At 43.3% G+C, this 277,377-nt stretch overlaps 3 protein-coding genes across 3 annotated transcripts; all 3 read left to right on the forward strand.

Moving 5' to 3' along the window:
• The first annotated feature begins 114,267 nt into the window (after nucleotides 1-114,267).
• angpt1 (angiopoietin 1) lies at nucleotides 114,268-168,803 on the forward strand. Its single transcript, XM_079175590.1, has 9 exons — nucleotides 114,268-114,858; nucleotides 137,422-137,577; nucleotides 138,246-138,367; nucleotides 139,511-139,743; nucleotides 145,228-145,355; nucleotides 146,873-146,974; nucleotides 150,498-150,664; nucleotides 162,385-162,515; nucleotides 166,813-168,803. Exons 1-9 carry the CDS (start codon nucleotides 114,457-114,459, stop codon nucleotides 166,974-166,976), a joined length of 1,605 nt encoding a protein of 534 aa, XP_079031716.1. The 5' UTR covers nucleotides 114,268-114,456; the 3' UTR covers nucleotides 166,977-168,803.
• An 11,371-nt stretch (nucleotides 168,804-180,174) lies between these two features.
• Nucleotides 180,175-183,628, forward strand: abrab (actin binding Rho activating protein b). The gene is made up of 2 exons (XM_079176329.1): nucleotides 180,175-181,077; nucleotides 181,771-183,628. Exons 1-2 carry the CDS (start codon nucleotides 180,293-180,295, stop codon nucleotides 182,252-182,254), a joined length of 1,269 nt encoding a protein of 422 aa, XP_079032455.1. The 5' UTR covers nucleotides 180,175-180,292; the 3' UTR covers nucleotides 182,255-183,628.
• A 3,013-nt stretch (nucleotides 183,629-186,641) lies between these two features.
• Nucleotides 186,642-227,474, forward strand: samd12 (sterile alpha motif domain containing 12; the record flags this gene model as incomplete). The annotated part of the gene is made up of 5 exons (XM_079176233.1): nucleotides 186,642-186,739; nucleotides 205,359-205,567; nucleotides 214,556-214,685; nucleotides 225,175-225,315; nucleotides 227,191-227,474. The coding sequence occupies exons 1-5, from the start codon at nucleotides 186,727-186,729 to the stop codon at nucleotides 227,472-227,474; spliced, it is 777 nt and encodes a 258-aa protein (XP_079032359.1). The 5' UTR covers nucleotides 186,642-186,726.
• Between the last annotated feature and the right edge of the window lie 49,903 nt (nucleotides 227,475-277,377).

Consider the following 277,377-nt stretch of genomic DNA (forward strand, 5'->3'; position numbering starts at 1 on the left):
ATTTTAAATATGATCTTTAAAATGTAGCATTCTGGTGTACTCTGAGAAGAAAATTAAGTGATAAGACATTTACTTTAAGCAAAAAACTAATTTATTATTCAGTTATTAATCAGTATTTCAGCTCTGGTTGAACAGCTGGATAGTTTTTTTCAATCTATTATTATTATTAACCTTTTATGTAGACAAAATCCATTGAGAATGAGGTCTCATTTTCAAAAGTTTGTCATTTAAAAACAAAGATAGCAAGAGTAGCGAGAACCATCGCCTGTACAAATAAAGTGATTAGTTTTCATTGAACCCCGTTACTGTATTAACTTCCACTGTTACTGTAAAGCTGTTAGAATTGTGGCCTATCTTCTATTTGCAAATAATATGCATTCAATCCAGTTCAATTATTTAAATTAGAATGAAGAGTAAAGTAATAGCTGTGATCTATACACACCTCTGCATTAGCAACCTGCTGAAATGAAGATACAGGCACCTTAACCCTCTCTATCATTACTTCAGGGCCCTGTTGGGACCGGAAGTACCCTGGCTGTGGTCATCACAGTGAACAGTGTCTGGGAGTGTGATGAGAGGGCACGTGAGCCCTTGTTACTGTAGTTCATCTCCTTGGAGCAGAGGCAGCATTTAGCATACCCTGCCTTATCAATATTTCTAAAACACTGCGACAGCAGGAAGCTGTACTCACGTCTGTTTAGAGTAGACCTCCACCTTTATCCAGGCCCAGCTCCACCTTTATCCAGACCCAGCTCCTTCACATCTCAGCCCTGCATCAAGCTGCGCTACACAAACAGCGTCCTCTCCCTGAAGCTCTTTGACCTCATCATCTCATCAGTATCTGGGCCTCATCATCGTGGTCTTAAAAGTTATTGTCACCACGAAATCATCCTCATTCTACTTTGAGTTAAAAAAAAACAACCTGCCAGCAGATCCGCCGGTGTTCCGGTTTAACGTTAACGAGTGACCGCGTGAACTGAACCGGGCATGTTTCATCGCGTTACGTTTTTTTTCCTCCTAAATCGCGATAATGACGAATGTTAACAAAGTTCCGCATGCAGTGGACGTTATCCTTAACCGAGCAAGTCTGAACTGTAACGGAGGGAAAGACGGTGTAGACATCTTAACGCTGATTGGCCAAGACTCGACACATCAAAGATGTTTTATTGCGAAGATCACGTCATCACCTTTTTTCCTCGTCTCAATCCAATCTGAGAAACGCTGGCTGGCCAGATGACCCCCCCCCTAAAGAGAAAACATCTACGGATCACGTGGATGATATATTTTCATTCAAAACGGCTAATTTCGCTGAAAAGCAACAAGTTTGCAGGTATGCATTTGACTCGTGGGCCCGCGAAAAAGACCGCTGCTGTGTGGCCAAGTTATCTTGGCGTTGCTTCACTTTTCTAGCACGGTCGCTCTCTGATAGCTTGTTGAAGTATTAGCATGTTTTTTCTCGTAGTGTCTCTTTACATTATATCACTTAAACAAGGCAACAGTCTCATGACAAACTAGGCAGACACAGTTGTTTCGGTTTTCGGTGAAAAAATATGAAAGCGGCGGCCCTCGGTATCGACTTTCCTTATTTTACTTGCCGTAGCCATGACAGTTGAAGGGTCGGAGACAATTAAAATTTATCATTTAACGGAAAATAAATTACTTTAACGTAATCCAAAATACCCATATTCAAGAAAACAGAAGTTAACTACAAAATCACAGAATAAAAAGACAATAACCACTATTGTGGTTTCAGATTACAACCAACTGAATACCCTTCTGCTAACGTTACCTTGGACAAGCAGGACCGCTAGCTTGTCAGCTACGAACATCATGTAACTTAACCGATCATTTTAACAGACGTGATGTTATAAGGTCCCTTGTTTTTTGTTTTAACTTTTGTATCTGTGATATTCCAGTGAGTTGAAACCCAATAATGAAAATTAAAAGTGAATACTGCCTCTTCTCCAGCTGCCGCTTCACTCGCCGCCATGTTGATTAAAATAAAATCTTCATCGGCACGCAATGCATCTTGGGATATGGTGGGCCGCGACGGATCCATCAATTGTGTCTTCCGAATCTGGGAGCAGAAGGCTGCATTTGAAGGAGTCTTCATAATGGGACGGCCTCGTCGCAGCCGCTGTGACGTAACCGGTCTACAAATGCAGCCTCCGAAGGATGCAGCCGCAGGATTGGGACACAGCTAATGTGTGAAGTTTATGCTTTCGTTATAAACGTCACATTATATTATATATTCAGGGAAATCCGAATCAAACTAAAATTAATACATAAAAAATGTTTTTTCGGGCATCGACAATGTGATCTAATTGATATGTCAAGCCTGAAATGGGGTTTCCAGTAATAGGGGTTTTGCCGTACGTTCAACTGTGTGGTATGAATGACAGGGAGACGAGGCTTCTTGGCTACAGTTTTATCATTATTACTATATACTATATATATTCTCTCTCTCTCTCTCTCTCTCTCTCTCTCTCTCTCAATTTCGTTTCCAATACAGATTTGTTGTATTCAGTGGCGGGCTGTCAGGGCCTTCAAAGCCTTCTCTGCTGGCCTAAACAGAATCACAAAGTTATAGCAATTTTATAATTTAATATTTTTTCTTAAATACACTACATGTATTATAATTTATAAAAATATTTTTCCCATTATCTTATTTTCTCCTTGCACAGCTACTGTCTTCCTCAGTTGCTCTGCTTCCAGTGCAACTTGTTTTAAGTAGAGCTTTTATCCAATTCTTAGGTGCATAAAATAAGGGGTTTGAATGGTGATATTGTTATATGTTGTTCCTGGCTGGATTCTGGTGGAAACCATAGAGGGGTAGTAATCGATGAGCGCAATAACAGAGTGGGAAGGCACTAAAAATAGTTTGTAATATCACCTCAATTCCAGCTGCCACACAAGGGTCTTAACCAGCTCGGTGTGCTGTGATCTTATCTGTTATTGAATCTCTCCGTACATTACTAAAGACACCCCGACACTCACTGCACTGAGTGTCGGGGTGTCAGCCTCTGTGAGTCTCCTTTTTTCAGGTGCCATTTTTGAATGTGGTATCCAGTTCTTCTCTCTGCTTATTTTCCAAGTGGCACACAAACTTAACAACACCGTAGGTCTTCCCAAATGTTCTCCAACGGTACATAACCAGCACTCTTTGGCCTTGTTGAAAATGCCCTGTATCGAGGTCAGACCTTACTTGATTTCGACAGGAAGTTTCTCTTGGGAAAACATCAGAGAAATGGTTGGTTTACGTAACAAACATCTACAAAGGTAAGACCACTTGGGAAACACCTGTTCTCCAACAGCTCCACACAAAAGGACCAAATGATTGATCAATATCTTGTTTAGTGTCCCACCCTGGAGCCGGTAGGTGGGCACTCATGTACCTGTCAGCAGAACCATGGACCACACCGAAGTGAATGAGGGGACTTTCAGCACTAACAACACAATTACCTGCCACGCACGCACACACACACACACACACACACACACACACACACACACACACACACACACACACACACACACACACGTGTAGGTCTGTAAGACAAAGTGAAGACAGTCACGTTTTTACGGTAAATGGATGTCTGTGTGAAGAAACTAAATGTATTCATGAGATATATATATATATATATATAAAACAAGAAATCCCACTTCTCCATATATATGGAGAAGTGGGATTTCTTGTTTCAAGCGGCACTCTGAAAACAGCAGGCGTGACCATTTGTCATCTAAGCAGGGAAACAGTCTTTTGTGTGTCTTGCAGCAGGGTCTCCATGTCAAAGGCTCGATGTTGCAGTGAGATTGATGATTAGTGTAAGAGGGGAGGACAAAGAACCGCTCTTGTCCAAACAGAGGCCGTGGCTTTTCAGCTTCTCCGTGTCTCAATTCCTTCTCTCAAATTGATGTTTTATGTTTCCTCAAAGCATTACTTAAGGCGGATGCTGAATACACTTTAAAATAACGTGGTCTGGCTGTACCTCATCTAACTATAAAGCAAGGATTCTCTATCTGTGTGTATGTGGGTTTGTCCTCAGTTTTTGTAAAACTGCCAATATTCCAAATCTCCACAGTTAATTTCTCAGAGTTGAATCTATAGCACATGAAATAGCATAGTCAAATTTGCAGTTTTTGTGGGATACAGTACGCAAAGGTAGCCTGGTCAAATGCGTTCTGGCAATTCTTTCCAAATCGACATTCCTGGCATACTGTAGATGTTGCTATTCTTTGCTTACCGCATGCTACATGCTACATTTTGGTCTAATCAGTACGTACTGCTAGTATTGTTTGGGGTTACAAATACAGCTACAGAATATTAATTCTTTCATGCAATTTGATGTTTTGGATTTCTACAATGGCTGATGATAATTTCATCAGCTGTGGTGCACTCCCCATCACTCCCCAGTGTCAGAAGCTTACAACCCGGCCCTCTACAAATAGACACAACGCAAACGCAAACGCTGCTTTATTTGCGTATGTGAGAAATTCTCGTGCTGTTGTGTTGCAAAAGCCATTAAACGTTGAGATTCCCCCCCTGTTGTCACTGCCGTCATTGAATCTGAAATTAAGTAAACAAAATATACATATTTGTTCAGAGACCGAACCAAGCTGTGTATAAATGTATGTGTACAAACCATAGACTGTCTATGGCACAGCTACAACGTTAGCATAGGCTAGCACTCCTCGATCCGAAATCCACTCAGAAAACAAGCTATTTAAAAGTTGTGTGCTTGTCGTCTTGCGGACGGACCAGACAAAGCAGGAATGTAGTCTTTTTTTTACAAATCGGCATCATTGTGTAGTTACTTCGGCAAAATCAGTTTATTTAGGGTTGGTACCATGTTGATGTCATGAACCCAGACAAGACGGCTATCGTTGATGGCCTCTACATAGAAGTAAGCCCCCCCCGCTCCTCTCCAGGCATCTCGCATAGTAGAAGCGAAATTTAGTTTTGTGTTTTGTGTGAACGCAAAGCGATTTTATAATAGTTACGGCTCACCAACATAAGCACAGTGCTGGTTTGATGATGATATTGGATTTATAAGTAACGTGTGATGTGAAGTAATTGACTTAAATGTGCGAGAAGCATCAAGTCTCTGACGTCGGTTTGTAGCTTCGCGTCACCGGCTTCCATTGACAATGACTTGCAGCCTCTGGCTGTGTCGCTCATAGTGAGAACGCAGTGTCAAACTTTTCTGCTTTTAGAAACACTGCTTAAGCTCGTAAAGTTCGTAAATTGGATTTTCCGAGCGTCTCAAGACTTAAGATGCTTTGTGTAACAAGGCCCTATTCCAGGGATGATGAGGGAGGGAACATTGAAGCAAGGAGCTGAACCACACACACACACACACACACAGACCCCCCCCCCCCCCCCCCACACACACACACGGCTGTTTTCCTGTTTTGACTTATTGCTTTGCGATGCACTTTTCACCTTCAAAACATCATGAAAAATAAATACGTCCACCTCTCGCACCGAACTGAGACTACTGATAATCCAGAGCGCTGAAAATGGGCTCTGCACATTTATCTCCTCTTCCGAGTATATTGCACCTCCTTTTTTTTGTTGTTGCAACAATTACTTTGACGAGCGGCAGTAATTGTACGCAGTGACACGTTTCATAAAGAAGAGGAATGAGATTTGACTGTGCTCCTGGCTCCTCCATTGCTTGTTATTCAGATATGTTGGAGACTTCACACACTCTCTAATGGCTCTTTTCTGTGTTTTCAGGTACTGAGCGCTTTTCTATTTATGATAATGCATTTCTGAGCTCCCCCAGTTCTCTTATTACCAGAAGCTATTGGTAACGACTGACTGTAAATCACATTTGTAGTGTGGGAAAGATTATTCCTCAAATTCTGTGGAAATTTGAATATATTTTTCTTCAGACACTCTTCTACTGCTCTGCCTCCCTCCATTCCACCTCTCTCGTAATGGTAAAATCAAGGCAGAATAAGCAAGTCTAATACTCATCACATGAATCTATATTAGGACTGCAAATATTAAAAGAAAAGACCGGCGCTTTCGAGACCTCTCAGCCTTTTATTGGTAGTAGATTGCGTGGCATAGTTCAGAACATAAAAGACAAACCAATCCAGATGGGTCTCCGAGAAGTTAAACCACAGCATTAGAGTCGCATATTTCATTTTTTATCAACTCATAAGCCTCCATAGCTGGATAAGGAAAGTAATAATGTTGCATTATCTATGTCTGCCGGTATATATATAGAACACATCTCACAATAAATACAAAACGTTGACTGACTGGTTTACCATAATCCTTCCAACAGCAGACTGAGCTGTCGGGGAAAGGGGAGCTACGGGTGTGATATCACAGCGGTGTGAATAATAATTTAGTGATGGCACTACAGCTGTTTTCTCACCAGCAATGTTCACCCTACCATAGCCCAGCACCACCAGCAGACAGAAACAGTTAGCAACCAGCAGCAGACCGTATTAAATCACTTAGCAGCTTTAAAGCATATTTCCCTCAGGAGCTGGCGAAGGACAAATCGGAGCTAAAAGAAGCATGAATATTTGGCTTTAATTTGCCAGGTGGACACAAACATGACTCAGAATCAGGCCGCAACCTTCGGTTCCGAAAAATGAAGCCAATGCGGAAGTTCCTTAAACTTGCATTCTTTCTATTGGCCAGCAGGGGGCGACTCCTCTGGTTGCAAAAAGTCTTAATTGTATGGAAGTCTATGAGAAAATGACCCTCCTTCTCACTTGATTTACTACCTCAGTAAACATTGTAAACTTAATAAAGTAAATTTTTTTGGTCTCAATCGCTAGTTTAAAATCTTCTTCAATACAGCGCGATGTCAATTGTGTACAATATGGTCTCATTTAGAGTAGAATAGATGATAAAGCAGGGTATGCTTTAGAGAGGGGCTACCTTGAGATTGACAGGTTGCTACCAAAGCCATATAAAGCGGCTCTACCACAACGTCACTCCTCCGCAGTCCAAATATGGTCACATCTGTTCACCGTTTGCTAAAAAACAAGATGGCGATTGCCAAAAAAGGCTTCAAAACCGCAGTCCACAAACCATGTTGCGACAACTACGTCCACTTCTTGTGTACAGTCTATGCTCCAAATGAACTATAATGTGACTGGCTTGTTTCTGCTGCCCCCAGTGGCCAAAAATACCCAATATTGTTTCAGTTTTAAGTAAAAGGAATGTTTGTTTTTGTGTCACTATTTGCGTTGTTAGAATATCATGGTGCTGTAGTGCTGAGGTCACTTCAAGCAATGACTATTCTGAGCTCAACCTTTTCTGTTTATGTTCTCCAATGTCATGTTTGGGCCTGGTTACAGATTACAGTCGAGAGTTGCTGAAGTTGTTGTTTGGACCTTGACTCCACCCTGAACCGTAGCACCAAATCACCTCACCCCCCCATCTAACTATACCCTTCTTAGAGAAAATTGCATTTCTCGCAAAGGCACTTAGAAGAAAACCACTCCCTTGTAAAGTTCTAGTGGTTACATGCAACTGCTTATAAAAACAGACAGTGGCCTATTAGCACCAAATTAGGCTTTTACGCAGTGTTGTGAAATGGGGAGGCCGTACACCCTCTTTAGTTCTGGGACCGCAGGGTGACATTTAGAGGCAGGTAAGTGGTGGTCAAAGAGCACAGTGCTGTTTATACTTGAAATTAGTTTCTTTTTTTTTTGCCATCCCTCTTCACCTTCATCGCCATGGTTTTTGATTCATTGATATTCACCTCCTTCTACGGCCTTCCTTTTTGCTCTTGATGCCCACCCATGACTGATCCAACTTATACACAGAGAGGACAACCTTGTCTGTATAACATATTGTCAAACTGTGCCCGACAGGGCCTTCAAAAATAATGCGTTGATGTAAATCTCTGTCTGCGGGAAAAACTTTATCCTCTCCACTGAGAGTAAGCCTGTGGGGAGATCATGCGTTCGGCGCGTGTAAGTTAGCTTACAATTAGAGCTACAATTGACAGCTCGGCTCAAAACTCGCTTTTTTCACCATCGCCCCCAAAAGTCATTTCAACGGTCCCAAAGTCAGTGTAAACCGTCAAAAACTCTGAATGTTATGCTTTTACATTGTAATTGTCATCTATAGTGGTTGTTTGCACAAAACCGCATGATTCAAATGATGTATTCATTTGACTAAAATGTATTACAAGCTGCTTCGAGCTAGTGCTAAGAAGCTAAACGGGTCATGATTCTCTCTAATAACTATTTTATATTGCTGTTGAGTCTGATTAAGTTAGTTATTCCACGGCTTGTTTTAGACTTTCAGTTGTGAACTTTTTCACTCAGAGACTCATGTTGCATCCGAACTGACTGGCCGGTCATGTCCAATCAGCTGGAAACTGTCCGGATCTATATTTGATATTGATCATCCCACGCTGCAGAAATCCTAATCGCATACTGGTCCTAAAAGTCTAATCTACTTTGTCTGTGATACTTGTTAACCGAGGAAAAAAAAAACCTTCAAAGAGGTTCTTGTTTCAAGGACATTTTTCTTGATTATAGTTCAGTAATTTGACCTATGGTAACAAGAGATGGTGCAGGAGTTGATTTGGCACCAATACCTGTTGGTGCTGTGAGTGCAATCTCACACTTAATGTCCCAGAATTCTCAGGGCATTTTTAATCAACGAGATGAAATCACAAACACTAATGCTGCATTGCCGTATGAATGCCGCGTCATTTTCTGTGAAACCCCCTGTGTGTGTGAAGGCAACTCGAATCCCCTGCTAGGATGGTGGACTAAATATGTATAGACCTGTAATTACTTAATGTAGGCCTAAACACACTGAATGGCTATCGCTGAAAAAATTAATTGGGTTTGATTTCACGTACATTTTAAGGATTATAATTTCACTGGCTCATAAGAGAAAAGAGATGGGTGCTTTTGAGTTCATTTTTCTGTACTTTGATCTCTCAAACAAACACAACCTTCATCCTGTTTGCTTTCAAAGAGACCCCTGGTGTCAGAACATCAATGACGATGTACTTTAACCTCCACTGCGGTATTAATGCACAAACAATCCAGCAGAATCAACAAATGGGACGGCATTTGTATTAGTCTGTATAATTTGACCTCAGCTACTTTGTTAACTTCTTACCTGCTCTCTATTTTTCCATATCCAGGCTACTCTATGCATTTTAACCAGCTGTCTGAGGCTCGCTGCTGAGAGACGGGCCTCAGATGTATACGCATGCAGACGAGGAGCGCCGCTCTGTTGTTTTCTAGAGTGGGGACAACTGCCCAGGGAGCAGAAAAGGCGCCTTTGTTTCTCCTCTAGACAAGAGACGTGGGTGAGCCATCACTTGAAACACTCCTTGTCTGGACTGCGCACCCAACAGAACCCTAATAAAGCTCTCTGCGTTTTGTATTGCTTCCAATCAGCGTTCCACGAGGGTGTGCTTCAGACACACTCGTGCGGAGCAGAGGATGGAGGATGAGACGGCTTGCAATTTAAAAAGGGAGATTCTGCTCAAATTAATCCTCTTTCATCTGCGATTTTGCGTCAGCACTGAGATTACTTTGTCTTAGGGGAAGCGCCCGGAGCTATATGCATGCAGCACACCTCCTATGGTAAATGATATAGCTTACTGGAAGAGAAGTGGGCTTATGGTTTGTGGTAGAGGAGGCGTCACAGTGAAGGGGAGGTTGTACGTGATCTGTACTTTATGCTTTCCTCATAAAGTACAGCTGTGCTTTCACATCAGGTACTACAGGGAAGACTTGAAGTGTGTAATTGAGAATCGCTGGTATTCACGAGTACTATGTAAGGATGGGACACACATTAATCAGGTTAAACATGGAGTACACACACACACACAATGGTGTACAAGTACACACATAGATTTCTGTGGACTCTGAGCATTTCGTAATCACCGGTGTGTGACAGGCAGGACTAGGGCAGCAGATTTGAGTTATGTCACACAGAGACGCTATCCAATGAGGACGGCTGTGATTGCGCTTCGGATCAAATGGAAATGTGCAATACTAATGTAGTCTGGCATCAGCCTGATCAAATCGGTGTGCCTATTTTTGGGACTTTTCAGGCAACAACACAGGGTGTCCTTAAAAATTCCCCTTTCCGTCTTTGTCTACTGGCTTCAGCTGATCTTATCCGTCCCTACCGCTCGGTGTGTTTGTTGCATTAGAACTTGAGCAAAGTACCGCATTGTACTGTAAAACTCTCAAATACTGTAGGAGTTTATTAAGAGGAAGAACATCATACTTTAATGGCAGCGAGCTGACAATATCTGCTGACAGCAAATACATCATAATGCAGAGTATTTCTGTATGTATCACACCTCGTCTCTAAGGACTCTCTCAGTCATTTCAGGCAATGAGGCTAAATGTAACTTTAAGTGGAGGTAGATGAGGTAGGTTAAAGGCATAAGTAGGTGCACGAAGAAACAATAACTCCATCATACACATCCCAAAATAACTCTTGGAATGCACTAATCGTCTGAAATTGGTTTGAAAGTTCTCTCTCCTCGCTTAAACACCCCCCCCCCCCCCCCCCAAAAAAAAAAAAGAAAAACTAAATCAAGGCTGGATTACAAGGTCCTACGTCTCATTTCTGCCATAGCGGTTTCATCCAGTCGTGAATAACATCTTTCACACTACTTTAGAGTCCTGTTGGAGAACTTATTGTTATTGGCGGGGAAATTGTCATAGACCCTTATATGAACATCAACATAATGACTGAAGTGACATCTGTAGCAAGGGAAGTGCTAAATAAACAGTATATTACCTCATTATGTTTCATCACACTCCTCCTTACAGATGACAACCCTGTCTATTTGCAGCAGCAAATATGTTTTGAAGGAAACATTATGCTGCCTGGATTAAGGTTGTCTACTAAAATAATGAGGAAAATGTAGTTATTTAAAGGGGACAAGTCATGAAAAACTCACCTTTTCAGTGGAATATTCAGACAGACCGTATGAGTAAATAATACAAATAAATGATGTGGGTTTTTTTAACATTAAAGCATGCAAACATGTTCTAGTAGAAACCCTAAATACAAGTATGAACCTATTAATAAGCATGAAATGTTCCCTTTAATGTATCTGGCAAGCGGTAATAATGTTGAACAAATAAGTAAAATGTTCACTGGCAACTTGTTCTTTTTTTTTAGAAATATTTTCCGACAAAATATCTGTATTTCCTTGAAATGAAATTATAATAATTGTGAAAATGAATGGAGAGTCAGTTCCACAGCGATATCTGTCCGTTCATTTCCCCAGCGTTCGCCATCAAAAGCTACTGGTCATGCCAGACCAGCAAAACGTTTGAGTGCGTTAATAAGAGCAAGAGTGTGTTTTTATAGCTCATCAATTCAACTTTTCATTTGTATGAGAAAGATTGAGTCATTTCCTCTGTCAGAAGATACATAGTCACGCTTTAATGGCGCCGAACAAAACGGCAGCCTTGACTTGCTTCAGTCGAGAGCACAGCGGTTGTACGAGGCAGCTAGTATTAAATGATGAATCGGGGCTTTTGCTCAGAAGGACCATGTGCACTCAGATATTTTAACTGGATAAATACGGGTTAGATGTACTTTTTTTTTTTTTTTCCCGTCAGCAAACTGCCTGACCATTCCAGCATTTACCAGGAAAGTGGCTTCTCATCAGAAAAACATCTTGGTTTTTACTTACTGTGTCTCACGGGCCAAGCACATACATTCATTACACTAACATGTCTGCACGAGATAATTAAAAACCTCTAAAGTTAAAATGTTTACCGTAACCTTTAATAAGACTTAGCACACTGACTACTGTTGGCCCTTTACAATCAACCGTTTACTTCTGCCGCTTGCCGTAGAGAAATGACGAGTGCTGACGGCACCCGAACAAGTTTTTTGTAAAAGTTTGGGGAAGAGACGTGCTCATTCGGAAAAAAGATGGGATTTAAGTAGTTTCATAAAAGCAGCAGGAGCAAAGCATCACTGTTGCTACAGTGGCTTAAGGAGCAAACCGTGTATCTGTAATGTTAAATTCATTACAAAATAAAGTGGGGGGGAAAAAGGCGGCAAGAGCCAAGAATACATCGGATCCCGAGCTGTTGCCAAAAACAAGTGATGGGTGGACAGTCACAAAGTCGGTACCAACCAGTTCTAATTAAGATGGAACAAGACACTAAATGCAGGTTTAAAATGTCTTATGACTTCCATTTATACATCATCATAACATCGGGGAACTTTGGGAACATCCGACTGCTGACATTTCATTTAAATTCTTTTTTGCATGCCCGTGATCTGTTTTCTGTTCTATTCATAGTTTGGTACACGATGTCGCTGTTTTTAAAGTGAATTAACGCAGAGGCCGAAGCATCGCGAACATGACTGATTCGTTATTTATTAAAACAGCTAGTCGGGGGGCGCATCGAAGCAGTCAAGGGAACATGTAGTATTTCAGTCCTTACAAGACGACGGAGCGATGCACTCGGTGTCGCAGCCGATGCAGCACACACACACGCACACACACGCACACACACACACACACACACACACACACTCTCTGCAGATGAACAATAAAAACACTCTAGCAAAAATTCACTCGCACACAACCTCTCATAAACCCCCTTGCCCCGGCTCAATTCCACCCACCCACACGCACAGTAATGCGGCAGCAGGCGTGATTAGAGCAGGATGCATGTGGCTGAGCCCAGCTGCGGCGAGCCAGCCAGTGGATGTGGCATCATCGGCCTCTCGGCTCGCTAAATGAAAAACTAAATGAAAGGCTCTCAGATGGTGTGAGCGTTGCGTAAGCGAGGCGCCGAGCAAGGTCCCGGGATAAGCTGATTACGTGGCAGACTCATATTCATTCCCACAGAACCTTAAAGAGCCGAGCGGCGTGGCTTAGCGAGCCCCCCCGTTCCCCTCTGCTCTGGCACCCAATCTGCTCCTCTCTTTGTTCCACGTCTTACTCTATTTCTTCCTTTTTTTTCTTTTTTTTTTACCGTGAGTGTGTGTGGTCAGCGTGTGGCTGTGTGTGTGTGTGTGTGTGTGTGTGTGTGTGTGTGTGTGTGTGTGTGTGTGTGCTGCAAATGATCTTCTGTCACATGCTTCCCCAAGACCGCAGGAGTCAAAGGCTAAATCTGCTGTGGATAGCTGTGGCAACAAGGCTGGAAAACATGGGCCACTGCCGCAATACACACATGTGTGTTGTGCATATATGTTTCATGCACACACACACACACACACACACACAAACATGGGCACAATGCTTCACATGGCTGGGCTTGATGAAATGTACACACCAAGGTTTCGCAGCTGTGAAGGTGAAAGCGACATGACAGCTGGGGGTTGTTATCCAATCGTCAGCGTATATGTGTCCTGTGTGCCGCGCTCGTGGGTTAGCTCGACGGTAGCCGCGCCGTCATGGGGTCACGGTTGACATCGCCGGAGAAGAGGTGGCACTCTATGAAAGTGTCAGAGCTCAAGGCGACTCGGTAATAGTTGTTTTGTTTCTCCACGAGGAGAAGGGAGAAGGGGGCTGATGGGAGAGTGAGGCTGTGACTGGAAATGATCTTTAACAGGTGGTAGCACTTCGTCTGTCCTTTCCTCTCATTATGCGTGTGTGTGCGTGTGTGTGTGTGTGTGTGTGTGTGTGTGTGTGTGTGTGTGCGTGTGTGCGTGCGTGCGTAACACAGGGTCTGTTATTGCACAGCTAATCCTCCACTGAGGCCACTGCGTGTAAACGGAACAACTGTGCTCACTCACGGGACCGAGGAAACACCAGCGCTTCCTGGTTTACATTAAAATCAGAGCGGATGGTTCAGGAACAAAGCCTACGTTTTTTAACACAAGGGCTCAATTGTCTTCTTGAGCGGTTGGTCTCATTACATGGACCACCCGTGAAAATGTTCATACGTGCTCACATGTGAAGAGGAAAACGGAATATTCCTTTTTTTTTCATTCAAGCTGGTTGATAGTTAAAAGTACTCTCTCATTGTGCCATTAGGGCCTGTTCATTTCTCCCCATCCCCTCAGCAGCACTTCTTATCTGTAATAGAGAGGAGCAGCACTATTATCCCTGCAGTACAACACTCTAGATGGTTCTGCAATGCTCAACTTATTTCAAGCATTTCCTCCAGTTTGATAACTACGTCATGGTATGGTGAGCGGGATGCTTCCTGAGCAGCTGTCACCACACTGTATCCTGTAGCAGAGTGACTGAACAGAGAATATGAAGAAGTAAAAACAATAGACATAACACAATAACGATGAACGCAACTCACAAAACAAGTCATCTGCAATACTTCAGTATGCGTGCAAAAGTTGTTACAACATAATGAAATCTCCTGGCATTAGGGCATTGAGTGCTATTTGTTCTTAATATTAATTGTTCGTGGTATAGGCTGTGAATTGATTATTTCCCAGGGTATGACACACATAGTTAGCCTGTAATAATAATTAAAAAAGTAAGATATTGCAGGTGACAAGGGCCTAAAGAGATGGGGGTGCAACAATAAAACTTAGTGATTTCCCACAGGGTGCTCCCAAATGCCTGTGGATCCTTTACATATCTTTCTGTTTGCCTGAGGTGCGGAGGTGGTGGCGTTGACTCTCCGGTTCAGCAGGGCACGCTTTAGGGCCGGGCTACCTTGTGATTGACAGGTTGCTACTCGAGCATCGTCTGGTCGGGGAGTGGTCCGTGTTTTCTTCTTTTTCTTAGCTCCACCCCCTCATGGCACGCCTGGTTGCAAAAAACAAGATGGCGGCGGCCAAAAACGAAGATGATGCTGCCAGAGTGCCTAACTTGAGGCTTCAAAACCGCCGTCCGCAAACCAATGGGTGACATCACGGTGATTTTGTCCACTGCTAATACACAGTCTAGGTCTACAACGGACAGTTTGGATATTTCTTTCCTTCATACCTTTTCCAAATAAACCGGGGGGTAGGCGTACAATCTCATTGTTACCTATATGAATGATAGCAAACAGCAGGTTGTAAGAGACTGTAACATCCTTTTTTTTGTAGTGTAAAATTGAGTGGGAAGCCTGTCTGTGACTCATTTTCTGATTACGGTGCTGCTGAAATATTTTTCTTGTTCCTTTTTTCAATGTGCTTTCCCCACATACAACACTGTGTTGTGTGCTGTCTGTTACCTGCCAGCCAGCCAGCCTATTACCAGAGCAGTGTCGCAGTAACAGGCCTTTATCCCCACATACGGATCCACATTCCCACCAACCTCCTCTAGCCATTACCACGGTCCCGCTCTGTGCCATCTGTGTCCAACTGGACAAAATAAGTTACTTATTATAGGACGGGGGCTCAGCTGGCAGGTGGTTCTCAATGAGATTTGTCATATCTTCTGCCAAGCAGGTTGACAGAGGAAGTCAGAGGTTGAGGAAATAAAAGCGAATGGTGCTCAATCCTAAAGAGAAAGCTTCATTTCTATCCAACGATGATCTAATTGTGAACAGAAACCACACAGCGCTGCTGAATCTTTGTCACTCTGGTTGTGTGGTAATGCAATGCTTGGAAAGTCTGCTGACTTGTGGTGTGTTCATGTGCTGGTGAGATCACAGATATGATGACAGTTGTCGTTTTTCACAAGCTGATGTGAGAAAATCAAGCCGAGGAGACACAAAATACAGCTCTCAGTCTCAGTCAGTGCGTTACGTGTGGCACTACTGTTGACGATGTTTTTTATTTCTCGGATGGCAAAGGCATGACCTTACTCTGTCTCTGATTGGCTTACCGTGATATTCTTACCCTTACACTAAACAATCTCCTACACCGAACCAATCCAGCCAACGAAGCCAACAAGTACTTGCCAATCAGAGGCAGAGTAGGGCGGGTCATGACTTCGGCATCCTAGGAAAACATAAATTGGCCGACTATAGGTGTCAATCAGCTTCGCTTAGCAAGTCTGGAAGTTCAAAAATACAGCAAAACTCACTGAGTGACACACACCGTACACATGTTATTTGTTTAATCCGTAGACAATCAGAAATGTAAAGGAAATAAATATTGGTGCTTTTACAGAGATCGAGTGCTGTCTATGCTAAGTAGCTAACGCAGGCACGAGAGTGGTATCCGCTTTACCTTCAACTTATGTTATTTGGAATACAAAAAGAGTATTAATGAGAAGCTCAAGAGTTTTTAAATGGATTGACAACATTAACATTAATAAACTAGACAATTAAGGGATGAAAACCTCTTTATTCATGACTTACTGGCATTATAAACTTCAGAATGTATGGCTGTTAGCAAGAGAGAAGCCCAATAGTTGTATTTATATCATTTGACAATATTTATAATTACATTATTACCCTCATCCCATCCAGAAGTTTTTCATAACCTGGCAACCCAAAAGGTGTTCTTATTAATGGCTAATAATGGACATATAAAGCAGTAATTAATGATTTAATTAATGAATGACAAAGAAATTGTGAACCCTTTTTATAGAAGGATGACTTGTAAAAATATTTAGCTGTCTCAAAAATACAGATAAGACACATAAGCACCAGTAGTTCTTACTTTGTTCTCACTCTGTCAATTGAGTGACACTTCAATTGGCTTCCCAGACTGCGAGAGAGTGATGAGAGTAGTAGCAGTAGGAGGAGGAGGAGGAAGAGGAGGAGGAGGAGGAGGAGGAGGAGGAGGAAGAGGAGACGGAGGGCTGTCGGTTGGTAGCAGCTGCGGGTGAAGATGGAGAGATAGCGTTTCAGATTGTCAAATTCCTCCCCTATCCCCCGTTCTGTCCTCTGAAGCACATCTGCGTGGAGGCCGGCAAGCCGGGACCTCAACAATGGAGGACATTCAGCGGCTCGGATAAACTGTTATCCTGCTCCCCACCGTACCACCATCACCGCTCTTATCTCGACCCACTCCCCCCACCTCCTCCTCCTCCTCCTCCTCCTCCTGCCTTCATGCTCATACAGTACATCTACTCCTCCTGCTTCCTCTGTCCTCCACATCTCACCACCACCTCTGTATCTCCGCCGCTGTTCCCCCTCAACCCTTGATAAAGTACTGCCTGCTCTCCCCTTCACCACAGTCACCCCTGTTATCACCCCCGCTGTTAAACTGCAACACCAGGGCATTACCAGATGGGACATGCTGCAGCAGCACTTTCTCTTCCTTTTTGTGTGTGTGTAGTTGTCGATGTTTCTTCGTTTCTGGATATGGACTGTAACACTGCACTGTTCATTTGCTCCGTTCCGTCAGGGCGGTTGTTGCTTCATTACGGAGAATGCTGAATTACATGTGTCAGCGTCAAAACTGTAATAAACCGAATCCTCCCCATAATGAGCATATTAATCCCCCCCCCCCCACCCAGTCTCTCCTCTCCCTGTTTGCAGCAATAAACCTGTAGAAACTATCAGACCCCCCCCGCAACTTACTGGAGTTAGAATTTAATCATGGGATGTATCGTATGGATCACTGACTCCTTTGCAACATTTTCTTCCTGAGGTTTGACTTCTTTAACATTTCGATTAATGTAGCAGGGAAACGGACATAATCCCGCCGATAGGTCAACAGCCACTTAATCCTGAAGGGCGACTCAGCACTGTGGCTGCAGGTTGTGGAAGTTTACACACTGGAGAGGAAGCTTCAGCTGTATGGAGTCCAGAATGTGACACCAAAATAATCATGGACTTGTGCAGTCTGTCATTTTATTCAATTATTAAATTGATACTTGTATTACATACATGTCTATATGGACCTGTTATCACTTGACCGAAACTTCCTACTGACACACACTGATGAAGGCCACATGATGGAACAGAAAGCTCCAAGAGCAGCTCAAAAAGCAGTAATACGGTAAATTGATGAATTCAATTTGAATTTACACTCAAAAAAGAAATGGATGATAAAAAATATCAATCATCTTTTCCTATTAATTACTCAACTTTGTTTGTATTCTTTCAAAAATGAATGAATCAGATTTTAAAATGTAATCACACCGTTTTTTATTTAAATTTAAAAAAACTACAAATGTTAAAGTAGGAAAATGTATTGTGAGATGGAGATAGGCCAACCTATGTAAAAACAAATGTATACATTTGAAAGCTCATTTAAAATACATTTTGCAAATTCTATTTTAAAATGTATTTACTGATTAAGAATTAAATGAAAAAAAATAAATAATTACAAATCATTCAATTTATTTATTTTACTGCCAATTATCTTAAAGCATTACTGAACACAAGATGAAAACAAATAGTCATTGTTCAATTTCGGTTTTGACTTCATCTGTTACCAATTATTCATAATTAAACGCTAAAGAAAGATGGTGCGCTCCAGAGATGTGCAGCTAGCTGCCATGGTAGCGATGCCAGAAACATTGACATAGTATGGACAATAATAACTATAATTCCCTTGATATTGTACCAGAGAACAAGTAAACATAAAGTGAAGTGGGTGCAGTGAAGACATAATGTACATTATATTTTTTGATTTTGTTATATTTTTCCCATTCTTATCCTGCATCTCTTTGTGTGTATGTATACTGCATGGAGGTGGATGTACGAAAAACACTTTGTTTACCCTTATCACAAGGCACATCATTACCACGAGTATGTTATTTACAGCATCCTCATGTAAGAGTGCAGAGATACGAACATACAGTACAACAACAACGGAGCACATCATATTCTTTAGTACGCTCTGAGGTCTGTTTTTTGTGATAATGACGTTCAACAATGCGTCACCATACAAATGATGGAATCGGCAGCTTGTTAGTGCACAAAACAGGTTTTTTTTTCTACCCTCACAGAAGTATGAGGTATTTCATCACAACTGCCGACGACACAGTCGTTGTGCGCCGTAAATGGAGCGGCGTTTTGAAGCACGGAGAGAATTGGTGAAATGCAATAGCTCCATTAGGCCCGACCCGCTTACAGAGGCCGTGCCCTTGAGCACGGGGTCGGAGAATGATGTTCCCTATTAGGGCTGCTGTTGTCTCAGGGCCTAATATGCTGCTCCCATGACAACCTCAGATTTACCCAACAAGTTATAATCTGGCTAATGGCAAGATTCAAGAGTTTGTCACACACAACGAATGATGTTTGTTACGTGCACCAAAGCAACGGAGTTTGTTGGGAGCAAACTCACAAGCCAGTGCTATTAGATTAGCGCTGGCAGAAGGCCAAGAGGATAATGAGAAAACAGCGAATTAGCCACGTTATGACCCTCTGTAGCAAGACCGCTAAACAATCAAAGGATTTACAGTGCTGTTTAGGGTGAAGCATGTGATTCCAACAGTTTTGTTTTACAGATATGTTGAATGTTAATGTTCTATCTGCAGAAGAAATGCTATTCCATTGGGCCAGACGTACCCTCCACCCTCACACATTGTTTGCAGTGGCTTCGCTTGTTTTTTTGTCTCCGTGGTGTTTTGCAGATTTATCTTAAGCATTTTGTTTACGCTCGAGATGAAGAGAGGCTGTCTGAATCCTCTTCAAACCCTCCTGCCACAACAGATCGACAGTGACATTCCTCTCCCCAGATGTCAGCCGAAATATCACGGCGAATGATATGAAATATTCAAGAAAATCATCGATGAAAGGGCTATTCTGCTGCCAAATATAGTGCTTAACAATTTTAATGTCGCTAAAGGCTTCACACACTGCAGCTTTAATGGGGGAAAATGAACAAAAACAAAATAATAAGACAGAGTCTACAGCCATGCGAGCTGTTCTGTGTGAGGATGTACTTGATTAATGCTAACTTAGGCATGCTAACATTTAGATGTTTAGCAGATAGGCTGTAATGTTTACCATATTCATCACCTAAGCTTTGTTTATATTCAAGTATATGCAAAAAGTCAACAACTATTACCAGCAAAACACCATAAACCAACCTCCTCATTGCAGAGGAGGAATTCTAATTCTAATATCTTCTGTTATATTCATATAAATACGGTATTAAATGTACTTTAATGAAACAAAGGTTGAAAGGTTGAATATCCTGTGAACAATTTCATTTGGCAGGGAAGATAGTTGCTCAAATGTAGATTTTTTTTAAGACCTCCTGTTTCTAAAGCGTTAAAAAACTATTTGTGACACGTCTGTAAAGCTGAGCCTGGTTAAAGAAATTCAGAGGAGCATGACCGAGCACGAAAAAGCCGCAATGTCGTCACTTTCTGGCGCGCACACCTCAACAACTAGACTAACTTAATGAGAATCCGTTAGTGGTGCAACGGAGCATGAAACTCACGGTTCGGATCACGGATCAGATCAGCACAAAAGAAAAAAGGGAGAAAATATAACTTTTAGAGATCTCTGTATTTGTATTTTTATTGATTTAAACACATCTTGTCATTGGTAGTTCTAATGATGTAATATAAGCTGCTTAGAGCTCGTGTGAACGGGTCATAATTCATCTCTAATATCTATTTACGTTGTGAAAACGTCTCCTTTAAACAACTGGATTTGTTCAAGTTTCTCACCAACACTACATTTTACGAGACTACATTACAACGCATCATGATACGTTTTAACTTAGCTTCACCCAATACTCATTTTCACTGAGCAGAGCCTGAACCCGTCAAAATGTAACTGAGCGGAACCTTCGTTCATTAGCCGTTAGCGGTGCGGCCTTCGATACTAGCTCTCCTCCTGTCAATTTAAACACGGATTAGTTGTTTATAATGTAACATTGTTAGAGATCAGCGACTAGAAAAGCATGAATTCAGATGTCCGGATCACATATTTTACTGAATATCGGCGAATAACAATCGTCAGTAAAACTTTATTTCACACTGTGACGGTTAACGTTAAACTGTGTGATCAATCCGCGGTTCACGTGAGGGAGGGATTCGTATGGATCACGGATCCGTTACACCAATACAATCCATACAGTACTTGTCAAGACAATTTGGTCTTAGGCACAATTGTTAACCTTATGGTGGCTCTAGATTTAAAGTCAGGTGAGCACCAAAGACAGGGGGTGTAATCCTCTGGAGACCATGAATGTCTGCACAAAATTAAATGGTAATCCATCCAATAGTTGTTGAGATATTTCAGTTTAGTCCAAAGAGGGGGACTCACTGACAGACAGACTGATATGAATATATGAAAATATATATATATATATATATATATTAATTAATTAATTAATCTTAATCTGTCCCTCAGTCAGTCCCCCTCATAAATAAATACAAAAAATCCTCCACAGCTGGGGACGCTCAAAGCATATTTACCCTCAGCTAAATATTTACATATGAGCAGAACTCGTGGGAGATAATGCCGGCGTGTGATGAGCATGCAAAAAATGGTCTCTCATACGGAGTGCTTGTCAATGTGCGTTACACCTTCAAATCAAAGCTAGAGCCGTACGTCCGCGCCGTGTTAGAGCTGCTTCACCCTGGATATTCCTAACCGGGGCCGTCGTGTAACGACATCGCCTCTTCTACAAGGATAGATCTAACACTTCCACTCCTTCAGTCCTTTCATCCTCTCCTCTCCTCATCTGACTCTGATCTTCCTTAGCTTATCTTATTCAGGGAGGTCGCTGAGCGATGGGGCCCTTTCGTGGGAAGGACGGATCCGAAGATAAAAGGTGAGTTTAAAACGCCGGTGACTCAGCCGAGGCGTCGTCAGATAAATTGGGACGACACCTCTCGGGTCCCATCAGACGCTACCTGCTTCTTTTCGATGTATCCCCCCCCGGTTCAGATGAGTGAGCGACCACTGACGAAGGTGTGATGTTACTTTCCTCGCAATCCTCAGAATGATTCATGTAGTTCGACTCTGTCTTTCTCTCTCTCTCACTCACCGACATCCATCCCTCTCTCAATCTCCCTCCTTTAATCAGCTCTTGGTGTGCTTATTTAGAGTGAGTGATTGCCTGTAATGGGCTCTGGCATTGAGAGGCCAGAGCCCAGGCCCTCATTTAAAACCATAGATCTTGTCCCACCGCTATATCGCTTGCTCTCTAGGTGTGAGTGATGATCTCCATATGCCCGGGCTTACCCCTATTCTCACCAGTGAGGCTCTGCGTATTAGTCATGCCTGCATGCCATTATCACCATGTGTCAAGCGCACACCTGGTGTGTGTGTGTGTGAGAGAGAGAGTGTGCGTGAGAGAGAGTGTGCATGCCTGAATACAAGCAAACCTACATATGTGTGGTTGTGAGGGGTTAGAGTGTCCAATTTTTAATATATATATATATATATATATATATATATATATATATATATATATACAGGACTGTCTCAGAAAATTAGAATATTGTGATAATCCCCATACGTGTGATTTAGTTTACTGAACCAAGCTGAGTGTTTTTCAAGGCTCAGGAAACCCTTGCAGGTGTTTCGAGTTAATTAGACGATTCAAGTGATTAGTTGAATACCCTACTAGTATACTTTTTCATGATATTCTAATATTTAGAGATAGGATATTTGAGTTTTCTTAAGCTGTAAGCCATAATCAGCAATATTAAAAGAATAAAAGGCTTGCAATATTTCAGTTGATTTGTAATGAATCCAGAATGCATGACATTTTTGTTTTTTTAATTGCATTACACAAAATAAAGAACTTTATCACAATATTCTAATTTTCTGAGACAGTCCTGTATATATGTGTGTTGTGCTGCGCTAGCTCACTGCCTCACCTTCTTGGTCATGTTAGCTTTTTGCCACAGCTGCTCACTGGTTGTTTACGCGAACACTGTCTGCACCTCTCAACTCTCCTGGGCTGCACTTCCTGACACTCAACTCTTATCAGTCGTAATGCCACAGATACACATAGGTAGTGAGGAGTTAGAGGGAAAAAAACATGCACACAAAAAGCTGTTGAATATACCCACATAAACTCAGCTGCCAATTAGCCTTGGACGAATCCAAAGAGGGCTAACCGTGACTTTAGCCTTGCGCCGAGCGGCAATGTCCAGGTCTGTAAAGTGAAGCTAATGTGGAAGTGACTTAAACTTGCATTCTCTCTAATGGCCATCAGGGGGCGACTCCTCTGGTTGCAAAAATAAGTCTGATAGAATAGAAGTCTATGAGAAAATGACTCTACTCTCTTGATTTATTACCTCAGTAAACATTGTAAACATGAGTTTATGGTCTCAATCTCTAGTTTCAAGTCTTATTCAATACAGCATGTTGTTCATTCAGTACATGATGATCCATTTAGAGTAAAATAGACCATAAAGCAGGGTAGGGCGGGACTACCTTCTGATTGACAGGTCACTACCACGGCGTTGTCCGGTCTGCAAAGAGTCCCACCAACCAATATGTCCACTTCTTATAAACAGTCTATTCCTAGGGCTTGCTGGCACGGTTAGCCTCAAGATCACACTGCAAAAGAGTCTTAATACAACAGCCCTTAAGTTTTTGATTTCGAGAGGTAATGAATCAACTTTATGATCATTTTGGAGCCTGTAGTTTGTGGTGCTGTTGAAATGTATTGCGTTATAATGTGAGGAGGTTCTACTGTTTTGTCCACCACATTTATATCAATGAGAGTAAACTTAATGAGAGCGGTTGAATCAAAGTGCATTACTTTTAGCTAAGTGTACCTAATAAAATAGCAACTCCGTGGTCTTTTCGATAGAAGCGATACACATGACTTTGAATCCTTTAGAAGTGATGCTCCCCCCCCCCAAACGTGTCTTGTGAGCATCAAAGACGAGTCGCCTCTTCAAAGAGAATGGGCGTCATCTCGAATATACGTCAATAGAAACTACTAGAACCACTCCTGTGCTGCTGCAGTCTATCATCTATCTGTATCTGTTTGTCACGTATGACCTACGCTGTCAGCTGCTACATCGGTCAGAACCAAACGCAGCTCAGTTGTAGGTCCAAATGTATTTTATTAATTGGCTGCCATAGGCATGTCATTCAAACAGCTTCTTCCTCAATAAAACGCAGGACTCAATACAGACAGTTCTTAGCAGTACAAAAGCATCGTATGCACGTAAGATAAGTGTACATCAGTCCAAAGATGAATTACAGATTCTTTGCTCAGAAATGTATGACTTTATTATCTTGCAAATTTGAGTTTAAATATCAGAGAATTTCTTTTTCATGAATTTACTAATTGAATCTCTTTGCTCCACAATTATTATCTTTTTTACATGCAATGGTCCTAGTACACCAATATATTATATTTCAAGTATAGGCATACATTTCGCAATATACTGTAAGGACTTTTTATGTAATTATGTAATTGCTAACACGTTTTGACTTGTGTTCTGGAACACAGATTTGAATCGGTTGATGTTAAACTCTGAACAAAAAATAACATAATAATGCTGGTCAATATGTGACTTTTATTGTAGGGGAGAAAAACATATTATTCATTTACTTGCTTGAGGTTACAGCGCAGGCCACTGGCGGGGACTCAACAGTTTGCTCCATGATACTTCAGGGAAGTTCAGTCCTTCTATATCACAACAAAGCCCTGCCGCCTTTTGTATCACTCACATCAACCTTCCTCCTGCATCACGACTGCAGACTAAAGTGACTGAACGGCTGCAAACGTTTCACAGAGAAACTCTTGAGCTGAAAGAAGTGACTTTTTGACTTGCTCACTACCAGGCATTGTCAGGGAATTTCATCTAGAGCAGGAAGAGCGTTATCACTTTGTCCCATCTAAGTGTGTCTCACTGTCACGGGGCCACACTCTTTGTCGCTCTCCGAGAGCTTTATAGTCTGCCGCTTCAGACATCGCAGGCCTTTGACACCCACGGCTGTGGCTCTAATTTGTCAGACGCTCCCAACAAGTAGCGCCAGAGTGGCAGTCTCCACACCGACACATGAAAAACACAAACTTCTACTGAGGTGAACCAGACAGAGAGGGAGAGGTGAAGAGAGAGGAGCAGAGAGAGAGAGAGAGAGAGAGAGAGAGAGAGAGGGAGGGCTAAAAATGGGACACAAAGAGATGGAGATGAGGGTGAGGTTTTCAACAGGGAAAATAACAGAAGAGGAAAGCAATAGCGGTTTAAAAGCAGGAAGAGGATTGTAATAAATTATTCCCGCACTTGCCAATATTTCCCAAAGCGTCCAGACTCGTATTACCTTGGCTACTTTTTTCAATTTCTTTGTGGCAGCATTGCTTTACGTTAAATGCCCAGGCTCCTTTTCAGTGTGTGGACAGACCCGTGCCTGCTGCACATATAAACACATTGCGGGATACAAACTCATGTACACACACACACACACACACACACACACACACACACACACACACACACACACACACACACACAAAACTGAGATTAAAACCAGAGTTTGTGCTTGGTGGGAGGCCAACGAGTGGACGGTTATGGGATCAATCAGAGCGCACGAATGGAATCTATGGCTTATAAGCAGTCAAACACAAACGTACACACACACACACACATGCTCACTGATAGAAATGTGAAATTGAAGCCAGCACCACCACACCCCGAGAATGTGCAGCACTACACTCCGTGCCAGAGACCACATTTAATGAGACTGCAAGGGACCACTAGCAGCAAAAAGTATACCTAGAGACAGCACACGTGCACACACACACACACACACACACACACACTCACACAAAAACATTCATTAAGGGCACACATAATTCCCCCAATGGATAATTACTTGTGGCTGCATGCAAATCACTATAGAAACGTTTGTGCACAGAGGTACTGCAAAATATTCCGTAATATAGTTGGTACAGCAGGTGAGTACACAGTGTAAATACTATCATCCCACAGCTAAACCATCGAGATGAGAACGTGAAGCCGCACTTGCAAACACAACAGGAACGTGCTTCATATTAATCTAAAGGAAAATAGTAACGTACAGCGGTAATCACTTTATGCGCGAGGTAAATATGCCTTGAGACTCTGGTTCCACTTGCACGTCAGCTTGTTTATCTGTGTATATCTTCGTGGTATAATCCAGTAAATCATATGTGTGCGAGTGTAGTGTATACAGTAAGTCTGTGCATGTATTTGTACAGTATGAGAAAGTGGAGTTGTTGATGGAGCCGTAACCTTCATCTCTGGGCAATTTAAAAGGGTTTGTTCTCCCAAAAACTACTTGGAACTATTTTCGAGCGAAGAAGTAGTTCCTATAAAAATTAATGTGTTTTGAGGATCATCCAGAATACCATGGGTGCTGTTAAAGTGGAGTAACACCACATACTGCAATACTACATTGTGATTCTCAGAAGCGTTTGAGTCTGTCGTGAGTTCATAGTGAAAAAGGAACAAATAATGTGTACTTAAAACAGTGGAGGCGACGCTCACAGCTGATGAAAATGAGAACTAATTGGATGGCGATACGTTTCCAGGAAAGCCGCAGACAACAAACAAAATATAAACATAACGCTATTTGGAAAACACTTTGCTGTGTTCATTGGCAGCAGCCCTCCATTAAGTTTGATAAGTCAAGTGTTTTTATCATTTCCTGGTAGTATGAAACAGTTAAGTGCACTACTGTTGATTTATTTGATATTAACTACAAAAACAGTATAAGGATTATAGTACACACTGTATAGAGCTATTATGTAGTATGGAATTGTGACACAACTGTGTGGAAAGAGATGCTGCTGTTGACTGAAACAAAAATCCATTCAGCTTTATTTTGATGGGGTGTACTGCAGTGAGGAGTGGAGAGAAAGAGGCCTTCAGGATGGAAAGATGGCTGCAGTTGACCCTACGCTAAGTCCCGCCCCTCAAACGCAGACTGGCCAATTATCGTCCAGGCTGTTTTTGTAGAATTGTAGCTAGTCATGGTTAAAAGTCGTGTATTAGTGATACTAATAGATAGATGTTGGAGGGAGATTTACGTATCTAAAAACCTCTCTACGTAAACAGCGACGAGCTAACGTGAGCAGAGGACGTTAGCACATCATTATCTAGCGTTAGCCATTGAACGCTACGAACGCTAGCTACCGAAGGTTTACTAAATGTATCGTAACAGTGAATAAAGACCTGCCGGCTTGGCGAAGGGTCATGTGTTTATGGCTACCAAGCGAGGGGACGAGAAAGAGGAAGCTAACTGAGGAGAGAGGAAGGAGAAGATGAACAAGTCCAGTTTAGGCATTGCCTATCTCCTTCTACACAAAATAAAGTTTAGCATCACTGTTCCGGAGCAGTCCGACCCCAAAACTACTGTCACAGTACCAGTGTCATTAAGAGCACGTCTAAGCCCTTTTCTACCTCATTTCCGCCCTTCGCCATCCGTCTTGCTACTGTGCGTCTCGTCTTCGCCGTTACCTCGTAACTCACCTGACATTAATTCCTCCTCCCCCTCCCTTCCTCTCTGTCTTTATCTTTGAATTTTTAGATTCCAGCCCCCGAAGTCATCTCGGGGCTCGGGCACTCAGCCAGCACAGTGAGCAGTGTTTAAATCTGTCCCTTCTCTTCCTGAAGAAGCCGTCCTCTGGATCTGCCCTACAGGCAGATGGAGAGAATGAGAGAGAGAGAGAGAGACTGCAGAGAGGTTTGGGGGGGGGGGGGGTATGACAAATGGCAATGAGTCAGGAAATGGTTTCATATAGAGCCAGCATTATTCATAAAGTACTTAAATTGTTGGGATCTTGAATATTCTTATACCTGCAACTAACTCTGCAGCTCGGGAGCTTTTACAGAGTCGCTGACTGCATGGAGGAGAGGAAGCTTTAGAGATGCTCAGGAATAAACAAAGCACTACTGCAAGTACTGAATGCATTTTAGTGAGATCATTACAGATAAACTGCCACTTAGTTAAGGTATTTTTCTTTGCTTATATATACAGTATATACTTGTACATAGAGGCTAGGATTAAAGAATATAAAACCTCTTTTTTTCAATATGAATGCTCTGTGAAAGTGTCAGGGTTACAACCCAGATGGCCAAAAAGAATGGGCTAATAATGGAAGCGAGAGGTTGCAGGCAGCAGCCGCGGAAAAACCTGAACCGATCTATAAATTAGCTCGCAGGCCTCGTGGTCGGATAAGCCAGGGGGCTGACGGCACTGATTTGTGCCAGTATAAGTCTCAGGTCTCTGCCGGGTGTCCGTGTCGTTTCTTTGTTGTTGTTGTTGTTTTTTCTCACCACATCGCTCTCTCTTTGTCATACTGCCTCCCTTTTTCGTGTGTTTAACAGTGTAGATTTTGGGTCTCTCTGCTGCTACTGCGGTTCATAGATGGCTCCTGCTGATATTTATCATCCCGTGGTCTCTCTCTCTCTCTCTCCCTCCCTCTCTCTCCCCATTGCCTGCCGTGATGGATGGGTAGACCGCAGTAACCCTATCCCCGTCTCCTCCCTGCATACCTGAATAATAACATGTATACGGAGGAAATGTAGACCGGTCACTGAGGCTGTGACCCGGCTGTCTGCTCGGGGTCGCAACCTCTGTGTGACTTCAACTCAAGATCTAAACATAACTCGGAGTGGCGCCTTGTGGGGGGGGGGGAGAAGAGGTTGCTGGATTTGCCGTAGCACATCTTCAGACGGTGAAGGAGAGCAAGTCTGTCGTAGATGGTATTTTTAACCATAATGCCCCAAAATAACTTGCAAATCATTGCAACACGGAAGTCGTGCCTGACTACAAACGGCTGTTTTATGGCAACGTCCTGAAACTTTTATGAGGCGAAAAACACTGCTCTCTTTGAAGGCGATAGCCTTTAATAACACGCTGTATCATTTATTTTTCTCAGCACACACTGGAGGAATGATGTCATTGTGCGGCTGACTGATCCGTCGTCGTGTTAAATCACTGTGCTGCCTCATTTACCCTCAAACAACCCCGTCTTTAAAGACGGACTAATGACTCGCTAATGTCGGCTGCTTCTTTCCTGTGCTGGGACTAATGATGACCCGGGCTCCGGGTGTCTCCTTGGCTCCAGCCAGTGTGAACTCTGACCTTTTGTGACATCATGGTTGACTCTGTGTCGGCACCAGCTGCTGGTGTAAATATTTTTTACTAATCGCCCTGCAATGAGAGGCGTTTGGTTCTATTTGATCGTGAGAGAGAGAGAGAGAGCTATTCATTTAGATGGCGTCCGTCCTCGTGATGTATTATTCAGCCTCGTGACTGCCACTAACAGGCCGATTTTTAAGCCTGCGTGAAATTTATTCAAATGAGCTCAGTCCATCGAGCCAGCAGGGCTTCGGCAACAAAGTGGATCCAACCTCAGCTTTTGCTGGAACTGCAACACGGGGTCATTCAGCAAGACCAAGGCCAATCGAGTAAGTAACTTTACAGAGAGAAAAACAAGTACTTAGGAGAAACAACACCATTGGTAATTTGTTTTTATCGCACTGGTATTAGATTGGTACTCTGTATCATCCGATAAATAAGTCTGGTCGCTATCGGTAAGGAAAAAAATGGGATCGGAGCATTTCTTATTGTTCTTAATGTTTAAAGCGACCTGCTGGATGTTACGTTTTTCCTGACAAGCTCTTGCAGTCACCCAAATAATGACCGTCCTCCATCAGAAGCCATAATGCTGCTGAGCGGTGAGTGTGCGTACAGTGGATACAGTTTGAAGTGCGTTATGCAGTGAAAACGTCTGCTTGCTGTGACCGAAAATGACGCTACCAAAGTGGAGAGAGTGAACCACAACATAAAACTTTACTTAAAAGTTACATCTTTTGGGACCGTTATTTGGAAAGACACTACAACAAAATGGGTCATTTGTCATTGTCGTACGAGGACTTGCTGTAAATGCATATCAAACAGATGGGTTCAGGTCAAGGCCGTCTCAAAAGTAGAACAAAGTCCTTAAACTACAAGAAGACAACCGAAGGCCTTGTCCTTGTTTTCACCACACAACATTAACAATGTGCAGTTATCTACATTTTCCAATTCCAAGTCCACCGTAACCTGAAACCCCCCCCCCCCCCCCCCACACACACACACACAAAAAGAATCATCTCTTCCTAGAACCACACAGATCTGACTCCAACTCCCCTCACAGGATCTTTCCATCAACATTTTTTTACTGGAATACTCGTTGACGTAATTGTCCACAACTGTCAAATTCAATTGATTCAATTCACGAGGCCTTATTGGAGCACATAATAAAACCAGTGAAAACCATCCTCGTTACCAGCCTTTCCTCGACATCCGTTCTCTCTCGCTATTTAACAACCACGATGTGGTTGTTTTTTTTACGGTCATCCCTGCACTGTATTAGGCCTCTCATTGTTAAGAAGCCATGTGGCCTTGGGCTAGTGGGGATGCTGGGCTGCTTTTAAAGATGGATCTGGTGGACGTGTGCTGGTAATATAATCTTCTAACGCGAGTCTGTGAAAATGTCACCGTGGCCTGGAGCTGCACTGAGGTTTTTTTATTTATTTTCAGCCTCGCTTTGTACCCACAGGTAAGAAAATCACTTGGGAGTAATTTCAAACTATATTTTTAGGTGGGCACATTCATTTTAGCAGCTAAGGGCTGCAGTCATCGTGGTAAATCTAATACTCCTCATCAAAAAATAAGTAGAATGCGGTTCATCAAAGATGTTCATTCATATGTTTGTGCTCTGTTGAAACGTAATGGCTCCTCCCATGAGGCACATTCTCACAGTGTTACACAGCTATCCAGCAGAGGGGAAGCCAGGCTACATGCTACAGAGAATAACAGTACGAATAACTCTTAATCGATCTGTGCTTTTTTTCGCCCCTGATATCTTGTGCAGTGAAGCAAACGCTCAACCGACTTTAAAAATAACTACAAAGCACTCGCCCACCTTGTCCTCGCTGCAGCTTTCACCTTTCTTTGCAGGGTTTTGGGCACTTTTATGTCCACTGTCATCACTCACTTGTGTCAACTTATGACTCCGGGCAAACAAAAAATATCTTTTTCTTCTTTATTGCGTTTCAGCTCCATTATTGTATCACTTTGTCCCGTGGTGTCTATACTTTATACTTTACTGAGAGACATATTTCTACCATGAACGTGTGTTTTCATTGAAATCCAATAGACAATAGAGAGACCTGAATGTGAAACGGTACAGTCTGTACACTGGGGTCTCTGGGTAGAGCATGACAAAAAAAACAACGAGATGCAGCCGAGTGTGCAGTCAGTGCCGCACGCAATGTCAAATGATGGGACGTGCTGCTACTGTCCCATGAGACACTGGACAGTCAGCTCAGTACACAACAACAGGTTAGCTACATTTTAGGTGTGAGGTTGTGTGGGTTCAGGTGTGTGTGTGTGTGTGTGTGTGTGTGAGAGAAGCTAGCAGTAAAAAAGAAGGAAACATACAGCATCAATATTGTAAAGGCAGTGGGTGTTTTCTAAAAGGCTTTTGCTTTTCGCTTTTAAGACGTCACCTGCTGTAAAACTTCCACTATTTTCTGACATTTTATTGGCCAAGCGACGGAAAAATAATCATTAGTAATAGCTTTTTTGCTGGCATGTATGAAACTTTCGAGTAATTCAACAGTAAGTCAATGAGTATATTTAATTTATGCTGCATACATGGGGAAAAATGTATTACGACAGCTGCTTTATTGGTGACATCAAAACATGGTCATAACAGTTTTTACTTGAAAAGTAAGAAGGAAAAAAAAGAAGAGTCACCTGAGGGAATAACATTTTGGGAAATGTAATAATCTGCTTTCGTGTTCCGAGGTAGATGAGAAGTTCAATGCCAGTCGCATACAGCTCGCCTGTTTAACTGGGTAAAGATGTTACATCTGAACACAAAGAGAAGTGGAAAAACAACAAAGGTGCAGTGACTTCCTGCAGACTTGTTGTCACGGTGAGGGTGCCTGGGAACCAGCAATAAACACTTTGGCTTTCGATCGTCGTCGGATGACAATCTACAAACTGCGTGTTATTGCCTCAACTCTCAGCAGGAAAGCATATTTCCCAAAATGTCAATATTCCATTGCTCATCTTCCTTTAATACTGGATCAAGACGGGTATCTTTACAGTGCTAGTTTGTTTGCTTAACACCATCTTATGCTCCCTCTGAAAACAATCACATAGCTTAGCAGCTACCACAGGGATGTTTGTTAACCAGACAGAGTCGTGGGTGGCTATTCGCTGTTGTTTTTCGGGGGGCTGTCCAGATGTCAAAGCGAATCACTGAATCCTCTTTGATCTGGCTTCTCTGAAGCAGCCCACATGGCTCGACATTCACAGGGTCTATTTACCTCTCTTAAGTGAGGTGAAAAGTGTCCCTCCATTAATAACGGCGGATTGTTTTGTCTGTGAGCTGTCTGCTGTTGGCCTGCTGCTGGTTTTGCTGAAAAAAAACGGGAGAGGTGCATCCGCTGAGGACGGGGGCCGCGACGGGCCAGCGGCAGCGCATTTAGCGGCGCCGCTAATCTGAATATCAGGCGGGAAAAACATTCAGCCTGCATAAATTGAGGAGACGAAAGCTGCTTATGTTTTTGAACGAGACGGGGATTGAAATGGAAAAAAGGTGTGTTTGCGCGTCAGACACCCGTGAACATACGTGTGTGCGTACAGTAAGTGGTTGTTTGCATGTACAACGCGCTGCTGAGGAGACGGGAGATTTGCAGGATTGAATGTCACCAGTTGAACTTTGCAGTCTAATACGTCTTGGTGAGTGAGGTAAATCACATGGGACACACACACACACACTTTCCACAGCACCTGTCTGTCTCCGTGGTTCCACACATGATCATTGGTTTCTAATCTTTGACCTGTAATGCATGCTCTATAATCCCCTCTGAAGCAGCACCCCCCCCCCCATACCCATGACTCATCGACTTACTGCCTCACTCTACAAAGGCAGCTTTTCAATATCACATTTCTTCTTCTCTGTGTGTCGCAGTGGGAAGCTTTCAAGATTAACAAGCCTTATTTTGATTATAGCGTATTTATGTAAGTGCCGCACGGACAGAAAAGGAGATACCGGATTTATCCATTTCAACACGGAGGCCTTCCCGTTTAATCTGTGTGCGGCCGCCACACACCGCAGTGGGATGTGGGCTTATTGCAGCTGGGGGGGGGGGGGGGGCTTGCGGGTTCACCACGCGGAGAAGGTATTGTCCTCGAGTCGTGTTTTCATTACGGCGACACAAGGCGGTCTTCGGAGGGCAAGAGTCGAGTTTGAGTGTGGCGCTGCTGTCATTTGAGAAACTTCAAATTTTCAAACACAAAGTGTGAAGCGGGGCTTAAAATAACGAGCTTGTTTCATAACCACCAAGTCCAGCGTTCGCCCTCCCTTTTATAGCGTGTGTTTATTTTGGTCTCTAACTCCTGAGAACAATCTCTGGCTGTTTAGCTAAAGCACTATGTGTCACCAGCGAGTTGCTAACTGTGTCTGTCTGCTGTTCGATGCTGGCCGGTATCGTGCTGCAGGCCACGAGAGCAGTGAGAGTAAGCTTGTGCTGTCACACTACAATGGCCCTGAAAAGGAGGATGTCATTGACGGTCTCGCCTTCATAATAAAAAGCAGAGCTCCAGACACAAAATGTCTGCTTCCAGCACACAGTAAGGCGCAGGTGTGTGTGTCTGCATGTGTGTGCTTGAAACGGGGCTTTATTAGAGTCCCCTGGGTACCCATTGGTTTCCTTTGTCTGATCCCTCAGACCCCATGGGAGCTCAGAGGCTTTAGAATTAAACTTAACTCTGTTTCCGACACACACACACACACACACACACACACACACACACACACACACACACACACACACACACACACTTGTTGCTGTATGGATCTGCCCTACGCCGCCTCCTCCAATCGACACCACCAAAGAGGGATCCCAAGGGGCCCATGTCAGCCTCCCTATTCATTCACTCCATGTGTGACATCGATAAAATGACCTGCATTCGCTCAAACGTACCTGTCTGTCGCTTCCAATTTCCTGCCTGCTCACCGACACGACGCAGACGAGAGGGAGTACTGTATGAAGACCCGCTGTGCTCTGTGCCTCACAGAACACGGAGAGCGAAAGCGACCCATTCAAGATCGCACCAATGCGTTCAGAGTTAATTTGTTGACTTAATGAAGTTATTATTGGTTCCATGGATGGTAATTAAAGGACTGACCGCTTCTAGACGGTCAGTAGTACAAACACAATTGTATATTCTCAGCGAGAAAACAGCGTTCAGGCATCTGCGATAATATATAAATAGATCTGATTGGTATTTCATTAGCCAATAAAGAAAGTAGCCACCAGTTCATTTCCTCCGCTGCACCACTACACTGGCAGATCTTACTGGAATCCACATCGGAAGAAACATGCCCACTGTAGAGAGTGATGGGAATCTGCCTGTAGTGAAGCAGGCGAGCTCACAGACAGGGAGGGAGCCTCGATCAGTCAATGTAGACACGGTTCGTATCAAGGACAGCGGGATATTCGTGTGATTTAAGCAGCTTCACTGAATGCCACAAAAATAGACTTGAGGGTGAAATTAAAAAAACAGGGGGTCTCAGTGAGAGTAAAGACGGTTCTAAGGGTATATTAAGCCTGGATCCCTGACTGTGGTGATACATTTGTTAAAAGGGGAAAAGCATCTGTTCCGTGAGTGAAAAAACACTTTTATTTGGATTTAACCGTTAGGGTTCCCCCTCTTCATCCTCTAGCGATCACCGATATTTCAGGCAGGCGGATCGACTCCTTCATGCTCTTATGTGGAGGTCTTTTTCTCAGCCACCTCGAGCTTGGGGAAACAAAGAGTCTTGCTGGGTCTATTTTTTGGGGGCTGGAGTGTACTTTCAGTTTACTGGATAAAAGAATGAGAAAACAAAAGCAAAAAAAACCCCCATAAAAGCATGCGTATTTTTATGTACGCTGGCTTTGCAGCCGTCTCTTTAAACGTTAGGAGGTTAAAAAAAAGAGACTAGCATGAAGGTGAGTTGAGACGCTGGCGTCCGGCTTTTTCCACGCTGGGCTGACGGAGCGAGAATATTGGTTCTAGCAGCTTTTTTTTTTTTTTGCCTTCCGTTTGATCAGAAGCCACCGGTGAGAACAGATGGAAAGGGAGAGGAAATTGAGAGAGGGAAGGAGACGGATAGAGGGGAAAAAAGAACTGCAGTAATATTTTTGAGAGCTGCGGTGATCTAATACTTGCTGAAAAGGTGTAATAAGTCGGTAAAAATAGACTGCAATCTGTTGGGATTCGTGCAGGTGAGCAGCGAGAGGCTCAGCTGACGGGGCCGAGCTGGGTTTGGCAGTTGCACTTAAGACACACGGAGAGCTAAATAATAATGAAAAAGGTATTTTCTTTTCATTTATTTCTTTTAGGGCAAAATTCACAACAGGAATCCTATTATGTTATCAGTGTTGTACAACGTCCACGGCAGCAGTCCTGTGACAGGTGGGTAATCTCAGGAAAAGTGTTCTGACAGTCCGTCAAACGTCGGCTGGAGTCTCATCCCTTTCGGATTGCTTTGATTTTAATCTGTTATATGAAAGCCCCCCCCACCACCACCACAAATGTACGAGCACCCCGCATTCAACCACACACAATAAAACAACCTCATATCCCCACCGCAGCACGCTCGGCCTCTGTCTTCCTCCCCTCCTCCCACCGCATTGTATCGCCGTCCTCACCTGGAACGGCCACATCATGATCTGTTCTCAGTAATCACCTCGCCTCAGCTGCAGCAGACGCTGCTGCTGCTGGTCAGATGAATGATACAGAAGCAGTAACGAGAAAAACCCACAGTGGCTTCGTTATCTTGCTTTTTTTTCGTTCTATCTCTACTGCTTTCGGTTTAGGATTTTACTTCTTTGAGGGAAAATAGGCAAATGTATTCTTGGATTATTTGCAAAGTCACCAACAATGCTGCAGGACTGTAAAGCACGAAGTAGTGGTGCGCCAGTCTGAATGTTCCCCTGATGCAGATTCCAAAAACCCCAAACTCACCGCTCCGATACCGGTGCTCTCAGTGACGTCGGTTTTTATTTTCTGAGCCGTTGTCCTTAATCGACAAGCTTTGTTAAACATTGAATTAAAACCAAATGGTGCTTCAGTGTTTCAAAACGACTTAAATATTCTGTTTGCATCGTGAATTTTGGGGAATGCTAGCTGACGTTTTAGCAGTAAAGGCCCGCTACTCCCTTCACATTAAAAGGCCTTTATTGAAAATCATAATTTTCCCAAAAAAACAAGGTGACATCTTAAGGTTTTGTCCACCCAACAGTCCCAAACCCAAAGATTTTTTAATTGGATCTAGAATTGGATTATTTACACAATAATAATAATAACATGATATTAATATTTCATTACATTTCAAAAGATATGACGATGATGACACAGTAATGATTGAATCAATTATATTACATCTACAGCAGCACATAACCAAAGTGTGGAGCTATTCCATCTGAAACTTGAAATGTAGTCATTCTATTGTAGTATAATGTCAGATTAATTATGGTAATTAAGGTAAAACCATGTTTTTTTTTCATACGACATACACATGAAAGTTAATTGAAATCACTGTCTCATTTACAGCCTTTCAGTCAACGGACACATTTGATAATTAGTCATTCAGAGCAGATAGTGAATAAACAAAGAGGTAGTTCTTTTTATGTGTGTTCCCATAAGCCTCATTCTTTCTCTATCTTCTTCTTCTTCTTCTTCACACACACACACACACACACACACACACACAGCGCCCACTTTAAGCACGGTCTCTGTAAGGCCTTTAAATAGCTCTCTCTTTTTCACTGGTCCATCACTTAAGGACACAATGTGCACGAGGTCCAGTGAGCCCGCTGAATGACGGCGTATTTGCCAGCGCGTCTCCTTTCTCTGCCAGAGTTTGAAGTGGCTCTCCTCCTGGGCCGTGTTTGCGATCGTCACTGTTGTGGCCAAGGTAGATTAATCATTAATCAGCCCTCCCTCTGTCCTAGCACCATCTGTGTGGGCTCGTCCTCAGCCGAAAGGACCCCGACTATCCCCTCCCTTCTTCCCACTCTTTGTTGGGACTTATTTTTTTTGCTACAAACACTGTCTTACTTAATCCTCTTTTGGGTCGTGGACATTTTTTGATTTAAGGGCAGGAAATGTAATAAATCCATTCGCTTCTACACACGAGACAGGAGGCAAACCTGTTTTACTGTAATCTAGTGTGAAAACATTTCACATTTGCATAAGTGTTTACCTCAGAACGTGATTAATGAAAACTCTTAAACTGGGATTTACTGCTACAAAGTCTAATAATCCAATTATCCCGTCCAGCAATGCGTGCATATCTATATCTCTCTGGTAAGCCTCTATTTTAAAATCGTTCCCATGGTAAGTTGGTATAAATCACAATGAGCACACTGCAGTCCTTGACAGTGGTATTGTTGATTTTGTTTAGCTTACATCAAAAAGGTTATAGCACTTGTGCCACGAGGAAAGCTGGAGCCGCAGTCTAATCAGCGTTTAATTACAGCCGGTCATCAACTACAGTGTCGTTTTCTGGTTTTACTCATTAGCCATGTGGTGTTGGTGGAGTTGGCCCTCAGAGGCCTTGCAGATCAGGGTGTGCAGAGCGCTGCGGCCCCCACAGCTGCTTTCCCCATTCTCATTTCTCCAAGACTGTTGACTTCACTTCCTGCAGGCCTCTCCCCAGGACACTTTAGTCTGCTTTTTTCTCACTCCTCTGGTTTTCTATTCCTTCTCGTTCCTTTCCGGGTGTTTGTTTCTCTGTGTGTGTCTCTCTCCCCGTGTCTATTTTTCTGACTTTTACTCGCTGTTGTTTCTTTTTTTATCGCAGCTGACGCTGACCCAGCTGGACTTCCCGAATCTCTCCTGTCCGCCAGAACAAAATACTAATAAGTGTGTCGAAATGACAACTGAATGTGAAGTAGCATTTACAACCGAGCATGGAAAATTACTCTTTGGTTGAAAATATGAACTACATGTCCTTTTAAGCGCTTTATTTTCATCATGCCATCGCTGCCCAAATGTCCCCTTTCATTTGCTTCTATTTAAGTGGCTGCAAAAGTACAGTAGGAAGGTATTAAATATTAAACTTCTGACCTCACGGAAGTGCATGCACGTAGGCGTGTGTGGCCCCCTGCTTTAGCTATTTCAATGACTTAAAAGCGCGGTTCATCAGCAGGTCAACCTGGAAGAGACATGGTGATTTATGGTGTCTGCAGGATGGAGGAGGAGGAAGAAGGTGTGTGGGGGGGCATCTAACACCCCATGCAGAATGGGGTGTTTTGGCAGCCTGCATGTTTGGCGCCCCTGCCGTGACAAACTGTGTTGACGCCGTGGATAAAAAATAGGCCGAGGTGCTTTCATGAACACGGAACTGTGAAAAAACAACCAAACGAGGATTTTTACAGAGGCTGCATTTTTATTTATTTGACGCCGCCTCCACCTTTTTCTTCTCATCTATGACGACAAAGTGTAACAATAACTTCTTAACAAGTGTCCGTCACATGCACGGCCAATTTAAATCTTAATTGGATCCACAGGCCGTTGCACATACATTTACTTGCCTAAGACTGAGTCAGGTTCACTACCCCCCCCCCCCCCCCCCCCTACTGCGTTCCCATCCTACACTCATGCATTACTTTCCTTTCATCTCGGGACTCGCTTTAATCTCAATCACTCCTGATTTCCTCTCCATTTCCTCCTTTCTGTTCTCTGTGTCTGGCCCGCTCTTATGCTCATAAATCTGTCACGCCGAGGTCGATTAGTCTTGACGTTCGGTGCAGATATCGTAATATTTGTCTGTGAAGCGATACTGCCGCCCAGGCACTCCGTACTTTCACAGGCGAAGAGTTAGTTCGGGTGACATCTGCGATGTCAGAGAAGCTTCTGTAAAGAGGAGTCATTTGTGGGGAGACACGTGAAAAAATTTCATACTGCAGTTCTGTTTGGAAAAGACAGCCGGGTGTTGTAGCTTTTACATTGCTTGTCATCTAGTTAAAGTTTCTAGGCTACTGCAGTGCGGCAAAGATGGCGGCACACACAACACACCAGTTCGATGCATGCATGAAAGGGAATTATATGTCATGTTAATTAACCACAAACGTTAAACACCTGGAGCCGGTCGCACCGCAAGCATTTCTGTACGTTAATTGTGGAGCTGGAGCCAGTAGTCGCGTAGATTAGCGTAGCATAAAGACTTTAAACAAGGGTGAAGCTCTGTCCAAAGGTGGCGAACAAAATACGAGCGCCTCCAAAGCGCCACACAAACGACTTCCTGGGTCTAGTTGTTAGATGTATTTGTACCCAGTACCTGCCAGGTGAAACTGTTGCTGAGCTAACGGAACTGACAGACCAAACTTTTGTTAGCTTGCTAATTTATGACCCGTTAAGGAGTAAAAGAGGTCATGTGGTTGACGCACCTCACATGACACTTGATTAAATTCAGTTTGTAAAATATGTGAAGGGGACGATTTTAAACATGTCACAAAAATAGCACAACACACTTCACATCACAAGACATTTTACCTGATAGCTCTGGGTAACAATGAATCCCGCTGCATTTCTAGGCAAGACCCGCCCTGTGCAGCTGGTTGAGGCAGAGACAGTTGGTTAAGGTTAGGCATTGATCTTGAGTAGTCGGGGTCAGGATAGCCCATTGGTCGGGGCAAAGGACCTGAACAAACAGTGTTACGGCTACTTCGGCGAGCATGGACGCCTGGCCAATCTTGGCCCTTGAATTCTACGCAGGGCGGGTCTAAACGAGAAAAGCAGTGGGATTCATAATAACGTGATAACGGTTAGTGTGGCACACCCAAAAATGTGACCACATTGAGGTTAATGGATGATTTAATTTGTCAAGGTTTATTCTGAATGATTTAATAAATTATTTAATATGTAGAACATGGTTTGAGGGACTGAAGTAATTTACAGAGTGTAATCTGAACATATGGACCGTACAGAGGGACAGGAAAGAATTGCAGCGCCTGAGGAGGAACTATTGACACCGGAGCAGTTGCACGCAGGTTGCTCTAGGGTGTGACTCCCGCTCACTCCTCAGATCTGATCTGGAAGAACAACTGAATGGCTGGTGTCTTGGTGTTTGATAAACTTTATCTGTGTCCTACAGGTTAGTACTGGTGGAAACGGCCAATGTTCACTCTTGGGAAACTACTGTATGTGTACGCTAATTTTGTAAGGCTTTGTGTAGTTATTGTGAGCGGGAAAGTGTAAATATGTAGTTTAGAAATCCGCGACGGTTTCGCGCCACAAGTTTAGCATTAGCATTTAAGCTAGCTACCATGCCGCGCTAAACCGGGTTGTTGTTACCTGAGTGTTGTCTTGCAGGGATGTCTAACGTGATCTACAACCACACCGTAATTATTTGGGCTCTCACACTGCTGTTAGTTACACAAAGTGTTAAAATGTTTCAGTGCCCTGTGAATATGTATATTTTGGAGATCTTGTGAATGTAGGAAAACTGAATGTTGTGGATTGAGAGTTTTGTTTACTACACTGAAGATGAGTTTAAAGCAACTGTGTACAATGTGGGTACTGTTAGTTCAGAACAAGTGCCTTGAGTTCTAGGCCCGAGATAAAGACAGAATACACATTAGTTAAGGGCTAATGACAGTTATAGAGTTTAAAGTTGTACATGCTGCTGTTTAAATGTTCTTTGAAGTAAAGAAAGAGATCTGATCTGGAAGAACAACTGAACGGCTGGTGTCTTGGTGTTTGATAAACTTTATCTGTGTCCTACAGAATTTTCATTTTGTTGCTGTGGTCCCATTCCTGGGACCCGTAACATTAGCGCAATCTGAGAGGCTACCTCCCACTCAATCAAACTGCGTATACGACAGACTCAAAATTACTCCATGCATATAAATACGGATAATAACTTAAATATTTTAATTTACAAGGTCTTAAGATATTAAGATATTTCTTACATGTTAATGGTGCAACCCATTTTGGTAAATGGCTAATTTTAAGCTAGTTACTACGAACTTTACGCACAAAGTTATGGATTTATTACCCAATCCTAATGATGAAAATTACGACATGTTATCACCTTAACGTCACTAAAATGCTTTATTTGTTGTTATGCACAAATGTATTGCCATTTAATCTAAAAAACAAAAGAGAAAACACCATTGTTTTGGGAAATTTCCCCAGAGATGAGCACAGCTGCTCTGCAAAAATGAGTAAGCAGTTTTACCCGCTTTTGCATATTTTCCCAAACACAAATCCTGTTGACACACTTTTGGTCCAAATCATTTCCCTAAAAACACAATGAATAAAATCAAGAGTATATTCAGCGCATAAATATTTAGATTAATTTTGCTCTCCACTCGTGGTCCTGTTTACCCTGTATTTTTGTTTTCCTCTCTGGATGCGTCAGCTCAGTGCTTCTCCTATGGGCCCAGTGTTTGATGTGGAGTAAAAGGCTCCAGGAGTATATGAATGAATATTTTAAAAAGGGATTCAGCGAGGCGGCGAGGCACAAAATGGTTCCTCTGTCCCCTTCTACAAGCCAGTCAGTCATCCTGCCGCGAGCCCAACTCTGGTATCTCATAAAAGCAAAGCTGCATCACTCTGCTGGGAAGGGGAGCGGAGTACAGCAAGGTCCTGTGTGTGTGTGTGTGTATATATATATATATATATATATGTGTGTGTTCAAGAGAGAGAGGCTTGAGGTGGAGAGCTGACAGACAGGAGTGTGAGACAGAAAACAGAGGTTCAGGGTGTGGGAAAAAAGCATGGAGGAAAATGTGTGGGCAAGAGTTTCTAAAATGGGAACTTGTGCTGTATGAACCGCAGAGATGTTCCCATACCCTTTTTGTCCTTCCGATACCTGAACTACCAGACGTTACCGAGGACCAATACTTGTGTTTCCCCGTCTGCTCATAGATGACATGATGTCGGGTCAGTGCCGAGACTGCTGGAGATGTTGCTGTAAAGGAGCCTGATCTTGTAAGTCTCCTCAGCACTTGAAACTTGAACTACTTACCATTGTTTCAGTAATCCACCACAGAAAATAGGCCTTTGCTCTTTGGAGCGCCGGAGCCCCCAAGCTGTAAAACAGGCTATGTGTTTTCTTTGTAACTGTGATTGGTTGTGACGGGACTTTTTATGCCCCCACTTCTCAGCGGGGAAGTAAAGCCAAATCTCGAGAAAACACCAGGTTAAAAATATGATGCAAACTTTTCGCAATAGCAACAACGGTGCCAAGGGGTGCTCAGACTTTGAGCTGCAGTCTACGGGATTTCCCAACGCAGTCAATGTTTTCTGTACTCCCTGCTGCGTAAGCGCTTGTTAGCCAATCCTGTAAAAAAAAAACTGGCAGTCAGCGTGAGGCTGGTATCAGTGTTGGGTAAAAAAAAAAAACTACATCGACACGCAACGTGAACTCTGCTCGAGTCTCTGATTTTTGGCCGCAGTGCTGAAATTCCTCTTTGTCCGGTTCAAACCGGTCGTTCTCTGTCGGTATGGAGGAGGTGGAGAGTGAGGGAGGTCACGGTGGTGGGGTGCTGTAATGCTAGTTGCATCACTCTGTCTGTGTTTTCACCTCTTTTTCCCCATGTCCTGTACAGCTACAGTGATAACATCAGAGGAGTGGGATTTTCTGAGAGGGGACAATTGGTTTTAGAGCAGGTTTGAACTGCTATTATTTAAACTATTCAGATGCTGAAATCATGAAAGATTATTATGAAAAAACACTGCTTAACTTTGGACATAATGCCAACTTCAGCAAGCGGGATTTTAGCCTTGTTAGCGCCGATTGTTTTGACATTAAATGTATTTCTTTTTGTTTTGTTAGTGGAGATCAGCTGCCTTCCACTGCCGCCTCAGAGATTATCTTGGGGAAATCCCATCCCTCAGGTCATTGTGTGCTAAACGTCCTGAGATTGAGTTGAGACCAGGAAAGCTAACTATCTCTGAAAGCATCGCCTCAGACATCTCAGGAGAGGCCAGGGCCGCCAAGTGGGCAGGCGTGACCGACATACATAATACAGGGATGCTGTTTTGTCAGCCGGCTCCGTGTCGTGACTTGGGAGTGAGGTTATGTGTTATTATTTTTCCTCACAGAGACAAATACAGTATATGTGTTTCTTAACAAGGACCGTCTCACTCACTGATACTGACTCAAGTAGCTGGAGCGGGTATCGGTGACAGTGGGGCACATCTGGTACCGGCTACCGTATAGGTACGTGTAGGTCTGTGAAGACAATAAAGATGTCTATTCTACGCAAACACACCATTTCCCTTCGTCATGGACAGAGGTTGGCAGAAAGGAGCAAGTCGATTATTATTAGCTGGCTCTGAAGCAAACGTGTAATGACAAAAAATGCTGTGGGATAAAATATGTCGTACGAAATATCACCTGTGTTTGAATTGACTGAGCGTAAAACCTTTTATTGTTAATGTTTATTACAGTTGTATTCGGTGATACTCTCGATCGATTTTTACAGCTTCTAGAGGTACAAAAGGAAAAGGAGGGGTTTAAAATATCGAAGCATATGTAATTAAACACCAGAAGACTCGTATCTTTGCTCCGTCTGACATCAACAGGGTGGGTCATGACGTACCTCAGAATGAAAACCAGCAGCTCCACACATTTCTGACTTGACTGAATTCCTGCTGAAAAGGACTGCAAGAAAGTGGTCACATTCGTATTAAAATGTTAAATCATAGCTTTATCAACTGCTGCAGCAGGTCCAGAAGTGTCAGCCTGTCTATTCACTGGCGCTCCTTTATGAAATATGTATTTATCATTTACAGCGACGCACATTTTCTGTCCCAAGGAGCAATTTTAAATCTCTCTTGATTTAAGCAGAAAAGCCAATTTTTGAGAGCGTGAGATATGATCACTTCGGCAGCACATTTTCCCCCCGAGCACTTCCTCCTGGTATTGAGAGCGCTTGAGGTAGACGGTGTTTTTCCTCTTAGTCTTTCTAATAACGCCTCATAAAACCCTGCTGATTTCCCTTAAATGTTTGTTGATTAAGAAAACAGGAAGGCAGACATGCCTCGGTGCATTAGTTATCCGGCGAGCCAGGCTTTAAGGTACGCAACGCCCCGAGGCCACTCTCATTCCATACATACACAGCTCAGCACTGTAAACAAGCACTCACACACACACACGGAGCAATTAAGAATGTGCACAAACTATAGATGAATTCACGAGCTTGGAGTACTCCATGCCGAGTATTCCCAAACACACACACACACACACACACACACGCACAGAGGTGTGATACGCCAGGCGAGGCCGCGAAACGCTGCTATGTGAGAAAACAACTCGCAGAGCAAACAAGAGCCTCACAAGGAACCCGCTTGTTCCGAGGCCAGAACCCGGGGCAGCGCTCCTCGCATCTCTGTGAGACGAGAGGGAGGAGTGATCCGAAAGGAACCAGGCTTTGACGCGAATAGGACGCACGGAAAATAACATGTCGAGGGAGCAAGAGGGAAACATGAGAAGAGGAAAATGAAACGAGAGCACAGTGGCGTGGAGGTTTTTGGAGGAAAAGATGACGATGAGAGCCGAGCATCGAAACCGGGTTATGCTAGAATGAAGCCTTATGCCGCGTTCACACCAAACACAGCGCGAATTGCATGGCGTGAATGACGTAAATTTACTTCATTCGCGCCAAAATTGGCGTGACGCTGTGTCGCGATAGCCTATCAGCGTTGAGATGTTCCTCCTGACGTCCTGCCGTTGTTGAATCAGGAAAGAAATACTGTAGCCGTAGTTGGGCATCCAGAGCTCTGTGATACCTCGTATTGGTAGAGACCAGACCAAACTATGTGTATAAATGTGTGTATGGAAACCATATGGTACAAACAATGAAAAAGACGCTGCCGTATTTACGTCTATATAACGTTATGTTGAGTGTTGATGGAGCTGCTACAATGTTAGCATAGAATAGCACCGATCGATCCGAGCTCCATTGAGAAAACAAGTATTTTAAAAGTTATTTGCTTGTCGTCCTGTGGAGAGAACTAACAAGACATGAATTCAAACTTTTTACAAATCGGCATCATTACGTAGTTATTTCAGCATCCCTTTTAGTCAGTTTATTGCAGTTAAATAGCAACAAAATCTGTTTATTTGGGGTTCCTAGAGCTGTAGTAAACCAGCTGACGTGTGGCTTTCTAGACGCAGTGAATACAGTGAAAATTCACGCCGCGTTTGGTGTGAACTCACCTTTTATACGCTGCTTGTTTATTTCAATATCGTCTCCAGGGATCATCAGTTGTTTCAGGGGCTGACTTTTTGGCTGGAACTTGCAGCTTTCACTTAAGTATTTTAACATAACATGTATATAGCCATCAAGTGTGTATTTAAGAACTCTTTGACAGCGTAATGGTTTGTATGTGAGTCAGCTTGACACATTAAAAAGTCAGTCTGAGTTTTTTAGCCAACGTTAGCTTAAATAGCTAACCATCTACAGCGGATACAATCGGCCAGTGACGGGTGGCTAGACGGGAGAATCCGCTTTTGTCCGCTTCTGTTTGAAATCAAGCCGCCATTGGTTCAAAAATTAACAATCAGTCCGCCCCCCTAATGATTGAAGACTATGCCATGCAAGAACAGAAAGCTTTACAGGCGTAGCAACGCTAACTATAACCGTTTTCACAACTAAACTCAAGTGTCTGGAGAATCAGGTCAGGTCAGGTTTTACTTTCACAGCCTTACATTGTCCATGTCAGACGCATTCTCACAAACTGGAAATACTCAGTTTATTCCAGTTGAGGGTTGAGGCCCGGGTAGAGCGTGCAGGACGCAGGGCACGGCGCGGAGTCTCTTGCCATTCCTTTAAAATTTGTCTGACGATTTTACCGTGGAATGGAAACGCCATCGACGCGCCCACTTGTCGCTGTGAATTCTCCGGACAGTGACCGGCTCGGCTCACACATGGGCTCACTCAGACATTACGCAGACTTTGCACTAGGGAGCTGGCAGGGTAGAGTCCATTCAGTGTCCGGTCCGACTGATTTCGACAATCGCGTTGTCACCCTCGGCTCCTCTGGGTAACATCTAGACAAGTTCAGGGTTGCAGTGCATGTGCTGAAGAGAGGTTTAGTTTAGCGGACGCTCAATGGCTAAGAAACACAAAAAAAAACTGTAATGTAAACTCTCTGCTATAATTCTGGATAGTTTCCCGCTGAGTATTTAGCATGTGACATTTTTCTCTTTTTTTACTTTTAGAAGCGACTGTGAAAAAGCGCCCCAAACCTTTGCTATGCTTTCTGCAGAGACAACAATGAGCCACGAGTTCTGGAATCCAACATGTTTCTCCCCCCTCGCCCCTCTCTCTCTCTCTCTCGCTCTATAAACATTTCCATTTTCGCTCAAGCAGAAGCAGACCGTTTTGAGAAATGTGAGCTTGTTATGCTTTATGATTTGCAATCTGGTGCCTTACTGACACGTTGCCTCCTCTGCCACAGGAGAACTCCTGTGGATAACATACTTCAACAACGCACGCCGCCTCGCACCTTAAAGGCAAAAGGTCGGTCGAGGCCGTAGATGGATTTTTCAGGCCCGGCTTTCTTATTCTTTTCTTTTTTTAAATAGGGCTACTTTAGGACGTTTCCAGCTCAGCTCGCTCTGGATGACTGGTATTCCCCTCTATAGATGTGAATCTATAAAGGCCGGCTGCTGCCAAACGTTGTAATGACTGCTCCGGTGCCAGCGAAAACTTGAAACATGAACCGCATCTCAGACAAAGCCGATCTTTTGTCTTTTGCGGACAGAAAAATACCCACATGTTCAGTAATGACATTAATTCTCTACTCGCTTATGTTTGCGAGGGAGCCATTCTTATTTTTCCTGAAATTCTTGTTCGGTTTGCTGCTTAATTGCTTTTCCCCTTCTAAACTATGATGATTGTGTCGGACACTTTTTCCAGTCTGGAAACCTTTACTCTGATTGGATGTCGAGTTGCCCGAGTGCCCCGGTCTCCGCTCTGCTCTGTTGCCATATACATTTCGGGTTGCTGTGACGCCTGGCAACAGTTGTTTACGTAGGCTACGAGAGACCTGCCAGCTAGAGATCCTGGAGCTGTAATGAAACGCTATGCTCAATATTTCCCCTCAAAACCCAAATAAAACCGACGTCAATAGCGCTCTTTTTTTTTTTTTCAAACATCCAGAAATCTTTCCTTTAGCATTGCTGCGCATTGTAGATGTTTTATTGGCATGAAGAACTGGCCGGCACGTCGCTCACAGAGACGTGTTTGCGATGCTGTTGATGATGCACATTAAAGAGGCATTGTTCTCACATTTTCAAACGGCATCCAGTTGTCTGAGCTCCCAGAGTTCCCTATCTGTTCTGTCTCTCCCCTAAGCATCTGTTAAGCATCAGCGCAACACCACTTCAAACACTATAAACTGGAATGAATAAATAGTAATCAAAGTACAAAATAGTGTGGTGGGGGAAAATAGTTATTTGCCATCTTGACAGTGTTTGTAGAATGTAGGACTTTTTTCGCTGTTAAAAAAAACCCCCAAACTCATGAGGGAGTCATTTGTGTTGTTGTGAACAAATGTCGTATTTGGTGTGTATTATTAGTATGTGCGTGTATGAGTTTGTGTGACCAAAACCACTGAGGAATTGAATTGGAAAGAGTGTAGAGGCATTATTCATTTGATTTTTTCTACAGATGTATCAATGGTTACATATTGGGATTTATTTCATAACCATATATATTAAGAATAACTTCTGGGTCTACCATAATGTCTCCGTGCTCTGCTTTTGCTTATGTGTCACTTGATAATGTGATTTTCTTATTGCTCTGTATTTCTTCTTTTGGAAAACCATAATTGAGTTAACGTTAGCCGATAGCTTTGACTTCTTCTCCTGGTTTGGGGCCTTGAGGCCTGAGTGTGTATATACGTGTGTGTGCGTGTGCATTTCTACTTCTTACGGTTCGCACGTGTGGGATATCTACAGATCTGGGAGCCGGATCTGGACCTCCAGCTTCTGCAAGACACCCTGCTCTCATTGAGATCCAAAACGCGAGATTATCTCTGGCATTCCACATCTGGAAGTAGTTGAGCGCAGAGGAGCCGCTTCTTCTGAGAAATATACAAATATGTAGGACAAAGTGCACATGAATGGAGGGGGATGTGGCTCTTTATACTGTATGTCACTGAATCTAACTGTGTCCTGATGGGCTTTGAGCTTTTTGTTATACATGTGTATTGGATTTCTTGCTTTATCATTTTCGGAATTATCTTCAAACACAACACGGCATATTTGTTGTTACGTTGGCGTCTACTCTTATTACAGTTATACAAACGTCATATTACTTTAGAACTTTATCCTGCGACAGTTGAAGTAATAGTTTGAGGTTTGAGATACCGCTGTCATGCTGAAGCTAGGAAATGGTTAGCTTAGCATAAAGGCTGGAAACAGGGGGAAACAGCTAGCCTGGTTCTGTCCAAAGGTAACAAAATCCACCCATATTTTCGTTTGTTTAAGTCACGCAAATACAGGTGGAGTCTTGGTGGCAACCTCACAGTAACAAGAAAAAGATGCCGACATGAGTTATAAAACCGGGAAATGAGTCAATGAGTTCACTTTTGTCCCCCCCCTTTGGTTAGATGTCTGAAATAAGATCTGTAGTTCTCACAAACTTAATGTATTTCAACGTTTTGTTCTATGATATAAAATATGCCAGTAGACAACCCTCCAATGAATTTCGAAGTTTTTAAGTGTCTTAAAAAAGGCGGTTGCTAACAAGTGGCTAAAAGAGACAACCAAACGTCCTCCTTTACAGCCTTGTTGTATACTCTCAATCATGCCACCTACGTGTAGTTTGTTTATAGCCTAATGTTAGCTTAGCTTTTACTTCTGGCGATTGAACTTCAAACATAACAGTGGGGTTCATTTGTGAAAATGATGCTGAACAAAACATGTAAGTATCATAAACTATTTTTCTGTTTAGAGCAGACACGCTTTGTGTCGGCTATGGCAGTGAAAATGATCTTTTGATAGAATATTGACATTGTACCAGCAACAATACTCCAGTTGCAATGTCTATATATGTAGAAAACGACACAGACATGAAAAAAGAGAAAATATTCATTTTAAACTCAACATTGTTTCTGTATCAAAATAAAAGCATCTTTCTGGGGAAAAAACTTGTATTTCTTAAAGCAGGCATTTTATTCTGAAATATTTGCAGGGCAATGTTGTAGAAAATGCAGTGAATTAATGGATTACAGTATTTAAAGCTCTTCTTAACTCTTTTTTTTCTGTCTAAAATAAATATAAATGGCATTTATAATGAGATGAAACATTCTGACCATTATGAAAGGCAACCTTTATGTAGAAATAAGTGCTGGCGGCAGCAGCAGCACCAGTGTCCGTGTGGACACCACACGAGTGAGAGACGAAGCTGCTCACGGAGACAGTGCGGCCCAGGCTTCAAGCTCACCATCTCCTGAATGTAGTTTCGTATTTAGTAGACAGATGTCACAGTGGTATAAATCTCCTCATCCAACTCTCTACAAGAAAGCAAATAAGTGTGTTTCCCAAACTGTTCCTTTAACAGAGACATGCCATAGAATCACCTGATACTTTGACCTAGTTGACCCCATGCACTTGAGCTGAACCATCAGCTGTAGGGGCTCCTGCTGACCGAGCTAAAACAACACCACCTCCAGAGGTTCAAACAGGATCGTGACCTTTTGTGAGATTTCATAACATTTGAAAAAGAGTGGGGGTGTTTTTTCATGACTTATTCCTCCATTAATGAAATGACATACGTCATTAAGAAGAGCCCTGCTAAAACTCTATCCATTTTGTCACGTCACGTCCTGTTTTATGTAGGAATAATTGGTATAATTATCTATTATTTAACTTATTTAATTATTTAACTATGCTTGCTACGCCTTAGTAATCATTCACTCTGAGCTCACTTTGTCCTCGAGCAGTCCTCTGAGACAAAAGCTGTTTAAGCAATGCAAAGAAAACTGCTGTTTTCTTTTTTTTATAAAATAGTCAGTGTGAAGTCAAGCGAAGAGATAAAAAGTTCTGACAGCAACCTCTGTGGTTATTATACATAATGGATCAGCATATTTACAAATACGCACCTGCATGAATACACACACCCGCACTCACTCACACACACACACACACACACACACACACACACACACACACACGCAATCATGATGATAATATTCGAACATTTGCGGATTCATTAACACCCTCCCATACATGCCTACCGCTCTCTGCAGTGTGATGGTGTGTGGCTGAAAGCATTTTTGTTTTCATGTGAGATGATTCATGCGAGCGCACAGCATGGTAATCACCAGCTAGTTGCCGTGCATCAATCAATTAAGAGAATCTGTCAGAGTCCCATAATGGTTTTAATACGCTGCCTCTTTCCACTGGCTGGGTAATTGCCACGTATTTACTCAGTCATCTCGAGTATAGTTCTCTACCTGGATAAGCTGGTGCCTGAATATAAATACCTGGAAAGTTAGTTTCAGGTGGATTGTTTGAAAGGAAAGCACTTCTCTGGAGGAGCGCCTGCCACAGTGCATATAAAAGAATTAAATTAAAAAAAACACATGATAAAATAATGATTAGCATTACACCTGCAGCAGAAAGTGCTTTATATGTGGATGAGTAAATGTGCGTAATGGGGCAGTGATGGAGGAAGCTTTACTAAGTGGAAGTAAGTACCAAGCTGTAAAAGCATGTTAATATGACTTAAAGGTGCTATTGATAGCATTGATGACGTTCAGCCACTAGATGTTGCAGTCCCTCTTACCCCTTTTAATTGCACTCGCATCACAAACAAGTCGTTGCCGGTTCGTTTCACAATCTGCATATTTTGTGGTCAAGTGGGGCGAGAAGTTGACGGACTGAGGTCATTTTGCAACATGTAGCGATACGCTACATTAGCTAGAGATTTAGGTGACTTTGCGTCAGAGATGGGCAGTATTTCTATTACTTGTATTTGAAATACGTATTTCAATTACTTTTGAGTATTTTGTAATTTGTATTTGATTGGGCCGATTAAAAGTCGAACGTAATTTGTAACAAAATACTTCAGAGTGGAGTAATTTTGTATTTAAAATACTCAAAATACTTTCTCCACGAATCAAAAAACAGTTCACGAGTTCAGTCTTCAGATCTTCAAGTTCAACGGATTGTCTGCCGAGGTAAATATTTTATCTGAGTGTGACAGATGTCAACTAGCTTGATGTATAATTCATGTCTGGGTCTGGCTACATAGCCTATTGTATATACATGGTGATGGTTATAATATCAAGCTAGCCATCGATGCCAACATGCTAATGATGCTAGCATGCGGTCTAGGCTAGTGCATAGCCAGTGTTTAGCAAGTTAACTTATCAGTGGAGTAGCTAGCTATAGGAAGAGGGAGATTGGGAGCTTGTATCATATGTGATGAATATTTTCTTGTTGATACAAAGCCAAAGTTTATGGGCTGTTAAGTCCCATTAATAAAAATATATATATATACATAATCAAGTTGTTGTCTTTTAATAGCTTTGCTTAGTTACACTGACATTCTGTGACTGTTCTTCCTGTTTGTGGGGTTCACCAGAGCTTTGTGTACATTATATAAACCTGAATGCTCTGCTATACCAAATTGTGAGAAAACAGAAAATCCAGAAAAAAGTATTTCCTATATTTTAAATACAAAATACATGTATTTTGTTACATTTTCTGGCACCAGTATTTTGTATCTTGTATTTTGTTGTAATACATTTATTTGGGGGCATTTTGTATTTTGTATCAAAATACATTTTGATGTATTTTTGCCCATCTCTGCTTTGCGTCGGTTTCAATATTCATGCAACGTGATCCCAGGATGTGGCTAGCTAGGTGCAGGTAATACGCAGGAATACAGCGTATACTGACTTACTTTTTCTTTCTGCAGTATACAGACTTCTAAATCCCCAACTGATGCGCATCATATACATTGTTTGTGTGAGCTATTGCGTTAGGTTACTGGACACAAACCCTCGCTAATGCTAAAGTAGCTCCTCAGGGATTAAAGCTGCTATTTTTCTAACTTTGACAATCTAACTGGTGACAACACATTAGTTAAAATCGTAAATGGACTAGCGCCTTCTTGATTAATATAAAGTGTTGGTTTAATGTCTGTAATGCTTTATATTTTATAAGCTGTTCATATGCTTTGCATGTCACATATTAGTTTTGTAAAGTAACGAGTAACTACAGCTGATAAATGTCGTAGAGTAAGAAGTGGAATATTCCCTCTAAAATCTAGAAGAGTAGAAGTTCAAAGTAGCGTAAAAATGACCTCCAATCGTACATATGTGTAGAATAGTGTGTCCCTGAGAAAGACACTGAAACACATTAAATGCTCGTCCTTTTAAAGTAATTGTAGTTAAAAGCACCAAATGTGATTGCCATAAGCCATCACCTTATTCTACTTTTCATTACCTAGTCTTCATCTCAAAACACTTCCACGTACTTCAGTGGAACATTTCAAACACACCACAAACTAGTTCATTCTAATGAGCCAATAAATTGAATTTTAGTGGGCAAAAATCCTAAAGCCGAGCCTCATTTTTCCCTTCATCACGACCAACAGGATAGCATCTCGTGCTGGGGAGTCACAACGATCGCAATCTAATAAGATGAGGCTTTGTGTCGAGCAATATATTGACATGCAGTTGGGTTGTATTTGCCTTTCAAGTTAGACTATTGATGGCTTGAAAGTCACAACAGTCACAATCCAACTGTGCCAGTTGGAAGTAAGGTTTCCACTGCGGAGTAAAAAAAATAAAAAAGCAACAAGCGGGGCTGAACCTTTTTGTTCGCTTTCGTACCACCCTGCCTCTTCCTTCTGCTTCACTTTCATCATTCTTCTTTCAACTTGTCGTCGGCAGATAGGATTTGTCAGGGGGGAGCGACAATTAACAAACGTCGCCCCCCCCATCCTCTCGTTTCCGGTGAGCTCAGCCCCGGTCGGTGCCGCTGATTAATGCCGTCTGGCCTCGTTTGGTGCCGACCGTGGTGCCCCGCATTCAGGGCCCCTCAGTCTCTCGGCTAATTAAAGTCATTCTTCAGTAATATTCCTAAATCAACTGTTTCCTCTTGCCTATTTGAGACCTAATTGGAAGCATGTGCACTCAACCCAGAGGGCTCCTTTTAACCCCTGACACTTCAAGAATGTGTCTGTTGCGGTCATTGATTTTTACTTTACTTTGCTGTGTATTTTTTTGCAGCCAAAGAGAGCGTGTGACTGTGAAACCTTTGCTGTTTTTGTTTGTTTTGTGTTGTGTAGATGAGGTTGCACGTGTTTTTGGAAGCTTTTTTTTATCTTAGCGTTATCAGCATATCAATGTTTGCAACATATTTGCTCCACAGCCGACCCCATGCTTCATGCTTAGAGGGTTTGAGCTCGGGTCGTGTTGTGTCACCACAAAAAGCATCGGAATGAAAACAGGATTTACATGAATCTTTGACAAATAACATCGACCGAACAAATGCGTCTTGTCTGCAGAAAATGTACTGTTGAAATGCAGAGTGCCTTGTTTTTATTTCATTCTTTTTTGAATATTATTATTTATTTCACACCGATTTCATCATTGCGATGGCGTCTTGTGCAAATTATTTCTGATTTAACGCTCCTTGTCTACAACTTTGTCTTCTATATTACACACATTATTAAAACATCCCTGGAAGATTAAAGCATCCAAGGATGAAACCATTGTTTACTATAAATCTCTAATATGCGCTGTACACTGTGATTGTCATACCATGCTGTCAGACCACTGCGTTCAATGCAATTCGTGTTTTTCTTCAAATCATTTCATGTTTCTTGGCTCCATTGTTATTCAAATGTAATTCCCCATTAAATCAAAGTGTCTCCCGCCTGACTTCGCTGTGTGTAACATAGCAGGCTGCTGCCCTGAGCCCATTGCCAACTTCAGACACTACGCCCTTTGCTTTTACAATCCTGGAACCCGACAGTAAACAATGGCTTTGGTGCTTGGACTTGTTGCCTGTTTTTTATCATTATTGTCGCTTCATTTCGTTGGTTCTGCAGGTTGTTATGAGATTTAGTATCCGAGGCTGTTGGGTTTTCTCTCCACAAAACAAACAGGCGTAAAAACTCCATTTGGAATGCGAGATAATTTCAAAGACAAATCGTTGTGATATTTTTCCAGGGTGTTTATCAGTGGCTGTGACTCACTGAGGCGACCCTGGCTTCTCGTTTTCATGCTGGAAACAAAAAGAGGGATTGGAAACAATCAAGAGGGAGAGAGAGGCTGGGAGGGGGAGATTGATTTCTCAGCCACCATTTCTGAGCCATTAAGCTTTACCTATCCTCCTCGCGCCCGATCCGCCTCCCCTCACACACACCTGCTCCCACACGGGACATTAGTCGTGTTCAAAAGGCGAGATGAGACGCCTCTCGGCCTCCGTTGGTCCATGCATCCGTCTTGTGCCTGTAGTCGCTCTCTGTGAGCGGCGAGCTACTGTACCTGCAAATTACTGTTTACAGGCAGAGCGGGCATTGTTGTTCTTGCTCGCTGGTTGTGTCGTCACACTGTGGAGAGAAACACACTGCAAGGACAGGGAGGGAGAGGTTACCATGGTGAGTGCAAGCAAACGCTGCCTTCTGCCTTCTCGAGTAGTAACGTTCAACGAGCAGCGACTGAAGACGTTACACATAATCGTAACACTGCTACGATTATGTTACAACCTCGATGCCCTGGACTTTAGAGAGCACTGACACTGTTATAGAACACAAGTCCATATTCAAAACTAATACAAACAAATTCAACTTAATAGTAAATTAGAGAACCATGGGCCGCAGTTTGTAATGTTATTAAGTAGAGGTCTTCAGGGGTTCAAAATCTGGTGGACGTGGATGTAGTCATCGCAACGTCGTCACCCATTGGTTTGTGGACTGCCGCTTTGAAGCCTCGAGTTCAGCGATCTTGGATTGTTGCCGTCGCCATGTTTTTTTTGTAGCCAATGAACGTAAGTTACCATATTTGGAATGCGGAGGAGTGACGTAGAGACGCCATACGTCTCTGGTAGTGGTAGCAACCTGTCAATCACAGTAATCCGGCCCTAAAGCATACTCTGCTTTATGGTCTATTTTACTCTAAATTGACCATCATTTACTAACTGAACATCTTGCTGTATTGAAGAAGACTTGAAACTAGAGATTGAGACCATAAACTCATGTTTACAATGTTTACTGAGGTAATAAATCAAGTGAGAAGTTGAGTCATTTTCTCAAAGGGTTCCATGCAATCGAAATGTGAGAAAATATATTTAAAAGTTTATCTCAAGTTTTTTTGTGGGTTCAGCAGTCTGGATTAGTCACGAACTAAGTGAGTACAGTTCTTCAACTTTATGAAGCACCATGTGATCAGAGCGGACAGCGAGTCCTCTCCGATCCATTATATTGACACACCCAAGTAGACTCAATATTAGTTGAACTAGGCCAAACTCGGAAGGATAAGGAACCAAAATGATCTGTGAAGAGCTCTGTTGTCAATTAAATATCACATGAAGGGTCTCTCCATCACATGGATCTATTTGTGACCCCGTCCTCCGTCATGCTTAACGAGCTACTTCCATTTTTGCCACGTGTTGTCACGAGTTTTGAGACTCTTTCCCCCCTGACTCATTTACAACTGGTGTAACATCAATTAGCTTTGCCTTTTTACAATCCACTTTTTAAATTGGGACTCTGTTAAGACAAACAAATGCCACAATGTCGCACTATAAGGCCTTTCTGTCATTTTGAGTGGTTGACCCGGTGTGTTAGCCAATTGGCATCAAGCTGAGGTGAGAGAGAGAGAGAGAGAGAGAGAGAGAGAGAGAGAGGTGCTTGGCCACAGTGGCCTCTGCTGGGCGGTGAGGGTCGAGCATAAGGGGGCCCAGAGATCAGTGATTTAAGTGTGGAGGAACCTCGGCTGTGATATTTCTTCAAGAACTGGCTGACAATCGCAAATAGGCTTAATCCTGCCTCCGACTACAATGAATCACACTCAGCCAACTGTCATGGTGGACTATAATTGACGTGGAGTCAATTGGGAGGGGGGGGGGGGGGGCGCATCTGTCCTGCCTTTGCTCAGCTACTGTAGAATGATGACAGCAGTGTTTGCTTGTTTTTGTTTTGTATTGAAGTGGAATGCAGCGGTGTCTGCGAGATTAAAATCAGAAGCCAGTCGCGAACCGACCTCATCAAATTATACCTGAAAGCTATCTCTCTCTCTCTCTCTCTCTCTCTCTCTCTCTCGCTCTCTCTCGCTCTCTCTTTGTCTTATCGCGGAGAGCGATATCAAATTAATATCTGACATTAATTAGAATTTCTGAGATAACGAGCGCGCTGAGAGGTCTGAGGAACGAAAAGTACAAGAAAAGAAAAACAAACGGTGAGAGAGGACACACAAATATACCCAACATTTACAGATAAGAACTTTTACAGTTTGAAGGCAAACTTTATATGGAAACACTTGTGTGAGTAAACTGGTAACTGGTGTTTAAAAAACCAGCGCGCAGCATACAGTAAGTCATGTTTTCCTATAAACTGCTCTCGGGAGACCTCACCAAAGCTATTTTCGGTCTGTTTAAAAGTAGCCGAGCTCTGATATAAATCAAGTAATTGCTCACAGAGTCCCGCTGATGTAATTTCAGCCTTAAGCTCCGAGAGGCAGAGATCGGCCATTAAAGTGGAATAAAAAAACGATGCCGTTTCATTCATCTGCGTTGAGTGGCCCTAATGCCCCGTCTGAGTCGAGAGGCGCGTGGCGCTGTTTCATGTCTTAAAGACGTGCATTTTGCGCGGTAATTGAAAGGCTTTTATGTCACAAAGGTTTTGGGGTCCCAATAGCGCCGACGGATTAAAGCCCGACTCTGACGGAGCGACCGAAAGAGCGGGCATTTCACAGAGAACACATGAAAGCCTCTCGTGGATCTTTAAACGATAACTTTAATCGTAGAGCCACATTTTCCACAACAACCTACAGACAGGGGGGGGGGGGGGGGGTTTTGTGTTATCATTACAGTTTTGGCAGACTGTATTACTGTATTCATACACACAAAAATACTTGTGCAAGAGTGACGGCTAAATCATGATGCCAGCAGGAAACTGCTTTTGGTATCCTGGTACAGCTCAACATTAAACGGGATTAGAGGGGAAGCGTTTGCTCGGAGGACGACTAAATCTGGAAAGAAACGAGGAAAAAGAAACATTCATCATACTTTGAAATGTGCCGTGAAATATTGTGAAATATTCCGTTACCGCGAGACATCCTGATTGTTGTTCCTCCTGTCCCCGGTGGAATTTCTTCCTATCGAGTCATTTAAATGTATAAAAAAAAAGTATAAGCTTTGAATAAACGGGCGAAAGCAGGTTCCCACGAGACCGGAGAAAAGGCTTTTTGAGAGCAGCCAAGAAAAAGAACCACCATCACCCTCCACCGCTGCCATGTCATGACATCATCCTGCTTCCTCTCTACTGGTGTCCCTGTGGTCCGGGCATCCTAATTCCCTGGCTGATGCTCTCCAAAAAAGAAAAAAGGGCCGGGTGACTGAATCCAACACTGACAGACAAGAAAATAATAGCGCTGCACTTTAGCAACGTGAGTATTCTCCCTGACACAACCCGACATTACCAGCTCGGATTGCCCCCTGAATTAGATAGTTAGTTTGCTTTGGCCGCAGTCGCCGCTCCCACAAAAACCTGGACACTGTATAAACTCCAGAAACGTCTCTAATGACAGACACGTGGCACTGAAATGTGACCCCCCCCCCCCCCGAGCAATAATCACTGTCATTTAGGTCTACAGCAAATCAGTGCGGGCAATTCACACCAAAACCAGTGCGGACCGACACCAGCGCGAGGGAGCAGTTTGGTGAATAGATCCATGTAGGTACCAGAATTAAAACTGTTTCACAATAGCAATAACTCAGTAATACTTTTTTTAAGCTTATTTTCTGTGGCTGCTATAAGTAAAATAAAGAAGGTAATATGACCTTATTCATGTCAATAACCTATGACCTATAGGGCTACACGATTCAGGGTTATTGTGGCACCATAGGGAGAGTCCGTTGAGGCAGAGACCCAGTTTTAGTGCTGAGGACAGTACCTCAGTAACACTGTAAACAGTAGTGGATTCAGCCCACTCTCCATCACAGCTAGGAGCAACTCAGAGCACTTGTCACCGCTGTAATTAGCCATTAGCCATTATTTTCATCTCGGTTTGTGTTATATTCTGTAGTCGAATTCACGTCTATTGATTGAATACGTTTTCAATCCGTTGGGGAAGTGGAATAGTGTTCACACACAGAGCTGGGTGGTTAAGCTCACGGCTGATCTAGTAGCTTATCTACTGTGTTTCTGTAATTTTCTATAATAATCTTTCTCACGTGAATATGGGCCTGGCAGGTTTCCAATTCATTCATATCTCATTCATCTTAAAACATGATGATGGGTAAAACACTCTTTGAACTGGCCTCCACCTGTGGACTGATGTAACCTGTGGTTCGGGTTAAACTGTATCAAACTCTACCCAACTGTATCTGTCTTTTTAATATAAGGCTATAGAGAGGTGAAGTCCCGCCCCTATGTATGGTGTTCAACGGTGAGAGACAAACATTAGTAGCATTTAGTGTTTTGTCAAAACCGCTCAGGGAAGTGTATCTTGTCTCGCACGATGTACGTCACCAACATGGCCGTCACTTTGGCTTGCTAGCTAGCTCGGTAACTCAGCTATGTTCCATGCACGAATGTAACGTTATCTTATAATGTGATGAGCCACTAACAAAATTCAAATTTCTTGATGTGCAAAATTTACTTTTAAATTGATCAAACATCATATGTGTAAGTCATGGCACAATTGAAATGGGATGAAAACATTTTAGTTTTCACTCGCAGTCACTACCGTACATATTTCTTTCCAACATTAGGTCCCATGGTGGTCCACTGGAAGGGGCGGGACATCACGTCTCCATAGCCAACAGCATATTAGCGTAGCACAGAAATTTTTCTTGGCTGGAAGAAGTCACAGTCTGGCACATAATCATCTGTAACACCGCAACATTTCATTTTTACACTTCATTTTTACACAAAAAACGTGTTAATAACTGAGATAACTTTAGAGGTGCTAGTAAGAAGACTGTTACCCTCTGATAGAGTCAGAATAGCTGTCCCCCTTCGTTTTCAATCTTTTTCTAAGCTAACCAGTAGCTGTTGAACTGTTGCCCCATATTTACCGGTCAGATATGAGAGTGGTATCGATCTTCTTATCTAACTCTCAGCAGAAAAGCAAATATTTCCCAAAATGTCAAACTGGCACAAATAATTAACATTTATCAGTCATGGGATTGTAATACAAACCAAATACAAGCAGTTAGAATAAGTCGAAAAGAAAAAAAACAAATAACTTTTAACACTTCCTCATCAAAGATTTAATGATACATAAAATATAGTCCTAGCTTGTAAGAAAGTAAAAATAGCATCACAAAGAGCTGCTGTTACAAATCGCTGAGTGTGTTTTCTCACACACACTCATCCACTGCTCTTTCCGTCAGCGTCTCTGCTGTGGTCTGCTGGTGGTTTGGCACCAGGGCGGCGTCGAGGTTCTGAGGGGAGATCTGGGCCTTGTAAACACAGCCATTATTAATCTTAATAGGAGCGACGCAGGACGGCTCTGAAGGTGTCTCCGCCCCGGAGGCAGCAGACCTGCTGTAAATCTCAGGCACTCTGTCCTCCACTGCATCACTCTGTAAATCTGTCACTACCTACGTACATCTTAACCCCCCCCAGCCTCCCACAGTCGCTTCACTCTGCTGCCCGCTGTCTGTTCTGCATGGGGATTTTGTAGGCAGTGACAACAGATGTGTGGGCAATAATTAGAGCGAGGGAATATATCATTTCACAGATGAAGAGAGGGCCTTCCTCATGATGTGTGCTGTTCATGACAGATGGCAGTGCGTCGGTTGGTTTTATGGTTGCCCTCTGTGTGATTTAGTCATGCCGGGCAGATCGCACAAAATTACTGTTTGATTCTTTTTACCCAGGTCCTGGTTTCGTCCATGTCTCGTCATCGTTTGTTGCCAGCCTCGATCGTCAGTGTCAAGTGTTCTCAACTCAACGGGAGTTTATAACAATGTTTCAAGGTAAAACGCAGTTTAAAACAACACAGCGCATTCCGTAGTTTTCTGAACTACATACTTTCATAAGGGTGTTATTGTTTATTTGTTTTTTTAATGGCGACAAATTCCCCAAAAATTTGAAAAGACAGAAACAATATAGACAGAGTGCAACACGTCATAACGTAAAACCCACGCCCATCTGAGGGGAAAGAAATCGGCGCCACATGAAACCGAAGGCTGAAATGCTAACTAAATACCTGTAGCTAGCTAAAAACGACTTTAGCATGCCGAAAAGGATTACTTTAGCACCCTATGTCTAACAGGGGAGCAGTTGAGAGCTGAAAATGATGATGGACAAGTTAGCTGTTAGCGAGCTAACGTTATGTGTTGGCAAGCTGCAGTACGGTCGTTAGCTTTCAAACATAATAATACGGCATAGCTTTCTGATTTGTCCACATTCTTCTATAACACACCAACTATGTTATCAAACTGCTTTATCTTAACATACAGAAATATAGTTCCTAAAACCGAAATTTGGACAAAATTCTTGTTGCAGACGTACAATCAGTGTGGGCTGGACTTAATTGCGCTCTGTCTCCATGTGTGGTTCAGTCTTCCAATACTGATGATCATTTCCTGACCCTGTGGCCCTTAACCCATTAGTTCCCACTGAAGAAATTTGTTTTTTAAAGGCAAAGCAATTTCCTGAAACAGTTGGGCATTGGAGATTTTAGCAAACCTCACACTAAGAGTAGTAAGAGGACTATTTCCTGCTGTGGATGAATACACACAATAATGAGGTGATCTGGTAAGTATTTACCGTAGCAGGACTCAAAATAAACTAGTCCCTGCGTTCACTGTCACCCAGTACTATGTTGTGGCTCATTACATGTTTTTGATAACCATGGAGGCCTATGGTACAAAGGAATAAAATGTTTGGAAATGGCTTCACAGGGAGAATAGATGAGAAAAAAAGTCCTTAAAGTTAGTTACTGAAGAGTTGAACCAACAACTCTTACTAAAAGAACACATTAGAAAAGCTGTGGCATGGCAAAATTAGATAACATATTCTACTAAATTTACCTTTTTCTTTATACCCTCCTGAATGTAGTGGATCCATCACTTCTTCTCTGACACAATGACACTAAGAGACACGGGAGACATGTCTGCCACCTCTCTCTCCCTCTCTCTCTCTCTCTCTCCCTGCAACACCCACCTGCAGACACACCTCATTACCACCACACATCAGTCCTGCAAACACACTTTGATCCACGAACTTGTAAACCCAGACACACACAAGAACACGTGCACCCGTTGCACATCTCCATGCAAAAAAAGGAAATTTAAAAGTGTTACATTTCAGCATGGGCACAGTCCACTACTGATGAAACGCAAGCTCTCGACAGTATTAGCTTGATCCTACACACACATACACACAGTGCACGAGAATCTCAGATGGCCCGGCATCGATAGCCAACAGCAGAGCTCATTCTCCTTTCCTTGGGGAATTGGGATTGGGATGCCGATTAAGCCGTATAAGTTCCCTATTAAAGACAGACAGCACATTATCCACCAATTCTCTGGACGCCATGCCGGTAAATATAGATGTCTCTCTTACAACTCTGGACATGTTTAACTGCAGAGAGGCACCATGCAGTTGGTTTGTAGTCCTGGGCTGTAAAGCACCGTGCCAGGTTAGCTACATATTATGGTCCAATAATTAATATCAGATGAGACAGAGTGTCATTTTGAAATCTAATCAGGTCCACAAAGTATAGCTGCTTTAACAGCTGGTGCCGATCCAACTGTAACCCCCCCCCCCCCCCCCCCACCGTCAAGGACTGATACTATTATCTTGGCCTGGAACAATGGCTGGCTTTAGCAACGGCTGTGTGTGCTGTTTGAGACAGAGCGAGCAACCGGTGGACTGCTTACATTGCAAACAAAAGCCGGTTTGTCCGGGGATCAGTGAGAGGGGAAAGTTTATATTTTTACGCTAGTATCAATGGCTGAAGGACCTTAATATAAAACCCTAAGAGGAAAGGAAGCCACCCTTCAGCGTCTTCAGCGCCAGCTCCAGTTCACAGGGTCAAGGGCGATGGCAGGAGTAGTAACCTAACATGCATACCTTTGGGCATGGAAGGGAGCCAGAGGAAACATGGTGGGACCAGGGTGGAGATTTGAGGCCAGGGACCGACCGTCCTGTTGTGGGGAGCCCTCCCGCCCAGTTTAAGCATCTAATACAAAGTTTCTCATTCTGAAATGAGAAGCGCGACCTTGGTATGAATTTTTAATTTGCAGTAGATTCCTTCCTGCGCGTCTGCGGACAGCGCACAGCCCCGAGCCACAAGTCGACCTCCTCCACTTCATCCGCCTCCGTCGAGCCCAAAGCGGCCGACCGACTGCGCCAGAAGGCCCGAGGCTTTATTTAGGGATGGCCGTCGTGTCGGACTGTTTGGACGTGTAACCGTTGCTAGCGTTCAGCCCGTCGTAATAACAGAGCGGCAGCGACTTGTGGCGAAAGCCTCCCATCATTTTCTCATTCCTCGACCCGGCCAACGCCGGCCCACCAATCGACCCGCTCCCCTCCAACAGCTCCCCCGTCTGAAAAACAAAAACAACAGATGGGCTGTGCCAAGGAGACCGTGACTGCTCCCGGCCATTACCGCAGTCAGGAGCCGCAGGGTTGAGCTGCTTGGGTTGCAGATATGTAAAGTAACCTGGTGGCAAGGGGAGTCTGGGCTGCTCTCCCTTGCATGTCTTGTTCTTGCTGCTCTCAGCACCTCATAATGCTTTTATAATTACATACCAACCCAGCTGAATCCTGATTAGGTGATCCCACCATTTGTTCTTCTTCTGGAGAATCAGCTACTATAAACATGTACAGCAAACATCAGGTAGGCTCGTGGTGAAAGAAGTACTTAGATACTTTATTTAACCCCCTCACCCTTTTTATTTACATATTATATTACACTATTAATGCTTATGCATCAATTTGTAAGTAGCTTGTTACTGTTGTGGTTGGGGTGTAGTTTGTTTTAACTGCTATTAGGTAGTAGTCCAGTTGTTTATGGCCTGAGGGTGGGGCCCCCTCCAGAGTGAAGATAAATCTTAGGGGTCATCAGTTGATTAATTAAAAGGTCTGCTTTAGAGATTTGTATTCATTCTTTTCTTAATATCATCTTTTTCTTTTCGTTGAATATTAGAGCGATTTACCTCTTTGGGCCTCAACTGTCATTTAAATGAAGCAATTTGAGGTAGTTTAGTTCAGAGGGTAAACCTCAATCAAAAATGTGACAAGGGGCCCCGACTAAACATTTTTTTAGGGGGTCAAAAGAGATGGGGTTCAGGTTTCTGAAAACTAACCAGTAAAATCAGCAGTTCCTCTGAAATGTAGTGGAAGAGAAGTATAAAGTACCTGAAAGTTGTACTTAAGTGCAATACTTGACTGAAAGTCTGATCAGAGCACATTTATCAGGCGGAACAGGCAAGGCGTGTCTTTTAGTAGTTTGGAGTTGTTTTTAGGCAGCCACAGAGTTTGCACTGACGTTAGCTCAACACAAACCGTGACATGTAAGAGTACAGTTTTACATTACTGAAGACAACTTACTTGAAATCTCAAGTAGCGCACTAACTTGTCTGTTCAGATCATGGTAACGGTTGGTGAAGCCACTTCTCCAGCAAAAGTCCCCACGATGAGGAAAAAACTCAAAGGAGGTCAGGTGCTGTTGCCCCCTGAGTTGAAATGTTAAAAAGACGGTTCTCAGCGACGCAGAAGCAGCGTGCAAAACGCTTCACTTTTTATTTGAAACAATTCTAAAAAGACGCCCCAGGCTGCTGAAACATACTCTAGTTCTAACGCTCTCTAGTTCCTTGAAATTCAAATGTACCAGAAAACTGACAGAAGCGCTTAATCGCTGTGATTATAATACTTAAACATTTATGCTGGTGATAGATATTCATGATTATGTCATGGTGAAAACAATTAGCTCTTGGAAACACTCCTCCAGAACTGAGTCTGCTGTAGGTACTGTATATTACAGCTTCTTTTTTTGTTGCATCAAGCAACATCTGGACTCACGTTGTCTAGAATTGGTTTGTTGCTATGAGTTGGCGTGTGATTGTGGTTGTCATGATGTTGGGCGTCACGAGGACGGAGCACTTGTTCGGAGCCGGCTTCACGCACACGCCTCATTTTGTTCTCAGGCAAACATTCGCTCTGGCTGGAAGGTCGAGTGGGGACTCATCTGGGACAACAAATGGCATGAAATAACACAAACGGTAATGGCTCTGTTGGGGATGGTGCCATTTTCACTACATAGGAGGTCTGTCTATTTCATCTCTCCATAGTCGTTTTGTTTGGGGTAATAGCAAGACGCTCTTATCAGAAAGGGGTTTGTAGCAAATGGTGAGAGACTGGAGGGGAACATGAAACAAAGCCGAGTTCAAGACGTAGATTCAGCTGTTCAAACGCTCTCGTTGCCTTTCCACCACTGGGAGAAAATAACAGTCATTTTTTAGTCCTCCACCTGGAGAGACAGTGATAGTCACATTGAAAATACCAATTTAATCAAGAGGGAGAATAGGGCCTTGAATCTGCTTCGCTATTGTCATCAATCATATCCGGAGGTGTTTTCATCCCTCGTCTCCTCCATCTCATCCTCTCATTCAACATGTGAGGATTCAGGAAAATAAATCGTAGAAGAGATGTGAAGGAGAGACTTCTGCATGTCGCCCCCCCCCCCCCCCTCCGTGAGACCAAAGGTGTGGGAGGGCTCTTATGAATCAAACGTCTCTTCTGTTTCCATCCAGGAGACACAATGAGGGAACCGAGCCGCTCCTGGAACGCGCCGCCGAGCGGCAGAAAAGCTCGGCGGTGCCAAGTACGCGGCTCTAACTGCTACCAGATGTACAATTACAACCACTTACAAATGCCGAGGCCCTTTTTTCGCTGGGCAAAGAAAAAGAGAGGGGGATAAACTGCTTGGAAAATAATGAACATTCTGCAGAAATATTTATCTGTTTCAGCTTTAAGCTGTGTTTTTTTTTAACACTAGTATTTTACTGTTTCTAAGACGAGGATTGTGTGTTCTGAGCCACATAAACCACTACAGAAGTTAGTGTGTTTTATTAGCTAATTATAGCCCAAACACACACTGAGTAAGAGAGTGTGTATTGATTTTCATCCAGCTCGTTATTGAGGCCAATTGAATGAGCCAGATTCTTTCCTCTGCTCCAAAAGTAGGACCAAAAAACTAAATTCTAAATCAATTACCAACCTGCTTTATTAGTCTTATTTTTGAGGATTTAATGTTCATTGAAGTTGACTCATAGTTTCCCGAGCCGTGCCAGGTGGTATACAACCTCATCTATCTTGTCCAAACGGTTTTACCTGCCTTCATTGTAGAGAGTTCATGGGAAGTTTCTTTTTTTTTAGAAGGAGATGTGGGGAAGGAGATAGAGAGAATGAAAAGCATCTGTTTCACATGTTTGGGAAGTCCCCTATTCCTTCATATTCTCCATTTCTGGAATGTTTTCCATTAACCCCACGAGCCTCTGATCATTTAGAGATGGAATGTTGGAGGTGCTGGTATGTTGACAGTTAGCTAGACCCGCCCCCCCTTAGTTACTTTTGCTATGTCTGTCAAGCTTTCTTAAAACTCCCACAATTATTGGTAGTTTCGTGAAACAATGGGTTGTTAATGTCAGACAGAGTTAAAAGAATCTGGCAGATTTATCAGCTTTGGCTAGCTAGTTCATAGTGATCTGTTTGCGAACAAATTAGTTTAATGTTTAAATGAAGGATCTTGTTGAAGGGGTCTTAAATATGCACTTGATGGCTACGTGCATGAAAAGACTGAAGCTAAAGTTGCATGTGTGTGTGTTGGAATACAAACCAATGAATGCAGAGTTACTTTTGCAAATGTAGTAACCTTCTGTATACATATTGTTTTTTTGATGCGTTTTTCCATCAACAAATATACACTCGGCTATATTTTGAAATGTGCTAACTTTTGCATTACTATCAAGAAATGTATAGTTTGGTAAGCTGTTGTAATGTCCTCTGTTTTGAGGAGCCCTTGAACCTCTCTGGTCCTTGCCAGGTGTCAATTTGTTATTAGCCAATCAGAGAAGAGTATCATAGCCTACCGGCATCTTAGGACTAAAAAGAGGGGGAAACCGATTCAAGACAGTGCACTAGAGAAGATGGTGAAAGTGACACTAAGCATGGCAAATGCTGTACATTCTGATAATTAACTGTTCTTCATCGAAGCTAAGAGCCGGGAGATTTATATCAGTGTGTAACGTGTTAAAACGGGAGAGTAAGTCATGCTTTGGAGTTGTTTTTAGACCGTAGTTCTACCAAACTGGTGCCATAGCCACACCTGGACTGTTGCTAATTCGCTAATGCTAGTGCCCTTGCTAGCTGGGAGGAGAGAGACCGAGTGTGTGCGGGAAACCCCCATTTGCCACAGAGTTTGGACACCAAGAAATGTAACGTTTATGATATAAACATTTATAGTTTAAAAGATAAATGTTTGTTGTTTGTTGGTTGGATGCTGCCACACCTGCTTCTGCAGTAGAGGTGCTCAGGTCTGGCATATGCACGCCAGAGGAACCTGTGTTTTGCACACGGGCCGAGCCTCAGGACGGGTTTCTTTATGGACCAGTGAGTACAGACTTTATTTTCCTTGAGGATTTCAAATGAGGTGTGCCAACGTTGTGCTTCCAAAAACTGACAATAAAAGCCTTTTTGTTTAGTTTCTTTTGGCTCACCATGACATATTAGAGGTGTAAATCACCTCGTTTTGTTTGATAGTAATGTGAGTCATGTGGTAAAATAAGGGTTGTGAATGCATGGTAAGCTAGGGTGACCATATAATCTTAAACCCCCAAACTGTGTCCCTTAATGCGCTTATTCATGCACCACAGACGTGTTAATGTATTTTCCTCTTTGACTGTCTTAATGTGATTCATGTGATTTGTATTGGGTCAGGTTATAATGAGTGGGACAGAGTCATAGACTATATAGGAAGTGGATGCATTTACCGTAACGTCACCCATTGTTTTGTGCACTACGATTTTGTCGCCTCAAGTTTGGTATTTTGGCGGTCGCCATCTTGGATTTTGGTCGTTGCCATCTTTACTTTTGGACACTGAAGTGACACGAGAGGGTGAAGCTTTGTACAACTGAACGCTGAATGAGACATTTTTGAGTCGATTTAAACTGAAAACTCATAAAGCTCACACAGTCACAGATTGGATCAACAATCGGATCGGCACAAAAGAAAAAAGGAAGAAAATATGACTTTTAGAGATCCCTGATCCTTCAAACATCATTTCAACCAAAAAGTAATAAAGTCATTTATAGTGTTTTTTCATAAAGGCACACAATTCAACATCAGCAGGGGATGTACTTCCTGAGGCAGCTGAAGAAGTTCAACCTGCTAAAGACAATGATGGTGCACTTCTACACAGCCATCATTCAGTCCATCCTCTGCTCCTCCATCAGCGTCTGGTACGCTGCAGCCACTGCCAAGGACAAGGGCAGACTGCAGCGCATCATTCGCTCTGCCGAGAGGGTGATTGGCTGCAATCTGTCGTCCCTCCAAGACTTGTTCGCTTCAAGGACCCTGAAGCAGGCAAGAAAGATTGTAGCCGACCCCTCTCACCCTGGACACAAACTGTTGGAGCCCGTCCCCCATGGCAGGAAGCTGCAGTCCATCAGGACCAAGACCTCACGCCACATGAACAGTTTTTTCCCTTCTGCAGTTGGGTTCATAAACAAAGCCCGGGACCCCCACTGACTCTGTCATCCCCAGGACAATTTCCCACCGATACACTCCCCTGCACATCCCTTCATATTTAAATACACTCTACACTTTTACATTACACTTGTTTAAAGTACTGTTACCTGTTTGTCTGTGCAAAAATGTCATTGTATGATATTTTTTGCACCGTTTAACTGTTTAATGTCCACCACGTAAAATTCCTTGTATGTGTAACATACAGTGCAAAAATAAGCGGTTCTGATTCAAATGATTAGGAAATAAAAGATTGTATTTTCATTGATTAAAACAAATCTTGTCATCAATAGTTTTAATGTATCATAAGCTGCTTAGTTATAGTTTCCTCTCTAATATCTATTTATGTTTATTAATTTTGAAAGTCGTAGTCCACGCTGCATCATCCACTGAGTTTTCTACCTCTGGTAACAATTGCAAGTGGAGTCTGTGCAAACAAAGAACTCACACATAAATCATCTGAAGGGATTTATCTATTTGTAATAACAAATAATCTTTCACAGCACTCCATGCAGCGAGGATATAATGTAGTTTTCTGGAGGTGCTGTGGGGACTCTCGTCTTTATTCACCTTATTTGGCGCCCCAGCTGGAGCTTAGGAAATTGAGTTTAGCATGTCTGTATTTCTTACAGAATTTTCCAGCGTTTTGACTTGTTAAAAGTCTGTCTGCTTCTGCATAACAATACGCCGTCTGTAAAAAAAGATGGAAAATAATCGTTGCGCTGAGCTATCGCCGCTGTATTGCCACGATACATTTCCTAATGAAATGAATGCGCTGTCTGTTGGGCCACTGAGTACAGCGAGCAGCCCAGCTACACTAGGTAAGGCTATGCAAGCAAATAAAACGCTGACTCCGCAAGAGCGTGACTCACAGGTGTGCAACAGTGTACATAAGAGGTGGACAGCATGTTATTACAGGTGTGTAACCACATGTCGACGTGCCCTCCCTCCCCTCTGCTGACAGAGTTTTATATGATTCGGTCTCCTCTGACCCTGAAGGCACAGGGTGAGCACACTGCAACCAGTCACTGTAACCAAAGCACCGCTGAGTTAGACATTATGATTGAGCCTCAGTTTTGTGGCGAGGAATGCGATGACTGAAAGGGGCTCAGGGAGTTGGTGCGTGATCCCTAAATCACTACACTGAGGGCTGCGATAAATATGAGTGAAGGCTCAGTCACTTTACTCCCCCCCAGGGCAGGAAATAGACAAGTCTACCAGTTAAAACATTTTACAACTTTTTATTGGTCTTTTGTCTGAGAAGAAAAGAAAGAAAATGCAAATGCCTCCCAACTCTTTTGACTCTCACTGCTGATTTAGAGCAGTAGTTGAGGTCAGGGGTTCCAGTCATCAGATGGATCGTGGAGCCCGGCCAAGTGATTTTCTTCAGATTGCTGATCATGGGTGGAACGAGTACCAAATATATTGCCTCGAAAAAGAACAAGTGCTGTTATCTTGACTTTCTAGTTTACGTCAGCAGAATTATGTAGAAACCGACCTGCTGAAAAGGAGCTCTTTTAAAATGTCCTCAGTGTAAATTGTAATTACTTGCTCTTAAGATGAAGACAGACCATTATAGAGAGACCAGAGAGAGGACGTTGTTCATTGTAAGGAGGTTGCGCAAGTGTACTTTTCTGAAATATGTTGTATTGACATTTAATATACACCAGATGAGGGTGCTTTCACACATGACGAACTGATGTCTGTCAGCCGGGTGGTACGGTTTGTTTGAGCTGGTGTGAGAGCTGTCAATCAAACCCTGGTGTGGACCGAACAGCCGAACCCAGGCCGCATAAAAAAAGATGGTTCTAGTGCGTTTTTTTGTGGTGTGAAAGCAAACAAACCAACCACAGGATTATATGATATGTATGTATTTATGCAAATCAACGCGTATGCCCGTCAGCGTTGGCATTGTCTCTGATTATTAGGTCATAAACTGTTTTAAACTGCTGGGCTTGTAAGCTTTGTAGTTTTTCAGTCAATTAAGTCCGCGATTCCACAGTAATTAGCCCCGAGACATTATGCGGTCGATTTGCAGTCTAATAGTAATAAAGGGACACCAACGAACATAAATGCACGCATCAGATGCATTAAAGTGCTGCACAAACTTCGACCGATTACCCAAGATGTTAGTTCCCCACATGGGGTCCTCCTGATGATGCGGGACGTAAATCGCCAAAACTGTCAAATCAACGAGTTCAGTCTGCAGGACTTCATGTTTAGTCTCCTCGGTTCATTTGTAAAAAGTCAAATATACAGACATCTATCAAAATGCAATGTGTCACGTTTCCTTCCCTGCGCGCTCGCATTTTCTCGCTCGTCAACTTGACTTTTGAAACTTTGTGGAGGCTCGCACACTCACAAAAAATGGTCGCAGTCTGGAGTCCTGAACAGGGTTAACAAGAGGTCCTGAGTTCACCCGTCTCTGGGCAAATCTGATCCGCAAAGCCTTCTGTTGCTCTGACCAGACAGGTCTAACGGCCAAGTATGTGCCACAGAATAATCTGACTTGGAAAATGTGTGTTTCACGGTTCTTCAACTGGTCTCCGATCAACATAAAAGCAGGTCCGGAATCCTCTCGCTGTCTCGCCAAGGAGCCGTGATTCATTTAGATAGCTGGATGCTAAAGAGACAAAGTGTGACTGGGTCAAATTTGAAGGAGCAGTTAAGCTTGAATAATGTGGGGAAAATGAATGCCGTCACTATAAAGATATATCTTATCAGGCATGAAACCTTCCATCAACCCCTGCTATCAAGTAATAGCCTGTCTCGGTTTTTGCAGCTGGAAATGATGAATGATGACAAAAGAGCATTTGGGTTGTTTTATCTCAAACCGCATCACTAAATTTGACTGAAAATAACGCCGCCTTGTTTTGACTCAATGCCACATGTTTTGATGAAGGGACGTGTCGCTGTTTTAAAGACAGGAACCGGGGAAATCAAGTGTGTCAAAATTGTCATTTGTTTAGCATCTGGTAGGATAGGACATTTTTTATCATGACAAGCCGTTTCCTCGCTCAGTATTACAGCACATCCATTGCTGATGGAATATACAGCGTGTGAAATACTCCCACTGTGTTGTGTTACAGGAGTAGCAGAGCTGTGGGGGTATAATGACCACCTTCATCCACGTTTCATTCTCCTTTGAAATGAAGCTTATGTGATTTCTCTCTGCTCGGTAACTTTCCGGGAGCAATCAGATTTCTTTTTTTTATTGATTCTGTACCTCCCGTGACATGCTGGTGGTAATATGAATTTCAGGGAATCTATTGTGGTGAGAGATATGAGGCAGGAATAATCATGTGAGCCTCTCTCTCATTTGGAATTCATAGGAAACGTTAACTCACGTCGTCATCCCTCTCGGGATTTGTTGGCATGTCAACATATAAATATTGGATTCTTTGCTATTCTTACAATTTGCTGTGAGGTTAAATTATCATTCTCTTGGCAGATTGCCGAGGGACATTCAGTAATATTTAGTATGACTGGTGACCAGTGGTGGGATGTTACAATGTAAACTGTATCCAAGTATTGTACTTCAGTACAAATTTGAGGAACATGCACTCGACTCTTATATATATATACATATATATATACGCTTCTACTCCACTACAATTCACAGAAGATGTCACTTTTGGCTCTGGGTAATTGTGACAGACGTTGCTTTGCAAACCAAATTATTATTATTATTCTGTGAGTAATGATAATCTAATGATATAGAATGGTAAAACACTCAAAGGGGACATTTTTCTGCATAAACTAGTACTTTTATTCTTACCGTATGGTACTTTTACTTAACATTTTCAATGCAAGACTTTACACTGTGGTATTAGTACTTCTACTTAAAGCAGGGGTCCCCAAACTTTTTCCTGTGAGGGCCACATCACTGAACATATCGTTTGACCTAGGGCCGCACGATTATGGGGGGGGGGGGGGGGGGGTGCTACGTGCGTGCTACTCGCAGGTGAGCGACTGTTGCATCGTGCGCGCGGATCGGGGCGGAACACCGGCGTGCGCGATACAGAGAGCAGGGGAATTGAAAACGCGCGACCATGTAGTGACAGACATGACATGCCGGCGTGTAAATAAATTAAGCACAAGTACTCGTCCTTCAAGCTCCCGTCTCTCTGCTCTTCTACTTCTTCTACTCTTCTACTTCTACAGGGTGCGCGCATGACAGCTCTCATCTCGTTCGCCCCCTGGTGGTTGGCTGATTCAGGAAGCGTTTGATTTGATATGTAGCAGAGCACGTATTTTAAACGTCAATATCGCAGACGATCATGCTCATTTAATCGTGGCAGCCAAAATCGTGATCGCGATTAAAATTCGATTAATTATGCAGACTGAAAAAAAATCATAATGCGTCTCTGGTATTGTTCAGGGGGCCGGACCAAATGTGGAGGCGGGCCGCATCCGGCCCGCGGGCCGTAGTTTGGGGACCACTGACTTAAAGGATCTGCTGACTGTGCCTGTGTGACCAATAAACCATTTTGACATTCAAGACTCCATCTCAACTGACAAAATATGTTTAATGAAGATGAAACAGAAACATCTGTGTGCGTAGCATTATGAGTTCTGCACACAGTCTGTCTTCATCTGATTCATACGTAGAACGTTTCTTTCTGCCTTTGAGAGGAGAAGAGGAAGTGATGTTATTTCAAGCCCAGGTTTCTTCAAAAAATCCTGCGGTTTTGCAGCGTGCTCCGCAGTACGTCATGTCGACCTCTTTCCGCGTGTGTGGCTTCTCCTGTTAAGAATGAGCACATTCACACTACAGGTGCGCCGTGGAGAGAGTGTCAACTTAATCAGTTTACGAGAACATGTTTCACAGAACTGGAAAGGGGACAAAAAAACCCAGGGCTGGACTGGAAATACACAGCGTCACATTACCACCGTGAAAAATACCCCGAATGTCCCTAAATCATAGAATACTTGGCCTGGCCTGCTTTCTCTCTCAGCTGTGTAGACAGTAAGTGGGATGTTTTTTTTTTCTTTCCAGCCCCGGGGTTACCTTGGCAACCCAGAAGAAAGAAACTTACTCGAAAGGCTGTGCAAACTGAGGCGTAGGCCGAGTCGTGGCTTTTCAACGCCGCGGGGTCCATTCCCAGAAGCCACCGGTCAGTCGGCCACATGGCGGGAGAAATGGGCACCGGCCGGTACTTGTTTCCAGTAAGAGCTTTCAAACGGAGACCCGCTCGCGTCCTCAGACAGACTGTCGGTGGGTGCAGCCACAGGGGGAAAAAAAAGCTGGCTGTATACACCGTGACGAATCAAACGCCCCGCTGGCTCTCAGGTTCAGCAACTCCGATGTTGTTTGAATTTCACTGAAAGCCAAAGAGAATAACTGCAAACGGATCAAGATGGGATCAAGATGGCTAAGTGGAGAGCAGGGCCGTCCTTCAATCAGAGGGTCGGCGGTTCAATCTCCGGCTCTGCTAGTCGCATGCCGATGTGTCCTTGAGCAAGACACTTGACCCCAAAAATGTCTCCCGTAACTGTGCCTACGGTGTAGAAATGTGATAGAATCTGAATTTGTAAGTCGCTTTGAATAAAAGCGTCTGCTAAATGACTGTAATGTAAAGATGGCACCATCAGGCATAACTTTCCCATCAGAGGCAGCTTTTAAATACAGTTCCCATATTCTTATTCTTTTTTTTTTTAACATCACATGAAGACACCAAAACCAACACAATGTGTCAGTTCATCTCGGTGTTTTCCGACTTCTCGACCCTGTTTATGGCACTCAGCCCCAAGCCCATTCAAATTTACTAAAGACCTAAATTCTTAGAAACTAGTTGCAAATATGTCGTTGAATTGTGTTTAGCAAAAGTCAAGTTATTCCCTAAAACATCCTTAGGTTTTAGAAAATCTTACCAAAACAGAAGTACATTTATTGGGGACTATTTTCACATGAATGCACATTCGGTTTCTATGAAACTGAAGAATCACGTCATCCAGAGCTATTGTGGGGCTCACAGGATTTGAATAGTGTATCGGCTTGAATGTAAGACAGACCACCAATTTTCCAGCAGCTGTTTTTGGAAAAAAAATGTGAAGCAGCTGTTAGCATTTTTCAGACTGACTGTCATGATGAGGAGGTCAAACATTCAGTGACAGCGGTAACTCTGATCAACAGATGATTTTCTTTTTTGGAAAATAAAAGACCCGAGCTCAGGGATTTAATTCAAAATACACAACTTGCATTATTCCAAATTCTTCTCTATTAAACTGGACTTCTTAACACGTTTAAGACCAACTCTAACAGATATATTTAATATATCTGAACATATTTGAACCTGGTGCATATCCAGTGTTCCCCACAGGATTTAGTGAGACTATTGTGGGAGGACGTGGGACCTTCTCGGGTTTCTCCCCCAGAAGAAAATGTTGTACATTTTAAATTTAAATGCATCAATCTGGCGCTCTTTGTGGTTCAGTGCAACCATGGTGTCAAAGCAGGAAAAAGAATCCATCGTTTTGTCATGTTGTACGGTGTAACGCTTTTTCTAAACCACACAACATTTTCAACAGCGCTATCCGAGGAGGCCTTACCAGATCCCAACAATCATTTCCTGTGTTCATATTGTGAGTACATGCTGTGTAGTTTGAAAAGCTTTCTATTTCCAGCAGTATTTATGATTCAAAGACATATTTAGTGAAAATGGCAAGTGACAAAATGTTTTCAAGAATTTTCCACAGATTGAATGATAAAAGAAATTCAACCATACGGCCCCGATAGACTTGTCAAATGTTGTCGGACTGTATTGATCAAGTTCTTACAGTGAAACCAGTCATTCAGTGGGGGTGCTATGACGTAAGCAATATTAACTGGAACATGCAGCTAGCTGTCATGAGCACTCACAGTCATTTTAGGCCTGCCCAAAAGATTACTACACAATAAAGTACTCTTTAGTTTAGTCTTTTCACATGTTTTCAGCAATCATATGTATGTATTACATGTATAATGTGTTTAGAAACAACTCTCAAATTTTACTTTTAAAACTTTTACCTATTTATTATCTGATCAACTCGCTGTGTAATGGGAAGACAGATAGTTTAGATGCGTTTCTTTTTCGTTGGTATTCAGTACTTCTGAAATACACTCTTCAGAAGTCTTTTACCAAGTTTAGTTAACTATTGTAGTGAGCTCAATTCCTCAGCACAGAGAGGTGAAATGACACCATCATTTTTTTTCTGCTAATTTCTGCTAACAACAGTGAACCAAACGCAAAGTCAGCGGCCACTTGAATCACATCACTGAACATTAAAGACAGATTCATTTTTTGGGGTTCATTTTTGTACGGATAAAAGCTGATCAGTTGCTCAGCGTGAAATCTCCACCAGCTTTAATTAATAACTCCTGGATCCTCCTTTGTCCCAGAATTCGACTTTCCACCCTGATTGGCTACCTTCCTTTAGCGCTCCCTAACAACGCCTAGTCACCACGGCGGCGGCTGATGAGGAGCGTGTCGCACCTGTCGCACTCGTTAACGATAATTGCATCTCGTTCTCCGTTCTCTTTTAAATACGCCACTGAGGCTTTCTGTCCTCCATGATTCTAATTTCATTTCATCCCCCTCAGAGCTATTTAAAAAGACTTTTGAGACCGTCATTTCTTTCTGCGATGTCACTTCCCCCCCATCCCATCACGACCGCTGCTTTGCCACTCTCTTTCCACTATCCAAATGGGATGCCAGCCCTCATGCATTTTTAACAAGAGCAGAGGGATCTGCTTGTCAGAAGTCCTACTTCTGTGTGTGTGTGTGTGTGTGTGTGTGTGTGTGTGTGTGTGTGTGTGTGTGTGTGTGTGTGTGTGTGTGTGTGTGTGTGTATACTGCATTTTCGTGTGCATCAGTGCATGTGAGTGCTGCTCATACTTGTTTGTAAAGGCGAAAAGGGATGAAAAGGGCCAAAGAGCGAGATCGACTCAGGTGAATGGGCTATTTTTCGATTCACTCAAAGTTCTCTTTGAATGGTAATGTTATCTTGTGGCTCGCTGTTTGAGTGTGTGCTTGTGTAAATGTGGAATAGGCCACACATGACATTCACACCACATCTTTTTTGTCAGATCAACCTGGCCTCTCATCAGTGTCTTCACACAAAAAAGTATATACTTGTTTATTGGGTGTCCTTTTTTTTTTTAAGGTCATCTCGCCTTGTGTCATCCTCCCCTGTATTGTCATGCAGCAAAGTGCTGTATGCTGGTAAAGGAGAGAAGAGGATTGAGCCTTTTTAGTGAAGAAAACCCTTTCCCGACTTAAAACAGACCCGCAGATTTCCAGAAATAATCGATGTCTTTATTCTGCTTTTAGTGTCATCTTCACCCACAAAAGCTTGCGGGAGACGAGGTGTTTCTCAAGATTTCTACAGCTGAATGTGGGGAGTTTGAAGCTGACCTTGGAGCCTCCGGAAGCAGCAGACAAGTACCATTTGGTCAGGAGGGCTGCAGTTGCCATGGCAAAAAAAAAAAAACGTTTGGGCAGACTGTGGAGAAGAACTTTCGGTTGGCCTCGAGGAAGTTCTGGCAAACTGTTTGACGACTCAGAAAGGGAAAGCATGGCTTGGCTCGGGTTGGGTTCTGCAGGGGAGGAGAACTGCTGACCTAGACATGAGGATAGGGAGCGCTTTGAGGAGGCAGAGTTTAAAGACTCGGGGGAAGACCCATCCATACCGCTGGCAGAGGTTCCTGAGGTAGTCAAAAATCTCCTCAGCGGCAACCAGGGGTGGATGAGAGTCACTGTGATATTCTGAAGGCTCTTGACATTGTCCGGCTTTCTTGGCTGACACTCCTGTTCAGTGTTGATTGGAGATTGGGGACAGTGTGTTTGGATGTCTTTCTAACACCGCTCAGCCTCCCCGGTTTATTCTAAGGTGCTGGAAAGGAGGCTCTGACTGGTCGTATCCTCAGATCCAACATGCTGTAAAACCTCATTTGTTGAGGCTTTTATAGTTCACGAATGAACACATCTTGAGTGCTCGTTCAAATAAGTGAAATGTACTTAAAAATAAACTGAATGCTCAGTTTATAAATCTGGGCACATGTTTTGCGATCCATGCTGAATATTTCATCTCTGTTGTATGACCCCCTGCCCACAGATGCGACTCCCTGTGGGGGGGGGGGTGCTGTATAAAAACAGCTTGAGTAAACCTTGACCTGTGCATTTTAAATTGTGTTCTGTTATGAGCATGCAAATGAACAGTGTTTCAGTTAAACATCTACAAAGTATCTAATAGTGGAGGGTAAACTAAAGAAGAGTGAACTTTTTGCTGCTGTTGAAGCTGGTGGTCTAGTGGGTTCATTGGCGCACGTCCATCAGATCAAAGACATTTATCGTCGTGGAAAATTCATTAGGGTCGCAGAAAACAATCAGACTGTGTATCTGTAATTAACAGTACTCTCTGATTGCCTCCACACCATTAAATACCACACTAATATCTGGCCCTTGTAACCCCATTATGCACCGCTTAATTAAAAATGCAAATTAAGCTCCCTATAATTACACATTAACTGACATGGAACTGGACAAAGCATTGTGTGTGTGTGTGTGTGTGTGCACGCATGGTTATGCGCGTGGGTGTGCATGTGGGCTGTATTATGGGAAGGTGAGTAATCAAGTATTGGTTTGAGTGGTGAGTAGTGAGGTTTTATGAAAATCGAATTGCGGTGGACAATTAATGGAACTTTGTTGATGTCAGTCAAAGTTTAAAAGGAGAAATGAATCCTTCTGCTGAGTCTGTCAGTAGCTGGCGTTGACATATCAAGTGCCGACGATTCTGTGAGAGCGGTTCATCCACTGTAGTACGTCTCGGGGGAAATTGCCCTAAATTGATCTAATAAGTCAGTCAAAATGCCCTGAAGTGCACCCATCAGCAGAAAGATACATATTCAAGGTGGTTCTTACGATGCCATAATGCTCGTATGCTGATTGTTTTCTGAATATCTACGTTACTAGAAGCATCAGTGTTGGGCAGTAACCCATTACTGAGACTATATCTACAATGCAGCGTATTTTATAATGCTTGTTTTTGAATGAGGTGCTCGTCTACACTAGCATTGTTTTAGAAGCCCTCTGCCCACAGTGAAGCAACTAAACATAAAAACGACATCTAGCCCGCTTTTCAGTCAGCAAACAAGAAAACACTGAGCATCCCAACACAATCAGCCTGACTGATAAAATCTGTGATGTGCTATGTATTCGGCTATATTGACTTGACAGCAATTCCTTGTTAACCTAACCCAGGGGTCGGCAACCTTTACCATCCAAAGAGCCATTTTGCCTTATTTTTCACCAAATAAAATGTGTCTGGAGCCGCAGAAGCTATTTGATATTAAAGTTTATATAGTTTTGTATATAGTTATATTATATATACAAAAACTATAGTTTGTTGTATTTGTGAAATTATAGAACAAGAATAAAGACTATTCTTGACATTTTATTGCTACCTGTTTTGGATTTATCCATTGATAGTGTAGCCGAGGGTTAATGTTGCGCCAATACTTTATGATAATAATAAAATAATAAACACGGGCCTCGTAATCTGCGCCAAGACGGCAGCAACTTTATTCACTTCTCCCACACTTCACCAGAACCTCTTTTTCTCATTCCGTCTCACCCTCCACAATAAAAGCCCCAAACACATACACAGGAACATTGCTTCCTAGAGAGCTCTTAACGTGCTCAACATAATATCTTACAATAGTTTACCGAGGGCGGAGGTCTGCAAATCATCTATGATTAGCCATCTGCAGGGAAAGGAGCTTGACAGCAACGTAATAGGATGTGGCGCACATTTGAGTTGACAAACTATTAAAACATTTTTTATTTTTGGCGGCGTGTCCAGCGACGTTATCAGGGATGCGGCTCCGGAGCCGCGGGTTGCCGACCCCTGACCTAACCGATTAGTAGAAAGATGAAAGATTGTAGTTGGATGTAAAATGTCATATGACAAAATAGAAGTGAACTGGAGTTTCTATCTTGCAATCTCTCCACAACCTATATATATATATACATATGTATTATAATTCAAGAAGAAGTCAAGGATTTTGGATGCTTATCCAATGTAGTGAGAGATGTCATCGCTGCCAAATTGACCATCATTGATTACTTAATGTTTCTTTTAGGAAGCAAATGGTGAAAAGGAGCATTGTGAAAACCAGCGAGGGCACAAGTGAATACCTTCTTTTTTTTGTTGTTTTTGCTTCAAGATCACTAAAAACAAAGGAGGAAAGAATAGGAGGGAAGCGTTCCCTTTGCTCCATGGGTAGTCCTATATGTGCTGATCATTCGGCAGATCTCTCATTGTCAGAACTCGTCTCGGTTGGACGACCTCCAGCTCACACGGGCCCGTGGGCTGCAGCGCTCCGCTGTGTCTGCGTAGGCCCGGTTTCCTCTTTCTCATGGAAACAACGGGGCTCTAGTCTACCATGGGAATTTCCTCGGACTGCAAACATCTCCTATTTATTAACCTACGCTCGGAGCAAGATGGATTTTGTCTTCTGAGAAAATCAAACCCTTTTATAGGTATTCATGGCATTTCATTCTCTCTGCTGTGCCCGCTTAGCCTCTCCGTCTTGTTATTGTTCAGGAGGTTCTGCATCGCGCACAGTCTATTATCATTGCCGTCTTCTTTGTCATGTTATTACGGGGCTTCAGATCCACTCTGTCACTCTGTCAAATGTCTTTGCCTGATTTTTCTCTTTTCATTCCGCTGAGATCTAAAAAGCCAAGTGGGAGAAAATGTTCATCTTCAAATATTCATTTATTAAACCCAGATTTGTCTCTCAACTTTAAATGGAAATTATTCACAAATGTTGACACAAGAAAGGGGGTCCCGTCACCTCAGCATGCATCACACCGTGCCATAATGAAACCGAATCCTTTGATGTGCTGTGAAAGAGGCAAGAGACAAAAAAGACTCACTTTTAGGGACTGTAACAAACTCGCAAAATGTGACTCAACACTCTTCTGATGTGGAAAATAATTGACAATGTTGCGACAAAGAACAAAAAGCGGCAGATTTGCCCGAGGCACAGCTTTTAGGAATAGGGTTACATATTGAAAACAACTACCGCGTATCCCCCTGCTGATATCAACACGTGGGAGTGTTCTCAGTCTGTTGAACTGGTTTGAACTCGTGCACACTGAGTGGACTTTTAAACTACAACACACTGTGTCGCTATGACACTATAAGTTTTGAAACTACGAGTTTACAAAGTGCTTTGACAGACAAAGCAGCAAAAGCAAGGCAAGACAAACAACAACAGAAAGCTCAACAGTGAGGCGCAACACAGCACGACCACTAAGGTTAGAGTTAAACCCGGATAAAACAGTACAATATATGTAAAAATGTGCTTTAAGAAGTGATTTAATAAGAGATTTATGATTCTGCGAGCCTCATCTCCTCAGGCAGGCCGTTCCAAAGCCGAGGGGCTCTGATGGAAAAAGCACGTTCACCTTTAAGTTTTCAGCCTCGACTTTGGGACAGACAGAAGGGCCCCACCTGAGGATCTAAGGCTGCGAGCTGGCTCTTAAGGGGGGGTCAACATTTCCTCTATATATGTTGGGGCTGGACCCATACCTGCCTTTGAAAATGATCAGTAAAGTCTTCAAATCAATTCTAAAACGAACAGGGAGAGAAGCCAGGATTGGGGGTGAGAAGCCTCCTCCACATACTGTACAGAATTGTCTTTAAGGTAAATCAAGTGTGTTAAAACAGCCTCTGTGTATTCTGCTCGTCTCGGTATTCATCCGCAATGTTCAGTGTTTAACGGGAGTCGCTCTGTTGGGATGTAAATTAGCACCACCGGTTTTTTATTTTTTAAATGGAGGCTAAACTATTCCTTATTTACCTTGAGGTAACCCACCTTCTCTACCACCCACCAAACCTACCAACCAGACCACTTTGATCTCTGCCAGTCAACAACTCGGTACATCAGAAGTCCCGAGCCAGTGTCTGTCTGTCTGTCTGTCCTCTCTCATGTGGCCGTCTGCCCCTGGGCCCAGCCTGTCTTATTTGTGAAAACCCACTGGAAGCACAAGATGGAGCGAGGCACAAGAGGCGCTCAGTGCCGCCCGCCCCGAAAAGCCCGCGCTCGGCTCAGGCTTCCCATCAAAGCTGTGGGAGCGCCGCGCTCCGAGCTAAGTCAACTTGGCCTTGTCTGAGCTCAAATATTTGAGCAGCCCGGGTGCCACTGGCAGAGCATCACAGGATCCCACGTCCAAAACAAAAATCTGGGGGGTGGAGAAGTGGGTGTAGTGGGTGTCTGAATGTTGGGAATGTGCACAACGCATGTTTATGCACAAGTCTCTGCAGTCTCTCCCTCATCGCTGTTCCAAAGTTATCAGGCAGACCTGATTAAGTTTAAAGTCTCTGTATACTTAAACTTCTCTCTCTGCTGAAGTTATAGCATAGATTTGATTGACGGGTCAATGCGGATAATCTGTGAAAAACAGCTTTTTAAATTTGGAGTAGACCTAACTATAAAAAGAGCTAAAAACCCAGCTCTGTAGAGGAACAGCCGAGACAGCTAGAGCGAAAGGCTCAAGCTAGCAGGTGGTGATAGCCGCAGCTAGCCTGAGCTAAACTGTTAAACACAATGGATACATTTGCTTTTATCTTTTAACTTGTGAAAGTGGCACATCATTCGTACACCATGTGGAGAGACCAGGTTACAACTACTCCACACAAGTAAAGGAGGAAGTATCTTAAAACACTTATGCCGTAGAAACCAGCTAAACTCATTCAAAGCTAACTAACTTAGCGGAGTAGCAGTAACTGCCATCTCAGCTTTTGACTCAAAGGGGAACTCAAACAATTAGATGTCAACCTTTACATCACATGCTTCAATGTATTACATTTTACATTCATTCATTATATTGATTTCAATACAGATACTGACAGAACCTATTAGATACAACTACTGGAGCATTCCGTCATGGGTGGTGGTCCAATATGGACTCTTGAGGGCCCCTGTCTCCTGAAGGGTTGGTCACTCGGGTTAATCGCACCACATTCTAACACTCTCATATAGTTTAACATGTAGGATAAAAGTTGTTCAAATCAAAAGGGGTGAGGTCAGAAAAGGATTGATTATCATGAGTCATACGCGTGGCATCTGCATTTCTTTTATGTAGGTTCTACGGTAAAATAATCCGCCTACATGGCATTAATTCAAGGTATTACAACTGCTCTATAATGTCAGTGGTGATTAATGCTTCTGTAGTTTCCACTTTCTGCCTTTTATAGGGCAGCGTACTAGTTTGTATCATGTAGCAGAGAAACTGAAGCTACTCAAAATCTGTTATTGAAAGTTTAAGTAGACTACAGTTCTTCTCTCTGTCTATTTGTGTCTTGAAGACAAATAAAACACACATCTGTGTCAGTGGACCTTTCTCACTTTGACTGATTCTGTGCCTCCTGGTCGGGGGTGTATTCAGACTCTACAAATATAACTCTTCCTTTTATTTTCACAAGTTGTAGTTATTTAAGATGTTCAAACTTTCTGCCCTTCAGTTTGTGTAGTAGCTTGTCAGGCTCTGTTCTAACAAGCACCCTTTAATGATATTACTTCTTTCTTTTATCATATTGATTGTAGGCTGTGATTGTGACATGATGTTTACGATGCAAACAGCTGCTGTTGTCAAATCATATCACTAACACTCTCTTGCATTCACCACTAATATGCTGTATTTCATGTCGTTGCTCATTATTTGTAGATTACTTTTCATACAAACCATCGCAGTGCTTCACACAATAAAATATATAAATATATAACTCTCCTCCAAGCAGCACCACAGTCACCTATTGCCCACAAAACCAGCTTTTTTATATGCAGATGCGTTTTGCTGTGTGCAGCAGTGCATGGTTAAGGATAAATGTCATGTTTTATGTTAGTACTCTAACGCCATCTCGTGGTCAAGGGGTATAAAGGACAATATTACCTCTCACCGACAAACCTATGATGACACAAAACCCCCTCTGTCCCCACACGTACCTGTTTGTTCTCCACTCACGCAGTCTGGTTTGTGTCCAACAACCCACAGAGGGATATTTTGGGACCTTTCGGGACCTTAGCTCCCCTCTCATGGAAGGTTAGACAGGACACAGGCAGCCTAAACATCATCACCACCACAACCACCTCCTCCTCTGTGGTGCAGCCTCACATGACGACGAGACGTAAACAAACCAGAGACCAACCTCTCCCTCGGGGTGAAGGGAAAAGCAGTTTCCTTCAATTCTGCTGGGACACGAAGGGTAAATGGATACTCTGTTTGTGTGTGTGTGTGTGTGTGTGTGTGTGTGTGTGTGTGTGTGTGTGTGTGTGTGTGTGTGTGTGTGTGTGTGTGTGTGTGTGTGCGTGTGTGCGCGCCTAATCCTCAGTCTCCACCCTGACCTCAGGCCAGCACACTCTCTTAAGATGCACACAGACACTGGATTTATATAGTCTGTTAGTGTTGACCTTGGATTAACAGTTCAGTTCTGATCCGACAACAGGCCGGTTTTCTCAACATCTCAAAAGCTTATTTGTTGAAAGGTTCGATTTCAATAAGACTGAAATCGTCCATCAAATCGGTCAATAGACGGTAACTAATACTACTAATAGTGGTGTGTGTAAGACTTGGATTTACAGTGACGTTCTGGATTATTGTACAATATGTTTTTTAATTGTTTTGGCTCTCTACTCCATCACACTGGATTTCAAGTAAAACAAAGGCTCATTAAAGTTGCTGTAAACAATATTTTAACATACAAATATGGATCTAATGACTACTTGGGTGTTAAAGGGGTCGCTGGTAGTGATCATCACCGAGCTTTACAGTTCTCTCCTTCTTTACTGTGACTTTCAGCTTGTTGTTTTGTTTTTTTCGGCCCACAACGTAACTGTTTGTCTTCACTGCTAAAGCTCCTGTGGCCTTTACACCACGCGGAGGGGGGGGGGCGTGACAAATAAAGGACACGAGAGGCAAGTCTTTTAACTATAAATACCGGCAGCGATGCAAATGTTGCAATAGAAATGTTTGTACTCTTCATTTGCTTGTTTGTATATCATATTGTATTGTACTTTTGTCTTTAAAATAATGTATTTAACTTTTGCACTGCGTTTATTGTCACGCACCAATCACCAAGCCAAACTCCTTGTATGTGTAACATATTTGGCAATAAACCTGATTCTGATTCTGGAATATATTTCAGAGGACCAGCTACTGGAATCCTATTGACCAGCGTCTGGCAGCCTGTCTGAGGTCTCTTGTTTTGTAGCCTATAAGCTACTGTAAGCACTTTTATTGATTTTTCCTTCAAGAGAAAATGCTCTGAGTGAATTTGAGTTCCCTCTGGTAAACAGTTAAACTGTGTATTTGTCTGTTTTACTATGAAAGGTAAGAACGGTATTAGTGGATCTGGTACATTCTACTTTTATCAAGGTCGATAAAGTAATACAGTTTGCCTTCTTGGTTCGGACCAGTGAGCCTCCGTATTGTTCTACACAATAGTGCGTTTTGAATACGGGGGCGCAAAAGCTCCGAAAAATCGTCCGAGCTCCCAAAAAAATGTAATGTAAAGAGGCAAATGTTTTAACAAATTAAAAGCTGATGATGTGTCAGTGTTCAGTGTTTGCAGGGCCCCCAAGCTGCCACAAAAAAGCTATTAGAGGTTTGAGAGTAAAAGCCATTTTATTAAGTTGTTCACAATCTTATTGGGTGAACCACGTAGGACTTTAAGAACATTTTGCTTCCTGGGGCAGATGTGTAAATATGGTTCTAACTTCTACAGAGTTCTTCAGATGCACATGTAAACACCCTAAAATAAGAGCAGAGAGTTGGCACTTCAACCGCAAAGACATTCTTCCACTTCAAACCCTCATGTGCTGAAATAGAGCCAACACAAAGCGCCCGGATACTTGCAGGCTGCAAGTGTAAGTCGGGAGGATATCTGTGAAGCAACGGTGAATCCCTCCATAATGCGGCCGCTTCCTTCCATAAACAAAGGAGGTGAACTGTAGTTGGATATTTCCTCTATGATCACATACTGTACGTGCAAAAAAAAAGCAGTTCACATGCAGGTACGTTTCGAATACGACGTGAGGCTTGTGTCTATGCATGCTTCTGTGTACGAGGATAGAAAGGAAATAGAAGCGTAAATCCTGAAACAATGCAGCTGCAAACGGCCAAAACATAGAGACGGAAAAACTTTTTACTACATACACACACACACACACACACACACACACTTCCTATTAACACATGCACACACCTTTACAAAAAGTCAATGCTCCTACAGCAGCACATTTACAACACACACCGAGCAGAATCCCCCCCCCCCCCCCCGAGGCTGCTGAGTGACGAGCCCCCCCTCTAGACATCGTGTCTGGGACTTAGCTCCCTAAGCTGTGACACAGTTCACAGCTGTGTGTGTGTGTGTGTGTGTGTGTGTGTGTGTGTGTCCACTGATCATAAACCCACCTTCTCATCCCAAAACCACTCCACCGTCACACTGCCCTTCAAATTATTTTGTGATTTTGACAGATTTTCACTGAATTCAGCCAGATGAAAAATGTTTTATATTGTCTGTTTTGCTTACGTTGGTTCCACAAGATTCGTGGAGAGAGGTGGGGTGTGTTTGAATAAGAAAGCAGAGTAAGCTCAAGTGCGATGAAGTGACGAGCAGAGGACTGGGTCACAGTGATTGCAGCTTTGTTAGCTGTTACTCTTTTTCTGCCCAACAGGTGGCAGTCATGCTTCATATTTTTCTTGTGACTCTCAAAGAGACACTTGACCTACATTTACAGCCCTTTTGTCATGATGTGAACAGAAATGTTACAAATAAAAATCACATTTTCAACAGAGATTCTGTCATCTTAAAAAGTGTTATTGTGTAAAATGTTATTTTATCATAAGGGAAGCAGAGTGAGTAACCATGCACGACTATGTGGTTAAATGACAAAAACTATGACAAACCTTTACAAAACAAAAACGAACAGAACCAATGTTTTTCCTTCATGTCTAACTCAAAAGATGCTACTCCTGTACCTCTCATTATCTGAGTGAACAACAAGTGACTGTTGCAGTGACTGACGTCAAACGTTCCCGCGTGCCGGCACGTATCCCACTTGTAATCTTTTCTGCGGCTCAGAAATGCCAGTAAATCAGAGACTTGTCTCTGAATGTTGCATTTAAACGGACATTATTCCCAGTGCACCGATTTACAATTCCCTTCTATGATCTCTTTCCTTATGATAGATGTGGAATTCCCAAACAGAGGACAGAGAGAGCGAATGAGAGAGGGAAAAAAAAAAAAAAAAGATAAGGCGTGCAGACGGATGATTTATCGCCTTTGACTACTTTTACGGGCTCATGCGCTGGTGGGCCAGCTGCAGAACGACGGTGGTAACCCAAGTCCTGTAATAACTAAAAGAAATCAAACATTCCTGTGTAAGATCCCAGCTTTCCCTCTTGCTGACGTTCACCGAGACCCCTCCGAGGTTTTTTTCCCATGCTATCAGCGGCACTTTCTCTGTCTCTTTGTGTCCAAGATAAAGGCCCAATAAATACTTCCCAACCTCCTCTCTCTCTCTCTCATCCTAGTCCCAAACCCCGGGGGGGCTAGTGGCTATCAGAGAGCTTCGTGACCTGTTTGCCCTTGAGGATTTGTTGGACCATGGCTGGAATACACACGCTCCTTTGATCCCCGGTCAGAGAGCACTCAGACGTTGTTAACTCCAGATCACATTTGCATAATGCCTCCTTTAGTCATTTGTGGAACAGACAGACGCAGGGGGACAGGAGCGGCTCGCCTGCTCAGTCACAGCGTAAAAGACATTGCTGGTGTCATTTAGAATCACAGCTCGTGCTGTGTGTAATTACGTTTTTTTTTATGATTTTGATGCCTTTTGATGGGATGGAAATGAACCTCACAGCAAGGATGTGTGCAACTAAAGTACAGTTAACTTTAAACGAGCGGCTTAACATTTTGAGAAGTATTCTTATTTGTTGCAGAGAGTTAAATGAGAACATTGACCACCACTTTCATGTTTGTGCACAATTCAGCCGAAACCAGAAGTCATTTAGCCGAGCTTGGCATAAAGACTGGAAGCAGGGGGAAACGGTAAGCGTAAGCGCAATTCCCAAACGTCAAACTAGTCCTTTCAACCACATGGAAATCAAACGAACAGGTTAAGAGGGTTATCACCGGCAGAGCAAAGCTACGCCTCCGCCTCAGTTCAGGCCTGTGCTCTAGTATCTCTCGCGTAAACCATGGCTCGGACTTAAAGCGGCCTCTGTGTGCACATGCTATCGCTTCCTGAAAACCATCCCATCTAACACACGCACACAAACATGCAGAGCAGCCCCTCTGACCTCCCCTCTGTCGCGTGCCTGGCAACGGATGAATTGAAGGTCCCCGGACACCGCGGGCCTCAGTTACCTCTGACATGGACTCTGGTAGGCACCAGAAACACACACACACACACACACACACACACACACACACACACACACACAGCCATGGAGATAAAGTGGGATGGTTTGAGCCTGCAACCATCATCATCTGTGTTTCTCTGATTCTCTACTCGGTCATCTCTGGAGGGAGGGAACCGTGTTTCTGATCAGACTAAGGTCTATGGTCACACAACCTGGAGATCTGACTTATACCTAAGAATCTGTTTTTTAAAAGAGAGCAAAAAAAAAAATCTTCTTGTATATCTCTTAGCAACAAAATAACTAAGTGTCTTTCCCAAAATGTCAAACTATTCCTTTAAACAGCCAATGAAATGATGTCATGTTACTGTCAAGAACACATTTTTTAATCGGCTTCCATCAATAAAGGTTAAAGTCAGTTAAAAAATCTGCATTTTCAGGAGACTATCTTTACCTTAGAGAACTGTTTCTTCCATTTGTTTGTAATGGATTTATCAGCTATGTATATTTAATATGCACACTGGATCTCCAGAGTTGAAATACTCTCCAGAGTATTTTTGGATGCCGCGTTTTATAGCTGCTATGTTTCCATCTGTGATGACAGAAATGAAGTCGATGATTGAATGAGCTGGAAACTCCCAGTTTCACCTCTCTCTCTCTCTCTCTCTCTCTCTCTCGCTCTCTCTCTCGCTCTCTCTCTCTCTCAATTACACACACACAGTCACACAAACCAATATTTTAATGTTAATTCAACACACGCTCTTAAGTCAACAGTATGCCAGTGTTTCTGTAATTCACACCCATCACAGTTGATTTAACAGTAATAGTTTTTGACCTGCTGCCTGCGGCCCTCATCAGCTCCGCGAGTGGACAGACAACAGTTGAAATAGTTGTCGCTAAAAATCAACTCTTGCACAGAGGCTCTGAGACATACTGTACTTACGCTGCACATCGCAAATCATACATTAGCCGATTATGAGCTGTTGAAATTATTCTGTAGTATATTCCAGGACACTTGCACGAGACAGCAACTCGGCCCCGTTAAGTTATAAACCGGACCCGAGAAGCGGCCTTTATTAATATTGTCATATACACTCAGGTGCATACATGAAATCTGACCTCTGTCTCAAGCCTGGCGAGATGGATCTTTGTGTGATATGTGATCCCGCAATTCTCCAGTGATCTCTATAGAAGAACTATATGTCACCCTGTCAGTGCTTACCTTATCATTTTCTACAGGTGCTGCTATGCAGGCTAAATGGAGCTATTACAGTGTCAAGTGGTGGCACAGCTGCTGGAAAACTCTGCCTCAGCATTCCCGTCACAAATGTAGTGTATAAGGTCGTCAACCATTGTTTATTCAGAGAAAATTGACTGAGCATTAAATCCGGATATAGAACAACAATGAAAACGATCAAATGTAGAGATGTGAAATGAACAGTAAATGACAAAACCATGACTGAGAATTAACAGACATACACTACCAACATGTACCGGTCTTATTTCAATACCTCTTGTAGTTTGTTGCATTTATTTGGTGCAAAAAAAACAAATCCTGCACAGTGCACCCAGGCTAATTCTCACCTTCTTTGTGAGCTCTAGCACCTGTGTTTTAATTAGGCGTCATCATCATACTTGCTATTATATGGACTAATGTCCTAAATGAAAAGAACAAAAGGTATCTGGTGGTTATGACGCATACCATAGCAAATCTCAATCCTCCTGCTTCAATTGTGACCAGAGAATTCTGTTGTGTGTCCGAACACCCGTGATGGTCGCAGGTGAGAGTTTAAGCATGTTCGGAAAATAATTAAATGTTCCTTTACAGTGTTATTCTGTGCAAAAAAAACCCCCAACAAAATATGCATTCTGATTACACACATAAAAAAAAAACGTCTTTACGTCTTACGACTAATTTATCAATTATTCCAAAGATTAACTATAACAATTAATTTACATTTATCTTTAACTGGTGGCTACTCGCTGTCATGTATTCCACCAATTTGACAGTTAGTCTATTCAGTACTTTTCTTCTTCTTTCTTCTCTTTTAAATCCTGTTTTCATGTACTTATTGAATTTTACAATACCTGAACTACATGTGGAACATTCTCACCAAAGAGAAGGTGATGGGGACAAACACCAGGACTACGAAGCCGCTGACATGGTGCTGACATGCATATGACTGATATACTGATATCATCTTTTATTACATAACATGGGCCGAGGATCCCAGGGAACGTCCTCAGCCATCGCTAAGTGTACTTTTGTCTGAATCTGTATTATTAAAGGTTGGGCGGGTAGGTAACGTTTTTAGAAATACTTATTTGTTATATTTGTTGAAACTCTCTTTACACCCAGACAGCAATCAATAAATCAAATTCTTTAACGAAAAAAAAAGAAGAAAAATCTGCTATCTGTTGTATTTACAAAATATTCTCACCCACTCACGTTGTCATTGTGATGTTGCAGCCTTTACCTTATCAATCTACACTCTTCATAATGACCAAGCAAAAACAGGATTTTAGATTTTTTCCAATCATTTAAAAAGCTTTTATATCCCATTGACACTCAGCTCAGGGGCCTCTCATTTCTCTTGATCATCTTTGAGATGTTTCTAGACCTTGATTGGACTCCACCTGTGGAAACTTCAACTGATTGGACGTGATTTGGAAAAGCACGCACCTGTCTAGTCTAAAAGTCTCAGCCATGAGGTTTGAAGGAACTGCCGGCAGAGCTCAGAGACTTGGGGGGAGAAGGCTCTAGAGATCCTGTATGGCAGGGGTGGCCAACCCGCGGCTCCCGAGCCGCATGCGGCTCTTTGCCCGCTTTCATGCGGCTCTTACGTTCATATCGAAGTTTGTATTTGTGTTTTTTTAATGTGCGTGTTCGCTTCGCTTGAGTTAAATACGGTATTTCGTCAAAAGCGCATGTGCGGCCACAGATTACGTTCCTCGTCGACCCATTTAACGCCGAGACGGACTGTTTGAAAGCCCCGCTAGTCACAGATGAGGATGCGGCTGAGCTGGAGATGATCGATCTTTGTGAGGAGGACCAACTCAAACCTGCTTTAAGGGAAGGGACCATTGAGTTCTGGAAAAGTGTGCCAATGAAAAAATACCCCAATGTCAAACGGGCTGCGCTTAAGATACTGTCAATGTTTGGGTCAACATACGTCTGCGAGTCTGTGTTTTCTACCCTGAAACACGTGAAATCAAAGCATCGATCTGTTCTGACTGACACCCATGTGAAAGAATTGCTTCGAGTGGCAACAACGGAATACAAGCCAGATTTGAAGAGGATTGTTCAAGGCAAGGAATGCCAGAAGTCCCACTAAGTAACATGCATAGTAAAAGAAAAACACTATTGTAAATTATTATATTTTTGTTTGTGGACTTGGTTGAACTGAGAGTTTGTCTGTGTGAGACAGTGCACACAATGTTCATTGTTGAAAATGACTGGCCTGTAGTCTTAGGAGTCAATTTCTGTCATTATCATGTTGGTGTGTGACATTTACAATAAATCTGGCTGAGCAAAGGTATGTGTGTGTGTGAGGAAGGGATAGGGTGATGTTCATGATGTGGCTCTTTGCGGTAACACAGTAAAAAATGTGGCTCTTGGTCTTTGACTGGTTGGCCACCCCTGCTGTATGGAGATTGGAGAAACTTCCAGAAGTGCAACCATCCCTGCAACACTCCACCTATCCGGACCAGACAGAAGCCTCTCCTCAGCGAAAGACGCATGAAAGCACCTAACGGACTCTCAGGCCGTGAGAAACAAAGGTTCTCTTATCTGATGAAACCAAGATTTATGTGTTTGGCCTCAATTCTAAACGTCATGTCTGGAGGAAAGCAGGCACCGCTCATCAACTGAGCAATACCGTCCCATCCCGTGGAAACACTTGCGTCAATTCAGTTATTTCTTTTTAATACATTTGCAAAAACCCATTGTTGGGGTGTAGGTTGATGGAGAAAACAGAATTTAAACACTTTTAGCATAAGGCTGCAACGTCGCTGTGTAAAAAAGAGAAGGAGTCTGAATATTTTCTGAAGTAAGTTGAAAGATGTGAGTGATCTCATCGTGTGAAATCCCCAAATGGAACTAGTGGGGCTGCTGCGATTCGTCGGCGTAATCGATGATGTAGACGCAGAATGTGTCAACATCAATATTTTACATTGAGTCATGTTCTTTTTTTAATTCCTTTGTCCTTGGAGCTGCTATATACAGCCATTAAGCCAGAAAAGTGTTTGAGGGAAAATGTGCAAATTCAATGCTGCAGCGCACATTGATTCATTTATCATTACAATGTTGTCATTAGTGGCAGCCCTAGGAGCTATAGTTGAAATTAAAAATAATTGAATTTACCTGCACACTCTATTACAGTATCACTATGTGCTTAAGACTAGAAGGCAGGTTCAGCGGTACAGATACGGATACAATTGCTGTTACTTCAGCTTGGCTGCCAATGCTGAAAGCAAGGATTAGAGAGTTAAACCTCTTGATTTAAAACTGCATTTTGGAAAATGTAATTTCCAACGTTCTTCAGTGTGACTCACAATGACAATATTTTAAAAACAAGATGGCAGGATTTTAAAAGTGGCCTTCAAAGGCATGACAAATCGCCTGCAAGATCTAAGATAGCACACCATTCCCTCTTCCACCCCCCCTACCCTGCACGGGTCTGGAAGTCTTTTCTGTCCCGTTTTCAGATAAGGACATGAGCAGCACTTTTCGTGACGCTCTGCAGGTTTGCGAGCCGGTCACACAAAGAGCCCATTCAACCGCCAGGGCAGAAATATCCTCCCAACGCAGATGCCATCTCTCCAGCCACGTATGGGACACCCGAGAGAGACGTGGCAATAATAACGCTTCGGAAACTTTCTTGGCTGCAGCTCACAGCCAGACATAGGTCAGGTATGTGTGGTCAAGAGAAGAGGGAATTAAACACAACACCCACGAAATGAAATGAAGCAGCGCTCAGGACCAAAAAAACGCTAACTTGAGGTCAGATTTATTAAGGCCCACTCAAGGGAATGCATGTGTTTTTTTTTTTTTAGATTAATCACATTTACTCATGGTTACACGTGCAGACACACGCTCACCGTGTTGGCGGTGTCGAGAGACTGCTCTCCAATTGAAAATCTGAAGTTAAACCTCTTTGCATCGATCACGCTGACGCCGAACGAGCCAATTGGCTCGCGTTCGGCTTTTCCTGTCACATTAGAGATGTCCGGCGGACAGTTGCGTGCATCCCGATGCCAAATCAAATACATCATCGCATAGGTGGAGTGTGGCATGGCTCAGTGGGCTCACATCGAGGCGTGTGCAACAAATTGGCCGTAATACCGAGCAGCTGTAAAAGCGATTGTATAATTACAGATAAATTCAGACATCTCGGGATTCTGGATTTCCCAAAGCGACGCGCACACAGAAGGGTGGGCCGTTACCGCAGAGTGACTTCCCAGATAAATTAGGATAGATTGAAGTCTACTATTTGGGGAAATATAAAGGAAGCCTGTCCTAATGAAACATGATGGCTCATAGTGTGTTTTGTATCTACTTTATTTTTATAGTAACCGTTGAGAAATGAGCTCTTCGGTCCCACATGTGCAATTCGAGCTGCCGAGGATGTTGCGGAGGAGGTCTCAGTTTTACTACGAGGCATAAAACCGGGACTAACACAATATTTGAGAATCAATTAATCTGCGGTGCCGGGATCAGAGCGGTTAGGGGGTCCGGCATCCGGTTGTTCGCGACCTGTCGGAATGGGTTCCATGTGCTGTCGAGATGCTGCTGCACCGCACGGCTGTCAGTGGCTGGTAAAAATAGAGGGTGTAAGGGATTGAAGAGACAGTCACGCTGCTCTGTCCTGACACCTTTTCGCAGATACGAAACACATTTAATTGAGCGGTTCTTCCACACACTTGGCGGCGTGTGGGTATAATCTCCTATCACCTTAGTGACACCAGGCCTCGAGGGGGACCAAAACCTCTTCCACCTATTGCACGTATTGCACGAATGCATGCATGGACACACACACACACACACACACACACACACACACACACACACACACACACACACACACACAATCTTTCCTTACACACATTACACATTGTAAAAGTATAATGTGTAGTGTGAGGGATTGCAATTTTAAATTCTGTAACATTGTAGTGACTAATCCCAGTGAGTCTCCGTTATTTTGACAATTACGGGGTTATTGCTGCTTACTGCTGTCGGTATTTCAATAGATGGTGGACCAAAAGAGGAGAAATGTGACTCCCGGTAACTCCAAAGTTGTCTTCTTTTCATGTTGCGTCTTCTTGGTAAAGTACAACAACACGTAATGTAGCTAGTTATTTTTTCAAAGGGATGCAAGTACTTTTTTAACTGATGTGAGGTGTGATTGATTGCATTTGTCAAGTAACTAGACCGACACGGGAGGAAAGTAACTAACTATTGTGTTGAGAACAAATTTGACGTACTTGTACTTAATTCTATTAAAAATGTGTATATAGTGATATATGATAGTGATATGTGATATAGTTAAAAAAGAGATTTTACATTCAGAATCTCAAAATAAAAGAGTACATTTAGTAGCTAAAATTGGCAATTAACATTAAAATGCTGCTTGCATATTATTGCATCTTACTTCTTATACTGTCAGTATATTTTGTTGCTCATGCATCTGTTTAAATCATGCAAGAGTTTTACTTTTAGTTTAATCATTTCAAAGTAAGCGATCTGAACACTTGATACAGAGAACAAAAGCAACTCAAGGTGAACTGCCCCCTTATCAGAGACGTTTATTTTGCTTTTGAGATAAAGTTTGTTCCCTCTACAGTCACACGGTTTGCCCACAGTGCCGTTGAGGCTGCTCACTATCACCATAGCAGAGACCAAAACAGCTTGGCGGCAGTACCGGCGTTTGGATCACAGTTCTCGGTTTTGCAGGCAGAAGCTGGATTGCATCTGGCCGTTTGTCCAGCTCCAAGGTGCCAGCCAGAGAGGCTGTGGTGATCTTTCACAAGAGGGTGCTAGTCACCACGCGCCGCGTCAGTAAAACCCTGCTCCAAACTTTCAGAGAGCTTAGTGACTGCACACTCAAACAAAAGCATGACCATAGAAAGCAGCCGGAATTGTAGAATTCTGTGCTTTTTCTACAAAGTTCAGTTGCAACATCTGTGCACTTTATGTCATTAATCATTTTCTTGTACTATTTTCTGCTGTGAGGCAATCCATTGGGTGAGCGTTGTTCTCCATGTGAGTCAACATTAGCTTGCATTAGACTTTGCTTTTGACTGCAACCTTATCAGCTCAACATCTGCGTTGGCTTAATGCCAATTACTTCTGAATGATATGAGGACTTCTTTTGTTGTTTTACTGGATCGGTGGATTTGTCACATTTCCCTGTTTAAGACAATACTTTGGTCAAAATCTGTTATTGATATTCAGGCATTGCATAACATTCAGATGGGGGGGGGGGTCTTATTTGCATTTGGGCAATTATAAATAAACAGATGTTGCAAGCGTAACAAGGCTAGAGCATGAACATGTGCATGTTCTCTGTAGCTAACGGGACAATAAGTTAACAAACTAAATTGCAGATATTAAACTACATCGTGATTGCTGAGAAATAGCACGCAGTGAACACAGACTTCTGCCCAATGTCTGTGTTCTGCTCTTGTGTTGGTGATATTTATAGGTCTGTGACCCTTGGCTACCCTTTCTTACAGAATGGACGCTGGCTGCTTTTCCCAGCACCGTCCTCTCTGTGTGCTCTTTAACTGTATGCCCTTCACCTTTTCTCCCAACGGGTGTTAATGTTACGCTACTGGGACAAAGGTGAAGAACTGATAGAATGGAGCTGATCGATCAGGTTCCTCGATTTTGAGACAAATGTCACTTTGGCTTGACTTATGTTGGTCTTTTCATGTTCAGATTTTTCTTTTGGGTGTGCAAAGCCTACTGTAGATAATCAAGAGGTTAAGTCTGGTGTGAAAGTTTAAAACATAGCAGCTACACATTTACATGTGTTGCATTTTTGGAATCCAGTACAGGAGCTGTGTTGTAAGTCTTTGTCTTGTCTTTAGTCATCCAGTTCATACTGACAGTGTTGCAGGCTGAATTCATATTGGTGGTTGATCTGAATAAGGCAACACAAGTCATCCAACCGAACTTGGTGGATCAAGAATCGAATGATGCCCAGATTTGGTGAACTTTATTCAGTGTTACACACTTAATTGTTGACACCAGCGTACTAACATGCTCACAATTACAATGCTGACATGCTGACTTTTGTTTGTAAGCTTGTTAGCAAACTTACATTAGTGAATTATCACTAATCACAAAGAGACTGATGGGAATGTCGTTAGTTTTGCAGGTTTTTAGTCATAAACCAAAGGGTTGGACAAATATCTACTGTTGACCTGATGATGGCATTAGATAAAAGGTTACGGTATCAAATGATTCCAATTCATCCTGAGGGGAACATGCATGTACCAAAATCAATGGCAATTTATCCAAAAGTTGCTCCGACAATTCACTCAAAACCACAAATAGTAACCACGTGGTGGCGCTCAAGGAAAAGTCTAAGGATGACCAAAGACCATAGGGTCTATCCTCTTGGGACCATGAATGTTTTTCAAATCCATTTGATAATTGTTGTAATACCTCAGTAATGGCCAAATTGGTTGACCGATTGACCGACATTGCCATCCGTAGACCACTAGCAGCTTGCGTCAAGTGCACAAGGAGTATGGAGGGGAGAAACTGAATACAAACCAGGTTCGTTAGGAATTACTGAAGGTAATATAATGTGAAATACAGGTGCTTATTCTATCTGAATAGTGTTAACCCGTGGCTGCAGTCTCATGTCAATGGCTCCAACATGGGCTGGGCGAATTTAAACCAGATCAGCTTTATATATGACAGCGGTATTACAGGTATTACACTCATATTACCTCAACTACAATATTACATTCAATTGGAGGACGAAGAGGGAAACATTGTGTACTTCTCAAAGGTTTTCTTTGCATAGTATGTAATGGTGCCATGAACAGACAATTTTCCATTTCAGGAAAACCATTTCTAATGAGTAGCATGCTATAAAATCTGATCTATAATGACCAAAGCCACAAGAATATCACTGATTTATTTTCCCCCAAGAAATGACACCGAAAAGAAACGAGAAAGGATTTAGGTTGGACCCAAGTAGCAGTCACAGGGAAAGGTGAGCAGTTATTGTTGGTTATCGCTACAATTATAAAATATAACAACCTAGGAATACCGAGAAGTAGCACCACATTTGCACAAAAAAAGGTTTCCATGGCTTACACTGGAATTAGGGAATACAGATTCCAAGCGTGATCTAACAAAGCTTTACACAATATCCTTAGCTTTTCACCTCTTTCTGTGAAATGAATGTTTAGCCTTTAGTCCTTAAGTTGTTCTTGTGTAACTTGCACAATACTCACTGAAGCACGCCAATTTCCCACAAACTGACTTACATTTTTGACTGAAAAGCTGCATTTTGCGCTTGAGGTGCAAAAATTGAAAGACCTTGGATCTGTCAGGCTTTTGTTTTTTCTTTTTCTTTTCGCTAGTTAAGAGTCTTTGCTCTTTTTAAATCACATTGATGACCACATAATTCCTCAGAGGTCTGGAGCTCCATTGTTACTATATCATATTCTTTCCTAGGGGCTGGGTCAAATCCCACAAAGGTACACACTGACAAGACAATGAGTCATTCATTAAAGCCACTTTTTAACATTCTGTTGACAGCTTGCTCTGCAATGAAATTATTGTCATTTCATGCTGTAATACCCAGAAGAACACTATAATAGGGGAATCAAAAGCATATTTTGTATCAAAGGTAGAAAAGACAACTGACTTATGATCTTCGGAGATGTTCGTAGTGTGGTTTGGCCAAGGAGCTGGGTCATCACCCTCTCAGGTTGCGTCGAACTATAGACGTCACCAGTGACTTGGGGATTTACACCCATCCTGCTCTTCAGTTTGGACACCCGACAGAAGAAGGTGCTCAACAGAACTGACAAGTGGCATTGATAGGCCAACTCCGACTTTTTAATAAAACTTCGAAAGGTCATCCTTCTGGGCCAATCTCCATGCGTGGAGAGCTTTTCTGGCAAACAGAGCAAAGCATATGAAGGTGTTTAGTACAAAACGTTTCCCTCACCATGGCAGGGGAGGCAGTGGGGAGGAAGAAATAGAAAACAATGGACCAGCATGTCAAAAGTAACAGGGGGTAGATGTAGTGTTGAAAGGCTGGCGGGTGTCCAGTGTCCTGCGTGGCATTGTGGGATAGGCAAGCTACGGATGATGAAACTGGTCCCACACATTCGTTGTGAATTATGTGTTGTAGAGAGTCGGGGTGGATTCATATGTATTCTATGTTCTCAGATGGACCACAGGAATCGTGGAATCTGGCATCATTAAAAAGACTTATGACAAACGTTTTATGGCCAAATAACGTGATTCTTTCAAGAATGTTCCTCCGTTTCACAATATTTTATCAAACAGTTATGCCAACACAGTTTGTGACGGACTCACGAGTTCCTTTGTGATTGAAGTGTATGAAAAAGAACCATTACTGAAAATGAGTCGAGGACAAGACAAAAGGTTATCTAAGGCTTTGGTTTTTAAAAGGAACCATTCATAGCCATGAAGCATGCCAGCGCAGAGGAAACTGAACCAAACTTTTACATCAAATAAAACCTTGTGCTGCCAAAGTGATTGCAGCTTTAAAGGGGGTAAACACACAAGCACATTTCACTGTGCATTGAGCACGGTTACAAGAAGGATTTAAATTACGTCATTCACATTTGATTGGGCCGCTAAAGAGTGAGGGCACTTAAAGTGTTGCGCCTCCCTCCATGCCGTCAAGTAGCGGCATTTAATGGTTTAACTGCATTTCTCATTTTATACATTGTTATGTTAAAAGCATAATAGCTTTGACGTAGTTGACCTACTTTAGCCATGGCGCTGTAGCTTATCTTGCTACATCTCTCTGGAGGGTAAACGGGTGTCGAATCTGATTGGTCGAATCTTGCCTACGGTCGACTGATCGTCAAGGCATATCTTTTTTTTTGTTGCTCATTGATCTCCCTCTGTTTAAGCTTCATGTATCTTCAGAAAAATAGTAAAACCATTATTGGCCAATAATGCACAATGCTGTTTGGTATGTGTGTGTAGTTGCGGTGCTGTCCGTAGTACTGACACAGAGCAGACATGAACAGAGCGACGCGGTTTCTTATCCTGCTCGCTGCTCGTGGTTGTAAATAGACCTCTGCAGCAGTCCACAGACGACAGGGAAGCACAGAGACTGGTTGAAAATCGGCAAAGTTTCCCTTGAATGAATTAGACCTCAGCCACATTGTTTTGAAAATGAAAACGTCTTTGCCTTCTTATATCCAAACATTAATTTCCTGTCTCTCCAGCTTGTTCTGTTAGCTACTACGATCCGCAAATGGTGCAGTTTCACATGACCGGCGTGTCCAGCTAGTCTCATTTGATTGTATTATTCTTTTTGTGAACGCCCCTGAGTCCAGGATGAGTAATCAAAACATTTGAAACTGTAACGGAAGCTAAACTCGCTCTAATGTCTAATGTTTCACTGGGACTTCAAGAAAGCAAAGAGGGTTCAAAAAAGCTAGAGCGAGATGAATTAATTATCCGACTCTACGATCTGGGGGGCATTGTGGGGTCTAAACCAGGTTTTAAGGCAGAAAAGATTGGAGATGAGCAGCTTAGCACCTGTACACCTGATCTGTAATCAGAACACAACACAACTACCTCCAATTTGATGTATCAATGTAATTCAATTCAATACGCTTTATTGGCACGAATGTAACAAAACATTGCCAAAGCGTCAAATAATAAAAAAGTATTATTCAGTCAAGTCATTTATCCTCCCAAAACATGTTTTGTTAGTTGATTTATGCTCGATCAATACTGACTCCTGCCATAGAAGCAAAACTCTACATTATAAAAGAGACAACTCAGAAATTTGCTTCTGTTGCACCAGCTTTACGTCAGTCGTCTCTTTAAAGGGAACATAGCATGCTCATTTTCAGGTTTAGACCTGTATTTTTGGTTTCTACTATGTTTCCATGGTTTAGTAGATGCTTTGAAAACACTTCATTTTTCTCATACCGTCTGTCTGAATACACCTGTATTAACCCTCCGTCTGAAACGTTCTGTTTTAGCACCTGTCTTTTTAAGCTTCCTGTAGTACTGTATGTGCAAAAACTAGTATATTGAGCCCAATTGTCTTGTGATGGCAAAAAATAGCTAATGTTAAGCACCAAACAACAATGTAAAGGCACATAAAGTAGGACAAAACGTTACGATTAGGTGATTTACAATCTCAATTTGCAGCAAACACATAATAATAGTCTACACTAGCAAACAAATTAGTAGTAGCTCATTACAAAGTTATCTAACCCAATATATTGGGTTATATTGGGTTATATAATATATATAATATATAATAATATATTGGGTTATATAATATATTGCGCCTCATGATCCGTAGTTATCCCACCTTTTAAAAAGATGCGTCTTGCTACGGTGGACCTAACACCTGCTATGGTCTAGGTTTAAGATTCAATGTATGCCTACGTTGGAATTTTAGTTTGTGAAATGTAAAAATATTAGTTGCGACCAAACTCTGACCTAAGCTAGAAATGACATTCAAACTAGGCTACGTTTGAACCTCCTGCGACCCGCTGCTGAGCACTTTTCCCATCCACGCCCAGGACGCTTGGATGTGGTCAGTCAAAGCCCTTCAAATAAAACATCTTCAACACCACATTTTGACTGCTGCATATTAAATGTGCTGTGAGCTCAACCTTGATCTCTCCACAGAAACATGCTTTACATCAGTCTGTTGGCCTCCAACCATCAGCCATTGCTCAACAGAGTTCTGAAAATGTCCAAGATAAGAAGTGTTTGAGTTCAGAACTCTGACAATAAGATATCACCAACACTTTGTATCGCTAATTTATCACAGCAATGGAATTTCACGTTTATTTACACTTACATTATCTTTCTTCTGTGTTTGAAATGAAGATAACGATTTATCACAGTTATATTTACCGTTACGTTAAACACACCTTCCATGTGCATCCAACTGCTTTGTCTTGTTCGACCACTACCACTAAGAGCCTGCATGATGCTGTCGGATTCCACCGGAAACTGCGTAAACATGAACAGCATTAAGAGTAACGAAATAGAAATAGACGACATTCTCGCCGATGGTCTCGTTTACTTCTGTGGGTCATATAGAGGCATCAGTATTACACTGAGACATTTAAGTAATTAAACATTTAGTAGTTCTTAGTCTCCATCTCATCCATAACAATCATGGAACACTTGTTTTCCATCATCTCTTATTTCTTCAATTTGTACATTTTTCATATTGACACAGTATAAACAATTATTGTTATATAATGTATAAGTTATATAGCACCATTTAAAAACGAAGGTACAGAGTGCTTTACAATTACAAATAAATAATAAGAGTAGATCAAATAAAAATAAAAGAAATGCCATCAGTGCCGTAAAACAGAAGTGAGCTTTAAGAAGAGATTTCTCTGGGACATTGTATGGGAAGCTCTGTGCACCTCCATGCCCCAGTTCTGTCAACTGTTGGACCGCTAGGAGCAACAAACAACCGGAGAGATCGAGCAAGTTGGTCAAACCTCGATGTCACGGGGGGTCATGGACCATGTGGTGGTGCTTTTGCTCCCCCCATTTGCTAAATTAGTTTCCATTTATTTTCACTTGGCAATAGTGGCTTTAGAGCATGACAAGTTCATAGACACAAACCCAAACAAGCGCTGAGGACCCTGACTGGTGTGTCCTGGAGGGCCAGTCGTTGATTGTGTTTAGTGTTGGCCTGCTGACCCATCCAACAAAGTGACGTGATGTAAACCATTGGTGCACTTCTGGCTTTATTTGACGTGACAGACCTCCGGTAAACATATACACGGCATGGGCCACGTTCACACCACTTCTCCGCCTTCACTTCTCCGCCTTCTGCCTAATTTACCAAACGTGAAATTAGATAAGGTCAAGTTATCGCTCGTGTGCGGACAAAATTACTCCGATTTAAAGGAATCAATTCATCAATCGTGACAGTTTAATGAGACATTTGTTTCTGATCAGAGGCTGAGGAATTCACCTCCGAGAAGCAACTCAAGTGCTTCACCGCGTGAAGTGCGTATGGGTGGGTGGTTTATTGAGGGGGGGGGGGGGGGATGTGAAGATCTGGTTTGTAGCACAGTCAATGTTTCTGACAGATCACTGAAACATACCCGCCCAAATCACCAGGTGAATAACTGCCAGTTTGCGTGTAGACGTGTTGGACACGCTCTCCTGCTATTTGAGCCTTAATAGGCAGCTAATAGCCCCCGCTCTCTGTGAGGTGTTTAAGGTCCACGCTTCGCTCTGTCACTCACTCCCCTGACCTCATTGTGTTTTCTAACGGCCGAGGCAAGCGTCGCCAGACACTGACGCAATGACGCCTTCGCAGGCCGTTTCCATACTCAGAGAAACTGTAGAAAAAGCTCCTCTGCTTTCCCAAGGTGGAAATTCTCATTTGAACTATTTTTTTCTTCACTTGTCTTTATGATTTAAGTCTTTAAACGTCTCCGGTTATCAGAAGGGTCTTGAGGTGCTATCAACATCAGCGATAAGCGTTATTTGTTTATTCAAATCGCTGACACACAATCCCACGCACTCGCTAAATCCGAGAGGAGCGCTGCACAAGATCAACTGCGTGGCAAGAGACATAAGTGAATTGCTTTGGCTCGGCGACGTTTCACTTCATGAGTGCGCACGGGGATGCGGTCATATCTGCTGGGTGCTGTTTTGCATATGACTGCCATAAAAATACGATCTCACAGCTCAAAACATATCCTCTCAAGTGTTTATAAATCAAACTTTGGCACAGTAGCAGGTTTGGCACCAGTCGGGAGAATGTGTCTGCAGCGCTGTCGCAGATTTAATGTGTGGTCACCAGCTGACATTTGTGCAAAGAGAAGATAACCCGCCCTAAATGGTGAAAGCATGTAATATCCCTTTATCTTTTTAGTTCAATGTTTTGGTGTCGAATCTCAATCAAGAGCTACAAAACAATGTCCTTTTGGAGGCAGATCAGCTTGCGGTTGATCTGCCGGTGACGCATGTGCTCCTTTTTGACAACTGAAATTATGAAGTTGTGACAATTTTAATCCACTCTTCATGATGACAGTCCCAGGTTCAATTGAGATGTGCCAGAAGATGTGGATCGCTATGTTTTTTGTTTCCTTCGGTTTGGCCGGAGTGAACTTGTGTCATAGTCACAATACAGTCCGGAGACAAAAACAGGAGAAAAAGAAAAGAAATGCATTGATAAACCTTTGTGTCCCATCGAGGGGTCATCTCATGGAGGGGTCATCAATGTGGTGAAAACAAGAGCAAAACAACCCAATCCCTTCAAATTACTGCAGGAATGCACAAGTTGATGTGAAAATGAGGATAAGGTCAAAACCAGCAATTACTCTTCTGACAGAGAACCCAGTTTATTTTAGCTCCAGTCTCCTTTTGTCTGGTAACATTCATTCAATATGTGACCCAATAAAAAACAGAATCTTGAATTTCGCATATGAAAATACGGAAACATATATTTTATCCAAAAATATTTTTATATTGCATTGCATTCATCAAAGTTAGTGTAACCTAAGGTAAGTCATCGAGTCTGAGGTGATGACAGCACATTGTGCAGCCGTTCACCTGGCCTTAAAAAAACATATTTTAACAACTTTATTTCCCGTAATCCCGTAAGACACACGATGGTTGTAGATTTCCAAAATATGAAATGAAATGGTGAAATAATGGGGAAATTGTCAGAAATGTCACCTATATGTCATACATAGTATAATCAACGAAACCTCTTTATATTTGTTGGCAGCAAAATTGATTTGAAGGCAGAAACTTCAAACTACAACAACTTCGTATTGGATCAAGTCATTGATGAATTAACGAGATGATGGAGACTACTCTGGCAGTCCGACACCGAGTGGTATCACAATCTCCCTTCAAAGGAGCAAGCAGCTGATTTATGGCTGAGCTGCAGAGGATGAAAATATGAGTCACTTTGTCCTGTCGTCAGGTGATTCCGATACAGTAGAGGAGGCAAAATTGAAAACAGACCATTTTGCAGGTCTGGGCAAGAGAAAGAGAGAAGGTGGAGCAAAAAAAAAACATACATTCAAAGGGAATCTTTTTTTTTTGCAGACTAACAATTCTGCCCTTTGAAGAGCCAGCCACCTCTTTAAATGCTCACTAAATCCTACACACACAAACTTTACTTGCAGTTAAAAAAGCAAAAGAGAGGCTATTTGTTCGGCAGTTTTCAAAACTAATATTGCAAAGTGGTTTACTGTACATAAAACAGCATAAGTCTACCAGGTGTATATCACCTATATCTGGGCTCTCAGCCTTCAGTAACTTCTCATTGTTGATATCATTTTTAAGATCATCTTCCCAAATACATGAGAAAAGAAAACATAACATGATAAAAAATAAATAAATAAAATAAATATTCTGCTTACCCTCACCCATCACTGCCTGCCATTGTGAATCCATATTTAATGTTTTCAGGGTCATATTTCCTCACCAAAGTCTTTGGAGCTTTTACTGGCGCCGATATCCCTTTTAGTTTCATAAACCGACCCATTTTGTCAAGTTAGCTAGCGTGCTAATTCCACCATGCTTTTAATGCTACCCTGGTTATGGAAAATGAGCCCAAAAAGCGGCGGCACCGGGTCTAACTGTCCCTCCGCCTCACTCCCAGCCGCTCTGGAGAAGGACTACTTAGCCAGCCATCCACTTTACCGCCCCACTGACACGTGTTGTCACCATAAAAACCAACAACAATCGTCATTTTCTAATCCTGTTATATTTCTACGAGCACAACCCATCAGAGTATTGCTTGACCAAGAACAGATGAGGGGAGATGGTCAACAGATGCAGATGCTTCTGTTCGTGTCTGACAATGAAACAATGAAAAAGAGAGATTGGTCCCGTGGGGCTTGGTGGTCATGTGTAGGTGATTTATGTTTCTGTTTTTGTTAAAGCAAATATTTACGTCTTCAGCACATGAAACCAGACAACTGCCAACATTTTAGAGTTTATTCATGATTTATTTCCTCACAATAGGGAACATATTTGGTGTTTATTGCTGTGCCATGCATACTGGTTTATTAAATAATAACAAAAAAACAAGAAGCAAAATATACTTTTTGATGCTCTATGTGTATTACTTCTAATGATTACTTCATAAAACAGGAATAAAAAAATCTATAACAAGTGCTCTGTTGTATGAGCCGATGCTTGCACCTTTATAACTTATACTGTATGCTGGCCAACATACATTTCCCTTTCATGAACATTCTTTGAACAATTGATTGATGTCACACAGTTTAAAGGAACTTCAACCCTTTTTTTCTGGAATTTTATAAATCACATCAGTATTCTCCACTGAGCTTGCTGCAAGTAAGCTGCATTAAGTTTTTATCGCTTCATCACTCCCAGATAACACAGGTTCAAAGATGGATGTTGCGTCGAGAACAGCATCGTACCGATCCATCTTCCCCGGAGAGTCTTTATATTATTGCACTACCTGACACCGCAAAGACTTTGTGAACATTCTTTGGCCCTCGGCAAACTAACCCTCCGTCCATTAAAGGATTACCACCGTGACGGAATCGACAAAACCCTGCCCCGTCTGGTGTTGGCTGTGTCATACTTCATAAAACCCACAAACAGAGCTGTGAGTTGGTGTAGGTGGGGCGGACAGTGAAGCACAAAGACCCAGCCTTGTTCACTCTTATCTGATTCCCTACCCTCCATCCTTCATACAGTTAGAAGTCATCTGAGGGGAGTGGGCGCTAAGGTAAAGCAGGAAGTTTTACGCCGCGCCTTCCCTCATTCATCTCCGCTTGATAGACCGCCATGCATCATCCGAAAAAGAAAGGGAGAGGACAGCGAAACATGGGAGGCGTACGTGTGGAAATGTGTGCACGACATCCATATTCGGACAAGGGTGTACTTCCTATGTGCGTGCAACACAAGTATTTATTGCTCTCGCATGCATGATCTCACACAACACACACCTACACATTGACTCAATATGTGTTGTTGAATCCACAGGCAGGTCATGTCCAGAAAAATAACAGCACGCTGATGTCATGCTCCTTCCCCCGTGTCGGGAGGACCGGCTGGCCCCATTACCGTGGAAGAAAATACAACATGACAAATGGCAGCGAGCTGGCGTTGCATTAAGATGAAGAGAGCAAACAACGCTTGCCAGCAGGCGAAATTAGCAGAGTAAGTAAGAAGATATAGCTCCTCTGATGTGCGACGCTGGACAATGTAGCCCATCTGAGGCCAACAGAAAGCGCCTCCATCAGCGTCGTCGTGATCGATGTCAAACAGTGGTCCAAGTAGCCGGGCTAAATTGGTTATCGCGAATTAAAAGCCGCGTTTGCTACCCCGTGCCCTCGGCGGATCAGGTTCCATCGTTTGATGGCCGTTATGGAGCGCTGACGAACACCGAGGCAAGTCTAACTGTGTTGCTGTGACTGACAGAAAAGCATGTTTCTGTTTACGAACAACATATCTGATCATGTAACCCTACACGTAATGTAAAGGGATCATGGTGATATCAGCGGTCATCAGCTCGTGTCAGGTGTCAGCCTGCTGTTAAACTTCACTTTATCTGATCTGGATGAAGAATATACATAGAGAATACTAGCTAAAGGCTGAGGAATGTGACGGGGGCGAGGGTCCTGTAGTTACACACTGAAACTGGGAGCAGACCGTGGGATGATTATATCTCCCATTTTCTCATATGAGCTTCGCATTTCCTCGGTGGCGGTGCTCCGCGATCGGCTGGAAAGGCCTGGAGTGGAGGTGGCTCAAGGCTTCGGCCGTGAGCTTTCCAGCACCCGTTGCCTGGCTCTCTCAGGGCACACTGCTCCCAGCGCGACCGTCAACTCTGCGGGCTGTCCTCAGTGCGTCAGGGGTCGATGGCGATGTCAGCGACCCATCAGACCCGCCATGAAACGTACTGCTCCTCATATACCATGCTTTGTGGGTGTGATGTTTGTGCTGTGTTATCACCACTCGTATCTATACAATTGATGTGTTGAATTTAAATGTTCTCTCCTTTGCGGGTCCCAGGTCCAGCCACCGTAGTCGCTTTAAATCCAGAGAGGAAACACTGTAATATACAGTGCAATATAAACTGAACTTTATAGTGAAAGAGTTTTATTGGGCACGATTGAAGACTCTGTATTGCAGGAAACGGCACTTTCAGGTGTTAATTAAATGATAATTTTCCTGCCATACCTCCTCTTGCCTGTCATTAACCTTGCACAAAAAACTTTTAATTAAAACTGTAACGACGATAAAAGGAAAAACTTTGCACTTGACACCTCTATTGCAGAGATTCAGGGAAATGAGGACTCACGCAAGCTGGCAATTTCACCCAGATGTCTTTGCAGTTGGCCATAAATAACAATTATGGTTGCCAGAGTGTTTAGCTTTGGTTGGACTCGAAGAAAAGCGTTTGAAATAAGTCATGTAAAAATCATGTTTGTTTGGAAAGCTTGCCTCGATTTCTGTTGTTTTGGGCAAGTCTTTGTTTAGTCTCTGCAACAAAGGTGGCCAAGGCAAAGTTAGCATGAACCATAGAGCCACGATCGCCACAGAAATGTGTTTGTCATTACAGAAATCCACTGAAACAGTTTGCCTTTCTAATTTATGCCCCAATTATTGTCCAAAAAGAAAAGAGGTGCCTGGTTCTTATGCTTTATATTGTATTTAGATGGATATGGTTATAAGTTCGGCCAGTTGTGTCTCTTCTTGTCACTGTCTATTGGTATCGGTCTAAGATACTAATCAATAACACACTTCTGAAGCCTCATGTTCCATTATGCCTGTGTCCAAAACATTGTGTGTTTGTATGTCTGCAGACTGTATCTCATTTTAGTTTGTCTCAGTGTTTCTTTAATCTGCAGACCTGGATTGTCCAGTGTTTACAGAGCAGAGCGTTGCGTACCCAGAATAGCGTTGCAGATACCGCGATTGCTGCCAAACCCTCGTCTGACCTTTGCAACAACCGAGCATTGCAGCAGCAAAGGTCATATTTTGTTTGCGGGCTTGTTTTCACATGGGGTTTGCTTTTGATTGCGAACTGAAAGCAGGGTTCAACTGACTACATTGGGACAAATTTCGATCCCAGCGTTTTGCAGAAAATGATTCCACTGTACACAATATAGACAAAGTAGACTAAAGCGTGAGGGTGAGTTGTTGGAAAAGGGCACCTGAGATGGGACCGGTACCATGCAGCACATAATAATATACAGGACGTCTTAAGAGATATACACATCAACGAGAACTTTGAAATGAGTTTTGCTGTAGTGATAAATTGGAAAAGCAAAGAGGTAAAACAAACCGCAGAAGTTCTTGGAGGTCTCAAATTGAAAAATCACTCATCTATCTTTTCAAATAGTTTTTGCCCTTGTTTCTATTTTTTCTGTTTTGTCATTTATTTTGTTGTGCTACCATGGTGCCATACCCCTAACTGTGAGACCATCAGGAGATGCCTCCCTTTTTCCTAACTTCTCCTTCCCTTTCTATAAGATTTGACATCATACTGACAGACAGAAACCGCCACACTTTTCCGTTCACCTCGGCCTGACCTTCATGAGTGGAAGATGGGAGAATTGGAGGCGGGACAAGGATTGTGTATGGCTGCCCTGACAGGAGATAGAGGCCATGCCTGTGGTGAGCGCAGACTCTTAAAACCAGGGGGGATATAACGAAGAATGACAGCCACCTTGTGCTAATGGCTCCGTGGTGTCACTCTTCCAGTGGTCTCACCCCGATGACATCATGGCTCCAGGCGGGAACGTGTCACAATGGGTTGTTTAGGAAATCCATCAAATCATCTGCTGCTGCAGCAGAATTTAGTCCGGGCCACTATCGATGACAATGAAACATTCTTTAAAATTTCCAAACATGTTTCTATCTGCTTTGTCAGTAACTTCTTGACTTTTTAAAGTTCGGTCAAAGAGGTGCTTTGAGCTAAATGCTACCATCTGCATGCTAACATGCTCACAATGACAATGCTAACATGCGCTCACCATTTTAAGCATGTTAGCATGCTAATGCCACACAATTCGGTGGATGGAAATTACCCAGATGAAATTTCAAATGTCATTTGCATGATGCCAAAGTGTAAATACAAACAATAGCTGACCGTGACAAACTGTTTCTTTGGCAAATTACACACAAATGATTTCTCCGTAGTGCAGCCATGTTTTACCAAATAACTTTTGTGCAGAGGAGATAACGTTCAGAGATTGTTTATCGTAAGCAGCTACCTAATAACATGGCGACATGTTTTGAAATCAATTTAAACGCAGAGCAGGTTTTACGATAGCATAGTATGTATTTTCTGTTGTGTGAAGTCGAACAACTACAAGTGGCATTCCGTTGCACTTTTTCTAACAGGTCGGAAATTGTCAAGTTCCGAGTTGTCTTGAACACAGCATGACATTAGCTAACTTCCACATAACACAAAGTACAGCAGAAGCTGATAGGAATTAGTTTTGCAAATTTCCATAGAACAAAGTAGGAAAATGTAAATGTTGACCTGATAATGACCGATCCGACAGACCATTAACCGAATACTGCTATTTTAGTGAAATTTTCTTTTTCTTCTTCATTGGAAACAGTTCTGTGAGGAATTAAGAATTTCATTTCTAATCCCATTCTCCAAAGGGTGTGGCAAAGCAAAACGGTTCTTACTGGGCCTCTGTTCAACTGTATACTCAGCTGGATATCTGCTTTTCCTCTTCATCCTTTTAGGTTTGTCTCCACAGGGAAAACCGTTGGTGGTTGAGCCTCAGTATTATTTTCGAAAAGGATTTCTGTAAGCAGGCTTAAAAACGTGATCTTATTACTCTGAAGGCTTATTGCGAAGTTGTTGAAGTGGCTCCTGGGAGTAATCCACCAGTGTAACTCTTTTTTCACTACATACCCTTCGGCACATCCACTCAGACAGAACCCCGCACAAAGTCTAAATCCACTCGGAGCAAACAGAAATGTATAATTCCTCAACTCTCACCTTTGAAAAGTGAAGTCATCACTCAAGGCTATTGTTGTGAGATTAATGGTCCCCCCAGGGCCCCAGCAGACCGGACTGTGGATCTTTCAGAAGGTACTCAGAATATGACAAATCCGCTCTCAACTCAAAAACAGGAGAATAATACAAGATCGACCCGCATTTGCACTTGCAAAAAGTTCCCTTTGCTGGTGATTCAATGGCGTAGATGCTGGCACTGGTTCAGCATTACCATGACACTGTGTTTGAGTTTGTGTGTGTGTGTGTGTGTGTGTGCCTCCCTTTAATCACCTTCACCATGACAAACGTTGAAACCTTGGCAAATGAAAAGGTGCCATCAGTGTGTTGGCTCGGTTATGCAACCGCTTAATCAAATTCAAATTATCTGAGATAAAAGAAACGGGCAAACACTGAGAGTGCTGAAGCTATTCAAGCACGTCTGAATGAGTTGCTGAGGTTTGTCTCTCCCGTCAAACGGAGCGCTTTTTGTCTTCTGCATCCAGTGACAACTGCATTTGTAAATCTTTGTGGGTTTCTTTGTGTCCTGGCCAGGGATGGAAGATTAAAGAGCCACATTTATAAATGATACATTTCACAGTGAATAGAAAAAGTATATATATATATATATATATATCACACACCAAAACGTCAAATCCATATTTCTTCCTCATAAGACTTAACCTATTTTATATATATATATAACTATTTCATATTGTAACCCATCTCTTATATGTTGCCCCACATTACAGATGTCTGCCTCGCAAGCCTAGACTACTGGTAGGCACTCCAAGGTAAATCCATTCCCGCAACCTCCACGGCACGCAACTCAAGACAGGTGAGTGACAGAAGCTCAGTTCGTATAACTTAAGATTTTCAACAAAGAGGTGAAACTGAGCGGAGCTGACAGGGAGAGAAAACTGCTAAGCCGTAGAGTAGCTGTCATTAGGACGAACCCCGTTGGGCGTTTCTTTCCAATTAACGTTGATTAGCCTAAAGTTAGCATTCAGATTCTATTAATAATATGTATATTTATTTGTTTCTAATTTAATTTCAATGGTACATGTGAGTTGGTGAATATAAGTGAAACTAATTAGGGTCCTAAAGGAAAGGAATACGTTGATTTGAAAAAAAGGAAGTGTAACAGAGAATTCAAAACTAAACGGAGCACCTTTTATGAATATATTTGTTTCTCTTATTGTTCTAAGTCAGCAGTCGTGTGTGTTGTTGTTGAGCTGGAGGTCTTATTGCTCTTATTTGCGGTCTGCTATACCGCCGATCTCCTTACCTAGTGACCTATGTGGCCAGACCAGCCTGTAAGATATTTCGAAGAACCCCAGATACAGGATACTTTTAAATAATTGTACGAAAGAATTGCTGTATTATTAATGCGCTCACCCTGCCTATTGCATTTAGTTTTATAGAACTAGAACTAATAAAACTATCAAAAAGCTTTAGTCATTATATCAATATTAAACTTAAAGTTGGGTGAACAAAAATAGTTTTTTCCCCTCTCCCCGGTGGAAATGGCTTCCGGTAAGCGACCGCTACCACACCAGAAGCGACTGGAAAAAGATCTAAAAACTCCCACATCACGTATTCAAATTTAGATCACATGCGGAAGGCAGTGTCATTCAGATTGATATTGAGCTGTACAAAACGTCCTCCCAAACCTTTCACAAGTAAAACATAAGCCAGATTCCCATGAAGGCCAGCTGCCTCAAGGCCTCTCACAGCTGACATGACCTCCACTGTATTTGACTGGCACCAGCAAAATGATTACATAGCATTTTGCTACACTGGGTGTGCGTTGGATGTATGTATGGGACAGGAAGTACAGGACAGACAAGCCCGGGACCTCAAAGGGTCAGCAAATGATTGTACTCTTGTAGCTTTGAACACCGGGTTTGTTTTCTCAATAAGTTTACATTCCAGTTAGGAATCAGATGTGAGATTACACCACTCCATTACCGTATCATAAATATAAGCAGCTTGTGTTTCCAAACAATCTCGCTCGAGTTGGACAAGTCAATGCTGGCTGTGATGCAGCAAAATATGAGAATGTTGAGTTTGCTGTTGCAAAATGTTTTTTGTGCACAATTTATTATCAAATGCTAATCTTTCCATGCATATGCCCACGTAGAAGTGACCGATCGTTAAGAAGCGTCCCCCGTAGTTGCTAAACCTGTTGAGTTATCTGCGGTTAATTCACAGCACGTCGTTTACGATGAAAACTGCTGGTTCCTGTTTCCCACTTGAAATCACAAACTCACAAAAGTCACCGTTTGGATCCTATCACAGTTTTGAGTCACAAATCAGATCTGCGGAAAAACAAATAGGGAGCAAATCTAACTTTTAGACATGACACGATCGCTGTGTTTTTTTTTGCTGCTGTTACGAAAAAGGCGGGAATCCCTACATATTAAGCCACTACTTGAAACTTATGTCATTTTAAACTTCAGCACCTCATTTAAACCCGACAACTGACGATTACCGGCTGATATGAAAGTGTTTCAGTTTTAGCGTGCTAGCTAGCGTTAGCCACGTGAGTCAGTAGCAGTGGACTCATTAAATTAAAACAAGAATCTTGTAAAAAAAAAACGTCTTGAATCCCACTTGAAGGGTACATACAGTACATGCTGACTATTCAGGGGAGCAGATTTAGCAAAGTCAACCAATAATTTAAGTCAATTTATCGTTGACAGAAGACTAGACGTTACACCATTTCCTACATCTTTTGAGTAGCTCTTCATAAAAGTGATGTGTAGTTTTAATTTCACACGCAGAGGTGCAGATTATCTCCCACTTTGTTTCCCTTGGACAACGGCAACTGGCGCCCAGATTTTGGGACACCGTCAAAGTACGTCAACCGACGACAAGCGCTCCAAGAGATATTTGCACATGCTTTGTGTCTCGGGCCAGTCTGGGTTATTCCAGGGGTTTGTTATCTCGGGTCTCCTTCATGCGTTCGTTCACACCGCCCCTCAGCTCCCACACGGAGCGCCCGACTTTTTGTAGCCCCCTGCTATCACCGAATACACACAATCCATCAAACGTGCGCACACGCAGGACCATGCAGACTAAGTATAACATGTAAGCACGAGAAGGCACCCGGAGACGGTAAACACGTGTGCACAATGGCGCTCTGAGGAGTAGGAGGACACGCACACTCGAGCGCAATGCACCGTCACACAGATTTGGATGTTTTGGACTCGAGAGGAATGTTGAAGCCCGGCCAGATTTGAAGACAGCTGTGTCTCCCCGAATCAGAGATTTTAATGGACTGTCCATAACAAGGACTTGACCTTCGACCCAGAGCCTTTCAGCGCTGTGTTCCCTCACTCTGCTCCTTCTTCTGGCCTAATGATGAAGACGCATTCCTTCTTCGACTGCTCATTCTTGGATTTCACTTTTGTTTTCTTGAAAATATAACCGCAGAAGGGCCGGGTGGGAGAGCGGCGTACTGTAGCCGACATGAAATGAAGGAAGGTAGGGACAGCGTGTGTAATGGAGATATAGTGGGTGGATGACAGCCCGAGAGTAAATCAGAGCAGAGCTTTTTGCCGTCTTTGCAGAATCCCACATTCAAATTGGTTCTGCTCTTTAAATACTGAAGTTTTTAAGCCTCAGAAGGAGAAATGCATCAAGTGATGTCACTTGAGTCAGTGTTGGACGAGGCTGAAGACCACAGGTTTAAAATTGATCAAAAATAATCTGGGGATGTGAAGTTGGAAAGAAGGGAGTTTACCAGAGCTGTGTAAGCAGAGCTCCTCATCTCTGCTCGAGGCTACATTAGCCGCTACTAGCATTGCACGCTCAAATCTCGAGTTGCATTGAAAGAGAATTTATGAAATAAAAAGAAAATATCTCTATTAATTGGAATACCTTATTTTTTAAAACTGTCCATCCATGACTCCAACAATTTTATAGCAGTGCAATGCTAAATAGGTCGGGTACTCTTTTTAAGATTTCAGTTGTGGTTGATTTGGCGCCACCTGTGGTTGCTGATGGTAATGCTAAGAAGTCCCACAGTTGCCAATGACACGTTTAATCGACGAGCAACTTGTGTATTTTCTTAGTTTTATGGGCATTATGAAAATCTGCGGACTATTTAAAAATCAGTTTATATACTCACAATCACAAATGCGCCCAAATTGAATTCAGTATACGTACATGCATTCGCGTTTCCTGTGAATCAAATACCGCTCGAATACGGTGTCACTACGCCACTGACAATGCAAACCACTACAAAGAAAAGTATAAAGAATGCAAATACATTACATGGCTTTGACTAAAAGAAGATCTCACTTGCCATGATGATGGTTTTCTCTTGAACAAAAGAATATTGAGAAAACACCTAGAAACGTCCCTCCCTCGGGTGTACTTGTGATATAGCACCTGTCATTGTACAGTATAGAGGGGAGTGAAGTTGTATCTCAAGTTTTTTTGTGTCAACACACAGAAAAGACAGGTCATCCACATGAGCCAGCAGTCAGCAGCGCTTGTAAACCGATCCTCATAGTCTAAGCACATCCTCTGTGCTGGGGTCCCTTTTCTGCCAGGCTCACACACACACACACACACACACACACACTCGTTCGTGCACACACACTCGCATTCCTCTGCAGGCTCTGCGAGGGGCAGGCGCAGAGCGTGCTGAAAAGCTTGCAGCTTGTTCTTCAGAGTGAGCGTCTCTCTCTCTCTCTCTCACTCTCTCCCCAGTCGTTAAGTCAGAGAGCAGAGGAGGAAGGGAAGGCAGAGAGACCAGGGGAGGTCTGACGCCACCATCCCAGCTTGCACCTATTTCTGAATGCACAGATTGATAAATGCATGCACCCTGCGTCTGGCTTAGATTCACTGGAGGAGCGTAAGGATTTGCACCCAAGCTGTCACTCTGGAAGACATGTTGTACAACTTCTCCCACCAGGACACGAACTTGAAAGGAGCTTTGGAGACGCAGCATGCGTAAATGTCCAACGGTGAGAGAAGCCGTAGCTTTCAACGCTGGAGGTCCACTGTCAGGATGGATGACACAGGCTAACGATGCACCCCACCACTTTCTGATCCAGCTTTAAAAGGTACACATTTAGTCAAACGAAGAAGGACCGACTAAAGGCACGAGAACCCGATTCACCTGCGACTTTGACCCCCAGGCTCAAATGATGCTGTGGTACAACTTTGGCCGCCGCTTGTTCTCCCTGGCGGCACTTCTGGTGATTGTGAGCTGCGGAGGAGGGGAGCAGCGCAGAGGGACGGATAGCAGCAGCAGCAGCAGCACCAGCAGCACAGGTGGCAGCAGCAGCAGCAGCAGCAGCAGTTCTGGAGGAAGTAGTAACCGACGCTTTCACAAGATCCAGCATGGCCAGTGCACCTACACGTTCATCCTGCCGGAGGGCGAGGGAGCCAGAGGAGGCTCCTGCAGGGAGGCGAAAGCCGGCAGCCCGCAGCAGAGCGGCAACTCTCTCCAGAGAGACGCTCCGCCGCTCGAGCCCGAGTTCCCCAGCCAGAAGATCCAGCAGCTCGAGCACATTATGGAGAATTATACCCAGTGGCTACAGAAGGTAAGGAGTGAGGGATGGGGAGAGTGTTTCAATGCAGCGCCAAACAAAGTCGACCAACAGAGTGGTCCTTTTAAAAACTATAATAAAATCAACTGTTTGATATCACATCATGTTTTCTTAGTGACAGATCCAAATAGGAATGCAGTTACATTTCCCTGTGTTCTGAATCACATCTGCAACAGCCCTGCATGAGACCGGATCTGTCCCTTTTGAAGTGGTCACGCCGTAGTATATATTTGTTGAGATATTTGTGTTCCCGTGGGTGTGTGTGTGGTCTCCGCAGAGTGTGGCTTCACAAGATAACTTGTTTTTGGTCTCTGGACAAGGCTCTCAGACTAAATAACGGGGCTGTGTTTGAGGTTTTCTCGTAGTCGACATGTTGTTTTGTCAGAAGGAAGAAGTTGTATGTGCTTTGGCGGTTGAGATTTATTTATTTACTGTCCGACTGAGGCGGCGTGATGCTCTGCCTTCGATGTCATAATTGGATAAACTCAAAAATACATTGTGGTTAATTCGCAGAACGGTTGTATTTCTTTATTCCTGATTATTTGTCATAACAAAGCTTCTAACCAACAACAAGATGTGTCTAGAAGACAGATTTAGCAATGCAATTTAGATGAACCCTGCTACGCTGTTATGTAACTGTGTACATTATCTGAATCAAACTTTTTGTTCTGGATGTCTCACAGCTGTCTGATTTTTTTTTCTTTTTTAAGCCTCCACAGACATCTTGTACCGCTGCGTCTCTTCTCGTCTGTTGCTCCGTATCCGTCCAGAAAACACGTCTACGTTATTCTTCTATCGCTATTCTATTTTTTCTTTTCCTAAGTAAACTACCCTTTGAGTAAATTCCACAGATGTCCTTTTGAGTTGCGCAGAGCGTCGGCCGTAGAGCAGAGGTAGTTATATGTCAGTCACCCCCTGTTCTCCAGTGGGCTGTCTCTTTAATGGCAGGAAGTCAGAGAGAGTCCCCAGAGATGCTCAGAGGAAAAAGACAGAGAAAGAGAATGCTCCCTTTTATTTATTCAAGTCAAGGACATGTGAGTATAACTTGAAAATCCAGACTCCCGTATAAGAAAAAAAAAGTATCCTAACCGGTTTTATTTTTCTACAGAATATAGTCCTCTATTTTATTGAGCTGATGTGACATAACTCCTATTTAATGACTCTTGAACAACCGAATTACAGTGTATTTATAGATCCACTGAGGTGTTGGCTATGTTCAAATATGGCTCCACTGTAATGTTAATGAGCTGCGAATCATCGCGAGGCCATCGCTGATATGGCTTGGCAGGCACTCTGCTTTTCTAAGCTTTGAGACTTTGTGTCTCCAAAGAGAGCGAGACTATCTCGCTGAAATGAATACACGAATCAAATAAACAAACTTCGGCAGAACCGGCTCTTCAACTTCCCACAATGTTGTTTTCAAGCAAGATTAGCAGGTTCAATCTGATTAATTGCACGAAGCAAATGCATGCGCAGATAACACCCGATGGATTTGATGGACTGCAGTGGGACTGGGGAATGAACTTGAACTTCATCAATACCCCGAGTCTATTCATTAGCAATCGGCGTGTCCTCCCAAATGTTTCTTTCTCTCCTGTGCGCCTGCTTTTCATTTACTCTCGGTAAACTTTTCACTCCTCAGGTTGGAGGAAATAGTCATTCCTCATCAATTACCCAGGCGCTGGTCACAGCGTGTTACAGCGAGATGTTGATTGAGTTTGCAATTTAGGAGGTACAGTGTTGGAGAAATTCAGATTCCCTCACTAAACCACGGAGCAGGTAGAAATCCAAATGAAACATTGTATGAGAGGTAATTTGAGTTTACGTGGCAGAATCTGAAATATCAGCTTATAATAATATGTATAATATCAGTTTATCATTGGACTGTACAGAATACCACTGACTTTATCTCAGTTTAGTGGAGGAACTCACTGTATATGGTGTATGTCAAGGTTTAAAACATGGTGTTTGTGTGTGTATAAGCTGCAAAAATCTGCACTTTTTCTCTTTGGGGCTATTTTTTATAGATGAGTTTCAGCACCAGCTCACTATTTGAAGTCTGTAAACCTGTGTGTGTTTCCGCATGGCTCCCAAAAGCGATCAATGTGTCAAGAAAGGCCAGGGGTGAAATAACACCGGCTTTATCTTTGCTCAGTGGACCTCATCCGTCTGTGATAGTACAAGTGATACTATGAAAACAGAACGGCGGTGTTGGTAGACCGAAGGTTTGACTAATGAGACCTCTCGAGTAACTCCCTCCTCAGACGCGAAAAGGGCAGCATGTGAAAACGTCTGCCATCACCACCGACCATGCCTCTTTCCTTGACACTGTGGAGGCTTGCTGGACCGCAGACATTTGTCATTTCAAAAAGAAAATTTCATTTCTAAAAATCCAATATTGAGTACATTCAAAGATCACGTTCTATAGTAATAGTAAGCAGATTATATTTAGAAATATGAGATAAACAGAGTTAAATTAAACTTCACCGCTGGGTCTGAAACTAAGTCCACCCACTGCAAAACTTTGAAAAAATGCAAAAAAGTGGGCAAGGGACTGAAAGATAAAACCACGCCCATGCTACATTAGCTTGGAAACTAGCAATATAGCATGGGGCGCTACATTTGATGGATTTACTGTTTATCAGACCACAAATAAGACCATAATTACACACCCAGTCCGTCGTTTAGCAACTACTTTGGACCGTCATGGCTGTTAGCAACTTGAATTCAGCCAGCTCAAACCCTAGCGCCTCCGTCTCCTATTGGCAGGGAGCAGGGACTTAACGCTGCCGCTAGCCACCAGCCCTCTTGTAGCCAGAGTAACGTTAGCATGAAAACATGGTGGAATTAGCGAGCTAATGTTGGCTATCTATCTAGCCAGGCGCTAAATGACAAAAATGTTTCACATGCACACTCTTGTCACAGCGTAGGAAAGCACATGGCTATCTTCAGTCCACAGAAAGGAGAGAACAGGCTTGCGCTCTGCTGTAATGTTACACAGAGGCTACGGAAAAAAGTAAAGTAAATCGACAGTGTTGGGAGAGGCAAGAAGGTGGGTCTGAGTAGAGAGCGTTAAGTTCTTTAATTTCATTTTGTAGGTTAATCCCAAACGGTCGACTCTATCTCAGAATGGCTTTGCAGGATTAGGGCTGATTTAAAACAATACATGGCGTTTCGAGACATTTTGAACCGTGAAATGCGTATTTTTATTAACCCCAGCGTTGATGTGTTTCATCAAAGTACTGTTATGTCATTTAGTTTCTACCTTTAAAAAATATGTTTAAGCGTGCAAATACACTTCAAAATTCCCTGGATGCATGTTGTTTAAAAAATATTGGACACAAGTAACAAGTAAAAGATCAGCACAAAAAAAGAATTGCCGTAGACAGTTCAGAGGGGACACTTAAACACACAGTGGTAATTAAGCCTAATTGCTCTGCATGGGGGGGGGGGGGGGGGGGGGGGGGGGGGGGGGGGGGACATCAGGATGCAGTTAACATTTTTCATTGGACAGAAGATTAAGTGTCCTGGCCAGTCTATCTATCTATCTTAATCACGGCAGCGTTTTTATTTTTTTTACTGCTTGTCTAAGAGAAAGCTCGCCCTGATGTTCGCTCCAGCTCCTGATGAAAGAGACGGGCCGAGGAGATTCAGATAGCACTCCCGTGCCTGGGTGCTCAGTCCAGGGTGGGGGGTAGACAGGGAGAGTGATGCAGCAAACAGCTGCTGGGGAAGCATTTTAAGTCTGAGATCTTTCCTTCCTTCAACCCGAGGTAGAGTATATGGACCCTGATAACATTCCTGACCAGTCAAAGGTGACTTGTGTTTGTCCAAGAATTACTTCCGTGGCCTGCCTGCAAGGCGAGGAGGCTTTACTGTCAGTGAGGAGATGCAGCAGGAAACAAGCTACTGCCCACATGAAACAATACCAATTAACCTTTAGTTGTGTAGCATCTTTCTTGACAGAACATGGTGCTTTGCAAAATGAAGGCCTAAAATTACAGCAAAAAAGAAATCAATTAATACTGTGAAAATGTTTTTCTGTTTCAGACATAAGTTGTTGATCGTTGGAGAGATCAATAATAGAACGGTGGTCTTACATTTGTCCAACAAAGATGGCCTGACATAGAAATTCAGGATCAAAAGACAAAAACCCACAATGTGACGGCATTTTAAACCAACCAAGTCAAGTCAATTTTATTTATTTGCTTCAATATCGCAAATAAAGAATTAGCCTCAAGGGGCAAAAAAAAAAGGCATTTTTAGTTGACCTCTTTGTCTTGGCCGCAATTGACTCACAATCACTCCCCTCCTGTCTTTTTCATTGACCACGTAAAACATCCCAAAATAGACATTGTCTGTCTGTGACAGATTGCAACCCCGGCTCTATTAGACCCGTCTCCCACAGCAAAACAATCAATTAACTTATTATTTGTCACCAGTCTAAAGGCGCCTTCAGGCTGTTGGTTTTGAAATCTACGAGCCCTCATGGCGAAGGATTGCTCTCCTTTGGTCTTGTAGACTTTGGAACAACCTGTTGTTACAACAGTTGTAGCTCAAGAATCGATTGCAGAAGTCAACAAAGGGATTTGCTTTCCTGTTGAGAGTTGAATGAGAGACTGTGAGCTTAGCAGGAGCCACTACCTCCTGAAAGTTACTGATCCAGGTCTAACAAGAAGTCTGGCACATAACCCCAAGTAAAACCTTAAGTTGTCATTTTTACACTTTGGTTTTCGTACGGATTAAATACATGAGATATAAAGTTGCATCCTGCATTTAATTAAGAGCTTAAGAGGTGTCAAATGTGTTACCTTTGGAGCTAGTGGTTTCCCCTTCTCTCAGGTCTTTATGCTAAGCTAATTGTCTTCTGACTATACAGACGGGAGTGGTATAAATCTTCAATTCTCAACACTAGTACCAATTCCATACCTGATATTGATAGCTATTTAAATGCTATACTTCATACAAAACCCTTAAATATCACATTTTCTGAACATGTGCAACTACTGGAACTTTTCCCACAATAAGTCTGTGATGTGCTAAATTGTCTAAATTAAACCTGAGCACTTTTCGTCATGACCAAAAGAAGTAATGGGTTTTTAAACAAAGCTCTACCCACAGGTAGTAAGTGGACAGATTGGTCTAATACGTCATTCTTTTTATTGCCTGTTACAAGGCTGCTGAGCTTTTGTTGAGCTGAAGCACAATGGGGTTCAGTCTGGAAACGGAGAATGGATTGGTTATTTAAGGTAAAGAAAAGGTTGCATTGTTTAAGATGAAGCACACATCTCACAGCACATTTTGAGAATATCCTTTCTACTTCTCTAATACGTCATGGACGATGAACATTTTGGCCAAGATAGAAGTTTAGCAAGCCAAATTTGGTTTCTGCTGTTGGGAGTGAAAGTAATGGATCTTGTCGTGGAGGAAAGTGGTTGAGAGCAGTGTTTCAGGACGGCCTGTGCCAAACTAAGCTGTTGAACGAAGGGAGGGGGGAACTATCAACGGTGTCTCATCCCTGTGTAATTCCCATCATTCTGCCTCTCCATGAACATGACTGTGCTGCAATAACAGCGGTTTGAAAGGATATAGCGACATGTGGGCAGCAGCTTGTTTCCCTTCCATACTGAGAGTTCATACGAGAAAGGGTGAATATGTTTCTCTCCTTAGTGCTATCAGAGGGCCACACAGCATGCCTGGGGATCCAAAGAGAAAGCTATCTATTTTAGGGGTGACTGCCTCTATGAGTGTTTATTTTCACTGATAATGTGGGCCAAAACCAACAGTCGGACGATGCAGAAAGGCTAAGAAATGCTCGGAGGAATAAAAAGCTCTTCCTTCCTGACCCCGAAAACTTGTAAAAAGGAAACCATGGAAATTGCTGAAGGACATTACAATAACAGCTTCAAAAAAAAAAAGGTTGTCTCGGCCGTACCAGCGCTATGACTTAAAGCAAAAAGGAAACAGAGCTCTCTGCTTGGCATGTCATGGGAATAGGGAAAAACATTACGGCCATGCCACAGTATTTCTACATGGATGTGAAAATGGAACACAACATTGTTAATGGGCCTGATTTTCAGGAAAAGGGGGCAATTAGTAGTTTTGTCACGCTCAATATGGCAAGCCACTTTGTTTTCAGACCCCCTCTTTTTCCAGAAATCATATTTCAGTGCAGTCGGTGGCCCTAAACATGCTGAAAGTTTTGATATTGGGCAGGCAGGTTTTGTACACCTACGTCTCTTTAAAGCTCAATAAACGAAGACGTTTTTTTTCTCTGCGTCTTGAATCCGTCTAGTTTACCTTCTTGCTACTAGAACGCGAGCATTTGGTTCCCTTTCCATCACTCATCGGAGTGAATCACTCTCTGGTGGGCACTTTATAGGGGATTTATTTTGTTTTAATTATAAGGTTATACATTTGGCTAAATGTGCGCAGGATTTATGACATCCCTTCTGAAAACATTGTTGCTTGAAAGCTTGTAGCTTGGCACCCACCGATGCATCTGTGAAATAAATTGAGAGCTTCCACTGATGGTTTGTGTTTCCGTGTGCCCTCGAGTACATTCATTTTTCTTCATTTGGTTTCCGAAGGTTTTATGAATGCCAGTGCTCTGCAATGTGTCACTCAGGTATGGAAGTGATCTCTTTAACCTGCATTGATAGATTTTTTTAGTCTACTTGCTATACACCCAAAATTTACATATAAGCATTTCTTTTCCGTGGCTCGCTGTTGAATGTGAGTCCAATATTCACTCTCTTTTTAGCTCTGTTTTTGGTCTCCACCAACTCTAGAGGGAAATATCTGACCTTTATGCTGCTAAATGTTCCACTATGTTCAACAGCTAGTTGCTAATTTTGTCCGTCTATTGTCTGCTGCGATTTCCGATTTTTGCGGATTCCGATTTCCTTTCTTAACATTTGCAGTCTAGCTCCATGCTGTCAGCAGACAAGCCGGCCACTGTGGTTACTCTGAGCAGCTTGCATGGGAATTAATTATAATATAATACGGGTCTGATTAATTTAGTAGTTCCAAATGTTTTTAAGGTTGCTCCTCCACGACTTATTCTGGACTCGTAGTTGTGAACTTTATGTCTTCTTCACTCACTGACGCATGTTTTTTGTGTGTGGCTGTCTATCTGTGCTGCTTTGTGCAGACGTATAAGTTTCATGACGTCAAGCTTCATTGCTGATATTTAAAAAAATGGCACAAGCTGCCTGCTGGGATTTAAAAGACAGTGATGAGAGTAAACCAAAACATTTCCACAAGCTGAAAGACACTCAAATAGAGCTGAGAGGAACTGCAGAGTCACCTGATAATCATCTGTGGGTTCGTCATTACAAGCCATTGTTAATATAAAGACACTAATTACAGCAGATCTAATGTATTGTGAATGTGAGTGCTCTGCAGTGATATTGACTGTGGCATTAAAATATTTTCTTTTAAAATGAGTGGAACAAGAGCAAGAGCTTTATTCTAAGGAATGAGTATAAATAATATTATTCCGGGCAGGCGAGTGGAAGTCATTTGTACTGAGAGTGTAAGTTATGGTCAGAAGAGCAGCCAAGAGCACACAGTTCATGGCTGTATCTCTGCCACTGCTAAGGCTGAGTGATTGGGAGCCAAACATCAGATAGTAATAGGTTAGATGGAGCGAAACATTAGACATTATAGTCAATCTGAGCGCGCAGTATAACTCGCAAGTATTGTGGCGTTATCACGGCCTGCTGCTAATCACAACTGTGTTTGAACTTGTTTCAGTCCCAGAACCGGTTGTTATCGTCGTCGTATTTTTTGCTTCATAATGACTCTTGATAAACAGAGCAGATGATAGTATTACTCACCCGTATCTGCTGCTATTTATTTTCCTCCAGGCTTTAGGTTCAGTCACGTTGTGGCGCTGTAAATCAAGGTTTGGTGAAGGTCGAGGGAACTGACACGGCATGAAGAAACCAAACCGCGTTTGAGAATTTGAACCGCTCACGATAGACACCGCAGGATGTCCACACAGTGTGAATTTACAGTAACGTGTCAGTCGCGGTTTTGTTTGTTTTCCCCCTGTTTTACTTTCAGGAGAAGATAACAGAGAAAACATGCATGTCTCGAGTTGTCGGTTCTGGCAGGGAGCTGGAGAATAATCTGAATTCACTGCAAGTTGTAAATGCTCTCACTATGTGCCTCATTTTATGTCCATCAAATTTAGAAGTTTACTGCTAAGTTTCATCAACTCGTATCTCTATATGTAAAAGTCCTGTAAAGTCTGAAGTGGGGAGAAGAATTCCTGAAGCCTCCCCACATGCTGCCTCTGAGGCCGACTCTCCCCGCAGCGTCTCTCTCACTCGCCCCCGACAGATGTTGCTTTCTGAGTGGATGTCTTTGTCTGTCATCGTTGGGGAGCCTTCCAGAGGACAGAACCGGTCCACCTTTCTTCTTTTTTAAGGAGTTCAGCCCCCCGCGGAGTTGGTGTTGCTACGCTTTCAAACTGAAGGAAAACAAAAAGAAGCGTAATCGGATGCTTGAATCTGAAAAGTGAGGGCTGCAGAATCAATCTGAGTCGTTGGGAAAACTGATGACAGGAAGCAAGTAAAGGTGGAAAAAGAAAGAAAGTGAGAGAGACAGGGTGCAAGATACTGGTTGAGAAATAAACTGCTTCAGTCTCCCCACAATGGGGGCTAGATAGATGTTCAAATCACTAATGGTGGGCTTCTCTACTTTAGTTTTCTTCTTGTGGTGGTGGGATAGCAGCCACTTGTTCTTCAAGCCTCCGTGTCGCATTACCTCACTTATTTATTTAATCTCACTTGTGCTGTGGTGTGGGTGAGAGAGGAGAGTCGGTGGGTGAATACCGTGCGATGTATTAACTTGCAACGTGAGACCCACACATCATTACGGTAGACAGTCTGGAACCCGTCTCTGTGTTCTGTGGGAGGTTTGAACTATTCAGGGTGCTAGGTCTCGGTCTATCGGTCAAGTGTAAGCATTTTAAAGCTTTTGTAGTAAAGCTGCAAAAAAACGTTGGGATTTTCAACGGCAGCACGGAAGTAAATTAATTCTCGCAACGCGTGCTGAATTGAGCGACACGTCACCGCAACCCGTTTATAAACGGGGCTTTTATGAATGTTAATAGACTGGTTATAAAAAACGCAAGTCGACTCAAACTGGTTTGACTCAGTGCGGCCAAAAGCCAGAGTTGAAGGTGGCTCTAAGCTTGCAACCGTGAGCTGTCGAAAAAAAGCGGCTTTTTCAAAAGATTGACTCCACTTCTCCGGCTCTCTCTCCCTGAGGGGAGGAACGGGGCTCTTGGCACGACTGTTGAAATTGTTTACTAATTATCTAGCCTCTTTATTTTGTCTCTAAGTGCACCAGATTGATGCGTTTAACTTTAAAATGTAGCCTGAGGAAATTTAGGACGAATATTCCAAAGATTTTTCCTATATATATATATATATATATCACAGGAATTTCTTTTGCAATGTCAGTTTTTATTCCAATATCGTACACCCCTGAATTGTACATTAGCAGGAATGTAGCACAACATGAAAATGAAAGCATTGCTCTGTTTATTTTGTATGTCAAAGTGCAATGAAAGTCATTTGTCCCAAAAATCAAGGAGTTATTGTGATCGAAATTTTGGCTATGATCGTGCAGACCGAGCCAAAAGCGCCAATTGAAGTCGGTGTGTGTATGCAAAACACAGAGATCAAGGAAGAGGAGAGAAACTAGTGCGGCAGCAAAACGCAGTAAAGACTCTCACTCTGAGCCGAAACAAAACCAATCCATCTGAATTAGGTAAATAAAATATTTATATATTTTCTTTCTTCCAGCGGGGACGGGCATTGGCAGGGGAAACACTGATATAGAAGCTCATATACACCCATAAATCTGCATATATGTTCCGATAACACACTCCCGACCCTGCTTTCGGAACTGTGTTTGCCTCGTCCGGGACCCGAGCCAGGCTCCTCACATTCAGCACCAGGGCCAGACGTGACACAGTACAGTGTGTTATGTGTCCCCTCCACTGTTCAAAAATAACACCCTCGAAACACATTACAGAGCATGTCAAAAGTCCTCGTAAAATCTTTTTTTTCATCCTTCGTCCTCTCAGCTCGTTGCGCTTTTGGTTGATGGCCCAGTCTAGCTGATGGAAAACACCTGCTGCACCCCGTTTGTGTTGCATACTTTGATGAATATTTTCTTCCCTGATACCGATTTTAATGCCTAGAATAAGGGATTTAGCTTCTACCGGTAATGTATAAAATCAATATACCCCATTGAGTGGCAACTGATTGTGGTCACTCTTGAATAAGACAACATGAGGCTGTAACACATCACGTATTCTGAGCTGCATAAATTACCTTGAATATAAAAATAGTTTTGACTTCAGTTTCCTTGATTTATCTTCAGGTTTCTGTTTCACACTAACATTTTAAAGCAATACATGTCGATATGTGATACATGTTTTGGCATCCGTTGCCTCATTCATTGGCACACTTCACACTCTAAATGACAGGACCACTTAAACACGACTGGTGCCGATCAGCAGCTTGTTGACCTCAAACGGTGTCATGAAATGGGCCTTCAGCAGACGAGATGTAAGTATTCTTCCTGGCTCAAGTTTTAGCCTTGACTACCACGTTGCTGGATGGAAAACCACAGTAAAGTATCCCAACACTTATCGCTCCTCCAAAGTACCAAAGTGTATCACAGTAGCCCGCAGACCGGTCCTGAAATGTGCTGCCGTGCGTTGACCTCACAGGAAGTCGCTCATAAATCTGTCATTGATCGAACAGATGAATGTGCTTTTTTTTTGGGTCTGCGTTTACAACCGAAATACAAATGCTTACAAATGGCTCTTGATGTTTATTGAAATTGACTTGTTAGCAGTGGTTGTGCCGACGGAGAGGCTAAATCTCCAGAGGCCTGCGTGTTTGTGGACTTCTGCATGTCTGTGCAGACGAATGTGTGTCACTCTAAAAGTCCGTTTCTGCACACGTGTTCGTGCACGGCATCGTACTGATGGCCTGTAAAAGAATCAAATGAGATGTTACTTGCTCCGACTGAAAAGAGGCTGTAGCGTGCATCTGATGCGTCATGTCTAGAATAGCACATGTCAAACCAATGATACCCTTTCTGAACAATGTCGAAAACACACTTCCTGTCTTCAGTTACGTGTTTGTCCTCACTCAACAGTGAGTGTACCAACACATTTTCTGCTTGATTCATTTCCTTTATATGTAATAGTATACAGCTGAGGTCTTTGGGCTGTTAAGAAAGTTAAGTTTTCAAAGTTCACTCTTGATCGAGGAGAAAAAAGATCCATTAACCACCAGGTACTTTTAAAGGGCCAGCGTGTGTAGCATTTAGGGGGATCTGTTGGTATCGTTGTGTTTTTGTTACCTTCAAGCGAGCCATTCATATATACACAAGGAGCGTGTTCTCTTCACAGAGTCCGCCGTGTTGCGCCGCCGTGTTCCTACGGTAGCCCAGAATGGACAAACCAAACACTGGCTGTAGATAGGGGCCATTTAGCTTTTCACTAAACTTCGTGGCAGGCCACGTAGTTTTCTGCTTTAAAGCCAACATTTCTGAGAAGTTCAAAAATGACTTTGAAAAAAAATGGAAATCTAAACATCTACAATACCAACTGAGAAAACAGTATCTGCTGATGTAGAGCAGGCAATTCAATCAAGAGCTCAGCTAAAGTGCCCCTGAAGTGAGATTTAAGAGTTAAAGTAAGTACTTCATTCAATCACTATTTCCGCCATATTCTACCCCTTGAAGTACAAGAGGCTAACAGGACGAGATCAGATCTGTTTCGTTTGTGTTCAGTGAAGATATGCCTTGTTCCTAAAAATGGTTTATGCTTTTGGAGGTCTGTGGGAATTCCTGTGTGATGTGCGAGGATGTTTTGCTTTATTGTGTTGACATAACGATCCCAGCAGTTGGTTCTGATCATTTGAGCCATCCTCTTCTTTTTACACACTCATCTGGTGCACTTCAGCCTGTAAAAATACACAGAAACCTGGGCACAGGAAAGACCAGGGGTTATCCATCCAGTGCACCATGTGTCATCTATACTTCTCTAAACCCTCCTATTCTTCCCTACTGTGTTATTTCGCATCATTTAGTATGCTGTAAATCACCCAAAAATGGAAAGCCCGACAAATTGCACGTTTCCCATGCTTGTTCCAACTGATTTTAGATGCGTGACTCACAAATATATTCATCCCGCGGTTTTTCTAAGAAGAGCTGTATCGCAGCAGACTACAAAGACGTACTACGCACACGTTATCAGCGTTTTCATCCATCATCGGCTTTAAGGCCAGACAGCGGCAACTGTTTCTGATGTTGCGGCGGTTTGAAAAGTGTCTGTGAGCTGCGTTTTATCACTAACAGCAGCATCTGCTTTCCCCCTCTCCAACAGCCGCGGTGAACCACAGGTCAGACTGAAACAGCTCCATCTGGAGATGTTAGTCTGGCTACCGCACCTCGTCTTCCTGCTCATCTCTTTTTTTTTTTGTTTAGATTGAGTGTCGCTTCTGCATCACTTAGGGGAGGAATTTAGGCCTGCACGCACACACGCTCACACACTCCACACTACCTTAATGTACCGCCATCCATTCTTAAAAGTGAGTCATGTGTCCGCTGATGTGATGAATAGCCCGGCGTCTGTTTGTTAGCCACCAGCAAAAGCAACAGTGCGAGAGTGGAAAGTGACTCGGCGTGAGTAACATAATCTGGACCCGATGGCGATAGCGTCGATCCGTCTTTGGTGATAGAAGCAACGCAAAGCAGAGATTGTAAAAAAAGAAGGGGGGAGGGGGATAGATAATGCAGAGCGGCAGAAAGAGAAAGCGAGGGAAAACTGCACGGCTGCGGTTGGAGTTTCACTGTGGTGATTGTAACCCTGGACGGCTGCAGCAACGGTTTATAAACTCCGGAGTCCTCGCTTAATGGGATGTCGAGATGAAAGATAAACTCAAACGTGACATTTGAAAGAAACAACCCCCTGTCATTAAACGCCCATTCGTTTTGATTAGAAGAGACACCCAGCTTTGATAGATAGTGGTGCTGGCACACACAAACGCTGGAAGCAGGGTTTTTTGTTTTTTTCCTGAAATGTTGCCCGGCTCGGAGGTTTTAATACATAACAGTAATGTTTCTGTCATGGCTGAGCTTGAAACAAAACATGTCCTTTTGCATCTTCTTCTGCAGCTTCTTGGCAGAGGAATCCCCCCGCTGTGATGTTTAGAGGGTACTCTGGAATGCTATCTCAAGTATTTGGATGTAAACGCCTCCTCCGTGGGATGGCGGGTTTTTGTGGTATCCCTGTGTGCTTCAGCAAAAGGGGCAGACTGACATGGCCTATTGCATTAACTCCAAAATAAAAAAATCCATCGTAAGGGACATTCCTGCCCGGATGTGTCCCCGAGGACAAGTTCCCATGCAGGACAACCTGCGTCACGATTGTCTACAGACTGCCCCTCTGCTGGTACTTACTGGTTTCAGACCTAGATGAATGAGCAGGTCCCGGTTTGTTTGGTTGTTTGGGTTCCGTACACATTCCCATGCCTTGGGTGAGTGCAAGTACTTCCTCTCCCATACGGCCAGATACGCATAATTAATTGGATTAATTTTTGGGCCCACTTTGACATCAGAGAGCAGGATTGTGAAAATATACATTCATGCTTAAGTTGCACTTCACTGTATTTATTTCCGTCCAACGTGGAATGAAACCACAAGACATTGAGATGGTTTCGTCTGCTTGAGGTTTGAGTCAAACATGAAATATATCGTTTAGTACAGCGTTTGAAGGTCAAATGGGTCCTTAAGTACTTTTCTAGGGGAACTACTGCTCCGTCCAAGGGGGGGCTATAAACAATATTGTGCCAGCTGTACATCCAGTGGCTGCTACGCAATAATGTTGAAAGGATACAATATTTGATGTTAGTCATCTTACTGTTCAGACATTACTTTTGTTCTGGATTAGGCCTACTCTAAGAACAATGGTATCAGTACTACACTTAAAATACACTTCAACGTTTTTCCTTAACTGGAAAACCAGACCAACTTTCACTATTCTAATCCTGACATGCAAAATTGTTACAATTTCTCAATTCTAAGATGCGCCGCAATTGGGACGTGAACATTGATGCAGTGACACAGTGACACAGTTTGGTTTCATTTCAGTAAATTCTTTAAGTCTTTATTGTGTTTTGCTGTCATCTGCTGGACGGAGCTTTTTCGAAAGCTCTTTTTAAATAAAAAGGGAGTTCTCTTCCTTTTGTAATGACAAACTGATAATACTTAAAAGCTGAATTGATCAGATATCAGATCAAATTGATCCTGCTGACAGGTCCCAGTCTCACCTTTAGCTGCAGAGCTACATTGGCTGTATCAGTAAAATCGCTAAGAGGGTCTAAAAAGTTGCTGAATCTAGCGAGAAGAATTGAACGGTGGTTCCACAGACAGCTCCACCGGCTGCTCAGCTCTAGATTAATGTGAATAAAATATTAACGTGATGTACTTAACGTATAACTGAGGAACCCTGACAACTATTTATCGACCAGCCTTAGCTGTATGGTCAGCACTCGACTGCTATCTAGCTACAACATACAGGTAGCTGACGCCGGATGGTTTGACTGACTCATCACTCTTCTGGGCTTCGTGAGCAGCACAATCAAGTAATCCTCGCTAACTTTTTAAATATCAAAAGTGGCATTTCCCTCCGAAGAAAGAAAAATACATAATTTGGCTGAGTGCACTTGACACCAGCTCAAGTTGCACCATGTTTCATTTTGTAGTTTGTTTAACTCCCAAAATATGTATCTTGATACAGCTTATAAAGTCTAAAAAAACGGGAAGCCTGCTGACAGTGTTGACTCTGCTCTTGATTTAATTAGGTGCAAGGGTGTTGGAGGTTTTCTTTACAGGGGTTACTGTCGCAATGACTTTGGCATTAAAGCCTGTACTATATATTTTAATGTTTTCGTGCATGCTTTTTAAAAACCTTTTTTTTTTTTTTAACTACCATGCATTTCTCTACAGGGATTTAAAATAAACCTTCCACATACTTCCACGTCCGTGACTTGAGCTTTATGTGCTGCTACTGGAATCAGGTTAAAGCGTAGAGTTATCACTTTCTGGATCAACTCTGAAAATTCATTTCCGTAATGAATTTTGAATGTAAAAACAAGCAAGTGTCCACAGCACCGCACCAGTGTCAATAACAGAAAAGTAAAAACATTTCTGTTGGATGTGCTCACGCGAGCTCCAAAGTGATTAACAACTCAAGTTCAAGGCGAAACATGCTGTACGTCTCTTTTCTGATGCGAAGAGAAAGTCCATTCTTTCCAATACATAATGTCAAAACTTAATTTGTTTACCTCATTTGACTTTTGAGATGAATTGGCTTTCATCGTACATATTACAGACGTACAGAAGACTTTCTCTGAGTCGTCTCGCTCTGAGGCTTGTAGTTAATCACTGAAGGTATGTCTTATAGACACAACACTGTCAGAGTACTTGATTTAAAAAGTCCTCAAGCTAGAAGCCACATTCACATGGTCTGATTTCTGTTGGTGATCACACGTCTTCATTTAGGACAAAGCTTAGCGTAAAATACCAAATTTGTGTCTGAGGGGAAAAGTGGCAATAACATAAAAAGCTAACTGCCACATTCATGTTTTGAAATATGTCAATTATTTTTCCAAAGAAGACTAAAAACAGAAACGGAACATCACGTCTCTTTTCAGTTCTCAGGGCTTTTATATTTTGGGATGTGTGACCTCATCCCAATAAACATTGACATATCAAATTTGACTCAACTAGAGCCACATTTCTGCCAATGTGTGTTTCTAAATCATGATGTAGCACCACATTCTTCACATTTCACTCAGACTGTCTTGAAATCCAGCCTTGTTATTTCATAGTGGTTTTCTATTGTTCTAACTTAGTAAATTGGCCTCTTTCAAAGCTCATTAGTCATTTTAAAATTCAACACATCAAACTTTACCATCACATTTCCCACTCTGTTTTTACAGTTTGTGGTTCTGCACTGGATAATGATTAACAAGACCGTGCAGGTTGCACGTAGTTGACTAAATGAAAATGGAAAATCGATTAGGCCTAAAAGATTTGTCCTCCGGTGAGACGTTCTGATTTGTTTTTCCCACAGAAACAACCTTGACAGTTCTTGACAACTCAACTGTTGGCTAAATATTCTCATCATATTTCTTTCATTGTCTGCCCTGTTGACAAACCATTGTGACAGAAAACTTTTGAAATGGTCCGCCTCTGATCCTGCCAAACGATTTTTGGGCACCACCAAGTAAGCACAATGATTTACCCAGTAATTTATACAGAGAAACGGTTGGTTTGTTTTTCAGGTTGTGTACACAAGGCTCATTATGTCCTTGGAAATGCACAACCGAGAAAATGCAATTGACGTCAACACAACAGCGGGTTGACGGAAAGAAAAAAGGACAGAAAAGAAGAAAGAAAGATGTAAAAGGAGGGGAGAAAAGAGTCTTAGGAAGGCGGGGGGGGGGGGGTTGGCGGTAGCTGCGTTGTTTTTCAGATGGCAGTTGGTCTTTCTGGCCGAGTGGCGTCCAGATCAACAGTATTGGGACAGAGCAACAGAGATGAGGAAGGGGCTGGACCACCCACCTCACTGCAGACCCCCGTCTCTGATATTTGACCATTCGCTAAGCTACCCCTCACTGTTGCTACGGCTGCAGGCTTTCCAGTCTTGCACACCACATATGCTGTCTATAGTGATGAAGATGGCAGATTTACTCCTCAAAATGTGTTTTTAATTTTGAAACAATGGGACCTTGATTTCAGATAAAAGCCTAACAACCATTGATTCTGCCAAATGCAAATAAAACTGATGCTTTTATCAGCTGTATCTAACGAGGCAACAATTCAACTTTTTCAGTCCCGAAACCAATACCGTGGCTTCAGATATGGGCTGATAAAGACAACCAATCTGATACCAGTGTTTAGTTAAAAAGCTGAATGCCTCATTGCGTGAAAGTGCTCATTCTTTTATAAGACAACATTAGGCTTGACATATACATCGTTTTCCTCCAATTGTTAAACCAAATGAGACAAATAAATACGTAAATATGAATTTACTGTATTGTTAATGTGCACCAGCAACTTCTTAAAAACAAATCCTCAAATTTTGTTAGATTTTCTTTGGCAAGATGCTTCTCAACGTTGGTTTTGTTAGATTTTGCAGCAGTGCTGCTGTCACAAGTAGCCAAAGAGATTGAGACAGCTGATTTGTTTGTTGTATCTCCCTCAGCTATGAGGTCTACCATCGTGCTGCTGACACATGACGTAGTACGAGCGTGTGTAATCAGACGAAACATAGAACTGAATTGAATCGATTGTGATATCTGATCCAGCTATTTGAGTCGGTATTGTACCGATATCAGTATCGGATCAGTGCATTGCTAGCTGTGGCTACCTCGCTAATAAAGCTAAGCTAATGTTAGCGACATTTTAATGATTTCTGTTGAATCTTCTTAAAAGTAGAAAAATGCCTAAATATGTACTTGATAGCTACATACATGATGTTGTGCTAAAAGTGACCTTAACGTGTTGTCTGTGGTTGCAGGAGCATACATTTCCTCAAATCCAATAAAGAGTAGAGCTGCTAATCTTAGCGTAATAGACATATTATAACACAAATATTACACAAATATGTTGTAGTCGTGAATGGGTCTTTGTTTAACATAACCTGTAACCTCACAAACTAATCTTTAGTTAATGTTGTTTAGTTACGACGTACACATTGACCCTGAAAGCAATGCTTGATTGCTGGAGATGGTAAGCTAGTTAGCTTTATGCTATTATATTGAGGAATCCTCTTCTTAGCATATCAGGCCTGGAGTGCCTCGTAAAGATAGCTAAACTGTGATTGGAGAACTGCAATTTTGGGGGAGATGTTAAACGAAAGGTCAGTTGATCAAACCTCCCATTTCATAGTCAAGTATGAGCTGCAATTTTGTCCACTAAGGCATAAATCACATCTGTTTGTTTTGATATATTTTCATCTGTCTTCCTGCCACTCTCTCTATTTCTCTCTCAACATTCTATAAGAGGAAAATAAATGTGGCAGCAATTGAGTAAATGCCTGGATGTTGACCACCAGGGCGAAGGTGACAGAGGTCAACCGGGAGTTCATCCTGAGTTGTTACTCACCTGATCTTGACAGAGTTAGAGTCTTAAAACTTTGTCATGGTGGATTAAAAAAACAAACAGGCCCGTGACTGAGTAAGACAGCTTTCTGAACTGCACGCAGAGGTTGCCTGTATCTGTATTCTGGAGAGTGACAGGACAGAGAGTCAGGGTAACACCTCCTAAAGCCCCACCAGGGTGAATTATAGGCCCAGGTCTCAAAGAGGGGGTGTCAAATTCACCCTTCATTGTCAGTGGGCGATAAGATGGCGCGAGTCAATCCCCTGCCGTTCTGTCCAAGGTGGCTTGTTTTACCCTAGGAGGTGCTGATTTCGAGGGTGGGTGGCAGCGCGTGACGCCCCCCCAGCTCTAGTCCATTAAAGTGGTTTGAAATGGATTTAGGCCTGAGCGTAAAGGACGCATCCCAGAGCCCCAGTAACACCATCACGCCCCCTCCACCCCCACCCGACACTCCAGACAAGAGATAAGCAGAGATGTGACAGAGCTACAGCAGTAAGTGTTTTATACAGTCCAGACCCACAGTTGTCTGACTCTCACAGAGTCTCCACCGCTGCCGCTGCTGCTGTTTAGAAAGAGATCAAGACCCCATTTCAGAATGGCTAAATGGGAAATGTCAGAAAAGTGGTTAACATTTGCAGTAATCTGTTAAAAAGATAGCAGGGAGTATCATCTTGAGGAATAATCCTGTTCTTGGCTCTCAAGAGATGGCAATTTAGCAGCTGCACCGTGATGATGTGCAGAAGATGTCGTGGATGTCAGCTCTGTGCCTTTTTCTTCCCGTGAACACTTGTCCCTGCGTACGATGAACAGTCCCTTTGCTCCTAAAATCAAAGGCATCCTGCTGCAGGTACACGCTTTACGTTGTCCAGCTTGTCATTTATGTTGTAGACAGCCCAAAGCAGCTTGTTCAGTGATTAAAGGCCAGTTGTACCTCATAAACTGTCTAAACGGACCAGTCTGTACATGCAGTACGCTACATCGTGAGGGTGCAGTTAAGGTACTAATGGATCGCCGTGGTTGTGATGGCAGGCAGCGTCGTTGGTAATGTCACAGGCAGTTCACACGAAGCCAGCCTGTGCCAAACACACCACCTTTAAACCTTTATGCCTCCATGTTAAGTAGCACTCAGGGAAACATAAACGTGTGTTTATGCAACTCTCACTTAGCAAACAGTGATTTTGTGAAACCAGAGGCTAGATTTAGTAGTTTCTAAAAGCAGAGCCTGGTATTATTGCACCTTCTGGAATGTCCCCTATAAATCACACCCACACACAATAATAAAATATTTGATTCAAGTGGAGTTTCATTTAATTTGTCTTTCTTTCCAAAGTGGGAAATGTTCCCGCACAGAAGGGAATTGACAAAAGTTACAACTTTAAAAATTGCAAATTTCAAAAGGGAGGCTGTAACTTTTGAATGAAGAAATAACACATTCTTTCCTAAACAAATGAAAAGCTTAATTTGGAAGCAATAAAACAAAACATTCCTGTCTTTAGTACACTCTGGCTATAACCTTATTTGGTCTGGTATGACCCATCGGCTCATGGTGGCTAATCTTGGCAAACGTTAGGTAAATATTTCTGTTCAACCACCATCAATCAGTGAATTTACTGACTTCTCTCCACTGTTACGGTGCGTATTTAGGATTACACCAGAATGTTCACTTGTGGCCACAGTGGCTTCTTCATCATGCTTAGATGCTTACACCTGACTGTAAAGTTAAAGGTGACCCTTTTTTTTTTTTTTTTTTTTTAACCCTGAGTTGGTGGGCTCCACCTAGAGGCTTACCAAGCCATAAACATTTTAAGCCACGTTTTCTGCTCGGACACCTGTTTCTCGTCAACTTCTCATTCGTGAGAAAACTTTACGAGTATCAGACAAAATTCCCACTTGGTTTTGTTATTTCATTGACTTTTTGACTCTATCTCTTGATGAAAATGCACCATGAATTGAAATGAGCCTAAATTGGTTCCGGTTTCAGGTCAACTGTAAATGGTTTAATTACAATATATACTGGAAAAAAATATGTCATTGGCATAGTAACCTCATGTCTTCGTAGAAAATAAAGCACCACAACCTTTGCATTCTCATCCTTCACTCAAATGTATTTCAACATTTGTTACTTTTGGTAGTCAGTGACTGGAAAAGAACAGCATTTAACTGGAGCCGAGGTTAGAAACCATCGAAATAGCCCCACGCCCACAAAGACCCATTTTACGGCTTCCCGAGTGCTGATTTTACATGATTGGGCTTGTTTGCGTAATCTTGTTTCTCCTTGGTACTTTCCATTTATGACCCCCACCAGATCCAGCCATGAGTAAGCCACATTCCCTACAACACAGACCATGAGGTGATCCCTGGGCTTTAGTTTCTGTCCGCCGTTTGTCCCTTTGGTACCCTTTCTCTCAAGGTGACTTACACTGTGCAAAGACGATAGTCTCAGCAGATGAGTTAACTGCAGTGCAAAGCTGCTGCTGTAAGATGTATGAAGCAGGGAGGTTTATTAAACCGTGGCCTAAAAGGATGTAACAAACTACACATCCACAGAGTTCAGAGATTTTACACTTCTATATGGACGAAAGAACATTTCCAAAAACAGTCATATTATCTGGTTTATTATCAGGCAGAGTAGTCCATCATTACTTGAGCTTTGTGGATTCGAGGTCCCACTGTTTTCTTTCCAATTCCTCAGGCCAGACTATTGGAGGTTCTGTGGAAAGTGACACTTAGATCAGCCGTTTGTAGTTCGCAGTTAGGGGAAGCGGTGTTTATGTCTACATATCACTTTAGTATTGTTGCCAAGAGAGGACAATAACAGCATGGAAATGGCTACTTTTTCTGCTGGTGGATGTTTTACTAGAAACACAGGCCATATCCCCGGGCCTCAGGACTATCATAAGAGCATTGACGTGAACCTACAGAGATTCATTGAGACCTGTGCTGTCACCGCCTGCTTTTTGCGGAAGTGTCTTTTTATTCCCAACAAAGCATTTTCCTCGAGCAGTTAAACTTGGCCCACAGTTACAGTACAGGACGGGGACTGTTGCTAAGGACACCAACACATGCGATGTTGTGCTGTTTGACTCTGATTCGTCTTGGCTGATGCGTTCCTGAAACATGGCTGTTACACACCATCGATGAGCCAAAGAAAAACTGAAAATCTCCCCACTGGCCGATTATTGAATCACCTCAGACTGTCTTCAGGCATGTGGACACTTAAAATCCAATCAAGTCAGAGTTATTTATAAATTAATGTCAGTAACCATACTCATAAAAATCACTCAAATCACTCACAACTCAACCAGTTCCGCACAACGTGATTGGATGATACCTTTATTTGCGTTGCAAAAAACCTCAGAAAAATCAATCTTGTTACGCTGCTTTTTTTGCAGTGTAATATTTGCATTTTGTGTGAAAATATTAATGAATAAAACAGTCGACGTGTGAATTAATCGACCACACAAAAACGCCCCTAGGTGTGTAAAGGCCTTTGATTACCTGAATCTACTTGAGCCTCAGGAAAGGAAAGGAAAGGAAATCAACAATTCCCTGGGAGGAATATTATATAAATAATCCGAGCACAGTACACAGACGGTCAACATAGTTAATCCATGAAGAATCGTATCCAACACAAACCTCCATCTTTGTTTGGCCATTTGTTTGCGTTTGGAGATAAGGATAAAAGAGTTCTTTACAGACACGCTTCAGTTGATATCTGTTCATCTCTGCCTCTTCCATCCAAAGCTAACCACCTACATCTGGCTGTGCCCACATTGACTAAACCCATTCTTCACTTGAGAGCCAATCAAATTTGTGGATTTCTTCAGATGTAGGCAACATAAGAAACCCCTTTTCACCCAGTGTGCAACCACAAGATGTTTAAAAAATCTAGTCAAAGAATTTTGTATCTTGATTGAGGCACATTATAAGGCATCCTGAAAACGTGCTATTAGTGTGAATGTGTAAGAGAACAAGTGGGGACAAGAACAATGCCTCAAAAACATCAGTGTAGCCAGCTCATGTATTTCTTAAGAACTGCCTGATGTCAGTGAACCAGTGTAAACCACCTTTTTACCATTTTACTGCACTGTGATCACAAAATCAGTTCAGTCTAGTGCCTCATTAACAAACCAGTGGGACCAGTTATATCAGCTGTGCATCAGAGGCTAATGTGGCATCTGAGTTACAATGTCTCGACATTGATCTGAAGCTAAAATCGAGCCATTAAGGTTCCATGATTCAATTTCAATCAATGGGGCAAACCTACACGTATACTGTGTTCTGTTCTCTTCTGTGTGTCTCTGATCTCCAATGCAACCTTTTTTCTTTGTCTTTTTTTGGGTGCAGATTGAGAACTACATCAAAGAGAGCATGAAGACAGAGATGGCTCAGCTGCAGCAGACTGCCGTCCACAACCACACAGCAGCCATGTTGGAAATGGGCACCAACCTCCTTTCTCAGACGGCCGAACAGACGCGCAAGCTAACTAACGTCGAGACGCAGGTAACGCCTTCGAAAAAAAACACACACACACAATCGCGCGCTGATGCTCTCGAACGTGCAGATGTGTCCGATTCAACTCTCTCTTTACGTCTTTCCCATGCACACACACACACACACACACACACACACACACACACACATACCGAGAGGATCCATCTTAAGCACCATTAACTCAACTATTCCGTGTTCAACTGCCCCAAAAAGGTTACAGAGCAGTGGCCAAAGACAATACCGATGCTATATAAATGCCGACCCCTTCTTTGACTCGTTTGGCTCAGGTTCCGTTCAGTGTTTGTTTGGAGGAGTTTGAGGAGGAGGTGACGGAAAGTTTTAAAGTGAGTGGCGGATAATTTTAGCTGCAGCGCTAAAAAGATAACTGTTTGCAAAGTACAAAAAATAAAAAAGCTAATCATAGCAGAGATGAATATCTCATAAGTATTACCATGTGTTGGGTGAACACTTGACAAAATGAAAACAAAGTTGGTTTATATTTTATCTCCAGTGTCTAGAAAGCCTTAAAAACAGCCCTGCGTTTCATGGTTTCCCTTAAAGGTTTGTTGCACATGTGCGTGATATTAGCTAGTAATACTACAACTAATATAGAATATATAGAGGCATAGTATCATCTACTATATATATGTGTGTGTGTGTATTTCTTATCTTGGCAGGTTCTGAATCAGACATCCAGGCTTGAGATCCAGCTGCTGGAAAATTCTCTCTCCACTAACAAGTTGGAGAAAGAGTTAATGGTCCAGACCAATGAGATCAGCAAGCTGCATGACAAGAACAGGTAAACAGACAACACTTGGAGCCAACATAAACACACACACACACACACACACACACTGGACACAATCCAGACTGCAGCAGAGATAGATTGAAGGCAATAAAGATGATGTATCGACAGTCTGTACTGCTGTTATCTGCGGGATTGCGGGACCGAAATCAAAGGCTTGCTACCAGCTCTCATGTTCTGTCCATTTTCCAAAACAATATTCAGTTGTTTATACAACAGCATTATAGGAAACTAGGCTTTCCATGTTGGACCACTGTGCAGTTGTTGCAAAATCAGGATATTAAAATGTTTTGGTCTCCAAATCTTGTCCTTTTACAGTGATTGGGGCTGTGGGATTGTCTTAGATGATGTAGTGTTTAAAAGGGTTCGGTCCACGTCTCCCGTTGCAGTGTCCATAGAGACTCCATGCAATCACTTTGGAAAAAAGTGAACACCATTTGAAAGCGCAGTCTCCAGTGATTCTGACTTTTTTTTGATAGCTATTCTCGAGGCTTACATAGAATGATTTCTAAGGGCAATTCCCCTAAACCTCAGCAATTATGACATTATTCCATCTTGTACGTGTCGTCTGTACTTTTTCCTTTACCAAATATATAATAGAGGGAAACATGTGATCAGTTAATGAATTTTGATGTCAGCCTATATCATCTTTCAGACATCTTACAGCGGTAATTCACACGTACGGAAAGGGCTTACTTATTTACCTATGAGGCGTGTGTTTACATTGTGTGGGGAAACACATAGCAACCAAACCTACAGACATCCTTATTTGTAGTTTTGCACACTTCTTGTATTTGTAATCCCATATCGCTCTCTGGGAAATAACATACCAGTGTCCATGACAAAGTACAGCAGGAAGTAGAAATGTCAAAAGTAGAAGAATTTCACTAATTCAGCTTTATTCTGCTGACCCCTATTTATAATGCTGCTGCTGCTAAAAAAGGAAGAGATACACGTTACATAATCAGTAAGTCACTGGTATTATCATAATAAAAACTGCAAAACAATATTCAATCCATTTAAATCTGTAAAAACAAACCAGATTCCAGCGGATTTGGATGCCCTGAAGGACCTTAATAATTAGCAACTTTTCCGTCTTCTGTAAAAAACTCGTCTCCCTTTCGTCCTTTCCCTCAGCCTGCTGGAGCAGAAGATGTTAGAAATGGAAATGCGACACCGCGAGGAGCTGGAGGCGCTGAAGCAGGAGAAGGGGAGTCTCCACACCCTGGTGGGGAGGCAGAGCGGGGTTATCGGGGAGCTAGAGGCCCAGCTGAGCCGGGCCTCGGGGAACAGCACGGCCCTGCAGAGACAGCAGCAAGAGATGATGGACACCGTCCACAACCTGCTCAACCTCTGCTCCAAAGATGGAGGTAGGTGAACTGGAGTCAGAGTCTCAAAAGCTGAGATGTTTGGAGCTTTTACGGCAATTGTGAATATGCTCTTAAGGCACATCCTGGTACTTGTATGGTGCTGAGGATGGAGGACAAGAAAGTCACAAGCTATTAGAGGTGTAAGAAGATGTTTAACCAAATCAGGAAGCCTGATAACCAAGATAAGCCACTGAGAGTTGTTTGAGCCCTGCAGCTGACGGTGAAATACCAGGAATGGTTAAGTTGAGGAAGGTTTCGATTTCGGACGCAGCAATCTTTTTTTCCTGAGCCGATGTAGCTAACGAGTGAGCCGTCTCGTTTTTTTTTACTCATCTTTGTTGAGAGTTGCGCATGCGCAGCACAGATCGGGCAGGATATATAGATCAGGTAGCGAGCGACACGTGTTGTTGTTGTTCCTGCGCAGCGTAAATGAGCTGATGAATGATATAACATGATATCGGATCAATGCATTTCATTCTGTATCGAAGGCATTTCCAATACTGGTATCGGAACAACTCTAATGACATCACTTGGAACAAAGGATTTCATTGGCCAAACAAATATTTCCACAGGTGGAAATCAGTTGGGATCGAGGTCCGTCTTCTTTATTTTTTCCGCAGTGGTGTTTTTTTAATACAGTGTGCATTTTGCGGACAAAAATATGCACTTGGTGTGAAACGGATTCTAGTTTTGTTTCATTTTGAAACCCTGAAGCAAAATCAAGGACATCCACCGTGCACTGGCTTGGTTCAACCATTGAAGAAATCTGTGTTTCAGTGGAGGAGAGTGTTATTCAGTCATCTGTTTATTAGTTATAGAGTGATCCAAATTGTAGCGGTAGTTTACCCTTCATATTATATATTATAGAGCAAGGCATTACAATATATTATTAGTTCTGTGCTATAATAAAATAATATAGCTTCCTTACATGCATTTCTGGTAACGGCCACTAAGGGGTTCAGTGAGCCCCACTGAACCGATGCAAACTAGCGATGACCCTCACCTAGAATATGCCTAGCGACCCTTGCCAGACCACAATGTGCAAAGCTAAATTTGCTCCAGGCTACGAGGCAGCACTCGACTTGCTTTGCATTACTTACTTCCTCTGGTAAAATGTTAGAGCTACAACATCTTCGAGTTTACAATCCTCATGAAATTGTGATGACAACCAGTTCTATAAACCTCACCCCATACCGAGAGACACAGGGATGGCCTGGCTATTAAAGCCTGCATCATTGAGAGCAGCATGAAGAAAGAAACACGGTTCTTATTGTAACCCGGTGCGCTCCTGTTAAAGAGGTTTGGTGCCTCTCATAAACCAGCGTGGTGCTCTCTTTTTTCTTTTTTGTTGCAAATATCACTTTTCACGCTTAACTTGATAAAGTCTTTGCGCACACAGCTTCACGGAAACGTTAAGCATGAAGTAATAGGCTTATTTTATTCCTCAGAGTCTCTCGCTTCTGTTAAGAACCCAGGGATTTCCCTTTTGGCCCAACGTTTGACCCGACAGCAACGCAAACCCCTGCTGCTCGGTCAAACACGGTGAACTTATTTACCCCTTTCTCACCCATTTAAACACCGAACCCACTTGATCCTAACAGTGGCTTTAAATCCCATCAGTCACAGGAGATTTGACATGAATATCTGTGTCTGGGGGGGGGGGGGGGGGGGGGGGGGGTCGGATGCCATTTCCATTTGCGGATTTCCGGCCGAGACGCCTTCGAGACCCCACTGTGCTCCTTGAGCTTTCCCAACAGACAGGAAACGACAAGGATATGAAGGGATGTAGGAGTCACGAGTGGATAACCAGTGCATATGATAACACATGCTTCTTATTTATCACGCCGCTCCCTTTTGTAATTTTAATGTTCCATGCGTAAAATAGGTCACGGGTGGCCTCTGCTCGCTCTCCATCTGTTTAGTCTGGATTTGTGTATGTTGCATTTAATTACCAGAGGTCTTTTGAGACCACTTTTGCCTGACCGGTCGTTATGTATCCTCTCCATGTTCAAGTGTGTCCACATGCAACACTTCTGGCTCTCTTCTTTTTACTGGCTTTGTAATCTGCCAAGTTTGATTAAATTCTCTGAATTTTATGCTTTCTTAGCCTTTGTTTTGACACCGTTCCAGCCATTTCCAGTGTCAGCGGGGTCAGGAGGAGCGGGGGGGCACCACAGCCGGGTCCCGCTGTCCATGATTGGTGGCTGTCTTAATGAGAGGCGATAGAAATGGAACGTGGCCGCCGCCGCCGCTCTGTGGTTGGTCCTTTCCTCTTCCATGAGGGCTGAGGCGGGAGCGCCGGGGGGTCAGAGGTCTCCGCTTTCTTCACCCCAGCCTGAATAAGTCAAACTGTAATAGCTCCTGGGGGACGCCCCGTCCAAAGGAGGCGAAGGAGTAGGTAGACCTCACCGATCACGTGACGCATTGCCCCTTGTTTTTCCGACAAAACACAGAAGCAGCAAAGCTCTCTCTTCTTGTTTTTCCACGTTCAGGGGAGGGCTTTTGTTTGTTTGAGAACTGGATTAGTGTTTTTGTTTGAGGAAAGGGTTAGCACGTGATGCCACGGAGTGGCGTCTGCTTGCGTTAGTCACTGTTTTGAAAACTGAGCCCGAGCATTTCCTCTAAAGCATGGACTCAAATCATCTTTGACTTTGCTTTGGGGAAGATTACGCATACTTAGAAAATGGAGTTTTAACACTAAATCTCCATGAACTCTCTTTTTTTCCCCCCCCGGCTGTCCGTGTACGGCTTTTCCTAAAAATCAAGGCTTCCAGTGCAAACTGAGGCCCGGGCGGACGTGTTTGATGTGGCCAGATGTGACAGCGCAGCTCTTGTTTAGGTTGTAATCATTACCCAAACCTCATTAGGGTGCAATGAGCCGCGTACCGTTATTAACGGTAATCGACGTCAGCTTTGGAACACTCGTTCAAAAATTTCTGGCTGCTAAATATGATTTTGTTTTACAGTGTTCTATTATCCCACTTAATGATTGGCATTCATCATTTTTACAGCCGCTTACTCAGTAGGAGTCAAACAAAGTGGGATTATTTTAGGGCTCCGCTCAAAAATGCCTTAAAAAAAAGAATTAAAAAGAAAATATGTGGGTTGTAATGCCTCCACAAGACAGTACGGTAAACCGCTTCATTAGACGTGCCTTTACAAACCAGACCAAATTGTTTCACTGCTGCACATGCTTATTTTTATGCTTCAGCGACCAGCAGAATGAGTTGACACTTATTGTTGCAAAAGCCCTGTAAAGTGTGCAGTTATTGCGAGTCACCTCGGTGACCTTCCTAAAACCTTTATTTGCGCAGAGGGAGCGAGACTGTTTTATTATATGTTGTCGTTTGCACACGTCTGTTAAAGCCCTTAAATGGAGCAATGTGTTTTAGAGCCATGTAATAAGGCGGTAGATGGCAATGTCATCACAGTTGGTAAGATCATTGATTGCATTTACCTGGTATTTTAGGTCAAAATGAATCCATTGAGACTGTATGGCAGAGTGATAAAACATCAACAGGAGGTCTCTACTCACCGGTAAACTTACGAAGTGAACTTTGGAAGTTAGTAGGTATGTTATTTAGTTATAGGAAGTATGATTTCTATTATTAAACAGAACTTGACTCTCATGAATCTTACACATTACCCAGACGACCACAATCCTCTTCGCATGCTAAACAGGGACTACACATCATTGTTGACAAGTGTACTGTGGGAATGAACTGGGTGTTATTTCATAGCGCTTTGCATCCTTCACATATGAATACACCAGAGAAAATCCGTTGGATCTCGGAAATGGGATCACTTAAACTCTCAGCGGCATTTAGAGGCTGATTATAGTCACATGGGAGCAGTGATGTCTACGGCAGTCCATTTAGCTCCATTACTCGCTCTCTTCAGCGCGAGTGTTTGGGCTCATTTGGCAAGGGTACTGATTTATGCAAACACCCGAGCCCTGCCGGCCTTTTCACATGAACCCCCCTACTGCATACGAGTCCCCGCTGAACCACAAAATATTTTTCTGTAAATAAATATCGGGACATAAATAATATTTGCAGAGCTGGGCACCACGCTGTTTCGAGGGAGCCGCTCCGACACTCGAGCGTTGCGTCCCTCGGTGAACGGTCTTCTTCCACCGAGGGAGATCTCAGAGGCGATTGTGAAATGATTGTCCACACTGTTGCGGATCGAAGGCCAGAGAGCTCCCCTCTGTCAATGATCTCCCCCCCGGCCTCTAAAATGTGCCCCGCTGTCTGCCGGCTTGGGGTAAATTACCGCCTGACAGGGCCTCTCTTTGTTGTATTAGAGTCCGGGGCGTGAGGGCCCACTCTGTCAACCTGTCACAGCAGGAGATTCTTGTCGCCGACACTCAATACTTTGTCAAAATGCACCAAAATAAGCGCCCTGCTTCCACCGGGATGTTCCACGCTCAGGAAGGGGGGGGGGGTCAAAGCAGAGGCTGAGGCTCGCTGACACTTTTCCCTGACATCTTCTTTTCCCCAAGTCTTCCAACAATAAAAACAACGGTGTGAAAATGTAGATGACCGCTTCATATGGGAGGAGAAAGGGAGGAAGAAAGAGGAGCGAGAGATAGAGAGAAAAAAAAAAAGGAAAATCGGAAGGAATTTCCATCAATATAACAAGGGCTTGCAAGGTAAATACAAACCACTTGTTATAACAGGAACTTGAAATTTATAGCTTGTAGTATTTTGTCCTTAGCCCCTTGCTTGGTTTCAAAATAGTGCCGCCATAATTACCCACAGATGGAACTGGATGCAGCTGGTCCCGTCAAAAGACCGAGGCCTTTCTCTCGGAGCGGGGGGATCATCCAGTCGACGAACTGCTGCTTCTCTCTTGCTAATAACTTAGTCGCCCTCAGATTGTATCTGGCCGTTACAAGATACTCGCAGTGAGGCCTCGCCGAGCTTCTGCCTCAGACTCCTTTTATGTTTTCTCCTCTGAGATGTACGTATCTGAAATATGATAAATTGACCCGATGTTCGCAATTTGTGAGTTCATAAAACATTCTAGAACTATGATTCCCATGCTTGTCCGACACACAAGGGGTTGCATGAAGGGTAACGGCGGGGGTTTTTTGTACAATGCTATTGCTGTGTCTGTGTTTATTTGATCCCTTGATTTATCACAAAATGTTTTCACACCTGAGCCTTGGCATCCTGTCCGTCTAAAACTGCTCGTCTCGCGTTTCTGACAGACAGCTGGCACATGTGGCAACAAAATGTCTCATGTCAGAGTGGTATTGATCTTCTCACCTTACGCTCAGCAAGAAAGTCAATAAGCATTTTTCCCCAAAATGTCAAACTGTTCCTTTGAAGTAGCGGCCGCAGAGTCTCAGCAGCAAAGAGCGAGACACTCAAACTCAAAAGCAATACCCAGTTACTCAACAGACGCTAGTGCTTGATATTTATTTGTAGAACTTGAGCTAGCTTAACACTGTTTCCATTATTACTTTACTATACGCAGTTGTGCCTAATAGCACGAAGGTCGCGGACGAAGAGAAGAAGTTCCGCGACTGCGCCGACCTCTACCAGGCCGGCTTCCATAAGAGCGGAGTCTACACCATCCAGATCAACCCTCAGGAGACCAAAAAGGTGGGAAGCCATGATATCTCACCATAACTACACTGTAATGTGACAATATCTGCCTCTTCATCACTTCTAGGTCGCTCGTTCACAGTGGGTTTACAGGGAATCCTGAAAGCTGAAAATACACTTGGCAGCTTTGTGAGCGCAGGAGTTTATCTGAGGGGGGGGGGGAGGGTGAAACTGGACACTGAGCTGATCACGATGGTGACAATCGTGCAAGCGTGTGTGTGGACGTGTGTTCTCAACCTCTACACTGTGCTTACATAAGCTTGATTGATGGGAGTGATGATTTAATAAGGTAAGAGGTCGGCACAAGGTTTTTGTGTGTGTGTGGATTTCTGTCTCTCAAAGTCAAGATTGGTGCTGCTGGGCTACTCGCAGAAATTAGAAATCTACTCCTCTGCATGGGCTCGTGCAGAATGGGAGCGGGGATCGATATTCAGGGAAGAGCTGTATCGGCGATTGCCCACCTCAAGACCTCGTAAAAGAATTGTGATTCGACTTGAGTCTGCCATGTCAGAGTGGTCAAGAACCACTTGTAAAGAAATACAATGGGTATTGAGAGAGTTGCAGACTTCTCTGCAAAATCGACTGAAAAGCGTTTAATTCTGAACCAACTTTCATGCAATTTGGTTTGTTACAACCATGAGAAATTGAGCACGATACTATGCCGATACCTATGTGGCAACACACATCTGGCCTTGCGCCCGTTTGAAGCATCTAAGCTTCAAACCTCCGGGTGGAAATTCCCGCCCGCAGCTAACTGGCTAACTTTCACTATCCGAGTGGAAGCTAGTTAGTCGAGTCTTCACGCTAGACGTTCGTTCATGTTAATTCAACACCTGCCGAGTCATCGGCAGCTCCCACACTCCCAGCTGTGTGTTCGTCCCATATTTTATTTTTCCACGTCAGTACATAAGTAAGTTTGTGCATGAACACCATGAATGATGAGCTCGTCTTGGGGGAAACGGCTCTGTCAAGGGCACTTCCTTAATTATACCCAGGCCGCGTTCATGTGTGTTCAGCTGTGTGGGCTGGCTGAGGTGAGAGACCTTCTCCACTCCGCCCTGGGGTCTCCTCAAAACAAAGAGAGCGACGCTGCAGACAGAGCACCAGCCCTGCGTTATCAGCTTACACACAATCGGGTCCAAGGTTAAGGGCCACATTACACCAAGGACCTCCACTTTGATCCTGCAGAAACGAGGCCGCCTGATGAGGAGCATCTCCGGGGAGTCGCTATGGGATAAGGAGACGCTGATTAAGTTTGAGGAGGACCCAGATACGTCGCATTCCCAAAGATGATTCATCATGAAAGCTGGGAAAAAGGAGTGTCTGAAACCAAATGATTGTCCAAGTGACCCTTCATTGTTTGTTAATGCCGCTGAGTCACGTTGAATGTCGAATTCATCAGCGTGTTAGATAAATTTCACACAGAGACCTATGAGTGCTGTCATTGTTCCATTACCTTCATCCATGGGTTTTTCCCCGCCCCTCCTTTGCTTTCTCTCTTTTCAATTGTGTAGGTCTATTGCAACATGGAAACAGCCGGCGGTGGATGGACGCTCATCCAGCGCAGAGAGGACGGCACTGTGGACTTCCAGAGAACGTGGAAGGAGTACAAGATGGTGAGACGAGACAAAGCACACACACACACACTCGTCTGGCGTGCAGACACTCATCCATATCTATTCAAATCAAGATAACGGTGGTCCTTTTAAGCACGAGACAGTGAGTCAACACTGAAGATGATTCACAAAATGAAGATAAAACACTTACATGTCCGTTACAAAACTGTACGATGAGCAAAACATCCCGTTTAAAAAAATACACTACGGATTATGATAAATGGCGGACGCTTTTTTGGCCTCCATTGAACACGCTGAAAGCTAAGAGGCAGGATCCGCCAATCCAGATGTCATTCCTCCTCAGCAATAGCCCCCCCCCCCGTTGTACTAGCAATATTGTTTAGGGTGTCTGAGACTTTCTCCCGCTCCTTAGCCGAGGCTTCAGTGACCTGCTGTTATTCTTCCTCTTCTTCCAACAGGAAATTATTACCTAAATCTGCAAACAACACATTTGTTTAGTCTCCGTTGCGCTGTGCCAGGTGTGTCATCTGTTTGCCATCAGGGAGAAATCTATGCGTATTTGCGTTAAGGGTGTTAACATTTCAGAGCCGAAGCTGCGTTTTTTCGGCGGTGAATTGCATTTATTATTGCTGGCCGTCGCATTGCTTGTGTTTGCTGCGGAAGTCACCTGTGTATGCCTTCCACTAGCTGTGAGTTTATTGTCAAATGGACCGTGTTCACTCTGTCCCCTGTTGTCTGCTTTGTGTGTCCCGTTTAATTATTTCCCCCTGTCTCCTGCTGATGTACAAACCTCCAGTCAATGGGAAAGGATTTCTAAGTTTGTGGGACATTATAACCAGAGGAAATCCCAAGTTAGATTGAATAAAAGCGCTGAACACTTGTGAAAGGTTTGAATGGTGAAAAGAGAAACAATAAGACAAATACAAATAAAGAAAATAACTATATGTGAAGCCTAAAAAGAAAGAACCAACTAGACTCCCTCTCCCCTTCCAAACAAAGACGTATTGCATCTCGGCAGTCGGCAGTCAATGACGGCATAAAACAGTCAATAAAATAGTTTTTCCAGACCTCTTGTGAATCACCGCAACCATCAGAGGTCACACACACACACACACACGACTGACCGCATGATCTCCCCACAGGCCGGCGGAGGTAATGATTGAACAGGTGTCATGTAGAACAGGGTGTGCATTGGGCACACTCATGGACCCTTGACCGGCATTTACTGGTGGTCTCCTTGAAAACCCCCGGAGGTGATCGACGGTGCTTGATTGTGTGTTAGTCGTTTTCTCATTCTTCATCTCCAGAGAGGCTTGTGCTCACAGATTTTAATATTGAATGTCCTTTTGAGGATTTGTAAATCTTTCGGTAACCACTGACGTTCTTTGTGGGACCATGGAGAGACTTTTTGGCAACGGGGACGTAGTGCAGTGATGCGAGTGTTTACAATCACATTGCCAGGAGACCACACATCACAATGGGACCTCGCAAATTATATTCACAACTCACTCTTCCATCTTATCAGCATGTGAAAATGGTGCTTGTAGAGCGATGCTTTCCAGCCTCTACAAGCACCTCGGGGGGGTACTTGTGCAGTTTCCGGGGGGTAAGAGGGAAGCTCATGTAGTTAACTAGTCCATTTACAGTGAGCAGTGAGCTGACGGTCAGCCGGAGTCACTTGTAACACATTAACATCGCACGTTGCTGGCAAGTTGCTGGAAACTGAAGCAGGAATGGTTAACAGTCAGAACTTGACATTTGGTCCAACTACATTCGTGCAATGTAGTCCGTCTACAAAACAATCAATTGCAAGTGTAGGGATGACGATAGGACGTAGAAATGTCACGTATAGTGTTTTTTATAGCGCTTGCATAATTGCAATGTGAAACCAAAACTAACTGCATTAAATGAATACGCTAACAAAGATGTTGGTAGGGGAAGCATTCTACTTTCTGTTTGTATTCCGTGTAGTAATGACACATGATTCATGTTTGAGCCGGCTTTGTCAGGTTAAAAAAAAAAAGATAGTCAATCAGAGGACAAAGTCTTGTCCCAGATGTGTCAGGCCAACAGCCAATGGGTTCCAAGATTGCGAAAAAGGCCCAAAATGTACAAGCGGTTTATATAGTTAGCTTAAAGTATGAATAAACACTCGAAATAATATATATGTATCATCATATGTAATAAATAAACAGTTGAAATAGTAAGTTAAAAGTAATGGATTCTGCCACTCCTAAGTAGTATGAACGCAAACTTGACCAAAGCAACATAAACATTGACAGTTCAGATATATTGTATTGTTTTAAAGGACTGGACTCTCTCAGTAATTCATCTTTGCATGAACAGCAGTTGCTGACATTTACAGTGCTCAGTGTTTATAACTACTCTCCTCCCTGACAGAGTGCTTTTAGCAAGTGTAACCAAAATACAAACTAAGAGCTCAATCCAACAAGGTGATGAAGCATCTCCTCATCTCCTCTCAGCTGGGTGATTTTAATCAGGTTTGCGTGCGAGAGATCGCGAAGAACCGGAATCACATAAAGGAACAACCACGGAGCCCCACGGAGCTCCCAAACCTTTTATGGTTTATTCCGCACTCACAGCAGGTGAACATCTCATCAGGAGTGAGATCAATTCTAGAGAAAGCGTGGGGGGGGGGGGGGGGGGGGCAGTAATGGGCCCCAGTCACTTTCTCTTCCACCCACTCGGCAGGACATGCCTAAGGCTAGAGGAATGCCCCATATTTACTTTCCCTCCTTCCCATTCCCCATCACCACACACGCTCAGAACAAACACAGACTTCTCCCTGACTTTGCCCCCTCAGCCCCCCCCCCCCCCCCCCCCCCCCCCCGATCTTTAATGGAGGGGTTCAGACTGTCCTGTCAGAGCTGTAATGTCTTCCCGCTTCACCATATTCCCCTCTGCAATCCACTGCTCTTGCCGCTGTCAGAAGCACTTTGCCTGTGACCGGGAGCCGATCCGATCAAATGCAAACTTTTGCAGTTGTTTGAAGGAGCGTCACGTGCATGCAGTGTATATATTTTGGGAAAGAAGTCTTAAAGTAATAATGAGTTTAGCATGTGTGTGACTCGAGAGGAAGACAGGAATGGAAAAAAGGTGTGTGTCTACGTCAGCTGGTACCAATTTAGACGACTTTTATAGGTAGGTAAGTCTATCCACGTGGAGGACCAAGCCAAAGGCAAGCTTAAGAAACCTGCATAAAACACATTAATATACAATGTGAGTAATGTGTGCGGCTTATTCACTGAGATCTGGAGGAACGGAAAAGAATCCTGGGAAGCTATGAGTAAATGCAGCACAGAAACATTGTTGCTGGTGGATACATTATTTATTATCAGGAACAGTTTGTTCAAAGTATAAATCAATAAATAACTGTGAAAATTCCTTCCAATCCATTCCACAATCCTCTAGTGATGAGATGTTATCATTCTAAGGAAAGACTGATGGTAGCAGTGGATAATATCTAGTCCATGATTTACAAAAAGGGATTTTCCGCACTATTCGCGCACTGACTGTTGTGTTCCTCTTCCTGTCATTCCAGGGTTTCGGCAGCTTGCCTGCAGAGCACTGGTTGGGGAACGAGTACGTCTACCAGTTGACCAGCCAGAGGCAGTACGCCCTCCGTGTAGAACTGACCGACTGGGACGGACACCAGGCCTTCTCGCTATATGACCGCTTCCAGATCGGCGGTGAGAAACAAAACTACAGGTAAGACGGCTGATGTGAAGCTACTGGTCGACATAGACGGGGGTCATGCTTTGTGTTTCTTCAGGCCAAGGAACACACTCAGACAGCGAGACGCGTCCGTCCTCATTACAGCTTTTTTTACAGCGGCTGGTATATATCCTCTGGTTTGAACTTTTATCTGCATCGCATGTTAAAATGATACAGACTTCAGGCTGAACTTTGAATAAATGAATGAATCCTCAAATAACCTGTCGAAGGCAGTGTTGGTCGGTCGGCCGGTCTGTCCATCCCTTTGGTCCAGACTGAACTATCTCAACCGCTATTGGTTGAATTTGCCATGACATTTGGTACAAACATTTATGCCATGAATTATCATCACTTTTATCTAGCCTTCACCATTGGAAGGAGCAACGGAATTATATGAGGACACATTACATCGATGGAAGGACAAAATGTTCGAAAGTGTTAACATTATAAACATGGCTAGAGCAACTGTGAGCTCTCCAGACACTTCAATCAAGTCGGTCCGGTTTATGTAAGTCTGCGGCGAGGCTTTTCTCATCGCAAATTCCTTCCAAACCAAATCCATCGCTTGTCGTCGTCTCCTCGTTTTCCTTTGATTGACGCTTTGTCCTTGCGTGTTGCGGGGGCGAGGGTTTCTGTTTTCTTTTGTGGGGGTTAATGATAACAGGCCTCAAACTATGGCAGCTGCTTGGCCCTCTCAGATGTGGAAAACTACTGCAAATTCCACAGAGTTCCGAGCAATTGCTGGCTTCTCGGGAGAAGGTCTGACATCTCCAATTCTGCAGCTTTCACTGGATGGCTGGTTCCCTCTGATAAGAGGTCCCTTTAGTTGCGAAATGTCTTGCGTCCAGCTTTGAATGACGAAATGAGGAACGCGAATCTGTGGCTTGAAAGCCTTTACCTCAACCCTTCCATTCCTCGCACACAAGTGTTTCCCTCCGGTGGGTGGGGGGGTGGGGGGGGCCGCGTGAGGCTTGTTGCCATAATATTCAATTTTCTAAATTGTCATGCGATGACAGGGGTTTCACTTTACGAGGTTTCCGTCTTGAGGAGCTCGTACCTGGAGTGGTTCTCTCTGAGGACCGGAGAAATGGATTTCAATCAAGCAGAAGAGATCGAGTTGTTTTTTTGTTTTGTTTTGAATTTAACGCAGAGTTGAGGTTTTGTGTGACGACTGAGTGAATTCATCTCTTATTACGATACCTTTAGTCTCTACCTCTGGCTCTGGTTTGAATGCACAGGCGCTGACCTCAGGCTTGTGTACAAAGCCCACTGATCTGTAGAGTGCAGGCCCGAATCAAACCTCAATACGTACTGAACTGTGTCTTTCCTTGTGTGAATCCCTTTCATGCACACACACACATTTATATCTGCTTTCATATCGTCCTTTCTGGGGTTTTCTTACGCATATTTTTAGCATCCCACGCTTGACCTTATGTTCTTTTTAAATAAGGAAACCATAATTGTTTTTGTCCCGCTGCGGCAGGCAAAGGGCATCCCTGGCCATTGCAGCCTTGTATTTCATGCAGGCTCATGCTGTTTATGAGTCCAATCGACACACTGATCTCTAGAAATAGATTTGTTCTGGAAAAATAGTTGTGGTATGATAATCACCCACTGCTCCTCTGAAACACGGGCCAAAACAAACCAGATGGCGGGGCCCAAAACAAACCAACGCTGCCATGTTTTCTGCTTTGGCACCTACCTGCTTTTAAATGTGCTCCGAATTACATTTCGTGCTCTGAAACCTAAGCGATGGTTGTACGCGATATGCCTTTCAGTTGGTTTGGGATTATCTTCTGTCCTCCGTGGTGGTTTAATGGAATACAGTCTGCGTCAGTGCGAATCAGACAAACATTTGTAGAGAACATTTGGTGTCGTAAATCTGCCTCTTGCTCTCTGTCTCGCTGTCTCACACACACACACACACACACACACACACACACACACACACACACACACACACACAGGCTGAAAGAAGGAAAGCACATAAACAAGACAAACAGACCACTTGGAAACCAGGTATAATAACTGAATATTGAGAGTTGCCAGGAAAGGTTCGTCTAGCTGCCAGCTTCTTGGTTTCTTCTACTGTGAAACGGAAATGACTCAACCTTCAGAGAGGGTAGGAGGTGTGCAATTATTCCTTTGTGAAGTTTAAGGTCCTAATCCTTCAGAAATTAGGTAATTTTTTATGGAATAAATGTCATATTTATTACCAGAATGCTTTAAGTATGGACCTGCCATTCAATTGTATTCAGTCATCTAATTCTTGTTGGCTTAAGAAAACAGTTCATTAGTAATCAGATGATTGAAATAGCTTGAATCATATTTTTTAAATAAAGTGTCATTTCAGTACTTTGGTTCCATTTGGTTGATGTTTTCATTTGAGTTGTAATAATGGGAGCCCTTTGAGACTATTTTCTATGATATCTCAAAAATAGAGATAATTCAAATATGAACAGTTTCCCCCTAATTTTATGATATTGGGATCAATTATGAATTCTCTCAGTCAATACGATTATTTTCTGGCTGTGTTGAAGACCTTTTTGATGAAGGCAATCCTGCTTCAGCAAATCAAAACCGATAAGTTCAAGCTGTCCAACACTATTAACTTCAAGGGCTTAAAAAAGGGATACTTTGTGATTTCCAAAAAAGCTTTGTATTATCGCAGTGTGCGCAGATGAACGAGTTTGACTTGCCGCTGTGTTGCCAGCGCCTGGACGTCTCTGCTCATTTGCCAGAGGACTGAAGCCCAGACGGGGATCTCCGGGCGCTGCAGCACAGGGCAAAAAGAGGCAGATTGTGTGTACCTCTGTATTCCTGGATTTATCGTAAGTAATAATATTATCAAGTGTAGTTAAAAATGAGTCAGTTAGTCAATCAACAGAAAATAAATGTTAATATTTGCTGGTTCCTTAGTGTACCATGACAGTAAACTGAATATCTTTGGGTTTTGAAATGCTTGCCAGACGAAACAAGAAATTTGAGAATCTCAACTTGGGCTTTGTAAAATTTGATGGGCAGTTATTATATGGACCAAACAATTTTTGCTTTACTGTAAACTGAGCCTTTTAAACTTAACTTATTAACTTAACTTAACTATCTATCATGCATGCTCAACTCGCATTCATTTTGCGTAACTTCTCTTAGGAGTAGAGCATTAGCGCAGCAGCCGATCAAGAGGCATTCATCGATGCAACAGCAGCCAAATAAAAGAAGAAATCTACACCGGCAACATCTGCACAGTGTGAGCTGACATCAGTGATGTTGTTTTAAAATGCAACGAACAAATCTTGTGAACAACACTGAGGGATACATTTGGGTTGACCAGCGCTACAAAGTTCCCACTGAACCACAACCTCACAAGATTGTGAAATGAGCTCTTGAGTGTTTCTCTGCATTGTGACTGGGGTCACCATAATTGCAAAGGTTACTGTCTTTATAAACAACACATACAATCCCCGATCATCAAATCCAATTTGGTTGCTGCGATACAGCATGGGTTGCAGAAAAGAAAATAATAAAAACCAACTATAATTTGATGACCTACGCATATTTTTTTAACGATAGCCATCAGATCAACACATTCAGTTAATTACCCTCATTTATCAAAGTTTCTGTGCTGCACACATTGGCATTGTGCTGCACATCAGTGTGAACAGAAGAGGGGAAAGTAGAAGGCAACCTTTATGAAAGCAGAGAGTCAGAGGGGAATTATTGCACAGAATGAAGAAAATTGCACAAAACTAAATAATGTAACAAGAAAAGACTGATGAACAAACTGAAGTGAATGATACACAGCGTTGGCTCAGATAAACAGCTTCAAGATAAACAGTGATTACTGAGAATGGCCATGAAGTTAAAGATTTATAGGTGGAGTTGTTATTGTTTCTAAAATACAATGTTTTAACACAGGCTTTGTCGATAAATACAAAGGATTATGATGTCCCTGAGCTATGAAAGATCATCTGAGCTTTTCTTACACAATACTGTGGTGTATCATGTCATTATTTCCAGTCACACACTTTGAAGCAGTGTGTTAGAGTGAAGGCAGCGGGGCTTCTTGCAGCGTATTAAGAGAGTTGCAATCTCTCTGCAGCTTATTGAACAGAACGAGCAAGTAGAAAGAAGTGTCGTCTGCATAAAGATGTATTTCACAATGACAGCTTCAAAGATAATAATTGTTAGAAAGTCGAGAATAACCAGGATACTCAAAGTAAGTACATGTAAATGATCTGAACGTTGGCTAACCTCCTGTGGGTTACTGACTGTAACTGAACTAGAGGTCCACTTAATATCTATAGAGTAAATGTTAAATTATAGACTTCATCTTAGAGGAGAAGGGCCATCAAAGTGGCATTTAGTACAATTGTTCTTCTAGTTGATGCTCACAGTTGTTTCAAGAGTTTGCCCTGAAATAAAACGTTGGTGGTGTTGATGTATGGGGGTTATGAACTCCAAAGGTTTTTATGTCTCGTTGAAGAGAAAAAGAAAATGGAGAAAGACATTTCTGAAGAGTTTGAGTCCTCGTGCAAGATCGTTTAAAGGCAGATATCGTGCATAATACTAAATTAATCAAAAATGTTATAGTTAGGGGCATTAATCAGGATTCAGATACATCTATATTTTAAAGATCTGACTGAAATACATAAAATGTTTACATGTTGAAACCTTTTCGTGATGTGGACTCAAATCATATATTTCCCAACATGCAGCATTTTTGACGTTTCAAAAAAAATCCTTTGCTTTACTATTTATGCCCAAAGCCTGACCATGTCAATATTGTTTCTATGATTAAGAATTTAAAGTGAACTACTTCCCAGAGGGGGATGTGTGAGTATGTTTAATGCATCTTAAAGCGCTAATGCACGTAGCATGGTGAGATGTAGTGAAGTACCCCGGGGCACCAGAGCCATCATTTCCAATACATTCACAGCAGTTGAATATATGCGCAGACACAAGTTGAGGTTAACATAGAAACATGTTTCGTTTGTACCGTTAAAGGCCCCCCCGCTGTATGAAAAGTACTTATATGTTTATTTTTGAACGATCCATTACATCTTTATTCAATATCCTTCCCTGTTTGGACAGCCAAGTTCTTAAATCCAGTGATTTCTCCACACGATAACGGCCCAATTTGGAATCAGATCTCGTTCCGATGTTTTTTCATGTGAGGATTCAGTAAAGAAATTGGCAGATATTTGGGTTCCAATACATGGGGACCCTATTTTCCAAGACTCACACTGAGATTATCTGAGATATCTCAAGTTATGTCTTGAACACCGTCCCTGAAAGCTTCAAGTTCCACCGTTTCCAATTATACTGAGATGAAGCATCGAAAGCTGCAAGTTGCAACACTTGTGTAGGACAGGAAAAAAAAGGATCCGCAGAACAATGTGTTTGAAATCAAACAACTTGTTGTGCATTTAAAGTGTATCTTAAATCAGTTGTAATGTTGTTGTTTTAGTCGCGTTGATTATGCGTCTCTCTATCACCTTCTTGAATTCAACAAAAGAAAACCCGAGAAATGACTGATCACACCTAAAACAACCTCAACTCAAGGTTCCACCTACCACCTTTTCCAGAGCTTTCAACCACACCACATGGTCTTCATCTGCGGATGATGTAGTCCTGCGACAACGGTTGAGAGCTGTGGAAAAAGCGATGACGTGTGCCCCGAGTTCAAGTTGTTGAGCCAGATTTACAAGTCAAGACCGAATGCTTACCTGGACAAACGTTTCAATTCCAAGATTCCGTTTGTTGTCATTGTATAACACAGGATTACGCCATGAAATGCAGTTGGTGGTACTATTTTGTTACATAAGAAAAAACACTATAATATACGATGAAGGGTGGAGGATGAAGTAAGAAGCTTCTCTTGAGCCTGGTAGTCCGGCAGCTGATGCTTCTGTAACGCGTTCCAGACGGCAGCAGCGTGACGAGGCTGTGGCTGGGGTGGGTATCGTCTTTTAATATCCTCATCTTCTTACCAATATAACCAACGATGTTCAGGACGGTTTTAAATCACCCGCTGTAGAGCCCTCCTGTCCTGGGCCGGGCACATGCCGAGTTAGTAATATTCTTTTAATGAACACAAGACGTAAAGAAGACGACTGTGCTATTCACTGCATCCAGAAATTATTCATATACCTTGGCCAGTTCCTTAAATGCAGAAAACCCTGAAAAGGTATTGCACTGCAGCTAACGCACAGTAAATCATCCATAGGATACATCCTGTTCCATCATACAGTATGTGTTTTCAATGGAGCTATGTGTCACCCAGCGGTAAGAGAGAAGTCAAGCGGGTCCCAGCCAGTCAGACACCTCAGTAGCCTTGCAGTAGGAAGCGAACCGTCGGTCAGGGTGATTAACCTCTGCAACGGGCCAACCGGACTGCAGTTCAGGAGGCTAACGACTGCCAGGTGCGTATCAGCACGCGCTGGACCTTCAGCCGACTGGATTGTTGGCTTTGCCTCTGGACATGAAAGAAAGCAAAGCAGGCGAAGCTCGGCTGTGTCAGTCAAGGAGATGAAAATTGGCATATTTTTTAAAACCATTTTCATTTGAGTCTCGGGAAAGATTTAATGGACATTACAGTGATCACTCACATCATTTCTGTATTTTGTATTTCTGCCATTTATTATACCGAAGAATCGCTTGAGCTTTGTGCGCATACGTTCCGTTAGACACGTTGTTTTATGGCTTTTCCCCCCGTAACCTCTCCGGAGACGTTCTTCCATAAAGTCGCTGTATGACAGCAATATCCTCTGCTCAGAGTAACACAGTGTGTTGTGGAATGGGAAGTGTCAGATAAAAGCAAGACTGCGAACAAGCGACATGTCGGCCGATCTGAGGCCCCCGAGTCAATCCCGGCTCAAGCCCGCTCAGCTGTAATCCAACACGTCTTTCCTCTGTGAGGGACCACCTCCAAGGGGTCCTCCATCTAACGCTGCTCTGCTTTCAATTAAGTGCATTTCTACAAATATGAAGGCTGGTTTTTAACGGGGTTTTTTAAGGTGCTTTATAGGGAGATCGGCTCTGATTCACCTTCTGATCTGAGCCCGACGTGGGAACAATTATAAATACAGCTAATTGAAAGGTTTTTAACAAAAGATATGTGAAGCCTTTCTTTGCGCCTGTAAAAACAGTGCAAATGTTGTAATGATTTTGATAACAATGATGTGTTTAAGAAACAGTGCGATGGAATGTCGGTCCTTTACTTGGAAGCGCTCTCGCATAAACATATCAGAGTCCTTTGATTCTTCACTTGACCCTGCAACTCATTTTCTCACGTACACAGTTTGCAGCTGCAATAATACTCAAGATCGGGCTATTTAGTCATGCAAATAGTTCAAATGTATCTCTATTGAAGACATTTGCAGCCACCTGTTAAATAATTAGGCTGTGTGGGGTGACATTTGTAGTCCTAAAACATGTTTATATCTTTGGAAAAAGGTAGATGTTTCATGGCAGAGTATAGCTTGTTGTCCCGCCCCACTGTGCTTCGATTGGCTAGTACTGCAATAAGAAAGTAATTAGACGTTGGGCAAGTTCCTCAGGAAGTGTAATGAGTTACTTTTTACTTATTTACTCTTTACTTTGTATCAAAAGTAATACAATGGGTGCAGAAAATAACCTTTTTAATGTGGTTAAAGCAGGAAAGTCAGTAAATCAGTCTGCATTGATCTCTGAACGTGGTTGAGTCTATAAGTATCTGCTGTCTTCATATGTTTATACTGCACGGAAAGCTTCTCCTTCAGTCCATGAAGCCCCTGCAGCATCTGAAGGCAGCAGGACACACACGTGTTAAATAAATCCGCAGCCCCTGAGAAGTGCCGCACTCGAGTGCAGAGCCGTTACACAGTGGCCGTTCACTGTGTTTACCTTCATTAAATGTAAGCCTGGGGTCATTTTCAGACATCTACACACGTCAGACTGCTCGGATATAACTGGATATTCTGCTTTTATACAGATGGAGACCTCTAGTTACCAGGGTGCATCATCGACCTCTTTTCCATCTATGAGACCTGTGGTTTGACTGACTGGGACGGTATTTAATAGTCACCACACCTACTGTTATATTTACCTTCACATAGCCGTTTTGCACTTTGCCAAACTGCCATACATGAGCCAGAAATAGAAGGAGCCTTCCACCTTGCAATTGGCATATTGCATCTGAGGGTGCAATGCATGCTGAACCACATCACGGGCCACTGTCAAGCTTCTGCACACTGACACAAATGAATAAAGAATGGATTGCGGTCGCTGATGGCACCGTAAATTGTGCATCAATTGGAACCTCTATCTGCCCCATGGTATAATGCGCTAATGACATTACAGCGCAAACACACGCATAACGTTTGGCAATTTGGCCTTTTTTGCATCTGATTGCAGTTATGCATCCAAGAACACAATAAGCACAATGGCTGAGAAAAAGAACATTTTTAGAACACAGGGTACAAGTTTTTAGAAGAGTCAGTACCGTTGGTGTTTATAAGCACAGGAGCACCAAGACTCTTTTTGCTCGGCAGCGCAGTTAGAGGTGCATTTTACCGGAGAACGACACTGTTTCCCTCTTGTCTTATTTGTGCACGGTTAGCAGCCGCACAATCCTTTTGTGAGTTCGCCCTCTGCTCTGCATCACAAGATCCCACCAGGGGTAAATTGGACGTTTTTTTTGTTGTCATTTGGCTGAACTGATCTTAATGCTGACATGCACTGCTGCTAATTTAACTTTCTAAGTATTTCGAAAGGTCGCAAACAAGCCGACATCCCCCCCGGGGGATATTAGCATTATTAGATGGCGGGACACCAACCTCCCTCTCATTGAGTGAAACCAAATGATTCCCCTCACAGCTCAATGCTTTGCTTACCAATGAGCCTTGGCCAATCACATTACTAAGCTACTTAAACAGGAACATTCAGATTGGCATGCATTGCCCGTTAAGTTCCTGGTGTCCGGCCCTCCGATCCATTTCATGAACATGATTTACCACACGCCACATCTCCAAGTCTCTCAGTCTACTTCTCTCTCGTCCTTACAGACAGGCCTCGGGAATCTTCCTCGTCAGTTCATTACTTGGCCCATCTTTACATTACCCCACTTATCATGTGTGAGTGCATAATGGATCCTGACAGAAAACAACTGCAGATGTCGGTTGAGTTGGGGAGGGAAGGGGGGGGGTCGTCGGTCTGCGTAAATATGCAGCGCAGCCGGTAAACACAGCCGCAGACTATTTAAAGCAGCCCGTCAAAAGTGTCATGCTGGGAATCCCTCGCGATGATGTGCCCTGGCGATCTGTCAGCGCAGCAGAGATTGCAAGAGCTTTGGGAAAAAAAACGGAGAGCGAGTAGCGCAGCGGAGTCTGTTCTTCATCAGGGCGGTAGCAGACCCCATCCTTGACATTGCATGTTTTATTCCTCGGAATCAGGAATTAGCCTGATAGAAGTCATGCTTCCCATAAGTGAGGCGGTGTGCTGCGCTGCGAGTTTACTCTGAGCTGGAAAGCGTCGCCGGAGACATCTGTTTGCCGAGCAGAGGCCGGTTGATACCTCGGCACGTGATGTACCGTTCACACACACACACACACAGAGAGGAACCTGTGCATTTATACGCACCCCCATGTGCTTATTCTCACAGGCCCTTGTCCAAACTCGTCGTTTGGTGCCACTGATTAGACACATGACTCACCCTTGCATTGTAGGATTACACGCATCGGTTTACTGGCTTAGTGAATTCCCCACGGTGACCCGCAGTCACACTTTTTTACTCTGCTGTACAAATCAGCCATTTACACAGCTGTCCAAATACAGGAGTCTTTTCCCGCTAAATGACTTTCTTTCTTAGGGAGTCACCTTCTTTGAGGTATTCATGCTGTTTTCAGAGCTTCAAGCTTCGAGGTGCTCAACGTCGCCCTAAAAACATGAAATATATTTTGTAATTTGTTACTTTCTCGTCGGAAAAGAAATCCGAGCCGGACTACACGCCCGTGGTCCCCTGTTGTCGAGAGGTGAACTCAGGGAAATGCTTTCACTGACTAGTGAACCGAGCTTAATAATAGAGACCTCATCGGGTCGCGACGCTGCAGTCCCGTCCTCTTTGGATGTGCGAGCTCTTCTATCGGGAGAAAGTTGAAAGCGAGAGAGCGTGAGAGAAACAAAAGTACATCAGGAGAAAAGAAAAGAAAAAGACAAGCGTGGGATGCAGCAGGTTCTGGGGATGGTAGAGCCATTTCGAAGGGATGAAGGAACTGTCCGATCCGCAGCAGTTCCCGTTCACAGCGGGAGTGAGTTCACAGCGGGACACGCCCTGGAGAAATCTGCTCCCAAGCTGCCTATTCGTTTCCAATGTGTGTGCGAAGGAATTCACCTAAACAACCCCACAGACTCACAACTGTATTGTTCTTATCCTCAGATTTTAATACTAACTGTATGTCCTCTCCTACAGTTGGATGGATTATTGCCTGGTGATGCTCAACAGCTGTTTATCATAGCATCACTCCATTTATTCAGTGTGCATTAACAACAGCAGGGGCTTTTTCGGATAGAGGAAGAGGAACTGGGCAGCCTAAACTGAACAGACAAAAGCAATAGTGCCACTTACAGAAACTCAAACTTTAGTAACAAAAAGGTCAAGAAAGAGGAATTATTATTTTAGTTTTCTCGTCTCTTCTTCTTGTCGGTTTGCCAGAATGATGTACCGATGTACTTTGGTAACTAATAGAAAGGTACTCCTGAAGAAATGATGAGTGTGATGCACCAGCCTGTAGACACACCACTAGCATGCTGCTCAGCAGCCCTTATAAGGACTAACATAGTCTGCACAGCTCTACAGTTATTGCATGCCTCATCCTGTGACATTTTTTAACTACTTTATTTTGAAGTTTTAAGATATGTTATAATATTATACGTTATAATCGAATATAAATGGAATATAATATAAATAATGATAATATAAAAAATAATAAACTAATAATAAATAAACACATTATTACAAATATAGTATTTCCGATAGCCCTGACATGCTTTTTAAATACAAAATCCTTTAAATTGTACCTGGCGCGACATATGTGGACCGGCAGCAGGTATGTAGTGGTGTGTATCTTATGTGTGATAATGTATGAAAAGAAGAAAAAAGCCATCGCAACTGCTTACGTAAACACAAGAAGACAAGACAGAGAGAAATACTGCATACTTGGATACTAAAGACTTGAGAGTTTGTCCTACCTGCCCCGCTGTGGATGGATGATAGGTTAAACAGGTTGCTTATTGCTTTTTGACTGTGTGTAGCTGTTAAAGGTCAGTATTTGTGGTGTAAATTAACGTGCTGTGGACCCGCGGATGGAAATGTGATTCCCAGACATTCCTTACACGACACGGCTCTTTCCTCTCGCTGTCTCTCTCTCTCTCTCTCTCTCTCTCTCTCTCTCTCTCTCTCTCTTTCATTCTTTATTTTATCTTCTCTCCACCCTGTTAATGTTGTGCCAGGTGCTCTACACGTACTCAATCACAACAAAAAATAAATATCTCTCGGGAGACATTTCTTGCAGCATGTTATGTCTTCTTGCTGTCTTTATTGCTTACACTGCTCCCTCCACCGCACTCGTTTCTCTCTCTCCCCATTCCTCCGACCCTGATGTGTTTTCATGTCCTGACTCCCTCCTCTTCTTCCTCCTCCTCCTCCTCCTCCTCCTCCTCCTCCTCATGTCTTTCAGACTGTTCCTGAAAAGCCACAGTGGGACTGCAGGCCGACAGAGCAGTCTAGTAATCCACGGAGCAGACTTCAGCACCAAGGACATGGACAATGACAACTGCATGTGCAAGTGTGCCCTCATGCTCACTGGTGGTAAGTGCAGCCAAGTGGTGCTTTACAGAGGGGACAATCCTTCATTCATAGCAGAACAGGGGACCACCTGTATACTACAAGTGCCTCCCGGTGTGACTGCGGCAAGTACAGGAGATCAAAGTTGAAAGTTTTCTTTATTTTGCTGCTAACACAACGTTGACATATTATCACCTTATAAAGTCAGCGCCGGTGTTTTGCCTGTTTACATTACCAGCAGACACAGAGAAGCAGTTACATTCATTCTGGCCTATGTGTCTCTGCTGGCCACCTTTATGAAAGTAAGTCCAATATTCATTCTACTTTTAGCTCCGTTGTTGATCTCCACCTAGTCCTGAGGGAAATATCTGGCTCTTTAGCTGCTAAACGATCCACTATGTTCACTTTATCTTGCCAGCCTCAATCAGCAGACCGACGAAGTATTACAGGCTTTAAAAACCAAAACAATTAGCTAAAAGATGCTAAGAAAGTTCCATGGAACAGTGTCACAACAAACAGCAACATAAACATTAAATACAGTACCTACAGTCATCTGAGCCATGGATCCCAGTGCGCATCAGAAGAAGGGGCGGCCATCATTTCAAGGAACGCGGAGCGGGCGGGAGGCATACGCAATGAAACAGACATATGCTTATATTACTCTTGAGTAGTTACAGAACACTCCTATACCCAGGCCAGGCACCGGGTTGAAGTGACTGAGGGCCGTTAAAAATTGCGAGGGGTCAAGTCTTTTTCATAAATAAAAGACATAGATTTGACCACGCAGTAGCCTCAGAAAGGTTCAATAACAACAACAGCATAAGGCTCCTGTTTCAAAATCAAAGAATATTTCAATCAGAGCAATCAAATAAGAGCGTAGCACCGTTTTAATTTACGAAAGGTGGAACCGTTTGCCTTCCTTTTCAGCAGTGTCTTCTTCCTCTCAGGTCTCGGCAATAAACTCGGGGAGTACGATGTCATTATTACCAATATAAACGTTAGGTTAAACTACAAAAGCCCAAGATGTAATGAAGCGGTTATGATCATATAAGCATTTGTGTCTCCATGGCACCAGCGAGACAGTACAGAATTGCTTTTACAAGAAAATCAATGGCATGATGTAATCCTTCCAAAAAGCAATTTTCTCTGATTGGCATCATGACGAACCCCACAATGTTCATTGCCTGGTCATAAGTTCGGGTCGTTATGATCGCAACCTGCACTTGCGAGACGTGCAATGGGCCAACATGGCCACTTATACGTCTATCTGCTATTAGGGCTATATTCCGCATCCCCTCCCAGTTGCACCGTGGGTTGGAAACAGGCACATTATAAAAATCCCTGGGCGCAGCACCAAGTGTCAGTGAGATTTAACATGACTCCGCTTCTCCTGCTGTGTAAGTGGAGCCCGGTGACCCTCGCTGTCACCTCATGGCAGCTCTGCGGCTGTGGAATCGTGACCTGGTACTAATCAAGCATTTTTTTTTTTTAAGTGCAGATTTAAGATCAGCATTACCTCTTAGGTCATGGTGAATGCAGTGGGTTAAAGGGAACTGGCATCTGATCACCAATCAACACCCCTGCTCTGCTTGATTCATGGCCTGCCTATGGCCAGGCCACAGAGGAGAGGCTGGGTTGAGGCTGGTCCGTATATACAGTATATCATTTGATTTATTCCCTTGCGTTTATAAGAGCGGGGCTGACATCAAGTGATGTAAGTGTCTGGAATATGCAAGAGGAAAATACTTCTCTGCTACATTTATGAGGACGACTGCAGCATGCCGTGTTAAGAAGACGCAGGACGATATAGTGGGGGTACACATGCTGTAATGTATATATTTACACAACACCAGAACATGCAGTATGGAGAAAGTACTGACAGTAGGAGGTAAGGGGAGATCCCTCTATCACGAGAACAGACTGCACTAGACTTTTTTTTCTTTTCTTTTTTTCAAAAGAGGACATCTCCACTGTTTTTACAAGTCAGTAAAGATATCTGTCATGGAACCAGAGAGGATACTGGTCGTAAATCCCAAAAGATTGCTGCTGTGCACACTAAATGTTTATAGGCGTGTCGGCCGTTGTGTGGTCTGCACTTTATCAACGAGCGAGGGATGGCAAGCAGGAGACGTTCGCTGTTTTCTGCCGTTTAAGAGGAGAAAGAAACACTCCCTCAATAAAATAAAACAGCAGGTTGCACAACACGCTTTAGGATGATACCACCAAACCCCATCCCATCCTTGTATCAACTACAGGACATTACTGCTAGCTTCTCTACTGGCTATTTCAACTATGTTTTCATTCTATTCGTGGCTGGTGTCGTAAACTACGTAGTGTGAACCCCAGCCTCTTTTTCTGTGATTAATCGGCTCGCAGACGTTCAGTTTCCTTTTTAAAGCTGCTTTAATATTTTTTTGGCCACTTAAGGGCAGCGGAAACAAGCTGTAAACTCAACACATGTCAAAACGTATTGCTTATTTACACACTCAGCAGATAGCTGTCTAGTAAGTTTAAGTCCAATAATTACTCACCTTTTAGCTCTGTTTTGGTCTCCACCACCTCATGAGGGAAATATCTCCTCTTTAGCTGCTAAATGCTCCACTCTGTTTATAAGCTAGTCTTTAACTTTGTCTGTCTAATGTTTAGTGTTGGGCAGGAAGTGTTCAGAGGATTAGTATGCCTGTACAGCTGTGACAGGAGGCTTTTATTTTATTTTGGGGGGTTGAACCTGCATTCCCGTGAACGCTATAACTCAAATTTGGCACAAAAATCCACCGAGACTCAAGGATGAGCTGATTAGAATTCCGAGATCAACCTCACAAACACATTTTTGCCCATAACGCGAGAATTCATACGCTAATTTTGACAATTTCACACACACATGTCTAACAGGATAAAATGATGAAGTGGTGACATTTTGGACAGAAATGAATGTTGTGAAACTGCAACATGAGTGGTTGACGGAGGCATAAAAGCTGGAGGCTGTTATTGTAGTTTAGAGCCTACATGCTGTGCCTGCTGTGGCTGGAAGCTCAGGAAACCTGCCAGGCTTTAAAACCAAAACCATGAGCTAAAAGACTGAAATGTCCTGTGGAGCTGAGGGAAACTGAACAGTTTGGGGACAATTTCTCTGTGGATTCGTCACCACAAGCAACCACTTTAACATTACAAAAAAGAATTAAATCAATCATTCATTTATAAATATTAACTATAGCAGCTTTAACCTTGCACAACTTTGGTCCATCCGTTAAGATGGCAGGTGCAGTAGCTCCTCTGAAAGAGCTCCCCAGCTGGAGGACTATCCCCCAAAAAATCTTAAGAAATTATAGCAGAGCAAGTTCATATTCGGTTCCCACTGGCGCCGGCATCTACTGAAATTGTAAGCAGCTGTGGAAATGTAAGGAGGTGTCCACCGGTTTCCCTTTTATGTTGTGTACGTGCCTCATGATGAAGCAGCAATCAATGTGAAATTCATATCTTGCACGATCCACGCCAGCAACAAGGGCAGAACATTGCTCCTGATTACTGACAGCTCTCGTGAAATGTCACACTGCAGGCCGCAGCGGTATTCAGCTCTGACCGGAGAGACGAGAGGAGCTGCCATTTGTCCCTGCGTGACTGACACATGCCATGCCTCACATTATGTTCTATATCGGACTGTATCAGCGACGGCGTGTTGACTGGATGGATTACATGTTAAGTTCAGAAAATGAATAGATATATTTATATATTTATAGAAGTTACGTGGTAGATATTTATGACAGGTTGGTCCATGATATCTCCCTACTTCTGAGTCTTAACTGCTTCAGGGAGAAACAGTAAATATAAGTTTGGCGGTGCTAAACCATTCAGACCCTTCCAAACTCTGCGAATTCCGAAAGATACAGGAAGCCAATGTGTGTGTGTCAAATTATAAAATAACCGTCCTCTAAGTCCAAGCACGTGTACCCTTCCTCTGAGCACCGGACAAAATGTGTCACCTTGGGAGTAGAATAAAAGTTTCCCATGCCATTCACCTCTCTGGTGTCAAACTGGAGCTCGTGCACGTGCACCCTTTGCTTTAAATAGAAAGAGGTACCGAAAGTGTCCGGCAGCAGGTACCGGCATGCCATTGAACCCAATGACAGTAACACATTGAGCAGATAGCAGTGTAATGGCCCCGTGTGCGAGAGGCCATGGGAAGCTGTCAACCTTTACCAAGGACAAAAACGTCTGATAGAAGTGGCTTCATCAACGCCTTACTTAAAGCCTGGTTTCTTCTGCTAAAAGGCATCGACGCTTTGCAACTAATATTTTTTATATTCCCTTATTCTCTTCAAAGGTTGGTGGTTTGATGCCTGTGGCCCGTCCAACCTTAACGGCATGTACTTCACCCAAGGACAGCACATAGGGAAGTTGAACGGTATCAAGTGGCACTACTTCAAGGGCCCCAGCTACTCGCTACGAGCCACGGTCATGATGATCCGCCCGCTGGACTTCTCCTAGTCCTTTGAACTTTGAACTTCCCTATTTCATCCTCTCGTCTCATCTCATTTTCGCTGGCCCCCGGGAGTCATCCGATGAATCTGTTTTTTTATTCAACCTGCTTCCTCTCCAGAGCGACGGCTATTGCTGCGCTGCCTCGTAACCTCTCCCCCCTCGGCCACGAGGAGGAACGACGGAGCACGAGGTGATTCCCCTGAACTGTTTCTGTTCCCAGAAAGATTCACAAACTTGACGTTATTTAAGGACAAAAGCGTTCAGTGTGTGTTATCTCCACACTTGCAATGTGTGCACATTAAGAGCCCGCTATAACAGCTCGTGAAGATTCAAGCACGATGTCAAACCACAACTTTTCCATTATCCTGGGTGACCTGCGCTGTAATAATATAGAGGACTTGAACTCTTCTGAATGGAAAGCAGCTATGACAGAGCAGCACTGACTCTTCAACTGCAGGACAGAACGTATCTGGAACGCTATAAGGAGATGATGCTTTTCTATTAAAATGTTGCTGACAGAACGCAGCCTATAAATATTACCATTGTATTATATATTGTGGGGGTTTTTTTAGTATTATTTTTGCTATCCCAACTGTATACAATATCCAAAGTGAGATGAAATTGTCTTTTGTACTACAAGTGTAACACACGCACAGATTTAAGGCGACCTTAACATTCAAGTGATGAGCTGGTAATAGTTACGAGGGTCACTTGGAGTATTTGCTGCCTTGACAGTGTGATTATTATTAGAGTTCGACATGTGAGGTTTTTATTGGGTTAGATTCTGGACTGAGAAGCATTTGCATTTGTTGTTGGCTGAGAAACGACTCGTACCTGCCAAGGTTCAGCATGCGAGTGATCACCTTACCTCTGCTGAATATGAAAAAGAAGGACATTAATACTGATTCCTGTTATTAGTGATGTATAACAATTACAGCTGTGTGCACATGGGGGAAGAGAATGCACGAATGCATATACAAGTAATGTTTATTTTTTCAAATACACAGCGATAAACAGTGTATGATGATGTACCGCGTCATGATCCGTCCATATTTACAAAGATGTAAATGCTTATATTAAGCAGAATGAGGTCAGAGTTCATATTACTGAATCTTATTTCTAACTCTAAAGGGCATTATAAAAGCTCTTTAAGGGTAATTTCAGTATTTCTCAACCCTTTTTTCCATGTTTTTGTGACTAATAGGAACAACATTGTTTTGAAATTGGTCCAGTATTGAGGGAGAACGCTGCAGACAGCAGCCACTAAACGGGCTGCAATGTAATCGCTTGGGGCAACTCCTCACCGTCAATGCCCGTCCACTAGAAGCGCTTGTTTTTGCCACTGACAGGCTCAGATTGTTGTTGTAAGTGTCTGACAACATGATGGAAAGGACCCTACAGAGAAATAAACCCCTTTTTCTAAACCTTTCGCTTGATGCGGTCTGTCTTTTAGCTCGGAGAAGACTCGTTAAATCTTGTGTCACATCCACGTTGTTGATATTATCTTAAGAGTTTTAATGTCATGGTTGTTTATCTAACACTAAGCTACACTTTCTGTACTCCAACCAGGCCGCAACCTCCGGGTCTGAAAAGTGAAGCTGATGTGGAAGTGCCTTAAACTTGTATTCTCTCTAATGGCCTCCAGGGGGCGACTCCTCTGGTTGCAAAAACAAGTCAGATTGTATAGAAGTCTATGAGAAAATGACTCTACTTCTCTCTTGATTTATTACCTCAGCAAACATTATAAACATGAGTCAATGGTCTCAATCTCTAGTTTTAAGTCTTCTTCAATACACCATGATGTTCATTTAGTACATTATGGTCCATTTGGAGTAAAATAGACCATAAAGCAGGGTATGCTTTAGGGCGTGGCTACACAGTGATTGACAGGTTGCTACCACAGCGTTGTCCGTGTTTTCGTCTTACAACTTAAACCCTTTCAGAGTGTTTTCACTTCATGAAAGTTGATTGTAACATTTTTGGTCGCCTAGAAAAGTCTTATTCAGAGCTCGGTTGAACTCCACCCTCTCGTGTCACTTCTGGTTGCAAAAAAACGATATGGCGACGGCCAAAAACAAATATGGCGACGGCCAAAATGATAAACTCAAGGCTTCAAAACGACAAATCCACAAACCAATGGGTGACGTCATGATGACTACGTCCACTTTTTATATTCAGTCTAAGACTCAACACAACAACTCTAGCAACACCTGCAATCTTCTCTACAACTCGCGTGATTTTCCAGCCACAAGTCACAAAACCAATCGAACCGCATCAGGCGAAAGGTACCAACACAATCAGAGCCTGTCAGTGACAAAAACAAGCATGTTTATTGAACATTTAGTGGACATTTGGTGGATGTTTGGTGGACGGTAAGAAGTTGCCCCTGGCTATTACATTGCAGCCCGTTTCCAGGTTGAAAAGTACTGAACTTACCCTTTAAGACTGGTCATAACCTCTAACCTTAAGACAAAGAGAAGATCATTAAGACGAGTTGCAACATGTTTTTCACAGACATCAACATGACAGCCTAAGAACCCAGCCAGTTTCTGTTTCTCATCAATGTAGCTTTATGGGGAAAAAAGCAAAAGAAACTCCTGGAGTTGGATATGAAGCATGAAATTAATGATTCCACCAAGTGATCCGTGTGAACGCATATTTCATAACTTCCTTTGTAACAACAGAATCTACTGTGGGATATTAATAAATGTACATGTGGCGAGAAGATAAAGCATATCTGCAACTTATAAAACTACAATTGACATGTTTATTAACGTACTAAAAGTTTATGATTGAATGTGTGTGTGTGCGTAGAGCAGCTCTCCTGAGGAAAGCTATTCTTTCTTTGTTCTGTTTTTCCTCCAACAGAAGTACAATGGTGTTTTGAAGTTGAGCATAAAACATAGAAGTTAAGATAATAACCCTGGAGAAATGTGCCTTTGATAACTCTGCTTTTACCTCATTCCATTCCAGATTTTGCAGATTTATTTAAACATCTTTTTGTAACATGTGGTCAGTGTTGTGTTGCTAGATTAAATAAAAGAGGAAATGTTTTCATTCTGCGTTCAGGCTATACTTTGTGTGCCAAATTGATGTGATGATAGACATCAATTTGGTTCCAAAACATTGCCCTTCATTACGTCTTTCTTTAAGCAGACATGTTTAATGTAAAAAAAAGCTTCCTTTCATGATAATACCTCCAACATCAGGTTAAATCTTCTGATACAAATGCTACACTGTATGTCATGCAAAGCGAGCTTATCGCACAGAAAGACACAAGATAAATAACGCAGATACACAGACATGCTTTCTTTTCCGCCCAAACCAGATGGTTCAGACGTTAAACTCCCTCTCTGGCCAGGCAGCGGAGTGGCCTTTGTCTTGAGTGGTGACCCGCCCGCTTTGCTCGCTAGCGGCAATGACAGATTGCCGAAGTGTCAAACGATGCTGTCGGGACCCGTAGTGTCCTCATAGTTGACATTCCTGGGCCTAATCAGAGGTTAAACAAATTACTGCAGCCTGCAAAAGCACCGAGTGTCCTTCGGCGCCCGCACTGACCCGACACCCTCGCTGGAATGTGTTCTATACAGAGTCCGGAGCAGTGGGGTGTGAAGAGAGTCCGCACACGCTGGCAAACACCTATGTGGGTCCTAAGCTCTGTCCTTTGTTGGAGTGAGGACAGGAGGTACCGAGAACCACTTCTGAAACTGGTGGAAGTTTTGTCTCTGTGGACGTTCAGGTGTCAAAGCAAAGTGGTGTTTTGCTTGTCATCTCCACACACACACACACACACACGCACACACATCGCCAGCTCCTTACATCCACAGCCAGGCGGATCCACTGAAAGCGGATCCTTTCCTGTTAACCGAGGAAGAGCTGAGCGCTGGCGAGGCGATGGGACTCCCTGAGGGTCTGATCCGCATGCAGACGGACAGCGTTGGACCTCAACCAAATCAGATACGACAGAGCACAGTACCTGCAGTATGAACACTCGGGGGCCACTGAATCCCCTGAAGAGACCACCTGCTCACATGGAAATGAATAAAAACATTGAGGATACGTCGAGAAAGGAAGTGGAAGTAAAAATAGAGCAAATGTCTGTAGCCCTTCGCTTCATATCAGATTTAATCATAAAATGCCTTTAGAATGGGCTCCTTCTAGTATTATTAATCCAGTACAAATAGATTTACACCATCACAAACCCTTGTTATATTACAACTGAGATTGTTGGATTTAAGCAGAAAAACCCTTGTTGTAAGCAGAGTGCGCCACAAAATGATGAGAAAGACAGCTAATGATATAATCCTCTTTCATTGTGGAGCCGCGATGTATTATAAGGGATTCAAATAAATAAGTCAAATTAAAGTAATTTCGTTTTAAATCAAGTCAGATGTAAATAAGCAAGGTAATCAAATAGGGATTATTAACTGGTTCCCTTAAATCAAGCAATCTGATTGGTTCATAGCCAAGATATAATAACCGCATACCATGGCTATGACGGCTAATGCTGTGTTCATAATACGAGCAACAAAAAGCCAACAAAACGCCCAACTATTGTTGGCGAGTCGCTGCTGAAGTGTTGCCCTAGTGCTCGTTGAAGTCATATCGTTACATAGCAGCATAGACTGTATAGAAGAAGTGGACGTAGTCGTCACGACGTCACCCATTGGTTTCTGGACTGACGTTTTGAAGCCAATAGTTTGGTGTTTTGGATGTCGCCATCTTGGATAACAGCCGTCGCCAACCAGTGTATGGAAGTGACCATATTTGGACGCCGTATACTGCTCTGGTAGCGAACTGTCAATCTCAAGGTAGCCACGACCTTTAGCATACTCCCCTTTATGGTCTATTTGACTCTAAGTGGACCATAATTTACTTAATGAACATCATGCTGTTTTGAAGAAGACTTGAAACTAGCGATTGAGACCATAAACTCATGTTCACAATGTTTACTGAGGTAATACATCAAGTGAGAAGTTGAATCATTTTCTCATAGACTTCTATGCAAACAGACAGGAGTCGCCCCCTGATGGCCATTAGAAAAGAATGCAAGTTTAAGACACTTCCATATCGGCTTCGCTCTTCAGAACCAGAGGTTGTCGCCTAAATAGCACTGGGAACTGGAACTGGCTCCAAAAGCCAAGATGGCGATGGCCAAAATACCAAACTTGAGGCTTCTAAACCGCAGTCCACAAACCAATACAGTCTATGATCCAATGCCAAAGTAGCTCATTTAAACGGTGTGTTAACAAAGCTAGCAGTCAGGTTAATTATCTCTGAATAATTCAACAGAATAACTAGGTTTTCTTACCATTCAGCTAACGTGGTGTGAATCAGTGCTGCTTTTTTGAATTTAGTTTCCTTGGTATTGTGGTTCTTGTTTTTGGTATCTCATCTTTTTTTCCGATTTGCTGTCATTGAATTTGTTGTGTTTTTCTGACACTGTTACAGACTTTAAATGCCAACTTCTTCAAACTTTAGCTGTGAGTTGCACAGCCTTGTGAGGGAAGAAGAAAGCCCCACGTTTCGGCTCTCTGGTGACAGTGACGTCATGTTGCCTGTGTTTAAATTAACGCCTCTGGTCTTAAATGTTTTTCATGTTGCGGGGCCATCGGCAGCGCCAGCAACTAAAGAAATCATCGGCTCAGCCGCATAACTGGCACAGATATTGACCGCCGATAAAGCAAACATACTAAAAAACTAAAAGGGCACTTGAGAATGAACTTATAATTTCATCGGACGCCAGTCACCCTTGAGTCATTATATCGAAGTCGACATCAATGTGTGCAACTCCCTTTCACTGCAGCAGACTCTTTAATCGCAAACCAACTGTGTGGTCTCTGCACAACTATTAGGACTTGGCGTTGCTGTAAGTTACATACTGAAAGAATCATAGCTTTTCTTCATATGTGCTGAGCGATACATTATCCATGTCAAGTTAATGTATTTTATAGATTTCCAAATCTTCTGCAAGGAGTTATCTGGTGTCCGATTTCTCGAGACGAGCGAAGACCAACTTTCATCTGCAAGTTCCTTGAGTTTTATCCCAAGAATACTCTTACTTCAAAGTAAGAGATATTCTGCCCAACTGTGAGGAGAAAAGCCATGTTGGGTGGAACAATGCTGGTTTGAGTACAAACTCCTGCGGTTTAGCAAAATAAATAGAGTGGAATAAGAATGTAAACCTGAGTTGAGGTGAGGGACTAGAAAAACTCAAAAGGAGCTGGATGTGATTGATGGCCTGTGGGAGAGAGAATGACACTCGGTGTACACAGAGGGTGTGAAGCAGAGAGACAGGCTGCAGGTCCCGGCAGGAGCTATTCAAAGTGATAATAGCGTGAAGGCTTCTTAGCTGGATGAAAAGAGCTGAGAAGGGTCTTTCTCTTTCTGATGTTAGTAAAGGCCGAATCAGCTAATACGGACCCCAGAGAGACTATAAATCATCGTAAGACATCATGGGAAGATGAAGCTCAAGAGCATTTGCCTGTTTGTGTAATTCATAAATTAGCACAGTTTTAGTTTTTTTCTATTCCTGTGACATGTTGGAAAGTTCACAAAAAAAACAGACAAACATGGGAAACCAGTATGGACGTCAGAAAGCATGACAAGTTGGATGCAGAACCGGTGGAAGAACGAACGCGCAGCAGATCCTATTTTTGGGGGGGTTTGATTCCAGAGCTCGGTGTTGGTAACATTGTGAAGCTCCATGTAACGAGTGAGAAGTGTGTGGCCAATTATTGCTCCAGAGGCTGCTGCGGTCACAAGTAATGAAGTGCGATTGCTGACTGACGCCATGCGAGCCAAAAGCAACATGTTTTTATAAGATCTCTGGTAACGAGACCATGTGTCAAAGCAAATAGGCCAGATGTTTTGCGAACACGTTTAATATCTCTGAAATACAGTGGTGCAGCATGCGAATCACCGGGCTTTGGAAAGCGACCAAAGTTGTCCTCATTTTCCCACAACTCATGATCAATGATGCCAAAAAGTGCCATAATAAACGATAATTTGACCGTTTTGTGTCGCTGCGTTGTTGATTTTAGTCTGCCCGCTCTCATTTTAATTAATTTCTGGATGGATCCCACCTCTGTGTTTATGCATCTTTTCTCATGTGACCTCTTTGCAGCCAATCACGCTTGACGGAGGCTATGAAGTTGATGAATGCCGTCCTCTTTTCTGCCGCTCACCTCTCGTTTGAAGAGAGTTTGCATATTAGATATAGCTTTGCACCGTAAAGCCCAGTTATTTATCTAATTAGCTTAGCTTATGGCCCTAACTAGTTTTATGTGGAGTATGAACAGGCTCCCAGTACTGTCATTTAATTTTTGTAATAGTAGGCTATTACAAAAATTGTCAAACTGATGAACTTATGGACACATACCCCAGTTCAACACATCGCAGCTACGTCGTCTTGTTTAAAAGGCATTTAAAAAATGTACACATTTACTCCTTTTTGTTCTTGTGGTTGTGACTCTTGTATGAAAATGTAGTTCAAACTACGATAGTTTTAAGTCTCATGATAGTTTAACATTTCTCATCAGGCAAAGCTGCAATATTCACTGACCTTTCATTTCAGAAGTGGAAAACTGACTCAAATATTGTATTTTCAAGTAAAGTGTGCAAATGAATGTTTTCTTCACCATGAAACATTATGATTAGAATCTTATTTTTTACATTTTATTTTGTGACTTACCAGCCATACCATTATATGTTAGTTGAAAACAACATTTTAGTCATGTCCTCAGTTGTTACTCAGTCCTGTTGATCAACCCCCCCCCCCACACACACACACACACACACGCACACACACACACACACACACCCCTCTAATTGGGACATTCCACAAGTCACATGATCAACCGGAAGTAGCATCATTTGAGTCTTTTGAAGGCCATGGGGAAACCAAAAGTAAGTTGTCTCACTCTATTTTTTGTATTTTTGAACATATTGTAAGTATGACTGAGAACGTCAATCTCAAGGTACAAGACCTGTTACCTTAATTATTTCTAATATGTTGGTATGTTTCTTTTTTAAGGTAGTTTTGGTAAACCACGAGGAAGTGTTCTCATGATGTCAGCATTGTGGTCATGTGGCTACATTTGATGTGTTTGCTAATGCTATGCTAAATACTAAAAACATGAACCATCATCTATTTAGAAACCTTGTAAAAAATAAATCATATGGCCTGGGACTAACCAATACACATTTAAAATTTCATTAGCGACAGTGCTGAAAAATAGATAAAGATTTGAAGTTTAATTTTTGAAAAGTAATGCTTAACAGCTAAACAGCTCAACAGTCTACCGAATGGAAAATACCACTGATGATTAGCAAATATTAGCATGCTAACAGGCTAAACTAAAATGTTGAGCGTGGTAAACCTTTTACCTTCTCAACATTAGCATGTTAGCGTTGTCATCGTGAGGATGTTAGCATGCTGAAGTTAGCATTTAGCTCAAAGCACCACTGCGCCCATGCACAGCCCCACAGAGCCGCTCTTAATGCTATTTAAAGCCAGCTATGAGCGACACAGAACGACATCTTTAACAGAAAACATTGCCATTTAGAGCCTCTACATCTGTAAACACTTGCTTCTCCAAAGAGCTCCCGTTTTATCTTCTGTCCTACTCCCTCCTCGTCTGCCTCCGTCCTCTTCATCATGTAAAACATTGTCGTGAAGGCTGTCACATAAATCCCAACCAGCCTCTAATGACTTCGTCTGGCTCCAGCAGTGCTCTCCGTCATCCTGTCGGGGCCCTCTGCAGGGGGCCCCGACAGGATGACGAGGTTGACAAGGTTTTCCTCTCAGCTTCCTGGCCGTCCCTCGCTGACCCCTTGTATTGAGCTCGCTTTAATTTACTGTCCTTCCCATCTTTATTTGTCAGGGCCAAGTGGCACAGCCAAACAATAACATTCAGCCCCTTCGGAAGGAAGTATTAGTGGACTACGTAGTGGTTTACTTTTCCTGGGCCAGGACAGATTTGTGCGGCTGGCCTAGTTCGTTGAGGTCAGCGCTGTGGAAAGGCAAGATTCCCCGAGTTGGATCACAACTGTACTTATTTCAGATGATTTGTCAAGAGCCATGTGTTTGACCGTTAAAGATGTTATTGTTGATTAGCCCCGGAAATGAAGAGACATTAAATCCATCAAACCGCGCAGACGAGAAGGGGGAGAACATCCTCTGAATCCTGGTTGCAGCTGTTTCATTTACTGATGTTACAAATAAGCCGGGCTACCGCTGCAATCTAGATGATAGTTATGAATGTCTCGTACGTGCCGGGATGTTGATCCGATCGCTGCAACAACAGGATTCCAATTACGTGCGAGATCATCCCGAGTGCAACAAGAATCGGCATCGCACACAGGGGTCAGAGCCACGGCTTCAGAGACCCTCACAGATGCACATTCCTGCGCAATTAATGCGCAACAATAAGGAGGGCCAAATAAAACAACGTCAGGACAGAGCAGTGGAGGGTAAACAAAGCAGCAGCAGCAGCAGCAGAGCAGATGTCGATAAGCAGGAGACACAGGTGCATTCGCTCCAGAGTTGGGACGTCCTCTAAATTCGGTGGGGTCGACCACCCGGTCAGAGGAGACTTTAATTCAGGAAATGCACTGGCTATCCACCTGCAGCCTCGCCATGTCTTTTCAGAAGCTGAGACAGAATGACAACCACCTGAAGGCATTGTTCCACTGCTGTCATGACTAGAAATCAGCAGATGTTTAACAGCATTTGAATGGACATAATCATCCCTTTTAGCACCCATGGTTCCAGTGTTATTTGGTTATTTTTGTGTTTTCTCATTTTAGTCAGTGTATCACCTTTAGGTGAGTCAGCTTTTTGCTATTATGCTCTGAGCCTGAGGATCTGAGCGCTGCTGGGAATGTTAAAATCTTTAAACGTGATCTGAGAACCTACCTGTTCAGCCAGGCTTTTGACTTAATAGGGTTTCATTTTTTCACTCCTTTTATTGTTTTTATGCTGTAAAATTGTAGTTATTTTAAAAAGCAGTTATTTTATTGTATTTGCGCTGTTCTCAGCAGCACTTATTTTATCGTACAATTCAATTTTTCCGTATTTATTTTTGTAGTTTTATCTTGATTTTCATTTCATGCTGTTTTACTACTATTACTGTATTACGGCTTTAAAATCTATTTGTTATATTTTCATCAATTTCTATTGTCTCGCGTGCAATGGTCTCAAATTGCTGAATTTTCTTTTTCTTTTTTGTACTTTTTTCACGGTCCAAACGTCTTATTATCGGCTTTTTCTGTCATCTGTGAAGCACTTTGCACTGGACTAACCTGCATGAAAGGTTTTAAACAAATACATTTTGATTGATTGATTTTCACTCTAGTCCAATTTCAAAGGCAGCCAAATATATTGTCAGGGTGAGATATTGGGATAAAAGTACTTTCTTCAGTTTAATATGCTAAACTGTGGTGTACAGTGTTAATCACATGTGCTCTCATTCAATATACAGCCTAAGTGGTTGCTGATTCAGTAGAAAGGTGTACATGTTTATAATGAAGTTATTCAATAAAAACATTAAAACAGTGAGCTGAAGAGACCTCTTTGTGTCCTTTTGGAGAGTTACAGTGCTTCAACAATGAAATCATAGCAGCCTCTACTGGTAGACTGCCACCCTCACATCTATCACGTTTAAAGTCAATCTGACTTTTTGCCATTTCTGTCAGCTGTCACATTAATTGTGTGGGAGGAATGATACATGATTTCCTTTTGCCAAGAGATGGAACAGACTTTATGCCTCCACCGCCGTCAAAATTGTCCCAGATTCCCTGCAGATCTGCTGTCACATCAAAATACACACATGCAGCCTCGGAGGACATATCCTGCTATGCATAGAAATGGTAAATTTAGGGAAAGCTCCAGGTGGTGCTCCACAAAAGAAACAGGGTTTGAAGGCTGTCTTGGACGAGACAGATGGACTGTGTGTCCTCAATGTGACTATTATAATTATTATAGCACATCAGATAACACCATTTTTTGCAGGAGTGTCTAGTTTTTATTGTAACTAAAAATGACAAAAGGATGCTGATGGAATTGTGTGATGTTTAAGCTGCTGTATACTATACACACTATAATACAGTGTGTTTCTTATGTGAGGGTCCAAGGACAGAGGATGTTGTTCGCTGTACAGATTAAAAAGCCCTCTGAGGCCAATTTGTGATTTTTGATACCAGGCTATAGAAATAGAATTGAATTGGAAAAATAAAATGGAATAAAATACTTTGATCAGTTGCAGTTCCATCCAGATGTCATATTTTCATTCCAGACTTGAAACAGCAATGAGCCCGTTTGTCCTCGTGGAGGCGCACTAACCCTCCTCTCGGAGAAGAAACCATATATATCATCAGGCCGACTCGGTTTTGAAGAGGCATCCTGTGCTGATGCTCGGTGAGTCACTTCCACTCCGTGACAGACAGCCAACAGCTGCAACTTCGCGTCTGCGTACATGTGTGTGTGTGTGTGTGTGTGTGCCAAGTCCTATTTATGAATATCCCTACTCTGCAAACACACACAAAACTACATCAACAATAGTTCACATAAAACACAGCACTTACATCAGCACTAAACACTCCTCCATGGATCAGTTTAGCAAAGCATAAAGTCTTGATGTGGGTAATGTCAGGGTGCATGCTGCTCTCTGCGCTCTTAAGTGAGTGGGTGATATCACTGCCAGCTGCACGGCGAGATTAAAACCCCTTCATGCGTCAGCAGGAGGTCCTCGTCTCCCTCAGGTCTCATGTTCTTTCCTGGTCAGAAGCTCCTCGTTTTCTTTTCTCACCTCAGATAAAGTGTCTCCTCTGTTGACGTCTTGGCTGCATCTGATAGATTCTGATAGTGTTCATTAAACTCTTAATGGAGCATTTAAGGTTGTCTATTGGCAGAAATTGATTTTATTGATATGCCACCATAGTTCTCCCAAACACTTGCCACACCGGAGAAGTTTCAGTTGGTTGCAATCTGCAACCTCGCCGCTAGATGTCGCCACATTTTGAAGTGAAATGTGTGAGATTATTTCGGTATATACTTCAGTTAAGAATTCCAATATGGTCTTTCAATCGCTGAGGAAAGTTCAATCAATATTTGTGAACATGAGCTACTCTCAGTCAAAGCCAGACACCAGCGAAGTAAGTCTCAGACTTGCGATGTCATCAAGTCTGGAGCTGCTACATACACAATGAATGGGAGACTGATTTTGTTATTTAGGTGACAACAGGAAGGACCCGTGGTGGAACATAACTTCAAGTACATTTTACTCAAGTATTGCACTTCAGTACAAGCTATGAGGAACTTGTACTTTAATTGAGTATTCACTTGAGTATTTATATTTCAAGCCACTTTATACTTTTTCTTCATTATATTTATCTGACAGCCATATATGATGCATTGTTATAGATCAGAACTACCCAAAATGATGTAGAATAGTTCAAATAAAAATGCTAATCACACAAAAACGGATCTACGTCTGTACAACATCCATCTCGAGGTTGCAAACTAACATACGCCACCAAAGGCTTGTGGTCACACCAGATTAAGTAAAGGTGTAGCAGCAAAAACCCAGAACAACAATACATTGAGAAAGGGAGTTATTGCTTTTGAGTCCAGCTTTTCATTTGTGTGAGGAAGTTTGCATTATTTCATTTTTCAAGAGTTAGATCGTCCCACTTTAAGGCTGTCTTACCCAGTGGTGGGGGAGGCCAGACACTTTACTGGCCTCCCCCACCACTGGGTAAGACAGCCTTAAGCAAAGTATGTGGACACAAGATCAGTTCATTATCTCTCAGTGTACAGGGTCATCTACTTCTGTGGATGTGTTTTTATAATGTGCTGGAAAACAGTGGTTACATACTGTATATTTGCAGTTTGCTTGAAGAGCTTTGATATCTTGTGGAGCTAGAGAGTTCACAAGGTATTACTGTGACATATCAAGTGGTACGTCTTTAACGGTCTTTGCATTGGTGCACTTCATGATGAAGCTTAGCACCCCCGTGGTCTACCGCCTTGTTTACCTCTAGTTACGAGCTCCGCGCTCTGTGATGAAACATGAGTCCGTAGGGGTTACCGGTGTCAGGGAAAGACGATCAGGACAGTAGCCCTGGATGACCCGAATTCTTTCCACCGTCATGTTAGAGCTCTGCGCTTCCCATTTTAGTAGCTATAAGCGTGAGTGTGGGAAGCAGCAAAGGGAGAGCAACAACGATTTGAGAAGAGAGGAGATGGATATGTTCAGGCTAATCTGACAGCTGAAGATCGTTTAGCGGGTTTAAATGTGCCTGGATTGACATTCATAATTATGTCTGAAAACCAGTCCGGCCAAAGGAAACCATCCACTAACAAGAACATAAAGAAGCTCCGCACTATTAGCATGGTGTGCAGCCTGGCGGGCAGCTGGCAGCAGTGGGTGAAGGAGAACGAGCAGAAGCAGGCCAGTGAACCCAGCGGCTGGGCTCCATTTACGCTGGGAGGACCAGCAGAGGAACAGACAAATACATGGGTCCCAAAGAAGTCTCCTCTCGCTCAGATCCAGCCAACAGGAGCTTCTCAAAATCATGTAATCGGTTCTGGAGAGACTCGAACAACCGTAACGCCCCGCAAGGAGACCAAAGACGCACCCAAGACTGAGGAGGCCAAGACCTCAGCTGAGCCCTCGTCTCGCATTAAGGTGAAGGAAGTGGTGAAGACGGTGACCAGCGGGGTTCAGGAGAGAAGTGCTGGCATCGGGCTCCTAACCGAGATGATCAAGAAGGAGTCCCTGCCATCGGGTGAGGAGATCGACAGGCTCCTGCAGAAGAAATGCTCGCCTACGTGCCGTAGAAAATGCTCCAACATGGTATCGTCTCTGACCAAAAGCTGGAAGCAGGTAGAGAAGGAGCAGAAGCTTGGAAAGGAGGGAGGAGGGGCTGGAGAGGATCGCATCTGTGGTGGTGATGAAGACGGCAACGGACGTCCTGAGGCAAAGGGGGAGAGACTGGACGTAGAGGACACTCAAAAACATGCGACAAGCTCTTTGAAAGAAGTAGAGCAGAAAGACTCTGAAGGAGACTCTGAGTCAGCAGTGAGGATTAAAAGACCCCCAACGTGAGTACGATCAGTGAGCTTCAGTCTGTTTTTCCAGTAAAGAGAGGAAGTTCTTTTCGAACAGAATGGGTTTTAAAATGCTTTAAAGGTCAGATGAAACAGCACATATACATCTTGAATGTGATCTGCTACATTCGATATCCAGAGCACTAATACAGCAGCAAACAACAATGTGCTAAGTAAAGATATAGTGGAGTATTGTCTACCTGAGCAGAGAATGAAGTGTCTTTATATACAGAATATATATATACATATATATATATATATATGTATATATATATTTTTAAATATATATATTGTTTGTATATATTTATATATATGTATTTATTTATATATATATTTATATATGTATATGCGTAGCAGCCACCCTCCAGTTCTCCATCACTGTTACCACGCTGTTTGCACTGTTAGCACTGCTAAGTGCCGGCTCTGCCATCGGCATGTTTTTTGCGATGACTGAGACAACTTTTCATGTTGGCCTCCTCACAAACTCAATTTGTCTGCTTTGTTTTCCACCTCTCATGATCACCTAATTCAGAAACTTGTCAATTAGGTCTGCATTGACCCTTTCATGTGCAATGTGTAACACCTGGCCCCATGCTCCAAAGAAATAGGGAACAGTATTTCATACTACTGGGTGAAAGTAATTGAGTGTGTTAATTCATTTGTAATATAATCTGACTTCCCTCCCAGGTATAGAAAGGAAGCCGGGGATGCCAACAAGATCAACGCCCTCTCCAAGAAATACAGCCCTGTGGGAAACCTCAAGAGCCGCTGGCAGAGCTGGGCCTCAGAGCACACCGTTAACCAGAAACTGAACCCCTTCAGCGAATACTTCGACCTCGATTACTCCATGTCCCTCCGCCTCCAAAAGGGCGAGGAGGGCTACGGACGCCCCAAGGAGGGCACCAAAACCGCGGAGCGGGCCAAACGCGCCGAGCAACACATCCACCGCGAGATAGCCGACATGTGCTACGTGATCAGGATCATGGCCGATCCGGGGCAGGACGGAAGGACCCGCGTCACATTCGGACAGCTGTTCGACAGATATGTTCGGATCTCCGATAAGGTGGTGGGGATTCTGATGAGAGCCAGGAAACACGGGAAGGTGGCGTTTGAAGGGGAGATGCTGTGGCAAGGCCAGGATGACGGAGTGATCATCACTCTGCTGGTGTGACGCTAACACCCGGGGTCAAAGTTGTACTGGAAATCCTCTTACAGCTACCCGGGTCAATCTGACCTGGGTCTACTCAGTGGACACTTGCAGAACCATGTGAAAAGAATACGGAAAGTCCAAAGCTCGGCGGATGAGTCGGTGTGGATTATCCAAAAGAATATTTTGCGGCTTTTTTAGATATTTGAAGATTCATTCTTTCTGTTTTGTGGATTTGTGAGTCGCAGCCGTCGAGGACGTGTTTTGAGAAATCTTCAACTTTTGATGCTCTAGCGTTTGGCTGCTGAAGTTTCCATTCAGAGTTGATTCTCTTTTGCACTTTCTTTATGGCTTATGTAAATGAGAAACTTCCAGCCTATGTGTTAATGTACCAAATAACCAGCAGCGTAGTGCAGCACAGTAATTCACACACGGATTGGGTTTCATTGCCTGAATACCTGCAGCTCAGCAGTCATTATACTGCACCGGGCACAATGCTGAGGAACAGAGCAGACCACAGCACTTTTAAATCTTGTGGGCTTTTAGACAGAGCCTGTAATGATGCATGTAAAGGGTGGCCATGACTGTCTGGGGGAGAAAAGGAAAACTTTTCTTTTCCACATCCAGTTATTGAGTGTTAGTAGAATCTTTCATACAGAAAATAAATGATAACAGATATTTGTGTTTGACAAATAAGGCAAACCGAAGATGCTATTTGTTTCTTTAAACCATTTCAGCAGAAAGCATGACATATTGAGCCATGGTGTACATCTTAGGTATATGCTTGCACCCTCATTAAGAAGCAATAAAGCTCTCATCTTATACAGGAAACCGGGGAAATACCGGATATCAACAAGTCGCTATACGCAATGGCATCTCCTTACAATATGGTTGCGATGAATGCAAGCTCTCCTACAAAGTGTAGAGCTTTCAGATTTAACCTTTGCCTTCTATGTACATTCATTTTGACAACGATGTCCGGAAGTTCAGGAAGAGCCTGAGCAGCTCCAACAGCAGGTTTAACAATTTCTGTACTTTGTTATTTAAAAGTATGAAATAGCCGCTTCAAACAATTGCACACAATTTAGTGATGAAAAATGTTCTCCCTCCTCCGCGTACCTCTACATGTGCAGGCGTTTAAATGTCTTTCTCATGCTAGTGCCGACATTTTGTTTCAGGATAGGAGTATTCTTACGTCGATCATGATATTCTGATTTGACCTGAAAAGGACACGGTGATGTGATGAGTCTTGGACGCTGGATTATCAAGATTTGTTTTCACCTGTAACAGCGTACTGTACAGGTGACGGACCTAATAACATCCTGAAGACAGTTTATAGTCGTTAAATAGACTCCAACTACGGTCCATGGCTGTTTGTTTTCATCATGTACTACATGTATCAACAAAAAAACATTACAATTTGAATTTATTTGTTTATTTTCTGGTTAAGAATACATTTTCAATAAACAAATTAAACTTTTTTTATATGTATTTGTGGTTTCCACTAATCCCAAAGATACAGAACATCATTATAAAGCAAACAAAAGTGGTCGAACAGAGAAACTGTTATTTCCGTTGAAGGTGTATTGCGGTGTATATGCAGAGTCGATTAACTGTCCTCTTTCTCTTCACAGAATGCTTTATGTTGCCGTCTTTGCTCTTCATGCAGCCTCTGCTTTAGCCGACTGTAAGTGTCCAGACTGTATCTCTCATGAGCTGTGGACCTACAGACAGCAGTGAACAGGATTTGAAAGTAGTACAATTCTAGCGCACTTCATCTTATCCGGACTCAAATTGTCATTTCTGTCAGCGATTGGTCAGTCCGAGAAGTTAGTCTACAACTTTAAAGAGACGGTTAAATGAGAAGATTGATACCACTGTGTCCTGATTGGAGCCAGGAGATGATTAGCTTTGCTTAGCTTAGCATAAAGACTGGAGACAGGGAGAAAGAGCTAGCCTGGCAACAAGTTAAAGTTAATGTGGAGTTACATGCAGCTATTTCTACCCCTAAAGCACACGACTCCTCGTAAAATCTGAGCTCATAGTTTTTAGATTTCTGTTCGCGTACGAATTAAACAAACGAGAAAGAACATAGTGAGATTTAGAGGTGCGGATAGGTGGGATTATTTTTTTAAATCTTTGGACAGAGCCAGGCTAGCTGTTTCCCTCTTTCCAGTCATTATGATAAACTAAGCTATTTGTATTCCTTCTGGACTCCAATGTGGAGCTTTTCTTTTTGCGTTTTTGATACATATATATATGTTTTAGTTTGATATTAGGGATGACAGGAGGTCTCAGGGCTCACTGTCTGTAGACAAGAACACCTTTCCTCCATTGTGGTCCTCAACAAATACTACCTTTAACACAAATTGGTCAGTATAGTTAAACTTCTTTAACAATTGCCATTTATTCCCAAAAGTATAATATTCTCTTAATTTTTCACTTTGTCTCTATTTTTAGTCTGCTTGAACTCATGACTCATGATATTTCCCTCTTCAAAAAACCCATTACCACAAGAATGAAAATGAAGCACACACACACACGCACATACACACACACACACACTTACGGTACGTGATGGTTATCAAATAAAGACAGACAAACCGCTCAGACAAGCTGAGCAGACCTTAAAACAAAAGAACAAGAACATGCTGTGGGTTTGCATACCGACGGACACGCCTGTTCCGCACCACACAGAAGAAATATGTGCTGGAAACAACATTCAGACTTCCTCGTACTATGACCTACATTATCCGTTTATCGCTGCAGGGTATCAGTAATAGAAATGTCGCAATCAAAAACCATGACGCAGTTAGGTGAGGATGCTGTCTGTTTATCCGTCCGTGACTTCCTCTGGAGATATTCTACCCGTGTCTTACTCCTAGATGGTACACATGCTTCCTGCTTGTGCTCACTTTCAATGCAATGACCTCATGACCTGGGTACACTGGCTTTGTGTCAGCGACATCACACAGGCGGGTCACAATGATATCACACGTTAAAGAAGGTTTACAGACAAGGAAGAGAAGTTGCTTGTTCAATTGACACACAGAGGAGGTGAGTCATCTTGAAAGTGTGTAGTTCAATCGGCATACCAGAGAGGATTTACGGTCTTTAGTGGTGCTGCCAGTTTGAAGACTTGATAATTATGGTATGCCCATTCGGACACAGCCGTTGTAAAGCTACTTTCTGTTTATCGCTTGGAGAAAGTGCTTGATGACCATCACATCTGTGTCCATGCGCAAAAGTCAAATGAAAACTTTTCTAATTTCTCTTGATAGTTACCATGTGTGTATGTGTGTGTGCAGTTTTGTTGCAATTTATTAATTAAGCAATATAATAAATAATAGTGTCATTAGATGCTAGCATCATTGTACTAAATATAATAAGAAACAAAGATGCATCTGCCTTAATTTATCACCACGCCACTCCCGGCAGTAAGTGGACTGGTTATAGTGGGACAGGGAGAGACTAGAGCGAGTGGATTTCGCCTTGTGAGTCCGTGTGTGAGCCATCATGGCAAAATGTGGTCCTGGAGACACCTACTGTATAAGAAAGAACTTCCACAAAGGCAGTTTTCAGTAGTGCCAGGTGTTCATATTTCAGTGGACAGCTTTTAACACCACAAGCGTCACAACCATGCAATCATAAAACCTTAAAGGTCTGTAGGTTGAGATCTAAATGAAGGCAGAGTTGGGTGTCGTCCGTGTCAGGGTGCAGAGGGGAAAGTGGGGAAGCCCCCCACACTTTACATTTCCTCTGCTATCCAGGCTATTCAATTTATGTGGCTTAATATGTTGCACACACTGACTTTTTAGTTATTGTCAGTCATCTTTGTTTAATTGTCTTCTTCTTTTCTAAATAAGTCTCGTCAGGCTACACTGAGGAGGATGGTTGTATGATTGATAATCCGTTGCGTGCAGAGGCTGCAAAGTGACCTCTTTAGAAAAAGGACTATACTATTGGTTTGGACATTCAGGCTCCATGGTGTGATGTTTAGCACTGTATTTTACAGACTAAATGTCTTGTCTAAAAAGGTAACCAGTAGGGATCAGAAGTCACACTTTTAGTAAAACATTTGGTCAATGGGGAATGTTACTTTTACTTCAGTAAAGTATTCTTTTTGCCATCCCTGTGCGCTACTTATAGGAATATTTATGTGCTTGGTGAATTTCCATGAGCCTTGAGCGTGCTCGCACGTGCAAACACACACACACACACAAACACACACACACACAGAGGGAGAGGGAGAGTGAGGTGCCTTCAAACTGCCTTCTCTGCATATTCTGACGAAACTCTTTCCGCCCGTATCCCCAGAAAGCGCTGAGCCTACACTTCCCGGCATCCTTTGAGGCGCGGCAGCAGCTGTGCGCTCAGGCTCGCCCGCAGCCAAGTGACAACACGCCGAGCAAGGTGCGATGCGAGAGGCAGCGTTTGACTTTTACATTTTCGCCTGCTCCCCTCGCGAGTGATGCTCACATCTGAGGAGTAGCGCTATGGCCGTCGAAGGTAAGGCGCCGCGCCTCGCCTCGCGCGACGGCACTTCCGTTTCTGTGTTGTGTTTTGTTACAGATCCCAGACATTAGTTGGAGTTGCCGTGATGATAGCAGGTGTGTGCACGGCTTACAGCCCGAACGCAGTCGGGTTCACCTGTGACAACCTGTGATGTTGCAGCCTCTGCTCGCTCCGCATTACGTCCCGGTCATCTTCTACTGTTGTTGTTGTCACACTGCACTGTTGAAACGATGCACCGCTTGGTATTCACTGTGATGCACACGGTCACACAGGCTCGCATGCACTGGTTAACAGGTCTGCGACCGTGGAGCGTCCACTTCTCTTGCATAATCGTGTCCGGGCGCGCCGTGCACACCGTGCACACTCTCTCTCTCTGTCTGTGTTCTCCGGAGCCCCGCAGTGCCTCCGAAATTAACATCAGGGACTCTTTTTTTTTTAAATTTTCTTTCTGAGAATTTATCTTGTAGATGATATCCATATATCATTAACACCGGTCTCCGGTTGGGGCTGCTCATCTGGCAGCAGGTGGTGTGACATGTGGACCGGGGAAGTCACCCGCTTCTCCCCGTGATTGTCGGGAAAACGGTTAAGGCGGTGTATAGGTAGGAAGGCGGTGAGGCGCTCGCTCACGCACGGTACAGAGGTGCGAAAAGTGACCGGCAGTGACACGGGATGCTCGGCCAGTCCCCTCACCTTATCGGGGGCATCTTGTGGATCCAGAATCCAATGAGAGGTATGTTGGAGGTGGAGGAGGAAGATGATTGGTATGAGACTGTGGCACTCCTGCAGATCAAGTTATTCATCTGTTGATAAGACATTTCATACACGTTGTCCTGTTTGACCTGAACCCGTCTCTCCTGACTGCTAAACCCAGAATCCTGACATTGTCTCAGATTTTAGTGCAACCTTTGTTCCATGGGAAAGGGCCGAATCAGCAGATCAATATTTTTACCTGAGGACCACTTGAAAGCCTCTGAAGCTCCCACAGATAACTTTAACAACAACTTCTCTATTTGGGCCTTTTTTTTTTTTTAGGACATCAAGAGATGTCTTGTGTTGCTTATTCATGGTGCTGGCAGCTGACCTGCAGGTGTAAAAAGATATTGCCACCTGTGTCAAAGCTTGAAATGCATCTTTAATGACGTACAGTGCGAGCACAACAGCAGCAGCAGCAGCAGCATCTATAACACAGCCGTCCCTCTGTATGGTTTCATTCATGCATCTCTTGAGATTCGTATTTTACAGCCGAAAGAAAATGGGAAGGCGGCTGCTGCAGATGTACACTTTGTTCCCAGAGCCGAATGTTTGAGCCGTTATCCAGCTTCATCCCTTTTTTTTATATCAAGGCTAACACCGATCAATAAAAATGATCTCTTATATATAATAGTTAAGGATAGACTTTATCCTCTCCACACCCATAAATATGATTGGACTTTCATCATTTTCCCTTTTATTTATTTCACATACAGAATAATCTCCCAACTACTATTGTAAGATAGCTGATAGAGTGTAATGCAAAGATGCCATTTTAACTGGAGAACACGATTCTTGAAAGCTTTGTCTCTTTTGTCATCGCTGCGGGAAATGCAAACACAAAGCGTGCAATGCACGCTCTATACAATTTGTGACTTCAGCCGCTCAAGGAGCTATAGGACAACCCGGTGCACTCAGTCGTGATTCACTGACTTGTGTCATTGAGAGCGATGAGTTATGAGAGTCCGTGTCCCTGTCTCCCCCCCCGAAGCCGCTTCAGCTAATAACATCTGTCGGAATTAGGGAAGAAAAAAACCGGCACTTCTAAACCCTCAAGGTCCGGTTCAGACTTCTGCTAGAGCGGCCAGAACATCCTGTGCTGCTCTATGCTGTGGCTGAAATCCAATACTTTGAAATATTTCCTGCTTGAAAACAGTTCTGGTTGTGCTCACCGCCTCAGAGAGAAAAGTAGATAGGATTCATTGGCGGTACGTTTACTGAAGCACTGTGCCGAAATACAGTTTTCAGGTAATTGTACTTTATTTGAGTATTTCAATGTTATGCGACTTGTCTACCTCTACACCACACCCTTTTCAGGTTTAGATAAGATATCAGCATATAGAGTACACTGTCTTCACAAACCCGTGTCACGTTTCAGATGTCGGTGCTGTTAGCAGCTTCACCGAAGAAACGTTTCCTGTCCAAAGTCCTCAGAGGGTTTCATCAAGATAACTTGAGGGAACAGGTATTTTTTACTTTTGATACTTTAAAGCGGGAGCATTCCATTCCGTTAAAGCCCTGACCAAACGAGTTTGCACAATGCTGATTAAATCTACCCCCCCCGCCAGTAAAAGCTCTCTGTATTTCCCTGTTTATCGACGTTGTGATGTCTGTGGGAACTTCCACCAGAAGTGATGCGTTTTTACGCTTAGACTGTAAAGAAGTGGACGTAGTCACGGTGACCTCACCCATTGGTTTATGGGAAACCGTTTTGAAGTTTGTCTTTTAGCCTGTCGCCATGTTGTTTTTTTGGAACCAGAAATGACTATATTTAGACAAGAGGGTGGAGCTGGGGAAGAGCGAGGCCTGCTAAGTTCCCAGCTAACGCTAGCCCCCTCGGTTAGCTAGATGCGTCTGTAATTCACAATAACTGTGATTAATTGGGAGGCTTTTTTAGTTAGCGAAAAAACAGACTTAAAACAAAATGTACTTACTGGGGAAAAAAGAACAACCGACTCCTTAAATTGTCTTTTAGTGCAACTAAACGCTGTCGTAGTGACCTGTCAATCACAACGTAGCCACGCCCTAAAGCATACCCTGCTTTATGGTCTATTTGACTCTAAATAGGACGATAATGTACGAAATGAACATCATGCTGTATTGTAGAAAACGTGAAACTAGCAACTGAGACCATAAACTAATGTCTACAATGTTTACTGAGGTAGTCAATAAAGTGAGAAGTAGGTTCATTTTCTCATAGACTTCTATACAATCTGACTTCTTTTTACAACAAGAGGCTAACTGTCTGTTAGAAAGAATGCAAGTTTAAGGCGCATTCGCATTGAGTTCTCTTTTCAGACTCAGAGGTTCTTTCCCTCTGCAACATATTTGCAGGGGAATACTTAAAGATGGCGCTTCTGGGGTTGAAGGAGATGTGGCGAGCTCACCTGCAGGCGTATATACATCATAAGCACGCGTTGTCTGTTTATATAATTACCCTCACAGCCAGAGGCGGGAGACAAAAAGTCCTCGCTGCAGTTTAAGTACATAACGTTTTGTAGTTTTACTTAAGTAGAATTTTGAATGAAAGACTTGGGATGGAATATTTATACTTAGTTCTATTGCTACTCATACTAAAGGATCTGAATACTTCTGATTTCTTTGCCATCATCTCAACGTATGATTTCGATTTTGTTCTGAGACGGAGTATTTCAATCTTATCAGGTAAAATGACATTATTTTGTTGCAGCCTCTCAAATGTGAAAGTTTCCAATGCCATTTTTTTCAATTATAAATTGAATACCCCCGGGGTTCATACATTTTTTAAGGGAGGCAAAAAAAAGTAATTGCGTTTATACATTTCATAGATTGAATGATTTATGGATTGATCAAATAGATAAGTTGTAATTTAAAGTCACTGTTACATGCTGCTTTTTTTTAAAGATAGCATGTCAAGTATCATCCTATTATTGTTGTTGTTTCCCTTCCCTCCTAAGATGACACTTACAATTTGGTTTGCACACTGATCTCCATTTCTAAATTTGCCACAGTTAACTTAAAAGTCCTGTTTCTTTTTTTATTTTTTAAATGAATCTCTAATTAAAACCGGTCGTGTTTGTTTCTCTGCACTACAAGCAAAGCTCTCCCAGTGGATTCGTCAAAGCTGCCGGCAGCACCATGTCTTTTAATATATGATGTGACGTTTGAGAGAAATCACAACAACTCTGCAGTGTCACCGTTTCCTGTTCCAGTGCTCCACCAACCCCTCTAAGACAAGAGAATATAGGTCAAGTATTTAAGAATTTATAACACATGAGATGACAATAAGCTCTTTGAGAAACGAGCACTTTGGAGAGTGCCTGCCGCCATTTGAGCGTTCCTTTGGAGGGCACTTTCACTTAGCTGAAAAAAGCTAAGTGAAAAAATCCACAAATATCCACAAAGCTCCGTACTGACGATACTTTCCCGATAGCTGTTTTTAGTTGAAACTCTACAGCAATCCGTTTTTTGGTTCTTTGTGCACGCATCTTTTTTCTGCTTGTGTGAAAATGAATACCAAATTGCATATTCTTTTTGAAGTCGGAAATGAAATGCTTGAAGAAAGGGTTGTGCTGGCGTGTCAGAAAATGTGTGCCTCTCCCTGACACATTTCTCTCTGCCTGCAAGAGGTGTGACACAAGAGTCTTGGGAATTGTTGCATCATGTCGTACGGTAAATCTCTTTTCATTCGGATTACATCATCGGTAAGTGAAGGCGCGTGGCTTGGTCAAACCCCCCCCCTTACCCAGCAGTTGCACTACATACTTGACAAAGGCTCCTGGTGGCGGAGCTTTGTCCTCAGCACAGTTGGGAGACGTTTATAGTCTCAACTACTGTTGCGTCGTAACAGCTAATATCGATGACATAGTGTCTGATGCTATATTTAGCTCTACCAATATTGACTGAGGGCTGGTTTGTACTACAAAAGACCTGGCATGTCAAGTCAAAAGTGTTAATGGCTGTTCTGAACGGCCACCCTCGAAGGCGGAGAGAAAAGCCGGCCGCCATGGGACACATTGTCAGATAGCAGTCTCTCATGGGAGGAATCCTGTTGTACTCAGTTGAACACATGAAAAGTGACAGAAGCCGGTTTAGTTAAAAGGAAAAAAGAAAGCTGGAGATAGAAGTTCAAACCCCAGTTCTTTTCTTACTTCCACGCGGCGGGTTAATCCGGGCTTGAGTGTCAGATTGTCCGTTTCGGAAAGTTACACAAGTTGTCCATCTGTCACTAACCCACTGTTATCCGACGTCGGAAAAGTGTGGGAGAAGCTGTTTTGCAATCACACAAGCAGTTCAGATGGAGTATACTGTGAAGGAAAATCTGTTGCCAAGTGCGAGAGCTTGCAGAATACGATGCGACAACTTGCACAACAAAAATCTTCACAAATGTGTAGGTTGATGTTGAATGAATACAATGGCAGCTTCAAACTCTTAAACCAACATTTAACTCCTATTCACTTTTTTTTACTTGGGTCCACTTTTCAGCTCGACCACTGCAACCTCTCGAACTGCAACTTTACAGTAGTGCTCTATCGTAACACAAAGAGACAAATCTGCGCCCCTTGACTTCCGTCAGCGGCTGTAGCAACTCAAATTCTTACATCACCAATCCTTCTGTTGCTGCTGCTACAGCCGGTGACCTCGGTGCTACAGCCACTAACTCGAGGTCTGTCTCCGCTAGTTGCGCTAGCTAATTCTTGTCTCATTTGTGGTCTGTTAAACAATAAATTCATCAAATTCAATCCATATTGCTATTTTCCAAGCTATATTAGCTGACATATTTACCGTGAGAGCTGTTTCAATGGGAAGGGAGCAGTTAAGGCGTCGTCATATGGAAGTGGGCGTGGTTTCGGCTAAACGATAGATGCGGACAGCAGAGCAAAAGAGCGCTACACTTTTCGATTTCTCCACACACATGAGTTCAGATTTCTGTTCAAGCTCTCACATCAAGTCCACAAGCTTTCGAATTTTGCAACATATTTACCTTCACATCTGCTGGCATCGGAATCGTGTCAAAGAAGTACCGTCCTCATCATCCATTCCACCACGCCGGCATCGCCATCTGGCATTGCACTTGGCGGGACAATCATTTAAACACACATTGCAAGTACCTTGTAACACGAGAAGCGTAGCATAATGTTAATTCTACTGTTTACTTTGAGAATGTCTGGACAGAGGAGCAAATTACTGCTGCTGTGATGTTGAAACTTTCCAGAGTTGCCTCAAAGGAGAACAATTATGTTCATCGGCACCTGTAGCAACATACCCCATTTGTATAACACGGTGCTATTTGAGGAGGTCTGTTTTGGATTTATTGGACACTTGTCCGCGTGGAGACAAGTCGGGACAGAAGGGGAAAGAGACATGCGACAAAGGCCTCTGGTGGAATCAGACCAGCACTTTTTGTGGTTGTGCGGTGTGCGTCTTAACCACCCGTTCACCAGCATACGGTGTTATTTTCAGTCTGAATTCATCTCATATTAGACTGGATATGAAAGGCTACGTGTCTTTAGGGCCATAATGTAGAGCAGGGTTTCATATAAACACGTAGATACACGCGCATATAGAAAAGAGCCAAGAACTGGACCCCATGTCCAACCGCAGCAGCAGTCAGTGTTTACCCCTGTGGCAGAAGTTGTTCATTTCACTCGCCCTCTCTTGCCTCCCTGCGACAAGCCTCCTTGATACGTCCTGCCCTGCTCTGCATGCCTGTGCACCCATTCAGAAAACTCCAATCCGTCCCCGGGATCTGGCCCAGGAATAGAATTAGCAGAATAAACGTGTTTATTCGCGTCTGTGGAATAGGATTACATCTTAGTCAGGCTAATCAGGAGTTGCTGCGGCGAGGGGGGCATCTTTATGAACCTTACTCAGCAGGAACGGGATAAAGATGACAGAAGATGCAGCAAATGTCATCGGAGAGTGGTGTTGTGTAATCATCCCTCGGGTGGACCTACAGCCATCTTTGATGCACCGTACTAAAGTGCTGCCGCCTGGAATTTAGAATGAGAGCAAAGCAGAAAATAAAAATAAAGAATAAAATGAGAAGAGAGAAAAAAAAAGTAGTAGTGGGCACAGAGTTGTCCTGTAGCAATGTCAACATTCACATATTCGACTTTCATCAACAGACTTGCATCTCCTAACTTGTACCTGGAGAGAATCTGTCAATGTCAAGGGTTTACTCATTACAGTTCTGTCAGATCTGTCCCTGGCCTGAGCGCTGAAGGCTTTCCTCGATGGAAAAGATGTTTTCGCTCTTCTCCTGACTGGCTTCCGCAAGCGTTTGCTTGACAGATGATTCATCCAGTCGTCCATCCGTACAAGTATTTCTTTTTTTTTAAGTGCCTGACCTTTTCTAACCAGCTTCCAACGACGGCTTCTCAGATGAAACCATCTTGCGGGTCAGGTTGGGACAAAGCAAGACATTTGAAGACGGCACTCTGAGCTCTCGGAAATTAGAAACAGACCAAATGATGAGTTGCTTTAATCAAGAAGGTAATCGATAGATTAATCAATAGTGTGACATTTTGGGAACTGTGCTTATTAACTGTCTCTCTGAGAGTTTTATGGAGACGATACCACTACGAAGCTACAGCTAGCCATTTGCGCTTAGCACAAAGACTGGAAACAAGGAGATACAACTAGCGCCCCTTAAACATGTGATGTGTCAGTAAATGGATTTTGTTTCCTTCAGACAGAGCCAGGCTAGCTGTTTCCCAGTTTCTAGTCTTTATGCTAAGCTAAGCTAACTGGCCTTCTGGCTTCAGCTTCATATTTAGCGTACAGACATGAGAGTGGTATCAAACTTCTCACCTAACTCTCAGCAAGAAAGGGAATTAACTTATTTCACAAAATTCCTATTCCAAAACTATTCCTCATTCTTCAAAGGAGACCGATAACAGTGTCGATACTGTACCATAAACTACAGAAGGGGCCAGTCCAAGTAAGTTGGATGTCACTGACACTGAGCAGAATTACATTTTTAGGGTTCAAAAGAAAAGTTAGCTGACATAACCACAGCAAAACAGCTACAAGTGGAGAAGATTCATTCAATTTAAAAGCGGCGGTGTTCCAATTTGTAGTTATTTTCACATTCACATCACACCTGCGCCTCTCACTCACTGTGTTAGGGTGTCACCTGTAGCCTCGGGATGCTCTGTGCTACGGCTCAATCAACTTCAATCGTAAGCCATTTGCCATTTTTTTTGCACTTGGCACACACTGAGCCGGATTCACAGCGATCAAAGAGGGAAAAGGTGCAGATTTTCCACATTTAGATCTGAGGAATATGCAGATGAGCGAAGGCAATAAGGATGAGAGGAGTGTGGAGTTGTGTTGCCTTTGTTACAAGCAAAGGCTCTGCAGCGTCCGACCTCTGTTTAGGACCTTTTTTTTTTTACTAGCTGACAGCGTGTGGCACAAAACAGGACGGAACAAGATATGCCGTACACGGTATCTTTGTCGACTTTCATGACGAATGAGCATGAAGCAATTTAAACTCTGGGGGAAGAGACGTACGTTGCATAATTTCCCAGTTGTTTCATTGATCTTCGTTGTAAAGCGATTCCAAGCCTTTTGTGCAACGATGACCTCTGTTTTTTTTTTCCTGAAATGCCCTGCGACATTTGGCACCCCCGTTGTGTCGAGAAACTTGCCGGCGTGTCCCTGAAGACCACGAGGTTCTCTGGGCTCTGTTCCTGCTCACTGAAGTCCGAGGCAGTCTGTGTCCCCCCCGAGTGGGCACAGATGGGTGGGAGTCAATGTCAGGTGAAAATGGTTGTTGTGTAGCAGGGCTGCAAGAGTTGACGCCTTTTGACATCTTTAAAGGTGGGACACACAGACAACAGTAATGCTTTAAATACATGTTGGTTCTATGAGGAAAAAGTCGGCCACCACTGACAGCTGGATGGCAGTCTGGAAATACTTTAAAGTGCAGACCAAAAAACAATTATTTGTAATTGTTCCATTGCATGTGTTCGGAGGGGCGGGTGGCAGCAGAGCTAATTATTACAGCAGGACTAATTGAATCGGTACTTGAAGAAAAACAATGTGAAGGGCTACAATGAGCCCAGAGAAAATTAAATCTGCAGCAAACATTAGGGGGGAAAAAACTGTGATCGTATTCACAAATCAGTAAAGCAGTAAAAGTGTCTTCGCATCATTCATATATTGAGCGTATCGCCTGTGATATTGAGACACTGAGGAGTTAAATGCATGACTCGGCGGGCAAAAGTTACGGCATAAGCAGAGTTTACTGGGTTGATGGTTGAAACAAAAACAGGATGCAGCAGCAGACGGGCAGACGGAGAGAAAAAGGGCAAAAGACGGGCAAAAGGCAGACTTAACGATCAATATGGATGTGACAATGTACTATATTATTTTATACTTCTTACTATATTTAAAGACTTTATTGATGTTTGACAGGAAATGCATTTGCTAATAATCTGTATTTTACCTTATATTTTGCTTTATAGTGGCAGTGTTGAGCAGCTTATGCTTATGTTATATTTTATAAATTGCCAGTATTACTACTATAATACTAAAAAGCGTTTGGAAACATACTTTGGTCACCGTGACATTGTATCTTGTTTTATCCTCACACGACACACAAGAACATTTTTTTTTTTACTCGTGCCTTAATGCTGATACTGCAGTTATTTTTCTCCATGCGGCGCTGACATTGAGATACTCTGGTCTGATCACTGTAAAAAAAACAAGACAATGCATATGACATTGAAGTGTAGCTAATATAGAACATGAGTTGTGAAAATGAGTCTGCAGTTGTCGGTAATGCATGCACTGTCCCAGAGAAATAAACTCAACTTTCCAACGGTTCCCGGTCACCTAAAAGAGGAAGTTTGCGTCTCTGATCAAATATTTATAGATGCTACTCGACTCTAAATTAAGACAATCTATTTTGTGTCGCCTCTTCACCGTCTGCCTTTTGAAGCAGAGCACGTTAAAAGCCTTATGCCTGGGATGCATGCTTCACGGTGAGCGGCCGATTATATTTAGCTCACATGCGTTTGTGCAGCAAAGTGGGTCATTTCGCTCTGTTGTCGTCTCACTGACTCATTTTTCTCTGTCTTTCTCACAATATATCCCTCCCTACAACTTTCTTTTTTCTTTTTTATCCTCTCTCAATTCATCTACTTATTTTTTTTTTTAGTAATCCTCCCTCACTCTCTGCAGCTGAGAAATGTTCAAAGCCGAGCACATCTGCGCCTGTCCGACACAGAACCGACCAATCACAGCCGATCCAGCCCCGCGGGTCGGAGAGGGCAGTCTCTGAAGTTGCAGCACAGTTAACTTTTGATAGGATGTCAGGGTGAATTAAGAGCCCCCGCAGAGAGTCGAGCTGGCCGGATAACTTGTTACATGACTTCACTTTGATAGTTAGCCGTGCAGCCAGTCCTCTTTGTCTCAGCGGCAGACATATGAACAGATAAGATAACCTAATGAGCGTGTAAGGGAAAGAGTTGTAGTGAACGCGGGCGCTTGTATGGTTTATTGTGTTTTAAGCATCCATTAATTGTGCAGGTTTTCCTTGAATCTCTGCTCTCAGTCAGTTCAGACTATAGTGAGATTCTGGTGCAGGCTCTCGTATGCATTAACGAGTGCATTTAAGCCAGTGAGCTTAAAAGGACCTTGACAAGAATTCCTCCAGATGTCATGTGCTGTTAGTAATGGCTCATTACACGTGTATTACCAGGCTACGCTTATGCAACAGTGAGTTTAACGCTTGTTGCACAAACCTATAGGCTGTAAACCAAGATGAAGCTGACAGTTAAAGTCAAATCTGACATTTCTTTTTCTAAACACATTATACAAGTACAAAAAAAAGTTTGTGAAAAGACTGAACTATAGTGTACTGAATTGAGAGTTCGACCCTTTTTTTAAAAAATAATTATTTTGTAATCATTTTTAGCTACAGATTCTTTGGCCGTGCCTGAAATCATGGCTCGTTGACGCACTACCCTCAGTACAACCCTCTCTCTGAGGGCTGTACAAAAGCTAGAGCGCATAACATCAGTTCTGTGTCGCAATCTAATCAATTCTGTCCGATAACATTTAGAAAGTCTAGAAGAGCTGCGCCACTGAATTATTGTGTCCCTATTCCAGTTAGCGTAGGGCTAAACAGGAAGTTAGACCGGAGTTTCCGGTGTGCATGCCGTGCCCATTGAGCATGCACGTTAACGCTCTGCAAAAGAAGTGCAGTTAAATGTCCGACGTGGTACGTACTGCAACTGGACATATGTAATCAACCCTCACCCACGACTGGCCGTTGTTTTCCACCTAATTTAGCTGGGTGGTTAATAACACTTTTGTTTTTGTGATGTGACAAACTCGGAACAGATTTTTATCCTTGTTTTATGAGGACATTAAATAAAGACAGCGAAAATGAGCCTTAAGCCACAACAATTTCCATTTCACTGGGGGGCCGTTTAAACCTTGAGCCAACTAATGAAGCGTCCAACCAATTCATTCAAATCTCTGCTTTCAAAACCAGCGACATCAGAGTCGACCCACTGATTCACAGTGAATGATAGCCGAGATCACCATCGCCTCTTGAATAGGCCCGCAGTGCCGGCTCATGAATTTTAAAAAGCCATGAACGGCGGGTCTATTAATGACCCGTGGATCCGTCAGGGTAACGGATGCCCTACTTATTTCAGTGTTATAAGCAGAGACACCTAAAACCTTGCAAGGCTTAAAGTGGGATACCTTACATAATCATGCACTCTCGTTCCTCTGACAGCAGCGACACCCATTCTGTCTGACACTCTTTAGTAATCTGCAGATTGCTGCAACACGTTGTAGGGACACTGACACGGCATGGAAGCAGCTCAATTTTTACGCAGCCTTTCTCTCCGAGCGCAACATAACGTCAACTAGTTTAATTCTGCCTTTTTGTGTCTGCAGCTCCACTTCAACTCAAGGACAGCAGAGACTGTTGCTGCAGGTGCCGTTGAACAGCGCTAGTAACTCTTTATTGCTCCAATGGAGCTGCTCATTAGCTGATACAAGAAGGGTGTAAATGGCAGCTTCAGGTGTGATTAACGACAACTGCTTTCGTGCTGAAAAAGTCCCGCACCTGCACAGCAAATCAAGTAGCTCTAAGTGGCATTTGTGACACAAATATTTGATGATGGTGTTTAGGGCTTGGGATTTTGTATTTATTTTTTACTTGAGGAATGAATATAGCAACAGAAGACACATTTCCCAAATGTTGAATGTTTTCTAAACACAAGCAGACTTAATTAAACTTTGCTTATGAAAATTAGCAATATCATTTTTTAAATCAGGAATTTTCTCATAAAAAAATAAGTAAACAAGATTACAAATGGCAACTTCTGGCACACAGTTTTTTGATGCAAATGTCTTTTATGGTCTCCAAAGAGTGTGCTTTCTATGAGACTTAAACTAACAGTCTAGTCCGAATTACACTGCAATCGATACTTTTGAATTGATTTCTATTTTGTCTGCTTCAGTTTCTTAATGCACAAATTTACGACCAAATAAAAAAACTACATATTTGCTGTGGGGCTCTACAGAGAAGCAAATGTATCTTTTTTTGCATCGAGAGCTGCCACTTATATGCAGGAAAGCGAGGACTGAAATATTGTATCGTGAAGGTTTTTTCACTTTGACTCTCTACTGTGCGCACAAATCCTTCCTCCTCCAGTTTATCCCAAATTACTTTGTAGACATCACTATTTTTGTTGCCTTTTTATTTAGCATATTCTGTATGTTCCCCTCGGCCCAGATGTCACGCAGCCTTCTGCAGATGTCTTAGTCAGTCCTCTCCCACTCATGTTAACCTTTTCGTTCAATCCAATCTCAACAAATGCCGGCGCAGGCACCTTGTGTTTTGATCACTTCCTGCAATGAGGTCGGATTATGTTCTCACTGCATTCAAACTGCTCTCGGCTTTTCTTGGAAACGGAGACCTCCTTTCCCAGGCGGTCTCAGATCGGTTGCTTTGGTTCACACCGGAGCCCCAATGGACCGCACCAGAGTTTTGAATGAAACAGACTAAATGTTGACTTGTGAAAGCACCCTAAGACCCCAAAAGAGACTTTTAAGAACAAACAACAGCGAAGAGATCGATACACCTCCGTCTCCTGAATTTAATCTCCAAAAACTACAGCCCAAAGCGCCCTATGCTGCAGCTCTCTCTGTCTCTTTCCGCCCTTCAAAGATATTCTAATTAGTATTCTGGTAAGCGTGTAACTGTGTCTTCTGTCCCCCACTGATGGAGATACTCTGTGCAGGGTCCTCAGGGTAGACAGATGAGCAGACGCACTCTTCCTCGCACATTTAGTTCTAATTTTGGAGAGCGGGGGGGACGGACTCCGTTGACACCCCGAGTAGATCTGCTAGGTGTGCTCGCTTTCTCAGAGCAGGCTGGGTGAGAATCGGCAACGCCTGCAGTGTTAGGGTGGCAAGTTTTACAGCGCCTTTGCCTGTGTCTGTGCACGATGTACAAGTGCATGTAAATCAATGCGGATGCATGCGTGAGCTGATTGGAGCGAGATGACAGATGGAGAAAGCTGACTGGCTCTGTGAAAAATAAAAAAGTGCCAATCTACACATTCATTCCCCGAACCGTTTAGTTATTTTTAGTGTTGGGACTGATTTTCAGATTTAGCTCCAAGCCACTGTTGACATATAAAAAGAGAAGCAGCTGCGCGGGTGACTGAAATGTCATTTTGCGGAGATCCTGCCAGTTCTGGTGCCAGGGCCAGCTCTTCAAAATTCAAAACAAGTGTCAGCTGGAACAGCTTTGGTTATGGGAACTCGTGCGCCCACGTCCTTACATGCCCATTAGCGGATTGGGATTAGCTTCACCTTTCTGCTAAACGTCGCTGGAAGTGAGGCAAAAGAACAAAGGCGTCACGGCTGCTGCAGTGCAGACTTGGTACGATCTCCGCAGTCATCTGGCCCGGCTTACCCTGGCTGCTTCCCCCAGGCTTGGTTTCTGGGTCACAACGTGGCTTCTATTCGCAAACAATTCATTCTGCTCCACTTTGAGAGTCAGCCAGAGAGAAAGCGATAACTATGAGGCTGAGCGCCCACACAGAGCAAACTTCACTTTTGATTATGGACCCGCTAGTGGTTTCACTTTGAACCTGCTCGCGCTGTGAAACACGCGCTCAGGAGGTAGCGCAGGAAGAAATGCAGCACTTGGCTGCTCCCATTGCTCTGGGTTGAAAGATTTTCTCTCAGCTGGGTTTCTGCGATTTTATACTATAGACTCGTAGTGCTCATTTAATACAATATATGATTATTGAAAGCTCACAGCTCACATTTAAGTGACGGCGCAAACGTGAATGGTCCTAAAAAATTCTTAAATTCTCAATATAATCACATTAAACCAGTGATGACCTCATTGTTAACCTATGATATGTTAATATTGACCTTATGGTTAATCAATAATAAGGGTTTTGTTTGTTCTGTGGTCAGTAGTGAAACGCAACTAAATACATTTACTCTAGTACAACCGATGTCACATGAACCGAGACTTCAGAACCAAGTCGATGCTAAAAATTCTGAAAATGTGAAGGTACTTGATTTTCCACCACTCCGTTTTCACCATGTATCAGGGCTTCGGGACTTTAGGCTAATGCATGCCGTCATCCCAGGGACAATAGAAAATGTCCCCCAACAAAGCAACATTGGCCCATGTTTCCTTCACAATTTAAGCAAACTTTTGTACTGTCTCAAGAAAAGAAACACTAGTCGTTTTTAATGCGATTTAAAACGTGCATAAAAGTACGAGAGCTGGTAAGCGTTAGCATTTAGCAGCCGGTGTTCATCACAGTCCTGATTAGTTAAGTAATGAAGCTAACAGCTAACGTTAGCGGAAGTTGCATCGAGACACATTATGATGCGTTCAAGCTCTATTCAATAAACAAGAGTATTGGGGCTAAGGTCATTTATAATGTTGTTATATGTTCGAATGTAATCTTGTAAAGTTTCGTATTTGGCAAAAACTTGAGGCCCATCACTAGGGATTAATAATATATTTGCAAAAACCAGTATGCAAACGCTAATAAAGGAGTGTATGTTGAAGTACATGGGATTTATTGTTTTCTTTTTCATTGTATTAAATTGGTTCTCAAGAATTGTGGAATTTCACTCATATTTCTGATTTCCTGACATCCCTATCCAGTACTATTGAAGTATTTTGTATGTCCGAACAGGACTTTCCTAAAAAATAAAGAGCATTGCACATCTCAGCAAAGCTAAATAAAGGTAAAAAGAAAACAACACTTTTTACGCTCAGTATTCATTGGGTGGGAGCTGGCGCCGCACAGAAAGTCACTGTAACTCATCTGGTCCAGAACCCCAGCCTATAACATTACAAGATAAAAATGATGAAGCAGTATATCTTGACTACGTGGGGACACAATGTTCCCGTCTGCCGGTATTTCTCAAATACGACTGGTTGGTAATGGCTCCTTGTTCGCAAACCATGTCCAGTAATTAAGTGAGACAGAGAGTTATGTAAGATTAATCCAATTCTTTATTAATCTTCCTCTCTGTAATCTCAGGATGCATTTGGCTGTGCAGGGATGGCTCTATTCTCCAGCACCTCCATTCATTTCATCCTCTTGTTTCCTCCTGAATCTCATTGAGAGAAAAAAAAAAAAAAAGGAGGCAGACATCCTGCATCATCTGTCTCTCTTCCCTCGTGATGGTTGCTCGGGCGCATGTCAGGGAGGAGAGAGGGAAGAATGTAATGGTGCTATTTATAGCAACTGTTGCCGTTTAAAAAAAAAAATGCAACTGTCCTTCCTCCTTGTGTGTGCCTCCACTTTCCCTAACCCCATCATCATCTTGTCATCCATCCATCCAACTATTCTTGTAGTACGCCGGTGCCATTGTTTAGATGCCCTCGGGCAGAGGATGTATAATTAATTTCTCCTCCAGAGTTGTGGCACACCATTCATGAATGGAGTCAGGGCGAGGGGGAGAGGGGCAAGAGTGAGCTCCATAGAGATGAGGGAGGAATAAAGAGGCAGTGAGGGGGAGCAACGCTTCGTGCTGCGCATCTCAAGTCGGCTTTGTTTAAAACATGGCCCGCTCATGTATATTCGCTCTATGTTTAGCAACGGGGGCGTCTCAAGACCTCCGTTCCTTATCAGGGATCAGAACGGAGCAGGTTTGTGATATGACTTCAAATAGTGATCTGTGATCCACAATCAAACCTGTTGGTCACCGTTATTCTGCAAAATACTCTGGAAAACAAACCCTCGGGATGTGCTGTTTTCATCAATTCCGGATATCCTACATAAGTAAGAACATTTTGTACAGTGGTGGAAGTATTTGGATGTATGTAAAAGGTACCTAAGGTATTAAAGTAAAAGCACTCGTGCATGAAAACATTTTACAGTGGTGGGGGTGGAGCTAGTTTTACAGTAGTCACTTTATATACAGTTTAGGTAGGTTAGTCCTTTAGTCCATCGATTCCCAACCTAGGACTCGGGTCCCCTTCGATGGGTCATGAGGGGTTTCTTTAATTTTTGTTTTATTTGTGCATCTTTCTTTGGTGGGACACAATCCAACAGAGACCTGCGCGGGGTCCAGAGCTGAACGTGTAGACACATCCTGAGAGGACGGTGTGATTTGAGGTCCTGAGGGAGGACGTTTCTCTGGAAGTTTTGCTTTGGCCTGCGGCGCATTCCTTCACTGAATCATACTGAGTTCCTTCTTTTGTTTCCGAGGTGTGCATGTCCTCGGAGGAGGAGGGGACCACCTACGGTAGTTTACACCCTCCTGCTCCTGTTATATGCTAAGACAGCGCCGATGTTGTCGTCGTCGTCGTCATCTTGTTCCAATCCTTCTGAGCCGTGTCAGAGTTGTTGTAACTGCTCGGTGACAGTGGCCTGACAGAATCTGGCCTAATTGCGTGTTGTCCTGGGCCTCCTGGGCGTGCCAGCAAACAGATTGAAAGTATTGTTTTGGCCAATACATGACTGTCATCTTTATTTTTCATCCCAGCCGACACAAATGTGTCCATCGGGGACATCGAAACATTCATTTGTTGTAAGCATTTGTACAAGTCCCTGCCTCCAACTTCACTTTCCTGTTTCGTTACGGACCATTGATGTCTGTCAGCGTGTCTTGATCCGTGTATGCGATGGTGCCTTTCTTGCAGATCTTCCATTGTGTTTTCAAGTTTATTCTCGCTCTTTTGAGACCATTCACAATGTGCGCCCTTTGAAAAAACAACCTTTAATCCCCAGCAGCAGCAGCAGCAGCCTTCAGGTGTGATGAAAAGAGTCTTCGGCTCAGGTTCCACATAAAAAGATCCGTCCGTGTTTTTTTTTTGGAACAAGTGGGCGGATTGCGCGATGACAAACGACCTATTTCCGTGACACCTCACAACCCACTGCTCGCCGTCGCTTCTGAGCTCACATCAGTGGCTGATGAGACTGAAATAGTGCCAGAGTCTGACGCTTCACATGAAGAACCAAACTAAAAATAATCACCTCATGGAGGAAATGGCAAAGTAGTGCGATACGAGTTTATAAGAAGGAATTAAAGCCATCTGCTGACGTGACTATTGTCCTTCATCCTCCTGAAGGCTCCAGTCTATAGAATAGAGTCTCCACTCAAATACATTCACTGAACTACATTCAGTGGATTTCAGATCTCCATTTTCAAGTCGTCCGCCTGAGATACAAACTTCTCTCAATAAGACCCAGTTGTTGTTTTTGCAACAGCACTCTCTCTAAAAAGATGCTTCTTTCTGGCTGAAGATGAAACCTGTTGTGTTGCTCAGTCATCAGTTATGAGTTACGTTGGCTGCGAAAGCTCCGCCTTTTGTGATGGGAATGGTTGAATATTGCAAACTAGCAGAGAAAAGTGTATTTAATTTGTTTTTGTGAATTTGATAACTATGCCGTGTAATGTGTTCTGTGTTGACACCGAAAAGGGGACAAAATACACAAAGATGATAGTGTGCAAACTAAATTCTCTTGATTTTTGAGTGTGATGTTGGTGGACACTATTCTCTTTGCGATGCACAACAGAAATGGAGGAACTCTTCGCAACTCAACTCACCTCTGGTGAAATGAGGCTTTACGGTAGAGTCATAAAGCCAGCAGACCGACTCGGCAATGTCTGTTACACAGTAGTGTCTGTCTAAAGTTAGCTAGCGATAGCTAACATTAGCCACCAACAGCCACTGGTCAGACCAGACCAGGTCAGCAGCAAAACACCAGAGTGGGTTGGATTGAACGAGTGTTTTTATTGCTCATGAATTCAACTTTTCATTTCTAATAAGTAGAACGTTACGTAGTCTCGCTTCAAGATTCCAATATTTCAATTGGAAGTCTCACTTTAAATGAGTTGTGTCTTTATTTGTATTGCTGGTGTCCTCTGATGGTCAAATACATTGAGTTCTTGTAGACGTTAACTGTGGAACACACTGGTGTTATTGTTGTGTTGAGACTCAGCTCATCCACCACTATCTGCTGACATCTAGTGGACTTTTAGCAGCATAGCATTCAATGTGAGGACCTGGTGATGATTCCACATGCTCACAGATGTATCATATATATATATATATATATATATATATATATATATATATATAATATATATATATATATATATATATATATATATATATCTCATCAGTAGACCTCGCATAAACTTATAAATTCCCTTAATTAAGAAATCCTTTTAAAATGTATCTATTCAGCGCTTCATATTGCTACATTTTCACATTAAACTATATTTGAGTTTAGCAGTTTTAGTACAGTACTTCTAGATACAGAAAATGTAGTAAGTACTAATTCAGCATACTATCTGAAAGTATACTCTCTTCATTCTGAAATCATTTTTTTTTCCCTTCTTGCCCGCACAGCTGTTCACTGCAACCTGAGCCAGAATGGCATCGACCACCAGATGTGCCCGGAGGACATGACGTCACAGCTGGAGGAAGAGGAGGAGTCGGTGGACGCGGGGGCTGCGCTGCTGGACGACGACAGCCCGAGCTACCGGGACGTCAGCCCGCCCATGTACCAGCGCCGCCCGCCGCCACACCGCTCCGTCTCCGAGTCGGAGCTGTCGCGGGTAAGAGTCGGCCCTGAAAGGGTCGTACGCAGGAAAAGCCGTCGGTTCAATTTAGAGAGCTTCATGCCAGTGCAGTCCACGCTCATTACAAAGGATTTATCGTCTTTAGCGCTCTACTCTGAATACTTGTCAATAAAAATTTGTGAAAGTCGCCGTCTAAAGACATGATGTGTAAACAAGTTTTTATTATAGCATCTTTCAACCTATTCTGATTTCAGTGCTTGTTTATAGAAGTGTCCCTCTGCGGTAGTAGTTAGCAGTTACTTTTCCAATTAGATTATTAAAACAAAATATCATCAGTAAATACATTAGGATGTATTATTACAGTGTATAAAGTAGTTTACATCAGCGCCGACTTTACCAGCTGAAACATTAAAGTGATTTTTACACATTAATGCTTTATTCTGAGGCGGGTTGTTCTGCATTATAAGTACTGATACTTTTGATACTTGATGAATTCTACTCAAATTGTGAATGCAGGGCAAAAAACGTGTAAGTGTCACAAACGTTTGTTTGCCACAGAGTTTATTTTCGTTATTATTTCATTTGTTTTTTGTGGAGGAAACCGATGCGATGCTGACTTCCAGGGTTAGCCTACGAGCGTGTTAGCACGCCGACGTTAGCATTTAGTTCAGAACACCGTTGTGGTCAGATTTACAGTCAGAAAAACATCCCGCTTGCAACACATACGCAAGAAACAAGTCAACCACCATCTTAATAATAATGCCCTATGTTCCCCCACATCCACCTCTTCAGTAAAGACAAATAATTTAACAGGGAACGAGCGAGGCGAGCTGTTGGTTCAACTCTCCCGCTGTGTTTCTGATAAAAGATCAAAGGATCCGTCGTCAGCGATGCAGAATAAATTCCTGACTTCCTCTCCAGAAATAGACTGCGCGGTTGGGACAGTGGGAGGAGACGGAATTGATTGCTCCCAACACACACACACATACACAAAAACACTCTCTCTCTTACATCCTCTTTTCTCTGTGTGAAATCTGTGATAATCAGCTGTCAATCAAAGTGGAAGAACTTTGAGTCGGACGTAGTCCTGTGTGTAAACACCAGACAGACAGCCAGGCCTCGGTTCAATTAGTGCAAACAAACACGTACAGCACGCGCACACACACACACACACACACACACTTTGAGACGCTCTGTATTGTGCTGTAACTGTTAGTTCGTATGTGGCGATCCTGTGTCAGTATCTCTAACATACCATCTGCGCTTTGTGGTTTTTGCAGGTATCATCATGTCATTTTATATCGCAGCACCTCTCCGTTTACAGCTGAACTGCATTAGCTGAAATGAATTAACTGACTGCACGTTCAGTCTCAGTGTTGTGTCTCTGGATTGCACTTAATAAGAATGAGTTTCTTTTCTCTTTGGGGGGGAAGTTCAAAAGATCAAGTACAGAAAAGGCTGTAATTACATTGAGCGGCAATCTATTCTATCATGCAACACAGCCAAGGCACACATAGTATTTATTAATATGTTGATTAAGAGCTTGATGAGGAGGTTTGCAGTGTTGTCATTGACTTCACTGTTGGCAGTTAAAATCACAGTGAAAACAGCAGTTGGAGCATTTACAGCGTCAGTAATGTCATGTACATCCAAGTGAAATTAGATCTCTATGTGATATGAGAGTGTACACATGTAGTACAAATCACTTCTGAGAACGAACGAAATGATATTTTAAAATATTTCAAAAACGTACATGACGAAGAGATTCTGATCAAATGGACCATGTAACCTATTTTAATCACTCAAAAACATATATATACACAAAATACTTCAAGGTACTACAAGTACTACCACAATTCCACCTATTTCTCGCCAGGAGAAGGCGAGCAATGTTCACCGTTATCGATCCCAGCCACGATCTACGGCACTTTCACACACACACGTCATATCCAGGAGGACGAGGAGAACACACTGCATCGAACTATAGCTTCCAAATTATTCTACTTTAAACCGTTATAAAGTTACTGTTGATCTGCCACAGATATCAACTCAGCCCATCATCATAAACATTGAAACGCTCCGTACCTTTTAGATGTTTCCTGGATGAAAATCAGTTTTCGATTATTTTATTGGCTTAGAATTCTGTAAACAACTCAAAGAACTACACTGCCCAGACTCTTCCGTGTTCAATTCTGTGGGAATTGCGCAAATCGGCCGATCACAGGCTGTGTTAGGTTCAAATACATCACGTAAAACTGAAATTCTGACGAAAATGAGCCATATTTTACAAGTTTTTATATGGCCCAGGCTCTCAAAATGATGTCAAACTGCTGTATTAGATAGATTGAACACTATTAGTGCTAAAATAAGTGAAATAAATAGTTATATAGTATATAAAAGTACAATAAGACAGCGATATGTGCTCCTTCCAAAATCAAAAAAATCGCGGACCCGACTGTTGTCGGTGCTCAGGCCCTAAAAAAGGGAAATTCCTGTTTTGAATCAGGAATTAAAGATGTCTCAAGCAACATTTGTAATATATACGAGAGAACATCTTGCGATGAGATGTCACCAGCCACAAGGACAAATGGGGCCGGGGGCGTAAAGTAGGTGGGGCCAATGGCCCCTTACCCACTTCCTACTAATATCTCGATCTATAATCTCGCATATCCGTGAGTTCTGTCACTTTATTCTCAGAGAATAACTATAATTTTTTTTTTGCTCTGAATACTACAACCTTCCGCGGTTCCTTCAATATTTTCTCTAGTGGCCCTGATACCGTCGTATGACCCGGATGAAGGCCCGAACTTCTAGAAGTAGACGATGTAGACCCAGAGCGGCCTACATCGAATCGGGCACTGTCTGATCAAACAAACAAGTACTCCACACATTTGATGCCAGAGCTAAGACTAAAGAAGCATTAAGGTTTGACACCCCAAAAACACTTTTAATCAGCTTACTGGTGCAAAACATCTCATCAGGACTGTTGACTAAGAGAAGGTACTCTAATATCAGAATATATGCTGAGGATTGTTTTGTTATTGGAAAATCAAAGAAGCTCACTCTTCTGGTTTTCATGTAAGACGTACTGTAAGTACCCATGATACGTCAATTGGCTTTGAATGATCATGGCATAATGAATCTAGTCTGTGTATGTCATTTCAGTTCACACCAGCGGTGTTCATTTTCAAATATTGACTCAAAGCTGAATTCCCCCCCCCCCCCCGTCTGGACTTTTTAATGGAGCCGAGGTTCAGCCGTAGATTCAAACGCGAGGCATAAAAACAGCCATTTAGACTCCGAGGACGGCTGTAACATCCGTAGCAAGTCATCTCATCTCGGTCGTGATTGATATCAAGCACAAGGTGAATACATCTTGTTTGGTGTTAACCCTCCCTTGCGGGGCTTTATGGACCCTGCACGAATCCCAGGGTCGAGGGACAGGGAAGGGGTCCTGCCCACCTCCTTTAATGCACCATGTAGTAAAGTTGGCAGACAGTGGGCTTCTTCACGAGGGCTTATTCATTTATCCAGCACAGCGTGTTGTTCTCTGTCAGCCGTCCGCGGCTCTCTGGACACACACACACACACACACACACACACACACACACACACACACGTGTGGACGCATCTCATTTCCATCCTTCATTCCTGTATGTAACGGATTAATTAATACAGGGAATTTTCATCTCCTGCCAGCTCTGGCCGAGAGGAACGGAGCGAGGCAGGGAGAGAGGGAAGTGAGAGAGAGAGAGAGAGAGAGAGAAGGAGAGCGAGAGAGGGAAGTGAGAAAGAGAGAGAGAGATGCCAGAGCTGTTAATTAGCTGAGCAGTGGAGATGGGGGCCGACGACCCTGGGCTCCGTGTCTCAAACAGCCATTCACTCAGTCAACATGACACTAATGGCAGTGGCCCTCCTCCTCCTCCTCCCCCCTCTCTGTCCAGTCCCTCTCACAGAGCGGTTGCAGTGTCTAGTCGGAACACTAGAGGGCAGTATGTAACAGTGTTACAATAGTCAGGGGAAGGATCACAGTCGAATGCAGCCTTTTGCGGTTTCCCTGGTATTCTTAAAATAAATGGAGGGAATGTAAGCGGAGTCAGAATTTCTGTGCGATGGATTTACACACTGACAAGTCAGAGCAGAATGTATGAGTCAGACAGTGAAGCATGATTTTTTCAGCATAGCTAAGCTTCCATACATAACGGGATCCTGGTATTCAAAAGGATAATGAATGAGAAAACAGTAATGTAGAATATGTCTCCATAGAAGAAGTTATAATTATTGTAAATACTGTACCGGACTAAACACTAGTCCTCATCTGATAAGTACAATTTATTACATGTTCAGCAGTGTGTGTCAAGTTGTTCTAGTCATAAATCTGTAATAGACATCGTCTTTTGGTTAGGCGCCCAAGCAAATAATGAAAGTTTAGAGTGTAAAGCGGCTTGGACCATTATGATGGAAGTGTATCATAAGTTGTTGCAGCAATTTTGGGGTTGAAAATGTGGGGTTGTGATTTGGTATCGATAGCTTCAATAGCTTTTGAAATTTTGAGATTGCAAAGTTTCAGTTATTGTTTGTTGTATGGTTATACATATATTATTTTTTTTTATCTCAGCATCACTAGAAGAAATTCCTATTCCCCTTTATTTCCAAATTCTACTGTTTTGATGCATCTCTCACTAGTCTGGAAACCTTCTCCCCTCCCAGCTTGTATTAAACAGGCTTTAGAAAATTAGGATTTAGGAAATGATCTGTTCCCACTTTTAATGAAAATGTAGTTGAATTGTCCCCATTTCTCTCTTAAATGAAGACATCTTCAAGAAAAAGTCTGTAGAATGACTTATTTTTAACTTAGACACTCGTATATAGTGTATACCAATGTGTAGTTCACCAACTATTGCTTTATAACAGATGCATTACACCTCTATATGTAGAAACTGAGCCTGTCCTTGTGTCCTGATATACCACTCTGACGTCTCATGTGTTTCTGATTGGGACTGTTTTGAACGCAGCTGCGTTTCATCCCCAACAAACGACATCTCTGCTAATGGCAGCTGCAACGCGTCTCATAAACATCCGCAGCTCTTGTGCCGTCAAAGAGGAATTGATTGGTTTGTTTTTTTTGTTCGCCCTTGTTCAATAAATGAAACGCTGCCCTCTTCTATTGTCCGGGAAAATATCCAGGGTCGAGGTTCATTCGTGGGTATTTTCCGGGGAAGTAAACACAACCATGGAATATGTGTGACATTCTAAGGTCCTTTGTGGCCATTTTAATAAGAAATACAGTACAAGCGGCATCGACGAAACAACGTCATGTTGCTAATCGCGGCTGCAGTTAACACTTTTAATTGAGTGTGCAGCCGTTTGACCCTGCAATCAGCCCAGCAATCGTGGAGACCAAATGAAGGGAGGGGGGTTGTCGCCGCTCTCCTTCACAACACGGCCGTTGTTCCAACACAACTGCCAAACTCACTCCCAGTCACACAATGTTTGTTTTTTTGGTCGCTGGAGCGCTTTAAATTCCCAGCTCCGCTTTTGTATTCCCGCACCGCCTCCACAAAAAAAGGAGGGGGGGGGGCATGTGATTGCCTCTTGATTAATTTAGCCGAGTGCATCCATATTGGATCTTTTTAAATGCTTATCAGCGATTACATGCTTCATTATGTTAGTAATAGTTCTCCACTGTGGTCGTTAATGTGTGGATGTTTATTCCAAGACTCAGAAGTTCTTTTTTTTTCGTGTTTTAGGTTGTGCGCCCCCCCCTTCCTCCCTAAGGCTTTATTCCTCGTCTTTTTAATTTCTGAGGTTGTCCTTGCTCTGTTGCTAAGGTAACGATGAAGAATACTGGTAGCTGCGCTGGGCTTTCAGCTATCAATTAAAGCCAAGGACGGCAACGCGCTGCACGCACGTTGGCACACATGGTGATTGGATGCTTTCTCTGCCCGGGCTGCACATGTGGTTATATATATTTATATATATGTGTGTGTATATGTGTGTCTTTGCCCGTTCCCCAGACGTATCCCACTTAGAAATAAAGCAAGCTTCCCCTCTCACCCCTGCGCTGTCACTCAAATCTCTAATTGGCCCGGAGTCTCTTGAACACAGCTCTTTGAGCATGATTGTGCTCGTGTTTTCTTCCCTCTGCTGTTTTCTCTCCGCCCTTTTGGCTCAGCCGACCGGCCGGCCGGCTGGCTGTCAGTCTGTCTGTCTGGCTGGCTGGCTGGCTGGCAGGCAGGAAGGAAAGGCACCGGCTCACCTATTGTGCCCCGGCCCCGGGAACACCGCTACGGGCTAAACCAGTGCAGAATGTAAAACACAGATGGCCATTGACTCACAAATGGATTCATGGAAAAATGAGAGCGCCTCTTGGGTCAAATTCTGCCGTGTCCATTCCGGAGCACGAGCTATTTTTTTTTTCTTCTTTCCCCCTACCCTCCATATTTTATTCCTCTGCCTCATCTGTCAGTCCAGCCATCCTCCACACTCCCAGCATCCTCTCCTCCTTACCCGCTACACTCCCAAGCTCCCCTTTCCTCTCACACACACACTCCTCCTCTCTTACTCTCTCTCTCCTGTAGCCGCAGGCCCCTAGTCAGGGTTAATCAGCTTTAAGTTGATATGTGTTTAATGGTTAATGTGGTTTTCTTCCTGCGATGTCACTCCCCCCCCCCCCCCCCCCCCCCCCCCTGCCCTGCGGATTCACCCAACCACGCATGCTACCCGAGCAATCGCGGCCTCGCCTACCTCCTCGCTTTGACTGTCAAAACCAGCCGAAACCGGCGCGCACATCTCCCCCAATTTCTCTTTCTCTCCGGGACGCTAGATATAGCGAGTGAGTGGGAAGGAGCTGTGGAGAGACAGAGCGAGGGAGAGAAAAGGGTGAGGCGGTGCCATATAATAAGAAACAGGTGAGAGAGAGAGAGGGAGATGGGAAAGATGAGAGCGCCAGTATGTGGGGAGAGGAAGTGCGAAAGACAGTGTGATAGATCTGACAGGGACTGAGAGAGATCGAATATGGGGGAGAGATGAGAGATTGGGGGGGGGGGGGGGGGGGGGGGGGAGGCAAAGCAAAGCCGAGGAAATGCTGCCAGTACCTGTTATTCAGCTCTCCTCCGGGCGGAGAAGAGAAGGGCTTCCATTGCTATGCCGCACCACACGGCAGCCTAGAGAGCAGGCTGGAGTGGATGGGAGTGGATGTGAAATTTTAATCACCTCTCTCCGTTTGTAATTTTTAGCAGCCCCCTCAATCGAACTCCAAAAGCATCGCCAGCACTTCCAAGAGCGATGCTCCGGCAGGATATTTCAACTTGTAACCAGAGTAGTGCAATGCAGATGCGTGCACATGTGTACTGTATGTTTAACTGTTACATTCATTCTGATATATATATATATATATATATTAAATTACATGTCATACGTTGGTGCAGATTGGATTAAAGTGTTACAGCTGCATTGGTGGAGTTCGTCCGGCCGTCTGCGATATATCTCCGGGAACGCCTGGAAGAAGTTTGCCAAATTTGGAACAAACGTCCACGTGGACTCAAGGATGAACTGCTTAGAATTTGGAGGTCAAAGGTCACTGTGATCAAACAAAACATGTTTGGCCATAACTCAAGATATGCTGATGATTGATATTAATGATGCCAATTTTACACAAATGTAATGACATTTTGGAGAGATGTGGATGGAGACTGCAACTTGACTGGTTGACGGAGGCCCAAGACCGTCAGGCGGTCATTTTAGTTTCCCCACATCTTTAATTGATTCATTGTTTGAGTAAAATACTCCAAATATCTTTGATTCTAGCTTCTCCGTGTTTTATTTAAGCTTGTTAGTTTTTTGACTGTTCTGTAGGTGTCAATTTGGGCTCTGGGACATTTTGATGGACATTTTTCCCTATTTTCTGGTTATATATAAAATATTTATTGAGAAAATAACAACAACAAAATACACGCCTGCTGGATTTGGTCTCCACGGTATTAGACAGAGTTATGGTCTGGTTTTCACAATGTTTTTATGTGTTGTTTTTACTAGTTAATAAAAACAAGACGTGTTTGTGGTAATGAGCTGTTCAAGGTAGCGATCTGTCAATAAAAGCTGCTATAAATTATGCAGGTTGCAAAACATTCTCACTTTTTTTCTGACAAAAGAAAACATAATTCCAGGCCTTGGGGCTACAATGCAGTTTGGGGAGAGAAAAAAGTGAATGTCAACACAAACATTTACTTGTAATGGGTTCCTTAATGCTGGGGAGGCGGGGTCTGGATCAAGCACGTTAACCCTCGACTGATTGTAGAATCATTAAGGTAAACTGCATAGCAGCATTTTTATGAAACATTCTCCTATAATCAGAACATTGTGATTATAAAGGAGAGCAGTATACATAACCCCACCAACCTCTCACCAATGTTGTTCATCAGCAGACTTAACAAATGCTCTGAAGAAGCACAAGCCAATCAGAGGCAGAGGGAGGCGGGTCATATGGATGGGGGGGGGGGGGGAGAAATCAAGCAAACTATGGTGAAGAACAGGCTGTGCAACGGCCAATGGCTGTGAAAGAGGTCATTTCGCATGCAGATGAAAGGGCATTTCAACATTTCTCTTTTTTTTTTTGCTCGTATGTCACTGCACTAAAAAGATGAATACTTTATTGATCCTGGAGGAGGGGAAATGTCACACAGCAGCCAGTAAATATAATATGACAAGATCAGTCAGGCGGAAGGTGTCACTCGACTGCACTCCGACCCGTCGGTGGAAAACAACGTCAGGCAACTTGTATTTTATTAGACGGCTACTGCAGTCCTGCCAACTCGTGCTCTGACCGAAATGTGTGAGTTGTCGTCCAAAAGCAGTGCCCTAAACAGGATCTCTAAACAAGAACAGTGGCGCCACAGTTCATCAAGCTTGTTAAAACAAAACAAAAAAGGGTCTTGTCCAACTGCATCGGTACATGTTAAGGTTGATTCTGAAGTGAAAACATGAGTTTCTAATTCTAATTTTACATTTCCTTGTTTGTCTCAGCCAGGATATGTGAAGCTGTCCAAGCCGGTGGCCCTGTGGACCCAACAGGACGTTTGCAAGTGGCTGAAGAAACACTGTCCCAATCAGCACCAGATCTACAGCGACTCCTTCAAACAGCACGACATCACAGGTACTGATTCACACTTTCACTGACCGGGCACACCGTCTGTCCTGGAAGATGGTCTTCCACCGTTCATTTATTCGTCTTGTTTTCACGCCGTCGCGACGGCGACAGATACGTTCTTTGGGCCGTAGCTTTTTGGACGGACATGGACGTAAACTGCAGCATGGCTTTTGATTATTCTTTATCAGGTAATCAAAAAACATGGGATCAGTGCTGTTACTAGGTGATTAGTTGTAAATGCTTGCAGTTACATTGTTGGAAATGACCTCACAATCCAATGCACAGCTATATACGCGAGGGTTATTTGCAATCGTCAAGTGTTTGTCGAGTCAGTGTAGGAGAATTCATATTTGTGACTTTGAGTCCCATGCAGCAACATTCTCTTAAATAAGGAAAAAATAAGAGAAGTCAACTCCAGATGCGCGAAACCTCCTTAACCATCCAAACCTGCTCTTGCTCAGGTGTGCTGAGTGATTAACCCCACATTATCAACACTGGAGGCCTGTGGCTCATTGTGTATTATTAGCATAGGTAACGCCCCCTAAACACTATATAAGGACATGGCTGTGTGCCGTGTGCAAACACTCTGGCACCTGCCCACGAATTGGAGAGATGCCACTGAAAAAAAAGGTTGTAAGAATAAGAACTTCAGCGGTAGTGAAGTTGAGGTATACTGTTAAATGAACTGAAATAAAGCAAACACAGAATTCTCCAAAGCACCGGTACTGACGTTACAGGGAGAGCAGTATGGTACAGTAAGGCATTCAGAAGCTACATGGAGGTATTTGCCTTCAAGTCGATGAGGCCAGGCCTCATCCATAACATCCCAGGTGCGATCTCTGCAGCCTCTGTCTGCCCACGCACCGCTCGCTGCCGGCGTCACCGCCGACGACAGCCGCCGCGTCAATCAATCCCCGCTAACGAGGCTCCTCAAGGTCAGCCCGGCGCTAACGACGCTCCGGTCCGCACAGACGACCGTTAATTGCCGTTGCTCTCTGCACCCCCCGGAGCACGACTGATCACATTTACATGTTTATCTGTTGCTTTCGGGGACCTCCTCAACTCGCATCGCTCGGCGACCATGATAATGATTCAGGGCCCCATTTTATCTTGTGATGCATTTTCTTTCTCGCTCAACCGCTGTTTTTCAATCCATCGTCAAGCAGAAGCATTTTGGGAAAATTTTCTTTTCTTTTAAGTTCGAGGTGCGGTTGAAGCATTTATTTTTCCTACTTATTTGGGTGCAAAATGAGTTAGTCGCGGTAATAATTCAGATGAAATACAAGGCACATACACAACAAGTGCATCCAGAGGATAGCGCTGAAAACGCACCTCTTATCTCACCCACGCAGTGTTTGTTGCATTCAAAAAAAAGAAAATCCTGTCAAGTGCAGTCATTCAGCTGCTAGAGAATTTCTCAAGAGGGCCATATCTAATTAAGGAAAATGAATCTTAACTTTAACATTAACTGCCTCAGTGTTCCTGACAAGCCTAATGCATTCAGTTTCAGTCTGTACATAAATCATATTTTCTTGAATTAGTCTTTCGGTGATTAAAACATTAGATCGTAGCCTCCTAATGGCGTGTTGACTTAATGATATGTGTTTGTTATGAAGGTGTAATGATTTTTACAGGATTATACAAACAGAAGAAAGGGTTAACCAAATAGGCATGCACATACAGTACAATCACACACACACGCGTGTGATTTTCCTACTGGCACAATTAGGAGATAATGACATGCGCAAATTCAGTTTGTCTTCACAACGAGCATTAATTAACAGAACCCAATTAAAACAGGCCAGGCCACACCGATTGGGCTCACGAGGCAATTTGCATCCCAATCAATCTTTGAAATATTATGCAGATCGCTTTTTTTTCCTTTTTTTCTTCTCAATTGTTCCTACACCCTGTTAGAATAAACAAGAGGCAAACAAATGATGAACGGAATATTGTTGGGGAAAACAATCAAGCGTGGAGAAACAAACAGTGAGTGTGAATACGTTTATAAGGTCACGCGGCCGTGCATCTGAGCATATCTACTTGTTCAGTGTGCTCGTCGTACAATAGCTGCAACCCTTTGATAATTGAGAGAGTGTGCGTGTGCGTGTGCGTGTGTGTGTGTGTGTGTGTGTGTGTGTGTGTGTGTGTGTGTGTGTGCATCGATTTGGTTTGCAGAACATCGGATTTTCCAACCCAGAGCGTCTCTTTGCTGTATTTCCCGTCCGATCCGTCAACAGACTACTGGAATACTCCACTTTTCAGCTGCCAGCGGTATTCAGATCTCACTTCTCTTGGCAGACTAGTCGTCCCTCCATAAAGTACCGAAATCAATAAACGCTCTCAATTCCAGATCATAATTCAAGCAGGCATTTGCCTCCGCCCTCCTTCGACATGACAACAGCGGCGGGGGAATCGCATTTCACCGCTTCTCGGGGCCGGCGCAACGTTCCGACGCCGAACGACTTCAGTATGCAGCAGCTGGCTCCCTGCTGGGCTCCTGTAACCACAGCCAAAAAAAAAAAAAAAAAAAATCAATGTTTCCCATCCTCCCTCACGCACGCACTGCCAAGAAACCCGCCGCCCCCCCCCCCCAGTCCTCACCTCCCACCCCCAACAGAGACGGCGGCGAAATTTGACTCCAGCACCAGAGCTGCCATTAAAAAGGCATTAAAGCATATTAAGGCATAATTAGATATTAGTCCCTAATCCGTTGTAATTACAAGGCCGGAGCTCTTTTGGGTGGGAGAGTAGCTTGGCATGAAGAATTAGTTAAATGCACAATTTGCGATACCTTGGATGTAATCAGCGCGAGATGGGTGATGAAGTAATCAACAGCAAGAGGACGGAAGAGGGCGAGTCACCGTTTAAGTTGTGTTTTCTGTCAGAGAGGCCCATTGCATCACGTTGTGGAAGTTCAGAGCCTCTCTTAAGGCATTTAAAGGCAGAATTGGATGCAGCTGCGGAGGCTGGCTGCAGGGGCGGCTTTACAAACCTTTGAGTCATTTGTTAATGAGTTAAAAAATGCGTCGGCGCTCACATTTACAGCTCTGGTTCTTGGCCATAACGAAGTCTACATTATTACAAATGGCATTCCTTATTTGTTACTCAGTATATACGATTGCCAAATTGACAGCTTTAGATATTCTAGTATTAAATGATGTCGATAAATATCCCACAGCCGCGGATAGATTGAGACGACGACTCCCTGGACTCAGGTAGTATAAAGGGCCCCCCATCCCCCACCTTACATACTGTAAGAGCAAGACACCCAGACTGAAAGAGACACAGAACAAAGTGTGGAATTTCTGCGGCTTTGATTAAAAAAAAATAAAAACAGAGACAGCGGTGCGGTGTGAATTGGGAATACCACTTTAACCATCCATCGATGAGGCTGTTTTTCCTCGCACAGGAACACTCCAGCAGCCTTGTAATACCGCTTGACGTATGGTGTCATAAGGCCTCGCTCTAAATAATTAATAGCCTGTAATATTAGCGGTTTAATGAAGAGTGGCCGGTATCCAGCAGCCCACACTCGACCGCTTCAGTTCTTCTAAAGGTCCGCGTTCAACCCCCTTCTGGTTGGCGGATCCATCATCCCCTCCGCTTTGAAAGCAGCGGCAGCCGCGCGGCCGCGATCGCCCTCGTCCTCTGAAGGGCCTCACGCTGGGTACAAATTGTATTTGATGTGCCGCACAACAGGATAAAAAGGTGACAAACGCTTTTTATTCCAAGAACCGGCGACGAGGACACCCAGCAACGCAGGCCTAAACAGCACTTGAGGGATGAGACAATGAATTCTGCCGGCACTGGTGCCCATTGTTTTGTGTAATTTCCAAAAGGGAAATTTGAACAGCTCGCTGCTGATGAGCTGTTCGGGGGACGATTTGATCCGCAGACGGAATGAATCGCGCTTAATGATGCCATTGGCAAGGTGATTATATAGCAATGTGTAATATAAAATTAATTACGGCTCCGCCAATTGCATGTTTTGAAAGTGTCGCCCTCGCTTTTCCATATGGAGAGTTTGGAAATGAAATGTTAGGAGAGTGTGAATGACAAAGCAGCGGAGCAGTTCCATAAACAAAGTGTAGTTAGGCTCATTATACAGTACGCACTCTTTAGTTTCACTGAAACGAGATACGCATAACAGACCAGAAATGCAGTTATGGTGCCGTTAAACTGCAGCTAGTAATGAGATGCCCCAATTTCAATAAAGAAAATAAGAGTGCAGTCGAGAAACCCATCAATCAAAGGAGTTCCCATCGACAGCATGATATGATTCGGGGATTCAAGGATCATTTTATTGTTGTTGTGCAACACAGGGTTGCACAAAGAAATGGAGCTGTAGCCCATTTGCTACAGAAGAAAAAACATTGAATTTCCATCAGGAGGAATGTAACCAGCCGCAACAAAACAACCCTCTGGTCATTCAGCATCAGGGAAACACTGTCCATCAACTCTGATTATGTCTGAGCTCAAAGCAGCACTGCTGTAGCCCATCGAGGGCAGCTTGATCCGGGATGCCACGGTGGAGCCACATCACCGAGCTGCCATTGCTGGGTTCGCCTTATTTCGTCCATCTTATTTTCCTGCGACCGGACATTAGCCAGGTCATAGCTGGGTTAGCTTAGCATCCGTTTGGTCTGGCTGATCAGGCTGATGGGTGTTCGGAAGGTGCCGCGGGCTGTGATCGTCTCAAGTGTACGCCGCACTTTATACAATACCCCTGCTTCCTCCTCCGATGTGTGAGTGAATTGGCATGAATGAGTGAATTGGCGTGAATTCCACATGCCGTACGCTCTCCAGTGACAAACGGGACAAATTACAACAAAGATTCGCAAAGTTCGTGGGAGCTACCGGCCTCTGAACCGTACATGCTGAAAGTGGACGATAGAAGATGTTGCATCACCTCCCAGCCACACTCGGTGTCTCGCTCAGTGACGGCCGGGTTTATGTGACTTGTCAGCCGACAGTGAGCACTCGCATGACAAGGATCGCGGCAGGTTGCTCCAATCGCGACTTGAGTCGTCGGAAAGTCCGCGGGCACATTCATTCGTTGTGATTTCCTTCGCGCATGACAGGATGTTAGGGCGCTGGAATCACAGCCAGCAGTCCTCCCCTTAATGACCAGGGAGATTTAGGGCGGCCTGTCTATCTCAGGACAGCTAGTTAGCTCCACAGTAAGCCCTACAGTGATTTCAGTTATCTGTACCGACGCCACGCCGTTATGGAGTCCCGGGTGTCTGCAGGTTGTTAGCCACGGCTAACCAACAGAGGTGCGGTATAATGATCCGCCAACTGAAATAGATCAGTAGTGGTGAAATCAGCATGAGGCTGCCGCTGCTGTGACAAGTGGAGGGCTGAGGCAGCTTATTATCCGCGGCGTGGGCGAGTGTTTGTGTGTCTCTCCGGCCGGCTGGACCAGTTTCAGTACTTCCACTGAACCCCGCTCTCTCTTTCTCTCTCTCGGCCTCATAACTGGCCTCCTCTCTCTCTCTCTCGCAGTCAGGGACAAGCATTAGCATCGGATCACAGGTGCTCAGTAGCTGCAGTAACCTTTTTTTTTTTAGCTGTAGGGCTACAAGCCACCGAGACAATCAGTCACCATTTACTTTAAGGGCCGCAAGCTGCTCCGTGATATCACGGCGAATGCCAGCGAGGAATCCGCCCCGGCCCTGCAGTACGTTTTGTCGTCGTCGGCTTGTTGAATCCGAAGCTTGACAGAGTGCAGTTCGCCAGATTGCAGCTCTCATAGACACGTATTTCCCCCCCCCCCCCCCCCCTTTGGCCTTTCAGAGGACACGTGTATGTGTGCACAGCTGCGCGGGAGATTTGAGAAATAGGTGTGACTGGTGTGGAAGATTTTACCCGAGGAGAATACATTCTTGCGTCACATCACCGGCGTCAAGCGCAGCTGCCAAAGCACGTCAGGCCTGAGGAGCGTGATTGTGGAGGTAGAGGAAGAGGAGGGTTAATTTGCACCCTTTGTGCTCCCGTCTCTTACCCGCGGTCGCCCCCTCACGCCGCCATAATTAGCGCGGCATTTTAGCTCCATGTGTGAAATGAAGTGCAGCATCAGTGTGTGTTTGTGTAGGTGCGACCATGTTGGCAAATATCCCCCAGCTTGCGCATGCTTTTATATCCGATGTGTCGTGTGTGTGTGTTTGTACAGATGCACTTTAAGCTCCCATTCATCAAAGCCATGGTTGACTGTGCCAGGCTATAGCTGTGGATTAATCTGCTTCAGCCCAACACTGCTGCTCACCCACCACTCATTAATCTAACTCCCAGGGACAATGTGTTTGTGTGTGTGTGTGTGTGTGTGTGTGTGTGTGTGTGTGTGTGTGTGTGTGTGTGCGCGTGTGTGTGTGTGTGCGCGTGTGTGTGTGTGTGTGTGTGTGTGTGTGTGTGTAGTCTGCTCACATCAGTGTGCTTGTGTAAAAAGTAGTTTGGCTTGGCTGCGAAAATACATTTGGAACAAGTTGACCGATCATGCGTGTTTTAGTGTAGTTACAATATAGCTCTTGTCTAATAAAATACAGATTCTTGGATGTGATTCAGAGAAGCAGGTGGAGGAGAGGCCGTTTTCTTTTCTTTCTTTTTCTTAGAGTTCAGTGAAAGCAGCAGCGGGAGCTCATCTTCCTGGGATAGAAATAGGAAATGGAATTATTCAGCTCATTCCAGCAGGAGCAGTGTGGTAGTCAAGATGCTACCTGAATGGGTAAGTGACAGTCAGGAAGAAGGGAGCTGGGAAGGCTCGAGAAAAGGAAGGAGTGAGGCTACAGGATTTTTGTATGTGCAGAAAGCGGATAGACGGGAATGTATGTTCGCTTAGTTTTCCACCCCAACGTGTTAAATTCACAATTCAAGAGGGATATGGGCTGATGGGACCAGATTTTTCCTAATACACCTTGACGGTACTGCTTCTGTTGCAGAAAAAGAACATGCCAGGTTACATGCCGCCATATAAAGCACCCGAGATAAGGAATAACAAGGGCAGGATTTTCATTGGGGTACCCAAAATAGCAGAATCCCCAGTAGAGCCACCAGATGGGGACACCACAGTGATAAAGAGGCAGAACACAAATGTCATTTCAGCAGCAAGGAAATACCATAATGTATCAAGAGTTACTGGTGCTAAATGAATGAGTAGAGTACAGTAGATTAAAGCAAATTCGAGTACATCAATCAATAACAAATACTAAAGGGGGGGGGGGGGGGGGGCATTCAAGCTGTTAACGGGCTAAATCACATGTTTAAAAATCCAAAAGCCGGTGGAATAAGCGACGTAAAATATATCTGTTTGTGCCACATCTGGTAAACCTCTGTCCTTATGGAGGCAAATTAAACCTGGAAAAGAGAGCCCTGTCATGGTGCTGTAACCTCGTAGAATTAACCATGCAGCAAGATGACTCATCATATTTTGTCTCTACCACCACATGGCCCACTCGTGGTCTTTTTTTTGTCATTTCTGATACCTTTTACAGCTGCTTCGCCATTTTTTTTATCACTCTCCAACTTTTCGCCAAGTAGCTCTCCCTCTCTTGCCTCATTTATTTCCTCTTGACCAATTTCCTCGTCCCCCCTCCTCCTCCTCCTCTACTTGTGGCCATGCAACACTGCTCAGTGTATTAATTGTGGTTTGAAAAATTCCCGGCTGAGGCTTGATGGGATTGTCGAAGCCAATGGCTCAGAACTGCAGAGCGAGAGAGTAAAGGCGTGAACTCCTCACAGAAGCTGTTCCACCCTGCTGATACTGCCTCGCCGACTGGAAGGAGCGGCGCGTTGGCACCTGCCGCCAGGAAACTGTCAGTTTGCTCGTAGTCATCGTCGAGCTTCTTATATTCCAGTCACCTGCAATGCACTTCTTGTTTTAAGATGTGGGGACACATCAGGCCTGATGTATTAAGACTTCTACAGAAAAACTTATTTAGCGAGTGAAACATTCATACTAAATGCTTTTATTGACCAATTCTAAATCATAACCGGAAGGTTTCATTAATCCTCATGTTCTGTTTTGGGGTCCAGGAGGACTGGGTTCTCTTTAAAAACTCAACAAAAATCAACTTTAAGCTCGGGTAGGGTTTTTCAATTTAGAAACCGTGTTTGTTATATTTGTCGAAATTCCCTTTTAAATCCTGATAACAATTCAATAAATCCAATGCTGACCAAAAAAAAGAGAAAATGATCTGTTATCTGTGGCTGTCGCAGGACTGTAACAAGCCCAAAGAATCATTTCATTTGGCCGGGGCCATTTCTTCCAATGCTAGCTGCTAGCTTAACAGCTGAGTACTAACAATGGCCACTTTAGTTTCTTACGTTCACAATGATCATTTTGGGGGAGTGGCTTTGGCGGGAGGCCTGAAAGGACGGGCTGTCAGTGTTGACAACTCAATGACTTTTTTGAAAGATGTAGCGACCTTTGGAGCTAGTGCTGCTAGCTAGCTTCATTGGAAAAGAGTTGGCAACACTGGGCCGGGTTTTTCCGTTGCATCATTTTTAGAATCTAACGTACTTTGGCAGGTTTTTTGCAATGTTACTGACCCAAGCTTAGTACTAGCTTAGTATTTAGGCTAAGCTAAACTAGCCGGCTGCTGGAATTAGCTTCATATTTCATGGATAGACACAAGAGTGGCATCAATCTTCTAAATTAACTCTTGGTAAGAAAGTAAAAAAGTGTATTTCCCAAAATGGTGAACCCTCACTTTTTAAATAAAGTCTAACATCTAACATGGAGTCACACCTTTGTGAAGTCTATTTGACCACCAACATGAGTAACGTCACTGAAAGTGTAACAAACGGTACCTTTCTTTGTCTGTGAATGACTTTGTGCCAAACAAAAGGCACACATAAAATATACACTCATAGCCCATATAAGATGTCAAAACAGGAAATATTATTTGGTGTAATGACAGTATGTGGTGGTTATCTCAGTATTCTGTCAACTTCATTGAATGTGCAGCAGAGGGGGAAAAGCTGCTGATTTTGCATCCCAAGCGTCTTCCTTGTGAATCACACTGTGACACTGTGAATCTCCTGGTCTGAGAGCCGTGTTTCATCTCTTGTATCTGCTGTTATTTAAGAAAGACATTACTGAAGCAGAGAAAAAAGTCAACCTCTGTTGCCATGCCGATCTATCTTTGGTTACACAACGAGGTGCCTAGTGTCGGTTGGCCAATATTTATAGACTCATAACAGCATGCGCACGCCGGTTTTTCTTCTGTCAATTTGCACGTCTCCCAGTTTCTACCCAACTTTTCCGCCCTTCTGCCCCGCCTTCGATTCATCTGTCCTGTTTCCACCTCACTAATCTTCTTCTTCCCATCTCCCCGTTTAATATCCTCCTCTCACCTCGGAGCCTTTATGACTCCACTTTGTTCTCCAGTGTTGGCACATAATATAATGGGCACTTTCAGCGCCATTTTGCGTCGGAGCGTCTTAACAGTGTCAGATATTGTACCCCCGTCTGGCCGTAGCGGCGAACGAAGAGCTGCTTTTGTTGAGGCGGTAGAAAATTAGCCCAACACTGTCAACATTATACCGCAAACACTTAAGGGTACTTAGCTTTCCCAACTACTCCCTTCTGTGCTGTGGTAGCAAAGTGGTAGTGTGAGGATCGGCATGAGCCGGCGACCTACAATAGATCGCCTAAACAAGTCACGAGACGTGCAATTATAAAGTCTGCCTATAAATTCTGTTGTAGGTCTGAAAAAAAATGTGAAATGGGAGGGGATGTTAAGAGGAGAGAGAGAACGAGGGAGAAGAATGCAACAGACTAACTTCCATCAGCCTATCGGCACTGATCTTTCCCCCTCGGCCGTCAACCAATCAGAGCCAGTTTCATGCCCAAGGAGTCATCAGGGCAACGGAGCAAAGGGGCCTGTCGGGCTCCAAGCTAACACGTAGTAATTACCCTGAATTCTCACCCTGTCTGCTTAGCATCCCACATGTTACAAAGGCAGTCGTAACAAGCGTTGATAATTACATCATACTCGACTCGCGTTTTTTTACCAGCAGCCCAAATCCCCCTCATCGACACTGATTGGATGATTAAATTATGGATTGTATACAAGGACTTGCAAATAAAGAAGAAGCTGTAAGGGATTATTGCTTAAGGGACGTACAGTGCTGATATTTATGTAAAACTGCGTTTCAGAAGAATGTGCTTCACATTGAGTGGCGCTGGGCTTAAGACTAATTGACATTCACATAACGGGCAAAGGTTCTTTAAAAATGAGTTTTTCTGTCATAGCTTGCAACCTTGAAAACCCCTCTTTATTAACATTCAACGCACAATTCGTGCGGCTGTAATCTTCCCACCACATTTGTTTGTGTGTGTGTTCCTCGCTCTGCTCCTCCACTGACATAAATGCTTTATCTGTGGCCTTTTAGAGTGTCTCCAGCTGTGCATATTGAATTCCCACTGGCTTCCCGCTCCTTCTCTCCGTTAACCCTCAGCCTGGTTGCTTTTTTTTTTTATCTCTCTGCTTAGGGCGGGCTCTGATGAGATTGACAGACAGGAAGCTGGAGAGAATGGGCATCATGCAGGAAACCCAGAGGCAGCACATCCTGCAGCAGGTCCTGCAGCTTCGCGTCCGGGAGGAAGTCAGGACCCTTCAACTTCTCACACAAGGTAGACTTTTTTTAAGCAACCGTTTTCCCCCCTCAGTCCACCATGAAATACATAACAACACACTACACATTTCACCGCGATATTATTTGTCTCTTTCAGCATAATAATTTGCTCACACAAGCTTCAAAACAAACGCTACTGTATCTGTATCTCTCCCGGGTAAAGATTATTCACAAGGACACCGACTTCTCACTTTCTGATAAATATTCAAATCATTTACTGTGCAGCATTTATGTGCACGCCATCTGTAGTCATGGCAATCACTGCATGTTTTAAAGCACACAGGAAGTGATGAATCAGAAATGGTTATGCAACTCCAAGAGTCGAGCACAGATTTTCTCCTTTTTGGTATCTTTCGACGTACCGTCATCGTGTTTGCTGACTTCTTAGTGTTAAAGTCTGCAGTTATGTCTTGCTGTCATTTAGAGCTATTGTAAGTACCTGGTGCAGCTTTAAGGCCTGGACACACCAGGGTTTAAAACACTGACATTTCAAAGTAAAAATCAATTCATTCCAGCGGAATCAGAAGGATCGGTTTGGGAATATGACCCGTAGAGTGCAACTTTGATACAGTGTGACGCGCATATTTTCACCGTTAACCAATAGGAAGCCATCTTGCCAGTGCTGAACTCTATGAGCCAGAGGGCCAAAAATAGAAGGAGCTATTGTAGCTTTGAGTAAAAACTGTCCCACAAAAGAGCAATGGGTTATCAGGCTTTATGAGAGTCCCATTAGCAACCGAGCTAAGCTAACAAGCTGGCGAGTTTGCTAAATGACCGTTAGCCAGCTTGTTAACTCTGAGAGCTTCAGTTTTTACCTCTTTGATCATGTTTTATTGAAATAGACGGTGTGTTGTGGCACTGACCAAAATGCCGGGGGGAAGTAAACAGAAACAATCAAGGACAAACAGAAAAAATACAAAATGTATTCTAGTCTATTCTTTCAGAGCTGATTTTTGACAAAAAGAAATTGGAACCCACATTGTTTACATCCACCTGTCTTCTTCATGCTTGCCTTTGTTGACTCATTGCAACAGTTCTTGGCAGAACAGTGTGGAAACAGCCCTGCGTATCATGTCACATGCATGTTACTGTGTGTATGTGCATCCATAGCACAACTAGTTATATATAAAACGTCACAGTGAACCTCGATGATCTACGACTGCACAGTTTGGGAATGGATATCTCTCCCTGTAAAAAACAATAAGCTTATTATTCGAACGTGTTATAGATTGACTGTTCGAACCACCTCTCTTACACTAACGAGGTTTGTCCAATAACAGGCAGGATTTTCCCAGACGGTCTTCATAATTCACCCGGCTTCCTCAAGCCACAGATCAAAGTTGTGACAGTAATCAATAACAATCTGAACTGTTACACATCACTGCAATAAAGAAACACAGAGGACATTAGCTAATGATTTGTATCGGTATACAATAGCTATTGGGACCTCAAGAATATTTAATTAGAAACTCATTATAACATACATACACTTGTGTGTGTATAAATAAGATACAAGCTTCCTTCAATAATTAAAGGTAAAGAGCAGCGAGTAATCTCTTGACAAAACGGTATTCCTTTAAGTGCTGTACTTGAGTAAATCTAGTTACTTTAGCTTACTCTGTTACTTTCCACTACTGTCAATAAGTATGAATCTAATTTTCTTTTATATTCACACAAGATACAACACACTCATCCAACTGAGTTACATTTGGGCTCCAACAACACTCAGCTTTCCTCTATGAACTTTGCCGTATACAACCAACGGAATTTGCATTTCATTATAAGAACACATTAGGTTCCCTGTTACACAAGGGACCCCCATCAGCCATCCTGCATTGTATTTTTTCCATATGCACACCATGGCACCCTGCAGCTTCTCCCCGTAACCTCATTTCTTTGCTGTCTACGCAACACACTTCTCACTCTGCGCAGCGCTTCATCCGTAGCATGTCTCATGACAACAGCCAGGCGCTGACGCTTTCCATCCCCAGCTTCCCTCGTCTCTACCTCAGCAGTTCTAGCAGCTGCCCACCTCCATCACCGCTTTCGGCAGCCGTCCACACCACCACCACCACCGCCGCCGCCACCGCTACCACTACCTCCGTCAGCACTCGTCTGCCCACAGACTCTCAAGCAGGGCTTTGCCGCAGGGGCTGAGAAACGAATTCGAGCGATCTTTGTCACTTTGCAATATTCTTGGAAAACATTTGGAGTGTAATAAAACGGCTTCTATCCCCCGCTGCTGTTTGGGTCCCCTGGCAAGAGGAAAATAGAAAGAGAAAGAGAGAGGGCAAGGGGAGAGTTTAGGTGAGTGATGACACTTTGCTAAAGGCCACTCTCAGCCTTCCCCCCTCCCTTTTCCTCCTCGTGCTTTCTGTTTAATCTTCGCCACTCTTCTTCTTCACTCCTCTCCTCCGTATTGATGACATGGGAAGCGACGGCCCACCTTGCCTCAGCAGCGATAGGCCGCTGGCCTCATCAGGAAGCAGCCTGTTAATAGAGCCTACCCGGGGAGAGGGGAGAGAGGACTGTAGTATTGGTGGAAGTATAGGGAATGTGGAAAGGAGGAGGAGGAGGAATGTAGAGAATGTCTTTTATTGGGATAATTGGATGTACATGCTGTTTTGCATGACATGAATTATGTATAAACTCTTAAGAATCATGACAGGGAGTAATAACAAATTGGCATAAGTGAGGATAAGGCCTTGCAAGAAATCATAATGCATAAATTCCGTACAGTTCGAATTTAATATTGCTGCTTGTCTTTGTCGTCATCATAACTATTGTTGGTGTGATGGCGAGAGATGTGGAACAGTGAGAAAGGGAGGAGAAGGAAGCAGAAGTATTTTTAAGTCTCCAAAGCTGTCGCTCCTGGAGATGCTTTTGGCAGGGCGCGAGAAATTGGAAGGAGAAATGATGGTGGAGGACGTCCAGGCCCAGGGCGCTCTTCCACGAGCTGTTGCTAGAGGGAACTGCGCTGTAACCGGCAGTAAAGCAGAGAGAGAGAGAGAGAGAGAGAGAGAGGTGGCGGGGAGTGGTGATGAGATGATGAAGAGAATAAAAGGAGGACGAGTGGTGAGAAGAGTGGGGAGAGAGGGAGACAATGAGTGTCATGAAGGTAGCAAGAGAAGGAGAGAGACAGAGGGGCGGTGAGGAGATGGAGTAAAAATGGAAAGTGAGGAGTGTGAGAAAGAGAGGAGGTGAGAAACGGAAACCCTGCTGCCTCTGAGACCTGACGCATGACAAAATGCCTTTCTGTATCTATGAAATGCATATGTAAAAGAAAATGTGTAAACATCTATATATATATATATATATATATATATATATATTGCAAATGCTAGAACAAATTACAACTGAATTACTAAAGACCAATTGAAAGGCATTCGTTTTTCACCTCTAATTCGTTGTTTTAAGGTGTTATTCAGTTGCTGCCAGTTAAACCCAACACTTCCTGTTGATGTTTCACATGAAAAGGCTCGCGGGCTTGTACACCATTTGAGCTTCTGGAAGGCTTTAAATGTGAAACATCTGTATTCAAACCTGTATTTCTGTTCAAAAGGAGAAACCGCAAAGTGCCGAATATGATTCCACTGTGTGGTTGTGGCTGATTAGTGTTGCGGGATTGTGGATTATGCTAAATTGATCAAGACAGCAGGTAAACATCAGCTGGCAAGATGGAGGCCCCACGCACTATTTTAAATGTCCTGTATGCGTCTATGGTCGGAGAGCGAAGAACAGAGAGAGCGGTGCACCAGCTTCATATGACGACAAACATGACAGAGACGCAGACATCTCCTATCTATAAAGAGACAGGGTGCGGAGGAGAGCGCTGGTGCGAGCAAGGTGCTCAGTGGAGAAAAAAGGCGCGAGAGATAGAGAGAGCGAGGTGTTGTAATTACTGCAGTGTACCCAGACAGAATTAGCTAGACGGACAGTGATTAACCTTTAAGGCTTGCTCAGCCATGGGAGGAAAATAATTAGATTCCCCTTCTCCCTCTCCCTCTCCCTCTCTCTCTCTCTCTCTCTCTCTCTCTCTCTCTCTCTCTCTCTCTCTCTCTCTCTCTCTCTCTTTGCCACGGGGACGGCGGAGAGTCATCGCTCGTTGCCTGCAGTCTACAGAGACGGGGCCGAGGCACTCCAAATAAAAAGCGACACCCAAACAAACAACAGCCTTCAGCGTTGAGTGCGCGACCCGATAGCGCCTTTTCTGGAGTGCAGTGCAGGGGGTGCAAAGCCAGGGTTCCCTTCGCTACTTGCATCTCTACTGGGGACCGATGGAGAGAGCATGACAAAGAAGATAGAATCATGCTTACCTTGCCAGCTGGGGCACACTTTGCCCAATCGCTGCACAAAGCAGGGCATAGCTTGTCAAGTCGTCATTTTCAGGAGGTTAGAAAAAGTATTGAACGAAGCCATTGACACTAATTGCACACGGCGCTGTTCACATTGATTGCACGCATTGTGTCTTGACACAATAATGGCACGTAGTGAATGAGCCTCATAAGTGTACCGAGCAAACACGTCCGTCAAGACCGAACTCATGAAGAGACCAGAACTTGCCTGCTCGTGTTTAAAAAAAAACTTCAGCAAAGTTGAGCTTTCTCATTTGGCACAGCAGCAACTCGAGTAGCGGTGACAGGTTCTATGGTTCGTACAGTCGCTGCCCGTGTCGCTTAGCAACAGTCATACTGGTTAGCCGGCCGCTTGCCTGTCGGACCGTCGCGTGCGGTGATATCGGAGACGCAGATGGCGTTTCTGAAACATCAATTACGAGCCTGTGTAATACAACATATGTCAATTTGATGAGAAACGTAGTTCTAGAGATATTATGGTTTAGTTGTTGTGTCCTTCTAGCCAAACGGCTACGGTGGTGCAAAGGTAGCATTGGGCGGCTCTTGTGCTAACAAACTGCGGTCGGTGCTCGGCTCCTGATTGGTTCAGGCCGGAATATGGGCGGGACCTTGATACAACAGCTCCGGCCCCCGATCACTACTGCCCCATTGTACCGCCAAATGCACAAGAAGGCATCACGCGTATGCAGAAGTGCAGATGCATTTTAGGGTCTATGGATTAAACCAAGCCAGTTAATTGCTTGTTTTATTATCTGAAATACATATTTGACACATACAGTGTATTTATATTGTATTTATACACACACAGACACAGGTTCATGTAGAGATGTCATTGCTGTAAGGGGAAAACAGATTCTCTCCTAAAGGAAATGACATACAAATATAATCCAATGTAAATGCTTTCTCTACAATGGGGAAATGTGTCTTTCCATCCATTAACTTTCCAATTCCCAAAGAAGAAATGGATCGTATTCTCGGTTGATTACAACTCTCATATCAAACTGCCGCCTCAAAAGTTGTCAAATTTCTTCAAGTCGTCGACGCCAAAATATGACAATCAACAAAACCGGAGCGATAAAGTTTTCTTTCTAAAACGGCATTGAAACGCTTAATAATGCATCTTTTGATGTAAACTAAAACCCTGTTTTTGACAGTTATTAGTCAGACTTTTTCTTTTTATTGAAAAGCTCTTGTCAAGTACAGCTGAGCCCCGAAAGGGAGGAAATGAAAACAAAAGATACAATCGAAAGAAGAAGAAAAAGCTTTTCTCAAATGTCAACGCATATGAAAAACCAAAAAAAACAAGTAGAATATAAACAAGAAGGACATTTAATCAAAGATCAACACATCGAAGAAAATTGATGATTTAAAACACCGACGGGTTTAAATCAGTGTTTCTTCTTGAATACGTCTGCGTCTGCGACAGACATGCTCGTTTATATTTAGCTTTAATGTGTGTACCCATAGAAACGAGCAATGATCTTTCCCCACATGAGACAAAATGTAGAGAGCAGGGTGTCGTCTCTCTCTCTCTACCGGCGAATTACAGTGAGTCATGGCTTCATAATAACCCCACTGACAGCTTAAGAAGTCCGTCTTCGAGACAATGAAGAGGGAACGAGAATATTTTGATTAATTAGGTTGTTTTCCTGATAATGGCATTTAACCGTTCAAATGGCTGTGTGTGTAAAGGCCTCTACTGACTGCACTGACTCTCTCTGAATTAACTCCAATACAAAGATTGGAAGGCGTTAAGAAGACTCATTTCTCCACTCCTCAAAAGAAAAAAGAAGAAGAAGAAAAATCTCATTTTACTCTTCTTCTGTATTCAATTTCATGCTTATAACCATTTCAGAGTTTTCAATAACCAGTAAATATGCTATTGCTGGCTTGTGAAATGATCACTCTTAAAAGAAACTTGAATTACACAGCTGACAGAGCCCTATGAAAGTGGTTTTCTGAGTGCACAGCGCTAATCTGTGAATGTAGACACAGGCCCGCTGTTTGTGCTTCATTTACTGCAATGGAGTCTCATTTAGAGGAGAAGTCGGAGACAACTTTAATGGAAACTAGACATAGATGCTTCACAGTTTCCTTCACTTTGTGCATGTGGTGCCTGCTGTCGTCCAGCAGAATTCTGACATTTGTTGTTCAGAGGTTTGTTTGTTTGTTTGCTCCGATGATTTAACATCTTCTAGCTCTTTGGAAGAGGTTTTTTTTAATCCTTGCAGTTGCTGTCGCCAATCGATCACAGAGCGAACATAAAAAATGTAATAAATAATGCAAGATTCCGGTCCCACCTACAGGTTTTTTTTAATTCTTCACAAGTGTAGGTGTTGTTCGTGATTAAGATATGCTTTCATATAACGAGAGCTGCAGCCATTTTTCTCAGCACGAGTCTCAGACACAACAGTCTAGATGTCTTATTCAGGTCCCAGGGTGGAAAAGTTAAAAACGGCTTTATGTAGAGGACTGTGGCCCCCGGGGCCGTAAAACGAAGGAAGCTTTTCCTGTTGTGCTTTAGTGGACCTCGGTTCTCTTGCTCCAGGCACCTGAATGAATTATCTCTCTCCGCTTCATGGCTTCATGGAGGAAATCTCTCCAGTCCGAGAGCTTCACTGAACAGGATGCCCTCCTCTGTCTTTTATTTTCCCATGGTTGTTAACTTGATCAACATGTGAAGTTCGCTGACATGACGATCCTGAGCCACTAGGGAAACTTGACTGAGCTAAGCGGAAACAACGGCAAGAATTGTACACTCTGCATTCTACGGTTTTCCCCCCAGCTAGCAGATCAACACTTCATTTTACCGTCTGGTGATTGTGGGATAATGAGCGGCCAAATCAATAACTTTTTAATGCTAACAGGCATGAAGAGGGAACATTGTTGGCTTGCTGTAGAAGCTAGGCACCCAGTGAGCATGTGCAGGATTTGTTGCACATGTCTGCTAGAAGATCCTTTTAGCGTTTTACGATACTGGATAAGTCCATAGAGAATACACTATTTACTTTGCAGATATCTGAGAAGGTTAATGTTGTATGTGTTGCACCTCTGGCCCGCTCTGCGTTTCAAACTATCACGCTCTAGCCTACATGGCTCTACGTGGACGTCCGGTGACGTAGTGGTGGATGGACCGATCCAAAGAGACGGGACTTTCCCCCAAGAGGCCGCTGTTTGTGTCCCGTGTGAAACCAGAAACCCAAATCACAATCTTTTTCATAACCTGACCAAAAATGCAATTTGATAAAATTCTGAAGACGCTGATTATTAATCCAACTAGTCTGTGAAATCTGTGGGGAAACTGACGGCCTCTAAGGGCTCACAGCAGCATCGGGTCTGAAAGACTATCTCATCTGTTGAGCAAAAAACTCAGTCCATTTGACCAGTGTGGAAGGCCAACAGCTCACCTTTTTCTGAGCAAAAATGTGTCGGCCATCACGGGTGAATAGCGTATCTTTTACTCCAAAGTCTTTATTGAAACCATTCACTCTGAAGACTTAAGGAGCTACGGGTGACTGCTGTCCTTCCTTTGGGCTTCTCTGTGAATCAGATGTCTTGCCCCTGTGTGTGTGTATGTGTGTGTGTGTGTGTGTGTGTGTGTGTGTGTGTGTGTGTGTGTGTGTGTGTGTGTGTGTGTGTGTGTGTGTGTGTGTGTGTGTGCGTGCGTGTGTGTGTGCGGAGCTGAGCGCTCTCATTATCCGAAGCTCTCTCCTCAGGATCCTGCCCTCTGTGGAGGCACTCCCCCCCCCCCCCCCCCATAAACCTCCCTGGACTCCATCCATCCGCCCTCCACTCTCTCCCTCGTTCTCTCTCTCTCTCTCTCTCCCTCTCGTTCTCTTGCTGCAAGCGAAGGTCGAATTAATTCTTTTTCATAATTTCCTGTCAGTGAGGCTCCATCTATGGCTCGGGGCCTGAAAGATGTGATTAAGGGTGAAGATGAAGTGAATACCTGTGTCTGAAAAAGTGAATTACGTTTTTTCCTCCCTCCTTATTCATACATATATATATATATATATATATATATATATACAGTGTATGGTAATATCACTTTTAATAAAGTCTCCCACAGCTTCACTTTTGCTGTGTGACATGCCGCATTAGGAGCTAATATGGGCTCATGCTCACAAAGGAAATGTCATTTAGGAGCAAATGGCTTCACTGCTCCAACACCGCGGCGCGCCCTAACCTCGCTCATTAACGCCGTGGGTCTCCCGAGGGTCTCGGAGCCTAAATGCAGACATCCACAACATAACTGCACACCTCAGATTGTAATAATGTTATGAAGTAGGGAGAGTAATTGCGTGCCCCTGCTGTGAAAGCAAAGGTTCCTTTCATTAAGGCTTGAATTGGAACGGGCCGCGGTAATGAAGGTCGAGCAGACGCCCCATAGCTGGCGTGGCATTCATTCAATCAGTAGATGGAGTTCGGTTGGATTGTGAGATGGGAAGGGAGGGAGAGAGGAATGAAGGAAGGTGAATGAGCATAACTAATGCGGTATATTGGAAAGAACCCCCCCCCCCCCATCTCCTCTCTCCCTAAAAAATATTTTTTTTGTATTACCTCCGAGCTATAATTCTCCTTGACATGCAGAGAAGACTCCCCGCTCGGGGGCCCCAATTACAGACTCTCTCTCTCCGAGCGCCTCATACTGGACTGCCATTTGTCGGCCATTTCCTTATTTTCTGCAGGAAGCAAAAAAAAATAAAAAGTGAGCGGAGAGAGGCCGTTTGAGCAACGTCAAGGTTTAGGCGAAGCGCAATTCCTTCAGTTTCAACCGGGGAGAAGCGAGAGGGGGGGGGGATGCATGAATACAACAAACCCGCTCCTCGCCCTTCATCACTTGGCTCTCAAGGACGCCGGAGCATGGACGCAGCAGAGTACCGACAACATGTGCAGATCTCTTAATGAAGCCGAAGGAAAGATTCAACAAACGTGAATTTGAGCGAAACGGAAGATGGATGGAAGGGGGGGGTGAAAAGGTATAAAGAGAGAGAGCAAATGAAGAAAGATAGACAGTGAGGCAGAGGAAGAAATAGATGCACAGGTGGAATCACTGCAGGCACGGCACCGCCACTAGTCGTGTGTGATATTTTGTGTGTGTGTGTGTACACTGTGTTCTGGCTTCTGACCCATGGCGGGGGTGGTGGGGGGTGGGGTTGGGGGGGGGGGAACAGATTGCTTTGACAGGTCCACAGACACCGCATGAGATGTTCTGCTCTTTTGCCAGAGTCTCCGGAGAGTCCCCCGGCTGCCAGATCTCCAGTAGAGTTCCAGGCATTGCTGTAGCTCGTGGCCTTTTTAAAAAGAATGCTAAATAATAAAGGAAAGTTCGCAGAGAGCTTCGCCGTCAATATCACCATATGTTTAGATGTGATCTCGCCGCCACGAAATGGCAAGTCTCGGCAGACCCCGGGTTCATGTAAACTTAATGAAGCTCATGCGTCTCGCAGAGCCTCAACTGTGGACGGTATGTCGGTGCGGAACCGCAACCTGAACCCTCTACGTAACAAAAGCGACCCCCGTCGGTCGAAGAAAAGCCGCGACGCTCAATAGTTTTGCTCTTTTATGCCTTTTTCAAAGCCGCACTCATTAGTTTACAGTGATATGAGAAGCCATTAAAAAAAAGTCCTCGCCCCGGCATGCACGGCTGGTTCCACTCAGTCTGCCGGCCTTCCCCTGACCACCTCCGGACATCCAGGAGCCCAGACGGCGTGGACAGACCCGACTCCTGGAGCACTTCGGCTTCCCAGCAACTCGCTCATGATCTTACCAACCTGGATCAATAGCCGTAGGACACTTACTGTACTCTGAGACCGGCCATTACCCCATAAACATTGCCGGAGCGGCGCTGGCTCCAGACTCGCTGTGCGGATGTGTAATGGAGAGGAGAAGAAGAAAAAATGAAAAAAGTTGTTGTGGCCGACGGTTTACGCGGTTTTGAGGTGACGCGGCGGTATAGGCTCACGAGTTAATGCATCAGAGCAGACACCATGATGTGTTCATATTAAACTTTTTCCGTCCCTATACCGATAATGAAACCTGTGTTTTGTGTATCGGCCGATACCGAGTACCGATCTGATACCAGTGTTGGATTAATTAACTGTATGCCTCACTCTGTGGAAGTTCCTATGATCATTATTTTATGTCTAAGGCAAAATCAGGCTTGACTTAAACATTGCTTTTCTAACTTTGAAAAACAAAATTAGACAAATAAATACATAGATAAAAATGTACTGAATTGTTATTTAATTAAATATTGGTATCCAGTACCGGATCTGCATGTCGTCACCGATAGCTGATTCAGCTATTTGAGTCAGTTTTGGACTGATATCAGAAATATGTTTCGGTATCGATGCATCTGAATGAATAAATGATATTAACGATGATTAAAACAAGCTGCACTGGAAGCAGAGCAACTGAGGAGCACAGTAGCTGTGCAATGAGAAAATAAGATAATGGGAAAAATATTTGTATAAATTATAATACATATAAGAAAAAATTAAATGTATTTAAGAAAAAATATTAAATTATAAAACACAATCGCTTGCTTTACAATTATAATGAACTTTTAGTCAATTAGGCATTTTGCACATACAACGTAAGAGTGTGGTTCATTTAGTTATTAAAAATGTGTTTATGCTATTTATATTTTCCTACTGATGTAAAAAAAGAAAAAGGGTTATGTTCATATACTTAATGGATTAAAATGGGCCTTTGGTGGAAAAGCAGAACCACCAATGTATTATTTATCCTGTATTAACAGTGTGTATGACATAACGCCGCATCACATTCTTGCAGCTGTGGCAGCAGCAAGATATACGTGAGCTTCCTGTTTACTGACGGCCCCCGTCTCCTGTTGACATTTTAACATAATCATAATAATGGCATATAAGCTTTACATCAGCCTGTTGGTGGTTTTCTGTTCAGGGTACTAGGTGTTAAACGTTTTGTCTGGGCCCCCCCCCGAGACCCTCCGTGTTGTTTGTTTCACCGGTTTTTAGTCCATCTGTAGTGCAAATGCACACTCTGTTTCAACTCCAGCATTCTGCTCGTTCACGTTATCTTCCCTGATACAGTCGAGGCTGTGGCGCTCCAGGGAAGGCCACTGGAAACGTTTCCGCAGCTCTATGAACAACGTAGACGCTCTAATTAAAGTTCAGTATTCTATAGTGCTCAACCGTTACAAGACTCGCTCCCCTCGCGAGCCGTCGCCGTGTGTTTTATGTGAGCGTCGGGCTAAACCAGGAGCCAGAGAAATGATATAAAAAATTAAAAAAAAGAATATGTATTCACTGAATCACCTCAGAACGCACGGTGTATAGATGTATAGAGATGAAACATAAAAGAGAGAGAGAGGGGGGTTGGGGGGGGATACCAAGGACATTTTGAGAGAAATGGGGTGCAACGAGTGGGTAAAAGGAAATTATGTTTATTACGCCGGCGCGGGGATCACGGTTTGTGTGTGTAGGATTCATGGCGGCACAACACCAGATCGTCCGTTATCATTGTAACGTCTCTCACTTCGGGGGCAGACGTGATTGATGGGGAGCCGTTAATGACTTTAGGTCGAGACGTCACGTCTGAAAAGAACATCATTTTGGGAACTGATTAGTTATAAAAAATGGATCACGGGAAAATGATTTTACAATTGGAAAAGAAGAAGCAAACTTGTGTGCCACTTGAGCTTTCCCTTTTTACTTTATGTGTCATCCTAAATATACATTTCTACCCAAATATGCATGATTATATTCAATTTACACAGTGTACTGGACAGTTTTTTGGTACAAAAGCGTCAAAAGTACTTTCTTTGCTCTACTCTGTTTCTAAAGGGGTTCAAACTATGAGCCCACTGAGCACTTCTACTCTTATTAATGTGAGCGTGCTCTTAATAGCCCTCCCCTCTCACAATCACTGAAAAGACATACTTGGCAGGGATTCACTGTAAAACACAATTTGAAAAAAAGAAAAATTGAAAATCAAAAGGAAGCCGTGTGTAAGAAACACTGATTAACCCTCCCCACATCACTTGTAATTGGTGCCATTAGTCTTTTTGTGCTTGATTGCCTGCCAAAATGTCAGCCTGTGTCTATTTCCCCCTTTCAACGCTTTTCTTTTTTCCCCTCTGAACTGTCAGTAATTAAAAGTGATTGTCTCAGTGCCAAGTGAGACAATCACTTTTATTTTTTAAGGTATTCTTTGTTTTTAACTTAGTGTTGAAAGTTCTGGGGAGCGGTGCTTGTTATCGTGAAGCACACCCTCAGCGCAGGTGTGTGTGTGTGTGTGTGTGTGTGTGTGTGTGTGTGTGTGTGTGTGTGTGTGTGTGTGTGTGTGTGTGTGTGTGTGTGTGTGTGTGTGTGTGTGTGTGTGTGTGTGTGTGTGTGTGTGTGTGTGTCTCGGGTCATAATGGAAGCAATTAAACGGCGTTTAGGCCACGAACAGAAACCAATATTTGGTAATAATTTCCGCCTGTCTTAACTTGACAAATTTACAGATTTACGCAGAACAACATAACATTTCTATTGGACACGTGGGCCATTCACTGCATTAGTTACAAAATATTGAATTAATGTATATCTAATCTAAGAGCAGAAGATACAGAATACTTTTTGTAATATGTGGGCACATCAATGAACGACTCACTGTTCATACTGTCGAGTAGGTATTTTGTAACGTGGAGTTTTCTGGTTCAGAAACACTGATTTTCTGGTTGATAACTACACATTCACCATTGTTTGGCCCCTTGACGCCGTCCATGTTTCTTCATACAGCATTAGCAGAATTCTTGCTAAAACACACGTGAGTTATTGAAGTCCAGCTGTTTATAAAGTGATTCAAATGAATTCAATGTATCATCAGATGGAGGAGGAGGCAAAGAGTAAAATCATGCCAGCATGCGTGCTGACTCAGCAGAGGTGACATTAAATGGCGGACGTTGATCTACAGGAGAACACATTTTTGAAAGCAATACAGAATGCCCGAGCATTATAGTTAGAATATACCTGCTAACATGCATGAGAACATTCATCATGAGCATCTTAGCATATTAGCGACATTAGCATTTAGCTCAACGCTGTGACTGATTACGGCCGCACAGAGCAGCTAGCATGGCTGAGTGTTGTTCTCTGACTGGCAGGTGCCTAACATCTATAAATAAAGACACGGGAGCATTTTTTCCCCGTTCCAGGTTGTGATGTTTATGCTTATTTATGAGGTTACGGTGCCCTCTAGTAAAGCATTCACGCTCCCCCGTGATCGTTGGCTCACATTTTTTGGAGAACTTTAATGCATTGGAGGCGGCGTTGGTTTAAAGCTTTGGGTTTTAAACAGAATTAATTGTAAGCGAGCCATGTGCTTTTTATCCACACCACCACCACCACAGGACCTCAAGCTTCAGAGGCTTTTCCAACTTTTATTTTAATTACTTAATAAATATTTAGAGGCAACGGTTGCCAGAGGGATGAAATATAAATTAGGCTTTTCTTTTTTGAGGTAAATAGCTTATGATATAATTCTCTGCACATAGGCAGTTTTTTCCTTTTTCTGCACGCGTGTAGGTGAGACGCATTCGCACTTTTTTTTTCCTCTCCCATGCCTCCTACCCGTGCGTGCTACGCGCATGCTACAACAGAAGGGTTTTTTTTTTTTTTTTTGGCTGAACTTGCCCTCCATTAAAGATTTAGCTCGTTCACAGGGGGGAGTTATTAGAGGCAGGGGCCCCTGCTCCTCGGGAAGAAGTTTCACATCAGGACCAGTTTGTTGCATTGTCAGAAGATGAAAGCCAGTTTGTTGAAAGGCCTTTTTGCTATTCCACTTGATTGATCTTCAACCCCCCTCCCCTCCCCCGCCTCTCTTTCATACGCCAGCTCCGAATGCCGAGCTGGTCTCCTTGTCCCTCCTCTCTCTCTTGTATTTTGTCTTTTCGCAGCTAGTTTGTGCATCTATTTACATGTCAATGTCGCATGTATTTCCTTGTCTCTCCACGACTGTCCTTCTAATCCTCCCCCTTCATTATCACCAGAGCGCCGCTTCCCAAGAGCTCGAGGATTGGCGCTTTCGTCACGCTTTCCTTTCCTCGTGTTTTCTTTGCTCCCATTCCCCTCTTGTCTGTCTTTCATCTCTTTTTCTCGCCGTCTCTATCTGTAAGTCAGCCGTCTGCCACCGGTCAGCGATTCCCCTTTTGGCCCCTGCCGGTCGCCGCGCTTGAGGGACATTCCTGATGTAATTACAGCTTTTGATTATCCTCCAGACTGACCCCCAGGGTGCCCTGGGCCCCGTTGCAGCACCAGTCTGCCAGCCGCTACAACCGCTGCAGCTAATGAGGGACCCAGCGTTTTCCCCCCACCGCTGGCTGGCTCCGTGATTTACAGCTTTCACTCGCTACATAACCTGCGGCTGCATTCCGGTATATTAGGGAACGGCAAATAATGAAGTTCACTCTACGACTGATGTACCCCTCCTGCTGTCTCGTGCAGACAAGCATGCCGATTGGCAAACAGCAGCGGGTGTCTGGCGGTGATGCAGCATGTAGGTGTCGTTAGCAAATAGCTTTTACCGCAGCCTCACGTGGTGACATCAGAGCCTGACATATAGCGCATTCTGAAAATCAATCAGAGTTAAGCCCGACGATGAGGTGCACAGATGGTAACGTGCACTCCAGAGGGCCGTGGTCGGTGCTGGAGTGGCGTAAGTGTCCTACATTTACTGCCTTCTCGCTGCAGCTTCAAGGGCCGTCGCTAAAGAGTTCTGTAGATGAAACATCCCGGGCTTCATCTTCAGGCTTCCATCCCATGACCGCGGAAGTTTAGTTATTTTTCTGTCATTATGGGATATTTTAGGGCAAAGCTGCAATTTTCATTATCAGTTAATCCGTTGGTTTATTTTTTTTCAATCGTTTGTCAGTAACGCATAATGTCAGTAACGTTCAACTGCTGTTGGCATGACCGAACCATTTTCTAAGTGCACATACTCTACTTAAAGGGATAGAGTATGTGCTTTGGATGTTTTGAGGTGGGGGATGTATGAGGTTCTTTTCCACAGTCGGTGTATTACCTACAGTAGAAGGCACTCTGCATGGCCCCAGTTTGGAGAAACAGACGGGAGTACCGGCACAGCAGGAACATATTGTTCTGCTGTGGACAGCGGCAGCATCACAACGCCTCCAGGCTCTTTTTACTATTACCCGTGGTCCACCGCTGCTTCGATCGGTTAGATTGTTTGTGCTATTTTGTGACTTTGGTGCTTTTTAAAGGTTTAGCTCAGGTTCACCAATGTCACTAAACACAATCATATTAGATGGCCCTTTCTTTTAGGTTACAAAAATACATTTTGCTGCTGCCCCGTTCCCATCAGTGTGTTGCTGTCCTTCTGTGCAGGTACTCCTGTCTGCTTCTCCAAACTAAGGGCGTGCTGACCTTCATCTACTGTAGATAATACACTCTCTATGGATAAGGGCCTCATACAAACCCACTTCAAAACACCCAAATTGTCCCTTTCAGCACAATTTTGAGGTACTTCTACTTCATTTGAGTATTTCCATTTTCGGCTACTATGTACTCCACTAAGTTTCAAAGTCAAATGTTATACTTCCTACTCTCCTACATGAATTTGACAGTTTTAATTTAACTAATCACGATTATATATCTATAGAAAATATAAGCAACAATTGAATTAAGACGTATTGGGATAAGACAAGACAATAGATAAGGGTTATGGTTAAAATGGGCCATTCTTCAGTATGAGTACTTTTACTTCTGAAACTTGAAGTGTGTTTTGATGCTGACACTCCTGTAGTTTTACTCAAGTCCACAACCTGAACGTATCCAAATGGGGCAAATCCTCAAATGTGCGAATGTGTGCCATTTTCCTCTGAATTGATGATTCCGAAGTTTTGACCAAAAAACCATTACTCATCGGTCAGTCAGCAGAGCCGACGGCCGCTCGATGCACCAATCCACTGCTGTCAATCAGAACGTTTCTCATTGGAATGATTGACTTTAGGTGTCAAACCAGCGGACCGTAAAGTTGTCAGTGCGGCGGACGCAAGGAAAAATATATGCTCCTGCCAATGCAGAGTAGTATTGATATACAGTCCACTCCTATTTTTCACCCTCATTCCTTAAAGTGATTTCCACTTCTGCGTACGCTGCAGCTTGGGCTGAATCATGCATTTGTGCACTTCTCTTGAATACATACGTGGAGTGGAGGTCGTGACATTTGACCCGTGCATTATTTTTTGTTACCTTATTTTTATTCAATCAAAAGCCCTCCCAGCTGAACACGGGTGTTTGCGCGTTCTTCTTCACGTTCCCTGCTCAAATATGCAGAACGTCTCCGAGGCTGTCGCTGCCGTTCCTCGCAGCGCACGTGTGCCCTTTGTGTTCGGCTTCACATTATCACACGTGAACAGATGAGGCAGTAACACCAGAGCATATAGAGTGTCAGTGTGTTTAGAAACATAGGCGCGAGGCTGTGGAGGGACCAGAGGTGAATTTGAGGGTCGGAACAAGAAAGAAAACTTAAGATTTGCAGATTAAGATCACCCAGTGACTCTTTAACGAGCCGCCATCCAATGATACAGCCATCCATCACAGTTTTAGCACAGTTGTAATTTCCAACTTGAATACTGCCACTGCTTTCAGTTCTGCGGCTCTGCATGTGTGTGTGTGTGTGTGTGTGTGTGTGTGTGTGTGTGTGTGTGTGTGTGTGTGTGTGTGTGTGTGTGTGTGTGGACGAAGAAGGCACTAAACAGTGTGTACTGTCTTGTGTGGACGTACCAGCTCTCCCTCCTTTGCTCATCTGTCATGTACACAAGCTCTTTGTAATTAAAACAGCCTGTTGTGTGTGTGTGTGTGTGTGTGTTGATTGTGGTGGGAAACATGGTCTGTGTTTCTAACCTCGGCATATCAAAGGAAAACCTCTGTGACCTCCTGAAAATCGGTCGGATGTACAAACACACACTCCCTGATCCATAAACACACACACACACACACACACACACACATGACTGCTTGGTGTCCTGACCGTAATTATGCAGGTGGAGAGAAAGCAAGTGGCTCGCGAGCAACACTTTAATTTGAATTCCTCCTTTCACCCTCCGTCTTTCACTAATGGTTCCATTTACAGTCATTTGTTCCGCCTCCGGCAATGACTCATAACAAAGACATTTGGGTGTAGAACAAATGTACAACACACACACACACACACACACACACATTCTTTTTTTGGTTCCCTCCTTGATTCTTTACACATTTTAACTTTCCCCTTTTCTTCCACTTCTCTCAGTTCAATCTCCTCCTCCATCTTTTTCGAGACCATCAACGTTACGGCTTCTGGCTGCAGAATGTGTAGAATTATGGCATGTCCGTGTTTTAAGTGCTGCCACTATAAAATGTGCACAGAGATCCCATAAGCAGGTAGAAGGAGGCGGGCAGGCAGACCGTGCTCCCGCTATGCCAGCCATTTACTGCCCTGGTAACGTGGTGATACAGTGCACACTTGGGGCACATGACACCAAATCTACCCAGAAGATATTTACGAGGGATATATTAGTTTTCATTATGCACACATTAAATCGTCGGTGGAAATATTAGGGTGGGGGCTCGCTCTTTTTATTTTTTCGTCTGAATGATTCCACCCTAGAGCCTAGAAACATTCGCAGGATCTCCCTTTTATTTTTGCTTTCTAGCTTTATTCGCCCATTACCGCATGTGGCTTTGGAAGTAGTTCACTTTTGAGTGCCTTTAACTCCCAAAGCTGTTTGACTCTGACGGACACGGCGCCGATTGTTGCGTAACCAGTTCCCAGTGGAGAGCAGGCCGCTGTTTTGAGGATGCACCCGCCGTAGTTGATCTTTTCTGGGACATCCTGTGGTGTTTGACTACAGCAGCCAGGGGACTGGGGACGTCGGCGTCATCAAAGTACCCGTAATCACAGCAAAGTACATCCAGATTTATCCCCGCAGTAAACTACGTCACACGCTAGCTTCCTGGTCCCCACAATAGATGTCGTCGACGCGTTTTCATTTTCTCTGCCGGTCGGATTGTATAAATATCTCCCCCAACAGTTTGACCCGTGCAAGTTTCACATCGATCGGGTATACGAGATGCTCTCGTTTGCTAAATGTTCCGCACGAACCTTCGCCGCTGCATCTCGTCTTGTTTGTACGCCCACACGGCGCTCGCTGACCCTTCCCGGGTCAAAGGTTGCTCTGCAGCAACGGTACCTTGCCTCCCCCCCCCCCCCCCCCCTGTCACACATGAGCGTCTCACAGCGAGGGAAGCTGACACGTAGGTGTGAGTGAGTCACTGTTTGCTCCGCCGGACCCACAGGACCGCGCGTTCAGTTTCCCAGAATAAGAATGTTAATCTTGGATCGCTGGCCTGGTTTCCTTCAGCATGTAATTCATGCAGTGATGTGAAGCCACTCGGAGGGGGAATAACGATTTACATTTTGTCTAAATGTAGCTTTAGTTTAAAGGCCCCTCAAGTAGTTTTGGGGCTGAATAAATTACAGCTATATTCTATATCTAGTACCCATTTTGCGTGCTTCTCGATAGTGATTTAGCATATAGGCCGACTTTACTCCGTTGTTGATGAACTATGCTATTGCAGGAAAAAAAACTCAGATGTCAGTGCGTTTGGATGGTAGCCCTTCAATTAGAGGACTGTTGTTTAAACCTTCATTTACAAGTTTAAATCAATGTATAATTCATATGGATTCATGTTTCTGGCCAGCTGGCAAATATAATCCTTTTTAGCTCTGTTTTAGTCTCCTCCTCCTCCTCCTTAGAGAAATATCTGGCTCTTTAGATGCTTCACTATGTTCACTATGTAGCCCACAGTGTCCGAGTTCCCACGCAAATGTGTCACATACTTTAACTGGATGTCAAGAAAATATGCAAAAAGCAAACGATAACTTGTTTCCGTCCACGACTTTTATGCATCTATTAGGAGTTGCTTCACCCGGATAAGGTGGCGCTAATTCTCCAATGTCGAAACATCATAATACCGTTGCAGAAGAAGCGAGCGCAACAAGATGAAGCAATTAGGGCCATAACGGCGATATCAAAAACGTTTCCATGATAGCTATGATCAAGGTATTCGGTACGTTGAATACTGTTAAAACTGTAAATTGAGCATTGTTATTATTATTAAATACATAGCATGGTAATTATTGACCAGAATGAAAAAACATATCGCAATTAAAAAAAACATTCTGGCCTTATTGTTCAGCCTTAGACGTTATTCAAAGAGTGCCAGTCGGACCTCAAAACACTGTATATAACTGGAAGTTAATGTGACGTTTCCTGTATTAATGTGAGCTTCAGTGGACGTTGAAGTGACATACTTCATGTACGTTATAATTTCTTCGCTAAATCCGTCTCCAATGCACTTTCTTACATTTTGCTTTTAGCGCTTTAACAGCTTTTCCACCTCAGCCAAGCTTAACAGGGTTTTTTGTGATATCTCAAGATTTCTATTTCTTTATTTTCTGTGTTTCCACTCAGGTCTTTTATTTCCTCTTTTTTTTATGCACAAATTGAAAATAGGCATACAAATAGGTTGGATGGAAACGCACCTTGTGGGTTTACCTGAGCTTTTATGCTGGAACCCAGCTGCCTGCTGGAGCTGGAAACGACGCTAATGAGTGCAGAGAAAGGGAATCAAAGAAAGAGCTGGAGACTGTAAGACCAAAACAATGAACTGACACATGCTGATAGCGTTGGAGACTCTGCTGATAACTCTCTGTGGGTTTGTCACTACAAGGGAGCCCTTTTACATTGTTTGCACCGATCGTTCGATATACGTCGTCATTCGGGCAAACTATTGAGAAGGGCAGCGTTAAATAGAGTAAAACACCTTACATCGACGTTTCGACGCTTCAAGGATGTCTCAGCAAAGTTTCTGCTTTGAAGGGATTCCATGTAGAAGCTCTTTAAACCACTTCTCAAGAATAAACCTCTGCCAATTTGAGGGCCGCGTGCGTACAGACACGTTTAAGCATGGTCAGCTGTTAACAGCAGAGGGCTCTTCTTTTTTTTTTTTACAACGAAAACACAAGTTTCAAAAGATGTACAGATAAGAACGAGAGAACCCTGGGTAAACCGACAGAGCTCGGATAAATATTGTGCGGTCTCTCCTTCCTCATGCATCGCTAAGTGGAGGCATCAACCGGCACATTGCCCTCTGGTTTGCCTCCGCGGCGGTGACGCTTCCTCTTCTGAGGATTCCTCGTCAATTTTTATGATCCTGACAGTGGGCTGTAAATTTATGTATGCGAATACTTAAATTTAATGACATTCGCCTCCGATAAACAGGGGCCCCCCCCCCTACAATCTGCCATATTTTGCATCACCGCTGCTATTCTTAGACACATCAAACTCCCCGGCTGAGTCGTGTCTAGTCACAGGCTTGCTTTTGCCTCTCGTGTGTGTGTGTGTGTGTGTGTGTGTGTGTGTGTGTGTGTGTGTGTGTGTGTGTGTGTGTGTGTGTGTGTGTGTGTGTGTGTGTGTGTGTGTGTGTGTGTGTGTGTGTGTGTGTGTGTGTGTGTGTGTGTCCTCTGGGAGTTTCTAACAGATGATGGAAAAGCGAGGCTTGTGTAATTAAGGTTGAGACTGAGGAGCGGGTTATGATTCTCTCAGACATAATTTGCAGGTTATTAAAAGGTAAGGCTTACAAGGCAGGCTTATTGTTATTCAAAATTAAAGTGTGCAGTGTCAGTGCAATCGCTTATCTAATGACGGTGGCTGCATGTAATATTATCCTTGCCCTGCTGTACGCAGCCGAGCCGGTCTGCTAAGAGGCTGCAGCTGGCGAAGGTGCGTGAGAAGAAGACCCACTTCTTTGGATTTTATTAAAAGTCTCATCTGCTGATTTCGATTTTCTTACTTTCTAAGAACTAATATTTGATATTTTTTATAATTTCTTTTTTTTTTACAGGGAAAATTTTAATTAAATTGTGTGTGTTCATAATAAACCATTAAATAACTTAACATTTTTACACCAAAACTGCACCAAGTTACAGGACCTTCTCTCACTCAAACTAATCTCAAAATAAAAGTGCTCCAGGTTACAAATAAAATCCAACGGAAAATGAATTATAATGGACCAACACCTAAACGCTTGCTCTGTGTGTGTCTGAGAGAGGGGATGAGACCCGAAACCAGCCCGACCCTCCCATCACTATTCCACATGAAGTGATGCGTGTTTGCGGCGGTGGCGTAATGGTCTGCGCAACGTAAAACCATCCTGCGGCACGTGTGTGCAAATTTGAACGGCAAAAAAAATCTTTTATTAGATCTATATATATCGGTCTATATATCAACCAGTGGCCGATCGATCGACCTCTGATATAAATCATTTGAAATGTTGAAATGGCCCACTGGATTAGCTATTTCACTAATTGCATATTGATCTACTTTATCTACTCGTAAAGCATTTCATCAAAAATCCTGAATTAGTTAGGTTACACATTTACAATTGCCTTTTATTAATAAGACCCTGGTTGGAAAATGCCAATAGCTCCCTTTAACTTGTATAAACCTCTACCTACCTGTTAACTAAGAACAGATGCTCAGGAAGAGAGGAGACTAAAGGGCCGTTGCATCCCACCAACATACTGATTATTTAAAGCAATGAAGAAGAGTAGAAGAAGAAACCTTCATGAATATCAGTCGCAAGAATCAATTTCAAGTCTTATGATGATCGCTGACAGACTGAAGAGGCTGTTACTGGTGATTGACAAAACTGCAAATGTTCTTATTTTTTTCAATAGTGAGACTTGTTTCTCATCTGAGCCAACAAATAACAATTATTGTTTCGACTGTCGTCTCTCTACACTTGACTGAAGAGTTTTAATGAAGCTCTCGGCATTTATTGATATCTCCGCACTTCACATTTTTTTTTATAAAGTGTCAACTGTAGACAGCTTACAGTTTTTTTTATTTTTTTTATTTTTGAGGGTGTGTTTTGTCCTCGTTATTGATGAGTTGGACGGAACTCTTTTCGGTGCACTTCCCCAGAAAGGGGAAAACAATTGTGTGACAAGCAACACAGCAGGAAGACGCATCTCTCACACGACACCAAGAGAGATGGTAGTCATCAGCTGTTATTATGTTCAGCCCTGGATGCTATCCATCCTGGTTTACCATCACATGGGAACGTCGGGCAAATGTCAGACAGATGCTTCAAAGTTCATCACAACGGATCATTTTCTGACGGGAGGTCGTCATTTTGCACACTTCCCTGTGTGTAAAAAACCTCAAACTAACGCCATCATGCACATCCTTTTATTGATGCCTTAAAGATGCATTAGCTAGATTTCCCTCACTGGCAGCCTTTTTTTGTAAATTAGCCCTTTGTCAGTTGAAACCAAAGGTCCATCAACAAGTGACCTTTTCAAATATCTGGCCTCTGTCAAAATGGAAGTATGCAGCTGCATAGTTTAATCCTGACTTGCAGCCAACAACGCTGACTTATTCATCACCTTCATATTTACTGCCAGGACCGTATACAGAGTAAGGCACTTAAAGCCAATCTGTCCAACTCTCCCATCTTTATACAACATTTTTCACCTTCTGTAAAAGAACATGAGATGATGCGTCAAACTCCTTCCCACACATTCCAATATCTTTTTCATAATCCCTTTCTGTGAGCTTTCTCCCTCTCGCTGTCACTCGCTCTCTTATTCCTCTGCTGTACTTTTGAACTCTTTCCCCCTTAATCCTATTTCCTAAAATGGCCCTGTGTCTCCAGTCGGCTCGTCCCGGGGCTGCAGCGGGGAGATTTAAGGCCCAGCCATTCGGTTTCCAGCCAAGTGTAAATGCACAGGGCTTTCTCTCTCCCAGCTGGACAAATACGGCAGCTTGGTCTGCGGACCTCTGGGTCAAACTATGACGTAACCATGTAGAGTCGGTTTTGGATGTGCAGGGCTGTCTCTAGTGGCCGTAGTATTTATGAGTAAAGGAGAAAGTCAGGTGACGTAGTATAAAGGGTGACAAAGTCATCGAAGGGACATCTTGTCAGAAAACATTCAGCCAGGAGACCACTGTTCGTGTCCCATGTGAAACCCACTTATTGTGTGTGAGACTGACTTTTATGTGTAAATTAACCTAAGTTATGTGCTTACTTACAGACTTAACTTACGTCACGTACTTAACCTACTTAACTTACATTATGTGTTTTAAGTACTTAAGTTACATCATGTTTGAACGGACTTTACTTACGTCATGTACTTAACTTAAATTACTTACGTAATGTACTTAAGTTACATCATGTTCGAACTTACTTAACTTACATTACGTGTTGTAAGTACTTAAGTTACATCATGTTTGAACATACTTAACTTACATCATGTACATAATGTACTTAACTCACATTGCGTGCGTAACATACTTAAGTTCCATCATGTACATAACACATTACGTGTGTAAGGTACTTAACTTACATCATGTACATAATGTACTTAACTCACATTACGTGCTTAACGTACATAAGTTACATCATGTTTGAACGTACTTAACTTGAGTCATGTACTTAAGTTACATCATGTACATAATGTACTTAACTCACATTGCGTGCGTAATATACTTAAGTTCCATCATGTACATAACACATTACGTGTGTAAGGTACTTAAGTTACATCATGTACATAATGTACTTAACTCACATTACGTGCGTAACGTACTTAAGTTGAAAAACGACGATAAAGGGGTACGCAGTGCATTACAAATCGAGCAAAGGGGTCTTGACCAAGAGTCCATATGTGACGAGTTGGGAGTGAGAATGTGTTGAGATGAACAAACAAGCAGAGGGAGAGAGGAGAGCATTAAGACGGGAAGAGAACCACCAGCACAACAAAGAAAGTGAGACAGGAAGGTGTGAGAAAGGATTGATTAAAGTGGTTACAGTGCTGACATTTTCACCCCTGCACCAGATTACCACTTCCTGCTTCACAGCCTTCACACATTGATCATCTCACCCTTTTCTCCTTTTCACCATGTTCTTTGTCGATTTCTGCCATCTCCGTCCCTCCTCTTCTTTCTATTTCATGTTGCCATGGTGTCTAACTCACTGGCTCAATCTAACATGTCATAACAGGCCTGCGAAATGCAAGACTTCTCGACACGGGCCGACTTTGAGGGAAGAGACAGTGGCTTACATCCTGTGTCCTACCAGCAGTCAACATGGGTTTGTTTAAACAATGACCACAATATTTTAGGAAATACACTCTGAGATGTAAATTTCATGGGGGACGAGTCTTTTCAAGTTCTTTTTCATTTGTGTCACCCCACCTTTCAGGATCATATTCTTTTGCAATACAATTTACTCCCTACACTATTTTTTGGACAGCTGTCAGATTCTGTCTGAGAATGTGAATTGAGCCGCTGATTTTGATGTAATAGACTCCGAAAAAAATTGCCAGCAGCACAGTGTTGGTGTTGGCTCTCAGCAGGGACGGCGGAGCAGCAAGGTGAAGCTCCGAGCTGAAAGACTCTGATTTTTGCGTGGTATCCGACCCGGCGGCTCCGATGACGAGCACGAAGAATAGAAACAGACACTCTTCTCGCTGACTAGGTCATATATTTGCATCAGTATTACATTTCGACTGTTTTAAAACCAGTCAAAAGTTCCACACAGTAACGTTCTCCACAGCGCTTTGTCAGTGCTTGAGAAAGGTCTGGTATAGAACGCTCCGTTGTTTGTATTTCTTTAAACCAATCGCAATAAGTCTTTGGTCGCGCTAAGCACAGGACGCAGCGACGGTGCCCTCGCAAGACAGATAACGCGGGTAGTAGAAGGGGAGGAGAATTCAAATTCAACGCCTTGAACTAGTAACTAAAGCTGTCAGACTTATGTAGTGGAGTAAAAAGTACAATATTTCCCTCTGATATGTAGTGAAGTCGAAGTATAAAGTTGCTTAAAATTGGAAATACTCAAGTAAATTACAAGTAGTAGCTTGAATTTGTGATCAAGTAAAGTACTTGAGTAAATGTACTTAGTTGCATTCCACCACTGTTCAAAACAAAATGCAAATTTGGCAGCCGACCCGCTGTGATTTGGGTCGACTGCTCAAACTGTGATTTGACACATATATATCTATATATATATATATCCTTAACCTCAACCAAGTCGTTTTAGTGGCCTGTGTATGAGATGAGAAAATGCTCTCTCGTCTTTGTGATGCTCTTTTTTCTTTTGTTCAATTCAATTCAATTTATTTTTGTACAGCCCAAAATCACAAATTACAAATTTGCCTCAGAGGGCTTTACAATCTGTGCACATGTGACATCCTCTGTCCCGGAACCCTCACATGGGAACAGGAACAACTCCCCCTCATTGTTGTTGAATGAGAACTGGTTGCGTTATGTGCATGCGTTAGCACACATTTGTAAATGCGTTTCTTGTGCTGTCCTGCTTATTAAGAGGTGTGTTATGCTCGGTTTAATATGGGGGAAAAAGGGGAAGCAGGACTTGTTTTTCTGCAGCGATTTTCTGCAGCGGTGCGGAAGATGAGACGGCAAGAAAAAGTCAGAGAGACAGGGGAAGAGCAAGGAGGGGATAGACGGATGTGCGCGTGTGAGAGAGAGACCTAGAGAGACTACTTACACTGCATCAGGCTCAAGGGAAATCTAAACAGGCAATATCCAAACCAAGGCGCTCTGCTCCTGCCACCTTAGCCCCACACAATTACAATACTATCTGACAAAGATATTGAGCGCAGATCCCTTGCTATCGCTGTGGATGCGTGTACCCGGCTAGAGCCTGGTTTTATATATAAAAGGACCAAAAAAAAAAATGGCATTAACTCTGACTTATTGAAAAGAGAGGCCACGGAGCCAGGCAGAGCCAGCAAAACACAGTGAGAATAGGTTGACTCTCCAGAGTCCAGGAGAGACAACACCGAACGTGACTGAAGCCCTAATCCTCTCTTGTCTGAGGTGGAGGCTGTGTTTTTGACAAAGGTGACCTTTACCTTCACACCACCCCTTCAGTGGCTCATTGGTGACCTTATACAGGGTGGAGTCAGAGGAGAGGAAAAGAACAGCTTTTGTGAATGAGGCCGGGATGAGGAGAGAGAGAACGGACACCGACAAATTGCTGCTTTATCTTTGCAATGAGAGAGGTTCAGGTTGACCCTTGAAGTCAGATGGCCAGTTGAAAGCTCCAGGAAAAACCAAGTAAATGGACCTTGAGTTAATTTTTTTTTCTTTTGTTACATATACCATTTTTCTATTGACTAAGACACTTTTTCTTAAGTGTTGTGATTTTCATAGTGTTGGGTTTTGCTTGTTTTAAACGTATCAAAAACTAAGTTTGCTGTTGTACTTTTCTTTCAAAATACGAGTAGTAACTTGTATTTCATAGAGTAACTTTACTTGCATATTCAGGCAATAGTGTGTTCATAATAAACAATAAATACTATCGAAATTAGAATGACAAACAGCCCCAAAAATCCCTTGAAAAACTCTTTGTGGGAGCAGGCAGCATAGGAATGTGAGTGGCCGTCGCTACATTTTCTTTTTCTTTTGCAGATGACGTATCTGTGGGTGATTTCAAAAACTCTTTCAGGAAATGGCAAGGCTTACGAGTACTTTTGGGCACCTTTAGGGTTTCACCTGAACACCGACAGAAGAGAGTAGTGAAGAAGATGAATCGGGCTCATAAAGCACCGGGAAGAAGACCCACTGAATTAAAGTGGTGTCAGCATTCTTGGTGGCAGAAAGTAAGAATAAAATACTCCATATGGGGGGAGGCAAGTCTTTTTTGAAATATCATACCATTCATCTGAGACTCCTGTTCTTGTCTCTTATTGTGCAGTATGCGGTTATAGGGTAATAATTTGTTTCCTTCATTTTGAAAGGGGAAGGATTGTAGGGCTGGATATGTCCCCAAAAAAAAAAAAAATACAATTCCAGAACCAGAACCAGTTCCCTTAAAGTGATACGGAGAACAAAAAAGTACATCATTCAATTCTTTGAAGCTGTAGGCTCTGCAGCGCTGTTGCCGTTGTTTGCGCTGTTTGCACCGATAGCTTCATCGGGTTGTAGCTGCTTCAGCAGTGAGCCAATCACGCCTCGAAGAGCGCTTGCCGTGATTGGCTGCGAGCAAAACCAAAAAAGGAGCTTTTGCAGGTATCGTTTGATTGGCTCAGTTTCAATACCACACCGATACCCAGGCCTAAAGGAGAGCTTTTTTATGAATATATTAGTTAGACCTTTTCAATTAACCTTTTTTTTCTTAATATCTCTCCTTGTGTCCAACCTGATGCTATGCAAATAACCTTTTTTTTTTCCTGCGAGTCTCATCAGTTTCCTTGTTCTCTTGACTTTGCTCTCTTTCTAATGAATGTTGACAGCCCATGTTAAATTACAGAGCCTCACTATTCTCCTGAGGGCTCCGCGATCACGTTACTCTACCTATCGTCCTCGCATTACGTTTCCACAGTCATGGCAATCAAGCACCAGCGGACATCAGCAGAGATCGAAGGTTTACTGATTCTCTCGCCGTCTCCACTGTCTTCATGCTAAATGCTTCTCCAACCCCCCGTAGTTAATGTTGCTGAACCTGTCGAGCTTCCCACTGTAGCGCAGCGACATACTCACTTTACGAAGAGAGATAGACATATTTACCACTCTAAATTGTTAGTATTTCTTCTTTTTTTTTAAACAATGGGTCCTTGATTTCAAACAGAGGTAAATAAAAGCAGGTTTGTCAGTTCAAACCACTGAATGTAAATTTTGCCTGCTGAAATGAAGCTTGTCGCTAGCAAATTGTATCAACTGTAGCTAATTAAGCCAACGTTAGCTCCATGGTTTTGAGGAAACCGCTGTCTCCTGCTGACTATTTGTGTCCAGCTGACTTGTTGTAAAACCCTTTAAACATACATGAACGGCTCCCTTTCTGTCAGTACTCTGGACAGCGCCATGAACCCCCCGAACAACAAACAGCTCTGTCCATGGTCCTGACATGGACAGCGATATAGTCACATCATGTATCAGCCAATCATTTTGTTGTTTTTTATAGTTTTCTATCGATGCATAAAGATTAAACATGGGGGGGGGGGGGCCCCCGATGTGCTTATCTTCACTCACGCGCCACCTGCGCATTTGGTCCGCTCACCATAAATGAATATGAAGCTCAACAAAAACCGTGATGTGTTTCAATGTGAGATTAGTCTTTGTAACACAGCAGCCTGTCAAAGTGAATGCAGGCTTCTAAACTCACTGTGTGTGTGTGTGTGTGTGTGTGTGTGTGTGTGTGTGTGTGTGTGTGTGTGTGTGTGTGTGTGTGTGTGTGTGTGTGTGTGTGTGTGTGTGTGTGTGTCAAGGATTCACTGTTTTGCTCAAGCACACTTCAGCAGAGTGAATGCTTGCAAACAAAAGAGGCCTGAACTTTGGTCCTCCATTGAGGAGCGGTACTCCCAGTCGCTGTGCCACTGTTCTCCCCCCCACGTGCTCTGCACATCTCCTTCAACTTCTCCTTCTTTCTTGATTCTTAATCGATCTCCCGCTGACTGTAAATGAAAGGCCTTCAACATATTGTCAGAACTGGAAAGAAATCGACAAACTGAACTTTCATAAAAATACTAGGGCAGCAGAAACGGTTTGAGATCTAAATCTCTCTCTCTCTATATATATATAAATGTTTGTATATATTACTTACCAGAGATTTGTATTTGCTCTTATCCTGCCTTACTATTAGCAGTGCAATACAATCAGAGCTGATTCCATGCTGAGCGTATTAATATGGATTTGCTCATGCTATTTTACAGTGCTCCCATCACAACCACCTAAAAGAGACCATAAAGAATCTCTCCTAAAAGTGAAGACACCGTCTGTAAAAATGATAAAGGCTTTTAGGACGATGGTATCGGGCGTCAGCGCTGGAACTTCATGTTCTCTCCGAGATAATATTCTCTTTATGGGCTCGGGTCAGATCTTTTCCCACTCCATGAATTCATAATGTCAAGGTACTGCATGATCAGTAAATGGTCTGTGCAAATGTACGACTAATATATGATTTAGGGCAAAGATGTTCTATAAATTCAGAATCAATAATTCACTAATGTACAGTAGATGCAGTGGCAAAGTGCTTCACTTAAATATATCGTGGTTTTAGTTTCTGGTAATGTAATGTTTACACAGTTTAAATATCACTCCATATTATAAGACCCATCATTGTTTTTAATTAATTATATAAGCATAAAAGTGCCTTCTCTGCCTGGTATAATGCAGATTAGGTGCCCTATGTAGATGAGGTGAATTGAAAACTCGTGTCCATGGTGTCACGCCTCTATTGCCCAGTGCATGCTGGGATAAGTTCTATATAGGTCCCTGCAGCTTTGGGCAGGATAGTCAACATAGAACATGGATGGATCTGATGACACAATCTGATGACACATTTAACAGTTTTCTGATCTGATGACATCATGGTAAAGGTCTAAATAAATTCAGGCACGAATTGCTTTGGATGAGGGAAAGATCATAGTTCAGTAATGTAATTGGTTAAAGTGAGGGAATGACAGCGGTCCATCGTTTTGTTGACCCGTCCCATCGACTGTATTTAAGAAGTGGACGGAGTTGTCGCGGCTTCACCCATTGGTTTGTGGACTTGTGGTTTGTGCAGTGAGCGGAAGTGACCATGTTTGGATCGCCCTGAAGCATACTCTGCTTTATCGTCTAAATGAACTTCATGCTGTATTGCAGAAGACCACAAACTCAAGTGTACAATGTTTACTGAGGTAATAAATCAAGTGAGGAAGTAGAGTCATTTTCTCATAGACTTCTATATCATCTGATTTATTTTTGCAACCAGAGGAGTCGGCCCCTGCTGGCCATTAGAAAGAATACGAGTTGAAGTCAGTTCCGCATTGGCTTCTCTTTTCAGAACCAACGGTTGCCTCCTAACCCATTTATCTACCCGCTGATTCCGTGGCTATATAGCTTTATATCAAAGTCCCCCCCTCCTTTGCTCCTAATGGACGAGAGTCAAAGCCGCCAGAGGGCTCTTCACTTCAGCATAAACATATGTAGTTATGGGGCATTTGCTGAAATGCCCCATTATGTTGTTTCTTCTAAGAACAAAGTCAAAATGTTCTGTCACTTGTGCTTTGAGGTATTGTAAGCACTCTCCACCACTGCAATTGAGTGTGTTAGCGCATGTGTGCAAGTGTGTGTGTGTGTGTGTGTCCTCTATTGTCTCTTTTCTTTCTTCTTCTTTCATGCACTCAATTATATGGCTTTAGCGGGACCACGTGTGCCCCACTGCAACTTCTCACTCACAGTCATCTTCACCCCTCCCATCCCACCCCCCACCTTCACAACCCCATCAGAGAGCCGAGGCGGTCTCGGGGCGGGCAGATCGATGCAGGGGTTCGTATCTGGAGGCGCACCTTCCTCTGGCCTCAAAGAAACTCAGTGAGAGCATGGGAGCTCAGGGTGTGTTTAAGTCACCGTCCTGTTAACCCCCATTACCCTCCGCAGCACTGTACTGGAGGATTAGCGGAATACAAATAGGCCCTCTTGCTCCAACCTGTCCTCTACGCCGCAAGCTCTCCCACGCACCATCCGCCTGGAAAGAGTTGCTGACGACGGGAAAGAGTGAATTTGGGGCCTCGAAGCAGGTGTTTAGTGCATGCTAAACAGTGTCCTGCTGCTCATTATGCAAGCCTTAATGGTGGGGATGCATTAGCAAATCATGTACATTTTTAAATTGGGGGGTGCAATGAAGCTCACTATCGAAATATTACTAAAGCCTGGTACCGTGTGACCTTGGCTTGCAGAAGCTCAGCTCGGGGTGTGTGGAGCAAGGGCAATGCTGGAGGGTTTGGAGAGTAATTCATAATTAATAACTCCGCGCTTCTTTGTATTGCATTATAGCGTCAAATGTAAAGGCATTACAAATCAACTGCAAGTGATGTAGCATCAGCCGACAACTTCCCCCCCCCCACACTGTTAAGCCCTCTGAAACCTTTCTAGATCTGTTTCTCAGTGGATAACAATGACGTTTTCATTCCTGTTTTATATTCTGGAGGTTTTTACTGAGGGGTTTGTTCATATATAATTCATAGTCAGATTAATAGAACATTTTATTTAAAAAGAAATATGAAAACATGTTGTTTTTTTTCAACGGCTGTTGAAAATGTGTTCTGATTTATCGAGTGATAAAAAGAAATATCCCAAATTTCTTCTGTGGAAACCTTTTGACTCTTCTCTTCTGGAAATGTATGCAAATTAGCACATTCCTCATTTGCATATTTAAACATACAATTTCAGAAAACTTGTGATAGCAAAAATGATTGCCTTAATGTAAAATGAGGATCTTGGTAAGTTCCATGGTGATGCCTATTTGTTAAATTATTCACCTTGAGTGTTTTAAAAGTGAAAACCTCCAAAGAGGGAAAGTAATAATTGTCTGTCTGCTCCTGTTCTCTGTGTCTCCACCGTCCTCGACGAGCCTCTCCTTGTCTTCTCCCATTTTTTTTTTCTTCTCTCTCTCTCCTCTCCAATTCTCATCACTCACCCTCCTCCCATCGATCCTCCCGGTTTCCATCGTCTCCTCCTCTCACGCCCTCGCTCTCTTTTCTCTCCTTCGCAGCAGCTCGGGCCAATATGAAGCAGACCAATATGAGATTTCTTGGTTGATGGAGAGCCACAGCCACTCTATCACACTGTGTGTGTGTGTGTGTGTGTGTGTGTGTGTGTGTGTGTGTGTGTGTGTGTGTGTGTGTGTGTGTGTGTGTGTGTGTGTGTGCGCTTGCACTTTCTCTGCCACTGTGTGTGTGTGTATTTGTTTTAAAGAGAAAGTCTTCGTGTGTGTGGGTGTGTGCACATCTATTCCTTTCAGTGTGTGTTTGTCACACTGCAGCTCTGCCGGGCCCGGGTGACTGTCAGTCTAATTCCCCTTCTGTGTGGAGACAGAGATGCTGGAGATAACGGTGGTGTTGTGTGACTTACCGTACTGCCCGGGCTTGTGTTTCACGGGAGCTTCAATTAAAGGGGAACGAGCTCCTTGGAGAGAGGGGCGGCGGCGGTGGTGGTGGCCGTCCGCCATTCTGCAGACTCGCACTCGGTTCCCTGTGACTGATGGAACGCTTCCACGCCGTACAGCGGCGGCGCCTGACAGCGCACGGCCTGGTGGGAAAGCGGTGAAGGTGCACAAATAGATGCACACACACACAAAGCACTGACTCACGCGTATGAATCCACAAGGCCTTGCGTGATTACCCATACGTTCTCCCGCTAAAAATGACATCTCACAGAAAACGGCCACCCCGCGATGCGCACGGCCGCACCTTCGGGGCAGAAATGACTTGTTGTCGTCACCTCAAGTTGGATGCGTGCGTGTATTTTTATGGTTATTAATCATCGTGGCATCTCATTTTTGCCGCGCGACATTCGCCCGCCACCTCCTGGGGAATGAATGTACTTAGGCTGAGCGCTCGTATGACTCTTACATGGCAGCTGCACCGAGTCTATTTCCCTCCTGAGGTCATACACTGAATCTTAATGTTTACAGCCGGGCTCGGAGACACAAGTGGAGTAAGTCTCGGTGGGCCGCGCGGTTTTAGAGGGTTTTCTTTAGAGGAGCTGTGGACGTCAGTCAGAGCATTCACACAGCAGCAAACAACAACGGTCTATGTGAAGACACAGTGGAGTAATGGCGTCCTGAGCAGGGAGTGAAGTCAGTAATGGTGTGTGTTGTAATTCGAGCTTCTCTGGTCTTGATTTTGGTAGCCGGGCCGGCCTTGTGTGTATGCGAGTCCCCTCCCTCTGAAACTGTTGGCCGTCCTCCCCGTTTCTTCCCCTCGCTCCACTGGTGTTCATGTCATGGACGTTTAACTGGATCCAGCACCGGATCTTCCACATTATGGATCCCATAGAGCACTAGTTTCCTTAAACCCCGCCTCCCAGCCCTCGGTCCAGCCCTCGGTCAAGCCCTCGGTCCTGGTCTCTTTCCCACGAATGGAGGAAGGAAACTAAATTTAGCTATTAGTGCTTTTTACAACTTTGGGAGCCTAATGATTTATATAAGGGCTATGCATGTTTTTTTGGGCCCCATGGAATCATGTGGTGGAAATTGTAATTCCGCTGTTTAACGAACGTGTAAAATTAGCTTCAGAGCCTGGCGAAGACCGATAACAGAGCTGAAAGAAGAGGGAATGTTGGTCTTACATTCATAAGAGGAATAGAAACATGACAAATATTAATGATGATTGATTCATTGATGATGGCTTGTGTGCATATAGTGTCGCAGGTATATCTTCTGCCAACCAGCAAGGTACAGCCCCTACCTTCTCGTAACACCGCTTGTTCCTCGAGAGGCGATAGCGAGTCACTGCAGCGTCCGGCCGTCCTCCAGTTCAGAAAACGAAGGAGCTGCTTTTCTGTCAGTTAAAACCGTTGGATGGCAGTTGAGTTTGAGTTTTCGAAGCTGAGAAAATTCAAAGCGTGGCTCAATAAACTGCAACTTTAATTGCTTCATACGTTGCAACTAAGCGGGAAACATTCTTGCAGCACGGCCTTGACGTCTGTGGCGCCGTTGTTTGTAGTGCCTCTCAGGTGATGCACAGCTGAACACGCACTAATCCGCAGTTTGTCTGCTCTAGTTTTCTACGCCGCTGCACAGAGAAGAAGTTGCTAACTTGCTTTCTCTGGCATTCTCTCCTTGCTGAGCTGTGATGTAAAACAAACCCAAACCCATAGATTTTTTTTTTGTTGTTGTTGTTGCTCAGCATACAGCGACTGAGTGTTCCCCCACTTCACTTGTTTTCACGCGATAAGGTGCCATAAATACAGCGGAATGAGTATCGCATGAAAAGACGGCGGTTGTGCTGAAGTCAGCGCTCCTTAATCTGGACACATGACGAACGACACTAATTTCCCCTCTTCCTTTCTTCCTGCGAGCGTTGGGATGAGGCGAGCACCTCCCGTTTATCTCGGCTGCTTCCAAATTGCCTGAAGTGGCTGCTTCTGTAATTGCGGGTTTTGAGTTATTTTTAACACACGGCACGAATGTGTACACAATCTGTACAAGTGTTTATTCTGCCGCGGCGCGGTTGAGAAGTGCGCCGCAAATGATCCTTAAACGGCCACCGAGGCTTGTGACTCTATCACGTCTGCACTTTGATTAAGATCTCGAGGCTGTGACAGTAATTACCTGCCAAGCTACTCGTCTTAACCACAGCGCAGACCCCGGGGAGAGGAGGGGAGAGCTTGTGGAGGAAACAAGAGGCCGCATAAAGGAGCGTGGGGGAGAGCTGCTGAGTAAAAAGGAGGAAGTGCAAACTGAATTTGAGGGATTTTAAAGGGGGAAGATTGGAAGTGATGTCATTGAACAGGGAGTTCTAAGCCAAACCAGCAGTCTCCTTCTGACAAGTTCATTTCTCCATTTCAGAGTGTGAAATGTGGCCGAAATCTTCTATCCCGATATATAGTTCATTTTGTATCTCGATGACGGTATATATCACAATACAGCATGATTTCTGGTGATGCAATAAATAGGAATCAAAGTGGGTAAATTAATGGGACAAGAATTCATACAGACGGAGTGAGAGAAGAGGAGAGAGGAGCTCAGTGTATCGTCGGAAGTCCACCGGGCCTATAGCAGCCTATCTAGGGGCTAGACCAAGGTAAACCAAAGCCAGCCCCAACTATAAACCTGAGCCAGCCCTATAAACCTGAGCCAGCCCCAACTATAAACCTGAGCCAGCCCTATAAACCCGAGCCAGCCCTATAAACCCGAGCCAGCCCTATAAACCTGAGCCAGCCCTATAAACCTGAGACAGCCCTATAAACCTGAGCCAGCCCTATAAACCTGAGCCAGCCCTATAAACCTGAGCCAGCCCTATAAATCTGAGACAGCCCTATAAACCTGAGCCAGCCCTATAAACCTGACACAGCCCTATAAACCTGAGCCAGCCCTATAAACCTGAGCCAGCCCTATAAACCTGAGCCAGCCCTATAAACCTGAGCCAGCCCCAACTATAAACCTGAGCCAGCCCTATAAACCTGAGCCAGCCCTAACTATAAACCTGAGACAGTCCTAACTATAAACCTGAGCCAGCCCTATAAACCTGAGCCAGCCCTAACTATAAACCTGAGCCAGCCCCAACTATAAACCTGAGCCAGCCCTATAAACCTGAGCCAGCCCTTATATGTAAAGACTGTTTTCATATACACCTTGGTGAATTAAATACTTGACAAAGTACTGAGTAGCTTCTTCTTTTATGACGAACATTTCAAGAGAAATTGAAGGTAAAAAATAAAGACAGGCTGAGGCTCATTGATTATTAGATCCTCGGTTAAAATGAGGTTAGCTGTAGAGAGCCGTTTTTGTAAGTAATGGACATGTAGTCCAAATGATGTAAATAGTGCTGCACGGCTGCTACTATTTAAACATTACAATAGAAATAGAAATGTTCTTTTTTCATATCGTCACATCTCCCAACACTAGAGCGGCGACACTTGTTTCATATGTGGCCGACGTTCCTCAAAAAGGTCGTAGAAAGTGTACAAAACTTCTCTGAGGATGGCTTCTGCAAATATCAAGCCATCCTCCTGTTCTATTCTTCTGCAGATGCACGCCATGCGTGTACATGGAGTTCCATTTTGGCGCACTGCTCGCGAGCCGAAACCTGGTCAACATATTGAGTACAAGACACAAAAGGAAGCGTCTGAATGCAGATTTTTGCCATTGATTACTATGGCAACACAAACTTTGCGTTGGAAGACTGCCACTGAGGAAGCTCTACACACACCATGTATGTACTGTCATATTCAACCAGGCCACCATTGTTCTGCTGCACCAACAAATGTCAGCCTGTCTCTGCCGAGGACTAACAATGGACGGTCGGTACATCTCCTCCCGTCTTCTCTTCCTATCTCCTCCTCCTTTGTTCCTGTTTTGTCAGCCATTGTAACTCCCGTCTTTTCACCTCCTACGAATTAAGGCCTGCGTTCTGCCGTCACTTACACGAGCGCGGTCTTAAACAGAACGAGGAGATAAAGAGGCGAGGGCCGTGATGCTTTATTTGTCCATCAGCCCCCTCTGACTGACGAGCGGGCTGGATCTCGTGCTGTGTGGGATTCGGTGTTCGTTATCCGTTCTGGTTTACTCGGTTGTCAGGGTGAGGTGCGGAAGGTGTTTTTTTTTTTGTTGCGCGCTACCTGCTTGCCTTCGCGGCCACTGAGCCGTGAAGACAAACTCATTTTGTCCTCCGCCGGTAATGAAGAATGAAATCCTTTTTGTTTAACGGCGGCGGGGTTTAGCACACAATTGTCTTGACTTCTGTCTTTGCCTAGAGCAGGCCAAGTGGATTCTGCTTAAGTGCCGTGTGCTCTCTCACTGAGACAGATGATTCATTTAAAGAGGCATTCGAGCATATGTTGTTAGCTTGCTGCCTTTCATACACCGCCCCTCTCTGCTCCCAGCCACACAACCGTGTTTTCTAGTGCCACCAACGTTCACGCACATGCACACGGACAGGTGCCTGAATGTATGTGCATAGGGCCCCTACGTTAACGAAAAACACTTCAACTTTTCTGTTTTCTGCTAATTAGCGATGCAAATAACAAGGTGTAATTGTATACCACGGCAGCATTAAAGCACCTTATAACATTGAAATTAGATTTGCTTGTTTGAGCTTTTTTTAATTTAATCATAATTCCTCAACCCACACATTCAAATTCTCAAGGAGACTTATTTTGATTACTTATTTTCCCCTGCACCTCATTGGAATAGTTCAGTAAATTCAAAAACAACTTTGCAGCTAATTATTACACTTTGGCTTTTTTCCCTCTTAACATAACTCCAAATAGGAAAATAAATACAAGTTAAAGCTGCACTTCGATTAGCCAGGGCTCGACGGTAACAGTTACCATTGCATGGCAACCGTTTTGAGAAGTTGGCCACCATTTCTTGGCCAAAGAAATGCCCCTGATGGCATTTAACGGGCAGCCAAAAGCAAAACGTGCACGGCGAAATAAATACATTTTGTATATGATGCATCGTGATATTTAAATGTTGCTAAACGCTGCATATCAAAGTGCCGCGTGGGCGTTGGTGCAATTTTGTCGCCATTTGAACTAACGAGGAAGAATCGGCAACCCAGCAGAGGAACGTCTGCACCTTGCCCCTTGTACGGTCTAGTTTTGCGTTCGCTATTTAAAAATGGCGGGTTTGTGCAGGATGTCCTTTGTCACACAATTGATAATTCTCTGTGATTTTAAATCCACCCTCTATCGGCTCAGCTCGCTTGGATCCTTGACCTCGGTGATACCAAAGAAAGCACCAGGTACTGTTCACGACAATGGAAACGTGAAAATAAACACGTCATGAATCATCAGGTTGAGACACGAGGCAACACGTTTTGGTAATTATATGTCCATGTTGTGTTAACGGCTTGTTCTGCCGCCCCCAAAAAGAATCTGTGTAAAGGAACAGAATAGAATAACCTTCTTTAATCGGTTTCATTCCCGTCTCTTCTCACACTTGTGCTTCTGGCCTCTGTAATTTAGTAATCTTCCTTCTCAGGTTAGCAATCAAGCGTCCTCTGGTTTCTCTGAAACTACCTCATTTATTCCAGAGAGAGCTGCTGTGGGTGCTTGAGAAAAAAAAACACCGTATTTGCATTTCTGTCAGTACTTCAGTCAGCCTTTCCTCCGACTCGCCCTTACACTTTGGAGAAGCAGAACAGCCAGTGTTGTTAACAGAAAGGATATTTAATAGCCCTTCATTAGAGTCCCGGCTCATATCCAGCATACCTGAGTTTCAGCCGATCTGATGTAGCTTACTTTACTGCGAGCCTGGGTCGAATAGCACTTGTAAATTATTCAATGTTTATTTTAACCTACATTGAGTACTAGATGGGCGGGTTTTTACTGCAACAAGACACAAAAAAACGGCAGTAAATCGACTCTGAAACTACTTTTCTTTCATCCTCTTTACTTCTTTGGTGTCCTGTTTGTTGTTTAATTCTACCCCAACCATCTGGCACACACATTAGCGAAACCAATTTTCAAATGCTATACTACTCTCTTGTTCTAATGCTTTGTATGCCTCCCACTTTGCCTCAGTCCTCCAATACTTTGTTCCATCCGTACTTTCTTTCACATTCCCCCCCCCTCCCCGTGTCTCTAGGTCCTTGCTTCCATCTGTATAGCTGTTTTGCACAATTTCTTTGTCCTGATTTTCACTCCAAAGCTCCCTCTCTTTATTCCTCTCCTTTCTACTTGGCAAACCATTAGTACTTTATTTGTGCTCCTAGCAGGTGTTCCTGTATCGCTGCGAAGGGTTATACCTGACATTTAACAAAAATAACATTCAAGAAAAGGAACTCTAGTTGGCGTAATGTGCCTTATCTTGCAGTGGAATAAAGAAGGACGGATTGTTGGTATCTCATTGTTTGCACAGAAAGCTCTCTGCAACATGTGACGCTTCCCGCGGTGTCAACGGGGGGGGGGGCGGTCCTAATCCCCGAGTACTTCCTGTGGCAGCCAGTTCTTCCCTCCCCAAGTGTCCGGGATGGATGTGGGATGCAACGGTGCCTTCCAGTACCATGGCAGATGTATCTCACAGTGTGATTACTCAGTGTCAAGTGGGCGGTGAAATCAGGTGACAGGTTTATTTGCGGGGCGTTCGCGAAGAAGGCTTTGACGATTAGTCATCATTAGTGCAACTGTTCTCTCTCTCTCTCTCTCTCTCTCTTCACTTTAACTTCCCAAAGAGGCCGGTCTTGGTTTGATCATATTTGATAATGATAATAAGAAAAACGGGCGCCACGTGATTGCATTCAAGTACTCCGGCAAAAGCGTCCCGTTTCACTCCTACACCGGTAGACTGCACCATGCAACTTGACTGCAGTTCGACAAAAAGCCTACCTGTCTCATGGAGGACGGATGAATGCGGTAACTATCCCTACTTCATGCACGGCTCTTCAGCAAGAATAATGCTGGAGCACTTCAGTCCGTTCAGCGAGTAGTGCACTCTAGTAACACTTATAGAGTGATCTCTCCACTACGGGCCCGCTTTCGTCCGGAGAGGACCATTACTGCAGCCTTCCACTGGCCCTATTTAAAAGGCAACCTGTCTACATTTACTTTTGTTTTGTTTTGTTTGCAACATCCTTATCACGGAGCCATTCCATCAACACAACTAATGTGGTTTTCACAGCATATGCAGTCAATTAACACGTTTCCAAAATGCTTACATTCTCTATACATACAGGTTTACCCAATCTGTTACCTTACTATTTTATTCTACTGCACATTCTATAAAGTAGAGTGGAGTACACTAAAAAACAATGGATTTTCAGCTAAATGTGTGTGTGTTGCTGTGTTAAGAGCGTGGAGAGAAAGTACATTAAGTATTTTGATAATACATAAGTAATTACATTGCCCATGAACTTAAATAGTTATTTATCCCATTGATAGACTTCTGTGCTGTTTCGCTGACATAAGATGGTATCGGTGGGTCTCATGGAATATATGGACTAGATATGAAATGAGACTAAAACCTATTTTGATCATTTAAGAGCAAATACCAAACATTTGATGGTCGAGACTTTTTTTAACCTGCTTATTATCATTCTAAGTTGAATATCCTTAGGTTTGGGACTGTTCGTCGGATAAAACTGACTTTGGACGATGTTCATTGTCAAATTGTTATAGGAATTTGGGTCATTTTATTGACTTAACGATTGACAAACTAATTGATAATGCAAGATTTCATGTGAACGACATAGCTCCTGACACTTAAATCAACCTTTATACGTGTGTTGATCTCATCCACTTGTTGCTATTTTTGTTGCATGTTTTCTGTTGCCATTGTTCTCTGCCATGGTGCACAAAGATGACATCCACAACCTCAATTGCACCAGGTCAACACTGTTCAATTAGGGCAACACCAGGCCTATGGATGTAGGCGGCAATTCACAGGTTTAGAACCGTGCCAAGGATGATGAAGGATTCAGGAATAGCTGCTCCCTGATTTTGAAAGAAAAAAAAAAAAGAAAGAAGAGTGATTGATTAGATGAGGCACCTCCAATATTGAGGGTTCTTCATGCGTCAGGCAACCGAAACAGATCACGTCTCAAGTGTGTCAGATGGCTGAAAACGATCCCCGAATGGATACGTTTCTGCAGCTCTTTCAGCTGGCGTGTGCCTAATGCATTCGGCAAACAATGCTGATTCTTGCCAGCGGTGAGCCGCATACACTATCTGCCTCGCATCAACCTCCCTCTGCGTCCCCAATGTCTGTTGCCGACCGACAGGTAGTTCCGGAGAGCGCGCTGTCGAGAGATCAGCGGGCCCCGCGAAGACGCACATCAGAGAGCACCACTATCCTTTCGCACAGCATGGCGCACTGTTGTCACAAGCGGTGTAATGTGCGTATAATTTGAACACACATGAAGCTCTAACCGCCGTGCTCTGACTGGAGGGCATGCTGGGACACGGCGCCCTGTTGCAGCAGCAGATATGGCAGTATATCGACAGCTAATGAATGTGTACAGTAGAGCCCCCCCCCCCCCCCTCTAGGTTAATACTTGGCTACAATCTCCCAGAGTTTCTCCCGAGATCTACAGCGCATACGATGATTAATATTCATCATATGACTGCTCCGTTGCCTGCAGATGCCCCCTCCGTATCCGCTGGGACCTGCACACCCTGACATTAACGATACATCCATTTACACACAGCCGTTCTTGATGCGGCGCGTACTCGACTGTGTGCTGTGCTAAGGTTAAGGTGTCTAGCTCAAGGGCGAGGCGGTGTAGCGGTGGCAGGTACGGTCCCGCTGGGAACCCGGGAGCCTCGTCATGTATTCAGACCCCCAGCTGGTAAATACACGTTTAATGCTACGGAGTCAGCAGGGGCGAACGGCGTGCACTGAATACGCGATCACTTCAGGTGATTTGCGTAGTAAGGCAGCAAAGCGGCAAGTGTTTGAGGGACTGGAAGGAGGATTCTCAGCACATGGAGACTACTCTGCCTCACACTATATGAAAGCTAACTTCAGAGAGGAGTAAAGGAGCATTTCGGAATTCATAAAACCTGTTATTTAGCGCACAGTAATGTAATTGAAATCAACATCATTAGCCTAACTAGAAAAGTGCACCCTTGACAGCCAGTTAAGAGGAGTGAGTAGTCGGCAGTCAATGAAACGGTTGATAAAATATATAAATTTTTTAAAAATATGAATTACTTCAACCACGAGAGGTCCTTGAGCATACAGTCGATGAGCACAAAAACACATTAGGCTGATAGGTCCAGCAGTATGCGAGGTTAGCCGTGGGCAGACAGACACAGAGATGCACGCACACACTCAGGCACATGACGGAATACATGTTTCCTGGTGGAGAAAATATGTAACCAACCTTGTGTTGAATGCAATAGGCCGTGTTCCACTGTGACGAACTACGTCAGCCAAAGGCTTCACGGTTTGGTTTTATTGAATTATTGCCTTTATTTCACTTATCCTTAATGGTAAACTTAGCCTTCAGCTGCTCAGAAGGGAAGTATACGAGTATTAATCGTCATTTTTGGCCACTTCACATTTACATATTGGCAAACCCGATTTATACCCTTCTTTTAGCTCTGTTTTGGTCTCCACCAACTCTTTTTAGCAGTTACATTTTTCACTGCATTCTGCAGCTGGAGATGACACCGATGACGCTGTGAGAGTGAACCAAAACAGTAAAGTAGTGGGCCCGAAAAAAATGAGCTAAAAGATTCTCCTTCGAGCGACGGGAAACCACAGAGTCGGATGTTAAGGCTCTGCGGGTATGTCACTGCAAATGGTCCCTTTCACATTACACATAGTCATTTTCATTATTCATATAGAAAATATTGATTTTTGTAGCTTTAAGGGCAAAAAGCTCTTTTGCCGACTCAGCATTTTCCTCACTCAACAGTCGTACAGGGGGACCAATTTCCCCGCCGACAATAAACGACATGTCTCGTGGCACTGCAGCCACAGAGCATCATGTCTATTGAGTAAGGGAAACGATGGTCCCCTTTGCCTGGAGATACTCACTCTATCGCAGTTATGCTGTTGCTGTCATTATCTGTATTGCACTCTCCTCCCACACCAATTGAATACAACAAGTTCACTCCTGTTCTCTTGGGGTTGTTCAAATGCATTTTGGGAAATCTATGAAAAAGCCAAAGCGGGGTTAAATAACGCAGTTTGAGTGAAAGAGAGAGAGAGAGTGCCAAAATGTACTTTGCACATAATAAACCAAAGGAAGCATCGGACATCACGCACAGTAAGTTTACCCAAGGTACGACATTTCAATAAAACCCAAATATTTAAAATGTTAGTCTTTTTAAATGATCAAATGTACCTTTCATCTCAAGAAAAAAGAATAGAATTTTCTCCCTGCAACTTCAGCATATTCATGAATATTGAATCTATAGAGCAACTCGGGACTGCTTGATGACACTGCAGATTCAGGTCCTCCCGCTTTCTTGCTTCATGAGATGAGAGTTGCTTGTAAATAACGGTTATGCAGCAGCAGACGGCGGGAATAACGGGAATTTCGAAACTGAGCGGTTGTTCAACAGCTTTGGGTACGTCTGAAAATCTCAATTTAGCTCATTTTGTGTAATCATCAACACATGTTTCTTCTTTATTCCTACTTGATGTCAGACATTCCTTGTTATTGTTACCTTGTGATGCCTCTAAACGTGGACCAAAATGTGTTCAGGTGTGCCTGCGTTTGGTTTTCTGATTCCCCAGAGAAGAAAAAACAAAAACTTTGCAATCAATCTCAAAGAAGGCCATCCTTCTCACAACACCCACTCAAACAAACGCACATGCACGTACTGTATGCATACACACACACACACACACTCAAAAAGTCTCACTCTCAAACACTTGAAGTAGTACTAAGAGCTTGCATCCACCGGCGGAACCAATTGTTTGTAGGATTGATTTCTTATTTAATTACCAGACAATCAAATTAGTTTCAACTTGAAATAGAGCCACTCAAGGGGAATTAAAGTGTTTTCCAAAAGTTTTCAGTGGAGGAAAATGTAATTGTCTTTTCACGGTGATCGTTTATGTCGCTGAAAGAACGGCGTTGCACTCCCACGTAGGTCCATCAGCTCAGTGTACGCAGCCTCTCCCCAAAGGGAATTGCGAGGCGTCGTCACAGCTTTAATGCACAGAGACAGTATATATCTCTAATGCTGCACGTTTCGGAAGCTGCATCCGAATGCTGCGAGCCGCTTCTTTATGTTGTTGCTGCGTGAAAACTGATAATGATACCATCAGTAGCAACGGTGCCTTCAGGGACAGAACGGGTGCGTAATTTGGATTAAATGGAAATTGGGGGGAAAATGCAAAGAAAATGTCTTGGGTTTTTCTTTTTCATCAGTTTGCTTATGATAATTCCAAGTCATTTTGATTGTTTTGTAAAAGTGACACAGTGCTTTCAGCTGTAAAGGATTGCAATCACATTTAATACAGATGGTTGAACCACAAAATACATTTTTAAATTTGCAGTAAGTGATTTTTTCCAGGCGCGTTTATTTAATTCTTTTTGCCTCAAACAACCCTGATGAGTTTTTTTCAGACTGTACTTTAGTATCCACCAGCATTGTGATAAGATACATCTTAAATAGCCTTTGCCTCTTAGCAAGACATTGTGTATGTAAGATACAAGACGATAAAGACTCCATTACTACACATTCACAAAGGAAAGCCCCGTGAGGTCGTCATCATTCACCCACAGCTCTTCGGGTCGCTGTGCCGAGAGACAAGCAAACTGAGACGGACAGGGAAGAGAAAACCCGCTGAGTGGGAAACATTGCGATCCTTTCCTTATTGTGAGCCCCACTTCCCCGCTGCACCACTGCCCGTCCTCCCAAGCTGTCGAGTCATCACATTTCTGCGGGAAAATGAGATTCGCCGTGCCACTAAGACTGATGATCCCCTTTAACCTCGGCTACTGAAGCGCTCCGCTCCGAAATAGCAACGGAGCCTTTTTGTCCCCGCTCTTTGAAGGCCTCTTATATCTCATGTTTAAGTGCTGTTGACTTTGAACATGCCCTGTTCGAGGCTTGATGGGCCGCCGTATCAGCTGAGCGACTTGAGGCGGATCCTCTTCCTTCAAGTATGCTCATTTGTACACTCAACAAGCATATCCCAAGGGCAAATTGGACAGCACCGTGGTAATGGACTCGCTTTCTTCACTTGAGTGGTATATCAACGGCTTAGGTCGCTCGTCCTAGAATCAGGACTGTCGTGGTAATTTCACTCGTGTCCGGCTACGCTGCATGGAGAATTTACAAGTTGCGACACATCTCAGTGCGATCGCTTGGACGGAGTAAGCGGGTTAAACTGATACCGTGACACTGAGGGAACCTTCATTAGACAGCGAGCTGATAATGTAGTGGAGACGTTATTTCTTTAGGTTGGAGCTGATGTTATTAATCATTTGCAGTCTACACGGCAATTTATAGTGTGCTCATCAAGGGACATTGGAGACAAAATGTTATTCCTGCGTTGATGCCATTTTTTAATTCATCCCCTAACTCGTGCAGTGGAGCACAACCGCTTTGCAGCGTCGTCGTCCCCCCCCCCGTTCGGTTGTTTATTCAGAGTTCACAGTGCACGTCCTTTTGTCCCCGTCAACACCTCCACCAGGTGTGACAAAGATCGTCTCTCGAGATTGGGGGGGAAGGAAACACACACACGGCCGCGCCTGCGTGCAGAGATTCCTTGAGTCACAGTCATGTTGTGAAGTCTGTTTTGTGGTGCGACGTATTCGGGAAGATTGACGATGATTGAGAACTTGCTGCTGAAGGTCGTTTACAGGAACACGATGAAAAGAACTCATGATAATGCAGCAGCCACAGACGTGCATAATGACTGGCATTTTTCAATCCTTGATTGTGCTTCTTCTTCGCTTTTCCTCTTGTTGACAATCAAAAGGTGGAGCAGAGAGAGGTGTTGTTGAGCAAACAGGGTCGCGGTCAGACACGCGGTGATTGCTGTGTCCAACATGTGTGCATCCGCACTTTACACTTGAATGTGACCCGCCTGATCGGATATGTTTTGTAGAGCGTCTGCAAAAACGCTGGATAAACACGTTTCATTTCCTCAAAAAGTCTTCACAATAAAAGCCCCTCGTTTGTTTTTGCTGATTACTCTTCCTCTCTGCGTGAGTAGACTTGTTTTTAGTAAAGAACAGCGGCTAACAAAGCTACCGCTAATTCAGTTATGAGCACATTTCTTTACAAGAACAGTTCCCTGTTTTATTGTTATCGAACAGCTTTTATTTTTAAGCAGCAAAGTCAGGAAATGTGGGGTTCTCCTCAGCAGTAACAGGACTCAGACTAGCCCCGGTTTTTCCTCCTCTCTTCCCTTGACTGTCCTCGTGTGGGTGGACGACGAAGCAGGCCTACACTGATCCGAATTCGCCAGCCAGGCCACCTCAGGATGTGATCCCGGTGCGATCTCGATCCGATCCCTGAACGTACAGTTTATGTGTCCTGGCGTGATCGGACGACAACCGTCACATCGAAAAGACAAGTGTAACCACGGTAACTGTGGGAGTGAGTCATGCAGAAGCCTTGCATACCTGTATTCAAACAGGTGTGTAGGAGAATAAAACAATCTGCTCCCACACACCATCAAAGTTTATTGAACATGGCCGGCTATGGTTTGTTCAGGCAACCGTCATCGTGCATTTCGTACGGATGAATGTATGAAATTACATGACAGTCATTTAGCAGACGCTTTTATCCAAAGCGACTTACAATAAGTGTATTCAACATAGGTATGAAAGGTATGAAATGCTTTAAGGTTGCTCGCTGAAAATGTGGTAACTGTGGAAGTGGCCGTCAGGCTCATGCTCTGTGCCCATGTTTCACATTTATTAAGATTTATAGATGACGAAAGCATAAAATCAGGCTCATGAATATGTATTCTGTGTGCATTTACTTTGAGCTTAATGCATTTAAAAAATGTCATTCTAATAAGATTACTATGGCATGCCAACATACTGCTATTCTTTTTATTTGTTGTCCGCGGCCAACTGAAACGCCCACGTCCCTGTGCGTCCAAGAAAATATCAGCAAAATAACAACAGAATATGTAATAGTTATGGGCTATTTCTGCTGTTTCGATAAGCGCTTCGTTCAGAGCGCTGAGTCGAAGGCTATCAGAGGTTGACGTAACCGTATTTAGCAGCACAAATGGGATTAAGACGGGAGTATAAGCAGCAGCCATGGTTCACGCAGGTAAACACAGCCGGTTGTTTATTTGTGATTTTAAAGAGAGGGGGCGAGTTTCTTAGCGAGTGGAAGATTAAGAGAGAGAGAGAGGTGAGAAGAGGGAGAGAGCATGGCGGCTAGAATACAAGGAGAGAAAAGTGAGAGAGTGGAAGAATCTCATAGAGACGTGGGGGCGGGTGGGGGGGGCCTATTCTCTTGGAACACAATGCCGGATGGCGTGCTCCAGCTAAATAAATTATCACGGGGGCTATTTTTAAGCTGAAGTGTAAATGCAGTAATCCTTGGAGCAGGAGCTGCAAAGAGCCAACACACAGAAGCCACATCGGGGAATACAGCTCTCTGCTTTATCTTCCCTCTACCGCCCGCCCCAGTCTCTCTTCCCTCTCTCACACACACACACACACACACACACACACACACACATCCTCCACTCCCAGCACCTCCATCTTTTCTCGCTTTATCCTTTTCCCATTTCCCTCTTTTCTTTTCTCCCCCTGCCTTTCATATGGTAAAAGCCTCCTTTCTGTGTCGGGAGTATTTTGCTTATCACTGAGCCCTATGGGGACTCCACAGAGTTCTATTGTTAACAAAATAAAAATACTTTTGAACAAGACGGGGAGGGGTAACATGTAAGTGGCACGCAAAGAAGCAGCAGTCAGAGGATATTAGGCCACAGTGGGTCATTCTGCAACTTGCAACCAAGTCTTTCTTAGCGGGTGTTGTGGTGTTAAGGTTGTTTTTTTGGTGCCCTGTGGGAGAATGTCGTCAGGTTGAGGGAAAGTTTCTCCGAGCAGTCACGGTTCCTTCTTGGCCGTTTCTGTATGGGAGAGGAGAACCTCCCCCGCTGCTGTTTAATAGCACATAATGGGATGTCGTTAATCACCGGCGCCGGCTGAGGTTTCACAAGGTTAATGACGACGTAGCCGAGCTCTCGACTGTGTCCCGTTCCTCAGGTATTTATCAGTGTCAGCAGCCACCTGAGAGCTGTGGGGGCAGTTCATAGTTCTCTCACTCACCGTGTCCACTTGTCTCACTCCGCCCCTCTCGCTTTCTCGCTCTTTAACTCGATGTGTAATACACTGACAAAAAAAAAACGGTCCTTGGGGAACCGTGGCACTCTGCCAGGGGATCCGCGACAATAAAACAAGCATAATGTGTCCATTGCTCTCACCCATGTTAGCTTTGGGCCAGTTGAACCTTTGATGGGATTGTGACGTCACGTCTATCTGTCACAAATCAGTCACTTCCTTACTTAACGACACTGCTGCTTAGCGTAGCTTATTAGCCAGCTAGCCAGCTAGCGAGCATGGAGACATATTTGAGTCAGTCGATGGTCAAGTGAAGCCAAGCCCAAACTACTTAAATTGAGAAAATATGACGACAGTTTGAGTTTGTTTCTATTGAGAACAGCGACGGGAGACAAAAATGTGTCACGTGTCATCAGGTGCTCGCGAACGAAGCCATGAAGCCAGCCAAGCTAAAGCCACACCTGACTACAAATCACCCAGAATATCAGGGCAAAGCAAAGTGGTATTAACATAACTTCAAACTGAAATGTGTTTCTGTTCATCGCTATCAAACAGGTCTGAAGTATTTAGGTTGAAAGGTTTTAGAATACAAATAGATCACATGGCATCTAAGAGTACAAATGGTAGTAAGCATATATGCTTAATCAGTGTTCCGATTATGAGGAGGTCCTTAGAAAAGTTGCTCTCCTGTAAGGGACCCCTGGCCCCAAATAGTATGAGAACCTCTGGATTAATCTGCCATTTACAGTCTTGATTAATTCACAAATTGTGAAAACATGTTTCCCAGACGTCTTGAGATGCCTGACCGACAAATACTTAGACAGATATTAAGTTTCCCCATTATGTCCAGACCCCATAAAACAGAGAGAAGTGGCAAATCCCATCTGGAATGACAGTTCCAACAGAAGATCTCTGCATCTAAGGTCTGGCAGTTTACAAGTGGATACAATTTGCTAGTGGATTGTGCTAAAAATATTTTGTTAAATTACAGTACTATTTCCAAGGGCAATAATGAACCTTGAACTTCTGTTGAAAAGCAGTTTGTAAAAATGTGTTTCTATTTAATACCTGATAAATCATCAGTAACTACAGATATAAAAGGGACCTGAGTATAAGTGGTACGGCAAACGCTTCCAGTTCTCTCACCTCATATATCATCATATTGGCCAAAGCTAGCATAGCCTGCTGCAAGCACAAGCAATGATGCAGCACCAATCAATCTCCTAAAGAAAAAAGTACAACATATCTGCAACTTTGCTCACTTTCTTGCCAAGAAGTAGTTCAGAAGATGATCAATACCACTCTGTTATCTGTGCAGTAAATATGAAGATTATATCAGCGGCCTGCTAGCTTAGTTTAGCTTAGCGCAAAGATTTGTAACAGCTAGCTTGGTTCTGTGTAAAGGCAACTAATCTACCAACCAGCAGCCTTTAAAGGTCATTATTAACATATATGTTTGTTTAAACCCTACAAAAACCCAAATGTAAAAAAGGACAACTGACCGTCACTTCCTGTAGCAGTATTGATCATCTAACGTTCCCAAAGTGTTGACCTATTCCTTACAATTTTAGATCCAGATTAGTGTTTCTACGGCAGAAAACGGGCTGGTCAATGTTAACCCGAACCCATTTTAGGTTGTTGGACATAGAATGCACCATCATTGCTATTTCTTATGATTTATCATGATGCATTACTCTAACCTCGGTCATGTTTTCATACCAGCAACCAGTTGCCAAAGCCTTCGGGCTAATCACACCAGTAATGTCAGCATAGTAGAACAAGGGCTTCCCTGTTTAACACCCTGAATCATCCGCAAGCGAAATTTCCGCACGCACAACCGCGCAGACGCACGCGCAAACATAGCTACGGGTAGACATCGGCATGCACGCTCTGAAATAAATGAGGGGCTTGTTTTCCCTGTTCCACTTTTTGCTCTTCTGCATCGCCATCTTCGAGCCCTGAAGGCCACGACAGCTCTGAGTCAGGAGAGATATCCTGCATGACAGAGCAGCACAGTAAAGGAATGGTACTGAGCTCAGTTTGGCAGTCCCCTGCTGAGCGACTAAAGGAAGCTGAAGCACGGAGGCAAGGTCTGTGTGTGTGCGTGTGTGTGTGTGTGTGTGTCGGTGTATGTGTTGGCAGGTGGCACTGGAAAAAGGCACAGTAGCAAACAAATCCAACTTGACACACAACTGGAATACCAAAAATACAAGCACTTTGAGAACTACCATTCCTCTGTCTCTCGCTCCATATAAAATAGTTATTTACTAAACCTCACTGGGTTACGCTGATGAGGAGCGCTGCTTTAAGGAGATAGAGAGGGCGATAGGGGGGGGGGGGGGGGGGGGGGGGGAGACTTCTCGTCAGTTGTTTGTGTTGTTGAAATCAGGGCATGAAATAAGCAGGCGTGCTCACTCGGAGTCGCAGAATAAGATGACCTATTTTGAACACACGATGGGAGACGAGGCTCTCTAAACCTTATCTGAGCACCACAGAGCCTCAAAACCCCACATAGATTAATAAATATATATATATATTATTTGTCTGTGTGTGCATATGTGTATCAGTGGCCCTTTCCTACATTTCTATTAATTTAAATGTTGTGGTGGATGTGATGTGGCTGGACTCAATGCCCTCTCAGTTTTAACGACTGTACCTGCCTCTGCTGCACTCCTTTGAGTCACACAGGCGGTGGACTTAACATAAATCAATTTATGAATCAATAACGGGCATTCTCCTATTAGTGCAGAGAGTTTACCTCGTGGCTTTCTTCGTTTTTGGTCTGTCGGGAAGTCGTCACAGTCCAGACCACAGCTGCGTTTAAACTACTTTAATAAGTGTGAGTCATGAGGAAAAAACAATTACCGAACTACACACGAACGTACGGCGATTGGACAACCAAAGTGACCTTTAACCAATGAGATTGTGTCTGATTGGTTGCGTTGTGTGTCGGACTTGCGTTCAAACTGTTTTGCCTTCTTTGCTGTTTCAAATAATCAGGCTCATTTTTTTTTCCTATTATGTTTTAGGCCTAGAAATTAGAAGTGTGTGTGTGGGGGGGGGGGGGGGGGGGGGGGGGGTTGGGAGTTTTGGGAACTGCTGTGTCGGCTGAGTTACTTCTCGTTCTCATCATTCTGTTTCGAACTTGTTGGTGTTGATTAATGATAGTGAGGCTTTTACAGAGCATGAACTTCTAGCAGCTATAGATGCTAACAGATTCCATTCTTAGAGGCAGTGTGGTTGCACATTAACTAAAAAGTAATATTAAATCAAATGAAGAATTTCTTCATATACTATAGAGATATGATATAATATTTATTGCTGGGTAATATGTACAGTATTTTGATGTTTAATGCCACGTCTGTATTTAATCATGTGACGAGCCTAATATGATGGTGTGTGTGTGTGTGTGCGCTTCATAACTAGTAACTAGAGTACACTGAGAGTACGTTGTGAGTACCTTTTACGCCACTGTTAACAGGGTAGCACTTTCTTACTGTATTAAGAAGGACTTTCTACCTCACAGACGAGAGAGACTTTTACCCGGACACATCCTGGCTCAATAACTGATCAAGATCTCCCAACATCAACATCTTCCAGATGTCCCACGAAGGCCAGGATTTTGATTATTACGCGTTGTTAATCCAAAGCGTGAAAGGTATCCGATCCAAGCTATATTTCTTATTGTCAGAAAAATCCCCCGATAAGAACCCAAACCTACAATGTGTTGGCCCATCTCACAATACTTTCCAACATCCTTACCTTGTCTGTTGCAATCAGGGGCAGAACATGTTTTTACTTAACATTTTTTAAAGAAGACGTTAACGTTTTTTAAAGGCCCTGATTTTCTAATACAGCAGTAATTTTAGCAAAAGTTACTCAAACTAGTAAATATGGCATTTGTTTGACAATTACAACTACAGAATACACAACTTTTAGTTGACTATGGTGAGTGTTTGTGGGACTGACTAATCATATTGACGAACACCAAAGTGCAAATGGCACAGAGCAATAAGGCCTACCAGGTTTGGGTTGCACAAGCAATACTTGTTAGCAGCATGTCGGTTTCGTTGTCAATATGTAAGGATTACAGATACATGAACCCAAAAGCACAACTCGGAGACAAGAAATACAAGTTAGCTTTTTACTTGTTTTCAGGCAGGGTCAAAACCAGGAGGTCAGTCCAAACAGGCAAACAAATCCGATAAGGGGCAGGCAAAAATCCAAGGTCAAAAACAGGCAGAACAAGAACAATATAAACATACGCTGGAGAACTTGGCACTAACACACAAGACAATCTGGCAGGGAACAAGTGCAAGTGAGGGGACCTAAATAGAGAGGGCTAACGAGGGAATGGGCTGCAGGTGAGATGGGTGTGGAGGACCAGGTGAGGGGAATCAGAGGTGAATAGTAGGATCTGAAATGACAGGAGAGTT

The sequence above is a fragment of the Pholis gunnellus genome (assembly GCF_910591455.1).
Source record: "Pholis gunnellus genome assembly, chromosome: 16".
In the NCBI taxonomy this organism is placed as follows: domain Eukaryota; kingdom Metazoa; phylum Chordata; class Actinopteri; order Perciformes; family Pholidae; genus Pholis; species Pholis gunnellus.

What these genes read in the sequence shown, in the direction of transcription:
- abrab (XM_079176329.1), top strand. Translation starts at nt 180,293, where the DNA reads ATGTCTGAAAACCAGTCCGGCCAAAGGAAACCATCCACTAACAAGAAC. An exon ending in AGGATTAAAAGACCCCCAAC is followed by an intron (nt 181,078 to 181,770) that starts GTGAGTACGATC and finishes CTTCCCTCCCAG; the next exon opens with GTATAGAAAGGAAGCCGGGG.
- angpt1 (XM_079175590.1), top strand. Translation starts at nt 114,457, where the DNA reads ATGATGCTGTGGTACAACTTTGGCCGCCGCTTGTTCTCCCTGGCGGCA. An exon ending in ACCCTCAGGAGACCAAAAAG is followed by an intron (nt 145,356 to 146,872) that starts GTGGGAAGCCAT and finishes TCAATTGTGTAG; the next exon opens with GTCTATTGCAACATGGAAAC. An exon ending in GGTGAGAAACAAAACTACAG is followed by an intron (nt 150,665 to 162,384) that starts GTAAGACGGCTG and finishes CATGTCTTTCAG; the next exon opens with ACTGTTCCTGAAAAGCCACA.